Below are 272426 nucleotides of genomic sequence, written 5' to 3'. Positions count from 1 at the left end.
AGGTGGTGTGAAGGACCTGTGGAAGATCACTTTTTGCTCACAATGTGAAAATCGAACAAATGTGTGCCATGGAAAGCTTTAAGATTAATGCACTGATTTTACATGAAGACTGAGTATTTTTAATACTGTGTTCTTGACAATACCTCCCACATGTCTGTCCTCAGTCCGCAGAGGTGTACTTTAAAGATTTGGCCCCTGACCATGGAAAGAAGACTGCTTGGATGGCACTAGCTGGAATCACTCTGAAGGACTGTAAGCTTTGTGTGCCTTAATGGAAGGCAGTACATAATTTTGCAAAAGGGAAAGCAATTTCCACCTCACTTTATAAGATGCATATATGTATAATCATCTATCTTAAACATATGGATTTTAAATCTTGGCATTGAAAGCTTTCCTGTATTGAATTGTGAAGTATATGAACATAAATAGTGCTAAATTGCTGTGTTCGTGGAAGCACAAATGAACTGTGTGAATCTAGAAAAAAATCATGTTAATTACTGTGTTTTATTCTAATAGCTTAATTAGAGAATGGTGTCACATATTGCCACAGAATATCACAATTTACCTGCCCCACCTGGCAATCTTTTGGCTTTAGTAACAAATGAAAGCATAGTCCATTTTGGAACAGTTTTGAAGATGTGAAATGAAAATCTTATATAAAGATGGATAAACTTAATATATCGTTTTGGAAATTCACACAATGAAGTTAACTGACCTTCTCAAGATAGATTAGCAAAGTGTGTCAGTAGTCAAGAGCATTTAAATTCCTGACTGTGTCTCTCTTTTTTAATAATTCTTTCCAGATCAGTCTACAGAATGGTGCTCTCATCAGTGACTGAGGCAGTCAACAGAACTGAATTGCTGGGTATATATTTTTCCTAAAATGAGCTTTCTTCTTGTAAGTAACCTACCTCTTTAGAGTTTTCTTTTTTTGCTTTTTTTTTTTTCTGAGAGGAAGAGGAATGGTGTAGATAAAAAGGGTGGCAAATTAAATCTGAAAGAAAATTTTTGGATTTCTTATTGATATTTATACTTCAGAAGAAAATGGACATCACTGCAAGTTAACAAAATGGAAATGTATGTATATTAAAAGGATTCTTACCAGGAATAGAATGCCTTGACTAACCATAACTGGTTTCATGTCTTGGAACTGGGGACAGTGGACAGGAAGAGTTCTTAGAAGATATTTATAAGAAATTTAATATTTCTTTTAGGTGTCTAAAGCAGATCATATCTTGCACTTTCTTTGAATAAGCTCCATTGAAGATTTACTTTGTGGAATGTAAGACTGTCAGTGTGCCTTAAATCCATGCCTTTTGGAGATGTTTTTGAACCTTTGTTAGTTATAGTTTATGTAGCAGTGCTGAATTCTCTGCTGCACAGCAAATTCAAATTGCTGTCTAAAAATTAAGCTTTGAATTCTGGATGAATATCTGTGAAAATAGGCCTCAATATGAGCTGCAGTTCTTTCAAAAGATCTTATTTGCCTAGAATTACATGCAAGAATATAGTTTGGCTTTAAAACTCTATGCTGTGTTGCTGTCATTTAGCTATTGCAGGAGATGTTCTCGAATGTACTGCTGAAAAAAAAGTTATAAATAATCCTGTGTTTAGTAGTCCTCTAAACCAGAGAGGGATTACAGTTAGTTAGGTGAACTGGATGCTGTATTAGCAAGGATACAATGACCCAAATTACATTTTCTATTGAAGTACTATTAAAGATTACTCTGTTCTCATCTGTACAGCAAACTTCAGACTCCTTGAATTGGTAGGTACCGATTCCAGTAGTACAAAAACACAATTTACAGCATGGCTGGGAATTCTGCTGATTTTTTCCTTTGAGTACCTGTCACACTTTTTAGTAGTCCTGCTATTGATTACTTTGGTTTCTTTTGGTTGTAAATGTTTAACCTATTTTTGTGTACTTGTTATGTTCATTTTGATGTTAAACACATCTCTTTGCAGCCACCTTTTAGCAGGCATTCAGCAGACAAATAAACACCAAGTGGAGCTCATCCTTGTAACAGCCTTTAATGTAGCAAACCTCCCAACACACCTTGGTATTGGGCAAAGTTAGTGCACGCCACAGCACAGAATTCATTGATCCCACTCATGCTGATCTCTGTGGTGCTGTACCTCATGTGGGACACTCCAATTCCTTACCATGCCACAACAGTTGATCTGGCCTGCTTCAGTATTGTTTCTGTGCCACAGGTACTAAATCCATTTTTTTTTTTTTTTTTTTACTTGTCTGGTTGTTTGAAATAAGAACCACGTAAAGGCTAAAGTAAGAAACATGTTTCCTGACCTGATTTTGGCTTGCAGTTTGCTTTTGTTTTGTCAGATCTAATGGAAGTATTTTTCCTGAAGTCCATTCTGTTTAAATGAAGCCATTACTCATATTTTCCACTGTAAACTTGGATAACCACTGTGAAACAAGCCACAAAAAATGTGGGTTTCATGACAAAATTGTAGACCAAGAATTTTAAAGTTCAAGAGTCATCTTGAGCGCTAACTAGCAGTAATTGAGGAGGCTGATTTCCAAATATTACTCTATTGTCTGGTAACTCAGGCACTTCTCATATATCATGATATGTTTGCTCCAAAACTGATCTGTAAGAAGCATCTGAAAAATTGGAAAGCTAGGGTTGTAAAATGGATGTAAGTTACGGAGTCTAAGTTTTACTTCAGAATTCAAAATTCATTGAGGCAAATATAATTTTCTCAGGACAAATAAACCTCTTAGTGAAATCATGCTTTTTAGAAAAGCACTGCCTTGAACAATATTATGCAGCTTCATGTACTTCATGGTTTTCATCTCCATGTGTTTAATAGTTAACAAGCTAACACAGATGAACAAAGGCTGATATGTGCTTTTTGACAACTTGGGATGAAGTGAGTGAAAAGCAGCATAATTCATATGAACAGCTTACAGGGAGACTTGGAGTATTGTCATAGCTGTTACCACTCGGCTGATCTCAAGAGTTATATCACCCTAACTTCAAGGGCTGATGCATTTTGTGTCAGACATTCTTATTCTAGAACTAGCATGCAAGATATTTGGGTTCTCAGAGGAAATGAAATTAAAGTGTGAGGGAAGAGCGGAAGAGCTTTTTGTTTATTAAATTTGATATACAACTCCTAAATTTCTAATAATACAATTTGTTAAAGGGCTGGTCCCTTCTGGTAGTGCTACATTTTCTGAATCTATCTCATGCATAAAAGTTGTCTTGTTTGAAGGATATTATAATTTCAGTCATCTTTCAGTTTATTCTTGGAGCATGGATCTCTCTTAATTAGTTATTATTCTCTTCTAAAACTAACCCGACCAAAAGCATAATTTGTTGCCGTGATCTTCTGAGCACTTAAGCTTGTCTGCCTCTTCAGTAAGGGAAGCAGAGCCTGGCTTTTACCCTCTTATTCCCTAGCTTAATCAAATATACAAAGAAAAGCAAAGGGAGTGGTTACACTAACCCTAAGTGTATGCTGTTAACTGCTCCAGTACTTTTCCCAGTACACTGGCCTGTGTGCTTTTCTCTAAAGCTGCATTGTCAGAGTTCAAGTCACCAAAAATTGCTTCTATTTTTTGCAGTTTCTACTGCAGGATGCGGTTCCTTAGCAATGCATAAGTTAAAGCTGGTATAGTTCTGTGCTCCTGTTTCCTTAATTTTACCCTTTCCTGCCAATGCTCCTGGCCTTTGTGTGGTATGGGCCTCATTCTGCTCAAGATTAATCACTCTTTTGTTGGTTAGTTTTCTCCATTAGAATTGAGTATGTTTCTTGGGATGGAGAAATGTGTGGGGCAGCAGCAGTTGAGATTGAACTGCTCTGGGACCTCTCACTGAGAACACACTGATGTTATAACCATGGGAGGAGCTATTCTGTCTGTTGCAGCATGGCTTGAACTTTAGAAGTTTTATAACAGCATCTTTGACTTTCACTGAAAAGGAATCAATTAAATTTCTACTGAGCAGTTTGGAGTTCCCAAATTTTGCTGAAAGAAGACTAAAAATAATAATAATCAAGATACACAAATGGTAAAGCTGCAATTTGGAGAAAGTTTAACTGTTCCCTATCTTGCCATGTTGTGAACAATTTACTTTCTATAGTTTAGTGTTCAGGATTGTTAATCAAATAGCTGTGGGCATTTGTTCATGGTAAGTATTTTACACATGGGCAATTGCACGCATTTGACAACTCAGATTCTGAGCTGATATTTTTGATTGGGTGTTTAAGTCACTCAATGTATTTCCTTTCCCAGACTGAATGACTTTCATTTACTTTGATTAAAGTTTCCTCAGTAAATATTTGGTTCTTAAATGGTCTGTAAATAATTCTTAATACTTATAAAATTCCCTGTAAATCCCTTGCTGACAGTTGAAATTACTGCTAAGTATCTATAAGCAATGGCCGTGACTGACAGTCTGAGACAAATTTGAGCTAATATTAGTGGGTGAAAAAGTAAAACAGCTTTTCACTTGTCTCCACGTTAAAGTGTGCTCTAGTGCTGCAGTGCATTTTTATGCAAGCAATTTGTTTTTCTGTCCTAAACCATTTTCTGCCCATAGAACATCTGTGGATTGTAATAATTTCATCTGAACCTTTCAACTTAGTATTGATTTAAAATATTACTCTTGTGGCATATGGTATAAATCTTGCTGTTTTGCAGTCTGTTACATGCATGCCTTGTGCATCTTCACATCTGCCACTGGAGAGCTGGTAATACCAAGCTCAGAAATGAAAGGTGAGGAATGTCCTCAGTTCCTCCTGACTTCAGCTGAGCTAACAGTACTCATGCTTTTGTAGACCACTGCAGGATGAGCAGTGCCAAACAAATCACCATTCTGTGTCTCACTGAAAGTCATCGCTGTTTCACTGACTTCATACTCTTCAAAGTAAGGAAAATTTCAGTGAAGTGTATAGCAATGTACTGATGTAAAAAAAGAAAATCTAAATTTATGTACAGCTTGCAATTTGATATCAGTGGGATAATTTCTAAAAAGGAAGAAGTACCAAAATGCATACACCATATTCTGCAGAAGCTGTAACTACAAACCTAAATTTTTACCTGTCTTGCAGAAAGCGTTTTGCCCTATTTAGTCAATGTTTAAAAACCAAATTAGACTAATGTTTCAATTTTATTCAAACAGATGGATACATTCTGACATGTGTGTCCAAGCAGGAGAGAATCCAGACTCTCCATCTCATGATGACCTTCCCAATGAGATCTGGTCATACAGTATTACTGTGCCTCTTCGTTGTCTGAGAACATGGCAAACTGCTGCAAACTTATTTTCTACCATATGTAGATGAAAACAAACACTGATTTTCATATGGTATTTGATTTTCTTGACATTTTACTCTATTTTGATCTCAAACTCTGTCTGTAGTACTATTTTCAGGGCTAGCGTGGCTTAAAGCAGAAAACTTTGTGGTAGAAAGGATCCCTATATATTCCATATGATATAGCATAATTGCTTCTCCTTCAGGAAAGGTTTTTTTGTTTCTCACTTGTATCTTATCAGCATGGGATCAGATGCACCCAGCTTTACAACTCTACCTATTACTCTGGTTACTAATTTTGAGGTTTGTGGAGTAAGGAACAAAGAGATATAAAGCACTGGACACAGCCCTGTACTTTATGAAATGATTAGAATATTTCGTGTGGATTAGACCAAGAGTTGGAGCAGTTTTGCAGAGGTTAAAGGAAATGTAATGACAATGTTTGAATTAAACATGGCTCTATTTGCTGTTGTTGCAGCAATTTTTTTACCACATTGTACTGCAAACAATGCTTGAGCATTATGGAAGAAATCAAGGGTTTAAGGAACAAGAGGAATGCCAGTCATGTTTGTATCCTATATGCTGGTTACTTTGAGTACTATGGCCTGTGATGGTAGTTCATCTAGCTTGAACTGCAAGAATTAAAAGTTTTTCTAAGAGAAAGAAATGGAAGAAGAATTTATGCCCAGCTTAAACATTTTAATGCTGAATTGTAGTAACAGTCTTGGTTATAATGAATCTTGTGAATAAGCACTCCTTTTATTGTTATTCTGTTTAAAGGTCCTTCAGATTTTCTCTGCTGAATCTTTCTTTTCTTTTGTAGATATTTAAGTCTCATCCACACATTGCACATTGTTATGCACAATGGCATTGTGGAACTGTTTTCAATGTTACAGTAGTGCAACTTGAATGATTTCTGCTTTACAGGTTTGTGCAGTGAGATCAGACCTGGGTCACTTCTCAAAGTGTTGTTTCTCACTGTGCTGCCTGACTTATTCAGTACAGAATAAGATACAGCAAGTAGCTCTTTCACATCTGTTTGGAGGGAGGTGTATCAATTCGCCCTCTCTTTGCTCCTTCATTCTATCTTCAGATAAGATCTGACAAAAGCATCTGAAACCCAATATAATTTACTTTTTGTAAAGGCTTTTTTGGGTTTGGACCTCAATTAGTTGTACATTACAGAACAGTGTTGGTAGCAGGGGTCTTGGAGTTAGTCTTTGGGTACAGTTCACTGCAGTTCTGGAACAATAGGTGGGGAGATAGCCCTCTAGACCAGAAACTTTGTATTTTAGAATTTTTTATTGAAATAATTCCCCAAAATTATTAGTAAGAAATATCTTAAAGTTTTTAGTAGCAAGAGGGGTTTTGTTTTGTTTTTCTTTTGGAACAGATACTCTCCTTTACAGAGACAATTAATCCTTTCTTATGTTTTACTTTAAGTAGGAGCCCATGGACATGGGTTTCATATAAAATTTCACATTCTAGAAGTAAGCATTAAGACAAGTTCAGCAAGGATTCTTTGGTAATTTTTTCCTTTAACTTGAACTTTGCCTTCCATTTTGTCACCTGTGCTTTTATTTGCCTGTGCTTGTTCCACTTCTGTAATTGAATTGTCTTCAGTGCCTCCTCATATCTTTGTGAATGAATATTGGGACAGACTTTGAAATATTTTTGCATACGTTAGACTACATTAAGATCCTAAAAATTAGGGTTTGCTTCTACTCATTTTGGTCATTCATTGTGTCATTTCTGGAGCTGAGTAGCACTGAGCACTTTACTGGGTGTGTGGGAAGATGAGTAGCAAGCGACTTCAATCACAATGCAGATTGCAGTATGAAACCCTTGCTTGTTTTATCAGTCATTTTATAAATTGGTTTGTAGAGCTATGTGCAACTGTAATTACTTTCAGCTTCTCATCACTTATAAGTCTAGAAAATGTCATATTTTTGGGGTCTCAGCATTTACGGAGCTGCCCTTCCCTTCATTACATTAGAAGGCGGCAGCTGGCTCCTCATGTGTGAGTCTCACGGGTTTAGTAATCCTGCCTTTGCCTGTCTGTCTCCTTGCCACCTGCTGGCAAAAAGTGGAAGCCTGCAGCATGTGGAAATCAGACTTCCTGCTTCTAGGGAAAGCCTCTCTCCTGCTTACATTGGACACAGTGGATCGAGTCCTACCTTTTTCCCAGCAAATCTACACTCTTTGTCTCAAAGTGAAACACCAAATTTAAAATCCACAAGGATTTCCAGAGAGATTCAAAGCTGTTTCTTCAGCTAGAAAGAAAAAGAAAGTTTTCCTAGTTCTTTTTTCAATATCAGCTTAAAATGGTTTTGTGTTCTGTGTTTGAGGGGTGAGTCTATTTACTGAAATAAAAAGTAAACTTCATGGCTTTGTGCAATTTGCGTGTATTAGAAGTAAATATAAAGTTTACTTCTAAAAACTCCAATGTTGTGCTGTAAAGTGGTCACATTGAATCTTTTCTGTGGTGGTTTTTTTTTTTTTTTTTTTTTTTTTTTTTTTTGTTTTGTTTTGTTTTGTTTTGTTTTGTTTTGTTTTGTTTTTATGTTACCGCATGTTGAAAAGCATTGAAAGAGTTTCTGTAAATTGAAAGAGACAACAGTGCTGTGTGTAGGACACTGTGTGCTGAGTTTGGAGGTGTTTCTTGTTAATGGCAACCACCATAATACTTTAATACTCATAACTATTTTTAAACTGATTTAAATGAAGGCTTCAGTTCACCTTCAGTTCTTTATAGTGTAGTAGTGAATTGGTTCCTTCACACAGTTGGAATAAATTCTGTAAATGTAGAATAACTGTTCCAACATCTCTTATGACATTTAAAAATTTAATGTTTATAAAATTTTGTGCTTCTTTCTTCTTTTTTTTTTTTTAATTACATGATCCTATTTTCACATAATTTTAACTGCTATTCACACAGGGAAATAAGCTATATTATTTTAATCATCTATTTGCTATACTACATGACTAACACAAACCTTATTGCTTCCCTAAGGATGCTGTTACTAAGGCAGTTATAGGATATATGTTAGTGACTACCAGTAGTAAATATATACTTCTCTGATGCAATGTAAAAATAAAGCATGATGCAGCTTCTCAACATTTCTCATAAGCAAGGCCTCATTCTTTGAAATTTTTAATATAATGAAATGTATAGTATAATGTAAGTAGAACTTTTGGGTTTATGTGTATGTATAAATACAAAGCATATGGGTATGCATACAAATATTCAAACATGCTTCCTTCAGTGAAAACTATTACTTCATCATATGCTCAGAAATGCTGCCTTTAGTTAATGCTGTTTTGCTGTTGGTTCTGTTATGATGCTTAATTTTTAATGAAATTTAAATGTAGGTTTCTTTATTCTTGGACTATTTCACATTGAATTCCTCAAGGAACGGTGCAAGGGCAACATTAGGTTTGCATTAGTGTTACTTTTCAGATCATGCACATTTTGCAGTCATTGAGGGTTCAAAGCCCATGACACTTTAAATGAGGTGGCCATTTAAATTGTAGACCTGAGAGCTTTTCAATTTTTAATGTTTGGTTTCTGACTAAGAAGATGCTGATATAATTTGAGTTATTGGATGGAACACAGTGAACCACTCATGATAAAGTAGGTTTCACTGAGGTAACCTTGGCAGTGGGGCTGATGGGATTCATGCCAGTTAATCAGTCTGAGTATATGAACTGGAATCCCCAGTTGTGTGCTGAAACCTGGACATTGGCTTTGTTTAATTGTGTCCAAGATCAGATAACTGGATAACAATCATCAGAAAGACAGGTTTTCTAATTAGAAACAATTATTGCCAGAAGGACATTCATTGTTCCAAAGTATATAGCCATGCTGTTAATCTGTTACACTTGTTTGAACAAGGCTTTAGTGGCTTCTCAAAGTAGTAAAAACATCTTCAGCTTGCAAAGTAACTTTGTAATTCCACAAACTGCTTAAGCTGACAAGAAGTGATGCTGCTGCTTGGAAGTAATTATACTCTCATTCCAACCATCTGATCATTCCAATCATTTCTCTCTCCCTTGCTCTATTTCTAACCAACTATTTATGTGCGTAGTTCTCTCTGAACTGATTTACTATCTTTAGAAAGAGAGAACTGACTGATCCTGGTATAAAAGGAGCTGGAGAAATTAAAGCTTGTAGCATGAATGAGGAGTTACTTTCATCATGTGAAAACAGTGATATGGCCAATTTTTGAGTCATTTGTGTAATCAACGGCCACCTGAGAAGATGGTATGGTGATAAAACAGTATTTATGCTGCTCTTAAGGAGACATATTAGATAAATCACCCCAAAATGAGTTTTCAGTAAATGCATACAATAACTGACAGTTCGGTTTAGTGCTGCAGCTACTTCATTTTGATATAGGAGGTCAGAGCCCATTTAAGGCATGTGTTACACTCTGTCACCCTAATAATCTAATTACTCCTCGCTAGCAAAATTAAATTTTTCTTGACCTCTGAAAAAGAAATAGAAGTTCTGGGTTTTAGTTCGTATTTGCTGAGGGTGGGATGAAAACAAACATACATGGTATACTACGAGCATTGTGCACTGTATTTTCATTGGCCATATTGTTCCAATATCCTTCTAAATCATTTTGTGTAAGTGGTGTGACACCAATCAAATGACAAAACTGCCTAGTTCACTGGAGCCCACTGAATTGAATACCTGCTAGTAAAGGGTATAACTCTGCTGTTCCTTTTCACTGTGATTGGTTGGAGAATGTTTCATACCAATATCAGCTCCTCATTGTGCTTTTTATGGGTGACAATGCAGTAAAACCCCATCTTTAAATATGTCTGAAACACTCTTGCAAGTCAGTCCAGTTGCAACCTAGAGTAAATTTGAAAAGTGAGCTAAAACCTTGCTCATTGTTGAGCTGTATCCCACAGAATAAATAAAATGTTACATTGCACAGAGAAGAACAGTTTGTAAAGGTTAAAATGCCACTGTAGAAAACTAAGACTTGCATTTATTTGGATTGCTGTGCATTATTTTTGCAAGAGAAAACTAGTGGGCTTGGAGACAAAACAGTTAAAAACCACCAAGTTTTTCACAGGATACTGGAAAATAATGAAAATACTGTCTTTAGTTTCAAATGTGGATGAATAAGAAAGTATGTGGTAGTCTGAAAAGAAATAGCTGTCATAGGTTGAGAAGGTAGAATCCTGTTTCCTGTTTCTCACATTGAGAGGAATCCACTTAGTGTTAAGTGATGCTCTTAAAATGTGTAAGAGCAAATTTATAATTAAATCTTGGACTTCTGTTACATGGTACTGAACAACTTGAGTCTTGCAATTTGCATCTGTTCTGTGGCTACAAGAATTACTGTTCCATTGCAATGGGCAGGGATACAGAGATCCCTGGTTTTCAGGACATGAACTGAATTTAAACTTTTACTGCAATCACCTTTTCCTGAAGTACTTTGAGTTCCAGCTACTACTAAAAGTAATTGCCTGTCCCAAATGTGTTTGAATTATTCCTATGACAGTTATACATATAAGCATCTCATTTTATAGCTATGTGTCATTTCATTCCAATTGATTGACTTTTATCTTAACCCAAGCAATGAAAATAGTCTATAAAACTCCATTTTTGTATTTGGAAATTAATATTTTTCTTTATTTATATGATCTGATCTGACCCAACCGCATTCCTTCATAATTATGTACGTGTGTGTGGATATACATTTATATTTGGTACATATTTTTTCTGTGTATCTAGTGTATATATATTTTTATGTATGTGTGTATTTATTTTCTTACAAGATATTAAAGGCTTGTTTAGTAAAACAAAGTGAAAATGAAGAGAGAGTGTGATAGCTTTCTATATAGAGAAACCAGAAATGGAATAAATACCAAAGGGAAAAGTTATTTCAACTGACAGAGAATGTTGGTAAAGAGCAAAAGGACAATATGGAGACAAATAAATTCTGTCAGGTACTTTGCAGAAGGTTCAAACTGCAACGGCTTTGGAATGGCATTGTTAGAGTAGTGGGAGTAAGGAAACACTGGTAATTTTAATTGAGGACTTGATGAATTCAAGTAGGATAAGATTAAATCAGCTATAGATTGAACCTGTAACTTAAAAGGTTCTCTCCCCAGTCCCATGTCCCTAAATTAATGGCTTCAAGTGCTGCAATACGATGTGGATGTAATATTAAATTCACCGTACATATTATACTACTCTTAAATAAGATGGTACTATTTATTGAAATGACAATTTCTCTTTAAATTTTTACTGTTCAGCACATTTTTTGCTAGATGAGAGAACTACTAGAACCACTCTGTAAAATTTCTGTGCAAGTTGCCATAGCAATTGATGTAAATCTATGATATTCCTTTCTTAAGTCTTAATTCTGTTTATGGTTTAAAATAACCAGTATTATTTAAAACAAGCCAGTATTTAATATTTATTCTCATTTTTCTGGCTTGTTAGAGAATAGATTCAGAAATTCTTGATTTCTTGTCTTCCTTGCCCTAAATATGCTAAACTATAGCAAGTTTTTAATTTGCACATAGTTTGGATCCTTTTTGTCTGCTTAGGTTGTTGAACAGCACAGAGCAGGACCAATGATTTCCAAAGATCTCTAACTACTTGGGCATCTGTTCCTGTATTTTTAGCATTGTCCCTCAGTATGGCTCCATTTGTCAATACTTCTAAGCTGTATTTCTAATTAAAAATAATAATTGACAGGCCTTCCCCCCCCCCCCCCCCCCGCTTTTACTATTGATTCTACCAAGTATGAACTTGGGAACAATTTACTAACAAGGCTCTGCTTAGATCTTTGCTTATTTAGCTTTTTACAGAGGCCAACAATTAGCACATAATAAAAGATAGCTTCTCTCCCGGAGTGTTTTGAAATCATCTGAGACTGAAAGAGGGAGAAAGGAGAGTGATAATATCTGTATTCAGTACTCCTGCTGCAGTGACGAAGGGGGATGTTCCTTTAGTTCAAACCATCTCCTATCCCAAATCATTCACCATTGTTCATGGAGACATGGAGCCCTGTGCTATGTGGACAGTCACTGTGGTATGAATGGGACACAAGCTACATCTGAGCATGGCCCAAAAAAGAAGAGTTAGTGGGAATTCAGACTTCTTATTCTATGGAAAAATCCCCAAGAATTTCAGGAAGCTTCAGGAAGTTATGTTTTTTGTGAGGGAAAAAAAATAAATTATAAAGTTTTGCACAGAGGGAATTCGAAAAAAACCAATATTTTTGAAAGCCCTGAAAATATCATTTGTTTCTTTCTTGTTACTGAAGTGGGGCAGAAAGCTGTCCCCAACTCCTGTGAGACATCTTGTGAAATCTCCTTGCATAAACAGATCCTCATACCAAAACTCATTCTGAAGATCCCATTCTTGCCAGGTGAGCTGGCAAGAGAGTTGCCAGTGTTACAGCAGACCTTTGTTGAACATACAATATGTTTGAGGAAATTGTTTTTATAAATCATATTCTCCAATGAAAATCCATTCAATGAGAAAATTTCTAGTTATAATTAATTCCTGGTTAAAATTAGAGCTTTTTCTAAAGGCCATTCAAGAAACTTCTGTCAAAGTTGAGAAGTGAAAGAAAACCTTTTTGGGGTCCTTGCCTCATTGGCAAGACAAATCCCAAAATGGAAGTAAGAAAATAGCTGCTTCTCTTTGTATTCATAAGGTGATTAGTGATGATTTTTGTTAGACAATGTGTTTAATAGAAAATCTTTCCAATTTTGTATGGTAGGAAAGTAGGTTTTTTCAGTAGTTATTAGGGTTTTTTCAGTAATTTACTTTGTATTCAATTCTATTTAGCTGTTGCCTATGATGCTCCTGAAAACATGAGTGGAATGTATTGTTCAATTTCTCATCCCATAGGCTTTTGGCTGAGAGGTTGTATCTTTACAGATAACAGAGCTCTAATCTTGTTTTCTAATGAGCTACTCTGTGTGAATCATAGCCTGGTGTCTTCTGGAAAATAAAGGCTACTTCATTTTGAATTTTGATTTAGAAATTTTTTTCTCATTGAAGTGAGAGACTGTCTGGGAAAGAGGGTTCCTTGTCATATCTGACCTACATCTGTTTTTGGAATGGGTCAGATCGAAGTTCATCTTATTTCTCTAGTCACTGATAATGGCCTGTGTATCCTGGCATGTCTGTGGATAAATGATTGCACTTCGCTCTTTTCCTGAGCCAGGCAGAAAAGACTTTCTTTTTTTTTTTTTTTCTTTTTTTTTTTTTCTTTTTTTTTTTCTGTTTTGAATCTCAGGAGCTTGACGTAAGTGGCTTTTGTAGTTTCTGGCTCAAATATTTCCAGGTATGGGCCTTTACTGATCAGTTATGTCAATTGAGTAATGGAGTAGGAAAGATGATGTGTTTTTCTTGGATGACGTCTTTAGGAGGAAGGATAACTTATACAAACCTCAAATTCTAAGCAAGAGAGTATCACATGCCTCCCGCCTCCCCTGCCTGAGAAAACAGGCACTGTGCTTTGTCCTTTGCAGGGCCTTCTTGCAAGGCTTTCAGCTGCAGCTGGGAATCTTGGAAACTAGGCTAAAGAAGAAAAAGTCTGTTGGTGTGGTGTGGTTGAACTTTGTAAGGGTAAAAATAGAAACCATTTGTAAGGTCTGAAATGGAAAGCCTGCACACTTGCCTATTTCTAAACTTGTTTGCTGTGGGGCTTTTTGGAGTTAATATGCATTTTATCTATGAAAGTTATCTGCAGTGCACACTCAGTATTTTTCTAGAGGCTTATGGTACAGATGTGTAGTGTTGTAAATATCAGTGATACAAAAATAAGCAATCGAGGAACAATTTCAAGAGAACCATATGTACATCACTCTAGCAAGAATCAGATACATAGGATGGGTCCTGTTTTTATTGATGGCATTTAGGAGACAAATGGGCTCCAGCTGGAAGCATGCGAGTAGTCATCTCAACAAGTCATGTCTGACAATATTTGCTTTACAAATAAGGCACATGCTTCTTTTCCAGCATTAAGAGTGATGATCAGCACAAAAAAAAAAAAAAAAAAAAAAAAAAAAAAAAAAGGGTAATTCAACTACTGAAATTTTTTTAAGAATGAAAGCTGCTCTTTTCTGTCAGAATGAAGAAATTTCCCCATGGCAATGCCAGAGAGAAATTCTTTTCTGAAGCATGGGAAGTGGCAGTCACCAGCTCAAAACAGTGCTTCCATCCTGTGGGCTCTGCTTTTGCCATGCATCTCAGAAGTGCCTCTTGCTGATCTCTTTCAGAGAATGGCTTAGCACCTTCCTCCAGCTTGGCCTAAGCATAGCTGATGTTGCAGTGCCTGCCCTGGCAGGCCTTCAGCCAAGATATGAAACAGCAAAACTGGTCTGTAAAAGTGGAATATCCTGCTACCAGAAATCAGAATATGAAGTTACAGGACATCTTATCAAAATAACATTGCCTTTTAATAAAACATCTCTACTAAACAGAGAAAAATTCTTTGCATAAGGTTGGTTTTGGGAGGGTCCTAGACAACTGAAGAGCCCAGATACCTGAGCACTGTGTATTGCACATATGTACATGATTACAGATAGACTTACACGTGTGCCTATATATGCACATACATACAAAACCAGATATAAATCACCATGTGTATGTACTTAGACATCATCCCAATCTGTCTTCCCATACTTTTTCTGGGAAAGTGGGAACTAAGTATGATTCTAATACTGATGGCTTGGAGGAGCCATCTGTTGGCTCCAATCCATTTTGTAAACACTTTAGTATTGTTGCTGTGCCAAATGTAAACCATGTGTTAAGAGAGTGACAATTGATGCATTTATAGTAAGGGCATTCTTATGCGTAAACTCTGCTTACAGTTTAATTTTGATATGTAAGACAATGTCTCTGCAGTCATCCAGTATAATTTTCATAATCCAAATGAGAAGTCATGTACTCCTCTATTTATACAGACTGTCAAAGGGCAGCTGATGCTGTAGCACAAAGCTGATGGAGATGAGACATGTTATACTGGCTGAAGACCTGGTCTTCAGTTTGATGTCATGCCAAATGCTTAGATTGTTGCTCACAAAATAATTCTTGTGCAGAGATGCAAGCTCCAAGAAACGTCTCATATAATAATCTTATGTACTGACTTATGAATTACTAAAGGAGCATTCAGAAGTACTCATGAGCTTACATTCAAGTAATACAGTTGTATTCTAGTGATAGTTTATCTCTGCACTTTGGAGAGAACATCAATAGTCAGTGCATTGGAAGTGACTATGAACACTGAATCATTTCCAAATATCTCTTCAATTAACAGGGCAGAGACAAAAAATAGTTTGGGAAAACAAACAAACAAACGACAAAACCCAAATGAAAAAAAAAACCCACCAAAAATCCTGTTGCTCTAATATCCTTTTAGAGGTAAGAGCAAGTCCTGCTTTTCAGAACAAAGGAGTAGACAAACAAGAGTAAGTCGCTTCCTTCAGCTAACAAACCCTCTTTCAGCTACCACCTCAGGAAACATTGGTTTTTTTCTCTTCAGAATCATGAAGCTAGTGGTTATTGAGACTATACTTGTCTCTAGGGCTCTTTCTTTTCCTGATTTTTCATGCGTTGCTTTTCCTATGTCTTTGTTGACAATTCAAATTTGGGATCAAATTTTCAGTTTCTCTTGCTCAATATAGTACCATACACTAAAGTTTGAAAACGATTTTCATTTTGTAAAGAAACAGTACAGTTTCATAGCATGAGAGCAGCAGTCTTAACTTCACCACGGTTGCACATGTCCCACAATGGCAATGTATTTCTCAGTAATGGTGTGACAGTAGAATTGGAGATCTGATGTTTTTGAGGGGTTTGCCTTGACTCATGTTAGACTGCAATGCCCTTCTGTGTATGAAGGCAAAGTTTTTTTTCAAGGGAATGCCTGCTGGAGTCTGCAATTTGAGGCGTGATCCAGAGCTACGTAGCTTGAAGAAGTAACACTTGTCTGTAGAATGCTTTGGGTCATACATTTTAGTATCTTGGAAGGGTTAGAACCTTGGTGCAAATTCTTAGTTTGGGATATCTGGTTTTAATGAATTCTTAAAGGCTCCTTGGTCCTTCCTTTGTGCTACTGTAACTAAGTTGTGCATTTCAGTACACATTTTGTATTTATAGCATTATTTTTCCAAATGGAAGTTTAACAGCAAGCCAGTGTTGCATCCTTCAGTGCACAATACCATAATTATTAGCATTTTCAAGGTTTTTTTCTGTATTACTGCACAGTCCAGTAATGTGAAGCTAGAAATAGTTGTTGCTGGCAGAAAATCAGTGGTGATACGCTACAGAGAGCAGTGCCTTCAGCCCCATGCGCCTCTGAAGTGCCTTATTGTTAGTCTGAAACTGTCATCTCCATTGAACAGCTATTTAAACTGTGATTAACAGCCACTACTTGAGATTTGTTGTTTAGCTATATCCTGTTGGACTTGTGACTGGCACTCTATTTATACTGAAAAAGCAAAGCTGTCATGGCTGATTTAATAATTTTTCTCCCAGTGAAGCTTGTGCTCTTGTCGTTGAACAGAATCAGGTGTTTAATGATGTGGAATGTAGGAATGAGTAATTCGGAAGACAAGGAACCTTGGAGTGCTAAAATACCATGGGTTTCTTATGCTGTCAAAATACTAGGGAGTTTTGTGTTGGTGTACTCTGCATGGCTGGTTCACATGCTTGAAAGCCTTATTAGTATGCTTTATCTCCTCAGCAGAGTGAGGAGAGAATAAAAATTATACAAATGATGATGTACTCATAGCTGGTATCAAGAAGGAACTGAAGCAGTATCAATGGCCTAATCTGACCCTAGCTTCAGAAAGAGATAATGTGCTTAGTTGTTCTACTGCTTGGGCCTAAGGAAATCTTGATTTGTTATTTTGTAGCAACAAAAGTGATCTCCCAGTGACCTGTTTTCAGAGAGTTCAAGTTCAGATTTTTGAAAGCCTGTATTTGTAAAATGAGTTGTATAATGATAGTCCTGAAATGCTGAGAACTGAAGATAGAAATGAATATTACCTTCTTTTTAAAGGCTGTAGGTTTCAAAACAAAAGATACTATTTCTTCATTCAAGTTGTTCAGAAAAAGAACATGCCTGATCATTCTCCATTATTGTATTTTGTCCCCGTTGGACTTTCAACATAAAGAATTACTGTTTTCTATGAATTCTGAAGAGCAAAAGACATTGTGAGTCTTACCATCTATGTGAAAAAGGGTAATTTTCAAAGTTGGCTGGGAGATGGGAACACTACAAGAAACCTATTTGTGTTGTCTGGTGCAGTGTAGCTCTTCCTGTCACACAGTCCATCAGGCACTGCCACCGGTGGTTTAACCTCAGCTGGCAACTAAGTACTATGCAAGCTGTGGCCACCCACCATGGGGAGGTGAATCAGGAAAAATGTACAACTTGTGGGTTGCATAAAGTTTAATTCCTGGAAGAAAACAAAACTTAACTGTTCTAATGATAATAATTGCACTGAAAAGGAGAGAAAGAATAAAACACAAAAGGAACAAGTGATGCCCAACACAGATGCTTATCACCTGCTGGCTGATGCCCAGCCCATCTCTGAGCGGAGATCAGACTCTCTTGGCCAACTCTCAGAGTTTCTATACCAGGCATGGTGTTCTATGATATGGAATATCTCTCTGGCCAGTCAGCTGTCTCAGCCTTGCTCTTTCCCAGCTTCTTGTGCATCTCCTCACAGGGAGAGCATGGGGAACTGGAGCATCCTTGATTTGGGTAAGCACTACCTGGCAACAACGAAAACATCAGTATGTTATCACTGTTATTGTCATACTGAGTTCAATACACAGCTCTGTGCCAGCTAAGAAGAAAATTAACTCTCTCACAACCAAAATCAAGATGCCTGTCCTAGTGGCTTGCCCTTCTAGGGACTGTTTACTTTTTAATTTGAAAACTACAAATTGTACCTGCTTCTTCTCCATTCTTTCATACTGCAAGTAGGAAAACTTCAGCAGGCCAGATCCTTGTACAGTATATGCTGTAAACAAGCACTATAGCTGTAAGTGGATCTATTAACTTGTAGGTCATAATCTGCGAATAGTATAGGATTTACCTGTTCTTCCACATGTGTGTTATATAAGGGTTAACAGTGGTCAAGAGCTGTAGAACTTTTTCCTAAGGGCCAGTAATGCTTTCAGCATCTAAGCATTGCTTGGATGAAAGTGCTTCAGAACTGTCAGAAAGAAGTTCCTAAATAAATGTCCTTATAAGTCACTTTCATATAGGTTTATTCACTTTTGAAGCATTATAAATAATGCAAGTTTAGTGTCCACCTGGACACTAGGTTTTTGCCCACTGCTACCAGACCAACTGCAAAATTCAATGACTACAAGCTTTTCAGCTGCCATATACAGTCAGGGCCAAGAAGGAGCACACTGCAAATTCACCTTTGAGTGCTTGGACTGGTATGGTGGACTGGAAAACAGGTTAACAAGGAGTGAGACATCAAACAGGGAAAGTAAGGCTTTACATATGGGCATTCACCTTTGTTTCCAGAAGGCTGCTGGCAGAGAGAAGCCAGCTGAGATCTACTCACCTTTGTTTGCAGTGGCCTTAGTGATTCTTGTTTACTTGTTTCCTACTGTAATGCATATTATCTGCACTTTATGTGGCATGCTGTAATAATAACAGCTACAGAAATGCATAGAATCTCTGCATACCTATGATTTTAATGCCTACATCTGAATGCTTTTGTTTCCTTTACTTGTAGGCTGCTTATCTGAAATAACTGGTAGACATTCTCTCTTAGGGACAGTTTCTTGTCAACATCTTCAGACTGTTTTGGCCTCTATGGTTTTGGATCTACATGGCACTCTTAAATTTTGAGGAAACCCCCCACTTCCTTGAGCAACTGGTCTGCTTTGTTTGTCACTCAGGATTTGTTAATTTTGATTTGTTCTTCCAACTGCTCAGTATTTTGGGATGTGTGTCCCAGTAGACCTGAAGATGCTGATGAGGAGCCTAGGGCTAATGCTCTGTAAATTGAAACCCAGAGCTCATAGCAAAGGTGATTGAAACTCTGACAACAGGGGAAAATACAAGGTTTAAATTGAAGATGGATCTAAGATTATTGCAAGTTTTTTTCATTAAGAAGGTGTTCTTTACCTTCAGGGAGAGGCCATGCTTTTCGCTCATTGATATTAAGTTGGCTAATATATTTAGATCCCTCCAAACACAAAGCTTATGCTTTGGACAGCCACTGTATATACTGTATATATTAGTTTTATAAAACAGTTCAGTTACTTAAGGAATAGAGCTTTCTAATTAAGAGCTTAGCTGAAGAATGGCAGATACCTTAAATTGAAGGCATCTGATATTCAACCATGTTCTCAAGCTATTTTAAGGTTCAGAGCAGATTTTTCAGCTGGCAAAAATCAATGCCAGCTTTTTCTACTCTATTGGATCTATGAAGGTTAACATGAGCTGAGAAGCAAAGCATTACTTTGTTCTGTTGGTGTGTGTGTGTTTGGGTGATTTTGCTGCTCTGTTCATGTGGTTCAGGAACCCTAGCACTTCACTTGGGAGTTTTCAAGAGCAGGAGGAGCAAGGATCTTGATTATTTATTTTGTCTTCTTCCAGACCATACTGCATGGTCTGATGGCAATTAGCCTTCTCTGCTACAGAAAAGCATATCATAGAACATTACTGGGTAGGCTTGCATAAATATATATATATATACACTTAACTGTGAAATTAATAACTTGCCTTTTCAGCACTAAACTTAGAAAAGTCTGGATTTTGGGGAATTGGTATGTTACTGGGGAGCGATTCACAATTTTTCTTAATGTCAGTTACATACTTCATGAAAAAAGGGATTTTATTATGTGAATTAAGGTAGGCTAGCATAAAGCTCTGGGTATTTCAGGTTTTGTGTTTATCTCTCAGTTGCAGTGCTCTGACTTTTTATACACTGGTTATGGGGGCTATCCTGAATCCTAGACTTTAGAAAACACAGATTATTTCCTCATGTGCATGGCTTGCCTCATTTCCACATTTTCTTTTTTTCTTTAGAAAGGTATTAATATCATGTAAATATTTTACTGTGCTGCAATACTATTAATCAAATTATTTATGGTCTTATCTGGGAAATTTGCCATATAATGAATCTGGGTTTATTAATTTTTATTTAATAGGTAGAGTTGTATCTTGAATGTTTATAATTGAATTAGTTAAATATTTAATTTCACTCTGATAGCAGATGTCACTTAGAGAGCCCAGGTGTTCATGCAGCACCAGTTGATAAGCAAAGGTCTAGCACAAATCTGGCTTTACCAATACACAGAGCAAGAGGAAACTATGGGAATAGCTGAGCTGTGTTAGTGTGAGGGCCCTTGGCTTTAAAGTTCAGGATGTGTTTGCCTGCTGAACTGAATGGGAGCCCCAGTTCTGCCATACAGCTCAGGCTGGAGGATGTTGACCTCTCATTTGTGTAAGCTCAGTGAGAAGAGCATATGAAGTATAGTCTGGGTAACACAAAACATGCATATCAAAATGGAAACCAACAGGCACAAGCAGAAGTGATCTTTTGATACTCCAAGTAGTGCAATATGGAAGAATTAAGAAATAATTTCAGTCTAGGCAAATCTTTCATTAACTCTCTGTAATGCTTATTTACATGAGCAGAAAAAAAGGAAGGTGGAGAAGTTTTCTTTATGCAAACTAAATTAGACTGTTTCAGATGAACACAAGTCTCCTGCAATATATGTTATATTTGCCTATTGTTGTAACACAAGTGACTATAGGGAGAATGTTATTTTCTAATTGAGACATTATAAAGTTTTAGTTCTTCTATTATAGTAATATTCCATTATAGTCAAGTAAAAGCACCATAGAGAATCAACAGAATTCTTTCAAAACTAAACTCAACCTGGAACCATTTATCCCAAGAGATAGGTGCTGGAACTGACTGCCTTTAAAGATTTAGGACTTCAGCTACCTCCAGTTTTATGGCATTCATGCTTACCTGTTCAGTGTATATAGAGAACGAAATGTACTTTGGGCTGGTCATTCAAGTGGTTTGTTTAATTGAAGTTCAGTGAAAAAACCACTAAACCCTGGGATCTATGAACACTGAGATTTTATAAAACCTTCCCATATTTATGAGGAATTCAGCCGGCTCTTAGAACTGAACTTCCCCAGATACATTCAGCTGGGCCCCATTTCTATTAAAATCCATTTTGTGAGAACAGGTGCTAACATCAGCTTGTTACTAGGTACAACTAGTTAGTTGGAGACACCCATCATGATGATGGGGTGAGTGTTGAAGTCCAGTCATATGCATTATGGCCTCTAATATGTGCCCTAGAGGAGTTTATTGCAGTTGTAAAAATAGGACTTTTAAAATGTGAAACTTATTTCTAAGAATTTACAATTAGTCAAAGATTGCTTTTGAAGAAAATACTGCAATATAAAAGAGCTAATTGAGCAATATAAGCCGTAAACACCTCAGGGAAGCTCTTAAAACACACTTTTAAAGCTGACTTTAGAAATCTGCTGGGCTTTTTTAAAGTATTCCTGCCTCTAGCAACACTTCTTTGAAAACTTGTCAGGCAATGAGGGGACTGGAAACAGAACTTTTTTTCCATGAAAGGAAGTGGTAAATTCTCTCTGACTCTACTGCCGGTCTGCTTTCATAAAAACAAGGAGGTAGGGAGAAGGACTGTCAGATACTGGTGGAGTGGGGAATAGCTTTGGGAGCCTCAGGAGGTGTCCTTTTTATGACTTTGTAAAGTGACTTTTATAAAGTTATTTTCACATGAGTGAGGTGGCAAGGACAAAGGATGTATTTTTCATTGCTTGTTTTTGGATCTAGGTCTTTATGGCAACAGGATCAGAGATAATCATAAGATTTATATATTGATTTGAGGAAATCTTGCCTTCATTGCAGTCATTGATGAAACTGGTTTTTCATCTCTGTAGAGCCAAAGCTTCACCTTTAGTGTTTGTACCTTTTATCAACTTGCTTAATGTCTGCCTGCAGTACAAGCAAAATGGAACAATATTTATGTAATTCCCATTAACTAGCTTTGCTGGCAACATTCTCTGCAATCAGTAGGTTGAAGATGTTATGTTGTTTACATTGGGGAGTTTTTGCCAAACAGACTATTAATCTAAATCAGTGAATTCTAAAGCTGCTCTAGGTTACCTACTATTTTCCTCCAACGATCTGCTCAACAGAGTATATTGCAAAAATGAAACAAAGTTTTTAGCACGTTCTTGTTTTTAAAATCAAAGTTGACTTCACAACTTCTAAAATATGTTTCCTAAACTTTTGCACTGTTTTCACTTTGTGTTTTCATTGCTTTAGAGTTTCCTAATTTTATATATTATTCCTTAACCATGGTAGGCTTTTAAAGTACATTTGCAAAGCAGTTTTGAATAAATTTCAGTTTTTAGATTCTATTGCTGTGAATGAACATTTTTGGACCAAGTTCATTCCATTTTCATGTAATATATTAAAAAATAGCACTTCTACATCAAGTATTTTTTTGATACTGAAACAGGATGGACAAAAACATATTTTGAAAATGTTGACTGACATTGCTTTTTCCAGGGAAAATCCTGTTCACTGTAGTGTGCCAAGTAGTTGCTTTGATCTGACTGCTTTTCAGGTGTTCAGTGTGGCTCCTCACAGGGACTTGTAAGATCATGGCATTCTCTGGTGAAGCAATTCTTCCAATGGTGATTGCTATCACTCTTAAGGTTGAGATGTACAAATCATAGAACACCCAGCTTGTTTGCATTCTTCCAGCTTTTGCTTGGTACAGGAGGGCAAAGAAGGTCTCTATGGAAATCATTATTCACACTTTAACAGCTGCTATGGGTGTATTGAGAACACAAATAGAAGCTACTGAAGTCCCTGTGATGTGCTGGCTCTGGTGTGGTGGCTAAATAATTCACCATCAGTTTAAAGACCTGATTTAAATGAACTTGAAGAACTGTAGGGAACTGGCTGAGAAATTGCCAGTGTATTTTGACCCATGTAGTAGGATTAATTATAAATCCCAATCAAGGTCTCTTTGGAGAGGATTCAAGTTTCAAATGGCCCCAAAATGAGGCCAGAGATTTGGGCTGAGATTTCCAATGCTACTTAAAGTATTCTTAAGTTCAAATCCCATTGAGATGAATAGAAACTGGGCATCAAACACTGTAGGTAGCTCGCAAATCAGTCTTGAATATTAACAGTGATCTTTCAGGCCTATTGAGACTTATAATAGGAGGTATTATAAAGGAAATAAATGGACTCTGACCCAAGTCTGGCATTTTTGTTAAGACAGGCTATATGTGCAAAATTGCAGACACATCCACATACTCGGCCTAATGGGTCAGCCCTTTTGACTTCCAGGGATGTACTGTCTTTATTACCAAGTTACTGCTTGGGCAAGGAGCTTTAATATATTAATAATCAGTGCCTTAGGCCAGGTATCAGGTGGCTTTTATTATGGCAGTCTGTGTGGTCCTACATTTAACTCCATGGGTAAAGAAGCAGAGAAACCATTCTCACCTTCATTTATTTCTCATATCAGATAGCTGAACAATTTCAGATCTCTGCTCCATTTCTTCTGGTAAGCAATTCCCTTCTCATGTTTTCAACAAATTTCTGGCTGCAGATGGTTAATTATTTGAACACACATAATGCTGTTGTTAGCCTCAAAGAATTGTAATTATTCTGTCTTTATTCTCTCTTTTTTTTTTTAATCCTCCAAAGCAAGTTTGCACTGTTTGATTTTAGTGCTGGTTAGTATTGGAGTGGACTTCAAGAATTGATATCAGTTATTACTACAGATGTAATGATGAATTTATATCCTGAAGGAAGCCGATCATGCTTCATACTGAAATAATATTTACTTAGGAAAAATAGTAAACAAAATTAGAAGTAAAGTTTAATTTTTAAATTAATGCAGAATAGCAGAAAGCGCTGACATACTTGACTGCATTGCTTAAGAACCGATTTTGTGATGTGGGGCAAACAGGATATTAACACATTTAGCATGATAATAGCTTAGCACTAGTAAAATAAGAGCATTTTTAAGCACGACAATTTCCTTTTTATCTTGACTGCTCTGGGCAGGCATTTGGTTGCATGAACTGCCCTTAGCTGTTTTACTGCCCTAAAATTACAGTATTTCAGTGCTGGCAGTGCAGGGGTCTGCTCCTCCAAGTGCTTGCTGTGAAGAAACTGCTCCAAAGAGATCAGTAAGCATGGGGATTATTCTGAGGCCAAATTCACCAGAATAAAAACATTTGTGTGCTTTATGAATAGCTCCCATTACTGTATAGCCCAGGGCATAAAAACCTTGGTGGTTTTGGCGTATTATAAGTTTGTTTACATATGAAACCCAAAGCAAACCTTGGAGGGTGTGAACACAGAAATAGAACCTCCAAGTACCTTTTTAGGGAAGAATGACAGACATTAACAATTACTTCTAAAAATGCAATGGTCTGAAGGAATAGTGTCAATTTGGGATTGGAAAAGAATCCTATACAAATTTGAGTGAGGCACTCTCCAATTATGATTCACATTCATACAAGTCTGCTTCAGTTTAAATTTTTGACTGAATGAGAAACTCAGATTCTGGATTTTTCAAAAGTTGACTGACATTCCAACAGCAAATTGGACTAAAAATAGTTTCTTTGCCTAGTCCTTTCCAATGAGCGCTGATTAAATTTGAGTTATGTGAGATTAAAAAGGAAAAGTTTTGGGATTTTTTCTTATTTGGAGATTGCTGTATAACTAATCATAGTCTTTCTGAGTGTCCTGAAGTTTCTGGGTAGTGCATGTCATGATCTGCTATGTTCAGAAGAGGGCAGCATCAACCTAAACAAGTGGGAACACATTTAATTTAAGGATTTCAATATAAATGGGAGAGGCTCCAGAAGGTCACACAAATACAGCTGATAAGTTTAAAACCAGAATTTTGTTTGTATTCTGATATTATAACAAATCAAATCCTTATTTCAGAATTATTTGAGCATTATAGTGTCTCTGCAATAACATAATTGTTGTCTTCCAATAGTAACACATTTCTCAGAATATTGGTTACCACATCTCAGTTATTATGACACCTGCAGCCTTCTGTTTACAGGTATTTTGAAATAGAAAAGGAACAAAATGAAAAAAAGTATCAAAACTTCATGCATTTTGTGACTGAAGTGCTACTGAAGTTGCAGCTCATAAAAACTAGATATTGGTACAGGTGATGACACACAGGTCCCAAGGATCTCAGTTAATAGGAAAACTCAGGGACATCAGTTGCTGATGGATCTAGTTGCTTTGGATGTAGGATTGAGTCAGATGCAAGATTTGGACTAAAATGGGCAAGTACTTGTGTGATTATATTATGGCCTAAGGCTTAAGGGAATTTGCTCAAAGTTTTGACTGTCCAAGGATTGCACTGAATGCAGAATTGTTAGGTTAGCCATTCCTCACCTGGCTGACCATGACAAAATTCTGTCCCAATGTAATGGGCTCATGTCAGATGTAGTCATTTTAATACATGATTTTACTTAAACAACATGCTTGCAAACTTATGCACAAGTTCCACTGATGTCAGTGATGCCTCTGTGTATGCTGGAGTGTTTTGCTGAGAGGAGAACTGCAAACAGAAGTCCGAATCGTTAGGTCATCAGTACAGGCAGGCTGTCAGCCTGCACAGTGGCAATAGATGATCCAGGCAAAACATGTGCTGGGGCTTTTCTTGTAAGTGTTAACAAGATTAATTCTTGTATTCAGGGCACCAGGAGATAAAAGTGGTTATTGCAAACGCTTTGTTTTTTTCCTGCTGACAACTTTTTTAAAGTATCTGGGTGATTGTAGCTTTTTTCCCTGGATGTATTTAGAGTTCCTTGGCTGAGGAAGATGCATCATATTTCACTTGATTCCTTTCTTACAAGCTAAAATAACTGGAACATGTAAGCTCTTCTATTTAGTGAATCTCAAGGTGGGTTATTTAACCTTGTATTGTATCAAAATCCTGTTTCAGCATAAAGACTACATGTGCATACTCTTAATGAATAAGACCCTAAAGATTTGTAAAGAGCCTAAGTTTATATACTCCATTAAATATGATCTTCACAGGCTAATTAGTTAGGAATTTTACCCTTGCTTATAGTATACAACATTTTATGGTCAATAACAGTAAAATCTATGTAAACCATGCTCTCTATTAATAAACATTATATGCTTCTGGCTTTCAAATAAGGAAATTGATTACTTGTTTTTCTCTAGTGACTGGACTGCTGGCAGAGTAAAGTCCAAGCAATTAACATTATGGATAGATTGCTTCATGTGAGACATGAAGGCATTGCAGATAATTTTGCTTTCTATCAAAATAAGGATACTGTGAAGAAAACTTAGATCAGCAATATCCAAATTCAGAGATTTCAGGGGGGGTCCAAGGTCTCTGGGGGTGATATTGCATGGTATTATTCCCCCTGTATGTTACAGGTTTGTATCCAACCAAGATTAGTACTATCTACAACTGGTTATTAATTAGCTGCTTTTGTTGGATAGCTTCTGTCCTATTTTTAGCAGTAATATGTACACCCCTAAAACCTCTCCTGTAAGTGGCACTTTTGACCTTTTTAAGGAGGCACTGAAATGGAGTTATCCGGGATATGCACCACCCTCCCCATCCCTGCAGGGGCCTCTCTGGGTTAGCATTTGAAATACAATGATAGAATGAATGATCTCTATGGAGCTGTAAGCTTACGTGATAAACTGTTGTTCTGCCAACACACACAGACATAATCATCTTCTATTCCAGTCCAGGAGCTCCCCAGACGATGTGTACCTTGGGGATGCATATAAATGAGCAACTCATTTTAACTTTTCAGCTAATAGGATTTGCAGTATACGCCAGGAGAAAAAACCTGTGCCCTAATGTTTATACTCCTTACTGTCCCATAGAGGGACATTGCTGAAACTAAACAGCCTCTCATCCTAGAGTGACATGTTTGATGTGTGTACTGTTGTATACAGAAGCCTACAAGCCCAGGATAGAGAAAAAAATATATTAAGGGTCTGCTGTGGTAGAGGTCTTTTCTATGGCCACACTCGATAAACAGATGCTGAAAATATTATAGTAATTTAATTAGAAAAATCAGGCTAATGGTCTTCTGGTTATGAATAGAATTTAGATTGCCTTTGTACTTTAAAAATGTAGTTGTTTAGCTTCAAAGGGAAACTGGACTGGATGAAGAACAATTGCTTTTTTGCAAAGAGCATGTCTTATTGGTCCTGTCTGAAGAAAATAGAATTTTCAACAGCTTTTGTTTAAAATGGTACAGCTAGCACGCAGTGCAGCTCCTTTCCTCCAAAGGTGTTCCCTGGGCACCAAATATAGTTTATAAATATAAGAAAAATATCTAACCCAATATCCAGCTAAAAACTAGTAACTTCAATGCTTAGAAATTGAGCTTTTATACATATGGAAGACTTCCCTCTCTCCTGTATTTTGTTCTTCTTGTTCTTCCTTTTTTTTTTTTTTTTTTTTAAGCCAGACTGTGTAGTGGTCAGACCAAGGCAGAACTGATTCATGCAAAAATGAAGATTTCACTCCTGGGTGCTTAGAGCAGTTCCTAGTCGTGAAACCAGAATCTGATTCTTCTATGATCTGTTCTCAAACTGGAGTGAGTCATTAACCACACTGATTTGATGCTCATCAGTTTTAAAGGAAAACTGTTGATTCTGAAAACACGTTTCCCTAAGTAAATCACTTTTTTTATAGAGAAGCAAAGGGAGGTGTTCAGCTCATGGAGTTGAACTTTGATCTACAGTGGAAGTTCTCAGTGTTCTAAAACGTGAGGGTTGAGAGCTTGAGTGAATTCTTTTGTTGCTGAAGATAAAAACATTAAATTTTTGCTGAAAGCAAAATCCTATTGCTACTTGGATTATGGAGTTCCCTTAGTAGGTGGCCGCCATCTTGTTTACAAGGAAATCTCAACCATTAGGGTTTGAGCAAACTGCTTATGGTTGGCTTTTAGCAGGAATGACACTAAGAACAAATGAGGCATATATTGGATTGAGGTAAGCAGTCTCTGTTACCACAACTGTATTACTAACTTATGTTTAATTGCTCAGCATTTATGAGGTTCATAGTTTATTGTCTTTCTTGCCACACAATAGGTTGGGCAAGTCAAAAAAGCTCCAAGTTTCAAAGGCTAGAGTTTTGGGTGCCTGCCAGCACTGATCTGTTTAGCAAACAGGCAGCAGGGTGCTTATTAGTAGGTTGTGGCTGGTAAACCATGAAGCCTGTGGAGCCAGATGCACTGATCAAATAGTGAATCTATAGATCAGTAAGCCCATTAGATGAAAAAGGGGAGCACCACTGAGTATAAATATATTTTTCATAGGTGTAACTTTCTGTTGACCCAGCAGTCTAAATATTAAACATTAGTTTAAGCAACATTTGTTCCAAATTGCTTCTCTTAGAATTTCCCAATGACTTATAATTATATACCACTTCATAGGAAAAGTGCCAAATTGCTCTTATTACTTCTATTTATTTCAGTGTAACAAATAGTGCCTACTTGTAACTCAAGGTGCTTATAGATTATTCATAAAAGCACAATAAAAATTGGCAGTGAATCAACTGCTGTGTAAGATCACGGGATTAGCTGGTCTGAATCTGTGTGGTTCTGTGGAAGCCAAGGTAAGTCTAGGAGTTCCCTGAAGTCACTGGGGTTATGAAAATTTTCTAGTTGTTAAGGATCCTACAAAAAGACTCTGAAAATGACATTTTACCCTTTGAATTTTCCTGCTTCAGTTGGACAAATGAAACATCAGTTGCTGTAACTTCAGATGGCTACTGTTAAAAGTAATTACATTTTATGGTGTACCTCATCACATAAGTCGTGTGGCAGGATCCTCTCTTCCTGACCATTTTACCTGCTGAACCCTGGAATGACTTGAGCATTCCCAGTCCTGTTGCTTTCTGGCAATGCTCTTGTGAACACAGTTTAGCTCCTATAAATGTCTGCAAAGAAGTGAAACATGTTATAATGCCACTAAGCCATCACTTTTGTCCAGCAAAATTCTGTGAATCCTTTTTGTAAAGAGGACCCAATTCTGGTTTCAGTTACCTCCTCCAGGAAAGATCAAGAGGAAAAAAATACCTGAAAGAGTATTTTGAAGATCAATCTGAGATTACTCACATAATAAATAAATTTTAAAAAAATTAATTTCTACAGCTGAAAATCTTCTGTTGATAATTCTCAGAAGCATAGAGCAAAACTAAAGTATTCTCCTTTCAGCTTCTTTCCACACTGTTGTCAGCATCTTTTCTTTGTTTCCTTTCCATTGAGTAACTTAGTGCTGCTCTAAATTTTGAGAAAAAAACCACAAAAGAAAACATGATGGCAGTATTTTTTCAATGATTGTCTCAGGCTTTGCATGGTTGATGTGAATTAAGTTAGTTTGAAGGTACTAGTCACTGGCAAAAAAGTCTTTGTCATCTGTGATTTCCATAGGGACAAAAGTGATGTGCTGCACCAGTTTCTAAAGAAATGGTTATAAATTATATTATTGGTAAGGTATTTAGTTTCAGATGTTTGCACATTGCAAGAGAAGCATATCCACCTAATAGAAAAAGTAATCAGAACCCCTGAATTGATTTTGCAATGGATCAGGTTGAATCTATTTAAAAGTTTACAATGACCTTAGTGGCATGCAGCTTTATTTTGGGTCTTGCATTGTCAAGATGCTTAAGCACATAGCAAGTGTTATGTATTTCAGTAGTTCCATGATGACATGCTGAAGTAAATAATGTGTATAAAATTCAGTATGTCCTTATACTGCTTAGACTATTGCAAACTGAGTCTTTGCACTAGTGGAAGTGAGAGCATGTTTAGCTTCAGCTCAGCAAAATTTGGAAGAAAAAGTCAGGTTGGCATTTTCAGAATGTGTGATTTGTTTGGATGTTTCTTACCCTTCAGTTACAAGTCTACTTTAAGTCATCATCTAAGGGCTACGTTAGCTCTTTTTAGCTGGGAAACCAGAGTCTATTGTTCTGAGACTAAATTAGGACTAGAGGACAGATTAATAAATAATATGATTCACTTTCTGGAATTCTTAAAAATGTCACTAGGCAAGCATACATCTGTGAGGTTTATTAGCCTCCTTATTCCTGTGCAGAACTGACATCTAAGAGCACAGACAAGAACAAAGACTAACTGAAAAAGAGACTAATGCTAATGCAGAAATCTTACATACCATTGAATATAGGGCAATCTAAAACTCGGGAATCTACATTACAAGCATCTTTATTTTTCAAGCAGCAGCATTCCAGGGAAACACAATTACTCTGCAACCCTTACATTAAGTTGGTCCTTAAATTAAAGTATTTTGATTCCCATTTTCTCCTTTTGAGAGCCAAAGTCTATAACCCAGCTAAAGCAGGCTCTCCTTCATCCCTGTTCCTCAGTCCAGTTGACAAGACAACTGTCTTTGAAGCCTGTGAAGTTTCAGATCCATTGAATGGGAGAAGGGTAAGAGTCAATAGGCCTCATTATGTTGATATCCTTTCTTACAGTATTCCCAAAAAGAACTGGAGGAAACAACATTAGCTTTTGTTTGTATCAGAGAGTATCTGCAGATGGAGAGACTTTCTGCTTGTACATCTGGAATAACAGAAAAACCTCACAAAATGGCTCTGCAGGAGTTAATATTTTCCAGTTATTCTGGCCCACTGAAAAGTATCCCAAATAAAAAGCAGTAGTAGCTTTTCTTTGCTAGAATGTCTCTTCAGAATGAACAGGAGAACATTAGTCCCACACCTCTTCATGTTCATCTCTATACCTCTGGCTGTGGCCAGCAGTTAGTCCAGTATGAGAACCTCAGGTTCAGTAAGAAAGTGATGCAGAAATTAACCCATAGTCTCTCTCCCACCTCAGGCTTTGTTTGCAAGACTCTACACGGGAAGAGACAGAACTATTGTGAGTGCTTGGATAGAAAAGTCTAACACTTGTAAAATTTGCTGTAGCCTATGCTGACTCAGACTGGCTCAGCCAGGTTAACTACCTTGATTTAAAATGCCAGAAAAAGAAGATACCTTGGTTTTTATCTTGGCATAGTGCTTGCTTTGAGCTGCTCAACTATCTGTAATTTAACTGATCACCTCAGCTGAAATCTTAGTTGTCTTGTTTTTGCTGCTGTTGTAGTCTCAGGTAGGAAGCTATTATAGCCTCAGGCAGGAAGTTCCAGCAACCCCAGATAACAACCTTTTTTATTCCCTGACCCCAAACGTTTTTTTCTTCTTTCTGGTTAGACAAATCATTTGAACGAAATTTGTGTAAGAGTTTGCAGCTCCCAGGGGTTTTTGCTAAGTTGGGGATGCTCAGGATTTCTGAACTTCAAATCTTTAATGATGCATGCGAAAACCAAGGAAAACATTGACACTCTAAGAATGCCACATGCTGCATGTCTACAGAGAAAGAAAGATGAAAACTCTTTTCTTCTATTAAACCAGTGGATTATAGCTAATGCCATGAAACTGGACCAGTGTTTTCATGAAAACAAGTATTCTTTTTTGAATTCATGCCATCTTGCTTTGCCTCAAATGCTCTGTTTGGCTGAAGTTCAGCAGGGGTATTAGGAGCTGCTGCTAGCTGAATGCAGAGCAAACTCTCACAGCCAAAATTAAGAACAGTGCTGTCTTCTGCAGGGTTTTTAAAACCTAATTAAAGTAAATACTTTGGAATGATTAAAAGGCGCACACCATTTTAAGATAAAAGTTTATTGCAGTTAAAAAAGGAAGCTCTGTAATTTAAAATGGAAAGTTTATGAAGCTTCAGGATAAACCTCAGCTAGGAAAAATAACAGGTTTCAGATGTTCCAAATATCATACGTTAACCCCAAATGATCATTCTATAACACCAGTTTCCTTAGTCCATGCTGTTTGGAATTAGAACACCCACTCTGCTTAAAGGCACAATGCTCACTGCCATCAGCCATTAATCACCCTGTTCCTGCCCTGTGCCAAGGCTCCAGGCATCATGATTTAAAAAATGAGTGATTGTGGATCTGATTTTATCATATCTAGGCCTACTTTGAGCAGGAGGTTGGACTAGAAATCTGAAGTCCTTTCCACCAGATGATCCTAGGGTTCTAATAAAACAAATGGCTGCTAGAGCAGTATCTAGTGAGACCAAACAGCTAGGAAACGACATGTTTTGCAAGGTTGTTAGTATTCCAAGTAATGCTTATGTATGACAGAGAAAGGGGGAGGATATTCACATGTTATTTACTTAAGAGTAGCTGTTACTTAATCTACAGAATCAGATTTATTTGGATAGCTGCTATAATTAAATTCCAACTGACTACTAGAAACATTGAAAGTTAACAACTATGTAATAAACTTTCTAGGCAACAATTAAGTGTGTTGGGGAGACAAGTCTACAGATCTTTTAAAGGTACTATGAGAAAGGAGATGGAAAAAATGATACCAGAAAGCGGTATAGTTTAAACTAGGAATTAAATTTTAAAAATCAGCCCTTGGTTTGTCCTTAAGGGAGCACCTTCCTGATGGTCTGCAACAAAACAGTGCAGGAGGGTGATAATAGATGAACCTGCAACCACTGTTTGAGGCATTCCTTGTGCTGTGATTGAAATCTCCTAACACGTCACTACTTGCTGTCAACAAAAAGGAGCAGTTAACAGCAAATTTCTCTTAGGTAGGCTACTCAAGATATTTCAAAGAACTTGTGTGATGAACTCTGGAGATGATATAATCACTTCACAACAAATTCTCTTAATCTGATGAAGTTACCTATTAAAAGAACATTACTGTTTCTTGGCTAAATCTGATAAGTAGCTTGAGCTTTTTAAAGTATGCAATAATACAAATAGCTGCTATAAAGGCAATTCTGTGATTATCCAACAAGGCTACTTATCATTTGACATTGAAAATTATTCCTACTCAGAAAAAAAAAATCTTATAAAGCAAAGGAGCAAGTAGACTATCAGATGGGTTTTTCATACCTTTATGGATGATTTACTTTACAAATAAAATTTTCTTCTATTTTTAAAATATGTTATCATGGGAAGATGTGGTGTATCATTGCTTGTATAGATAGTGAATGGGATAGTGAAGGCTAGTACTATGTGAATGAATCTATACAAAATAGTGAAAAAAGGATCATCTGCTTTAATTTCAACTTAGATGAGTTCCTTATCAGTCAGAGAGCCCTGCAAACTTGTCTCATGTACTCTTGTTTCACAACTGGTATATTTATTTATGTTTAAATGCTACACATAGTATAGGAAAAGTTTTAATCCTCTGCTTTGCTAAAAAATATGCAATATTGTGACCTCCTGTTGTCTCTCAGCATAAAGGTTGTATTAATATCACAATTTGGATGTGCCTGTCAGAAGAAATGACACTGAGGGAACTTTTATTATTCTATTTTTAACTTGATCATTCTTAGTTAAAGTAGGAAATTTGGAAAATTGCCTGCTTGTCACTCAGCTACATTTTTTAGGATGCGGAAAGTTAATAATTTTCAAAACTGCTTTATAAGCTCCAGCTATGAGGCTGTGCATAAGCATGTTTATAATAAGTGATAGGTTAGGTGAAATTTGGAAGTAGATTTACATTTCTCCTGTTCACAACAAAGCAGGAGGAATTAACATGGAAGCACTTTCCAGCTTATGAAATGTAATCAGTTTACTGTTCAGTACCTATCACTACATATTTCTGTAGGCTGCTGACTTGAATTCTAAAATCAGTCTCTTCAATTTTTTGTCCTAAAAGAAAGTTCAACTTCTCTGTCTCTTGAAAATCCACTTACAGATAAAAGGCCTCTGGATCTTTCTTTCAAGAGCAGCTGCTTTCTTAAGTACTCAAGGAAATAACTAAAAACTAGAGAGGAAAAAAAAATAAATCTAGCTAGTCTACTTTGACCTAACCAGAACCTTCTCACAACTTCTTGCTTAGAACACAGTTTAGCTGTATAGAGTCTAGTTTAATGAAACTGTGAGGAATAGAGGTTCCTTACAAATTGTTTTAGAAAGCCAATATTGTTTGATGAAAAGTTAGTTTTAAGTGTCTCCTCTTGTTGTTAATTTCCTGAAATGTCTGTCTTGTTAATGGTAACTTCTGTGTTTATAGTTGTTGGTATTAGATTTTTGGCTACAACATTTCTTTTCAAGTAGATCATCTATCAACAGATGCTGCATGAGGGTGTCCCCAGTCAGTTATGGTTCTCTTAGGGATCATTAAATTTTGGTACTTTGACACTATAATGCATCTTTACTGAAACAGCCTAATAAATAAGATACGAGCAAATAAATTGGATGTAAAAAGTATCCACACTTATGAAAACAGAAGCGTTCTAGGTTTATTCTAATTCTTGCTGAAGATGGGCTGGATTGGCTTTTTGCACTATAACAACCATAGCATTCTTTAGGAATTATCTTCCTTAGCAGTTTGGCATCATTTTTGCTGAATTAACTAATGAAGTATAATTTTCTCTGCATGTAATTTTGTATAATCTGATAATAAGCATGGTTTAAAAAATTGGCACATGCATCATGATTTCAGGGGTGCAAGTAGTTTTAACAGCACTTCATGACCTGCTGTGAATTCCTGTGTGTCTGAATAGGACTGAGGACCATTTTATTCACAGGATCTCAAAACAGTCTACAGTGCAGCATATTTTTTTAAAGTAACTTGATATGAACTGGGAACAGAATGTTAATCAACAGGCTTCTGAGTGCTCAGCTTTATTAATTTGACTTCTATGTCTCTCACGGCCTTAAGCATAAGGAGGTTTATTGATTTGCTGCTAACAGCTTTGACACAGTTTGTGTTATCAGTAGTACTCACTGTGTTTGGAGTGGACATCAAAGTATTGACCTGCAGCAGAATGAGTGGAAAAGAGCAGCCACTTCCTCAACTCACAGATTCATAAAGAGAGCTTAGGTTAAGGTTAAGGCTTACAAAGTCTTCCTTCCTTTCCTGTTGTAATCCTGGGGTTTACTCTAGTGGCAGAAAAAGAGGCAGTATTTCTGCCTCAGGAAAAGATCCTAAGCAACCTGCTTTGAGAAGCAGTGGTGCACTAGCTGATGAACCTCACCATCCTGAGGTGCTTTCCAACCTCACCCCTTCTGTCACTCCTTACTAGGGAGTAGGATTGACCAGTCAAGAAAAAGAACTTTGAACAAGCAATAATCAGGCTCTTGAGAGATGCAGTCAAAGAGAAAACTTTACTGCCTGCAGCCCTTAAAACTACCAGATAATGCAACTGAAATAATTTCTTCATACAGAAATGCTACTGTTCTTCCACTCATTAATTTACCAGTTTTCTGGTGCAAGGTTTCTTAAGATCTTTTAATTCAGTTTATACTAAAAAGTTCCAGAAATTCATTTGAGATGTTTTAATTAACCTTGAAGTGGCCTATATCAAGCTGGGTAGAGAAAAGTGAAACTCAAAGGAGCAGTAATCTTGTGTTTCCTCTGTAGGAAGATAACCCTTGCAAAGGCTGAACTTCACAGCCACACAAGCGCTAGAAGTCAAAAGCAGAAACTTGTCTACCACTGCTGACAAGGAGTATCAGCCATTATTATTTATGATGTCTTGTGTGTTAGAAGCTGTGTAGCAACAGCAAGATGGCAGCTTTTGTGCTTTGGTGCCACAGAAAGCTTAATCTAAATACCCATAATTATGTAGACCAGTGTCTGCAGGGTGTCATGAGAGGCTTGCCATTTTTGTACTAGTTTTATGAACTAAATGTATGTCCTTTTATTATAAATCTGTGCTTTTATTTCTACAGTGTATTTATGAAAAAAACCCCAAAAAACCCCACCTAAACAAGTATTGTAAAATAGGTCAGAGGAGGAAAAGGAAGCATTCCTAATCCCAAAAGGGAAATAATTATGGTTTAAGAAAGACTAGGTCATAAGCTAGTTATTTGTTTGGGGATCTTTTTAGGGACTTCAAAGTTCGAGAGAATTCTACTTTGAAAATTTTGTGTTCTTCCATAGCAGACCTCAGCACAAATTTGACTGTGGAAAATTTGAAAAAAAAAAACAACTTCCACAACATTTGTGGAGAGAGAGAATGAATGTAAATATAGTCAATATAAGATAGAAATGACTGGAGTATTTTAACTAATTTACAGAAATAAAATGTCCTCTATTATGGGGAAGGGGAATGATGAACTTAATGGTGAGGAGGGCAATTGTAAGTGCTGATAAGTCAACAATATTTACAAGTTTTCTTCTGTCTGTAGTCGTCTGATCCCTGTAATATTATGAAGCTAATTCCTCCATAGTTATCTATTTTATCCTCAGATACTAACAGCAGAGGGTCATGATCTATTCCAGACTAACTTCCCTTCTTATTTCCAAATGGGATGACACAGCAGGAGGCAGCTGGCAGCAGTGAAAAGGGCATCCAGCTTGGCATGTAGAGTTGTGCTGGTGATTTTGATTTAAATAGGAGTTGGTTAGCTGACCTTAAAAAATAGCTGCAAGGTTCTATGGAACCTTATGGTTTCTGCCTTAAGTACTGGTTATTACTGTTAGCTTACCAGTAGTTGCTTTTTGTTGTGAGCCTGAGAGGTTGTGAAGTTTTAAACATGCATGGCTACATCCTTGAAATTCCTGAAGCAGGTTATTGTTTTCTTCTGTAGCAGTTCAAAACCGAACACAACAGTGATCTCATACTTTGAGATCCTTCGTGACATGGCCGTACAAATGAATAGTTTGTCAACAGTGGTTTGCTTTCATTTGAAATTAGTAGTTAGACTTAGTGGCTGGGGAGTTAGTATGTACATTTGTCTGTGTGAAAGTACAGGGCAGGCAAAATGGACAGCTGCTCATACTGCATTTACAAATATTTTTCAAATGATATTGGATATGAAGGCATAAGAAGATTGAGCAAAGCCACATATTCAAATTTCTGATGCAAGGATGTGTGAACCTTGCCTCTATCTTTTGTAACAGCATCTGGATTTTCATCTGCTAATGCTCTTAACTCATTTGAAGGAGTAGTTTTTAACTATGCTGTTGTTGAAAAATGTAGGGGTTTTTAAAGGAAAGGATATAGTTATGAGGCTGTGGTTAAAATCTTACTAAATACTAGTATAGAACTGTTTATCTGGGTGGAAAAAGAGTTGAGACTACAGGCTGTTTTTTCTTGCTGGAAACCCTCCAAAATCCAGGGTCAAGGTTTTATGGCCTTGGGCCTATGTGCAATGAGTGGTCTTAGGCTAATATGGAGGTCACTTTTTTGGCAGAATGGTTTTGTACTGCTTCCTTGGTGCTATGCAACCTGTGTAGTTCCTCCCTGACTCAACTTAGCAGGAAGGAGAGAGTCACTGTGGTTTTAAAATACTTTCCACAGTTAGAGTTTTCTTACTGTATCAAGTGACCTATTGGTAGCAGTGGCTATCAGCCACCAGTGCTGCTACAAAAGATGTAGCTGCAGTCTTTGGCCAGAACACACCCAGTTCATCCTCATTCACTCCTGCTCTTTCTGTCAGTAAGGGGCTTATTCCAGGCCTGTGCTTATGCTTATCAGCCTTTGATCTGTGGATCCTTGAGGGGGGTCTTTAAATATATCGAAAAGACCTGCACAGACACTTTTGCTCACAAGCAAAAAAAGAAAAAAAAGGAAAGGGGAAGAGACAAAGAGTGAACCTTTTCAAATTTTTGTTGCCTTGTTACCAGGAACAGGGTAACTTTATACAGGATGATGCTTGCTATTCCTACACCCCTGCCCCAAGGGTCAAGGGTTATAAGACTTCTAAATTTTGAGAAACCATGTACTAGAATTTGCTGGTATTTAATCAGCCCTTTCCATCTGGATACTTTGCTAGAGAGATGATATTTTAAAACAGGTGTACGTATGCCAGAAGGCACAGAGATTGATATGATGCAGACCACCTTGCAGCTCAGTGGCAGAGAGAGATTTCCTGATGCTTGTCACTAAAATGCCCTATTTTTCCAAAGAGGATGTGTTGGTGCTCTGTCTTTTGATTGATCACTCAGTAGACCCTTAATTTCTCTTCAGACTGGACAGGTGAAGAAAGTGCAGTTCTCTGCCTGCCTCAACAAACAAAAGCATTTCCTTACCCTCAGCAACCCTTAACCCTGGTGTGGAGGGGCCATTAAGGGCAATTCAATCTACATTGTGGGTTTGATTTTTGGTTTCTCAGATGAGGCTGCCAAAGCAGGGAACAGTTAATGCCAATTAAAGTAGTGGCTTTGTATGAAGAACATTAGTCTAGTAAGAGCTGTCTCAGGACCACCACGCTGTTTTACAGAAACCAGCAAACAAGCCACCCAATGAAAATAGCTTTTAGTTTTGGAAGTACAGAATCTTGCCAGAGTTTTTGAAAAAGCTGTCTAAAGCAAGAAATTCCTTGGTAGTGTCTCCACCTTGAATATTTTCCTCATAATGCACTTCTGTTTTTTTACAAGTACTTTAACATGATCTTCTAAAATGTGATTAACTTGTATATGTGCTTGAGGCGTTCACGAACAAAACATATTTTAAAGTGACTTTTCCTGTTAACATAAAGTTACATGTAACCAAGAGGCTGCCACAGAGTATTGTGTGAAAGCTTCTATGCCAGGTATGTTCACGTTTCACCAGGGTAGCACTGATTTCTTTTCACTCCTCAGTTTATGTTTCCAAACATATCAATACACAAGTACTGGAGGATTAACTTTACATCTTGTAAAGAGGTTGGCATTGTTCATGATAATGCACAGCCTTTGGTATAATTACAGCAAGTCATGAGAAGGTTCAACTGTTTCATTAGCTGACTGGAAACAATGAAGTCTTGCGTTTCATTAAAATCAGATGTAATCCTTGTGTTCCAAGATCAGTAGGAAACTAATAGGAATAATCTATCCCAACTAAGGCTGAGCTGTGCTAATCACATTTGGGACCATACCTCAGTGATTCTGCATTAAAATGTGCCATATCACAAGCCCAGCTTCTGGATGTAATCTCCTGGAGACATGAAGAGTGAATGCAAGATGATGTGGGCTTTGCTTATGAAAGCATGTATGTGGAGCTCTTTCCTGCCAGACAGATTACCTGAAGATGCATCAGCAGTTTGTGGGCTCCTTAGCTTGGGGGCTGCACAGAACTGATGCAGGTTTAACCCCATGAGAGAGTTTGAAAGTCTGGACCTCAGTAGCAGCTCCTGATGATAAAGAAAGAGGATGAGGGATCTGATTACTGTTACCCAAGAAAAGACAAGGTCACTTGAACAGCAGCAGTGCTCAGCACTTAAGCTTGTAGTTACCCTTGATGGACAAGGAGTCATACCCTTCACACTAGCACAGGAAGAGGGATGCACAGCTGAATGGTTATGATGGACTCTTTCAACTGGATTTCTTTTGTCAGTATCTACTAAATGGAGGCAAGACATATGGTTAGGGGTTTAGCCAAAAATTTAAACAGCTAGCTTTAAACTGGTTGCTACAGAAGAGAGAGCAAGGTCCAGTTTCCCTATCCCCATAGTCCAAGCAATATTTATGCTCCCTTATAGAAGGCTTGGCCTGTGAAAAGGCAAGATTTTAAAGTAAAGAAAGCAAAAAGCTGTGGTTTTGTTCCTTATATTTAAAAAAAAAAAAAAAAAAAAAAAAGTCTTACCCAGCCTGAAGGCAAGGCTATAATTGTGAAATGAATAAAATAATTACATATAATCTAGGAGGAAAAAAGAAAGAGCCCTTTAAATGTTTTGCTTGGGGTTTTTCTGAATATTTATTTAGCTTTAGTAGCTAACACAGTGGAGAAAAGAAGCCCTTGTTAGAGAGTGGAGAACCATTATCTCTTGAACTAAGTTGTGAAAGCTTTAATTTTGCACGTTCTGAGGAAATTCAGAGAAGCAGGGAATCCTAAGAAATATGAATTAAACCATAACATGTTTCAAACTAAAAGTCATTTTCATAGGAAACACAACAGCCGTAGAACAACGCAATGACATTTGAAACACAACAAAAATCAAGAAGCTTATGACCAACTTTTAGCTGTTCCTCTCAAAAGATTTTTATAATTTAAGGGTTGGCCTTGACTATCTGTTTTCTATCAAGAAGTCTCAAATGCTGAGGCAATGGAGGACAAAATATCTGTTGCCTTTTCCTAGAAATATATTGAGAACTCAGAAAACTGAAATCAAGAGAAAAAACATCCAAGAAAACGCAGAGGTTTGAATCAGATACAAAATCACTTGGGGTCTTTCTTCCCAAAATGCAGGAGCTGGAATCTTGTATTTTCATTAGTTCCTGCTAGGAAAAAGCCTGCAGTGGAGTAGAATAAAACACCATAGAACAAGCTGTGCCTGAACTTCAGCCAGACACCCCCTTTCTGATCCCAAGGGAACTTTGATGTGCTGGTGCAAAACTGATTTTTTTGGAAAGTGTGGCTGTGATAAAGGCATTTCCATACTGAAAGAGGCCTGATTGAGTTGGTAGAGAGCAGAGAATATAAAAGCAATGCAATGTAACCTGTATTTTGATTCAAGAACCCTTACATGGAATGAGCTGAAGGAATTAAATTTCACAAAGTGTTACAGCCTTAGTTGTGTCTTGATACCTTTCATCACACAAAATGATACTCAGCCCGGAACTAAAACATTAAATCGGGAGATATGAAATGCAAAAATAAGCAGCAGAAAACATTACTTTTGACTAAATGAATTGGCTGTAAAAACAGGGGTGAAAATGTGGTATAAAATTATCAAAGCTCTCTACAATTTTTGCAGCACTTTCTCAGCCACAAATATGCTTTCCCATATAAGACAGTAACTTGTTTCTTTGTAGAACTATCATTAAGTACAACAGAATGCCAAGTCAATGTCAAAGCTTTGAAAGCAAAGTATTAGTGTTTTCTTTCGTCCTTCCTTCCTTTGGAAAAAATGAGAGATTTGTTTCAATTATGCATTTTTAACAGATTCAGATTACAAAACAATATATTCAACACACATATGAAAATGAAGATGCCAAGAATTTCTTTCAACAAGATCTTTCCAAAAGATCTGTTCTTTCCTTCAGAATGCATATTATGAGACCTTTGGAAAGGTGAGGAATATTTTCAGCATACAGATGGCAGTCTGCTTTCTAATTCCATTTTACATGACTGGCCTGGCTGAACTTTCTTACTGATCAGTAGTGACTGGATCACGTATGAAAACATGCTAATGCACAGTGCTGAAGCAACAGTAGCTGACTGAGAACAAGGATTACAGCTGTATATCTGAGGTGTGTTTTAGTCTGTAATTTTTGGAGCCTTGTTAGGTTTCTTCTTCATAATTAAATTGTTCTGAGCAGCATGATCAATGAAATGTAATCATCATAACTCCATCTAGGACTGAGGTTGCATTACCAGAAATGTGAGTTATGTCTACATGACACAATGCAGCGTTGTGTAGCTATAGCAAGTTAGCTCTGAGGACCAGAAATATGGCCTTTTGAGCTGCAAAGATACCCCTGGTGCTGTGCAGCAGGGGAAGCTCAGGAATGCAAGCTGGTGGCAAGGTAACTCGAGGGAGGCATAGTGGGTACTCTGTGTAGCCATGACCTCTCTCCCTCCCACTGCTCTGTTGAGCTGCACAATGATTTACCTTGATGTTTGCAATCAGAGACAACGGCAGATACACACGTGTGTTCTTCCCACACTAAAGGTAAACCCTAATGCTGGGCATGTACTGAAAAGAGGTCTTCAAAAAAATTATACGATATAGTGCTCAAGAAGAGGATTCTCTGGATTCATGGCCTATGTTCCTCATGGTTACTTTGTGTAGCCCTGGCCTCTAGGAATTGGCCTGGGTGTTTCATCACCGCTTAAGCTCACTGTAAAGTTCAGTAAAACATGATGATTTCAGCGTCTTCTGCTGTCATATCTTTAGGAAACACATAAGGTGAAATCTTTTATTAATGTACTGTTCTGTTGGAACTGAAAAATCTAGCTGCTTTATTCACTGCTGCATGTACAGTTTCAGCCATTAGACAAGGAATTTCCCTGCTTTGGAACTGGGTTTTTTTTATGCGTCAGGTCTCATCTGGAATATTTTAGAAGAGGATTAATCACTTCCCAGTTTTGTTGAACCTGAAACAAGACTTTCTGACTAAAATTCACATAACTTAATTTTCCTGTGGCTGCCTATAAAAACCACCAAGAAATCATGCCATCCAGCAAGGATACTTTAATTTGGTTTTAGGGAGAAAGAGACTCAGTTTGGCACAGAGTCATGGTGTAGTGGAAATATACAACAATAATAGACTGACAATTTTTTTTCTATACCATATGCCCCTCATGCAGTAAGCTTATTTTTATTTGCATGGACACTCTCCTTGTTCTGAGGGAAGGTGGAATCAGTTGGCAACAATAAGAATCTTGCTTTTTCAGTTCCATGTTTCTTGCAAAGGAAGAAAAACAACGTTGATTCAGTGCTAGAGTGAAGTAAGTGATTTGAATATGAAGATGAGGTATAGAAAAGAGAAAATAACTATCTAATTTGGGAGTAGAATCTGAGTAACACGACAAAATGCTCTAAGGAAAAGGATGTTTTCCCACAGATTATTTGCTGGAGCCTGTCCTATTGCATGCTCACTAGGGAAAATGAGGGGACTGCCTAAATATGCCATTAGTTGCTGTAGCCCATCTGCAGTGGAACTAATTTATCCTCCACGCCCCCCTCCATGGGGATGCACCAGCACACACAATAGGTCACAGACACCAAGAGGCACATTAGTAAGTTGACTCTCACCTCATGTTTTTGTGTAGTTAGGATTTTTTTTTCCTCAGGGGTGCAGTGCAGAGGCGCAGCCTCTTCTAAGGTGTGTTCTCATGGGCACAGCACAATTAGTGCAGGTTACTGAAACCCACTGTCCCATGTGCATTGCCCATGGAGTCGTGGTGCAGGACAGAGGAGCAAAGCTCCCCAATGTCTGAGGTTGGAGCCAAATACCAGACTCTGTACTCAAAAGGTGTTTGCTAGCACTGACTAATACAATGGCCTTTACTTTGTTACATGAGCTAATGTGTCAGATGCAGTAATCAGTTCAACAAGGATGTGTCGCTGCCTTGTGTTGGAAAAGAATTCACCTTCTTTCTAAAGAGGAATTTGAAATCTGCTCTTGTTTAGAGCCATCATAATTTCATCAGGTAAATAGGCTTATCTGTTTAGTCCAGTGCACCACTTGTCCACTACTCTTGGGATGCAAAGAGGAAAAACATATCAGAAGCATCAAAACAATCTCTCACTGCTGAAATACTCAGCCTGAGGCAGAAATTACTGCTGAAATGTGCTGAGATACTCTTTATGCAATGAAGCACACTACAAATTGCTGGCAGCTCTCAGCAAGTTCTTCACAAATAAAGGATCAATAAGCTTCTAGGAGTAGAATTGGCCAACAGTTTCCTCCCAAAAGTTTTTTAAACCTAGTATGGTCTATTTTTTCTTAACAAGAATTTTCAGATTCTGTTAAATATCTATTTTTTTTACCAAAGAGATGTCGGTTTAAAGGAAAAAAAAATCCTTGTTTTCTGCGAGTACAACATGTGAGTACAGAATGTCAAAACCTTTTCAGGGGAAAAAAATGAAATAAATAAAAAAGACAAATTGGATACTTTGGTTTCCCCTTAAAAATAGAAGTGAAAATCCTGAGAAAACTGATTCTTCAAGTAACATGAAAAATATTTTCCATATTTGAACTTTTCCTATGACTCTGTTGAGAGCAAGTCTTTATTTTATCATAAAAATCATCAACAGCCAAATGTATTATAACCAAAGTGCCTTAAAAGCAAATGATAAATAGTTTTTGTATCTTGATGATATGTCATTAAAAAAACAGTATTTTAAAAATTAATTCTTTTCTAATAGTTTTCTGTAATGTACCTGCTTCCATAAACCCCAATAACATGTCAGTAACTCAGTTTCCATCTCTTAAACTGCTGGGACATTTGTGGTTTAGTGTTAAAAGCTTTATAGGCATAGAATTCTGACTCAAGCAAAGTATCATGTTAAAGGATTTATGCATTTAGTGTACTATCAAGTGCAAATACAGGCATTTAAACCTAGTATTTTCCAGACTGCCAGCCAAACCTGTGTTTAAGATGTCTGGATATAGTCATGTTGGGGTTTTCCTACTATTCTGTCACAGGTTGGCTTCTATGACTGACTCTTCAGCTTGGTATGCCAGTATGAACAGTGCTTTTTAATTCTGGAATATTTGAAATAATTTTCTTGTTTTAACCAAGTTGGATTTTAGATATCTGAAATAGATGGGTTCACAGTGTGATCCATCTGGTGTGATTCTGAACATCACAACATTTGTGCCTAATCAGAAGAAACTTAAAATCTTTCAGACTTGCCACCACAAAACTGAAGCACTAAATTCACTTCATACACTTTCCATATAAAACTTTGCCTTGATCTACTATGCTTTGCTTTAGAAAGTCCACCTGGAATGAAAAGATAAAAGTGAAGCTCATTACCCAAGGCAGCAAGTAGTGTGACAGCCAAAGGGCACATTCTAAACATAAACTCCTGTGGCTCAGGATAATCATGGTTGAAAAAGGGACAATTGAAGAGAATACTTCATGAGAAGTGAGCCCAAAACACAGACATGTTAAGAATTATACATATGTAAATGTTATTCCTTGTGTGTATCCCATTGGCAATGAGGGCCTTCCTAGTTTTCATGGTGGTGATCCTTTTCCAGAAGTCCAAAATGTGGAGAGGAGGACTGTCCTGTGAATGTATCTATGTTGACCACTGTGTCAGTATCAACTCAAAAATCCTGTTTTTCATATATCTGATATTTAGGTATATAGGCACCTTTAAGCAATGCAAGCAGATCTTGACGCTAAAATAAGATGCATTTCTTGATCTTCTCTCTTTCCCAGAACAATGCACTGTATTCTCAGTGGTCATGGGTCCTCCATATGTAGGGATAGGTCCATCAGACTCCCATCTACTCTCTGACTTTGCATGGATTATTTGAGGTACAGATATATATGTGAAAGTATGATAAATATTCTTTTTAATTGCATGAAAACTTGTACTTCTGCACAAAAATAAAAATATAAATTTATGTGGGATGTACCATATGCTTGCTTGTTTCTGCCCAAGTCTCTGGACAAGGTTGACTGTATTTAAGAATGCAACAGATGATATTTGGAAAAAAAAGGTATAGCATTTTCAGTACCCAAGGATCTCAGTATGAATGCAAATACACAGCACTTTGCTTGTTCTCTGCCCTTTTCCCAAAGTTTGTAAGGCCTGCTTTTTAAATAAATATTCTATTAGTGTTGTTGTATACAGAAAGGAGCATTTCAGAAGAGGATTATTTATGTCTTTGTACAATATGTAATGAACATGATTCTCAAATGTCTTGATGTAGAGCCTTAGTGTGTGACTTCCTTACTATGTTACAACAAACCCCTTGCATTTCTAATCCATCACGAAGATCAGCAGGAGCTGATATGTATGTATGTACTGTATGACAGTACTGTATGACTGCCTAAACGATGATCACAGCCAATGTAGGGTGGTAAGAAAGCACCTCTGCCATGTTCTCAGCTGTAATAGCAGAAGCATGAGTTTGCTCATCAAATTCCTTCTTCAGCTGGTCTCTCAGGGATATGTGTGCCCCCCTCCAAGTTTGCTAGTAGTGACACAGCTACTTTGAAAATGGCAAATTATAATATCTGCATGGAGTGAAGATGGCTGCCACCAGGGCACATGGCTTGCATGTGATGTTGTGGCGGTCTTGGGACCCCAGAACATTCTTTACAGGGTGGTAGCATGGGCCAGTCCTCTTTAGGGCTGATGCAAGCAGGAGTTTCTAATGCTTGCCAGACAGCTAAAAGGCTACAGAGAAATAAAAATGTCTGTGGCTTCCTGGAAAGTTTGCTGCATTGCCCCTAGCTGGTCTGACAGACCTCCAGTTGCTCCCTGGGAGGAATGGCAATATTCTCCTAGCATCCAGCCTGCCCCTGGGTTTGCAAACTTGTGCTAGAGCCATTAGCTGAATAGGAGGCCTCTAGAAAGTGCCAGAACCATGATTAAAAAAATAAAAATCCCCTTGGTTGCAGATACTGCAGATACTTCTTCCTGCTGGAGGGCATGAGACAGTTGTGATACCAATTCAGTGACACAAAAATATTTTTAACACCTAGAAAAAATCTCTGTCAATTATTTGCTGGAAATGTGTTTAGTATCAAATTAACTGTTCATGACAGTTCACCACAGATTATTATATGTTATTTGCTGCCACTGCTACATTGCAAAAGCCTCACTGGTGGCGGAGTAACATGGATTCATAGCATTTGATACAAAGAGTCTTTCAGAAGAAAGACATGCAAAGACTTTTAGCTTTAAATTATTTAATTCCTGTCATTTCTTAAACAGATATGTGAGATGAATTAATCCATCATTCCTCATCAAATAATTTCTTGCTGTTCAGCTGTGGAATTTTAGGATATTAAGAAGCTTGTGAGACAGGGGTGTTGATTGCCAAGCCAGCGGAAACTTTAGAAGTCTGTGTCAAAACTAAGCTTGTTTGACATGCAGGACCAAAACATTTGCAGTTGTATAATGATGAGGAGGCTTTGGCTTTTGTTTTCAGTTTGTTTTTAAGTAGTTCTGGATAGCAGTTGATGTCCTGTTTTGCAAGGCACTAATATTAGAGGTCTCTTTGATGTAGGGAGGAGATTGCACTATTTCTTGGGCTGAAACACTAGAGGTTGTTGCTTCAGGATGATGAACAAAAGGGAATGAAAACTGTAGCAATCAGTGTGCTGGGATGGAGGTCTCAGATATACACAGTTCACACACGAGCATGTGCTGCTTTGAACATTGCTTGTTATTGTATGTGTACTGACTCACACATTCCATGTCTGCATGGCTGACCCCTGGGGGGTGGAAGCTGGCACTAAATGAAGGACATGCCAGTTCCTTGATTAGATTGCCTAGGCTGTAGGTTTTTAGTAAGCAGCCATGAGGTGTTTTTCAGTAAGCTAAGCCATGAGGATTCCTAATGATTGACATGTTACCAGGAAGGATAGAAACTAGTCTGGCAATGGCACAAAAACTCTGGTTTTAGAAATTTTGGCCTGCTTTGTTCAATTTTAAAACGAATGCTTTTTCAAATTGTAAACTGTTATGAAATTGTCTATGATAGCAGCTACTCGCAAGACACTACCTGGAATCCTGGATCAAGGAAGGGCATCAAACTGTTGGTGTGAATACAGAGGAGGCCACCAAGATGATTAGAGGAATGGAGCACCTCTCCCTTGAGGAAAGGCTGAGAGTTTGGTTTGTTCAGTCTGGAGAAGACAAGGCTTTGGGGTGATCTAATTGCAGCCTTCCTGTACCTGAAGGGAGCCTACAATAGAGCTGGAGAGGGACTTTTTTACATGAGCATGTAGTGACAGGACAAGAGGAAATGTCTTCTAACTGAAAGACAGTATATTTATATTAGATATTAGGAAGCAATTTTTTTTACTGTTGGTGAGGCACTGGCACAGGTTGTCCGGAGAAGTTGTGGATGCCCCACAGAGTTGTCCCTGAAAGTGCTCAAGGCCAAATTGGATGAGGCTGGTCTAGTTGAAAGTGTCCCTGCCCAAGGCCAGGGAGCTGGAACTTAAGGTCCCTTCCAACCCTAATTCTACTATGGTATGTGTTCCAACACTACCTGTAACAGCAATCAGACCTAACACTTATTCAAAGTGACTCATGTATTCCAAGGAGAAGATGTTCTGGGAAAAGGAAATGAGTAGAGGTGGGTGTTATCCTGTCTGTTTTCATTGTTTCAAACAATGCTATCTTCAGACATATGATTAGTGGGATTGTGCTGCTGTTTTTATCTTTTGCATCACCCTCTCTGCCCTTCCTCCCACCTCCTAAGGAGCCTTCTCTTGGTGAGAGACTTGTATGAGTAAATAGGAAAATCTATACCCAGCATTTGTTCCCCTTGCCAGCTATCAGCTGTCAATCCAAGGAAGCCACAGTCTCCTGCAGAGCTCTGCTTGATGGTGCTAGGAATAGAAAATACTGTCTACAGTCTTTCAAACGTCAGTCACAGATCCATGAATTCTAGGATTGAGCTCTGTGTTGTTCTGGGTAGGGGTAAATCTTACCACTGCTGGCATCAAACTGATTAAAACTCTACAAAACTACGTGGCAAAAGGGTCCTCAGAAATGGTAATTCATCCACCAGAAAATACATAAGCATTTATATATTAAATAAGCATTTAGCTAGTTTGTTAAAGGATAAAAAGTCATGCTGGTTCAACTGCTTCTGATTGCTTAAACAGAAAAAAAGCTTTGTAGTTAAGTGGCTGAGGTAGGATTCAGAAGATCTGTGTCCATTTTGTTCCACTGCAGGATTCCTAGGTGAACTGAAAACATTCTTTAATCTCTGTTCCCATATAAAAATATATAGGCTCATTTTATTTAAATTTTCGTATGTGAGGTTTGACAGCAGGTATTTGCCTCATCCTATAGGGATACAAGGTATTCTTTAGGAGGAAACCTCATTTCAGCTGAGCATTACAGCTGTCCTTCTTTGTTACACAGCTAACAATGATACCCGTGAAATACAGCTGTCCTATTATATAAGCTTAGTTTTAAAGGAAAAAGTTACATAGTGACTCCAAGGCTTTTCACATTGGCAGGGGATTTATTACACAATTCAGAAATCTGTATTTTTACAGAACTGGCCAGAGCTGGAGCCTGAGAACCTGCAACTGCCCAACAGGGAAAGGGGGAGAATAGGCTCGTGGATTGAAACAAATCTCATCATCTTGTCTATGGGAGAAGAAGGGAACTGCTGTGCACGCCAGAGCAGGTGTGTTACTGAATTTGGTGCACAAAGAGTGAAGATACTGCTGGAAAACACAAGCTTCCTTTTGTGTTTTAGGTGGTAAATGCAGATGTAATTTGAGAGTCAATGCGTGGCTTTTGATTGAACACAATGGGGCAGACGGTTCCATTTAGCTCTGAAATGACATGCAATCATATCTGTGGATTGCACGGTGGCAAATCACAGTAATCTGCCTGAGGATGCTGCCCATAGTGCAGAGTCCTGCAGCAGCAATCCCTCCTCACTGCCCTGGACTATGTCTGCCCAAGGCATGGTGCTGTACTGAAGCAGTAACATACAACAAGGAGCGCTGTCTGCCCCAGCAAAGAGCAGTCATACCAAAGCCAAATCTCACTAATCCAGGACTAGCATTGTTTTAATCAGTTTGCATGGCTGCATTTCTGAATAGTTATTACTATTGCTGTTGTTGTTCTAAAAATAACCCAGCATTTCCTAAGTTGGCTGTTTGAACATTAGTGGAGTACACTTCCAGAGTAAATTGCACTTCTCCTGTATTAGCTGCCACTTCTGATGTCTGGAGACACTATGAGAATAAATGGTTAATGAATCCTGTGTGATCAAGTAGGAATAGGATCAGAGAATACCCCTGCAATTATCTTTTTAGTTCCTTCCTCTTCTCAGAGCATTTATTCTTATTTAAATCATTAAAATAGCAAATCGAAGTCAAGTAAGCAGAATGTAACTAACATGAAAGCCAAGAGATGGCTAATAAAGATCACAGCCCTAAAAACCTACCCTTCTCACCACTTTCACTAACTCTTTTAAAATAGTAGAATGGTATGTAAGTATTAGAGCACTGAAAGGAAGAGAACACATTGGTCACCTGTCCTTTTTAATTTCAAAACCTTGAACTCTTTAAATAAGGAAATTGAGTAGATAGCAGGTAGAGAATCAGTCACCTAAATCTAGAAGAAATCTGTTCTTTTCTGATTCTTTTAACAATGATATTTAAGATTATAGTTTCTTAAAAGAAAGATATTGGTAGAAGTTTGTCTTTTCTCCAGACTGAAAATTGGTTAGAGAATTTTCCTATTGGAATAGAATTTAAAATTATTCTGCTTGGTGGAGTTAGTTGGAACATCAGGAATTTTTATTCTCTGGATTTTTGACCAAGAAAAGTAGCTATTGTGCAGGATTCTCATTTCAAAAATAGCCATGTATAGGAATAGTGTGTATGCAAACCTAAATTTTCTTAATAAAAAAACAGGTGTAATTTTCATTTTTAGAAATAGATGTTGTATTCACCGATAGTACTGATAATTAGCACTTAATCTCCAGCCCTCAACCCCCCTCCCCATGTCCACTATTTAAGGAAAAGTAGACATTACTGTCCAGCCTGGAGGTTTTATATTTATAGTCTTTAGTCTTCATCCACATTCAAATTTCCAAGTCACTCTGTTAGATAGGAATATACTTAGCACAATAGGAAACTAAGATCTCCTATGTGTACGTCCTTTTAAGTTCTAAGCACAAGCCAAATGATTTGAAACTAGAGATTAGAAGGGTGGACATTTTATTACTACTTCTTCATTTGTATTAAAAAGGTGCCAGTTAGCGATCAGCAAAAATATTAGTATATTAAGATAAAATAGGAAGCAGTTGAAAATCTACAAGTAAGTGTGAGAGAAAGTGTGATGCATTGAAGAGTACATTCATATGTAGTTCTAGATCCATGGAAATTGCCTCAGACTGTTTGGCTTCACTGTGGAAAAAAGTGCTTAAGATCCTATTCTACCCCAGTCAGAAAGCCTGTTGATCAATCATCTTAGATCAAAGGTCATTGATCAATATCTCCTGCCTGAGTGAGGAGAGAATTGGAGGACAGAGAGAGAGCATGTGGCTATGGGTTTGGAATGCAGTCTGCAGGAGTGGCTTCTTACTCCAAGACCAAAATAAAGGTGAATCTTAAGATGCTGAATCTAAGCTTGTGGAGCTTGGTGATTAGTCCACACACCTGCAACATCCAAGCAAAACCAGACTATTGCTGCCAAACTGACTTGCCTGTGCTGCAGCAACTGGGACAGCTTCCCTGGGAGCCTGAGATGGCATTTCATGGGGACCACAGACTGTTTGCGCTGAGGCTTGCCCACTTCACAGTGTTGAGATCAAAACAGTAACCTGCAGGTCCTGTTTTCTCCAGTGGAAGATGTAAGGAATATGAAGTGACTGAGAAAGTTCTATTCTTGACTGGAATCCAGGATGTTAAATGAAGGTCTTTCAAAAAGGAAGTTTTCTGTGGGGCCTAACAGAAGTACACTCCCCTGGAGGGGATTCTGAAGGCTCTTTCTGATGGTGAGGGAGCCTTTGGCCCTGGGATGCTCACTAAGAATCAGACAACCACACTGTAATTCACTGGTCAACTGTTTACTTATTTCTAAATTACTGACTGGGATGACTAACAGGCAGAAGCTTCATTACTATGACTTTCCTTTTGTCCTTCCTTCCTTTCTTGAATGCTGACATCCACTTTTAGTGTGTGCTAGCAGTGCTGCTTTAACCTGGTGAGACGATGTGAAGTACTTTCTGATCCTGAAAGTAAAAGCAAGGTGTGCCAAGCCAGCTGTGTTGGATGAGCTTTCAGCACATGCTCCTCACTCAGATCAGAGGAAGAGTCTGTGGCAAAGCCTGCTGTAACTCTCTGAAGGTGCAGTGCTGATTGCTGGTAGGAAAGCAGATGGAGAGCTGATAGGCATTGAGGCTTTATGGCTCTTAGAGGGCACTACTGCAGCACTGCAAACTTGTACACAATTGTGTCAGGCCACTGCAAGCCATGCTCTGTACTGGTGGGGAGCATTCGGTGCTGGAGCTGCTGGAGTAGCACCCTGGTGTAGAGATGCTGTCAGCTGGGAGGGGTGCATACTCCCACTGCTGAGAATTTTTCTATAATGAGGCAAGCAACTATTTTATCTGTTTAACTGCACAATGCAAGTGCCCCTTGCCAAGAGCCTGTCTTCTCAGTTTAAAGATGTGTTAATTGAGTAATAGACCATATTTGTCATGAGGGAACTATATGTCTCAGGAATGTCTGCCACTGAAACATGACAAGTTCTGCAAAGCTATATTTTTTTAAGTAGCACATCCTTGCTGCACTGTGTGGGTTCTGCTGTGGCTATTGTTCCAGACAGGACTGGCCATAACCCCTGGAACAGATCAGCAGTGTGAGCTTTGTTTTGTTATTGTGGTAACCCTTGTAACCTAAGAAGTCAATAGCTGACTTTTTAATTTTAATTTCTCTTATTATAAAGAAATGGCAATGTGCTTCTGGTAAGAAACCAAATTCTGTTTATTTCTTCCAGTCCATAAAGAAGTATTATGTTCACCAGATCTCACTTCTTCAATAATTTTGAGCCTACAGTCTTGAGATTATGCCCCTCAAAGATCCTATGAAGAATTGCTCTGTCTAAATTGTCATGGAATCTCAAAGTAATTATGGTATGTTTTTAGTCCCTGTCTCCATCTAGGATATCAATTCACTAATCTTCGAGAACTTTTGGAAATAAGATTGCAAAAGACTGTCTTGAGATGTTTTAAGAAAGTTTGCCTCTCTAATGATAGATACTAAAACAGAGTACAATCAATCTCATTTCAGATATATCAGATACTCAAAATGACTAGTAAGTTTTGAAGGCTAGAGACCCTCAGTGAGTGCTTTTCCATGATGTATCATGTTGAAATATTACTTCCTAAGGTCATAATAATTTAAGATATCTAAAATTTTATGAGTCAATAGTTCATAAAAATGTATTTTTTAAAATTGAATTTAAATTAAAATCAGACTACTGACATACATTTTAAAAGCAATATACTGAATTTCTATGAACAAAAGCCTCAGCTAATTTTGATGTTAACTTCCTATCTGCTCTCTGGAAACACTGAGATGTGTTTACTGCTCACTGAAAAACCTCTTGATTGGCTCAAGTAGCAAACTATGAACATGTTAGTAGATTTCTAAACCAAATTGGACACACAAGCACAGTTGTCAGGACCTGTGAGGAGACAAAAACAGAAAGCAGAGTTGGGTAGGCTTTTCCTACAGCACGAGCATTTAGTCAAACTTCGCAGCTCTTGTCACTGTTTCAGTCATGAGGAGTTTATGGGGCAAAGTCCCTGTTACTGACAGTGCCTTAATTTCTGCAAGGATGTGTCATTTGACCTTGGGTAAAGTTTGATGACAGGGAAGTTAAAGTAGAATCCTGTTGCTGGAAGCAGTGAAGGCAAACTCAGTTAGAATCCAGACTTGCCTCTACAGGATGATTGTAAAACCAATTTGTTATTACGTACCTTTGATTCTACCTTTTGCCTAATGGATATTGTTCTAGAGGATGTAAGGCATTCTCATCTCTGTTTCCATGGTGTCTCTAACTGAGGAAAAGTTTCGATGTAGATATTTAAATGTGATTTTACAAAGGAAAAAAACCACATTGCACATCTTTTAAAACACATGAAAAGGAAATCCCACTGCCGTGTAGATGGGGCAACCATGATAATGAATCATAGAACTTCCCAAAATCACAATCTTAGAGGTTCACTCACCTCTAATACTAAAGCTCTGGTTGGTTCAAAGCTGAATGTGTTCCTGGTTTGTGTCCTGGCTGACAAATTGAGCAAGAGCTTCACAAAGAAACAGCCTTACTAGATGACAATATACAATGCATTTCAACACTGCATGTTTTATATCTCCTCTTTTTGAGACATACTGTTTTTCTTAAGAGTTGCCTAAAGACCACAAATATTCAGTTAAAATAAAATAATTAAGTCTAGAATGTGCTGATTATTTCTAGACTGTTCATAGCTGGACCACTCAGTTAAACAATTATATATTTGAAAGTATGTAACCTCTCCTGTTGGGTGCACCTGAAAAGTGTACATATTTAAAATGCCTCTCAAGAACCCTGACTCTAAGTAAGAAAAAGAGATAATCTAACACCTGGTAACAATATCTCCTTTTTATCTACTTTAAACTTTCTTGTGCCTCTGACCAAATAGCTTTTATAACATAACAGAGATTGTGAAAGAACATCAGGGCAGTACTAAGGAACATTTTGAGGTCTTTTCATTTTTGAATTCATTCTGAAGGCTTCCATGTAGGGGTAGCTGTTTCATCAAAAATTCTTTTGTTTTGATCCTTTAATTCATGAAGGAAAGGAACAGGCATTTTTCAAGCTACCCTGTAGCAATTTATGCAGAGAAAAGAACTGTACTATCTTGGAAAAATTCACTATTGCTGCTTATTATTTTCTTTACTCCTAATTAAGATCTTCACTTGAAAATTACTGATATTTTTAATCAGCCTTATCACTGAGGTGACAAAAAAGGTTTCTGTTGCCTGATAAAATTTTAATGGTATCATCTATTAAGAACAAGCTTCTCGTCTTTCAAGGGGAATTTCCTGCAAAGGTGAATTCAACTTTTTTGTGGGAATGCAAGCCATCAGATCTCATGGCAATGAACATAGCATCTCAAATGAAGGGTTGGATTGTGTGACAGTGGTTGGGTATGCATTTTTTGAAAGGGAAAAAAAATAGGGAAATAGTTTTGTGCTGAGTCAGCAAGGTGAATTAGCTCACCAAGGAGTTCACCAAAGGGTCCTTGGCCAAGAAAGAGAAAAGTCTGTGTGGTCAAGAGCAGTGGCAGAAAGAAGTCTGGTGCATGTAGGATGAACAGTATCCTTCCTTTCCAGTGATGCAGAGCATCTAGAATGGCACAGCTTTACTGTAGCCCTTTACACTGGTAAAACGTAAAGAAAATAATAACTGATGGGAATCAATCCTAATGGAAAAATAATGACTGGAAGTGTTAAGATGCTGGGAAAGCAGTGGTCATGGAAGATACTTCCTGGTTCAAAATGTGTAAGGTCCCTGAAACCAGTGAATTGGAAACTGGATCCACAGCCACTTCTCCCTTGGTGGACTTTGTTTTTGCCATCTTGATTATAGATATGAAAAATTATGTAGTTACAGATACAACTCTGGCATATGGAGGAAGCAGCTTTAACTGCCTCTTTCCTCACATATTTCCAGTGCTGCCTTGAGGAATTCTTACTTGTTCTTTACTTCTTCCCTTGACAAAGGATCACCAGAAACCATAAAAATTCCCTATTTGGTGGAGTGATCTGAAAATAAATGGATGAAAAGTGGAAGATACTCAGACCCTGTGCTTCGACCCTGTGTTTCATCATTGCTGAAGAGGATTTATTTTTCTAATCCTTGTAGTGTTTTACTTAAGTATTGTGTTGTCTCAAAAATATGCATTTCTTTCCATCAAGACTTTCTAAGCTAAATGGTTCATGGAGAAGAGGAACAAAACCCCTATATTTTAATATGATTATAGATAATTCAATTTCCATGCTGGTGATCAGCAATTAATTAGTAGCTGAAAACATTAATCCAGTCTGTGAACCGCAAAGCTACAGTCTATCCCAACGGCTCCAAGATAGAGCAAATCTTTGGAGCCAGTTTAGTAATATAAGTAGACCATAAATCTGACCAAAGCGATCTAATGAAAAGTTCAAGCACGACCCAATGGTCTCTAGAAAGTTAGAATTCCAGAATAATTGAATTCAGAGTAATTTTATCCATTTGTGTGGGCTTCTGTGAAGTGGGAGATGGACAAGAGTTTTATTTCATTCTGGCTCTTCTAAAGAAATCTTAGACGTTTCCTTACTGATCAGATTACTTTTAGTTTTCTGTATGACATTTTATTAGAGTTTGTTGGGACTGTGTGCTATTGTTTCTCACGTAATCTTATGGAAATTCTGGGCAGCGGTAAGCACAATGGTTTTACCACCATGATTGGTACACATTTTCCACACATGATAAATGCAAGTGATTTGCTAAATGCCTGCCAATTAAATACTGTAACTTTCCCTTTTTATGCAATTATTCATATAAGCTAGAGACTTCAATCATCACTAGTTCACAGTTCTGCCTTTGTAACAATTAAACCAGTTATGGTATTGAAATGGGTTCTTGTATCTTCTACTGGCAGCAACAATCTTGGCTAAAAGAATGGCAAATATAATCTACAACAGTTCCAAAAGTAGGAAATACTTCAAGCAAATTCCAGAGTAGTTTTTTGTCTGGTTATTTGTGAAGTTCCCAGCAACTTCCATCTGTCTCTCCTGGCTTCCCTGTAATAAGTTAATAGTGCAATAATAGCTGATGAACGGAGAGGGAGCAGAGGAAACAGCAGAGTTGTGCTAAGAATGGAACGATGTGCCCTTATGATGATAAACTGATCCCATTCCATTAAATCACAAAGCTGTCTCCACTCTTCTCTTCATCCCACATGAGCGGCTGAAGAAAAAATCATGGAATTGCTATCGCTCACTGCAGCTGTCAGGAAACGATACTAATTAGTTTAATTTGCAATAACACAAGCACTTAACTCTCCAAATAATCTAAGTTAGTAAGTCAGTTTTTATATTATGACAATGACATGTTTAAGAGCCTCTGGAGCAGTGATTTCTTTAACCTCTGACTCAAATGTCTTTCAAAGGAACACAACAAAACTCTTTGTCCCATGTTATTCCAGTACCTGCTTGTGAGGGCAATTACTTGATAGGAAATTGTGGCAGCATTGCCTAAACAGGAGAAAACCTGACAGATGGTGTACACTGGTATTTTGCAAGACAATGTAATGAAACATTATTGAAAAAGAAATTTAAAAGCGTGTCCTATGGAATTAATTGCCAGAGGATAATATCAAAAAAAAAGATGATCAAACTGCCTTGTCTTCCTCCTTTAATGGCTTTGTGATGTTCCTTGATTTGGGAATTTCTTCTTTATTTCATTCTCTGGCATTCACACACTTTTCTGGTGTAATGCATGAGTTTCTAATGCTTCTGAACAAGGCAGAAAATGTTGATGAAATATTTGGAAATACTAGTCAATTGCAAAAAGAAAAAATATCACTGTATTGGCTTGAAAATAATGAAATTTTAAACTCCTCACCTATAAATAAAGTTGAGTTTGCTTGCTTTAGACATCTCATATTTCAGTCTGGACAGTCATAGGAGGTTGTTTGACCTTCTGAAATTCTCTGATAGAATTAGCAATTTAATGTAACATCAACATGCTAACTTTAAAGTTGTGGAGTAATCAAACATTGGAAATGAATGGGTCATTTGTACCTCTCCAAACTTTCAGGCTCTATGCAAACTCAAATACTACATTAAGGCACTGCTTCTGGTTTTGGTGATTATTTTGTATTGGCTTAATATATTGATGATAATAATGGTGTGGAGAAAGCCATGACAGCCCTTTCCTCCTCTACCTTCATTTTGAATAATGGCTTACATTTTGAAGCTGAGCATTTTACAAAGAGAAAAATTCAGTGATAATTACCTCAGTGATGGAAGTGTGGAAATGGGTGTTTCCTGAAAACGAACACATTAAGTTGACTTAGAAGTCTTGACTGAATAGTCTTTTAAAGGCTTCAGTCAGACCTTGGATTTTAAGACCTTTATGTAATCAGTACAGCTCCATTCTACAGAATCATTCATCTCAAGATCTGTTCTGCTTCCTGGACTTTATTTCAAGACATCACTTAGAGACATACTCATCCCAGTCTTTGCAGTCCAGTGAGGGTCTGAAAATCCTGAATGCCAGGAGCAATTGTAACAGTTTAAAAAGCACATCAGTTTAGTAAAGAGGAAAAAATTTCTCTGTAATCAGGGCCGGGTGGGGGGGAAGCAAGAAAACAAAAGCTTATTTACTTAAAGAAAAAAATCCTAGAACTCCTTGTTTCTTCAAACCTCATAATAGAGTTTATCAACTGTCAATAACCAAATGCATGTTTCTCTTTTCCCAAGAGCTGATTAAAGCTGTGGTCACCTCCTGTAATTCAGGGCATTCCATTGTGTTTGTTTCTCCTGGAATTTTCAGGCTGAATTACTGTAACTAGTATACCACTAACTCTGTACTGCAAGAGCCCTGACCTTTTGAATCTCTGCTTCTTAGCAGAAAATTGGCATAGAATATTTCAACACAATAAATGCTTTTAATGTTTTACTTTATTTTGATCCAGAAATACATATACACCATCTTATTAAGTTAGTTTGCCACCAGTGTCAGATTGGGTTTGAGAGTTCTAAAGATGAGGAGATGGGAAAAGATGAACTATTCCATTTGCAGTGGATTAGCAATAGCCAGGAAAAGACCAAAAACTTAGTGCTTTTGGCCTCACTCTGAAATGGGACCATACTTGTGTACAAGTATCCATACTCACTGATCACAAGTCCTCCCAGAAGTTCCTTCCCTTTGGAAATATTCAGATTTTCATGTATTCTTCGGAAATGGGGAGGAAGATTTTGTAGCTTAAAAAATTATTACCTGAAATGTGGTTCTGATTATTCCTTGAATTCAAATCATTGTATTAGCTCATTAGACCCTGCAGAAATTGAGGAAGTATTCAAATGACAGGTGCTAAATATCTTTGCCAGGCAAACAGATACCATCGTCTTGTGGTCACTGGTACCACGTCAAGACTTCTGCTTACGGCAGAGCCTTAGCCATACGAGGCTGCATGATATGAAATGGAGGCACTGGAGGTTGCAGAGAAGAGACTGTCTGTGGTAACTGGAGGGTTGTTAAATGACAGTCATTTCAGGATGCTCATGTGCTGGCTGAATCAGTTTGGAAGTCTAGGTTTCTTGAGGCTGCTTTCTTTTTCCCAGGTGTGAGGCAAATATTGGTATTTTTCAAGTAATTCTGTAGTACATTGCTTTTGCAGATATATCCTACACTGAGACAAACATAATAAACTTTTGATATGGGTAGAAAATACACAAAGTGAAATTTCCCTTGGCCAGGGACTTCTGTGCTTTTTTTTCAGGCACAATGACACATATATTCCTGTCACTTTTGGATAGGCTGCAGACATGGTGTGTGGATGAACAGGCAAATGATCTCTGTATGCAAAAGCAATAGCCAGATGACTCTGGCTCTCTGTGGCAGCATGGAACCACAAGATGTCTGTGAAGAGTAAAACCTGGCTCAGCATGTGACATGGAACCTTCAAACTAAAGGTAAGTTGCCACTGGAGAACCTCACTGCACAGGACCAAGAATAACAATATGCTACATTTTTCCCTAAAAAGTAATTTCTGGCACTAACCTCTTTAAGCTGAAGCTAGTAATTTCACATAGTTACATGGATAGGATTTGCTAGTTTTTCCTCACATCTCTTCTTATCCATTGTTGCTGATCCTCATCTTCAATATACCTATTTGTCATTGCTGACTTCAATGTTATAAAATATTTAGCTTTTTGATGCTAGATCAAGTAGAACAAATAAAACACAGCTACTTTACAGCTACTACTACTACACAACTACTATACAAACTCCTGGACAGATGGATGTTTTGAAAGTAAGCCGATAAATCACTCAACAAAATTAAAAATAGTAAGACTGTTCATCAACAACAACAACAAAATCACTATTTAAATACAGGATTTTCAAAATTCTACAGTTAGCAGAGTTGGGTATTTCAAGTGAAAAGCTTTTAGTAGCCTTTGCATTGTTTGTACATTTAGTTAGGACCAAAGTGAAAAGCAGATTTTTTTAATGAGTCTGCTGTCTGAGGACAGCAATGTAGCTGCTGTATTTTATGCTGTATTTTTTTAATAGGTTGTTATATTCTAAAACCACAATGAAAAGTATCTTCTTCTAAAGTGTGTAATTACACTCTGTCACTCTAAAATATCCTCTGGTTTCTGAGCTCATTTAATAATAGTGAACAGATGAGCAAAAGTTACAAATGAAGGTACTATCAATTTGCTGCTCAGCACATAAATACCTATAATGATAGTGTGCTTGTCAGCATCCATTGTTTCCAGTTCTGCCCATTTTCTATTTCTACAGGGATTTCCATCCTCTTATGCAGACAGTGAGAGACAAACAGGGATTTCAGACTAGGCAAAAAGGGCCCCAAGAATCAGAGACTGTATATTAGTCTCTATATTCCCTGAGGTTTAGATTGCTAAATCAAAAAGTTTTACCTTGGATATTCACATCTACACAGACCCATGTCAGGCAAGTCCAGATTGATTTGCCTGCTAAAAAGAAGTTTGTTGAGTGAATTGGGGCAAAACGTGTGGGCTTACCTCTACTTTGTCAAAAGCACAAGTCCATTTTGTATGTCACATTCCACTTAACCAATTTTGTATCTAAATGGACACACCATGAGGAAATGTTTGTATAAGCGCTGTGGAAACCTCTGAGAAGACGACTGTGGGGAGATTCATGAACAGCATTATGTTATATGGGAAGGAGGGAATGAAAAATTTTAAGACAGAGTATATAAAACAAATAATCCCTCATTATCTCCCCTACAGATATTTTGACCTATGACTATTGCCTTGTTCTTGCCACCTCTCAAAGCCTCCTGGCAGCCACAATGCAATTGTAGCAAGCAGTCAATTGTAAATATTAGAATAGTGGGTTTGCTCTAGTAGGCTTTTCCTTTGATAGCTGTGGGCAAATTTGGCTTGTTGTGTTAAGTGCCACTACAAATTAGAAAGTTGCATGGGCATGGAATTTCTCTGTATTCACTGATAGTACTGATCGTAGAGGGAACTATGCTGCCTTGCAGATTATATGTAGAAGTAATGCTTTAGCCAATAGATAGACCTGGCAGGTTTTGTCAGGACAAGGTTTCCCATATCCCATTTCAAGTGTCTTGGTCCAAGAGGGAGGCCTGATGAGGAGTTTGGCCTCTCATATCATCCTGGGAGTGGTGTACAACTTTGAGTTTATTCTCCTTTTCAGACATGCTAAATTTGCACCCATATCCTATAGTCTGTTCTAAGAGGAAGGCTTAAGCTGCAGTCCAGCATTTGCTGGAAGTGGAGACATCACAGACCCAAACTTATTTTTCTCTTACACTTTAGATCCAACGGGTTTTGTGACAGAGGGACCATGGGGCACACGTGAGTGTGCCTGGAACCTACCATATCCTAGACCTCTCTTGCTGGAAGGACTTCCTGTGCCAAACCTCAGATCTCCCTACATCCAGTAAGGAAACAAGGTGGGGCAGGCAGGGCAGAGTTATTGGCTGCAATTCTAGTAGAAACTGTGTGGTTTGTGTGAGTACACTCATAATTTCTCCTGTCAATTTCCTGTTTTCCTGAACCTTTCCGTTCAAATGAAGACAGGCTCTGAATCTTTGCTGATCTGGCCTTGCTACGCTTTATTGGTAAAACACCACATTGTGCTCTGCTTTTAATATATTCATTTCTTAACATTTTAAGTGGGAAAAAAAATTGCCACTGTTCTGTGTAACATTTAAACATCACTATTTACAGCACAGGCTTCTCCAAATGGGTTGCACTGATGTTGCCCTGAGAAAGCACAGTACAGATGGGACAAGGCTAGGCTGTGACATTTTTTATGAGCAGTGGGAAAATCCCCTCAGGGCAATCATTTGCTTTGCTACACACAGGCATTCCAGGGCAGACTCAACAGCAGTCTCTAGAATACCTTCCTCTGGAATACATCATTATTGAGATATAAAATGGAAGGCTTCATCAGTGCCATAGAGGCAGTGCTCCCATAAAAATATTTATCCATTATATTTATCCATTGTTTGTTTCTATAGGGAGATACCCCATGCATGTTAATTCTGAAATCCAGATTGTCTTGGGTCGTTTGCCCTAATATGTTTTCCAGAACCGAAGGTACTTTTCTCTTGATTTTAGAAGTAACCCCTTAAAATGTTTGCTATAAAGCCAAAATTCCCGGGGGAAAAAAAAAGGCATGCCCACCTTCTGCATGAACCTGATCTTTCCATTGAAACCTGCCCTTATTCCCTACCTGTCCTTTCTGCGGGTACTTCAGAACTTCATGCTTGTGATTTCTACTGCAGAATTAAAGAAGGGTGTCTCGAAGAATCAGGCTTTGAATAAATACTTGAATTTTAGTAAGAGTCAAGACAAGGGTGAACCCTACCCAGTAGCAGCCCTGCTCACAGACCTTACTCCTCCCCCTTCTCTGTGAGGATTCCTGTGTGTGGGAATGTACACTCTTCATATACATGTGTGCATCTACACAGAAAAGGGAAGCTGTTGTCTTCTTCATTCACTGTATTTTACCAACTTTAATTTAATTTAATTTCACGAGGTGCACAGAACTGATATGAATAATAAACTATAAGCTATATTCACAAAAGAGAAGGAGGAATAGCAGCCTTTATTCTGTTTCTCTGTCTTTTATATCTTCTCTCATTCTGTATCTTTCTTCATTTTGTTCAGATCAAGTACACTTTGGAAAAGCACCCTCTGGTTTTTTCGTGTGTTAGTTTTATATGAGAAGAAGCTCTTTGGACACTTAGGTGACTTGGACTGAAGGTTAGAAAAATTCAATAAAAGTTTTTTTTTTTATATCTGTTTGGATTATCATGCATATCTGATTAGCCTGCTGGGACTGAATCCAAACTCAGAGCCTTGTCATGCAAGCCAAAAGCAGCCCAGGTTGTAAATCCTGGTCCCAAGGCCCAAAAGCCACAGATGTTGAGTGCTTGCTGCTATGCAAATACTCCCTACTGGTATTTGTTGCAAATTTTGTTGCAAGCTTTGACTTGGAGGAAAATGCTTGTCACAAGCTCTTATCAGAAGAATTTCTCATTCAGCATCTGTCCCTGCTGGTTAGCACAGCAGCACCAGTGGCACAGCTCAGGGTGTGGAAAAGGCGGTGGAACCACACTATTCTTTGTGTATTGAGTCAATCCTGCTGCAAACAGCATAAAGTGCACTTTATTCAGATGTTATGTGTGGGACAGCAGACTCTGAGACTAGATGAAATAAAGGAATGGGTTATGTTTTTTTATTGATTGAATAGATGTTCAATCAATATAAACCTGAGGCCAGATTTATGTTGTAGCTGAGCCCACTGATTAGTATCACAACTGTGAATGCCACAATCAAATTCTCACTGATTATAGACAGTCCTTAAAAATAACTTGAGAAACTACAAAGTGATATTAGCTTCCTATAGATCTTTCATCTTATTAGTTTTTAGGTTTAATTATATTCCTACTTGTTCTATATCTCTCCCAGGCCTGTCTCCTCCGTCTCACAAACATGTGTACAAATGATGTACACAGTATATTGAAGACCCAGAGGTGCTTTGCAAGTTGTGAATTTTATTCCCTCTTTTAAGCCATTACCTTCTCACCTGTGAAGGAATGTGATGAGCCAGCTAAGCCAGTTTTCTGGCTGTGTCACATAGGTGCAGCATTTCAAGTCATTTGAAAGCAAGAGAAGGTTTGGTGCTTCCAATCTTGATGTCCTTTTCTCCAACAAAAAGGTCTTTTCCATCCCCATCACAGAAATGTGCCTAAAGAAACAGCCAGAGTTAGCAGCCTTTATATGAATGCACACATGGGAGAACAGATGCCAGTTTAAAAAATAAAAAAGCAACTGTGAAAAATGATGGGAAAAGTCATCTGTTTCAGTGACCTTCTAATTCTGCTGTACTGGTCCTCAGGAGGACATTGCTGTCAGTGGCATTCACATCTCTGAACTGGAGGGGATGTATGGCCATGAGATAAGGGCATTCATCTCCTCCTTGAAATTGTTAGTTGACTCAGTTACCCCAGTTCCTGTTTGCAACAGAGGACTATTGGTTCCCCAGAGCATTTGTAAGATCCAGCTTTTGTTTTCTGCAAAATGGAAGTCCATGAGAGACAATTGTCAGGCTTCATCATGGCCTTACAATTAACAATTGACCAGCAGCTCTGGAATGAGAACAAATCAGTTCAAATGACGATGGGAAGAGCAGGACAGGACTGTCCTGACTGCATTTCATGACACAGGAATGTCCCAGGCTGGGCAGTGCTCAGCAAGGACAAAAGCCTCATCATTCCCTTGGTAAAGCTGTTGTCAGATCCTAGCCAAGACAATGTACAAGTAGATTTTCCATCTTTCAGAAAGGAAAAAGTATCTTTTACATGCAGTTTCAGCAGTGAAATAATTCTTTTTCTACTGATGTATTTTATTTTTCTTATAATTATCCCACATATGTATCCCTATCTCCTGTGTCACAACAAATTCCTAATATTCTCTTTTAGATAATTTTCTCAGAAATCTTGTTTTCCCGTATAAATAAATCAATATAGACATCTTCTGAGGTGGAAAGTACAAACTCACTAAACAACTCCAGGTAAGGTTTTCTTTGTAACGATGACCAGATTTTGCCAACTGAAGTTGTGTGTGTTCACATATATCAGTATATCTGAACAGTTCTTGCTATTTAGAGTTGTTACTTTGACATTCCGTTTTATTCCAGAAAGAAAAATAGTTTAAGCTTAATTTGAAAAACTCTTCAATTGTGATTTATCAACCAGGAAAACATTCAGTTATAATTTGAGATTATAAGGTTTGTGCAAGTTTGCATATTAATTAATAATAATACATCTGCCATGCAGGTCTTGTTTCTGGGAGGTGGAGTGGAAGAGCAGATACTGTAACCTCTGCAGTTTTGCTTTTGCCTGAGGCAAGATCTTGGCTCCATGGAAAGCAGTGGCAAATCTTGCATGAGGGACACAGGATTTCATCTCGGATTTTCAGTATTATAGTGTGCATCATGCACCACTGACCAAAGTCTCCTTGACCTCTATAGTATTTACAATTGTTATGTGTTGGGGTGAAGTTCCAGTGCTCACATTACCAAAGAAAATCCTTCAGGTATATTTATTAACACCGAGTTCAAAGATAAATTGTATGGTGCCTTTTGGCCCAAGTACAACATGCATGTGCACATGTGCTCCACATCTCACCTGGTCTAAGTACTTGATGAATGCAAAAATACACATCGCTTCCAGAACACCAAAATTTCTTTCTCAATTTTGCTTTTCAGTTTATTTCCACATTTTAGTGCTAGATCAATAATTGTCAGGGCCCTGAATGCCAGAAGGGTCTAGGGACCATGATCAGCTTCACTTGGGGCTTCCTGTTACATGCCCTGCCCATAGAGACACAGAACCATAGCATAGGTCAGGGCTCTACTTAAGCTCAGCCCCTGCTAGTTCAGATTGCTTCTTGAGAATAATAAATTTTGTGAATCAGGAAACAAACACTCCACCCAGGAAAATAAATGCTTAAGGTCAGATTAAAAGATTTTGTGGTGGTTAAAGAAATAGAATAAAACTTCTGGAGAATGTTAGCCCAGTGTATTACAAATGAGATATATACTGAGATAAAAGAGTAAATATTTTTGTGGGGTTTTTTGGCTTGGTTTGTTTGGTGGGCTTTTTCCTCTTTCTTTGTTTGTTCATAGCTGTTGGCCTCACTTCTAAATAATTTGGATTTTTAATTTGGTTACATTTTAACTGAAAAAAATCACATCAGAATGAAAAGTGATGCCTAGAATATATTGCGAAGAAATAGCTGTTTCTAGAATGGTATTTGTCTACAAATACATCATCAAATTTGTATTGCCTACAAATACATCATGGCTGGGGGCATATGGGGAAAAGGCCAGCAGTGAAAAGATCTCTTTACCTTCCCTATTGTTCCTGCCTACAGGAGGAGCTGTATGGGAACTTGATGGCTCTGTGCACTGGAGGTTACTGTCGTCTCTTTTTCAAGATTTTTTTTTAACTGAATGCTGATTCAGCCCATATCTTTACAATTTTAAGAATACAGTGTATTATACATTCTGAATAACGGTTTCTCTATGTGTGTTTTAGCTTCTGTTATTCTTCCTATTTCTTCAGATTGTTGCTTGTAAGAGCAATACTTTGTAGCACCCTCATCTGTTGACTTCCTAATTACTTTTTAGTAATCTTTTTGACCTTTTCACTAGCAAGCAAGTATTTCTTTAAGACCCGCTGGGGATGGAAAGAAGATGAGAGTATAAATACTTTCTTGAAGTAAGTATATTTCCATTTTTTCACATTAAACTGCTTTAGCGGATGTTGTTCTTAAAATATACAACTGACATAAACCCAAAGCAGCTACAGAAAATAAATTTCTCACAAAGAATGCCAGCCTACAGAAACATTACAATGAGCTAGAGCATGTTTTTTTAATCACAAATACCCTAAACAGCATGCAATTGCCTTATTTTTGTACAATGCTTATAACTAATGCACGGTCAGGAAAAAGAATCCAAACTCCTAAAAATAATTTTGAATAATTAATTATAGCCACCTGTTTAAATGGAAGGTCTCAAACACCTAAGGCAGCAGGATCTGCAAGAGAATAATTCAGCAAAACAATAGTATCCATCTAAAGTCAAGGTGAACAAATGCTGGAAACTTGTAAATGCTGAGGAATTTATCCAAGATTTGCAGCTTGGCCCGAGGGACAAAAAAGAAAACTGATGATATCTTCAGGGCAGTGCTATGGTGAGACAGTGCTGTCTGAATGGTGACTGAGTGGCTTCACTTATTACCCTACTGAATAGTCCAGGGAAATAAAACTCTGCATATGTCTGCCAAAGAGCCACCCTTCTGAAGTCTTTGATCCCAGGCTATGTTCTTCCAGGCTTTCTGAGTTCACTCATAACTGAACATTATTCAGCTTGCAGTAAAGACTGGTAAACAAGTGGGAGTTTGTTTGTGGTGCAGAAGATGCCCTCCCCCCATACTTTGTATCTTTGTCAGGGTCACCTGATTTTTCTTTCTTTTTTATTTTCTTTTGCAATGATAATCCTTGTTTAGTGTCTTTGTAGTTTATGACCTGAGGGAAGGACGGATAGACACAGCAGTCAGTGTGCCTGCAAATTTTGTTAAAACCTCTTCTCTTTAAAAGTGGCTACTGCTGTTCCTTGTGTAGAAGGGGATGCAGATGGTGATACCTACAGCTCATTAACTCCTTTGATTTAGTAACAGAAAAACTACTTTTGTGTTAGACAGAAATGACTCATTGAGTTAAGGAGGCCTGATGGAGTAACCCAAAATACAACAGAAGGCAGAAAGCTTGGGCACAACTTTTTTCATAGTGTTACTTATTCTAAATTCTAGTTCACTTTATCAACAAGTTTGTTTTCGTTTGTATCAGGATGCAAAAATTCCAGATTTTGGAAACAGAATAGATGAGAAGGGAATCATCTGAATGCTTATTCAAAGTTTGAATGCTCTCTACAGCAACAATTCTCAAGGTAGGAAAGGAAATATGACTATATATATTGTCAATAAACCTCCAGTAAATTGGTCCTTAAATCATTGGAAGGCAAAGTTTAGCTTAGTTACTTGTGTAACAGTGCAGAACCTACTCCTAATGCAACTGTAGGAATGGGACTTTGGGCATTGATGCATGTAAGATTCAGCCCTGTTTTCGGAGCTTCTTTCCCAGGTTGACTTGATCACTGATTCAAACAGGGTGATGGGCCAAATGAAGTTTTAAAATATTTGAAATGTGTGAAAGAAGATATAAAAAGCACATACTATTTTTCCTAGGGAATTTCTATATGTTGCACATTTTATCAGTCTCTTTTTATAGTAATCCCAATACTTGTGTCCCAACTAACAGTTGAAAATGATCCTAAATACAGAAAGTTTCCAGATCATTCAAAATGTTCTGAGACTCTGCATTCTGCTCTGCATTTTGGAAATGTTCTCCTAGACTGGGAGGCAGACTGGTCTGGAAGAATGCACAGAATAGGGAATTAGGAATGACTGGGGAACTTTCCAGTGACCCAATGCATAGCCTTGGGCAATCACTTGGCTCCTTGCCTCTTTTCCCTCTCACACTAAATGACCCTATGTGGTGCATGTGAGGGCAGGAAGCTGGGAAGCAGCATGGCAGGATCCTTGGTGTCTTTCTCAACTCTGCCTTTATGCAGAACAGAAATGTGACCGTTCTACAGGCACTTTGCTCCTACTTAGGCAGGGAAAGGGTAAGAGCTGCCTTAGCAAGTTCAGTGTTAAGACTTTACAATTTCCAGCAAACAGATCCTTTCTGATTGCTAAGTGGGTCAGGTTTGTTTCCTTTTACAGATGTAAAAGACAAGAGGTTGTTTGGGAGGTTTTCGGTTGTGCTTTTGTGACTCAGGAGGATGTGTCTGGTAGACTATTAGTCTTGTTCACCCAGATCAATAATACACTTCTAAAACACCACTCATGAAATCTCTCTGTAGAAAGAGAACTAGAGTAAAACTATGAATGGATCAGTTTATGAAAAAGGTCTGATTATGTAAGTGGTTGTCAGTAATTTCTGAATGGTGAGTGCATTGACAGAGCAGTGAAGACCAATGAAGCCTTTGTCTTGTCTATGTCTGATGGAAAATAGAAATTTTTGGGTTTTACCTGTGTTCACAAAACTACTGAAGTAGGTGTGTAGTCTGTTTTCTCTAAACATACATAACTGCTGTACCCGACAAAGAATAGATGTTGTAATGACATGAAGAATTAAATATTGATAGGGCAACAAAGAGAAAAATTCTGGTTTCATCTGCTTTGGTACAGCCATACAGAAACACATCACAGCAACACTGAGTCGCCCTTTTTGTTTATCTTTCGCCAGTTTATATGCATGGCACTGTACTGTGCATTTTTTTTTTTACACACTGTGCAGGAGCCTGGAGTTCAAAATCCAGCATTGATGTTTGCCTCATGCTACTCCACCTTTCTTATGCAGGACTGGCGGAAGCACTGTCTGCTGTTGGCAGAATAGTTCTGCCACTGAGGTTCTGTAACTTACCCACAGCAGCCTCCACTGAGACTGCTTTACTGTCTTGCCCACCAAAACAAGATAGGCTCAGGTAAACTGCCTATTGACGTTGAAGTCTGGCCTCAGACCACTCTGGAGATTGCCCAAGAGCTGTTTCAGACAGTGCTTCTTGGCTTACTCCAAACTCATGCCAAGAAACAGTTTCAATGTCTGGTGGCACAGACCACTGTGTTCTGGGGCCTGGGAATATTCATAAAAATGCAAGTTATTTCCCACATTGATGGATACCAAGCTGGCACAGAATTTGTCTTGATAAAGATTTTTAAAAGTATTTAAAGATTATTAAAAAATGCCAACAAATTTAGTTTTTATTGCAGTGGAGATGTTCAAGTGTAGCCAGAAAATTGAAATATGATAGTATCAAGACTATGAAGAAAGTAAAAACACTAAGAGCTTTCCTGTCACTCTAAAACTCAAGCGGGTATTGAAGCTTTCACCTGAGCTGATGGTAGGAATAGCTAAATGTGCTGCTTTATCATGGCTGTGCAGTGCCTTTGCAGGACAGGCTTTGTTCTCTTTTCCTAAATTACAGGAAAAATAGAATGGAGAAGGAAGGATATGTAATTTGGAAAGGATTGGCAGTGGAAATTACTTTTTCCCTTAAAATTATGAAATACTCAAAATCTCAACTTTCTGTTGAGATTTCAAATGGAAATTGGGTTTTGTTATCCTAAAACTTTGTTAAACCAGGAAAGCATTTTCTGCCCAACTCCACAGAACATCACCAACAGGCCAAAAGCTATTCTGCAGCCCACCAGAAGTCCTAGATAAAACTTGGTGGTACAGAAAAGGTTGGCTTCAATTTGCAAGAAAAGAAAACCTTCATGGGTTTAAAAGTGATGAAAGATAGCTGAGTAAAGGCTCAAGGAGCTGTGTCTGCAGCAAGGGAAGTGGGTGGACAGATCCCTGTATACAATAGTGCTATGAGATGTGAAATTGCTAAAATAGCCCCTGCCTAATGTAATCACCTTTCAAAGAATATTTGAGAGGCATTTTGTCAGTGAAATATAAACAAAGGCTATGTTTGAAATTTGAAACTTGTCCAAAGTAATTTTTCTTTCAAAGGCTGTTTCCCCTGCTTATGCTTCTTCTAGGGCTTTTGAAAAGGCATCTTTTTAGAGACAAGCTATTTTTAATTGTTTATTAAAAATCCAACAGCCAGACAAAAACCTTTTACAAAGCAGTAAGAAATACCAAATGCACCTCTGAACAATGCTACATTTCTAGCACAATAGAAACTGCATAAAAGTAGTCATTACCCAAGAACTTTTAGATACTTTTTCTAGAGCAAAAATCTCATGAGAATATAGAGAGAACAGCAGGCATGGTACCAATTTTTTGCCGTTTACAAATAGCCTATAGCAGGACAATAACTTCAGATCTTAGAATGATTTCTCATTCTAAGACATTCCAGCTTGCATTACAAACTAGTATCCTGATCCCTTAAGTGTGCCTGTGTAAGACTCCTGTTGGCTTCAAAGGCAATGCTGTGTTCAGGCTGACACAGGATCATGACCCTGACCCAGAGACAAATTATTTACTGTGGTCACTTCAGCTTGTGCTGAACAGGAGCTATTGAAAGAAAAGGGAGCAAATGGCCTAATATTGTCTGTATTAGCTGTTGCTTAAGGCAGGAAAGTAAAAACCATAAACCACAAAAAATCTCACCTCTTTTGGCAACTAAAATTTTGTTGGGTGTTTAATTATGAAGGACATAAGTCAACAGTTGAGCTAGGAATCTGGATACAGGTAGGGAATCCAATCTAGGATAAATAAATAATCAATATAGGTACCTTAATAAATCTAGAGTATCTCAAGTATCCCTTGATATCTCTTACAATCACTAATGATCACCTTTGGCATCCTGAACACTGAAGTTCATGAACACCAGGAATAGTGATACCTGGCTTTTGTCTGGTGTCGGACTATGAGTCATGACAAGTTTTTTGCTGCAGGTGGCCCATTTATATCTGCTTTCCTTCTCAGTTGATTCTTGTCTAATGAGACAGTTCATCTTGCAACTTTTCTTATGGCAGGTCACACTGGGGGAGAAATGACAGGACTTCCCTCCTACCCTTCTTCTTATTGGTCATTGCTGGCAGGAACTTACTGGTCCCTTTCACCTCTGTACTTCAGGTCTTTCTCATAAATTTAAACAAGTGCTTGTTTCAACCATCATGAATTTTTAGGAGGAGATGTGAATGTATCATGACTGTGTGTGATTTGATCTACAGGAAACTGAGAGAGCAGAAAAAGTCACTGATGCTATTTGCAGGCATTGGTGGAAATTATCTCAGAAGGAAACCTGTTAATTTGTGGGCACTAATATAGTTTTTCTTTGTTGCAATGGGAATCATCAAAAGGCTTCTATTGTATATTCTACCCTTTTTGTGCTTGGAGAGTAAAAATTGTAAGAGTCTTATTCCCTGTGAGAGGGCACATACCACAGATCTCCTCAGACACTTTATCATCTTGCCAGGAAATCCTTGATTATACAGAACTGGGGGTCAGGGACTGAATTGCAAGCTACCAGGGGTTCCACTGCCATCTGCAAGAGAAAAGTCACCCCACTGCCACTTGATGGCTTTATCTTGCTATACATGCCCAATCAGATGGCCAGCTGCAGCCTGGACTAAATCTTTAAGAACTCGTGGAAATGAGTTGTGTGTTATTCATCAGTCATGAATATATGAAAGAGAAATCCAGCCTGGCAGTTGCACAGTTTCTTTACATGCCTGGTTTCCCATGAAGCCTACCTCCTATTTTGATTCTTTGTTAGCTGTTGTTTCTAATTTTTGTGAAGGCTTCAGGAAGCTTGTTTTAGCTGCAGAAATGAGGGAAAATTTAAGAGGAAGGGTCTGCTACATTGTGCAAACGTTGTTCATTGACTTAATCGAAAATATATTAATATACATAGACTTCAGACTTCCTCTCCTCTCTTGTTCCAAGCTGAAAGCCACCCACGGCCACAGTGATGCTGAGGGCTGTTGGGCACCAGAGGGGAGGTGGCGAGGCTCAGGTGATGCCTTGAGAGGCTACCTGGAACAGAGGCTAGAGAGTGTTAAAGGAATAAAGTAGGTTTTTAATAAAAGGCCTTCAAAGAATATACCTTAGTCAGTACAAGAGCCCAGCCGAGGCTACACCCAAGATGAACGACACGTTTTCACACTTTTATAAGTTTTGGTTCATTTCCGTATTTGGGTTAATCGTTCAATTACAGCTTCAGGTTATGGAGTCCCATCCTCCCAGCCTGCTCTGCTCAACTCGCTGTTGTTTATACTTTTTGGGCCTGAAGCTGTAACATTGTCCTTGGTTCTCGGGCTGAAAAAGGATTGTTTTGTCTAACTAAACTGTTAAGAGAACTTGCAAACACTCTATACGAAGTTGAGTTATATACTAATGCAGTAAAAAATCTAGAAGACATGAAAGCTAAAACTTAAGGCATCGAGGGTGCAGCCTGCGGGGTCGGGTCGGCCCAGTCCAGCGCTGCACTCCCCTGTTTGCTTTGTGGGAGTGGACAGGCGCTGGGAACTCGTTGGGATTTTACTGTCGAAGCGGTGTAAATGTGTGTGCACAAGCTGCCGGGCAGGCCTATAAAAGCAGGACCATATAATCAGGGTGAAAATTGAGAAAGTGATTTATTTGGTTCTCGTCCTGTCAGTGAGGACAAGAAGCCCGTGTCCCGCCCGGCGCTCGGCTCCCCACGGCCTTAGCGGGGCTGAGCGCTGCAGGAGGCGGGGGCGGGAGCCTCTGTGCGCTGCGGGCTCGGCCTGGGCACCCGAGCAAGCCGGGCTTTTACCGCCGCTCGGGGCTCGCCGCAGGGCTCGTTTGGTTCGTAAGCTTTAAAGTGGTCCGCAAATATTTGTCTGTTTGTGGGAGCCCCACAGGCAAATGCGCCGGGAGGTGCTCCCAGGGCTCTCGTTTCCCAGCCTTTGGCGGGTCTTGGGAAGTCTGCAGGCCAGACGGCTCCCGTTCCTCCAGCGCGGAGCCTCGCAAGCGCACCCGGGACTCGGAAAGTGGAGGGCTGGACCGCCCTGGTCCCATGGCTGCTGACAGCCCTCCGACACAGGCCAGGGCCCGGCGACCTCTGGCGTGGACAGGGAGAGGACAAACGGGCGACAAACGGTGGCCCGGGGCGTTTGTGTAGCAGAGATGTCCATGCCTCCATCCTGCTTGACGATAGACTGGCAGTGCGATGCCCCCGCAGCCCTCACCGCCTTCTCCAGCTGATAGAGCTGCATATCCTGCAGATCGGAGAAAAGCACCTGGCGGTGAAAACCTGGCCAAACCGCTTCCACTTTTTGGAATACAGATGCCGACATAGCCTGCTAGAGGCAGGCTGAGGAGGCCGAGGGCAACTGACGGGCAATTAGCAATGCTGCTCGCACTCTCCCATACACTTACAAGGATCGGCCTTTGCAAGGAGGGTCGACGCGCTGTGATAGTGGCGGCAGCTCAGGGGGAGACCGGGAAGAGTCCACACGAGGGACAGAGTACCCGGGGAGAGTGGGAAGGCCCCGTGCCCCGGGTACTTGTCAGGGTCGGGCCACCGGCCGGATGGTGCTCGGTATCGCGGTCTGCGGAGTGCCAGGGGAGCTGCCCCGGTGCCGCGTTCAGCCCTTGGGCCGTGTACAGGCGCGGGGGTTACCTGTCTGCAGGGGCTGGGGGTGGGCCCTGGACCCTCTCCCGTGGCCCTGCCTTGTGGCGGCGCGCCAGGGGAAGGGTGCGGAAGGCCCGGCTCGTTCAAGAAACGGCGGAGGGGACAAGCGGCGCTCAGTGGGCAGGGTTCTTTAACTGTCCGCGCCCCGGCCACACCCTGGGGCACGCCCGACCCTCTCCTCCGGCCTAAGAGGTGCCGCCAAGTGCCAGCGGGACGGAGGGTCACCGCGGGCACCGAAAGGACAGGAGCCGCCTCCAGCCCTGTGTACCGCCGTGCTGGGCCTTCGGCTGCGCCACGTTCCGGGCACCTGTGGCCCTGCCCTGCTCCGGTTCCCGCGGGCAGTCGTGTCGCGCCGGTGCCGCCCAGCGTCGCCGAGGCCAAAAGTACCAAAATCCGGATGCTACTAACACTTCCCTCCCGGGGTGTCAGGATCAGGTCCATCCTCTCCCCATATCGCAGGGGTCGAATCCCGGCTCCACCTGCGGATAGCTTCCCCGTCAGTCCGCTGCCTGAGGAAGCTCGGCTCATTTCCTGTTGCGGCGAGCCGGCAGGGCTGGGGCTCCCGCGAGTAGGAGCAGCAGGGACTGCCTGGGAAGGGATCGCTGCCCGTCGCACCGCCAGGCTGTCGAGGACTCGGCTCGGCTTGAGGCCGGCCCGAGTGGGTGCCTGGAGCTCTGGGAGCGGATGGAGGGCTGGGGCCGCCGGGACGCGGGGTGCCCTCTGCTCGCCCCTCCGGGGCTGCGCTTCGCCCGCGTCTGGGCGCCCACTCGCGGTCCCTGTGAAATTCCTCGGGGCTGACCCTCAGGGTGCTCGGGCTCTCTTCAAAGCGACTTAGGAAAAGCACAGGGCTGAAAAACTTTGAGAAAGTTGGGCAAATTCGTCCCTTTTGTGTGAGGGGAGACTAAAAAGCCGCACACCATGACCCCCTCTTGAGTGAGAGCAGGCACGGGAGCCGCTGCAACTCCGCCTTGTCCTGGCTGCGGAGGGAGATGCTGCAGCCCGAGAAATCCCGCCGTATCTCGTTCAAAATAGGTTGATACAAAGTCAAGACGCTGACAAACAGGCTTTCCCTGGTAAACGCGTGCAAAGACGCCCCAGAAATCGGGAGGCTGTCGTTGTTTATGTCCGTCTTAGCGAGGAGGAATGTGCAGAGCCGTTCCCAGGAACAGAACAAATACCTGCTAAAAACCAAAGGCGCCATAAGTTGTTGCACGTATGAATTGATCCAGTAATCGCCAGGGCTATAACACCCCTATTTATGCTAAAGCATGTGACACCATCTTCAAAATGTGGTAGCTCCAAGTTACCACCTCTTTATTACTTATACAAGCTAATAGGTGAAGTGACTTTTACCTTCTTTACTTGAAGGAGGCACAGAGAAACAGACAGGTAATTCCGCGCTGCTAATTATTGTGATGTGATGGGATGTTATGTGATGGGTGGGGAAGGGAGAGGTTGTAGTGGAAAATAGGAAGACCGATTATGAAATCTCACAGTTTAGCTAGTAGTGACCATATTATCAGACATCATATTACTTTTTTCTTAAACTCTGTATGCCAATATGTTAGAAAATTTGGCACCTTATCTGCCAGAGAGTGAACCCGTTTATTCTGTCCGAAAGGATGATTTGATAACAGGCATCTCTCTCTCTTTTTTTTTTTTTTTTTTTTTTTTTTTTTTTTTTTTTTTTTTTTTTTTTCCTGTGACTGATTTGAATTCACGCCTAAAATGTTAGCGTTTTAAATCAAGTGTTTTGCTGTTGCGCTTCAGGGTGTGGAGAGAAGGCAAGTGGTCTCTCTCTCCCGCCCCTGGGTTCTGCGGTACCGAGAAAGATCGCACTCAGTGCCGAGAGCGGAGCGGAATTTCGCCGTCTGCCGCGGTGAAGTTGCGGTAGTGTTGCAGTTCCGCTTGTGTGAGGCTTGCCAGGCTTAGGGCAAAAAGTGTCCCGTATACAAAACGATCAGAATATTTACAGGTAATTGTGACTGTCAAATACTCGGTTGCGTTGACAAAGCGCAGAGATCTCGGAGCGTTTCGTCTTTCGGGGGGTGGGAGGTTGCGGGGGCTTGGGACCCCTGCGAGGGGCAGCGGCGCGGGGAACGGGGGGTTCTGGATCCCAGCGAAACGCCGGCAAGGAGGAAATAACAGAGTCACCCCGCAGAGACGGTGTGGCCGAAGGGCTCTTCCTGGGCCAGGAGTGCAGCGGCTCGCGGACACAGAGTAAGTGAGAGCTGCTGTCCCCACGGGGGACAAACTCTCTTGTTAGAAGCTGATTTAGTTGGAGTGATTCCGTGACGGGGAGCACACGAGCACTGCGTCTGCTCTGGTTTTATAATGGGATTTCAAACGGCGGAAAACTCTCCCCCGTCCCTTTACAAACCTGAAATTTGTCACGGGAGCGCGCTGGCTGCGCGCAGGCCGGCGGCCCCTCCGGCGGAGAGGGGCGGGGGAGAGGGGGCAGGGCGGCCGGGGGAGACGCCAGGGCTGAGGGAAGGAGAGACTTCAGGTGGAATTGCTCTCGCCGCATGACAGCGGTGCTTGGCGACAGCGGTGCCTTGCCTGGGCACGGTGGCGGCGCAGCTACCGAGGCCACGGCGGCGGCGGCTGAGGCCGCACCGCGGGGCTGGGAGGCGGCAGCCCCCGCCAGCGGCCGAGCACTCGCTGCCGGCCCTCTCGGCGCCCCGCTTGCTTCTCAGGAGCGGGGCAGGGGTGGCACGGACACAGCGCCATCAGAGACTGTGCAAGCAGAGGGGGATCAGCTCCGTGGAGCCCGGCGGGCGAAAGGCGGGCAGCCTCAGGGTAGTGTCCCCACTTCTCAGCTGCCCCGGTATCTGCCTCAAAGGCTTCTGCCTCGTTCCGCTGCACCGAGAAGCCACGTCCAGGTTGAAGGACGCCGGCTCGGCAAGGCTACCGGGGCCGCCTCGGGCGGTGGGCCGCCTTTTGGCCGCCGTTTAAGGTGCGGCCAGACATCCCTGAACCCCGAAGGGGCCCTTTCACGTGTCAAGTACGAACTCAAGCCCCGAAACTCTTTTTAAGTGTTGGTGTATATTGGCTGGCAAAGTTTTGAGGTCGCAGGAAAATACGATAGGATTGTTTGCAGGAGGAAAAGCGACAGGCTTTGACCCTTTCCTGCCCCCGGGCCCCATGTGTGACCCCTGTGCAGAGAGTGCCTTGCTGAGCCCCGCAGGTAGCGGTACAGGGCTTGCGAAAGCCTAAATAGGCTGAGCGTTATCCTGTCAGCTTTCCATCTGCGGTGATTCCGGCAGGGACAAGCCGGGTTCATGGCGCGGCCGGGAGGATCTGAGCTGCCTCTTGCAGGATCCAGGCTTCGGGATAGTTGCGGCTCGTATGTATTAGAATGCGTTTCCTCGATCTGTTCATCGGCGCTTTCAGCCTTTATAGTTCAATAAACCCCTGTTGTTTATCTTCGAAATCCCCTTCGCTGTCTGCCTTTTTATTATTATTATTATTATTATTATTTTAGTCAGATCCGCAGCCTTCAGTTACTTGCAGAGAAAACTCGGAGCTTTCAGCCGGGTACCGCAGCTGCCGGCCGGGCTGTTTTGTCACAAGCTGCTCTGCCTTCGGCTTCAGCCTAACGCCGGGGAGCGAGGGCGGGAGCTGGGGGCCGGCACCGGGGCCCCGGGCGGTCCCGCCACAGCTCTGCTCCCTGAACACCATTTCCCGTGGCAGGAGCCCGCGGGAACGGCTGCCTTGTGCCGCAGGGCAGAGGGTTCTCCCTACGCATTTACTGAAGTTTTAATTAACACGGGCGTACGAAGATAAGAGTGTCTGTTGAGAGGCAAAGTTTGGATTTAGGAGGAAAAGGGCACCCTGCTCTGTCCAGTCGCTAACGAGCGCCTCGTCCTGAGCGCGGCGGGGCGAGCCTGAGCTCAGCTCCTTGGGAAGCTCATGGGGAGGGGGCTCCAGTCGGCTTTGTCCTGCCCTTCTGTTGAGGTCTTTACTCGTGTTTGGTTTCCGCTGGCCGCAGGAACTCGGAGAGTTCCTTGTCAGGCGATGGTGTCCAGCCTGGGCGGCTGATGTTTTCCTTCTAGGTCGGAGCGTGGCGGGGCAGCAAGGATGCATTGCTAATTTACATAAATCGTTGTTATTAAAACGATTCGTGCCTCGGGGTATGAGTCCTCAGCTCTGCACGCTCGGCATGTCCTGCAGAGCTCCGCCGTCACTCGTTCTCACCCCGGCGAGCTCGGCTGGAAGGGAAGAGCGGGCTTCCCCGGCACCCCGCGTCCCGTGTGACATTAGGGGTGTAAAGGCAGGCGCTGGGCTGGCTCTGGGGCCGAGGCTGGAGGCTCTCTGCTGCAGCCCCTTCCCGCATTCGTTCACGCCGCAGCTCGGGCAGTGTGCGGCGGGCGGGACGCTCGTTCCCGTCCTGGCGCCGCTCGGAGCGGCCACCTCGGGGTGAAGGGGGGACACCGCCCGGCCCGGGCCGAACCGCGCTGGGGTGGCCTTAGCCTGCCGCCAAGGAGCAGCCGCCAGTTGTTCGGGTGGAGGGGCTTGTTAGTTATTTTTCTCTCGGATCTAGGGAACTTTCCTTAATTGCAACGAAGGTGGCAAAACTCCTCTTTCATTTCCAGCTGCAAGCCGCTAATTTGAAAGAAATGGCACAGGCGCTTCGGTCTGTGCTCTCTGCTCCTGACAGTTTACAAACGTAAACAGAAGTATTTTAAAGAAGCCATGCAATACTAAAGAGTCTCGCAAGTCTGTTGAGGTGAGGTGGGTCGATGAGCTTGATATCTCACGGAGGAAATCCCTTGCGGTTAGCATTGCAGCGTGTGATTGCGGGAAAACACAAGCCCGGGGCCAGGGGGAAAGCCAAGATCTGGAGACGTGTGTGAGAAACACGGGGAAGCCGCAGATCGTAGTAGGAGCCGGAGGGCAGGAGAGAGCTTAGCAGGACTGCGCAGCGGCCAGCCCAACCCCGCACCGGGCGTGCAGCCGGGCCGGCCTGCCGGGGAGCCCCGGGGGCTGCGCTGCCTTCCGCTGCACCAAATACGGTGTAATAGCCTATTGAGCGCTGCTCGGCTCCGGCCGAGTCGTTCCCTTCCCTGTCTGGCTGTAGAGATTGCTTCTCTATTGTCCGCAGCTCCTCCATATGAACCAGAGTTAAGAGCAAAAGGCTCATTAATAAAACCACTGGGGGGAAGGATAGAAGCGCGGGTAGGTCTGCAGAGATACTGCTCTCCCGAAACCCTTTGGTCGGAGCTCGGACGCCGTAAAGACGCTTTGGGTTTGGTTTTTTTTTAAATTATTTTTCTTATTCCATTGGCACAGCCGGAACTATGCGCGTGGATCCCGCAGGCACTGGAGGCACGGGCGGTGCTCGGGGGATGCCGAGCCGGCACCCGCGGGGCCGAGGCGTTATTGCCGCCAGCCGGGGACTCCCCCTCCGGACAGCCGCCGCTCTGGGCTCGGGTTGCTGCGGGAAAGCAGCGCCTTGTGGCTGGGAAAGGACGATGGCCGGCACTGTCGGCTGGAGCCAGAGCTTTCCCCTCCAAGTGCTGCGGGCAGAGCCGGGCCCCTCCCGCTGCTGGGCTCAAGGACATTTTCGTTTCATTTCGGCTTCCCCTCCCGAACCTGCCGCCGAAGGAGGGATGGCGGTAGTGCGGGGGGACGGGAACCCGTCCTGCGGCGGCAGGGTTAGATGGCTCGTTCCCGATGGCGGGGCCACCTCGGAGGGGCGGCCTGGCTCCTGGGCCGCCCGGCGCCTTTCCCAGTCGGCGAGCGGAGCGCGAAGAAGGCGCGGCCGGGCGGGAGGTCGGTCCTTCGGCGCTGCCCATCGCCGGTTTGCCTGTGCCGACTCTCTGCCCGGGCCGGGCCGCGGGAGACGAGAGGGTGTCGGGGCCTCGACGGCACGAGGCGCGGCGAGCGAGGTGGCAGGGCAGGGCGGAGCGGCGCCGCGAGGGCCGAGGGCGCGGCGGAGGCGGCGGGAGGGGCCCGCTGGCCCCGCGGCAGGTGCCGCGCCGCTCCCGCACCGCCGGGGCCGCGGGCGGGAGGAAGGGAGCGGCGGGCGCCTCGGGCTGCGCCGGCGCCAGTGCCCGCGCGGTGGCGCTGTGCAAAGGCCCAGGCACCGGGACGGGCCGGGCTCGGGTCCCCGCTGCGGCCCGCGGGAGCGGCCCCGGGCCCGGGTTCCGCCGCGATGGAGCCCGGGCCGAGCGGGGACACCGCAGCCCTCGCCCGTGGGACCCGCTGTCCCCCTGACCCGACGGCCTGGCGGTGCGAGCTGCAGCCGCCGCTCCGAAGGGACCTGGAGCTGCCTCGCCGGTGCTGGGGGCCACCCCACCACCCCACTGCGAGCCCGCGGGCCACTGTGCCCCCGTGGCAGCGGGACTCTGCTCTCCGAGGCCGTGCCCGCGGGCGGTGTCCCCCGGGAGCCCAGCGTGCGGCCCGGGCACAGCGCTCAGCCCCGCCGAGCCTGGCCCTGGGGCTGCCGTCCCGCGGAGGTGCCGGGTGGGAGGGGAAGAGAGCAGCGGGCGAGGGGAGCGCCTGGCGGACCCCGCCGCGGGGAGAGAGCCCGGGGCCGCCCTCGGGCCGGCTGCGTGCGGCCAGAGCCGCCCCGGGCCGGGAGGTCGCGGCAGCCGCCGCCTCGGGAGCCCTGTGGGCACAGAGCCGCCATCGCTTCCACGCGTTCTGGCTTTAAAAGCGGTAGTTAATGAAAACCAAACCTTTCCAAGGAGGTGCTTTTGCTCAAAATTTTTTGGCAGTCAACGACTGAAGGCGTCCGCAAAGTTCAGTAACGAGGAGCGCTGGGCACGCGGAGTGCATCCACCCCTGCTCCCATCGGAGCCACAGGGCAGACAATTCTCCTTCCGGAGCTCGTGTTAGAAAAAGAAAAATAGGTTATTAATATTATTAATATTTTTTAAAGATAGGGTTTTTTTTTAATAGCGACATTGAAGACGGGTGAGCAAGGCAACGGGAAAATATCTTTCTTTCAGTGGAAATAAGGACAACGTGAAAATCATGCAACCGGGGAAAAAAAAGCGTTTATAATTCGAAACAGAAAGAAAAGTCTTTTATTGGGAAAAAATATGTAAAAGAAAAATAAGCACCATGCTTCATAAAATCCGTATAAATTAAGTGATGTTTACAAAACAGAAGTTACCAAACAACATTTATACGAACTCGGTTAAGTTTCCCTCAGTTTCATTAAGAAGCCCCTTCGCTTCCGCATCAAAATTTTCAAACTATTACGGCTCCCGATTTCAAAGCTATTTTCTCAGAGTATTTTATGTAAACATTCAGTTTATAAATACGGACTAAACACATTTTCGGTAATCCTGATATTCCAGTGAATGTGCAAGTGAGAAACCAGCTGCCGGTGAAGAAAAAACGAAAGCAAGAGAAAGGTGCAGGGGATTCATTGCAAATGAAGCAAACGCTACATATATATTTAAATGTATTTAATTGTATGCATTATTCAAATGCCCTTCTGACTAGTTTAATAATTTAGAATCGATAGTTTTCCTAAAAACTTTATAAAATATTTACACTTAATAAAATATTAATCGATTAACAAGGCAGTTGTACTCTTATAGGAGCTTTACTAAAGTCCTGTAATCGCGCTGTCGCCACACGTCTCCGCTGTTAAGGAAAGGATCACTGACAAAATGTAAATGAAGATCTTCAGACGGTGGTGTTTATAAAATACCTCATTAATGGGCTTGGATTGAATCTCTCCATCCATCCACATCATCAGATATAATAATAGTAACGAATCAGACAGGGAAGATCCTGGGTAAACCATTGGCATTTTTTTTTTCCAGAAGTACTGAAGTCCTAAATCACCAATTCTTCTAACTTTCTGGCCATTGATCCGCGGGCATTCGTAGTTCAACATCAAAGGTAAGAACAAAACATTATTCAATTATTCGATAGCTGGTGGGAAACGTTAACTTCCCTTTAAGAACGTTAACCTCCGTGCTGCTGAGCTTTATCAAATTTAGGGGGAAAAAAGAAGAAAAGTTAGATGGGGTTATTTAAAAAGAAAACAGAGAGTTCCCCAAACTTTGCGGCTCGTTTCTGAGCGGGCAGGCAGGAGCCCCGGCCGGCGGCAGCCGCCGCGCTCTGTGCGCAGCCCGCGCGTTCCGGGCACCGCCGCCCGCTCCTCCGGCCGCTCCGGCCCCCGCCCTCGGCCTTCCCCTGCTCCCCGTATCTTCTCCGGCTCCCCCCGACTTCGGCCGCCCATGGAATGCGGCTCCCGCCCGCGGTCACGGCTCGCTGTCCCGGGGCAGGGCTGGCACCGCGTCCAGACCCGGGCGGCGGGTCCCCTGCCCTGCCGGGGCGGGGAGAGACACCGGTGCTCGGCCGAGCGGGGAGAGCCGCGCTTGGCGCTGCTTTTCGGGCCGGCCCGCAGGTCAGATGTGGAACGGAGGGATGATTTCTCTTACCCTGCCCGGGGATCCGCTGCTTCTCCCGGCACTGTTTTCAGGGGCGGCCCGGAACTCGCCGGGACACCCGAGCGCTCGGCGGGCGGGGGGCTGTCACCGCCGCTCGGAGGGAAGGAGGGGCACGGGGGGACCTGCGGCAGCCGAGCTCCCGTGGGGACTGACCCTCCTCCAAACCCCAGGCAGCGCTGGGACGGCTGCGTGCGGGCTCGGGGCAAACATCGCTGCCCACCCCACTGTCTCCGGACGCTTACGGGACGAAGGAAGATCTGTCACCAGGGCTGCCCGGTGGCCGCGATGCTCCCGCCGGTCCCCAGTGTCACCGTGCCCGGGATGGGGGGGCTCCGCTCCCCACTAACCCCCCCCGTAGCCCCCTTTTTTTTTTTGACCCTCCGGCGCCACCGTAAAAGGCAGAGCTCTTAAGGGAGCACGGCGGGGAGGGCGGCGCCGCGCAGGGAGCCAGGCGCGGCCGGGCGGCGGGGGAGGCGGAGGAGGGGGGTGTCGGGGCGCTTCGGGTGCCCGCCGCCGCCTTCCCCGCCGCCCGGCCGCCGCCCGTCCCCCGCGCCACAAGGGATTCCCCCGGTCCACCTTAACGCGGCTCTGGTTCCGCCGCCGGGCGGGCTCGGAGGGCTCGGCGGCGCGGGGCCGGCGGCTCATTCCCCCGCGCCCCCCGGGCCGGGCAGGGGGCGCTGCGGGTCCTCGGGGCATGGCCCCGCCGGGAGACGCGCCCCCGCCGCCGCCGGCCCCAGGGGAGCGCCGCGGTGCACCTTGCATCGGAGAGAGAGAGAGGGGACGGACTGCCTGCCTGCCCGCCTGCCTGCCCGCCAGGTGACCGCTCGCCGCCCCGGGACTGGGGAGGGGGTCCATCCCGCCCCGCTGCGACCTCCCGGCCGGGGCTTTGCTGGCACCGCTGCCTGCACTTAGGTAGCGCTGTCATGCCCTACCCGGAGCTCCGCTAATAAATAATTTAGCGGCGGCAGCAGCAGCGCTTCCCTGCCCGCTTGTCACCTTCTCCCGGCCCCCGCCATCAATAATTCAGGACCACCCCGGTAACTGCCTGGAAGCGGGCGCGGAGAACAGGGCGACGGCGGGGCCCTACCTGGGGCCGGGCACTGGCTCTTGGAGGCCTGAAGGAAGCGCGACCGGCCCTGGGGCGGCAGCCCCCACAGCACCGCGAAAAGTTACTGTCGCCTCGCCCCGGCGGAGGGAGGGTGCGGGAGGGTCCCGCCGTCGGCCGGTTCCCAGGGGGACAGGGCTGGGGGGGGCGGCATCGCACCGACCCGGGCGGCTGCACTGAATGCCGGTGGCGGCTTTCCTCCTCCTCCTCCTCCTCCTCGGTCGGTCCGGTGTCCCCAACTCCCACTTCCCCACCATCCCCCCCGCCCTTCCCCTTCTCCCGGCTCCTCCTCCTCCCGTTCCCTCTCGGCCCTCCCCCAGCCCGGCTGCCCCTGCCCTTGCGCCTTTCTGCCCTGGGTCCCTCCTGTCGCCACCGCCTCGTCCTGCCACGCTTCCCCTTCCCCACCCAGCCCGCCCCACGCTCTCCCTTGGCGCGGCACCGCGCTCCTTTTTCGCGTGCGAGGTGTATTATTTATTTATTGGTGTTTAATTTCCTGCCAGGTGGGTCTGAGCTCCCACCGGTGCGCGGCGGGGCCGGGGCTGGCGGGGCGGGCCGGCCGGGGGAGGTGGCTGTGCGCGCCCGCCTGTGCCCGGCTCCGAGGGAGCAGCGAGACTTGATTTTTGCGGGGGGGCGGGGAGGGGGAGGGGTGTCAAGGCGAGGAGGGGTGGCGATGTTTGGGATGCACAGCCCTGGGACGGGAACGCGGCGCAGATAGACAGGCAGACACACACACACAGGCGTGCACATACACCAAACCCGAAAGCGAGGACAACCCCAAAAAGGACTCACTTTGCCTCGATGACTCAACGCAACTAATAACCGTTTCTCCGCTCTCTGTGGCGAGTCCCTCCTGCCGCCGCTGTCGCCGGCAGAGGAGGGAGCGATTGAAAGTGACACGCGGGGGGCCGCCGCCGCTTCCCCGCGCCGCCAGGCACCCGCCGCCGCCGCCGCGGAGCCCGGGAGAGCGGCTCTCCCTCCTCTTCTCCTCCCTCCCCCCGTTCCCCCGGTATTGATTTTCTCCGCTGAAGGTGTGAGAAGTCGGCTCCCTCTCCCTTCTCTCCGCGCCGCAGCCGCCGGCCCCGCGCCTCCCCGCCCCCTCGTCCCGACCTCCCCGCTCGGCTCGGCTCGGCTCCGCTCGGCGCCGGGACCCTCCGGGACGGGGCTGTGCCCTCGCCGCCCCGCGGGCAGCCGCCCCGGCCCCGCCGCCCCGGCACCCCCGCAGGAGGGCGAGCAGGGGGCTGGGGGTGGGGGGAAGGAGTAGAAGCGAAGAACGCGACGTGGGAGAAGGAAACAGGAAAACTTTCCACCCTGGATTCTCTACTTCTGATCCATGGACAGAGCCCAACTCAGCCAACTTACAGACAGGCTATAAGCAGTAAGTACGGCGGCAGCTCGCGAGAGCCGCTGGCTAGAGGCTTCCTCGCCAGCAGCCGGCTACTTGGTGTCTGCACAGCTGGCCGGCGCGGGGGGGCCGTGCCGCCGGGGCCGTCTGCACGGGCAGCTCATCCCCGCGGCCCCGGGGGCGGGCCGGGAGCGCGGCCGGAGCCGGGGCGCAGCACCTGGCCGCGGCAGGCGGGTGGGCTCTCGCCCGCCGAGCGCGATGGGAGCCGGGGCGCAGCGCTGCCTGCCCCCGCCCGCGGCAGGTCGGCGCCGGGCGGGTGCGGCGAACCGCTCGATTCCAGCGGGGTCGGCCCCGGCGGCGGGAGCGGGGCGGCATCGCACCCGGCCGCCGCTCGCCCGGCTCACGGAGCCGAACCGCCCTGGGGACGCGCAGCGGGGGCCCGGTACCGGCCGGCATCCACTGAAGCGCCCCTCGTTTCTCTCGCCCTAGGTCCGTGCTCTTTCTACTGCGACCTGCCAGCGGGAGCAGCGTCTCCGAGCATGGAGCGGAGGAGCGAGAGCCCCTGCCTGCGGGACAGCCCCGACAGAGGCAGCGGCAGCCCCGATGTCAAAGGGCCCCCCCCCGGGAAGGTGGCCCGGCTGGAGCAGAACGGCAGCCCCATGGGCACCCGCGGGAGGCCCAACGGCGCCGTCACCAAGCCCGTGGGAGGTAACCGTGCGGCGGCTCCGCGGCCCGGGGAGCGTGCGGCGGGCGGGCGGCACCCTGCGCCGAGGGGCCGCCGGGGCCGAGTGCTGGCTCGAGGGCCCTGCCCGCTTTCCCGGGCAAGCCTTTGGGTGCTCGGCACCGCTGCGGTGATGGGGACCCGCGGGAAGACTCGGGGCGGGCGTGCGGCGCTCCGGCGATAGAAGGCCGCCCGCCCAAAGAGGCTGCCCCGGGCCGGGCTCCGGCCGGGCGGCTCTCAAAGGCCAGGGCTGGCCCTGCCGGAGGGTAGCGGGGTGGGAGCGCGTCCTGCGCTGGGCGCTCTCTCGGTGCGGACTGCCCTGGGCCGGCCCGCGGGCATCCCGCTGTCCAGCGGCGCTCCCGCGGGGCACGGCCGGGCTGCGGGCGCTCGGGCCGCCCTCAGGGGTGCGGGTCACACCGCTTGGGGCCTCAACACCCACCCCCCAGCTGCCAGAATGGGCTCACCGGGGTGGGAAAAACGGTAGCGGTTATGGTCGCGTTTTGGGATTTTATTTTTCTTTCGGTAAGTAGCATTTAGTAGCAGCTGTTGTAAAAGAGGATAGGGCATGTGCAAGGTTCAGCTCTTGCAGCAAATATATAGGGCATTAGTTTTGCAGTTTTCCTGCGTTTCTCTAGAATACTTAATCTTTCTTACTTTGCTGTCAAGTTCCTGGGCAGTTTTGTATTAAGAGCATGTTAAGTGCGTGGCTGCTTTTTCCCCTCCTTTTGTTCCAAGAAGATAAACTTCCCAGTCACTTCTCTTAAATGCCTTTTTTATTCCTCTTAACTCTGATGCTGTCGTGTTGAAGACAGTGCAGCCTCGTGTTAGGAAAAATATGTTTAAAAATCTTGAAATTAGCCAGATGTTGTGAGCAGAATATTGCAGGAAAGGCCATCAATAACTTTACCTTAAAAAAAAAATCTCTGCATTTGTGTTTTAAAATGGGCAGAGCGGTAACACATAATTGTAGTTGTTTATACACAAGGAGTTTGTGAGTTTGTGTCAATGGCATTTCGAGAGATACATTGAAATGGTCGTCACATGACCCTCTATTACGTGAGGTTTATTTAGCGATTTTACCATTAGATGCTTGTTTTAGACCTCTTTGGCTCAATAGGCTTCCTAATTGCTGAAGTTTGCTAAGGAGCTGCAGATTTTATTTTAAAAGCATAGGATTCATTTATATACCTAATGAAGGGTAAGAGAGCTCACTAGTTTTGTTTTTTTTTTATGTTTCTATATATATAGTTTTTAATCTTGTGTTCTTCCAATATATGGAAAAAGAAGAAACAGCTCTGCAGTGAAAGACTTGTAGTACTATTCCACTTAGAAATTGGTGAAGAAATAATTTGTTGAGTGATTGTAGAAAGGAACTAGTTAATCATATAAAAAGTAACATATGTAGTTTTAGATGCCTTTTTTGAGACTTGGGAATTAAAGCTGCTTGATTTTTAAAGGAATGTTAGAATTAGAGATGAAATCTTTTTCCTTGGGACATTTATAGAAATGTACTTTAAGATAACTCTTTTAAATGTTTTGGAATATATGTTTGCTTTCTAGTTGCAGCTGTGTTATCCAAGAGAAATTCAGCGACTTTTACAGTTGTATCGGTAGTTCAGCCTCAATCTGGCCTATTAAGCTATGGAAGATTTCTACCACTTAAGAAAAAGACTTTCATTTCTGAAGGCAAACTTTTAAGAGCCTAATCTTCATTCATTACTCTTCATCTCATTTATAAAGGTGTTGTAGAGTGGCATATAGAAGTGTGGGGGAATAAGAAATGCAGAAGTAATTTTTTTTTCCTTAGCTGACGTTCTTTAAGCAGTCTCAGTCTCTTTGGATTTAGGCTGCTCATAATAAAGGTTATTCATTACTCCTTATTGATACTGAAAGCAAGAAGAAAATTATTCTTGTCTGAATACTTACCTAGGTTCTATAATACTCAATACTAAATTAGTTAAGGCAGATTTTTTTTAATAAGATAATGGTGCTGTTTAAAATTGATTTACCTTTTTTTTCTGGAAATACTCTCACAATAAATTAACATAGCTAATTTCCAGATATTTTTCTTCTGCTTTTTTTCAAGTTTGATCTTTAAGAACCTGTTACGATCAAGTGATCTTTTCCTGAATGCAGATCACACCTGTTTCGGGTATTTTTTGAAGTCTGTATCTTTGCAGTGATTATTGTGGTGTTGGTAATTTTTTCACTGGAGTTGTGAAATGCATCTGTAGACATTTGTGGAAGGGCTTACTTTTAATTTACTGGCAAATTAGTATAAAAATGATTTTAAATAAATTGATAGGGGCTCTTCTACTGTTGTGCTTAGAGTCTGACAAAAAGGAAACTAATGAAAGTCATAGCGAAGTGACATCCAAGGCTTCAGTTGTCAGTGTTTCTGTTTATGCTTATTTCTTGGGCTTTACCAAGTGCTGATACTTACTGAATGTGAATTGCATTTGGGACAAAAATGGAGATATTTTACCCAAAACTAGAGACTTTTTTTTTTTTTTTTTTAGTGTTTTATTTTAAATTCCATGATGTGTATCTAAAGATTTTGAAAGCAAAGCCAGATGCTAGCAATTCTTTTTCTCATCTCATTTTGGGCCTTAGATATGTAAATGCTGAAATTCCTTCCTCTTTGTCAGGTGACTTTTTGTTGTAATAATATCAGTTTCTGAAGTTAACTCGTGAGAACAGAGCAATAAGCTCATAACTACCTGCTGCTATGATGAGCCTGATGACCTTTGGTAACCAGTTTTATAATCGTACTGTTTGCTGTAATTATTTTTCTAGTGACTTCCCTGAGAAATAGAGAAATATAATGCTATCGGTGTTTCTAGCTTTCTCTCTAGTTTTTATGAGTGGGAAAATGTTTTAAAATAAGCTTTTGTAATGCAGACAGAAATTTGGTTGTTCTCATGAGAAATTTTGCCTTATGATTTTCCTGTTTTTTTATTCCTAACATGAATGTACTTAATTCAGAGGGCCATTACAGCAGCTATAATAATCTAGTGAAGGTCACTAAAAAGATAAACGAGGTCTTAAAGGTTGTGTTTAATAGGGGATTTAAAAGTTTTGGTACTGTTTACAATGTTGTTAGCTTCAGTCCAATGTATTAGAGTCCAGTTTTGGTTTGCCTGACTAACCTAGTGCTTTCTAAAATGTTTCAACAGTTATCTAACCTGTCTGTTTTAAAACCTGTATGTAATAAACCACAAGTGCTCAGATTTTAAGGAGAGTAAGGTTCCTTGGAAAAAAAGGCTAATATTGCTTTAAAAAACATATGAAGCCTGGGAGAGAGTTTAGAGCAAGCAAGAGCACTATGGTGTTGACAGCTTTATATCCCTGTTGGGTAACATTCACTTACTAGAATTGGCGTCTCCTCTTAGTTAGTAATTCACTCCATAAGGATTAAAAAAAAGAGGGATGATTAATGACTAGGAAACTTACATTTACAGAATTGTTGATTGCAGTTCGTGAACCTGTTTGTGTAAGAGTGGATGTGCATGTATATGTGTGTGTGTGTTGATTTGAGGAGCATAGAAAATAAGTGTTAAAAGCCTCTGAAAGCAACTTAAAATACCAGTATGCAGAATGAGCTGCTCTGAAGTTTTATTTTGCTGAAAAAGAAACATAGAACCAAATGATAGCCAAGGAAGCATGTTCAAATTTGGAGCAGGAAATGATTGTAAAACATTTTTTGTTTAGATTAGTTTGATGCAGTCTGATAATACGTTCATATTCATTTAACTGTTAAAAACTGTGGTTCAGTTTACAAAATATTAATGGAGGGAAAAGCTTTCAGCCAATTCAAATCAAAATGTATGATCAGGACCTTAATCAGTAGCTGTAGTTACGGAGCTTGTACAAAGTCAGATGTAACAGAAATGTCGATGCAGTGACTCTTCGGAGCGCTGCAGCGCTGCTGTGAGCCCCCTAAAGTTCAGTGTATCGTGGTCGTGTCTGCTTAAGTGTAGTTAGAAATCAGTGTTAATATATCTCTGGGGTGACAGAAACACAGGCTGATAGTTAAAGAGCTATTTGTCAAGGTCCAGTCTGCACATTTCTGTAAAAATATTGTAGGTTTTTGTACTACCTTTTATATCTTTACAAGGATTCAAGGTACTTGACTGGAGCAAAAATTCACTTCTGTGCAGATGGAAGAACACAGCCTGATGAAATTTGCTCCTCTGTTCTACATGGTTAGTTAACGTGGTGTCCTGAAGGCAGTAAGGAAGTGTGTTTCACTTGTCCTTAGGAACTGAGGGAAGCGACAGGTTACGTTTTAGATTCCTGCCCAGATCCTAGATGAAGAATACCTTCCTGCTGCCTGAAAGAAATATGGAGCTGTTTGAAAGAATTAAGTGCATTGAAATACAGAAGCGTGAAAGCCACAAATCCTTATTAGTTTCAGGAACCAGCATAGATGTATTTTTATGTTTTACGTTTATATTTTATGTTGTATCTGTGGCTGCATGGTTGGAAAATGTTGCTTTCTAATTTGTTATAATTCAGTGGGGATTTGAAAGAAATGTAAAATCTTGGATTTTGTATGTTTCTGATACATAATGAGGAAGAAACCTCTAATTTAACAGGAACAGTAAGAAAAGCAAGACAGTGATTTCTTTTTCGGGACTGATTGTTAAAAATGAGTTTCTGGTCTTTTGGCTGGTCTTCACCCCTCTCTCCCTTTTCCAGTCAGGCTATGTCATGTAAATAGAACAAACAGAGCAGACACTCCTGAAGGGTCATGCAGTGTATCAGCTGTATTTTTGCTGAGGTAGAAAAATAGTCTTTCTTTATGTGTTTTCAGTACTTGGTCTGTTATTAAAATAAAGACACAGTTGGTTGAAGTACGTGTGCAATCGAACATACACATTAAACAGAATATAGGGTATCCACCCATTCAATGACCTAGACATAATTTGATGTTTAGAGTAATTTTGGAACCCTTAAGTTGCATCTGCAGAAAAACACCAACAATTTTGAATTCAAGATTTAAGATTAGTGGTAGTAAGATTTTTTCTTTCCCCCGCAATAGTTCCTAAGTGTTTCAAGTCATCTCCCTGCTTCCTCTCCACACCCATGCCCGTGTTAGTTAACTGCATGCTGTTATTCTTATCATAAACCAAAGGAAAGAAAAAGCAACCAACATAATTGAAATAATCTATATTAATTCTCTCTTTACTCCTCCCTTTTTAAGTTGGATTCTGCCTTTTCTTGGTTTCACTGGGATAGAACATAGTATATTTACTGTCAGTTATTTATAGGGCAATTCTTTGACAAATTCACCTTAACAGGAGGTTTCAGTGACTCCTCAGAACTGTTTTTGTGCCTAAAGAAGATGGCAAAATCCTATTAAAAACTAAAAAGATACCAAGAAGGTAACATATTTTCAGGAAATTAAATAGTGACTTATCTTCCATTCGGAATTTAGATGAGGAATTTGGACACTGAAAGAAGGCCAACAGTATTAATTTTTTTATTGTTATGGATAAACACTTAGAGGTGAAGTTTGAAGATTCCTTTCCAAAATACCTAGTTTTTGTATTCTATTTAAATACTCTTACCGTGCTGAATATTTTATCTTGATTTAAAAATAGAAAAAACCTGGCATAATGTAACTGTAATCAAGTCGTCCTTTCAACCGACAGCTATGTCATATTGAAACTTTCTAGTTTGTAGCACAGACTTTCAGATGGTATCACTTACTTTGAAATTCCTTGAAAAGTATTTGAGTTTAGTACTCTTCATGGAGATGCTGGCCTGAATATTTATTTTTGCAGTTACTTTCTATTATTGATGTTTTCTTTAGAGCTGTCTGTGTGGAATGGGGAGGAAAGGGGCCACAACGGTGGTCTGGAGCTTAAGTAAGATACTTGAACCAGTAAGATTTTTGTCACTCGCATTGACACAGAACATGGTAATACAATATGGCAACTATGGTGCTGTCAAATGAAGAGTTTTATTGCAGTCATGTATTTATATTCACCAAACATGTGTGTGCGCTGTTTAGGAAAATCCTTATTTTTGTGATCGAGCAGTTCCCAACCTGCTTTTAAATCTTATTTTTAAACTTTTCAAAATAGCTGAAAATCTGTAAAACTCGGGAAGATTTTCTTTGGAATCCCAAATTGCAAGGCATAGCTAAGTTAGGCCTTTAATTACTGCCCCTCGTAATTTAGTTAAATTAGTAACTACTGCTGTGTTTTTAGGATTAAAGGCCCAGTTTTTCAAGGTATAAAGTATTACCAAGTCCCTTTGAATTGATAGGACGGGGGTTTGTTGGAGATAACCTGTGCCTGATTCATACTCTGTAACTACTGAAGGAGCGTGCTGTCCTTTTGAAGCTCGGGGCTCTGAAACCAGCCCGCCGTGTTGAGCCAGGAGCCAGAGCCCGTTCTGCCTCTGAAAAAATCGCCTTGTGGTAATTGGTTCCTACTGTACCAAATGTCCGGGGTCATCTGCATCAGTCCCCACGGTGGCATGTATCACTAATGCAGATGTAAGAAATAGTCACAGCACACAAAAGGCAGCTGAGCATTTGATGGCTTTTGAGAAATGTTTTCTAGCCTCTAGCGATACTAAAAAAAATTGCCCTCCAAGAAGCTTTGTACTTGTTGCAGAATGCTCATCAGCAGCGTCTCTGCTGCGGGGCTACAGACAAATGAGTTTACATTGATTAGTGGTATGAAAGACAGAAAACACTCTTTGCTATCTCATTTGGGGGCAGTTGTTCGCCCATCTAGTTGAGGTTCTCAAGGCCATTCCCAAGTGTTGACTGCTTTAATGTGTGATACGTTCTCAGCCAGCAAGGCATTTTGTCCATATTGTTATTATTCTAGTTAGGTTTTTTTTTAATCCAGCGTTCCTGCGCTTTGTACGAAAGCACGCACTGCAGCTGTTGAGTATATTTTGTCCCCATCTTCATTTGCATTGATCCAAATATTGGTAAGGGAAAAAATATTTTATATTTTCTAGTGTTATTTCTTCTATTTCAGGGAAATTTAAAAAAAACATGAAATAGTATTTTTAGTTGTTGGGCTTTTTTCTTTTTAAATATATTTGCTAGCTCTATGCGTGTCCCCTGAAGATTTACAAATATACAAGATTTTGGCATTTGTCTGTTAGCAGTTTAGGGCTGCTGACATTGAAAAACTCGTAAAAGAAGTTTGAAATGTTTTGCTTGTTTTGTTGGTTGGTTAATGTTGTGTTTTGCTTTGGGTTTTTTAAGTGTAATTCTTACTCTGAGTTTTAAAGGTGTGAATGTCGATGTTGCTAGTATCTGAGGACTTACGTAAAACCTCTTTCCAGGAGGCGCTTCTACTTAGAATAAAACCATGTAAATAATTTACAGATTGTTTAAAAAATGAAGTGTGAACCCTGCATTGATGTTATGGTAAGCTGGATGCTAGTGCAGGAAGACTGTCTGAACTCAAGATATATTTTCAATTTCTTGTCAGATGCTGAATGATTATTGGCATTTCATGCAGTGATGTTTGGAAAAAGAGAAGAATGTAATTATTTGTAGAAGCTGTATGAAGGAAACAGAAAGGACTTGAAGAAAAAGGGCGGGTAGCTCTAGATAAGAGTCTAAGCATATGACTTGTTTTTCTAAATAGAAAATTATCTGGCTAATTATCTGGCTAAAAATGTTTAGTCATTGTGCTCTAACTAATGTCCTTGTATCAGATGGACACGCAATATTAAACAATTTGAGCACAACTGTACCTTGTTAGTAGCAATGTCAGCAAGGTAAAGAAGGTCAGAAAAATCTTAATACCTGTCAGACACTATTTTATATGAAGCTGCAGCATCTTTTGAGATTACCATATACCCACTGCATTTTCAGAATGCAGTACAAATGTTTTCCACTTAAACATGCTCCCTCATTTGTTCCCCAAAGACACACTGAGATGAAAAGACACACTATTGACAGCAAATCTTTTCAAAGGTGCTAAACCCGGCATGAAATGTCTGGATGGGAGTTTCTTATATCGAAAGCATTATTTGTATAGCTGCATAGAGCCACAAGGTTACTTTGTTTCTCTCTCAGCTGTTCAGTTCTATTTGTAATGTTGAGAAGGGGCTGGATTAGTGTGTCTTTACTTGGGTATCACCAGCACTTCACTCTTGAGAAGTTGCTGACTTTGTCAGCTTTTGGACGGAAGCTTCAGATAAGTGAGGAAACTCACAAAGAAGTATTTACCATCTTGGTAATCTAAACTCATGGAGAATGTTTAGCCATAAATTTAACTGACAGGCATATATTGGAAATGAAGCATGTTATTTTCAAAACTATAACCAGCCTATTTTTTGAGAGTAATATAAATTCATATTTTGAGCATATTTTGGTTTATATGCATTTCCATTATTTATATATTAAAATTAGATGTGCACAATTTCCAGCCTTATTATTTTGAATGGTTATTAAGAAATGTAGTTATAAATTATGAGTTATACAATACTTTGGAGTAAAAGGTGATTTTCATAATGTCTTTTCCCAACTTACAAATAACTTCTTTGCCATAATACAAACATGCTAGCGGAGCAACATGATAGATGTCTCTTTAAGTATCGTAGTAAAAGAAAATGACTTGCATTCTGAGGCTGTGGATAGTTTATGTTGTTTTGGACCCATTTCCCAAGCAGTGATCGAAAACAGATTACAATAACAATTATACAGTCAGAAGATGCAATATCCATTTCTGTTTTAATTGAGTGAAAGAATAATAAAAACATCATTAAGAAAAATGAGGTGGACCTGTCATACATGCTACCAATTTTTAGATTTAGAGAAAATGCAGAGTAACAGAAGTGTGAGCTTTTTTTTTTAATTTTCCTTTTTTTTAAAGTAGTTTGTTTCTCAAGCTAGAAGTCTGGATAGTAGACTTCAAATGGGCTCCTGTGAGAAAGTATGCAGTAAATAGGCATATTGCTTGACAATAATGCTCAGGTTAGGCATTATCTGAGTGTCTGGGTCTGGCATAATAATGAATGTATTGAGCCTTTCTGATGACATTATATGATTACAGTGTCATATTGACCTGCCAGCTAGGTGAGCTTTGAGAATGCCATGGACAGGTAGAAAGTAGTAAAAATGACTTGCTTCTCTTTCAAAATGAAAAGCTGTGCTACTTCATGTAGGGAGAGTGTTTTGGTTTTTTGTGCCCTTTTCAAATCTGTGGACATGAATGCAAATAAGAGTACTTGGTCTCTTAAACCTTTGCTGCTTGGGACTGCCTCTTCTATGGTCCTTTAGCTACCTCACCATCTCAGGGTTCAGATTAAGACCCAAAAGGCAGAAGGGCCCTGTGCCAAGGAGCCCTGCATCTGTGTGCTTCTTGCAAAGGGACCAGGCTGTACTTTAAGGCCCGAGGCTGAGGGATCCTGGCTCTCCATTTTCTCTGACTCCTAGAGCTGTAAGCAGAAGTGTCTTTTCTGCTGTACCATACATAGGAAGAGAGAGCCTTGCTACAGTAGCCTTGGCTCTAGTTCTGTATCATACAGCTTTATAAATCAACATTTGGAATGGCATCCAAAAGTAAATTGGGAGCCAGTTCGGCCTTTGGAGCACAGATGTAATCTGCTTTCTTTGGCTAACACCTCTCTCAGTGAGCACATGCATTTGCACTAGCAGAAGTATCTGATTCTTTGGTGTAGCTCTCTGCACCATAATAATGCAGCAATTCAGCTGCAAAATCATTGCTGACTCTTCACAAGTGAGTCCACACACAGTAGGTCAGCCTGTAGGTAGGTCTCTTCTACCTTGCCCCAAAATAGTCCTAACTGGATGAAGTGTCCCGTGCATACCTGAGAAAGAGAATGTCTGTTAACTTCTGTTCTTGACCTCATGACTTGTTTGATAAAGATCTGGGAGTTATTAAAACCCATAAGATTAATGTGACCTGCTGGCAGATAAATGTAAATATTCCTAAAGAAGTAATGTTCAAACTGATAGCTGTTAAACGTGTGATACTATGTTTGTAGAGTGTTCCCCCACAACTCTGCTGCCAGACAATACAAGAGAAGGTCACTCTGAAGTTGGCCTCTGTCCACGAGAGTGTGGAAGCTTGGAATTGTAAGTAAAGGCCAAGCCCCAGAGGGCAATTGCTGACCCATAATGGGCTGTAGGTGCAGACTGTCTGAAGACTCTGTATTGACTGGTGAAAAGGGAGGCGGAGGGGGAAATTGGCTGCCTTCTGGAGGGCATAATGCCTTCTACGTTTTCTCATTTGTAATTCTCTCTGCCACTTATTTTCCCGCTGAAGATCTGATGATGATTTTCTGTGGTCTTCTTCAACCAGAAGAATACCATCTAGTAGTGATATTGCTGTAGCAACAGCCTCACCCTTGCTGAAAGTGAAGCAGGATGAAGAGCTTCATCAGTTACCATTGAGTTTGACAACCTTTATTCAGAGAGAGTTTAATGTGGCTTGTCCTCTTGTGTGTGTACTTGTAACTTTTGCCCATAGTCAGTTCTCCATATGTGTTGACATTGTCACTTAGAAATGAGGTTTTCTAGTGCTGCCAGTATCTATAAGATATGAAGGAAGGAGGCAGTGGTTACAGTGGTTGCAGATAATTCAGCTTGTGTCGCTGTTGGAGCCTGCAAGTGGGTTTGAAGGCAGAGGTGTAGGTTGGCAGACATTTCTCTTGTCACATGGAGAAGGGGTGATAAGATTTCTTCTTTTCCTTGCCAGGGAGTAGTTCACAGAGGGATGGACATGAAGTAGAAAAGAACTTGCTGGTGGGTCTCAGTGGAGACCCCAAAATAGGCCCGAGTGTGGTCTGCAGCACTTCTCCAGAAATAAAACCTCAAACCAGCTATGAAAGCTTTCTGTTGCATTCCAGGGGACTTATCCCAGTACCAGGAGACTAGTTAATAGAACCTTCATTAAAATGCTTTTGCTAGAAGATGTTTTTTTGCTTCAAAAATTACATAATATGGTGGCATCTGCTAGCACCACTGAATTTAAGGGCTTATTAGTGGTTCCAGTTTTCAGGGTTTAAAAATGTTGGTCATTAAAAATAATTTTGGGTGGAACTTGGCATAGAGAGTCTTAGCCCCTTAGGCGAATTCTGTTACGTCTTTGAGAGGAAAGTAACAGAAACTAGTCCCCCAAACTAAAAACCCCTCACGAACCCTATACCTGTTTTTAAGTTAAAGAAACCAAAACCTAAAACTTACAGGAAATTCATGGCTTAAGATGATTTTTTAAACAAAAAGTCATCTGATTTTAGAAGTGTTCATTCCACTGATTTTGAGTGAAAGGAGTATATTTTCTATTTAGCTCATATTATAAAGCATGGCTGTGGAATATTTTTACTTCTTTTATAACTGGAAACAAGTTGAAACAACTGAGCTGTTTTATTTAGGAAAAATGTAGCTATAGTGTCTTCACTTCAGTGGGAATAGTTGGACTCAATTATTTTAAGTGTTGTTTTCCAGTCTAACTGATGCTATGATTCTGTTCCATGGATTGGAAGGGCTGTGTGTGATTCTGGTGGACAGCATGGTGCTGGTGCCCCCCAGCATTCCTGCGTGCCAGAGGGGCTGAGCGTTCTGCTGGAGCAACCTAGACAGCTGTTTGTGCTGCCTTCCCACTCAGGCTCCCTCAAAGCGGTATTTGGAGCTCTGGGCTATCGTTGCTCTCAGTTTTGCTTGTTTAATTGGAGAGGTGGAAGCGCTTTATTCTCCCGTTTAATTGCTCTTGCCTCCTGGCTGCCCCATACGTGGCTGTCCCTGGGCTAACAGGATGACACAAAGCCCCAGTGGGGCTGCTCCTGTTCCTACTCTGTGAACTCAACCAGTGTGACAGATTCAAACTTCAGGCTGAGTTAGTGCAACTGGTTTAGCAAAGGGGATTTGTTACCAGAAAGAGCTGATTTGCTTTGACTAAGAAAAGGCCTCATCTCCTGTGAGTAACACTTTTGTCCCAGACGCGCCACAGGAGAGGCTGTGCCAGAGGTAAATGCTTGGTGTTCTTCTATTTCTCGTTTCTTGTTTGTCACAGCACATGCTCTAAATATGGCTTTTCTTTTGTACCATTTTTTTAGAAATTCAAGCATTATCAAATCAAGTTATGAGTTTCATAATATGTTTCTGTGGTGGGATAGTGGCCTGAAATATTTTGTGTTAAACAGAAAGGCTGTTATTTCAGCTAGATGGATTCTTTGGGTAGTTAAGCTGTCAGAAGCAGAGGACATCTGCAGAGATGGTAGTGACTTATTTATAAGACTTCCTGAGATCTGGGATAGCTGTGATGGCTGGGAGACTGAAGCCACAGAAGGGACTGGAAGCTGAAGAAAGATGTAAATAATACCTTGTGGTTTGCATTCGCCATTGGCTAAAATATAAAATGTAGAAATGCATTTCCTGCCTACAGATTTATTGAATATGTAAAGCCAGAAAAAATAGCCGAGGAGGAGTAGAAAGATATTGTCCTTAGTTTTACTTCCTCTGGCCCTCCTAAGAAGACAAATTCTACAATATAATGTTATTTAACATGATTTTGTTTCTTTGGCAAACACTGTATTAAAATCATCTGTGGACTGAGCTCTTCTTTACCAAATTGCATCCTGGAACAAATTATTTGCAGCGGGCTTATAAACCCATGAAGAGTAGGAGTTTAACAGCATCATATTACTGCTTATATGCAAAATCATATATTTTGCATTTTGTTGAGAACACACTGGAGATCAGAGGATTAGCAGAAAGTAGAGTCCTTGTTCTTAAACAAAACCTTTTGCTGTAATGAGGTGCTTGATGCCACATAGGACTGCACAGTTGCAAAGATCTTGGTAGCGTCTCTTGTATTTGACATAGTGATTTCCCGCTGGCTGTCTGTCAGTATGTGCACACAGCTTTCTTCACGTGGTTCCAAGTGGTTAGTGACAAACAACTGCAAAGTCATTCCTTCAGTCCCCATTAAAAAAGATTTACAGTGAAAGAATCCTCAGCTTCATAATGAGACTGTTGTAAGCTGGTGCTTGATAAGTAAAAGGCTGAAACACAGTCCATTTACCCAAACCAAGCATTTATTGTAAATAAGTTAAGTGCCAACAGCTTATATTCTGTCCGATTTAATTGTATTCATAATTTATGGTGTAACTTGAAAATGAGCCTTAATGGACATGCCTAATGCTTGCTGAAGTGAGGGAACTCAGTCTCTTCCACCTTATCATGGAATTGCACCGGCACGGGCTGAACCTGGGGTCTGCTTCAAGCCAGATCCTTCTTGAGTGTGAACAGTCGTGTGTGTGGCCTTGTGGAAATGGTGTGATTGTACTTGTTAAGCCTGTGATTGTATCTCCTGCATCTTACAGCCCTCAGCTGGACCCTCCGGGATTTTCTGGAGATCTCACATCACCATCAGCTACAGCTACGCTGTGATTTAAACAAAAGTGGTGCTGAGATCAAAAAAATCCACTTTTTTTTTTTTCCCAAATATTATTTGATGTCTTTCCTCTTGAAAAAGCCCCAGCCAACTGGACAAAATACCCCACATTTTGGAGTGCAGTTGATTTTTCTAGTTATGAATTTTTCTTCTATTGTTACATGTGATCTTAAAGTTTTTTTCCAACTGAAATGATTTTCTGGTTCTATGTTTGTTTAGCTAGTCAAGTCTTTATTAGAAATCTCTTGATTATTAGCATGTGAACAAGGTTTTAATTTCTGATCACGTCAGTATTTGCACTTTATGCTATTTTGAAGTGGCACACTGGGGCTTTAAAGCTTCCCTTTCTCTTTTCTTTCCTTTTTTAAAAATTAACTTAGTGGTGGGGTTAAGTTTTTCAGAAATGAAATTATGAATTTGTGTTACACTTTAGGATGCAGGATGGCATCTTTGCTGCAGAAATTCAGGTGTTTCTGTGTAACTGAAAGCTATCAAACTGAATTGGCTTCTGCCTTTTCAATTAGAGCTGCAGGATCTGAAAAGGAGAACTAGCAAACCTCTCCTGTGCCGATTTCTGCCTTTTAAAGCATTTTTCTCAGTTTAGGTTCATTTTTTTCTCAGTTTAGGTTCATTTTTCAAATTTGTTTAGAAGAAAGGGAAAGACAGTTAAAATAACAAAACTGTATATGTAAGGTCAGCTCTACTGCAGTGCAGAGAGAAATAAATAGACTGCTTTCCCTTGACTGCTTTTCCTGGATAAAGGTCTCTCTCTGAAGAGAGGTCTCTCTTTTTTCTAAAGAAAAAACAGAAGCAGATTAGGTTTAGGAAATGTTTGTAGTTTGATTACTTCCTGTGGTTACTGCCAGTTGTGGAAGCATGCTTTATTGTTAAATATACGGAATCTTTATCTAGATAATTTCCTCAAGACAATCCATGCTCTGCTAATTGGACTTCTTGGTTTCTGTTGTAGAGTAAGGTTCTCATCCTAGAAGTCCAGCCAAAGTTGCTTTTACTTCAGTGGTTTTTAGGTGTGCATGGAAATAAGCATTTGTGGATTTTGCTCTTGCTATTGCCTAGTTTTCTTTTTTTTTTTTTTTCCTCCCCCCTCCCTCTGTGGTGGAAAGGCCAGCTTAGAGAGCAGCCCACGTTGCAGTCTCTGCTAGGAAAATGTTTTCTACATAAAGTAATGAAGAATTTTCAGTAGTTTATGAATTTTCAAGTAGATGTCCTGGTTTCTTAACTCCAAACTGTAGAAATTTGCTTTGTCTTTGAGGAAGATTACTCTGCATGTGTGTCTGTGTTCTGTTTAAAATGAAACAAAACAAAAAAATAGCCGACAAACAAAACCTAAAAACCCAAAGCATAACAGCAACAACAACAACTTTATTTTCCACTTTCTTCACTTGATAAAAATCTCTCCACTGTAGAATGATTTCCTTTGGGTTTGACACCACCATTTGATCTCAGTTTTTAATAATTTTGGTGGCTTTCACTCCCAGAAGAAAACATGCTTGTGCTGTGAAGTATTCCCACTAGAAATCTGGGAAGTCTTAAAACCTCATGTTACTCAGGGCAAAGAACTGGCTTCTTTATTAATTCCCTGCTAGAAAACCCCTGTACAGTAAATCTGTAGCACCATCCTGTTGAAATTAATCAACCTGATGTTTGGAAATTGTTCAAATTAGATAAAATTAAATAACACCTTGATGGGACTCAAAGCATGACCTGATGGAAAGAGACTTTGATCTAAAAAGACATGAATTTTATTGGTGCTTTTTCTTTCTAGTTGATCTTAATTTTATACTTATTAGGACACATGAACACTGCTCCCTATTTAATGGCAGGAGAGGTGGGTGGCTGTAAGAGCTCTCAGTTTTCTGCTCTGCCTGTGATGCTTCTGTGCAAGCAGACCATGCATAGAAGTCAAGTGCCAGTAGTATCACATCTATTTCTTAAAAAAGCATGGGCTAGACAAAGTATTATTTGCAAATGAACAAAAGAAACAGTGCAAGACTTTTTAATAACTGCTTTTTTCTCTTCCTTCTAGTTTGTCATTAGAAATCTGCAGCTTTTACTTGGAAGTCTAACAACTGAAAACGTTTTCCAGGGAGCTGTATGATTGCAGATTGACAATGCTTTTAACTGTATCTAAGTCTTTTTTTGTAGAAATGAATGCTTTGTGCAGCAGAGTATCTTGGGTTTTTACTTCTCTAATGAAATATCTATTTCTCTTTCCTTCATTTTTAAAGAGTTGATTCTTCCCTGTGAAATAAAACTATAGCTTTAAATGGGCAAGGTGGAGAAAATGTGCATTTGGTCTCTTTGATATGTATTTAATTTCTTTTTAATTTCTCTGCCCCTTAGAAGTGTCTTGGCAAAAAGCGCAAGTGTGTTTACAAAGAGTGTCTGTACATTGCAGCTTTTTAGTGAAAGCAACAGCAGAGCTTAAATCTCCTCTCTGATACGCTTTAAATGTGTAATATTGAGGTACTGGTTGCTGCTAACCATTCTCTTCTTCTGAGTAATGATGGGAACAGTTTTGCACTGCTGTCTTTCGTGGGTTAGATGGGATTCTTGCTGTGTATGGATGTCCTTATAAAAGCCTTTCTGTAGATCTTGGTTTATGCTCTCCTGATGTTTTATGCAGACGCCCATCTATATGGGGTCAAAGCTCTGCAGGAAGCGTGAAAGAGCTGTTCATGAGTCAGTTATGTTAACCAAAATCAAGGAGAAAAGGCCTTTAGTGTGATTTGCGATTGCTGTTGATGTTTTGTGTGCATACCAGCATTGTGTTTGTCCTTGAAGGAAACAAACCCTTTCCTTTTTAGCTCTCGGATTACTTCTCGTTTTCAGTATGTGTGAAAAGCAGTGCCGTGTGTCAGGTACCATGAGCTGTGCAGCATCACTCCCTGCAGCCTCTCTAAAGCTGGGAGAGAGGAGTGCATGTGAGTTCAGTGCCGGGGGACCTCAGCCCGCTCCGTGTGTGTGTGCACGGGCGAGGGAGGATGACAGGGATTTTTCTGGCTGATGGCTCGTTAGGGAAAGAGCTGAGGAGTTCCAGGATTTATGAGTAAGGCTGGCTTGCACTGCAGTAGCACCGCATGTGAGACTATTATGGATGCTTGGTCTCCAGCTCTCTGAGTACTGCTCCAAGTTCTTCAACTGGAATGACAGTGAGTAGTGACTAACTTGTACTGCTCTTCTCTAAGGGCCCTGTAGTGAGCTGGAGGTGTAATATATGCATGTAGGAGCAAGCGATCATGTATATCAGCATGTAAAGAGCATGTTGGCGTCTGCAGATGTTTTTCCTTTTGATTCCAACATACTGAAAGTATATTTACTTTCAGATAACATTAGGAAACAGAGAGGTGGTAAGTTTGTTGGAGATATGACAGTTTAATCTCTAATGTGAAATAGAGAGCAAAGCAGTTCAAACTTCCTTGGAGTGAGATTGGCTTGGAAATAAGTTTGATTACTGTTGCTTTTTATTTTACTTTTAAAATCAGTATTAAGATTCCAAGTGCTATAGTGAGAGGCATGAGAATAGGTCAGTAATGACAGATGTGGTAACCTGCCCTTTGCTCTCTGTTTTTAAGGTACTAATAGCAGCTTATCATCAGTTACTCTGGGTCACTGAGTTCAGAGATATTTTTTCAAAAGCTGTTTCTTTAGCAGGGTTCCTGCAAACATGAGTGGCAGGAAAGTCATTGTGTGCAGGAGTCATGTGGAGTCCTTCGTGCTGTCCATAAAGGGATATGATGAATGACATCCGTTCTAGCATTTGAGATCCTGTTTGTACTCAGACAGTAAAGGATGAGTGCAGAGAATAGGTGCAACTTCTGTGCTGAAAAGGAGAGACACTTGTATGACAAGGAAAGTATCCAGCATAAAAGACTGTGTGACATCCCTCTCATCAGTTTGCTTCACCACTTTTTCCGTCTTGCCAAAATGTAATTTACACAACTGATATTACAGCCTCAGCATTTGGCCAATTATCTTAATCTTTTGCTAAGACATTAATAGCCCCATCAAAAGTGCTGTGACAGCCTGTATGTTCGACAGGACTGGAAGTTTGTCACTTAAAGACACTTATTTTCATTTTAAATGAAAATGTTAGTTAAATGATGTATGGACAAATAGAATTCAAGTTTTAACCTCTGATAGGAAAAGAAATTTTGTCACTGATTTCAGAGGAACATGATCACCCATGTGCTATCTCTTCAGGAAAGCACCTAGAGATTTTTTTTTTCACTGAGGTTTTTTTTAGCACTATGTGTTAGAATTTGGCTGCTTAAACTTGAAAAATGCATCAGTTTAACCCAGAATCAAGCAGTGAAGAGGGAGCAGTATCAATGTGATGCTGTAACCTTCTTTCGTGTTACTTCGAGATGTATTTTGAAACAAAGAACTGAAACACATCAAGTGGATATTTGTAGTGTGTAGCTCCTGCAGTTAAAATGTCAAATTGAAAGCCACTCTGTGCTAGATAAATCACTAACTGAGAGTTTTGTATCTAAAATATGTTTTAAAGTAGATCAAATCTCTCCAAATTCAAGTCAAGGAGTATTTAAGTTCCATAGCAGAGGCTGATATGACTGTATTTATTTCAGGGCAGGGTGACTCCTCTGAAGGGATATATAACTATTGGTTTGTAGATACTAGGTTTTGAAGCTACTGACAGTAGCTCAAAAATACTTAGTAGACTTCGTGAAGGAAAATTGAAATGTGGCTTTCTCTTCTTTTTCCTTTAAAGAAGTGTCTTGTCCAGAAATACAGTGATTTGTGTCAGAAATTCATAAATATACTCAGATTTTTTTGTAGTTATTGTCTGCTGGAAATGGTTATATTTCATTCTGAAGAACAAGATTAAGAGGTGAACTTGCTGGTAACATTGTGAGCCTTAGATGGCCCATTTGGAAAACTGCTTTAGGCTGAGATTATTCTCTGCACCAATAATTTCTAGTTTACCTAGAGACTAACAAGTTATATGTAACCAGTTAAAAAATGTCTGTGACTGGAGGTAAACTGGCCTGTAGCAGGTGGTGGAAATGGCCGTGCAGTTCTGTAGGCTTTTCGTCTGTTCCATCTTCCTTCTGGGAATTTGCTTTAGGGCAGTTTCCTGCAAATCGGCATGTTTCTCTACTGCCTGTAGTATTGAATCCCTTAAAGTTCATGCCTCACAATTTATCTAATGCCATAGATAAATTGATCCTGTAACCACAGAAGCAGATTTACAATAAAACAAAACAAAATTGAATCCAGACCACCTCCTGAGTTTTCCACTTCTGTGGTTCCTCCTCATCCTTGATCTTTTTTCCAAAAGGTTTGTTCTCACACTCTTCATGGAAGCAGTGAAAAGATAGCCATGGGTCTCTCTGGGTCTGAGTGACCATCAGCTGCCAACACAGGATTATAATTTTCAACAAAATCAGTGCAAGAGTATTTTCCTTGTACAGTGAGAAGACTGGCCATGGTCTGAAAATGCACAAATATCCCAGAGTCTCCCAAGGGGACCCGCCTCTGGTGATTTCTCCATAAGTTCACTGTGTAGAGAGAAGCAGAAATGGCATTTGTGTGTCAGGTTTTCATGTGGCTGAATGCGTGGAAATGACCTGAAAGAAATGGGGGTGTTCATGGAACTGTAGAAAACTTCTGCAATATTGAAAAAGTCTTATTAGGAAATCTTGTTAATCTTTATGCTGGCTATGATTCTGTTCCTGAACTGTATTCTCTAGAGCTTTTAATGTGGTTTTTAAATGAGTAAAGTGATGAGACTTAAGTATTTTCCTTGGAAAGAAAAGTTACCTCACAAGGAAGAAAGGCAGATTTCCATTTATGATGAGTCTTCTAGGTGTGTTAATTTACAAATTTAATCAGACATGTATGACACAGTTCTTGTTCCTCTTATTGATGTTTTGTTGGTTTATTTTTTTTTGGTGTTTTTTCCCATGTAGGTTTGATGATTCCAGTCTTTTGTGTGGTGGAGCAGTCAGACGCCTCTCTTGAATACGATAATCGAGAAGAGCATGCTGAGTTCGTTCTGGTTCGCAAAGATGTGCTCTTTAGCCAGCTGGTGGAGACAGCGCTCCTGGCTCTGGGGTATTCCCACAGTTCTGCAGCTCAGGCACAAGGTATTCAATAGTTTTTTCCCACTTCTCTGCACTGCAGAAGACAGCACCTGAGGTTATTTGATGTAAGGAAAAAGTAAGAAAATTGGTAGCAAGTCTTGGAAGTGTTTATATCAGTTGTGTTAATTGCTTAATCCTAAACTAGGTGTACAGCAAGCCCTACATTTTTAGCCTGCCTAGAAAGCATTAGCTAGATCTTGCTGAAGTGTGAAATCTGGTGATAATGATCAGTCAGGATATTCATGACACACTCGTTCTGTACCACAAGGCAGGTTGCTGCTTTGAGGAAGTCAGCACAAAAGATAGAACCTTTGGGTGTACAGCTAGATGGTATCCAGTATTCCTCTGTATCGGGGCAGTTTTGAACAGCATATTGTAGTCCTTAATTTTTCAAATTATGCATTGTAGGGAATGGTTACATATATATGCATGCTATCTTTTTGGCAAATACTTGTAGGAGTAAATGTGCAGGCTGATTTCTGTTTTCACCTACCTACTATATTGCTGCAAAACCCTTTGTAATAGTCCCCCCCACTCAGAGATGATTCTCTGTTAGCAGCAAAATCTTAAAATAAACAAAGCTTTCCTCTCTCTACCCATAATATAGGCTCAAAAAACCCGAAACCTAAAATCGTAATCTTGAGGGAGATGGGCAGGACGTGGTGGGTTGGGAAAAGTCTTTCCAGAATGAACTTCAAATTTCAAGAGCTTTTTTATACTAAAAAGCTTATTTCGGTGCTTATTCTTTTGGATGAAAAGCCTGTTAGCTTGTTTCCTTATCACCGATAAAACCTGTGCACATTTTGAGTAGTTTAATAGCAATTTACCCGGGGATTTGAGTTTTGTCTGTTGCTTTGAGTTGTTTTGTATAGGTAGGTATTTGAACGTGGGAACAGAAGGAGCAATGGTGGTGTTGAATCCAGGAGTTTTAGGCAGTGGTTAATTCCATGGGCTCCTTGTGCAAACTTCTTTCCAAGCAGAGTGATAATGATTCATTTCCTCTGTCAGACTCTGCTCTGTGAGAGAGGCTCAGGTTCTTCATACAGACAGAGCTTATGTACGTGTGTTTATTTACACAATATGGTAGTAAAAGCCCTGCAAGAAGGTAGCTGTTTTGGTTTTTAATACGAAATGCTTTGTGTCATCTTGGGGACTCTTTTTTCCTGAATGTAAAAGGTCAGCATATCCCACTGTTTCCATCCTGGTGAGCCAGCTTTCTGTTTGACAGCACTATCCATCTCACTTAACACAGTTGCTCAACATGTTGCGAGCTAACATGTGGAACATGCTGCATTAGGTGGCCAAGATTTGATTCTTGGCACTGGCGAAGGGGAATGGGCTTTGCAGAAAACCTGCTCCAAGGGGGCATGTCATCCAGTGCAGTGACCCACACTGGCTGAGCATCTCACTTGGGGGAGCCTTGCTTTCGTGGCATCGCTCTGTTGTGAGAATAGAGAGGAGGAGACAGATTGACTCATGAAGGAAATTAGTCACTGTGCAGGGAGGAAATGGCCACTGCGTTCTTGAGCTTTAACTAGGAGCAGGTTCAGATACTGATCTGTCACTTGATGTGCTGCTCGAATAACCCCACTAGAAAAGAGAAGTTGAATCTCTAGTTATTGCAATTAGTCTAAAAGAAAAGGCATTTTCATCCTTAAGGCAGCAATTGCATTCCTCTAGGCAACATCACATGGTATAATATTTAGAATAACAGAAAATACCTTAAAAGATCCATCAGCTAACAAATCTCTTGGTTAGGTTATTTACCTTCGCACTGAAGGGCCAGTCCACCAATGTCTTTTAGACATCTTGAACAAATACTGCAAACCATGCAGATCTTGAGATATGAAGATGAAGTATGCAGCATGTTCTGTAGTATCTTGCCTCTGTGCTAGCTGTCTGTAAGCTGAGGGGTGAGGTACAGGCAGAGACAACCAATAGATTTCTGAGATTGTTGTGTTTAATGTGAAAATTTATAGAATATAGGGCTCTTTGGTTGACAGAAGCATTCTACTAAATTGCTATTAAAAGGATTTATTTGGGAACACAACTTTCTGATATTAAAAAGGTGGGAAAAATAAAGCTATTTACTTTATTCATTATGGTTGTAGGACAAGTCTGCTTCTGTTCTAGTGCTTGGAATTGATTTCCATTAGCAAAACATATTAATAAATGGTCGCTTAGTTCTTTTTTATGATCAGCTGAATTACAGGATCTGCATGAGAAGTTGAAGGTCCTCAGGTGAATTTTTCAAAATGCTCTGAGCATCATGCTCTGCAAAGCAGTGACATGAATAGGTGTCCCCATGTCCTCCAGGGACAAAGTAATCAGGTTTGTCAAAGCTTTAGTGTTGTAAAAGCTGTCTAAGCTGTAACTTAGCATGTAACAATTGTCACCTTTTGGACTAGGAAAGTGTTTCATTTCAGTCCCATCTTTTTTTTGTATGATGCTGAGGGGAAAGGCAATTTCATCTGGTGAGAAGCATCTTGGCTTTTCCTGTTCTTTTTAGAACGGGGTCTTCTGTGGATGACAGAAGAGCTAGTTGGGTGGGAAAGAAGAGCTGTGGCAGCAGAGAGAATTGCTGTAGGATTTGACACCACCTTTGCTGTGGTTCCCCATGACAGCCTTGCAGAGTGCTGAGGCTCGAGTTGGTTGTGTTTAGAGCCCTGCCTCGAGCTTCCCAGCTGTACAGCAGCACAGCACAGCCTGGCTGGCAGAAAGGGAACATGGCACAGAGTGGTAGATGGTATGTGCCTCCCTGAGGGGGCTGTGTGCCCAGAGGGGCCCTGCTGTGGGGCTGCTGGCCTGAACTGCAGCCTGGAGCTGCAGAGCTCCCCAAGGAGGTGATGCAGTGTCTGAACATTAGAGCTGTAACACGCACATGCAGTGGTCACCTGGCCTGCGCCTCATGTACTGGCTTGTGGTCACTTGGCTTATTATGGATCATTTTCGTTCCATAGTAAAAAATTACCTAGTTGCTAGGTATATTGATAATTCGTAGCACAAACGGTGTTGAGACAAAAATGTATCGGGAGGTATACATGAGGGTGGCCCTATGCTTCCCTGGAAGAAGCTGTTTATTCCCACATAGTCTGGGCAGGACACATTCATTCCACAAACAGCTGGTTGTGATTTTTTTGTTGATGGTGGTGGGAGCAGAGACTTTTCCAGCAAGTGCTGCCCTCATGAAACTTCCCTTTTCTGACAGGAGCTGTGAAATGTCTTCTGGAACAGCATGGGAATTTGTTAACAGCTTGGCACTGGGGTGTGAAAGTTGGTGGTGTAAATGGCAACAAAGGTTTAATAAACATTTATGTATTTTTCTTTCATCACTCGAGTCTACACCTGACAGTAGGGAACTTGCTACATGTGCCCTTTAAATAGGAAAAGAGTCATGCTTTAAAGGGACACCTGTTCTATATGTAGTTTAATAAAAATTTACATGCCCTGATGAATTTTTTTTTTATTTATTTTTTTTTTTGTGAGTAAGGTATTCTAACAGGGCTATGCAAGAGAAGGGAACTGGTAGGAGGTACATAGCATGCTCAGTGCTGAGTGCTGGGACCAAGGTAGTATGCAAGTAGCTGCAATCCTGGTGTACCTTGTATGCAGTCCTGTGGCTTTGGGACCCGCTGTGAAAGCTGATTCCCTCCTCAGTGTGGGGTGGAAGAAGAACAGTGTTAGTTTGATGCTTTTAGTATCTACTTTCTTAGAATCCATGTGAAAAAGAAAATAGTGTGATTTCCTGTGGATATACACTTTTTCTTTTGATCAGCTCCTTGTTAGCTGTTGTGAGTGTGTACATGGAACTGCTGTGCATTGTCTGCAGAAGTCAGCAGATCTGAATGGGTCATTGAAATGGAGTTTGCCTTCTCAGGTACTTGAGCTTGGTGTGTTGGCAGAGCACCGTGGAGTGCCTGACTGCTCTCTGGGGACAGCTTTAGCCAGGCACAGACAGGATGGTTGCTTGGGTTAATTGCTGTGTGTGGCCATAGCAAAGAAAAAGGTGTACAGATGAGTGAAATGGTGCTCAGATGTCACGTTGAAGGGCAGGAGGAGCAGGAAAACAGCGGAGGGAAGTTAACACAGAGTGAGAGATCCTTCCCATCCCTGTCACTGTAGAGAATGTCAAGCTCTGGTTCTTAAGCAATGCATTCCTTTGAGCAGAGCCATTGCAAGAGGCAGTGCCTTGCATTTATGCCTCAGAGGCCTTCTCTTCTTGTACTCAGTTTGTTCTAATGCTGTCTGTAGACTGGAGAGGGGGGGAAGACTTGTGCTTGCAAAGAGCTCTGTGTGGGTGGTCGAAGTGGAAGGCTGGAAGGAGAGGTTGGCAGTGGTCAGTGCGGAAAGTGTAATACAAGAACAAGAAAGGAAAAAGGTTTTCAGTATCTTGCCTTGCCGTGTGGAGTTGCAATAGCTGGACACGGAGGTGAGTGTTGCTCTGTGGGGATTGTGGCTTAGTAAGCAGAGATCAGGCAGCTCAGCCCTGTCAGGCTTGCATCACTGGAGTGGGAAAGAGGAGAATTCTGTTGTGCCAATGAGTGCCTGGCCAGAGTAGCTGAAACCCAGAGGTACCTCAGGACCTACTCCAGTCCTACTCCAGCTGCCTTGACTGTGAGGCTCTGATACTGCTTGCAGCCACAGGACAGCTTGGCTTCGGTGCTCCTACAGAGAACTGTGTTCTGGAGTGCTTATGGAGCTGTCTTTGCCATGAGCTGCAGTAAGAGAGAAAGGTGGCTCTCCTGACTGTGTAGGAATGAAACCAAGGCACAGGCATGTTAAGAACTCTCCTCTGGATCGATAGTGCATATGGCTGGGTCTGGAAATAACCCAGACTGCAAGTGTGTTCATTTTCTCATTTCAAGTGTTTAAATGCGTGAGCTCAGCCCTGCTCTCTGCTGTTAACTGAAGGCCCCTCACATTTGTGGCCTGTGTTTTAGTATTACTTCAAAGCACAAATCAGATTTGTGTGATATGGTGCTGTTCAGCCAATCAGTGCAAGCCCCAGACTGCTCTGTGCAAGAATGGCAGCCAGAGTGCTGTGCTCCTTCACTCAGACGAGCCTTTGTGAGAGCAGTATGACCATCTTGCCCCTTACAGGATCATAACCATGTGTACAAATATTTGAAGGGTGTAAATTCCGAAGAGAGAATGGATTTGCCTAAGCTGGTACAAGAGGGTAGGGCAATTGGAAGGAGCTGAGCAGATGTTTAGTAGGGAAAGATCCTGTGAAATATTCCCATCTGTGCTGTCTCCAGAACCACAATACCTTCCAACTGAATGTCAGGTAAAGGGAGAACATACCAGCTGGGGGCTGTATTGAACACACACGCACAAGCTGGTTTTATATTTCTGTATCAAGAAAGGTACAGTCAAAGTGTGGTGAAACCCTGCTGAACTGTGCTTGATGTATACAGCCAAGTTTGCTGTAGCTGGGAAGACCAGATACGCTATTTTCTACACAAGTGCAAGGTATGGGGAAAAAATGAGAGGAAACCTGAGTTCAGGTTTCTCATGTGAATAATGTTCAATAATTTACAAGGCTGCTATAATCTGGGATCTTCTGACCCCTCAGCCCACTGTCACTTGTGTCTGAATCATGGCTCCATATTCTTGTGATCAAAGACCTTCTAGTGAGAAGAGTTTAATAAATAGGAGAGTCATTGGTGATATAATACCTTAAATAACAAGACAATATAGCTAAATATTGGGGCACTTTATGTCTGTCACTCTTTACTGCTACTTTTCTCTTTTTCATTTTAATAGAGACAGCGTGTTGGTCTCACCTAACCGAGTTGTCAATCCGTGGAAATCCATGGAAAGCCGCTGTATTTCTCTGAGCTCAAACTTTTGACACGGGCTATTCTCACCCTGCTAAACTAATACGATTTAAAACAAAACACCCCAAAACAAATGAAAGAAGCCCATTCAGTCCTCTTCACAGCTCTTTTCATAAGTTCGGTTTTACACCATCTCTAATTAACAGCTCCTTACCTTTAGTAATCCCCTTTATTCCCCTTGCCTCTATTGGAGATATTTATAATGGGTAAACTCTTCTTTCTTCTCTCCAGTTTTGCAGGTGGCATTATAAAAGACCCAAATCAAATCATTTAAGTGTAGGGTGTGTGAGGGGTTTGGCTCCTACCGACATCATGCAGTAAACTCTGCTGTGCAATTCCATGACAACTTGTCTGAGATTGCTAAGTAGACTGGATTTCTTGCAGTGATACTCAGCCATCCAGATATAAGTTTTCCTTGTAAAAGCTGCTCCTTCTTGAACTGTTCGTTGCTTGAGTTATACTCTTTGTCTTTCTCCCTGATGTTTGATGAAAGAGGGCTAAGAACTTCTCAAATATTTATTTCTCTTCCTATATACATCATTTATCAGCAAATCACTGTTTTGTCTACCCTACAAAACTTCATGACAACTGTAAGTGAAATTCAATTAGCTGGGACTATGAGAGAAAGTCACATTTTAATGAGAATATTGAAAACCTCTTCGCTCTTTGTGGGTTTTGATAGGCATTTCTTTGCATAATGGACACAGGGGTTGAAAGACACTGTTGTTAAAGGTTCAGCATCTCGTGCCATTTCAATTAAAGCCCTAGAATTCTCTTAAAGAGAGTTCCTCAGAACTCTTAAGAAATCATATGTAAAAAATTAAAGAAGCAACAAAGATTGAGGGTCCTTATATTTGTAGGCTTTGCTAAAATTAGGGTTGCATTTTTTATGAAAAATGTAACATATAAAGAAATGTTAGAATGTCATATTTATAGATACATAAATGGAATCTATTTTAAGTTTTACTTTCGTTTATATATATAAACACATACATGATATATTTATAGTTTAGTATACACACATTTTATACATATACATGCATGCAGATATATATATAAAAAAGTATAATATATATGTGGAACCAAAGCTCAGAATTTAATTAATTAATTAATCTTAGATTACTTGTCATCCTTATTCTCCATTTGTGCTGTTATTTTAAATAACCTCATTATCTGAACAGTATGAGCCCCAGTGAATACTTGAGTTTTTGATAAGCTCTCTTTGAAAGTTCTTAACTTCTGACTAGTGGTCAGGAAGTGTCTGTCTTTCCTTTTCTTCCTTGCCACCCCCCCAAACTGGTGTACAAAAGTTAGTGTGTGGTATTGGCGTTTCGATCACAATATATTGTTTACAGGATTGTTGTGATGGAACAAAACCTTCTACAAATAATAATCTATTTTTCTAGATGGCAAACATCTGGGTAGTATAAGTAAATGGATAATTTATTAGTGTTTGAACAGCTTAAAGGAGGGTAAGTAAAGGTAGTCCTGAACAGCTCAGCACTTCTGACGCTGCTTTCTGTCTCATTTGCGGTCTGCGACTGAGCACAGCAGGCTTGTAAGCAGGAAAGGGGGCAGGGGGGAAAAGGAGGGAGCAGAGTGGACACAATGAGCTTTGGTTGTTCCAGTGAGACACCCTTTCATCATTCTCTCTGTGAGACCCCATGTACCTGCAAAGGGGCTTTGGTGTTGAGTGCTTTGGAGCACATCATGTTTTGGTGTCCGCTCCACGGGCTCCAGTGAGCCTGTTGCAGTGGTGTGTGTGTTGTTCGTTTGTTCCATGTCATAATAGATCAAACTCGGACTGTGCTATGGGAAGAAATCATTAAACCTTTTGTTCTTGTCTCCTTCTTTGTTCCTGAGCAATATTGCTCGGGCTGTAACAGTGAGTCAGTGCTTTAGTTTGATGAGGGCTACGTTCTTTAATGCTTTCCATTCACTTTATGTTGCAGGCTGTGTGCAAAATATAACACTGCAAGACAGAGGTTTCTTGAAGCTTTGTACTCTTCAGGGAAAGATTTGCCTGTATTCTGCCAGTGTTACAAACCAGTGAAGAAATGCTGGGGAAATGGAGCCACAGACTATTTGTGTCACAGCAACCATTACAGTAGTTTGGGGTGAAATAAAAATCAAGTTCACTCTGAAAGGCCTGTGTATACTTGATTAAAAACTTAGACCAGTGTATAATAAATTCAGATTTTTCCTGTCTCCCTTCCCAACCTCTCAGCTAAACCCACAAATTTGAGAAACACTGGCAGTTTTGATTAAAACTGAGAAATGGTCTTTACTAGTTTTAATTAAAAATAAAATTTTGTTGTTTCATTTTTTTCCATCTTCATGAATCTGATAATGAAGCAGTGCTCTATCTAAAAGAGGAAATAAATTAGGTTAGGCTAGATCTTCCTCTGTCCAGAGAATGAGGTGCAGTTAACAGCCTGTTACCTAACAAGCTAAATATTTAAACATTTAGTAGGATGAGCAGAGCAAAGCTTGGTGCTGGTTAACATGTTAGCGTAGCTTTTTTCTTTCCTTCCTTCCTTCCTTCCTTCCTTCCTTCCTTCCTTCCTTCCTTCCTTCCTTCCTTCCTTCCTTCCTTCCTTCCTTCCTTCCTTCCTTCCTTCCTTCCTTCCTTCCTTCCTTCCTTCCTTCCTTCCTTCCTTCCTTCCTTCCTTCCTTCCTTCCTTCCTTCCTTCCTTCCTTCCTTCCTTCCTTCCTTCCTTCCTTCCTTCCTTCCTTCCTTCCTTCCTTCCTTCCTTTTTTTTCTCTTCTCTTTTTTTTCGATTTTTAAAAATATTCTTACTTGCTGAATCTTTTTTTTTCTCTTCCCTCCTCTAGATAAGGGAAGCACCATTTTTACCCAGTGGTGTGAAGGGCTTGGTTTTTTGTTCTAGCTGTAGATTGCCCTGTCCCATCTGCCTTCCCCAGAGGCACACAAAGCCGAGCCCCACCCCAACAGCTTCTTTCTTTAACCTAACAGAGGTAGGGCACATCCCCCAGATTGGCTTCTGCTCATTTAGAAGTATATCCCACCTTTCAGAATCCCTGGTTTGCCTTGGGTGTAGCTTCCTTGTGCAGCATTTATAATGGCTATGCTGCTGGAGAGAAAGCAGAGCTCTCTCTGCCGGCTGGTCTGTCTGAAGTCCATTTATCACCAGAGCCGCGGTCTGGATCTTGCTGCTCGTGTTTGGGGGAATTGGTTTGTGCCTGTGGAGAGCGAAGGTGCTTGGCTCCAGGGCCTCTGGCAGGCTTGTGGGGTAAAGCACTACTTCTCATTCACCTTTAATCACGTAGACAAATTAAGCATGAAAACTATTTTGTTTTTAAACTGAAAACCTAACAAAGTAGGTGTAGAAAATGTGAGGGTGCTAAACAGAAAGTGTTTCCTGGTTAAAAAAGCAAACGAGAGGCCAACAGAACTGACCTCCTGTTCAGTGTCTTCCGTCTCTTCAGGAGAGATCCTCCTGGCAGTGACAGCAAAGGGTCAGTTCCAACAGTTTCTCACCACTGTACATGAGCATCGTGGAAAGAACCTGGCTTTAATCCTCCTGGTCCTTACTGGAATATAAATGAAGCTGTCAATCAGCAACTGTATTTGATGTTTGGGTACTTTCATACTGGTTGAATTTTACAAGGGCAGTCTGCCCTCCTGCATTATTTGTCATCCGGGGTCTGCAGCAGATTAAATGGCTACATTGAATGGAATGGGAAAGGATGAGCAAAAGACAATGCTATTAGTGACCTTCTTTTACCTGCTTTCCTGCTCACTGGAAACCCACTCAGAGAGTACTGATGAAGGTTCAGATTCAGGCTATGTCTGAGGGAAGTGGATGTGTGTATGCTCCTCCCATCCACTGAGCTACGTGATTATTTGGGGTCTGTGTCTCTTCCCTGCTTTACTGGTGGAGGGCTTGTGGAGAATTGCTCGTACTCTGTCTTTTGGCCAGTAAATACCTTTGCTTTATCCAGACAATTTAAAATAATAAATGTTTATACAGGTGTGATTGAAAAGAGGCATGAGGTTGGATGAGATGAGGTTGGGGCATTTTTCACTGTGTATTTATGGGCAATTTTACTTTCAACCTTATTCCAAATGAGAAATAATTCTTCTAGAATGAAGTAACTGTCAATAAAGCTAGAATAGCTCTGGGATCTGTATTTTATTCTGTTTTTACTTCCCATACTGTTCTGTATGTATAGCACCTTTGTCTTCACCTGGCTGTTTCCAAGTTACCAACAAAGAGTTAAACTCAAACAAGTAAGCTGGGAGGAGGATGCGTGTGCCAGTCAGGATTCGCAGCTAAATTGCTTTCATACTTTGTTTTTATAATATATTTGCTGCTTAGCCACATTTTGGCCTTTTTCCTTTTTCTAACAAAAAATCATTATGTGACGTAGCCAGTAGATAATTCCTAGTTTCACAGAGACAGCATCATGCTAAAAATGTCCCTTGGCATAGGGATCGTTAACTGATGGCAATTTGTCTGCCTTTCTGAGTAGGTTTTTCTTCAGCACCAGCTATAGAAGCTATGAAATAGTCTGTGGGGGAAAAAAGTGTTTATCTTGTGTTGAAACTGAGGATGGACCAACTGCTTGAGGAAAAAATTCTATCTAATAATGAGCTGTAGATTATACTGTATTTTTTCAAGATTCTGGAAGGAGATGCTTAGGCAGTATTATGTGGCAGTCAGTATGAGAAAATTGGCATTTTGTGAAATGCTACCTTAGAATGTGGTTGAAACGTCACTATTTATATATCTATGTATATAGATAACATCAATTACATTTTTTTAAATGTTGATGATGGGTCTAAAAGCTACATGCATTACAAACATAAAAGTTTCCTTTTCTGTGGCATACCTGTGGAGAACAAGTCTTACTTTTCTCAGTCTGAAAGCTGTATTTGTTTGAATAATAAAATGAACAGTGGTATTTTGTTAGTAATATTAATAGAGATTTATCAATATTTTATTGTGGCGCTTTCAAATGAAGGACAACACCTACTAGGGTTCTTTTAGGGATGGGATTGTTTACTTTTTTGATATATCTATTAAAAGAGCATAGCAACACCATATATTTGCGTTTTCTGATCACTGAAATTCCTCCCTACCATAAATGTGTATGTGAAATTGAGAACCTAATTAAAAGATTAACAGCATGTACAGTAATTTACCCAAAAGGCATGTGTTAATTTGTTAAAACACTAAAGATCTTTATGCTTTCCTTTTTTTGATGCTATCAAAATATTTTCTGTGGAACTGGTTGAACCTGGTCTCTTCATTATAAATGCTTCTGCAGAGTAAGACAACTTAATTTCATATCTAATTGCATAAGGAATTATAAATTATATTTTCTAAGAGACCTATGACACTCAAACACAGAATGAACAAATAAAATGGATTTGTTCTAGTACAAATGAAGATACATGGCAGTATTTTTATTACAGGCACCATTTGTTTGGGCTGAGTGTCTGAATATTTTACAATAAGATGCAAAGTGCTATTTGTTGAGCAGTCATTCTAGCAATGCATCTTAAGGTGTTTTGCAACTAATTTCCAAATCCACAAAACCCAGGCCCACTCATAAAATAAAACCCTGTGCAGAGTGAGATAAATCTGTTCCAAGGGAAATACATTTTTTGTGCATTTATTGAAGTGGGATCAAACATACAACTTCTCTTTTGTTCACAGAGGAGATACCTATTGATTCCAAAAATGTGCTTCAGCTCAACAGAATGGTGGCTTGCTGCATGTAAAATGATTTTCAGCTAGGTAAGAGGTGCTGCAGTGTAGACTGGAGCACACAGGTGAAGGATTTCATGTCTGGTTTCTCTTGGGCTAATGTATAGAACAGTTTACTGGATGTGGGGCATTTCCCAGCTGCAAAGGGAAATGTAGGTCCTGCCCTGACTCCATTGGTGTCACACAACCTGAGGGGATGCCATGCTGCTGCACAATTAGGATGTCCCTCCCTCTTGGGGACTTCGGTGGAATCCTGAACAACTCTGCCTTCCTGCCTTGAAAACACCGTAGGCTGTCCTTTGGAAACAACGGGGTATGGAACAGTACCAAGTGACATAGTAATCTGAGAATTGAATATTAACCTTATGGCAGAATTCAGAAGAAACTGTTTTTATTAAATATTTGTCTTTTGTAACTTCCTATAGAATTGTATTCTGGAATTGAAAGTTTAAATTATTTTACAGTACATTTACCATTTTGTGCTGCACTGTGTCAGTGTCGGTGCCAAGACTGCTAGAATGTTGCTGAATATCCGTTTAACTAGTTTAGATTAAACGCTAATACATTATTTAGTGCAAGGAACAAATTAATATTATACTGACCTTTGGAGGGTTGAATTAATAAATTTATCACAAGGATTAGTTTGGAATTGCATAATAGAATTGCATTTATCCAGAACTTTTATTATGAGGTTTACTAATACAAAGCTGCTTCTGTTAAGCTGATTGTTATTCCTGGATACTAAAAGATCAATGCCAAATTGTCTAAATCCTAATGTATGGATGGATTGTTGAATTTTTCTACAAGGGCACCAGAAGGGTAGTATGTCACTTCATAAAGGTGAGTAGGAAAGAAATGTAGTAATTTTAGCTAGAGAGCTTCTGTGGTCTAGTTTGAGTGGTAAGAGACAAAAAAAATCAGCATTTATGGTGAAATGTGGATTACCCTTTTTAAAAAAATATGCCTAATAATCCAAAGTGATTTCAATAACAAGGTTAAAGAACATTTTTGTAATCATACAAACACGAGATTTTTTTTTTGCCCCCTTAGCTTTCTCTAGCTCTGTGCTAAAACTTCATTTTGCAAGAACTTCTTATGCTTCACAGTTTTGAAGTAGGGAGGGAAGAAGCAAAAACACAGAGAGACAGACAAGTTTTTCTTTCTACACTGTGTGTAAGAGCAATGTCGTGACTTTGTGAGGGACAGCAGTGTGATTTTTGGAAGTGTAGTAAGCACTAGCACCAGGCCACTGAGGTCCAGCAAATCCCTGTCCCACTCTTCTCCTCGCTGACCAGAGTTGGGATGGAGTTGCAGGTGCAGCCATAGCACTGGCATGGCACTGTGATGCCCCAGGATTGCGACTGCAATTTTGTGGAAGGAGGGGCTGTTACAGAACAGAATTGCCACAATACATCTTCAAGGCTTCTCCTGAATCCTTATCTTTTTTTATCTGGGTCTCTTGTTCACAAATTCACATTTTGCATGTAAATGTGAAGGAGATGGAGAAATCTTAGCTGCAGATGGAAAAAAAAAACCACCCCACCCTCCAGTGTCTTCATATTTTAAAAAAATCCAGAATTAGAAGGAGATAAATTTATGTAGCCTTTGCACCATAATAATATGGCAAGACCTGACACAAAGCCATAAGGCTTTTTTCACAGATTCAGTTGTCTGGAAATTGTGCAATGCTGTTAAAATAGAATGTCTTTTAATAGATCACAAGAAATTAAAAAAATACATTAAAAAAGTCATGTTTTCACCAAGGATTACATGATGGCAGTGTTAACTCCAGTGCAATTAATAGACAGCATGTACTTTGTTTTCCTTTGAGTGCTTAGCATTTTCTCTAGATTTTATCTGGTCACGTATCCAGGAACTGGGTATGGTTGCAAGCTGCTGTTAATTGAACTGTATTTAGGACTATTAAAACCATTGTACATGCAGTATGGGAAGATGTGGATACAAATGTGCATTTGCAGCAATGTAGCCGTGGCATACGTATCCTGTAGTAGGTGGGCAGCCCCTTGTCCATGTATTTTTAGGTACAAAACTAATTGGTTTATGATAAAACAATTTCTTATATTGGCTTAGCGTTTATCTTTTACAAAAGCTGCAGTTATTTTCCCAGAGCAGTTGAGAGGTGAAGTTTGTCACTTAACAGGGAGAAAGATGGAACATGTTCTAATTTTGTCATGGAGCATTGGCCTCATTGAGTCAGGCCTTGTAGCAATTTCTCTCTGTAAAGGAAGGCTGGGTCCTGCTTTCCCTGATCTCATACACCTACTGAGTGTCTTTTTGCATCTAGCTAGTTGTGTGATGTAGTATTTGGGGGGAAGAAAATGCTGTTTTATACGAGGAGTGATCAGTTCAAGTCTGGAACCAAAAAAAAAAATCCCTTATTTATGTGCTTGATGGATTAAGTCTTTTATGTAGCATGCTTTATAGCAAAAGGGCTATGCTTGTACTGAAGGAGGTGCCAGAACGCTGATAGAAGTATAGTAGCTCATCTGATGGGTGGGACAGATTTCTTCGTGCTGTTTGGGAAAAAAATTAACCCCGTGTGGGAGTGTAATATCTGGCATTGTTAATTCTTGACATTTTGTTTCCCATACTTCTGGGGCTTTTGACGAGGGAAGCTTCATCTTCTCTGTAAAAATTAAATTTATAAAGATAAAAAAAAATTCTTAGAGGATTCCATCAGAAGCTTGTTAGCATGATCCCGTCTTTGGCATGAGAACATGGAATAGAAAAGAATCCAAGCATTTTAATTTGCTGGGAACAAAAAGAAGCTGGTTGGTAACTTTGGGATGCAGTCCTGCTCTCTGAAGCACATTACTTTGCGGGCGTGCAGGCATGTGACAGTGTGATCCTACATGGGGCTCGGTTGGTTTCAAACACGCCTGGGGCCTCCTGTGGCCCTTTTGTTATTTTTCAGCCTTTGGCACTGAGAGCTGGTGGGGGATGTGTGGAGATGGGGAAACGAGAGAAATGGATATTAGAATTCAGTAGCAGATTTAAATTAAGCAGAAACCTCAGTATGTTATAAACTTGTAAGGCTATATATACACTATGGCATGTGGCTGGACCATAGTTATGCTCAGCAAACCACTGAATATTATAGGACAGTTCATACATTTTCTAATTCTTCCCAGAAAAAAAATAGGATTTCAGTACTAAGTAGAACCTTGTTATCATATTCCTAACTGTTGGCAGCAAAGCAATTTGAACTTTCAAAAATAGCAGATTAGATATTTCCCTAAAACTATACATACTATTTAGCATCTTACTGATGTTCTGGCAGAACAGCACAGGGATTGATAGAAACTGGGGCTGGAAGCGACTTAAAGGAGCTAATGGAGTTTAGCAAAGGTTATGGAAAAGTAGTGCTTTCCAGCAGATGTCTTGTGAAGAGAGATGGGAAAGGACCAGAGATGCCAGAGCAGGAACTGCTCATCACAAACATGACTTTTTCAGCCAAGAGGAGTCCAGGCTGACAATGTCGTTTGGGAGTTACTAGGAAGAGTTAAGAGCAGGAGTTAAAAATCTGGTAGTAGTAGACATAATGTCCTGACCTCTTAAAATGTAAGCATGAGGTGCATATCTCAGAGAAAAATATTTTTTGCAATGGTGGAAACTGAAATCAGGTTCTGCTACTATTGTAGTAACGCCAAAAATGGAACTAGAAAGTTTTGTCTTGGTGTGAAGACTAAGTGAAATAGAAGAATTAAATGGGCATCCAGTGCTGTGATGTAGGGTCCAAAATCAGCTCACACAGTGCTGTTAGTGTTCATAGTTGTTGCTGCTATAGCTTCAGTAAGAGATTCTTTACCAGAAAATTAAGCCATGTTTTCAGTTACAGAACTGTAAATAAAGTCAAATACTTCTGATGTCAGTGGCGTTTTTGATTTCCACTGATGCAATTGAGGGCAGAGGTTGAAACATGATTTTTGTTTCCAGATGTATTTCAAGCTGTATTTCAAACTTGTTTTATATGAAGAAGTAAATAATGTGTTGTGTGGCAGGTTGAGATCATAGGCAACACAGGTTGACATAATTTTATGTATATGAGTATGTGGTTACTGATCCTATACTTGATTGTTTGCAAAGAGCTTGTTTGAGGTGTTCCATCCATGTAATTTTTTAGCTGTATCCTAATACGGAAAACCAAACTCAATTCTGGAGTGAGTTACTTAGCTACAGGAGGTATAGGCCAAAAACATTTTACTGCAGAATGTTTTTCCGTATATGAAAGCCATCCTTTTGCAGGATACTTTTTGTTCAAATATGTTCGGAGTAATTTGATTAATATTTCTAATATATCATCAAAGCTTGGGTTTGAGTTCTTGCTTGCTTATGTGAATATCTGAGACACAGTGACTAAGACTGGGACAACGAAATAGGGATTGCCTGTCGGAATCCTCCTACCAGTTCAGTCATGGAGAAGGACTACTTGTGTCCTCAGAGGCCAGAAGTGTAGGAGCTCTTAAGACTGAAAGTAAGGAGCCATGTGTTTTAATATATGTAAGATTTGACTTGGTTTCAAGTACTTTCCTTAAGACTGGAGGAAGGAAAAAGCTGCAGAGAGTAGGGAAAAACATGAAACCTGGGGTTAAGAGCCTTAAAGTAGGGTAAGGTGTTGCTTTAGTGGTGTGTGTGTGTGTGTGTGTCTGCGTTTGATTGAAGGTGGGGATAGCAAATATCTACTGTTTTGGCAAGGACTGAGAAGTTGGTCTTTAACTTGACTAATACGTATGTGCATGTAGGAAGGTTTTAAAAGAAGGGGAAAATAGTTGTTAATTCGGACTATTTGTGGTTGAAGCATAAACACTTGGTTGTATTAAGGAGAAATACAGTAAAGTCTTGTTTTCAGAGAACTTTTAAAAATATTAATTCAAATTAAGATTCATATATTTTGTGAGGTTTTCACATAGGGTAGAAAGCAGGGTACCCTATCTGACTGCATCCATATATCAAGATGCTGCCTTCTTTTCTGTGAAGCTTAAAGTAAAAGACTTTTGGTCTTAAAGCACAGGGTGGTTAGTACTTGTCTGTAGTCTTCTAAATAATATACAAATGCAAAATATTTTTTATTTGATTAACTCATTTTTTTTTTTTAATTTATTAACAAGGTGCTTCTTGGGAAACATTCATCAGAAGCTTTAGAAATTGTGGGAGGTTTATGATGTCATATGATGTCATTACAGCAATAGGCTGCATTGTAAAACTTCAGAGCAACCACTGCTGTACCAACCAGGGTGAATAAGGGAGCATTCATTCACTCCTACCACATCCCAACATCAGATATTCTACAGGCTCTCTTAAAACAGAAATTGTGCCTGTAGGAACATGTACTGAGAAGAAATGTTTCTGAGGGTATAATCAGCGTACCTCAAAAAGAGTGGTAGATATTTTAATTCCTGGAAGTTGTTGTGTTAAAACTGCTCAAAAGAGATTCTTAGAGGTAAAGGCTCTTCATATAGAAGTGGCTGAAAAACATCTTGGCTATCTTGTGGGGAGTACTGGTGAGAAGGAACATTAGAGGCCGAATGCTGCTCGGTTACACCATCCTATGTTTGGAGTAATGCCACAGACAAGCGCTTTCCCTGCTGCAACTGGACTGGGGGGAGTACAGCTCTGAGGGGTCTGAGCAACCAGTGAGTCTACTCTAAACCACACATAAAACAAGTTTAGCAATCTTGGACTGTTGAACAATGATTCATTTTATAATATGACCGCAAAATGTAGCTGTGTTGGGAATCATTGCTTCAAACAGCTCAAGAAGCTGAATGGGCAAGGAGAAGTTGGGATTACCCTTAGCCCTACTAAGTGTCCTTGTTGGGCTGGAGGTCAAGGCTTCCTGGTATAGCTTCTGCCCTGGGCTGCACAGGGAGGCAAGGGGGAGCTCCGCTTGCAATAGACAGACAAAGGTCTCATTCTTTAGTGGTAAATGTGCTTTAACAGCCACCACTGTATACTAATACTTAAAATGAAAGGAAATGTTAAGTTTGCTGCATGTTACTTTTTCAGGATGTTAACAGGCAAATACATCTATAGTAGTGGAGGGAAAGGAAGATACAAGCAATTTTCGTAGCCATCCTTTCATATCTGTAATTACATCCAGACTTAGCAGCAGTGTCATTTCATTTTGCAGAGGAGCGTGGCAGCCCTTGAAGTGAGATTTGTTGGTGTTCAATCCCACACGGTAGAAAAGGTCCATTGTGCTCTGACCTGCTTTAAAACAAACCATACTAAACCATGCATGCATACTCAAAGAGTCCCCCCTTTTTATAGACAACTGCCATTTGTTGCAAGGGTTGCTATGGCAAACCAGGGCAGAAAATCCTGTCTTGATGTTAAAGCGAAATACTTAGAAATTGTAAGGAGACAGATTTTGAGAATATAAATTAATTAAATGGCAGTAATTGCATTATTGCACTATCTTGCCAGCAAAATAGCTATTCCTGTGAGAGTCTATTACTGTGTTAGGTCTTGGAGCAGAGTGTAATTTCTTGAATGTGCTCTAGGTTTTCAAAATCTGTCTTTGTGCTTTTATTTAGTTCTAACTAGTGATAAATAGCAGCTTAGCCTTGCAAAGGTGGTCATCATCTGGTGTGCTTGAGTTTTTAAATCTGTAAGAAGACTGAATAAGCATTTGCAGTTTGGGCTTTAAACTGACAGAAATAGCTAACTATAACCTCACCAATCTGGCCTACATAGCTGCTGGATAGTTTGCCGGGTTGGGATCATTGTCTTTGGATTTGGACAGGAAATGTTGCATTTCTTCCAGATAGAAGTCCTACAGCTTTCTAATGTGCCTTTTGCTCCTTGGCTGCTGGAGGTACAAAGTGTCAGGCAAGAAGGAGGCTGCTATGATACATCACTTCATTTGAGAGAAAAAGGAAAAAAACAAAAAAACCCAAGGCTGTTTTATCTTGCTTGTCCTATTCAACCCCCTATTCCCTGAGTACTTAGCAGGTCTGACCTTACTGCAGTTATGCCCTTCTTCAAATCAGCAATGAAATAATGAAGAATAAGCTTCAGAAACAGAACCAATAAAATGGATCCTGCCTAGTGTCTTTCTAGTGCAATTAGAAAAGCTGCTTGGACTTTTTTTTTTTTTCCTTTAAATACTGAAAACAAAACAGTTTTGTCTCCTTCTATCTTTAACAGTTATTCACTTAAGTATTTCCTTACATTGAAAGGGGGAGTGTGTTATTGTCCTTTGATAACATTTGGGGAGAAATGAAGATTAAAATGCTCGTTTCCCACATCTGAAATAGGAGATTCAGATTTAAAAGGAGAAAGAGAACAAACCACTATATAGGAGAAGAAATGAAAAATGTTTTTTGTAAATATGTTACCTTGGACCATGAAGACCCTTAGTCAGGGTGCCCTGGTGAGTGAAGTCCTTTCTGTAGGTGTTGTCCAAGCATCTCTGATCTTCGCTCAGTTGATCTCAGATGATCAATCAGCCTCTGCTTGGCTGAATGCGGGCACAGGCCGCTGTCTCTGTGTTGATCGTGCCAATATTGCCAGTCTTATGAATTGACCATCTGCTGTTTGCTTTTGTATGCACTTAAGAATCAGGCAGGAAGAGCACTGGCAGTAGCCTAGGATTAGTACCTACATCAAAGTTCAGGAACTCTAGAGTCTTCTCAGTTTTGCCACTGCCTATTTGTCTTCAGAAAGTCACCTTTAGCTGTCCTACTAGTACAGCTTGCTGCAGGTGGTGGTGCTGGTTAACAGAGGTAAATATGGGCTTCTGTCAAACTTCCAGAATTCATTTTAATGCACTGAGAGTGTCTTTTTGTACATTCCCTTTGGGTTCCTGAATAGGCAGTAGACTGGCCAATGCATCCAAGGAGTGGAATGTGGCAAGGCTTCTGTGTTGTGGATTGAATTTTATAACTTTAGAAGAGGGACCAGCAGCCTCCCAAATGGGAATTTAAAAAAAGAGAAATGTAAAAATGTTTCTAACTAGTTCATGTCAGCGTCTTAATCTGGAACTGGCCGTGTCTAATGCAAGATGCTTTTCGTGCCATCGTGGTTGCCAGCTACCTCTTAGACTGAGGCATCTGTAGTGATTCAAGAGTTCAACTTTGTGTTAGAAAAAGAAAGGCACTTGTGCAATAGCATTAAAAGCTGAGCCAGTTTTTTTTTTTATATTACTTACTTGAATCCACTGTCTTTCCTAGTATTTTGTGAGGCATTTTTCTTTCTTGTTGCATTTATTTTTATTCAGCTGAGAGGTTTTTCACTGCATTACCCACCTTAAAATGATCTCATGTTCAAGGCTAAAATTAAAGGAATTCTGAAAACCTGGATATTCTGATGGTCACTAGTGCAGAGATTAGATATGACTGAGTGCTTTGAAAAGGAGTTTTGTATCAACTTGCCAGCTTTTCTTAAAAATGCCAAAGAACTAAGTAATTTAAAAAGCACAAAAAAGGTTAATTGAAAACTACTTTTTCATACATGTTGCAGTCATTCCTTATAGGTAAAACATATGCATAAAGCATTGTAACTACAAGCACAACATTCATGTTAGATGGTTTTTTATACTATCTCTGTGTTGTAAATGAATATTTATCTTAAATGCTATATTTGTCCTCTATGGTTGCAACCACAATTAAAGAGATTCCCTATGTGGAATTATATCCCCAACTACTTCCTCCCAAGGTATTTTTAAACTTTTTTCCTAAATGCTGCATGTTATTTTAATTACAGGACATAATAATTATCTGGAAGGTGCTGGTTATTACATCAGTCTGAGGTGGCACTTAAGTCCTTTTCTTCTCACAATTAGCAGAATAATAATTGTTTCAAAGGCAGGCAGGGATATGAACCCCAGTTAAATCCTAGCAGAGATGTCATTATTGTAGCAGGGGAAAGCAAAGGAGCAGGTCCCTCCCTGGGTGAAAGCATCAGGAATAAACGGGTGGCTATATTTATTTTGGCAGCCTAAAGCTGTTGTGAGCCTGGAGTCTCAGCCAAAATCAAGTGAGCTTGGAGTTGACTTGAGCTGTTTCTCAAATGTTTTTGTGAACTCTCACTTTTTTCTTTTTTTTTTTTTAATTCCCCATGTTGTTTTAATTATATTTCTCAGTGCTGGGAACATCACACTAGATCTTCTGTGTTTCGGGATTATTTGTGAAAAGATTTCTCATCAGCTAATAGCAATTGTTTAACAAAAAACCTTCATTGGTTAGGGTAAAATCTGAGCTCAGATGTGTGATCACATAAGGGAAAATTCCATTGAGATTTGGAGTGGAATGAAGCCCCCTCCTTAATACTTTTGTCTAACATATGTCACTGTATTAAAAATAATTACTTTGTTTCCTTGGAGGGGAAGAAGACGGATTTTTTAAAACCTGGAATTCTGTGTTGAGTAGGCAAATAAACTCCTGAGATTGCTTTCATTGGAAAAGGATATTTTAAATGGTACCTTTTACTTGAATGTTGGCCAGTTTAATTTAGATTATTGCTTCTGACAATTAACCTCGTGTTGGGCTGCACTTGTCTCATTAGCAATGTGGCAAGTGATGAACTTGGATCCATGAGGGCTCAGCTCTCACCTTGGAAACTCCCCTGGCAAGGCTGTGCCACTGCTTATTAATAAAATATTAACAATTTATTAACAAATCCACCTAAAAGCCATCAGTGGAGGGCTGGGACTAGGGGATTAAACAAATATATTAGCAGTTTTATAAAATTCTTAGAATAGTTTTGCCAAGAGAGAAAGTTAAACACCAGAGGAGGCATGGATGGGAGTTTTAAAAATACATTGTTTCGACATGATTTGGTTTTGATGTTTTCCTTTTCAAACTTTTTGTACTTTGAGACAGAGTTTCTCCTTCAGAATTTATCTGGTTTAAAAACAAGTTTTTAAATAAAAAGGGAATAGAGTGAGAGAGAGTAAGAATATGGCTAAATAATTAAAGGATAAAATTCTTGAATTCTGTTTGACTGTAATGCTTCATCTGCCAGGAAATGATCAGTTGATTTGTTTTTCATTTAAGCAAAACCAGTTACGCAAGTTGTGGTTTTATGAACTGATTCGCTCTCTTTTTCTCCCCTGATTTTTATCCACCAAAGCAAAATATCTGTTACTTCCACAATCTGCTGTTCTGTGTTACTCAGGGAATATTCTGAAATAATGTCGTCTTCTGGTGGCGGTTTGGCGAACAAAAGGACTGAAGATAATTTTGTGCAATAGGAATAATGACTTTACCAACTTTGTATTGCTTGAAAACTTTTCATATAATTTTCAGGGAACGACTACTAATGTCCCTACCCCAAGATGAAATACAAAGAATTTTCTGGCATTTCTAGGAGAAATAGCTGAAAAAAAAAACTTGTTTGCTTTTCAATTTTTTTTTTCTTTTTTACTTCTTATGTACTTTATTTCTGTTATAAAACAAGCTTCATCCTTGTGTCTAAATTGACATACATACATATCAAATGTGTAGTGTGCAGAGTTCATATAGCCACACGTATCTTTATGTTCATGAAGGAGGGGAAGTTAGTCCCTGAAGTAAGTTTTTTATTTTTTCCTTTTAATTTTAATTCACTTTGTGTTATATTGTATCAGCTCTCTACAAATACTTTATTACTTTTACTGTGAAAATCAACAAAGGAAGCAGGATTTAAACTGACTGCTCTGTACTCTCCCTTTACTGTGGCTGTGCACATACTATTTCCATCCACTTAAAAGATATCACACCTGCTATTTAGAAATAGTTATTCAGTTGAATATCTAATAATGCATACATGAAAGCAGATCCAGAAGAGAATATATCAAAAAAGATTAGTTGTGGCACTAAAGTGGGTCATTTTAGTGGGAAAACGCAATGTTTGTCTCTCCTTGGCTGCAGTGAGGGGGGTGTGTGCAGCTGGGCAGTTGGCTGTGCGGCCCATATGTGCACAGTGAAGAAGGCTAATGCTGAGGTGTGAATTGACTAGCAGGCATCGCCACGCCTGCCAGCCCTGTTCCTTCCTTGTCTGCCCAGGCAGCTTTCCCTGCCCTGGGAACAGCACCTTTGTGTTTTCTGGGCTGCCCCACTCATATTGGCTGAGTGAGCACCCTTGGGCATGGCTTCTGTGGAGCAGGCATCACTTGTTCATTCCTCTTATGGCACCTCTGGTGTTCTCTTCCTGTTTATAAATTTGAGTAAAATGCATGGGAAGAAGATGGGAAGTCATGACTCAAGCTAAACAGAGTGTAACTCATTGCCTTGGGGATAGGAGGAGGAAGGGATATTAGAGGTTTGTGGTCTGGAGATTTATTCCTGTAGAGCTGGGAGGTGCTGGCCGTCATTCAGAGACGGGAGCAGCGAGGCGTGGGCAGGAGGAGGAAGGTGACAGTGATGTGGCCCCGGGCGGATGGGTGAGCAGACACTGACCAGCAGAGCTGCTTGCCATGAGGGATTCTCAGACAGGGTTGAAAGCATCTTACTCACTATAACAAATCTGAGGCCTGATTTAGCAGGAAAGAAACCCTCTTAATTGATTTGCAAGCTCAAAATTGAAATGGTTTTCTTTGTACACAAGAAGAGCCTAAAAGGCTGGTAACGAGGCTGGGGCCATTTTCTTCTGGGGGCAGTTGCTGGTGGAGGGTTCTGCTGCCTCACTGAGGCTGAGGAAGAGTGCATCGTTCTTGCCTATCAACCTGTCAAGCTTTCCTCTCTTTGTGAGACACAGCACTGCAAATTCCCTTTCCTCTACTGGCAGAAAACTCTTCAGCCATAATAACATAATTTTGCAGTTCTGCCAAGATTGCTTAGAAGTTTTGGTTGTGATACTTAGTTACATTAGCTAACATTTTCTGTCAAGATAAAAATGACTCGAAAGATGCTTCAGGTATGATGACATTCTTTTTGTTTATGTAGGTCATATGGAGGTACTCCCCACAGTTAATGGAATATGAAGCCTTTTGTATACTACATACCTGGATAAAAGCTGGCTTAAGTCCCTAAGTGCCCCCATTTCATTTGTAAAGAGCTTGTTAGCTTGTTAGCCTTAAATACACAGAGTATTTAGATTTCAAACTCTTATCTTACTTTTTCTAAATTAACAGTGTTCTTTAGACATCTCCAGATGAGGGGCCTCCGTATCTTCAGTTTGCTTCTTTGAACATGTGATGAAAAACATTTCATCTGCGAAGTAGGTAAAGGAGGTAACAAAGAGGCCACTGTTTTGGGCCTCCAGCAATAAAAATATTTCTGATTATGAAGATTGGGTAGAACTTAATTTTCAGCATGGCTTGACTGAACAACCTCTTGAATTTCATCAGTGCAATGTGTTTAGTCTAGAACAGTTTATCTAGACTAAGCCATTTTTCACAAAATCCTATAGATTAATCCCTAATTTATCAATTTTGTTTAATATTTAATTTTATTTTCCTAGATTGCAATTTTAATGGTGTGGCTTTGATCTTTTCCACCTACACTACAGTGATGACTGGTCAAACTAATTGGGACCCTTACTGCATGAGCTTTTCAAATGAGTTATTTTGTGATAAACTGTGAACCAGGGTCATCACCCGGGGAACACGAGAGCTGTTTTAGTGCTGATAGGCTCCCCCGATTGGATTTTCATCCACCATGAGCTCAGATGTCAAATGAAGAAAGGAGGGTATCTTTTTTTGCTGATTAAAAGAAATTCCAAATAGTTTTAAGTCTGAATTACTATAGTATTTTAGGCATCTCAGATTTTTAGGATAATTCTTTGATTCCAAAGCTTTTTCTTACTCAGAAAGTCTTTATTCCTTTGGTGTGTATACCTGTCTTAAGACCTCCAGTATGAAACAACCAGTAATGCTCCATGCCTCCAAATGAACAATAGGGTTTGGGGGAGTAAAATAGACTTTCATTAAGATGTGGATACCCACAGTGCAACCCACATCCCACCACCTGAGTGAGTGCCAAGAGCAGAGAATAGATACTGGCTGTGGGAAACGACTGTCAGCAGGAGCCAGATTGAGGCTTTTCCTCCAGGGTGATCTTTGAAATCAATCAGATTGTGAAAACGATAAACTTCCCAAAGCTGCCTTGGTGTGTTGGGCTAGTAATGCTCTCTCAGTGCTGAGGTCTGCTCTGGTTCCCTGTGCCAGTAAGGAGAATATATCTGGATTGTATGAGGGCTGTTCAGCCTATTCTTTGTGAAGATGTGTGCAATGTCTTCATCTTTCTACATAGGATTTTGCAAAGTAGTTATTTAAATCTTGTTTTTTCCTTTAGCACTGTATTACTAGTTGAAATCCCAAGTCAGGTACTCAGTACAGAGGAGAATGGTGGCAGCAGTATAGGTTGTGGCTTATCTCTGGTAGATTCTAGGGATTTTGCAGTGTTGGTGCCATGTTCTGAATAAGGCATGATCCCACTGTGTCTTTCTTTAATTATATTCCCCAGAACTGGGAATGGGCCTCTAGGTTCCTTTTCTGCTTTCACACGTAAAAGCTGTGCATATGTGGGCCCAAGACACCTGGGGCTTTGGGAGATGATTAGAAATGACAGTCTTTCCTGCCTTTTCTCTTGAAATGTCACCATGCAGCATTTTTTATCTCTTTGATTTGATGTGAGATAGAGTTTAGGAAAGAGAAAGAAGTGGTGAGTGGAGGTACTAGAGCTCTCCACCATCTCACAAAGGTGGCACCAGTGCTTGAGGCTGTTGAGGCTTGGAGTGTCTGTCCATTAAACACTCATGATGGTTTTGACTGGGCTAGAGTTACTTTTCTTCATAGCAGCTCCACAATTTCTATATGCTGTGATTATATGACAATCTTAGCTGCTACTAAAGAAGTGGGGAACTGGAAATGCTTCTGAGCATGACGTGTGTGTGCTGCAACTTCCAGATCCAAAATGTGAATAACTCTTTCCAGTTTTTGCCGTGTGCACAGAAATTTATCATTTAAGTTTAAAAAATAGTTATTTCTGTCTTTCTATTTTTTGGTCTCTTCTTCACAAAATGACTAACGTGAAGTGAAAATGCTAACAGGATCCAAAAAGGATCTGGTGGCTTTGTAAGAAAATAGGTTCAGTTCTAGGAAGATGTGGGCTAAGAAAACAAATCTAGGTTCATCTCAGCATTAATGTGGGCTCATCAACGGTACAAGGGAAAACTGTTTTTTCTGAGTCTGGTAACAGTTCCTGCTTGCTCTGAGTCATCTCCTCTAGTGGTGAACTAGTCTTTTTTTTTTTTTTTTTTTTCCGCTTTTGTTTTCTGTTGATAGGAAATGTAGCATAGTTCAGTAACCAGCAAAGCTTTATTTAGACTTGTCAGAAAAGCAGAATTTTTTTACTCTTCCTGGGAATAAAAGAGAGAGATGGGGAACTTGAGATTATCAACTGAAATAAGTGTCAGTAAAGGAAAATTTCTCATTTGATTTAATCAAATTCATCTGAATTTGCAATGCTGCCCAAATTAAGAACTAGGGTTATTAAAATGTATTTTGAAAAGGAATATTACAACCTTAAAGATACTATTCTCTATCTCTCTCTAGTTGATCAATTTGTAAGAGAAGGGTGAGGTTTAGGCCTTTAGCTTTTACCTGTTTGTGCTATGAGTGAGACCTGAGCCTAAGTGTCAACATCAGTCTCAGGTCTGTTTCCTGTTCTTAAATATACATGTGCATGCTGATTTTCATGGATACTTCTGCTTCCATAAAAACTTTTAATAAAAAAATGCTAAAATACAAGTGTTACCTCCTTTGTTAACTGCTTTGTGGTGGAATTATTTCTTAACAGAATGTCATTAGAGATACTGGGATCAAGCTTATGGATATTTTTTGATCTTGTGTCGATCTGGATATACTCTTACAGTAAGGCAGCTACAAAGAGCAGAGGGCTTCAAGGTTGAATGGCAAAAATTACAGCAACTGTATCTTATTGCATTAATGTTGAGTTAGTGGAAGCAGTCATTTGAAATTATCAGTGAAGTCCTCAATCCATCTGTTTCCTCAGCAATACTTGCTTTTCTATCCTGATAGTTCGTTGCTGTCCTACTAGTTTTTCAGTTGTTTATGTTGTTTTCTTCTCATGGAAGTCAAGAACTGAACGTCTGGTGGGAGGAAAGAAAAGACAGAAGGCAAACCAAAAGTAGTAATTTAGTGAAAAAAACATTCTGCTAGTCTTTATACAGCGTAAGGAAAACCCCAAGACACAAATCTTAAACTAAAGAGATTAAGCTGTTTAACTACATAGGCCAGAATATGAAACTGCATTAGTTTAGGGGTTTGTTTGTGCAGCACAGCATGCTGCGTGCCCTTATTTTTCTTTGGACTTGAGACCCATGAATTTTCAAATCTACTTGTAGTTGACTCGACACAAAGATAGTTGGCTACTGTATGTTTGCAGTCTGAGCCAGACTTTCTGTGCTCTCTGTAGCTGTAGCTGTGAGTGGGCAGGATATTCAGATTCATACAAGGCCAAACAATGTCTGTAGGCTTAATTCTAAGCTTATTATCCTCTACAATGTCCTTTTAGCAATGCTCTTTTATAACCTTTAAAATGTGTTTTATGTATTCAGCTGCAATGCCACGTTGTTGTGCTGTTTCTTCTGTTCAGTAGACTGATTTTCCATGTGAAGCTTATAGACAAGCATTGAAGCTGGGTGAATTGAAGGAGTTTGGGGCACTGGCATCCTTTTAAAAACAGATGCAGGGTTTTCCCCAAAAAGGAAAAATATCTTCTAACTCTCCTCTCCTCCATTGGGAAGCATCCTATAAAATTCAAGAAAGGCGTCTGGAAGGTAGGAACCAAGGGCTGCCTGCCCAGACACTGTTTTTGCTGAACATGTCATGAGGCAGGTTTGTGTTAGTGGCAATGGGCTGGCAGAAAACTGACAAAGAATGTTTGTGTAAAGCTCTGGTCCTTTTACTCTTGTGCAGGCCTTTATAGATGGATAGGTGGCAATATGGTCATTGGGTCCAAAATTTGTGACGAGATGATCCAGGCAGTGTTTATGGCTGTTCAGGAACATGTGCAGTGGAGAAAAGCACCACCTGTTGAGTACACTTGTGTTCATGTTTCTTAGCAACTGAGTCAACTACACTAAAACCCCAGTTCTCAGCCTGTAAGGCTGAGCTGGAAGCACGTTGGAGGTCCCCACTAGCTGTATCTGCTTATGTTGGCTCTCTGGGAGGCCTAAATTAGAGACAGGTCCTGGTGCCACACTGGGATGGCAGAGAAGTAGCACATTTTGCCAGGACTCTGGGACTCGAGAAGAGACAACTGATGTCCAAAGCAAGAGGAGCAGCTGTGGTTTTAAGATGGCAAAGCAAACCTCTACTCATGGCAGCAGCTAAAGAAGCTCTTTGATCAAGGAATAAGCTGAGTTGTGGCACTCTGGATTTCAAGGGCATTCAGCAGGCACTGCTCAGTGGGAGGAGTGCTCTGTGCTCCTGTGCAGCTAAGCAAGCTCAGGTGTCCCAGGACTAAGCTGGCCACGATCTTACCATAAGAGCACAGATTTCCCAAAAAGACAGTAATTTCATGCAGAACTGGGGAGAGTGCCCTGCTCTGGGCATTGTGTGGGGATGGTGTTAGTGACATGCAGCGGGTGCTGCAGTCCTGTGGCCATTGGTTCTACTGAATAATACCACTGTGCGAGGGTGCCTGTTGGGACAGGGCAGCCTGGTGGAGGGTGAAGCTGAGCTCCAGGCTGGCAGGGTTATGAAGGACACCTTGATGAAGTAGCCTTTCTGTCATGAGTTGTCATGATTTTTTTTTAAAGACTTCATATTCTGCCATGGAAGTGATATTTAGAGGAGTGGTTGTCTGTCTTGTATGAGAAAAGTGAATTTATCTCTCTTGATGCATATTCTTGCTGTCCAAGGCAGGTACACACTTAACCCAGAAATGACAGAAGAGAGATATTTTGCAGGACTGAATGTGGTTTTCCTCAGTGGAGGTGGTTGTTTGATAAATAACATAGGAAATGTAAAAAATACTTCAGAATCACAGAATATTCTGAGTTGGAAGGGACCCACAAGGATCCTTGAATCTGCTCTGGAAACTCAAGTGAATGGCCCGTTGTCTTGTTTTCTTTAATAGTATTTCCTTTGCTTCCTTGCCCTTCTATTTATTTGTGGTATTCCTGTTCTATCATATAACAGTTTTAAAAATAATCCCCTGAAGTAAATAACATCAAAATTTTTTTTCCTGTTTCCTTACCAATTATTGACTGTTTTTTCAAACTGAATAGAGGTTGGAAAATTAAATAAAGACTTCCAAAATAACTAGCTCCAGAAAATTTTATTTAATTTGTGGGTTCATTCTGTTCACTCTCTCTCCTCCCCCCCCGATTTTTTTTTCTTTTTTTTAAAGAAGATCTTTATTAATTTAGTCTAGTAACTTAGTGCCTATATTAAATTAATCTAATAAAAGTCAGGGTCCTCTCATAACGTTTCCCAAATGTGAAGCAGCATCTATTACACGAGGCACAATCTTTTTACTGTAAAATGTAAACCCGATATGTAGAATTACAAGCCATTAAACTGTTTAGTGTATGTTATTTAAGTCAAATACTTCAGTACAGTCATGCTGGAGGAAAGGAAGGGGCAATGCTAGCATTCAAAAAATTAAAAACGCAAAACCAAGCTTCATGTATCAAAGTGATTTTCATCTGTGAAAGTACTCTCGAGTTTGGCATCAAACCTTGTAACACTAACAGTCTTTCTATTGATAGTTATACCCATGATTCTATAAAAGCTTTAATATATAATCATATAAATATCATATGTAATCATGTAAATGCATAGTCTATATTAAAGTCTGTGTACTGTTACAGATGTGCAAGCCAGAAAGTGTTTAAATTTACTGGCTCAGAGATGTGTTGTTTTCTGCTCTAAACCATCACTGGTACACAGAGTTTATGAGAGCATTTTTAAACAGCAAGAGCAAAGACTTCCAGCAGCAGCAGTTCAAGGGGCTTTGTGCTGCCAGAGCTTCATGTGGCTGGGCTGTGCTTCCCCCTTGGGTGAAGGTTATCCTTTTGTGCAGAGCTCCAAAGTCGCACAAATCTCAAGAGCTGGGGTGGAGCATTCGTCATTCGGGGCTTGTGGGTGTTCCTGTTGACTTGTGGATGTGTACATCACAATGTAATCACATAGTTTATTCCTGTTCTCTCACTGAATTATTTATTATGGACTGAAATGATGAAGGAGGGGGATTCTTTTGTATTGGCATAAGTACAGGATTATGTTCATTGTATGCTTTCAATCACTACATCACCAATATGTCAGTTGGCAGAATACAGTCTACCTCACATATATAAGATGTTGCAAAGTTCAATTAATTGTTTTTAAAGTGCATTGGGACCCTCTGATGAAAGATACTTTAGGAGTATGGGGGAGGATTCTGCTGGTTGTTTTTCCCATCTATTACCCCAATGTGTCATTGATTGAAATTCAATAGAGTAATAGAGTAATATAGGCACCTTTGTAACAATGGACAAAAGTAGTATAAAATTTTCTTAGATTTTCCAAAAAGCTAGAAAAGACGGCTCAATAGTATAATACAAAAATTAATATAATCAGTTTAACTTTTTGTAATTTTTCCCACTGCTTTTTCATCCTTTCTGCTTGAAAAGTCATTCACTTCGCTGGATTAACAATAATAACTACAAATTATGGCTTTATGTTGTTACAGTGTGATGATATACTACAGCCAATATAGAGGTAAGAAACACAGGCTGAGTTGTTATGTACTGCAGGGTAGTGATTTTCTGCAAACTGATTTATGAATAAATAATTCTTTGTACCTACTACATGGGACAGGCAGTTTTCAATTTCTGTAACAAAACACAGCTCAACAAAGGAAAATTACATGCTAAAGCATAAGGACAATATGCATTTGAAGGGGATAAACAGATGCAGTCGCTGTCACAAGAGTCTACCCATCTTTGAGGGAAGCTCTGCGATAGTGGCTGATAGAAAAATGGCTTGGTGGTCCCAGAAGTGGGGCTTTTATTTGGTGTCTCTGTGAGGCTTTTCATTTGGAGTGGTAAAAGAAATCAGAGGTGTTTGGGTATTAATGTTAACCTGCAGTTTCTCCTGAGTATCTGTTGTTTTTATAAGAGTTGCTGTTAAAAAGCACCATGTTTGACCACAACTACTTGATTGAATTCACAAGGCAGCAGCAAATGTTGGTCGTGTTTTTTGTGTTTGCAGTCTGCCACTCTTGGGCTGTGGTCCTAGGATCCCTTGGATGCAAGGAAACAAATTCTATGACACCTGACTAGCTTTTAACCTTGGCAGATTAGCATTTAAAATAAATTACATTAATGCTGCATATGCATTTGCATTAGTACTGTGAGTATCCATTTAAGATGTAATTCAGGTATGCTCATAATTTGCGAAAGATAAAAATCAAGATTATAGCCATGGTGGGTGCAGGGGGTAGTTTGAAGAGAGCCAGTGACACATTAAAACATGTTCTGGTCCTATTTGCTCTGTTTTGCCAAAAAAGGAATTTGGAAAATGCCCCATTTTAAGAGTTTGATTTTACAGCAGTGATGTATTGGAAAGTGCCTGAGGTGCTCCAGTAATTGTTATGTGGCTATCCAGATTAAAAGTTACCTATGCCGGTGAGTGGGAGATGAAGGACCTGGTCTTCGTTCCAATTAGGACCAAGAAGTGTCATAGTTAGACTATGATGTATATGTTCTAAACCCCAGATGTGGCATTCTTAGAATGAGTGTACTGTGTGGCTGTCTTTCCATTTGCAATGACAAATGAGGTTTCTAGCCTATATAGATAAATAATTTTCATGGGACAGTGTGGACTACATAATAATGGAAAGGGTTTGCCAGCTTAACTGTGTTTTTCTAGAAAGCAGTTTTCTGCTTTTTGTTGTTTGATGCTCCTGATCAAAGCAGTTGTTCTGGAAGTCTGCTTTAACCTTAGCCTTGCATCTATTCAATTCACATCTCAGTAGGATGATGTCTTGGGAATAGTCCCACTGCTTTAGGTGCATCATTATTTCAGGTGATAAAATAAAGCTCATGAGGATCCTGTGATGAGTTCTGCTGGATGTAGAATGGATCAGCTGTGATACAGCAGGGCAAGACTTCAGTGTAGTGTTCTGCTCTCACTTGTGTAGTTATCACTTTCTTCTCCAAAGGAGCTGCTTTTTTGAATGAAACTCAGTTGGAAACATGCTGGCAGGGTGGCACATCACTGGCCTAAGTGGAGTGGCAGCAGTAAATTGCAGTCAGTGGTTGTTATGTACAAACCTGACACTCGAGCTCACAGAAGTTTGCCACTGGTGTGTTCTGCCATTCTTGTGGGTAAGAGGGAGTTACATACATTTTACACAAAGTTACTCTTTTTTCCCTGTCTGCATTTTGATGAAGCTGAGGCTTAAAGTTAATAAAAGACCTGACTACAGAAATGCATGCCATTTAAGAACCAACAGCCAGTGTGGATGGAGAATCTCTTCTAAAATAGTTTTTGAAAAAAAACTTTTGAGAAAACTGGTGTCTTTATTGTCTTTAATTGCCTAACTGGCCTGGGCTGCATTCAGTCATTTCTTGGTGAGCTGAGAGCTGTTCTAGTGTATGGCCATTTCTTGACTGTGTGCAAGCATTGCAGTCTGTTAGCTTTCTCTTCAAAAAACTTTCACAGGAAAAAAGATCCAGTAGATACAGGAAAGAGACCCAGATTTGTTAACAGAAGAGTTTTGGGAACTCAAGGAAGATGTGGTTTTGGATTTCCTGAGCTTTCTGATCTGCTGTGCAGTATCCACACATAATTTTGAGAAGGTCTGGAGCTGACAGAGAAGTGATACTCCTGGAGTAGTATTTTCATTAATAACACAATGACCTTTGCTCATTCCTGTCCCCCATCCCAAGTGTCAGTTGTGGTAGGATAAAAGCTCAGCCAGGCCAGTTAAAGTGATTTCTTTAAAGGCCCGAGCTGTACCATTTGAAGTCAATGAGAGGAACAATAGAAAATGTATATGTGGAAGTGACCCCTTGCTACCAGGCTGTTTTCCTCTCAGTGTTGCTGTTATGCTAGAAGCGCCCAGTCTGGATAAGAAGGGACCTGTTTAGGGGGAAAATTTTGGCCTGCTCAGTTTTTACTGAGTATTCATTCAGAGATGTCTAAGTATGCAGAGAATATATTTACTGAACAAGCTGGCATCATCTTCCCGAACATAGCCCAAGAGTTGCCTTAAGTATAGTGTTGGTGCCATGAAATAAGCACCTGTGAAGTCTGCTGAGGAGCTGAATGGAAACCATGGCTTCTGGCTATCATTTGGACCAGCCTAATGTGCTCTGGAAGGAAATATTTCACACGTCATATCACACCGGCTGAAAAAATAGCGTGCATCAGCAGTGCTGTAACACAGAGTAAAGGACTCTCAGCAGGTGTTAACGTGCAGAGGTACTGAGCATTATGGTAACACCTGTGTTTGTTTAAATCCAGCCAAAACAATTTCCTCTCCAGTTGTAGAGGAGGATTAAAAAAAAATAAAAATCTCCCCAACTTCCAGTAGTAGCAGACATTCCTGTAAAACAATTTGCATAGTATTTCCCATGGTGCACTCTGGCTGCACAGGGTTTTTTTTCTTTAAACCCTTTTAGTCTGGGGACACCTTTAGTAACTTCAGTGCTTCCCGACCATCTCTTTGTCCTTTGCCAGCATTGCCAGGCCTGAGCAGTTGCAGATGGTGTGCTCTCTGAGTGCTTTCCTTAATTGAATGAAAAATAAAGCCTCTTGTAAAATATTACCAATTTAGATGTGACTTATGGGGCACATATGATGCTTATTTTTTCAATTACATGAAAACTTGGCGAGGTTAAACATAGGAAGCCAAGTGTTCTGTGAAGCTGGTATAGATTTCTGGATTTTTAGGTGATTTTGTTTTAGATTATTATATAGCAGGAGGAGGTGAAGGAAGTCACCAGCTAAACTGTGTTTTTTCAGCATGTATTTTACTCAGTGGACCCTTGATGCTCATTTCATGACTAATATATGCTGTACTATATGCGTTTCTTGTTGTCACCAGAGATAACATTAAGTAAACTATCCCCTTAAGAAAAACAGCTTTTCTTGGCAAGTGGAATATGACTCAAGGAGCCAGCACTGGAGACATACGGTGCTGTGAATGAGAGCTGTGTTACTCTACTGGATCTGAGTCCAGGCACTATTTATACTGCAGCATATTCAGCACCAGATTGTTAAATCTTAATACTGAAACAGTGCATCATTGAAATGTTTTTGTTCTGTTTATGTCCCATTTTCAAGCATTGGATATCAAGCAACACTTACTAACTTTTTGTTTCGTTTGGACAATATCTCTCTTTGCCAAAAGCTTTGTAATCAGCTCTTGAAATATTAGCCAGTCTGTACCAGTATGTTACAGTGAAACTGAGGATGAACTAGGTCACTTCCAGCTTCTTTCAGTATGTGGTGACAGAATGCCTTGCAAAGCAGTACGTCGGTGGTAAATGCAAAGATTTATGTGCTACAGAAAAGGAGTTGTACTAAAATTATTTCCTCTTCAATCTGTGTAGGAATGGGGGGAAATACTCTATAGCAGGTATTTCATGGGCTCCTTGTGTTCTGTTATTTTCTCTGTGAGAAGCTTCGTTTCACTGTTTCAGTGTGGTGTTTATTTTATGATGATATTTGGGAGATCAGGATAAAAGGTTTTTGTCATTTACTCTAGTTCTGTTAGTTCCAGAGATGGTGAAGGGCTGGGAGTAGAAAGTGAGGAGGAGATGGTTGAAGTTTCTTGGCATCACAACATCCTTCCAGATATCCAAGAGGAGTTCTTGGCGTGCCTGTTATCTCAGAAGAACTAGTCTTCTCATGTATTAGTGCATTACCTTTTTTCTGACAGCTGAGTTTATGGATGTCTTTTCAAAGATCAAACAGTATATAAGGAAACCTCAGAAGGCATCAATTTGAATGGGAGAATGGTGTCTTGTAGGGCTGAGCTGAGGAAAGTTAAGTGAGCAGAACAGTGGGGCAATGGGAACACAATGAAGGAGGGAATAAAAGCAGTAGTGGCAATAGTGCAGAACAAAGCTGAACTGCTTTGCTGTCATGTAAGATGGCACTGTGGCTTTCTTTGTTTGGTGTCTTCCTGGAAGTCATTCCTGGGATTAGTCATTGTTTTTGGTGTGGGTGGGCCCTCTGCAATTGTCTAAACAAAAATAATACCTCTACACCAAATGGTTTACCATCCAAGTTTACAGTCTTTGTGACAAGCTCATCTAGAAGAGGTGATGATCCCTATTAAAGAATGAACAGAATTAGAAATAGAACTTACAGCATTCTCCCCCGCCTCCAAAAAGCTATTTTGGATCTGTGGTCAGCAGCTTGCAGTTGTTTGGTTCTTTTTTTTTCCTTCACAAAGAAAAGCAACCGTCTGCATAGTGCAACTTGTATCTGGGAGTGAGCTGTTCCTACTTGGTGGGTTTCCAGTGGCATCCATCCACACTGGGAATCGTACCATGCTTAGATTGTAACAGTGCTGAAAGCCCACGTGTAAGAATTTTCCTGTTCAGGTCAAAAGTAATGCATTTATTTACTGAAAAGTTTTTGTAGATTGCAAAATCATGACTAGAGAGTACTTAAAGCTTATCCTAACTTAAAAGAACTGGGCTTTAGAGCTATGATGAAAGATGTGAAGGGAGGAAGTCTCCTGCGCTTCCTTGAAGTAATTTAAGAGTCAGGAACATGTCAACAACTGTCTGCTAAAAATTTTAAATCTATTCCTGCTCTTTCTCACTCGTTGCCTCAGGAGTCAGTAGAACACGTCTTTCTGGCCAAGACTGCAATAAACCTCAAGGCAGAGCTTGAATCTTGGGAAAAATCAACCTGGCTGAAGGGTTTAATAAAGGGCTGATAAAATATAAAGTATGGATTTTTTGTTTTCTTTTCTTTTCAGGAATAATCAAGCTGGGGAGGTGGAATCCCCTCCCTCTCAGTTATGTGACTGATGCACCAGATGCGACAGTAGCCGACATGCTACAAGATGTCTATCATGTTGTGACATTGAAAATCCAATTACAAAGGTGGGTGTTTCTGAACATCTGGCCTTCCCTATTCTCTGAGCTGCTCTGTTGCTTACAGCATTACTACAGAGATTAGCACATCCTGTCTTCATTAATTTCTGGGCTTTTGATGAAATGAAAAGAAAATGGAGAGAAGGGTGGGTCACCTGGCAGCTTTTTGGTGCATGTTCCCACTGATATTGTATGCTGAAGTAGCAATATGGTAACAGAGGGGAAGGGTAGGAACCCAATCAGGTAAAGATATGGGGCTTTTAGAGGCAGACCTTTTTACAGTCTATAATTTAATGGATTCTTAAGTTCTAATTTTATCAAATAATAAACTCCTTGCCGTTTTCTGGGGGCTGCATTGTAAAAATCCAGGTCTTCTGCAACCAGTTGCTGAGATGTGGAGGAGAGGAGCTTTTTTTACATTTTTTTCTCCAGTAGTCTTTCCAGCAAACAGAAGACAAGGAAGGAAAGTGTCATTGCAGCTCCATTTGGCATTTGGAAAATATTTTCCTTCCTTGAGGGCTAGTTCTGATTAACAAAGCAAAAGCTCCCAACACTTTTACACTTATTTACCCCCCTTTCTTCCCACTCTTCTTCCTTTTTTCTTCTTCTTTCTCTCTCTTGGCTTTCTAAAGAGTCCTCAAATGCAAGGTTCCTGGCAGTTCATGGCATACTCCAGAGCTGTAGATAGGCCTACATTGCATAGCCTCCCATAGCTGTATGGCCAGAACATGACAGAGGAAAGAGTAAAAAATAACAGTCTGGAATAAGTTGCTGACAATTCTTTGAAGCTTTGACTTCAACAGAAGAGGGGGCCCACAGGGATATGTGCGTGTCCTTTGGTGACAGGTACATACCCTCAAACCATTCCGTTCCATTTAGAATTCGGAAGTAGTTGATGCCTTGCTGACATTAAACTCCCAAACAGCAACATTTCTTTCTTGTTGAATCTCTGATAGGTCTTTGGTTTTCCGATTTCCATGAACAGGTCTTTCCTTGGTTTTATGTACTGTTAAAATTTTTCAGCTGGGCTACATCTCTGCTAGGTAGTTGTAAAAGAGTGTCTAGACCCTATAGCTGCTATAAAATGAGTGTAATAACTAGTTTCCTCAGAAGTGTGAGCTACCAGGAGTTCATGAAGTCTATTGTCGCATCTGTATTAGCAAAGGGTAGAAATTTGAGATTAAGATGTCATTCTTTATCTTCAAAGTGCCTGAGCGCCTGGATGCCACGTAAATAAAAGATAGTCCATGACTTTTAGGTAAAGATGATCACTGACTACTTGAACTCCTCACCACAACTGAAGGTTCAGCTGTGAGGGAAAAGCCAGGCTTTAGGGGCAGAAGGCAGAACCACCTTCTGGGGCCATTGGAGAACATGCATTAAGGCTCTGCAGCAGACAGGACACTGACAAGCTTCTCCCACCTTTTTGATGTGCTTCCTGTGTCTGTCTCCATGCATGTAGAGACAAACCATAAGCTTGTTAAATTAAAAGAGGCACAAAGTCATATGAAGACAAAAGCTTCACTACATATGCAGTTCTTGTGGAATGAAAGTGAGAATGAACTGCACGTGACAGATGTTGGGCATATGGCTTAATGTGTTTCTGAAAGGCTCTTGGATACTTCAGTGATAAGGGCAGTATAAAAACCTGTATAAAGTTAAACTAATTTTTCAAAGTCTTGCCTCCACACAATGAGGGCCCTCACTGTTCAGGGATTTTGTTAGTAGCAGTGCTGCATATATGTTTATTTTTCTACCCCAGCAGGAATATCTTTGTCTGGAGAGGATGGCTTTAACTCAGCCATTCCTGGGGCTCGCTTTATGCAGTTTCCTTGCTCTCCATCAGGCCCCAGTGGGAATGGTTATGCATACGTATGCCATAGGAGGATCAACAGCTGCATGTTGAACTGCACATCTTCTGGTAATTGTGTTTGGTGGGAAAGGGATAGGGAGGAGAAACATCTTGATGGGCTGGCCAAGCAGGAAACTCCAGGGTTGTGCTTGTTGCTTAAAGGTCTGTAGCACTTGCATGCAAAAAGTAAGCGTCTGTGAAGGTGATGTTTCTATCTGCTTTTTGCTTTCTGTTTTAACAGTTGTTCAAAGTTGGAAGACTTGCCAGCAGAGCAGTGGAATCATGCCACAGTTCGCAATGCCTTAAAGGAATTGCTCAAAGAGATGAATCAGAGCACATTAGCCAAAGAATGCCCTCTCTCACAGGTCAGTGCTTTCAGCAGGCTCAGGGAAAGAAAGAATTGCAATAACTAAAGCTCATATTTGTTCTGTAAAGAGTCTACATTAAACAATTCCAAAAAGATCAAATAAATTTCTTGTTTTCTTTAGGAAGGAGAAATTCTAATTAATATGTTAAATATTACCTTTGTACCATGTTTTCTTAGTGGGTTTCCAGGTAAAAATTATGACTTAATTGATTTGTTTTCATAGAGATGTAAATCCTTTATTTAGATTTTTATCTGAGCCTATTATGGTAGGACTAATGATCCTCAAATGTAATATTTGAGTGGCTTCTTCCCACTAGCAGAGGCTTGCTTTCCCCCCTAACCCATGGGTAGATCTCATCAGCCTGCAACCATGATAAAAAGTATTCAGTTTTAGTAGTTGTGCCCCAATTTCTAGGAAACAGCAACAAAAAATGTATATGTAATTATGTTAAAAAAAGAACAAAAACTCAGCCTCATTCTCCATGACTGCTTTTTAAATGGCAGTGATGTCATGTCTAAGACACAGGTTCCTACAGATGTCACGAGCTCTATTTGTACTTCAGATTGTTATAATGAGACATTCATAAAATTTTTATGACTTACTTCTCCTTGCCTCTCAGAATAAACAGAATAACACTTTAGCACCCAGACCAGGTAACTTTGCTAGGCAGAAAAATACATTGCCTTCTGAAATGTGTGCTAGAATCAGGTTAATCTGTCCACTGTACCTTTTAAGAGTCGAAACATTGGTAATTCCAGCTTCCTAAAAATTCATTGCTTTGCTTGTTTATATCCAACATATTTTCTCCTGTGATTCTCTGTCTTCCATTACATTGTATGTTCATCCTGCAATTTGTGATCCGAAGCCTCCATGAACCAAGAGAATTCTCTGTATTCACCACAAATTTGCCTCGCTGTGTTACAATTACAACTCCAAGGAAAGGCACACAGGTGAAATACAGAGCTGGTAGGAATCACATTCTTCACCTTATTTAGCCACGTTTGATCTGCAGAACTAACAGGAATGGAAGGGTTTTGTAAGGAAAAGCCATGGAACTTTCTGATTTAGTAAAGGAGTAACAGTCACTGGAGATGCACACTGTGTGGAATACACATTGAATACGAAAGTGTTTTCCTTTTCACACAGTTTAAGTGTAATTTCTTTAAATAGAATTATCTGTGGAATCTGGTCAGCTAACGATGATTGCAGCATATGGTTGTCTCTGCCCAGTCTTCTTCAATATCCAGCATAACTAAACTATGCATCATTTTGTATGCAGAATTCATTTGTTGTCTGAGTCTGTTTCCTCCCACTTCAGTTTCAAAGCCTACCAGGTGGAAATGCTGCAGTTGGTTTACTCCTTCTATAGCCTCAGTCTGACATATATTTACAAAATTACTGATGGCAGAAGCACAGCAGCAAAAAACCTTGTCCCAGTATTTATTTAGCAGACAAAGCTAAGAGGAAATACTTCTGTAGGAAATAGAGCTTGCTTACTTTTAAGCGCAGGTATAAATGACCTTGGGTAGTGACTAACCCTTGAACTGAGACTGCAGAATGCATCCTGTGTCATTATTATTATTGCCGTAAAAAGTTTCAGTCTCTTTTGGTTTAGCTCACAAAATGCAGAAGATACAATGGAAGGTTGTATAGAAGCTGTCTATTACCATCATCTGAATATGCCTCTAATACAATTCCTTCTCCCAAATCAGTTTTAAAAAAATATCATGCCAAATGTGAAATGTCATTACAACCCCCTTGTGGTTAATATATTATTGACAGCAGCAAATTGCAGAGTGGTCTCTTAGGAATCAAACTGCAGAGTAAATGCTGCTGTTTATTAATGTGTTCACAGTGCCTCAAGTACAGCAGTGGAGAGGGGCAGCGTGGGGAGCTCCCGCTCCCAACAGCGACGGTGCTCTGTCTCTGGTTCTCAGTGCCCGTGCTCTCCAAGCAGCCCAGATGGGGATTCTGATTGCTGCTAATGGGAAATGTAATCATTCACTTTGATTTAAAATTGTTCTGGTTTTTTTCTGCTAGGTGTATTACATGTCTGCAGCTTAGCTACCCTTAGCATACGGCTCCTGTTCAAACAAATAAATCCCAGTTAACCAAGCTAGGGGGAAGGGGAGTAGGTGGAGGGAGTGTGTGTGGCAGAAAGAAATCCAATTATTTCAGTGTTTCCATCTTTTTGTAGAGATCTCTGTCTTTCTTGTGTCATATAACTCGTTTCAGCACTGACCCTGCATTTTGTTTCTTTGCTGGAGCAAGCTTTCTTGGGATGTGAGCGTGTCCCATGTTTTTCTCCTTGAACTTACTGCACCAGATTTTCTTTGTGTGGGTATTTCTTAGCTCCCGGTCTAACTAGTTTTCATTTCGCATGGCTATCATGGCCACACACACACCAAACATTTGCTGTTTTATTCCTTTCTTTAAGGATTTTTCCAGAAATACTATGCATTATTTAGAAATTTACAACTAGTGAGTGATTTCTTTTTTCTGCTCTCTTTTAAATAGATATTTCCTTTCTGCAGATTTAGCAAGATTCCTAAGAGAAATACCCCTTTGCATATAATAGTGAGGATATGTGGTTTGAAAATTGTTGTAGTTCTTTCCCCTGCAGAAGAGTATCTGTCCTGGGATTTTTTCACCAATGGTTGATTTACTGTTTGATTTTACTATTTAGTTTAAGTTTTGCTTTCTCAAATAAAGGTTAATGGGTTAATATATTCTGTGATATTTAATAGTCCCATGATTTCAGTAATGTTGATTTCTTGTAGAGCTAGATGATTTGGAGAAGGAAACCCCCACCCCTCAAAAAAAACCAAGAGAACCAAACTGATATGTAGACAGAGCTCAACAATTTCCCCACCCTACCTTAGTGAATGGAAATTTAACTGAAGTGATGCAAAAAAACTCCAGGTTTGCTCAACTATGATCAAAAACCTTCTTCAGCAGAGGCTATCGCCATGTAAGGCTTTCGAAGGTCTATTGCTTGTTAAAATGCTGTAGAGCAAGGAAAGATTTATGGGCAGGGAATTGCTACTCACTGCCACAATGCTAGGTTTATGTCTCAAAATATTGATTTTAATTAGAAAATTGAATCTCAGTTTTAGAAATTGGAGCTGCTACTTAACAAGGCTCTTACTTCATAGCCTTCAAACGCTGCTGCAGTGCACCATAGCACCCTTTGAGTGGAAAACGCAGAATGAAAAGGCAGAAGGGCCTCTTTAGTGAAAGTGAAATTACCTGTTGAAGACTGAAAGTAATCTGTATCATGCAGTTATCTTAAGTTGCTCAGTTTTACTCACATTTTTTAAGTTCCTAAAACTCAAGAGGTAGAAACAGACTGAGTCCTGTGATATGGCAGTGAACAGGACAGGAAGCTGGGTAAATCTGGAAAAGAGCAGGGATGATTTTGTTTTTAAAGCATTGGTAAATTCATTGAGCCAGAGCATAAGCCTTGTAGCTTTCCAGGGATAGCTAAAATCCTGCAGGAGCTCGTAGGCCAGAGCTTGAAGCCATGGTTTGAGCTGTGAGATCATCCTTGCTCTCTCCTCTTGGTGCAGAAAGGTCGCACGAGGTGCTGTGGATTTCTCTGAGCTTTGACATAAGTGCAGAAGGGGGATGTTAGGGAAATAAAATACAGTCTGTGGAGAAGGTGCATTGGCTCCTGTGTGTTGGTGCTGTTAGATTGCATTTCCTTGCTGGCAGTGTACACATGCTGGGAATGATTCAACCCTGAAAGGGTTCAGAAAGGGGAAAAGGAGAGGAAAATGTTGTTAAAAGGGTGCCTCTTCTATATAGCGTGGAGGAAGGGAAAAATAGAATGGAAGAACTACCAGTAATGAGGCTGTTTGCCACCCTATGGGCAGAAGCGCCCCAGATATAAAATATCCTTTTTATTGGTATCAGGTGCTGGAAAACCAGTCTGCAGCCTCTCTTCAGTCAGTTTGTATGGAGGGGTGCTGGTTAGGCAAGTGATATTTCAGTTTTGTTGAGCTTTTTTGCAGGTTTTGACTGCTCTGTGTTGTAGTATGTGTAGTTCTCTGTGCTCTGAATGGCACTGCTAATTTCTCTTCTGGGTGATTTTTCACACAAGGGCTAATCACACGTTTCTGTAAATTATATTAATTTAACTTATTTACCTAACTGTTGTTCTGCAGTGAGTAGCACGGATGTTCTCCAGTTCTTGGCTGTGCAGTCTTGCTGCATTTGGAAGCAGAACAGAGACATCTGAAAAGCATTATTTGGATTATGCATGCTGGAGCATCTAATCTTACCTTTAGGATCTGGTTCCTAAATTGTTCTTGGTGCAGTGACTGTGTGTTCCTCAGCACGGCATTGCCTGCTGTTATGCAACTGAAGTTTACCTATTGCAATATTACAAGTACAAAGCAAAGTAGAACTTTCCCCCTCAGCCTGAGCTGCACGTCTCAGTGTAGGTTTGTACTGCTGTTTTTTTTTTACATGATTGTGCAAAATAATTACTATTTTGTGATTTTATTCCTGGCTGGGCATATAGACTGGAGAGTAAAACCAAATTTTTGTACTCATCAGAAGGTTCTTTTGGGTTTAAAGTCACAAATGGATGTTTATTATGCTCTTGCACGTCACTTGCTTTCCCTGGAAAAGATTTCTAATTGTGGAAGATATTTTAAATCACTTTTTGTTGTTCTTTCTATACTTCCAGAGTATGATTTCATCCATTGTAAATAGTACATACTATGCCAATGTGTCAGCAACCAAGTGCCAGGAGTTTGGGAGATGGTACAAAAAGTACAAGAAGATTAAAGGTAAATTTATTTTTTTGTTGTTGCTTTCCAAGTTCTTGAAATTTTGCTGACAGTTTGAGATTATTTGCTTCAAATAAAAGTAATATTAAGCAATAATAATATTTGTGAATTTGTCTACAAAGAGGGCACAGTCACAGCACGTTTGAAATTGAATCTGATACTTTACAAACAAGGCTGGCATGAAAACACAGGGCACAAAACATGCTTAAAATATCCCATTTAGCTGTGCTGAAAGATCAACTGTGTTTTGAATTAAGCAAAAACATTTTGGAAAGAAAACATTGTAGTATCTCAGGATTAAAAGTTAAATTGCTATGTAGTTGCCTTAGTTTAATTTTGTTCCTGAAAGCTGAAAAGCTGACTTCTTAAGTTCCATGTGCCCTTGTTCATTGTTTCCAGTAATGCAAAGTGTACCGGCATTGCTGCTGTATTTTATCCTGTGGAATCTGGATACAGAGGATTTAATACTGATTGTTGGGAAACACTTGTAAATAACAAGGTGCTGCACCCACTGAAATTAAGAGAAAAATAGCCCATTGTTTATGTTCTTTCTATAATGAAATTATATTAATAGGTCCGTGGTGCCTGAGGCAGTAAAATTATTCTGAACAAGTTCATCCCATTCTCACCACTGAGCTGTCTGATCACCTGTCAGTGGTGCACAAAGTGATGTGAAAAGCATCTGTCCATCATGTGTGATTTGTTCTTTTATTCTCCCTTTCCTTTGGCAAGGGACTTAGATGTGCACCAGAATTGCCTTTTTTTTTTAAACTCTTATGTGCTTTAAATGCTCAGGAGTTAGAGCATTATTTTTCATAACGATTTTTTCATAATTCCACCTGGCTTCTCTCTCCCCAAATATCCATCACCCTTGGAGATTAGCTGTATCCTGGGACAGAGTTTTTCCATAGTTTTTCTCTCTCTTACACCACTGAAAGGAAGATGTATTGTTGAAAGAAGGCATAGAGTGTTATTGTCATTTCTGTCTATGATCCTTTCAGTAGCCAGGAAAAATCACAACAGAATTCACAAACATTATGAAGAAATAGGGTAATGTCATGTCCTTCCTGAGAAACCATTGTATTTTTAGTTGTGTGAAGATTAGCACCTTTCAAAACGAGTGTGCCATCTTTTCCTGATAAAAGGCTGGCAAACATAAGCTACAGAAAGTTGCTTGTTTTGTTTCCTTAGGACAGACTAGAAACCTTCATAATAATACCATAAAAAGTCTGCTGCTTGAGTTAGGAACACATGAAACAAAACTGCATGGAACATCAGAACAAGTTCTGAGGCATCTGTCTTTTCTCTGCACATCTGGCTTGTGCAGAGCATACCTGTAAGACACTCATGCCTGGGCTCTGCAATGATTTGATTTTCACTAGGGGAAAAAGGAAAGTATATTCTATGGTGAAGTTATTTGTGTCTAGGAGGAAAATTGTCCAGGCAGGATTTGGGGGTAACGATGCAGGCAAGGAAATGGAGATGTTGCTTTTTAGCTACTAAAATGGTTTAGGCTAGAAGTAAAATGTTGATTGGACATTTTAGTATGTGGTTACCCTCATGCCAAATAAACTGGGTATTTTCTTTTCTCTCTAAATTGCCATTGTGTGACTCAGAAGTGTTTCTTTTCTCTAAATGGTGTCTCTTAATAACAGAATTTTATTCAAAGTGCTTTAACATATCCTCTTGGTTAAAAAGCAATCAAAGGAATCAAACAGCTTTGAGGTCATCACCATTCGCTTTCACTTGCTGTTCTGGGAGAAGAGAAATAGGCTTTTTTTTAATTTTTCTTTTTCTTTTTTCAAAACTGGGCAAGGATGCCAGTTGCAGAGGCACTGGAAGCCCTTAACTGTAGTGTTCTTAACTGTAGAGATCCTACTACAGCTTCTGAGTATTTCCAGCACACTGTTGTCTTCCACTTTCTTCCATTCTTAGGGCATTGCGCTCTTACTTTTTTTTTGCTTAGTAAGTGCACAGTTAAATTGTTAAGTGCAGTAAAAGCAGAATGAAACCTCAATCAAAAGGTCAAGGATCCAAACCCGAAGAGTTTGCCAGATAACTCTGTATCTGTGCTATTCAGAGACACAACCAGTCATTGCTGTTTGGAAATTCATGTGTGTGTTAGTAGGAGGAGAAAAAGGAAGGTTAAGGTATGTGTGAAGTAAACACAAGCTGCTATAAAGCAGTTCAAGTAGTGTTGATTCATCAACCATATGAGTGGGAGAGAAAACAAAGAGTCTGTGGCAGGTACAGTGGTGCATGGAGAATAAACAGTCGTGCAACTTCAGAGCAGTAATCTTAACCACCTGCAAACAGGAAGACTTTCTGCACTTCTTTAGGTGGTTACAATTTCTCATCGTCTCTCATTTCATGTTGCTTTGTTTCTTTTCTGTAGCCAGATAGTCCTGCAGGATAGCTCAGTTAGTGTGCAAAATCAGTGATTCAAGTTACATGCATCAGTCATCACGTACTCCTTTAATAATATTTTTAAAAGGACTTCCAAGAAGGTGAACGGATGATGCAGAGATTCGTTTTTTGGGCTGTAACTGGATAGATTAGGTAAAACTATGATTTGGAGTCTTTGGAACAAGCACCAGTATCCTTGTGTTACTCTAGAGCTGCTTACTAGAAAGTAAAAGCAAAAAACAATTCACATGAACTGTGGTAAATACAAAATAGGAAGGGGCTTCAAAATAACTTTATTGACGTTGCAAACTAAATGCAGCCTACAGTGCTAAATGTGTTTCCTATTATCTGCTAATGTCTGTTTTAATAAAACAGTGGGAACTAAATGGTTGCTTCTTAATCAAAACCATGATTTCCTAAACATAAGCTATGTGATTCTGTTACAAATTGCCACAGATAGATCTACTAGGTCAATTTTTTTTCCTTTCTCATAGAAATAAATAAACAGTAAATTAATTATACTCCCTGGAAGATCAAAGTAATTACAACCAAAGACAGACAGAAATAAAAAGTTCTCTGGGAAAAAAGAAGAGCATCAGGTTGCTTAGTGCATAGTTAATGTTTAAATAATATAAGAAAGTGAACAATCAATAATTTGATATCATTAGCAACAGATGTAAAAGCTGTACACAAATGGAATTGTATCAAATCTCAAGTAAACATTCTCAGTGTGCATTCTGTTGAACTCACCGAAAAGACAGCTAAACTACTTATGCTCATAATTCTAAAAAAATTTTCAGTTAGTTCAGCTCAGCTTGGCAATTTTGTCTTGTGTCAGATGATGCTAGAATAAAATTATACTTGAATTTTTTTCTCTCTCCCTACCCCATCCCCTTAAGGTTTTAAGACATTCACAGTTTACTCAGCAGCACAAAGAGTTAGTGTACAGCCAGATTTGGGAATTGGCAGGTGTGAGGATGGAGGCTTTTTGTCTCCTCCTGGACCTGGGTCTGCCACTTGGGATGTGTGTGAAGACATGAGGGAGATTATAATGGGATGTTCACTCTTTCCAGTCTCTTTGGGATACATGTAAATATTTGAAGGAGAGCTTATATTAAAACAGTTATAATGGCATGTGTACGGTGGTTGGGAAACAAAAGGCTTAACAGTTTTACTGTGGCCTTCTTGCCCTCATGGATGTCTGTCTTTCTTTTTTATTTACTTTTTTCTTCTTCTCTTTGAGGGCCTTTTAGTACAAAGTTGTGCATACATGACAAGGCTTAGTTATGTTTAAACCTGCCTCAGTGAAGAATCAGAGATTCCCTTTTTTTACTAAAGAATGCATACTAATCAATGACAACTATAGGCCAATGGCTTGTTCCAGTGGTTCTCAAACTGCCTTTCTTCTGCCCAGTCCCATAGGGATGCTTCTCTCAATCTGAGAAATGCTTGCCTGATTTTTCTAGAAGCTGAACTTGCTGAGGCTGGGAGAAGGCATTCAGCATTGTTGAAATGCAGGATTTTAATAATCGCTTGAAAGGTTTGCATTGATTTTAAATTTGATTAACAAATAGATAGAGGAATAAAAACAACACTTTGTAAGCAACTATATACATGTATAAATATGTATGGAGACAGGTGTTTCTGAATTTAACGGTGCAATTCAGGTAATTGTCAAGGGATCAAACTCGTACCAGTTACCTATTTGTGTCCCAGTGTTTTGGGTTCATGACATTTAGAATACTTTTTAGCTCTCTTTCTCCATAGATATTTCACTTCAAAGTGTCATGCTTTCTATTATTATCAGAAGGACTGTCACTGTATCAGAATTCTTTCACAACTGAAAAGCATAACTGGTGTGAATATTTTCTTTTTGCCTGATGACACAACTTAGCTTGGTGGGAGGAAGTTAGGAAGGCAGTGGGAAGAAATAAATACATTGTGGACTTAAAAATAAAAATACATACTTTTTTTGTCTGTGTATGAAGAACATGTCATCTTTGCTCCTGCCATCAGTGTCTGTCAAAATATAGCTTTCTGTGGATGTGAGTTTTGAGACTGTGGCTGTCTCAAAGTTTTTGTGGAATGATGAGGCTTTTTGTTTAAAGGAGGAGGCCTCAATTATTTCTGTTTCAACAGATCAAGAATGTAAGAAAAAGCTTTCATAGCTTCCTTAAATTAAGAATCTGTTTTGGCTCCTCTTTGGTTTTTCCAGTATTACTGATTTGTTGTTTATGTGCCCTTTTATTCTTGCAAGTTTGTTTGCTTACTTCCAATAATGGATAGACAGAGCAATCTGTTTCTCTTTTAATGTGTTCCTAGAGGCCAGTGTAGGTTCAGAGAGGTTGGAAACAGGATTCAGAAGGGATCCCAGCTTTCTTATTTCCAGGCCGAAGGAACTGAGAATTGTAGCACAGTGATAATGCCAGTGCGAGCTTGGAGAAAACTGTCGTTATCTGCTTTGAGGAGGAGTTTTTAGTTGTTCCTCTGAAGCAGATGTTGTGGAAGCCTCATGAAAAGGCACACCAGATCTTTCCCAAACAATGTTTCTGACTTTTAAAAATACCCTCTTTACTAATACATGCATGTGTATTTACCTCTCTCTATGTAAGAAGAGAGGTTTATTTATATTATGTATTTATATGTATATATCTAGATCTTTTGCAGAAATGTTTTTTAAGGAAGTACATTTCATATCTCGTTTGGATATTAGTTGTGGCTCTGGCACTAAAGCATTTAGTGTTGGCTGTGGGGCTCTTCACATTACTGTGACTTCTCCTTTGCTTACTTTTACACTCCTTACTCTGTATTCATTTCACTAAAAACAGGACTTTGCTCACTTTCTTAAATAAAAAGGAAAGAAAATAACATCAATCACAGACAAACTTGTCAGCATCTAGGTAACATACACGACCTGGAGATCATCTCTTGACTCAGAGACATTTTCTTAGTCAGTGGCCTGCTTTGCAATTTTATGAGGAGAGTAGTTCATCAGTTGTCACTGATGATGAGGAAAGAGTGGCCTCTGTCTTTAAATATAAGTTTAAAGTGTCAAGATTCAGCAAGAATTATAAACCCTTTGGCTGCTGTTTTCCCCACACATATTAGCATTTTGTATTTCAGCATTGTCTGTGATGCTAGCTGCCAGTTTGGGGGATTTGTGCATCATGTGTATTGTTAAAAACCAATTTAGCTGCAGCCGAGCATTCCAGGGGTGTATGAGTGGTGGCCCTCTTGGCTATTCCTCTTTGTAATGAGAATTAAAATACACCCTTTGGGTTTGTTTTGTTGTTTTGTTGGTTGTTTTTTTAACTAAGAGTAATTTTTATCTAAGGTAAATGCATATACAAATCTCAGCTTTGCAGAATGTCTTCCCTGGCTCGTGGCTGTTTTGGAGCAGTGGTTCTCCCTGCTCACAGTGCCTGTGCTGTGGCAGAGGATATGTGAGATTTGCTGAGTGGCATCTTCTGTGCTGCTATGTGGCTGGAGCAGCAGCCAGTGCTGTTTTAGGCAACATAGGCTACATCATAAAGATTGGAAAGCCTTCTGTGGAGAATGTGTCTAGCCACTTGTCCCCTGTCTTGCTCAAATGATGTCACTGAACTTTTGTTTTAAAATGTCTCTTGTTCCAGTTACTGTGCTGTTCTCAGTGAGGACCAGTTGTGTGCTGCAACTGGGACTTCTGCTCTTTTGAATTCCTAGTAAAGAATGGTCCTCCATTTCCTAAAAAGCAAACGTGTTTGTTTTAACCTTCAGAATCTCAAAATTATTTTTCTTTCATATTTTAAAAAAATATTTGTGTGCTGCCAAACAGCAGCGTATTAGCTCAGAAGAAAAGCCATTTTTACAGAGTAAGCATTAGTGGAGATTAGTTTGAAACAGGAGGATAACTTGATGCTTAGGTACAGGCATAAGGTTTCCTATGTGAAAAGCTTCAAAGTGTCTCTCTGATCCCATGGATTGCATAGAATATGTAACTCCAAGAGCAGAATGCCATTCTGTTCCATTGAAATATCTGAAGAGTTTGTACCTCTGACTTAATGATGTTTGTGTTCTGTCTCCCTACCTTCACTATCTCTGATGTTATGAATCAGGAGCACACACATGTATATCTCCCAGAGGGATTGCACAATTGACTGGGCCATCCAGGGGTTTGTACCTCCCTTTTGAGATCCCCATGAAAGATTGGGTCCACTGTTATAATAGTTTGACAGGAAGGGAGATATTTTTATATCAGATGATAATGTCAGTCCATCTAAACCAGTACTAGCTGTATTTCTGTCAGACAGTTCTAACTAATGATTCTGCTGCTTCTCCTTTTCCATTTCATCTGACTGGTATACACAGGTTAGAGCAGGTGTTCATGAGAATACCTTCAATGTAATGGTCTTCTCTGCCAGATGGAACTGGTAGTTTGACAAACTATGTTAACATGATTATGAAGAACTTGAGTTCATATTTCTGTGTGCCTCTTGAACCTATGCACAAACCCAAAATTAAATCTAAAAGTAAGATGATGATGTGTGTCTTCTGAGAAGCATCTTTGGTAGTGGTGCAGTCCAGGGGCAGCCCATGTGAAGAATATGATTTCCTGTGCTTAAGCAGAACTGGCAGAAGACATGTTAGCATCCCTGTGTCCCAAGGGATGACTTGGAGCTAGTCCTGAGGATAAGGGGTGAGAAGGTCAGCTGCACAGACTGAGTGATGTTAGTGCACTCAGCTCAGTTTACCTCAGATTGGTGATTGGTGGTTAAAGACCCACTTTTAATGATGATTCTAAATTTTAAAAAAAAAAAAAAAAAAAAAAAAAAAAAAGTGATTTGTGCTTTGGTGGGAGCTGAATGGTTTGCAGCTCAACAAAGAAAAGACAATGGGCTTTCCTGTCTGTTTTCCATTAGGCTTGGATAAAGGCCTTTGCTACCCACAGCCAGCGGCCAAACAATTCCTGTATGTGCTCTATAGCTATTTTGAGGTTCTGTGCTGTCCTGCAGGAGTAGGGGAAGGGAAGGGTTTTAGAAATTACAGCTTCTTGTCACATCTTCCTCTCTGGTCAACCTGCTTTTCCTTCAGTTCTGACTTCAGGAACAAGTGGCCTAGGCAGAGATCAGGCACTGACGCCAGTGAATGACTATGGGTAAATACAAAGATTAGATGGTGAATACAAAGATTAGATGGTGAATGAAAATGAGACTCCTCAGACCAGCCCTTTGCACTGAAGTGGTTAAGTGGGCTGTGATTAAAAGAAATAAGTAATTATCCCAATTACAGATAAAAAGATATGGAATTACCGCTTTAAAAGCACCTCCTGTGCTCTGGAGTGGTTCTGTTATTTACAAAGTGGTAGTTCATAATTATGTAGCATAAGGAGAAGGGCACCCTCTGGGTGTAGTGCAGCGGTCCTGTCTCTCCAAGGTGTTGCTGGTGCTGTGCTTTGTCCCCCAAGCATGGCTCCAAAGTTCAAGTCTTGCTCCAGTGAGCAGGCTGGTGCTAAGCCAGGAGAAATTGTGGGAACCTTTCTGTCTCAGGCTTAGTGCAGGGTATACCAGAGTTCACAAAGCTCTCCCAGCTTGGCCATGACCACTGCTAGAAATGGCTTTTATGATCACCAGGTTTTAAATAATAAATAAAACAAAGAAGCAAACTGAAGCACTGGAGAACAGCCCTGGGTGGTGACATCCTGTCACAATTGAAGCATGGCAATTCTGCCGGCTAGTAACTTATTACAAAACATTTCTTTACCAGCTTCTTCTTACTCTGGGGCAAAGTGCCTGTGTGCCTGTGGGACTGAAAAGTTCCGGACACGCTGGGTCATGGATGCTGGCGGGTCCTCTGTGTCCCTGCTTGTGGTGCAGTGCTGGGAGATGCGTTACACTCTTGCTCTCCCTGCTGCATCCCTTATTGTGCATAGGAATTTGGTTTCCTGTGCTGTCAGTCAATTCAGTGCCACGCATAAGCCCTAAATGCCCCACGGGTTGTTTGTCAGAATGTTCCTATTAACAACTCAGTGCAAATAAAGTGTGAGGGGAAGGGAAGGTGGAGAAATAAATCTTATTTTAAATCATTTGAGCTGGTTTTATTTTAAATGGAAAGTTGCATGCAGACCACCCCAAGCTATTGTGCTGTGGTCTGCGTCAGCTGCTTGACTGTGCAAGGAAGATTGGGCTAGAGGTTAAGAGCATCACACAGGGGAAGGGTGCACTGAATTCCTTTTGTGCTGTATCCAGGAAGTTTTAACTCAGTATGGAGTTGAAATACATTGACACACATGGTAATCATTATAGGATGAGAACGGAATATTCAAATACAATAATTTGCTGCTCCCATTCTGGGGATTATGTTGGTTTCTGACTCTTGTAGAGGTAGTGACATGCTGTAGGGAGGTATAGAAAAATGAAGGGCAGATGCTATTCTAGAGTGCTCTCTGGGCTAATTGCTGCGCTTAGTGCAATATCTGTTGTCCAGACACAAGTCTCTGCCTACTTAGTGATTGGCTTCAGAAGGGTGGGTGGCTCTGCAATATGACAGTGTTGTTGTACTTGGTTTAAATGAGCTCTTCAAGCAAAGAAGTGCAGAATTATGTACCAAGGGAGTGATGCAGAGATAAAACGAAAACACTGCAATGTCTTTTGCTGTGGTCACACCACAGATGGAGGTAGGTAACAGCCTCCTGAACCAGCTTTTATTTAACTACCACAGGCATTGCTAGAAGTAGTTTATCAGCAGTACTTGAATAAAGACAGCACATATCCATGGAACCCCTTCCTTCCCAGTGTAAGGTTCTGCTGCTCTGTCCTCAGATATTTATATTCCAATCAGTACAGCTTTATATTCCAATCAGTATGGGACTACAAGAGGTCTGAATGTATCCCCAGTTTGAGTAGAATGATAGTAAACAAGGGAAAGACTGTAATCAGGTATGAATATGGGAAACAGAGGATGCAAAGGTAAAAGCTCTGTCTCAGGAAGATCTGAGGCAGAGTGCTGGTGGCACAGTTTTGTGGCTCCTGTATCCCTTTTTTCTTAGAGCATTGCTGGCAAGCTGGCCTGTCTCTCAGGACAGTGCCAGTCTCCATCTCCAGGCTGTCTCAGTCTTGCTCCTGTTCAGCCCTGCAGATTTGGTAACCAATCTATAGTTAGCAAAGAACAACAGGGAATCAGATATGGGCAATGTGTTAGAGAAGGAGAGTCTTGAGGAGTTGAGTAATGCACATTTTTTCCATCCAGCGTAACTGCTAATGGTAACCTTTTATTACTAAAGTGGTCAAAGTGACTAGAATCTGGTTTGTTTATAGGGAGTACATGCACGGCTGTATAGTCTAATGTGATCAAAAAAGGAAACTGATAATAAGGGAAAATATACCTATGGAAGCAAGTCAGGTGATGTTTCTGTGTAATTCCAAGTAGCACTGCAGAGATTAACAGCCTGGCAGCCTTTTCATCTTAAACTTTATTTTTATAGGGGTTTATAACTTGGCATTGAAGTCAAGAGTGGGTGGAAACTTGGCAAATGTGGTTCAGCCCAGAAAGTGAATGTTATTTATATTTATTTCTCACCAAGTTTTCAAAAACACTTGGTTACTGTTTTTATGTTCTAACAAGTAATAATTTGTTGGTTTCAGTGACTTATTCTCTGTGTGCTCCTCAAACTACAAATAGTTCAGAACTTCTTCAGCTCTTCTGAAACTCCTAGCGGAAGGACTCTAGATTTTTAGGGTTGTCAGTGACGTAGCAGGATGCTCCAGGTATTTCATTACACTGAGCAACAGCTTTATTCTACTTATACCTGCCAAGTAGCTATTGTACCTTTGGAATAATTACATTTGGCTAGCAACTGTGTGTATTTAATGGCATTACTCAGGTGCAGGCTTAGTGCAGAGAAGCTGAGGAGGCAATAGTATGGTCATGTTGGCTCTGAATCATGTGTGTTGCAGAATGTGATCCAAGGCTGTGACAAAGCAGCCCCTCCTCACTTCCCTGCCCACACCTCTCTATCAGTGATGGGTCATCCCTGGAATTAGCACTACTCCTATTGCATGTTTCACATTGATTTTGTGTCTGTTCCTGAAGTGGTATAGAGCTTTCTGTACCTCATTTCAGGGAGGCCTACTGACATAATGAGAAACAGCTTTTGAATAGGGATTTTCAGTATTTTCAGCAAGATGAAATACTGCATTATGTATCTGACAGCCTGCGAGTAACAGAGTAAAATGGTCATTTGCTGACAATAATATTTGTGTATCACACATTTTGCATCACCTTTCATAGTTGAAATACAAGTAAACACTTACTTAGAATTTCAGTTGGGTTGAAACATTAGGTTTTGTGGAAAAGTGGAGTTCGTATTTTTCTTAGAAATTAATTTTTATTTTGAATTTTTTAAGCAATTATTTAATAGAAGACTAAAGGTGTTACGAGATTTTCCTTTTGAAGAATGGGAAGAGCGAGTTAAAATTTCTTACAAGGAAATCCTGGGTATTAATTCACCTAGTTGTAAAATTCAGTACTTGTAATGTTCCAGAGTGACAGTTCTAAAGATAGTAACTGTGTGTTTGTATGTGTTCAGGGCATGACTCCCTCTCTGTCTTAGATTAACTCTGGGAGGTGGAAAGAGCTATCTTTCTGTTTAGAAGAAAACAGAGCAAGTCAGCAGTAAGCTGCCATTCTGGGTGTTAACTGTGTAAAGCTTCAAAGCTTTGTATAGATCAGGTTTTTAAAGAGTTCAAAATCTCGTACAGTTGTTAATCATTACACAAGTTATAATAGTATTATGACCTTTCTGAAATAAATCCTATCTTGTTATTTGCAGAGACCAATACAGGGATGAGGTAGTGGTTTTCTATGATACATGTTTCTAAACACTTTTATATCAGATCAATATAAAAATGCCTATTCAATTGCACATAGGGACACTTATGGAATCTGCAACCTACTGTAAAATGACTTCTAATTGCTTAAAATTATCTAGGTAGGAGTTACATTTATGCACTTACTAAACTTAATTTCCTATTTCAAATGGTACTTTTAGAGAAAATTAGATTTTGTAATATGTGCATTTAGTTTTGCAGTTACTTGAAAAGATACTGTGATATTGCTGACCTAAGATATTTAACAAGGACAATGTGCATCAGTATATAAAACTACAGTATATGCATTTAGTGTGTACTGTTTAATTTTTTGTAACTTGATGTCACTTAGAGATCACTGTTGTGCTAAACAAAGTTTTTTTGAAGAGAGTGAAGAGACCTTTCAAGTGGGCATTTATGCAGAAGTGTTTAAAGTTGCTGCACAGACTCATGGCAAGCAGGCTTTGGCTATAGGAACCATTGCTTTAAATTTTTCTCATGTGTGAATGTCACTGTTTTGTAATATGCTTTCACACAATCAACATGAGTCTGCTGCAGTGCACCTGAGTGAGCTGATGGTACCAGACAGCTTTATCCACACACAGTGCAAGGTAGAGTTGATGTGGAAAAGATAATAGTTGCCAAGTTTGTAATGAGAAGTAGTGCCATGAGCTGTGCAGGGAATGGTCTTGTTTTCATTTGGTTTGTGTGAGTGGATACCAATTTGAGTTTCTTTCCTTTACCTAGATGCCAGTGATTCTGAAACACCGACCACTTTTAAAGATTAATCAATTTGCTGTGACAGATTCAAATGTTAGTAACAGTATAAATGGAAGTGTCCAAGCTTGTTTCTTTAGGGAAGGAGGCTGGAGAGGATACCTACTGTTGGTTTATGAGGAGTCTTCATGAGCTGTGGATGAAGCCTGGGAAGTCAAAAAGAATGTTAATTATTCTTGTTGGTTTTGTGTTGCTTTTGCTTATGTTTCTATGATATTTCTGTGCAAGTGTAGAACTTGCAGAGTAAAGCAGGTTCTGTTGTGTGCAGTCACCTGCAATATAATCCTTGCCCTAAGTGCAAACTGAAATGACAGCAAGCTAATTTTTCTCTTTTAACAGTGGAAAGAGTGGAAAGAGAAAACCTTTCAGACTATTGTGTTCTTGGTCAACGTCCCATGCACTTACCAAATATCAACCAGCTGGCAACTTTGGGAAAATCTAATGAACAGTCTCCTCATGGCCAAATTCACCACAGTACTCCAATCCGAAACCAAGTGCCAACGATGCAAACAATGATAAACCCTGGGCTCCTGTCTCCTCAGCTCAGTCCACAACTGGTGAGGCAGCAGATAGCGATGGCCCATCTGATAAACCAGCAGATTGCTGTCAGCCGACTGTTGGCTCACCAGCACCCACAGGCTATCAACCAGCAGTTCTTGAATCATCCACCCATCCCTAGAGCTGTCAAACCAGAGCCATCAAATTCATCGGTGGAAGTCTCTCCAGATATTTACCAGCAAGTCAGAGATGAGCTGAAGAGAGCCAGTGTGTCTCAAGCTGTCTTTGCAAGAGTAGCATTCAACCGCACACAGGTATCAATTTCTATTCTATAACCAAGAAGGGGCAAAGTTGTGGCTCATGTGGGGCTGTATGGTTGTTGCAGATCAGGGCAGGGGGTGTGCCATAGAAAGAGGTCAAACTACTCTCAGTCTTTTCTCCAGTCTCTGTCAGTTTTGAACAAGGCTGTTTCTTCCTGGAACAGCTGTTTGTTTGCAGCTGGTCAGTCCTGCGCCGTTACCTGAGCTTTGTTCTCTAGCAGTCATTCTGCTCATGGGATTTCTTCTCTGAGCTCCTCTCTGTGGTTATAAACTTCCACATTTGCCCCTGCCCAATTGCCAGGAAGAGGTAATAAAGAGACTGAGAGTCAGAGTGTTTTTGGGCTTCCTTCTGGCGCTTCCTCAATTCCTTCCCGTGGTACAACTGATGCCACAACTAGTTCCAGAGCAGCTCCCACAAGATATGTGTGAGGAAAGTGTGCTGGTAAAAATGTCTGCCTTTTGTAGCAGATTGTTTGCTTTCATACATCTGACACAGGTTTGCTCACTCATCTAGTGAAATGCAGATGTAGAAATGATTGCATGATAGTATCAGCTTATGCCTGGCACCTGGAGTACCCAGGGTGAATGTGGGCTGGGAAAGACAGGCCATTTACATTCATGCTGGGGGATACAACATGTGATCTCTCAATTGTGATGCTCTGTAGCAAGGCCTAAGAAATGGAAAGTGGCTTAATATTTAATATTGGTACAAATTCCTTTTGTGTAGTTGGAGTTGTTCATTGAGGTAAGATTTACCAGCAAGAAAAGAAAAGAGGGAATGTATATCACTAGGAGGTCTGTCCCTTGCCCCATACAGTGCCTTCGTCTGTTCTCCTAGATTAATGATTTTCTTTGGCACTGCCATTTTGGAAATGCCATGTTATGAGGGAACTAATTAAAGTATGGAGCACATTTTATTACTTCCCTTCTTCCATTAAATTCATAAGATGGCTGCACTCAGAAAAAACCACTTGAGTTCTGGGGTTAGCCTTGAGGATATCAAATGAAAACTATATAGGAATGTATGAGTATTTCCTCTTTAAAATGCTGCTTTTAATTTGGAAAAGCTTTTCATCCCTCTGGGATCATAACCCGTTGTATATAAAGCCTGGTATAATCAAGGTGGATGGTATTGACAGAATGACATATTCTGAACTGGAGCGAGAGGTCGGCATTAACATTGCTAGTGAGGGTTTTGTCACTGTCAATGAACATGAAGCTCTCCTTTAGCCACATTGGGAGACCTGGGCTGGTAATGCCCAAGTCTGCTATTAAGTCAAAGGCTCATTCCCCAACAAGAAAGGAATTAACCTGCTTCTTAGCCCTCCATCGCATTTAATACGATGTCCATACTGATTCCGGAACAGGCAAGTCTTACAGCATCCATGAAAGATTTGCTCATCTCACAACAGTGTTTTGTTAGTCAACAGTGCCCTAATACAGAAGACCAGTGGTCTTACATACAGTGTATCATGTCCCCAGGAGCCATCACTGTAGGAAGAGTGTAGATACACACTTATGTTTCCTTGTCCTCAGCTGTTAATTCCAACTCAAATCAAGCTCCCATCACATCAGGAACTGTTCAGGGTATTAAGAAGAGGGGCTCAGGCAATCAGTATTGCACTCCACAGTAGAAGGTGTGGGATATTCCCACACATCCATGGTGGAGAAGCAAACTTGTTAAAAGGCACTTGGAGTCGAAATTCAAGTCTACTCACACCTTCTTGCATCCCCCCTGCTGCCTCTGAGGTACAGAGAGGTATGTGTTTCTCTCTGGAAAGGTTTGGGTTTGTTGCATTTCACAGAAGTGCCAGCATTGGAAACTGCTTTTTTCTCCTGATGGTACCAAATAATAGATGCTGTGTGCCAGCCAGCTAATAATGGTATTAATCACTGCATTATGGGCCGCTGCTTAATCTTTCTTCCTGGTAGCTCTGTGGTGCACATTAGCCTATAATTAACTATAGCTTCATGAAATATGTACTCTAAGGCTTCTTTAATAGATAAACTATTCTCTAATTTATTTTAAAGTCCAATGACCTACATACTCAATGCTGAAAAGCCCCTTCTTACTAACATTATTTCTCCCCTGAGACCTTCCATCTGAGCAAATCTGTTAAATTAAGTAGAGGAAGCTTTGATCCAAACTAGGCTAAATCCATCGGAACAAGTGGCTGACACTTGTACGTATGCATGTGTGTGTGGGAGGGAGAACGTGAGCAGGGTCAGGAGAAGGAGAGATGAAATTGTATGGTTTGTGAAACATCCAGATCTTCCTCTTGAAGTTGGAAGTGCGTAACTGAAGACAATATTTGCTTTTACCTGTGGCCATGTTGTCTGCACACATGAAAACAAAACACTCCAGGCTCTGTGACAAGTTCTGTACGTTTCCTGGAGCACAGTGCTCCCAATGAAGTGGAGAGTGAACATCAGGCTGCTGTATGCACAGGAGAGCTGCACAGGCTGTTTGGCGAGGACTGGCCCAGGCTGAGTTAGCCATGAAGAGGGTTTCTTTCAAACAAAAAGTTTCAAAGTGAACATCTTCCTATTCCTCTGAAAGTGTGGATGAAGAACCCTCAAAGTGTATATGCCTGATTTTTAGTAAGCGTCTTGGGCTAACCTCTGCTTCTTATATTTAGAGACTTAGTGTCATAATTTTAATTCACACTATTGTGGAATCTAAATACCTATTTATTCACTACGTGGGATAGGTAGAAGCACACCCACAGAGACAATACAATTACTACTTTTCAGTAAGTAAGAAATTCCTATACAAGCTTCAAAATCTTTAAAATGGTGGCACACACTACCATGTCTGTCTAAGATGGTGTTGCCTACAATCTGATCAGCAATGATAAGAGTGGTGCCTGTTGGAATGACACCCTATTGGGCTCTGCATAGCCTTCCCTGCTCTTGTGGCATGGAGAGAGCTTGCCATGGCTAAGGTAGTTAGCAGTATTATTGGGGCAGGAGGTTCAGTTTCTTGCTGGTGTAATTGCATTGTTTGTGCCCAAGTTTTTTATGGCCAGGGTCCTTGGCTCTGGCTTCCTCTTGCCCCTGACCCCTAAGTCAGAAGAAGGTGTTGTTTACTGAAATAGTTTGTTCCTTCTGCTAGACCACTGCTATGAACTAACAGCTCTCTAGTGGAAAGCTAGGCACCCTTATCTGGACCTTAAAAACTGCATGCAGGAGTGTGAGTGGGTTTGAAATGAAGGCAGACAGCTCTATGAGGCCCATGAGACACCTGAGAGTTAGCTAGTCATACCTGATACCTTTAAAAATGGAAGGCATCTTTGTAAGGCATGTAGACATGAAGCCAAGCTGTAGGCCGACGTTGTTATTGAAACAGTCATTAGTGAAAGGTTTGGTTTCTGTAAGACTTTGGCACTTTTTGATAATATAAAGTCATTCAATCTTGAGAAAAAAAAAAAACCCAAGGAAAATTCTGATTAATACTGCAAATCTGTAAGGTAAGTACAGCTGTCAGAGCAGGTATACCTCACACTTGGAATTGCCCTGTGCACATTTTTAAAAGCAGTCAAAGCTTGTGAGTGAAGGAAGTGCCTGCAATATACAGACTGTAGAGGGTGAGGAGGTTGTAGTGCACAGAGGGAGCCAATGTCTCTCCTTGGTCTCAAACAGTGCAGTGAAGTCAAAAGGTTGTCAGTACAGTGCAATACTGCTCCAGTGCAGGCTGGAGTTCTCAAAAAATGCCTACCTGGCTGATGCCTGCATTGTCTTTACATCAGGATAACTTCTAGGTGATGAGTGGCCCCTGAAAGCATGAGTACGAGTTGGCCACTGGAGATACTCTGAAGTGGGAAGTAGGACAAGGGGTCTGATGGCCAAGGCTGTGGACTTCTTCCTGCAGAAGAATACACACGTGGAGTTTGGCCCATCCTTGGGGCAGAGTCCTTGTACCATCCTGCAGTTTATTGTCTCCTAATACAGCATTCAGATTGCAACCAAAAGGGTGTAATAACCAGAACTTGCCTATTACAGGTTGTAATGTTTTGATAAATTGGCATGTGATGTTGTTTACAAGAAAGAGTAGGACTATATAAAAGGACTATTTTAAAAGAAATGGATGAAAATGCTCTCTTGGATTTACCTTTACCTTGTGCTTTGCTGGGAAGCTTTTCAGCAAATCTGGAGGGGCTGAGGTGATCCCACTCTTCAAAATACAATCTGGAAAATAGGTAATTTGAATACTGTTCTACATAAAGAAAATGAAGATACTATTATTCTCCTCATTTGCCCAGCATTCCTCTTTGCTGCAGGCTCATGGAGTTGTAGTCAGGACAGTTTATTTGGCTCTTTGTAAGAGTCCAGACAGTTTAAATCACTTGATCAGTGAACTGCTGCTCTCCTTGGGAGTGCCCAGTGGACTGCAAAGCCTACAAAACTGAGGGAGTTTCGGTTTGTATCTTTCTCTTTTTCAAGCATCCTGTTTTTTGCCAGCGTTGTGACATAATAGCCAAAACTAGTAAAATGTGTGGGCAAGTGGCCAGTGCTTGTTTAACTGAACAGCCTCCTAAACTGGAAATATGCTTGAATCTGAGGCTTTTAAAATAAAGTCGTTGTGGGGCCAGATACAAAGAGAGCTGGATAAAAACATCAGCGTGTTCAGGCTGCTTGTAACTTTCTTCCCAAAGAGCCCAGCTCCCTCCTTCCTGCTCTGAGTAGCTCCATGTGGGAGCATTGGCTTCCCAGCCTGCAGATGGGAAAGCAGCACACACCCAGCTCAGCTCCTGCCTGGGTAGCTGGTGCCAACCACGTCCTTTGGATTAAAGGAAGTAACAGCCTGAGGAGGAGGAAACTCCACCAGCTTCAAATGCTGTGAAGTTTATGATGAAATAATCTGCACTGATCCTTCTTGTTCAAGGGATTTGGTCACCTTGGCTGCAGGTGTGGGTTGAGGCATAGGGGAACCCAGGGTTGAAGCTGGGTGTTGCCCCAACTTCTGGTGCAACTGCAGGCAAGTCAAGGGTTCTGCAGTGAGGAAGAGGGAAATAACATTTGTTGGCATACAGAAGTGTGGCTGCTGGTCACCTGTAGAGGGTTTGAGGCCTCTGACAACAGGAGTGTGGTTGCTAAAGATGTAAGACTATGGGTTGTGACTCCTTGTTTTAATTCTGCTTTCTTTGGCAAAATTACCCCAAATGGAAGTGGGTTCAGAAAAGAGTCCTTTATGAGGCATTAAGATCAGAAATATGGTCTATTGAAATAACTGACTCTTCCACTCTATTTGCTTGTGAGCCAAATCCTGGACAGAATTCCTTTTGCAAATAATTTTCCCTTTAACTCAAATGAGAGGAACACAAGGAGCTTTAATTCTCTGCCTGCTATCTAGTGAGACAGTCATGCTGCATTCATCGCTATGGTGTCTGCCCCATTGTGCACAGACTTTCAATTAGCAAGGCTTCTGGTTTGGGTTTTTGGGGAGATTTTTGGTTGGTTTTTACCCTCATATAAAACTCTTTCTTATAGCATGAAACCCTTTCATGCTGCCTGCTTGTTTTATTCTTGGGTGTAATGTGGCACAAGCAGCGTTCTGTTACACTCACAGGAAAGAAGGCAGTCTGTAAGGGAAGTGCTTACTTTAATAAATTGCAGATTTTTGGTACATGGGATATTTGTTCCAATAGTGGGTTTTGCACTGCCCAAAATTTCAGTTTCAATTAGCTTAATTGTATTCAATAGGCTGAATGAAAAGATCTTAAGTAGCATGTGAGTCAGGCTTTTAGAATGTGTGCTTGTAGGAGGTGGCTGCTGCTGCTCAGCTGATGCACAGGAGTCCTGAGCCATGGAAGCAAAGACACTGATCTGCAGTGTGCACAGGCTGTGTGTCTTTGCTCATTTTCTAGCAAATATCAGAATAAAGGTCTGACATGCATGTCGTATAAATGGTGGCACTTGGTGGCTGCAGGTGGTTGGTCCTTCTCTGCTTCCTTTTCTGCGTGCATCCACATTCAGATCCGCATGCACATCCTGTCTTCCCTCATAAAAACAGATACCATAATAAAAAAGAGGCTTTATTAAACTAATGCAATAAAGCCATTTTCTTTGAGGATTTAAACACTTCATTTTTAATAATAAAAATCAAATTGTCATTGTTGCACCCTGTATAAGTTTTATTCAAATCAGCCTCTAAATGCTTTGTGCCTAAGCAGCTCTCTCCTGAGATGTATGTATTTTAGCATTAGTTAAATGAGTTTAAGAACAAGGCTCGTACTCTGGCTGTAGGCACTGAATCTGGAGATCAGAAGATTTCTTCTAAATGAAGGACTGATGTGATGCATGCACTGAAGTGTACTGGGAGACTGTTCGTCTCCCATTCACAGAGAGTTAGCCTGAGTCAGAGTCCTTCAAGTTCTGAGGTTTGTAATGCTGATACAAATGTAGCACCACACATTTTGGCTGTTGAGAAAGAAGAGCTGGTCAGGGAACAGGGTACAAAAACACTTTTGCCTGATGGAAACTGTGACAGAATGGATATGAAGGTGCTTGGTTTGGCTAACCAAAGTTTTCCACTGATTATCTAAACCAATTTTGTTCAGCAAAATTGGACTGGACACATTGCCAGGATAAGCATTTCTGATAGACTTCCAACACTTCTGCTTCATATCCTAGCTGGAATTAGGAAGAGATGCAAGGGAATGGAAACAAAGCAGTGAGGATTTGAAAATGAGCTTGAGTCCCAAGAAGCCTACAAGTACTTCATATAGAGGTTCTTGGCGAGTGCTGTATACTTAAAGGCAAAGAGAAGTATTTCAGAATTGTTGAATGTATCTTGTTCAGCCCAGAAGACAATACTGAAGGTGAGACCTGGAGTAAGTGCAGGTAGGCAGAGAGATGTTGTGGTAAAATCCTGTTTTGACGTGAGAAAAACACAGCGGGTGGAAATGCTTTATTCCAGGAAGGGTTGTGAGAAGTCAGTGCTTCTGCTGCAGAGCTTCTGGACTAACCTGCTGCCTCCAGCTTGCAACTACAAGTGGTAGACAACTGCAAATATTAAAAAACTGTAAATCATTTTCGCCTGGCAAAATCAAATTTGTTGTTGTACGCTCAAGGTACAATTACAATGTAGTTCAGTAGAAATACGCAGGTAGCCGGGGGTTCCCTGGGTGCTGCCTTCCATCCTGGAAACATGCCTTGTGTGCTGAGAGGGGACAGGTTGACATCACTGGCCTTTAAGATCCATGTGCTGAAATTGAATAAATCTCTAAATTTTCTCATTCTACTCAGGGTCACATCTACCCCTAAAGGAAAGCAGAATAGCTTTTCTATTGAGACTTGTCAGTACAAGTGCAGGGCTTAAAAGTACTTGGAACTTTAAGCACTGCAGAAGCAATATTTTTCTAGTATTTCAGCATTTTCTCTGTTGCTTTTGGCCATAGCTGAAGTATGGAGAGGCACAAATAGACTGAAAGTCTGAAAAAGTGTTTATGCTTTTTCAGTCCTTCATATATATAATTTCCTTATACAGAACATATAAACTGAGGTTTAGCACATTAGTTGGGTTTATTTAAATTTTTTGTCTTGGCCAATGTTTTGATTGTCCAAAGCCTATTCTGAACCTTTTTAACACTAATGCCTGGTTTTGCAGTCAAATGGCTTAGGTCTGTAAGAGGAAGAGTGTGACTTCTGTCCAAGGCATTGAACCTGATGTGTGAGAGGCCTTGTCCAGTGCTTGGGAGTGTCCTGCTGCCTGATGGCCCTCGTCCTCCTCTGTCCCCTGGACACGAGTGCCTGGGCTGTGCTCCAGCAGCACTGCCTCACCCCATCCACATTGCTTTTGAAAAGTTCCAGTTGCAGTATTGTCCTGCCTTTGGTCACTGGTGGTGCAGTGTGCTGTCCCACCGAGATCTCACTGACACCCTTTCCAGGCCTCAGCAGCAGCCCTTTGGGAAGAGGGCACAGGGGCTTTGCTCACCACCATTGGTCAAGCCTGTGTTTGCCTCAAAGGCTGGTCAGTTGGTCCACTGGATATCAGAGTCAGTTGGAATAACATTCGCTCTACGTTGTAAGAAGCTGCTTAAAAAATTAGGTGCCAGTGAGGTTTGGGTTGTTTGTCCTGGAAATCCTGTAGTTAATAAAAGAAGTTCGCAAATGGGGTTTCATAGAATAAATGCAAAGCAAACCAGTGTGACAGTGACTTTGCTGGCCTGAAGAGACTGCATTTCAGCTAGTTTAAAAAAACACAGTCAAAATTACTCCTGCCTTAAATAGATTCAGTGACTTTTTTGTTTTGATTGGACATGTGCTTTTTTCTCCACCACAGGTATTATTTTCTTAAAGTCAGTTACGGATCCAGTGTGTAATTTTAAAAATAGTGCAAATTCCAAGGGTAAACCAGGCTGTGCAGAGCCCTTGTCTCAGGGTGATCACACCCCTCGTTTGCAAGCACAGCCTGTGTGAACATTAAACTTCATCAGTTGCGTCTTCAGCAGCCGGTTTAAAAATGATGCAGAGGAGTGGAAAAGCAAAGATATTATCAAGCTACATGTCCTAAAATGTATCCTGGGAGCTGTGTTCTATGTAGAAGATCTGTTTGGCTATTTAAAGTCATATTGAGACTTTCTAGTCCCTGAAGATGATCTTTTAGGTTTGCAGAATTGGTTACTCTGCAGACTGCCAGTTTTTTTATTTTTTAATATGTGAGATGTAAGTAAGTTGGAATGAGCTAATTTAGCCAATGGAATTTTATAAGAAATCTATGAATGCTGTGGGTTTCCCTCCCTCACCCCCTCCAGCAGAAACATAATTTGTAGAAATGAAAACAGTTCTCTGGCTGCCTTTAGGGTTTTCTCAAAAATAGAAACAGTAGGGTTTGTCTGGCTGGGCCAGTTTCCTCACCACACACCTGGTGTATATCACTTTAAAAAATACATTATGCCTCATTAAATTACAATTAAATGAAATCATGATCATTTGTTTTTCTGGAAGGAAGATGTTTTGCATATTGAAAGCCTAATTTGTTGCAGGTGACAAAAAGGCTGAACAGATTATTTAATATCACTTTATTTTTTTATAATGTTGCTCACTGGTTAGTTTGCGTATACTTCAGTAGCTCAGAATTATATTATTGTAAACGTTATTGCTCTCAAGACACTTTGTTTTATTGTCCTCCCCTATCAGTCAGCTATCTACTGCTGCTGTTCACTGGCATTGTTGTTTATCTTCAGTTGCAGGAGAATACGAGATTTGTCCCTCATGAGTCAGTTTTCTTATTAGCTCTCCTGCTGTTTACATGGTTCCTAAGCTGCCAAATCACTTAGGGGAGCTGCAGAAAAACCCTCTTGGCAGCCAGATTTCCTACCTGTGGGCCTGGAGCAGGGCACGGGGAGCAAGGCTCATCCCTGCCAGCGGCTGCTGTGTTGTGTTGCTGGGGAAGCAGCGATTCCCCCTTGGAGCAGGTGTCAGCCTGAGGAGGAGAGGCTCCCAGCCTGCTGATGGAACAGTAGTGCTGCAAAATACTACTGGGTCCCTGTAGCAGGTCAGGATGAGACCCTCATGGAAGCAGGAGCGTGAACACCAAATCTACCGTATGATAAGATGTTTCTGGTGATAAATCAGAGCCTTCAAGCACTAGGGTTGGTATGTCAGGCAGTGAGATACCTCTTAGTGCCACGACCAAGCCACTCGTACCTGTGGGTCTGATTTACATACAGAGTCAATGACTGCACAGAAAAGTAATTGCTGGCATGCTTTCACATATGTTTCTGCTCTCCATTTTTGAAATTGGACCATAAATTTAGTGAGGCTAAAATGGGAGGGAGAAAAAACTCTTAGAGTTAGCTCCAGTAGCTTTCAGGTCCTTTTCTTTCATACTAAACTCATTAATTTTTGAAGTTGAGTTTTTCTTTAAAAAAGAAGTTTTACATATATATCCTTTCAAAGACACAGGAAATTAGAAATTTAGAGGATTGGTGGAACCAATATTTCCTTTATTTACTGCATTTGAAGAATTTTTCACTGACTTCAGGGGAAAATTTTAATAAAGACTTGCATCGGTCTTGGAATCCTGCAGGTTGTGGCTTCAAGCTCCTATATGTCCTTTTTTGGTTAATCTCCCCCAGCCTATGAGTCTGTCAAACTTCAGAAAGCTTTTCAAAATGTCCTTAGCTTCTCTGAGAGATGGCAAACCCTGAAGAAGAAGCCAGCTATGAGCATGCAGTTGTTTGAGGTCACACAAAACACCAGAGGACAGCCCAGAACTGCAACTTCTTCAGAATTTTTCCCAGAGAGCAGACCTTTTTCACCAGCCAGCTTCTCCCTCACATCCCACTTCTGAGTGGTGCTAACCATGATTCCATTCCTAGCTGCAGTCCTTCTGGTGCCTACACTACCACTGCAGAAAAATATAATTGGGAGTGTCTCAGCTGGATTATGTAGATGAGGAGCTGAAAAGAGGGAGCCTACCCTCAGATTGTGTGTGGAGCTTGCTTAGAGCACTTGTGGTATAAACTCTGCTGAGGTAGAGGTTTCACATGTGTATTTTAGTATAGGTGTTTAATAGCAGATAAATGCAGATACAAGTCCATCATTTGTTGGTCAGTTTTGTCAGGAAGACTGGTAAATAAGGTCAATATATACAAAAAATGTTGACATTTGCTTAATTGGCCAATGGTAGTGACAGTGCTTTTAGCAGGGCTTTTTGAAGGAGGCTCTCTGATATGGAAGAAGATAAATGAGAACTAAATATTACAGGGCTTGGGGTATGTGGTTGCTTTCTAGTAACGTTTTTATGACAAGAAAGGAGTAAACTTTGCCTGTCCTTGGGAAGCAGCTTGCCTAGGTCCTGGCTGTGAACTAACTGCAAAACACTGGTGTCAGCAGCCAGAGCAGGGCCGTGTCAGGGGCTGCAGGGTCCCTGTGCACGCTCCTGCTGAACTGCTCCTCTCCCAGAGCAGGCCAAGGTGAGCCCTCCCAGCTCCAATGGGATTTCCCACTGCTTCTGTGGCCGGCATTTCTGGGAGCAGCGGTGCAGACAGCCGCGGGGTTGTGACAGGAGGGAAGTGGGAACAGTGTCAGATGGCTCAGGAAAGCATATTGGCAGAATAGCCTTTTGAAATACTGAGCACATAGAATTGCATGTTAACGTAAGATATCGTTTTGATATCATAGTGATATGTTACGTTAAGATATAAGTAGCCTTGATGGGCAGAAATGTTCCCTCTCTGCTTCCTTGCACACAAGTAGGTTAAAACAGATAGAGTTCAGGAATTTGCTGTTGCTGCTATTTGGAATGAAGTCCCAGTTTGTGAAGTGTCTGATATGAGGGGGGACCTGGGGGAAGCTGGTGGCACACACTGTGTCCTTGGTAGTTTCTTTAGGCCCTGATCCAGCCCTGTGTGCTGTGCCTTTAACTTTTAGATAATCCGTGGAACTATTAAGTAGGAGTGCATACTCTTACGCATAAATTTAATCCCATAATTAGATTTAAGCCTCTTGTAATGACATTTTCATCTGTCCCAATTAATTTTTATTTTTTTTTACTCTTTATTTTCTGGAAATGCTGTGTAATGGCTTTTGTAAAAACTGGATTAATATGGTGTTCATTCACAGTTGCAATGTGAAGCCTGTGGTATTTTAAAATGAGGCATGAAAGAATGAGTTAAATCCCTAAAGCTAGATTCTAAGGTTTTATTATTGCTTCATTTTTCTCCTTTCAGAAATGACTGTCCAAACTGAAATGAGTGGACTGTAACATCAAAACCCAGCCAAGCATTTTTCTTTATAAACCTCCTGCACTGTTTAAATGTCGAAACTAAATTTACCAACCTTGGCAGATTTGTCAAAGATGAACAGGATTGCCAAGTGTTCCCAGATTCAAGTAAAAAGAGAAAAAGAGAGAGAGAGATCTAACAGCTCCTAAAATATTTGCAGCGAGCACCTGGCGATAACTGCAGTTTCTTCTAACCAGTGCACCTACCTTCCTATCCAGCATCTCCGTACTCAGAAGCTTATTACTGTGCCAGAATAGGACAGTCCTAAAATAAACCTCAGCCCCCAGAAGACAAACACTTCCCTACAAAATATCCCCTCAGGGAGAGCCCATGAGATTCTGATGTAGATTCTCAGTATTGCAACCCAGCTGGTTACACTAAACAAATTTTTAAAAACCAAAGAAACCCATCAACGCATGACTGGCTTTTTTTCTCTTTTTTTTCTTTTTTTTTTTTTTTTTTTTTTTTTTTAACCAGGGTTTGTTGTCAGAGATCCTGCGTAAAGAAGAGGACCCTAGGACAGCTTCCCAGTCCCTGCTGGTGAACTTACGGGCAATGCAGAATTTCCTCAACTTGCCTGACTCGGAGCGGGATCGTATCTATCAGGATGAGAGAGAGAGGAGTATGAACCCAAATGTGAGCATGGTGTCCTCAGCTGCCAGCAGCCCAAGCTCCTCCAGAACACCCCAGGTAAGATGCAGTCCCTTGCTCCCCATTCGTCCAGATAATTCCAGGAAAGGAGTTTCTTTCCGCCCTTCCCCTGTCTGTTCCTCCCCTTGCCCAGATGAGTTGTGGAAAATCTTTTGTAAGGTTTTGGAGTGGCTGTTAAGAGACATTTAGTAGATGTCAGCAAGAGACTGTGATGATTATTCTGTCTTTAATCAATGCCATGAATGCAAAACAGTATGTAACATTAGTGCCTGAAAGAGTGGATGTAAGCATTACATACAGGCTGCTGATATATGTCCATTACATGGCTATTATAGAATGTATTACGGAAGGACAGTGCATGTAGTTTTTACCTGTGTCCATTACCTTCTTCAGAATACAGGAAATTTCAGGGCTTCTGGTTCATATATGTTGCCATAAAAAGTGTCTAGTGAACAGAGGTTGATAGTGCATTAGATAGATGTTAGAAAATACTGTGCTTCATATTCTGTATAGGAAATCACAGTCCTTGAGTTAGAGGTTTTTACTAGTAAATATTTGAGGTACAGGGAATGGAGATGGACAGTGTGCTGGGAAGGAAGATGATGCTTAGAGCTTCCAAGCAGTTGTTATCTCCTTGATTTAACTGCATGTGTTTATTAACGTGCTGTTGCCACCCACTCTTCCCTGGGTAGGTTGTTCCTTTGCCCTAAGAAAGAGCATCCACAAACTACACTGTCATAGTCATCCCCCCTTGTACCAGGCTGATGCAGTCCCACATGTGTACTCTGCAAAGTGAGGGTGCTTGCACAGGGCTACCGATGAACTCCTGTCAGGATATTTGCCTGACTTGAGTCTGAACTTTCTAACAGTACAGACATGATGTGTCAGTTCTAACACTTTACTGATCTTTAGTAAATGGGCCCTTGTAACCTTTCTAATAATATCAGTGATCACTTCTCATTGAATTCACAGCTGCTAGAAGTAAGCAAGCAAGCACTGCTGGGGGGAGTTAAGTTTTACATTCAAACTGACCATCCTTAGGGAAGGTGTGTTGATTTTGTAGAAACTGTTGGGATTGTTCAGTTTAACCCAGACGTGTAGGTGCACTTCACTGAACAAATGATATAAAGGACTGTTTTCACTGAGAGCAAGCTTATCCTGCCAACTCAAATTTGACACTGAATTTTCATTACATGGGAAACTCATTGTATGCTCCTTATCTTTTTTAGTTATCTTTAAGTGAAAATAAAAATATATAGGGATTTTAATAGCAGGTACACTATTTTACTATTTAAACAGTGTAGCCACTTTCTGCATTGGTATTGATTCATTAAAGGATTAGCTTACTCCTGCTTGTATTTGTTGCAGTAGGTTTTGTCTTAGAATCAAGCACTGAAAGGAAATCAGAGTTTACATGCAATCTAGTGAGAATAAAAACTGGATCTCTTGCCCCATTTCATTCATGTGTTGAAATATGCCATCTTTTCCCGTGTTCTAGCTGCAGCTAGAACATAATTGAAAATAATGGAATTTTTGCCTGCCTTTGTAAGAGCTAAATGTTGCTAGAAAACCGTACTCTAGAAGTATAAACCAGCACATACTTGCCTTATTTCAGCTTGAAGAATCCAATAGAATATTGTGAGGTTTTTTGATCAGCAAGAGCATTCACACAAAGGTTTGTGTACCCAATGCTCGCCTTGCGCCCGCTGTGTAACATTTCCCCAGCCCTCAGAGGGCCAGCACCAGTCAGCACAGGTGCTGTTTTGACAACTTGGACACCTCTGCAAATGAGGCTCTTCCCAGCTCCTGGGCAGGCAGCACGGCTACTGCGCTTCCCCATATGCCTGGTATTAGTTCTGACGAGACAAATGCCGTCCTCGCAGGAACGCCGTGATTCCGGCAGCCTCGGCTCCCCAGGCAGCTCTCTGACCTACCCTGCAGCAGGGTGCTTTGGGGCAGCAGTGGTAGGAGCTGTACCAGCCTTGCAGGAACTGTGTCAGTGTGCCAGAGAAGGTGATGGAATGGCAATTGGAAACATGGTTTCCATAGATACCAATATCTGCAGCAATGCTTTTGGGATTGATTGTGCTGGGTAGGAGAGGAATGGCAGATACCTGTGGAAAGGCTTGTGCTGGGGCTGTCCTGCAGGCAGGTGTAGGGGCATGCAGACTAACCCAGATCATCTCTCTGCCTGAGCCAGCCCCAAGCCACCCTTTTGTCTCAGGACCTGCCTCATGGTGAGAATGAGAGATTGATCCAGAAAACGGGGTACAGTTGCTGTGGGGAAGATGCTCTAAGCTGTTGAGAGTTGTTGTGTGCACACAGAACCCCAGCAGTAATGGGCTGGGTTGCAGTTCTCTGGCTCTGTGGTTCCAGACACTTTTTCTTTTTTTCCCCACTGTTTGCAATAAGATGTTTCAATAGTGGCAAACTTCTTAACATCAAGACCAGCTTTGAATCTAGGCCTTTAACATTAAATATTTTAGTGACTTTTGCTTGGTATTTGCCCTTCCTATTTTGATGATTAAATAAAAAATGGTACAGCTTTCAAGCTGTGCAGGACAGGTTTTTTCCTGACATGTGGCTGTGGACCTAGAAATGTAGGAGATCCATGCAGGATGGAGTTATATTTTAAATCTTTCTTTTACATGCTAATTTTGTTCTTCTCAGGATCTTGGACATCCATAACAGCCTTTGAGGCCATGGTGACCTCAGCTGCTGTGCCAGCCAAAGGCTTCAGTGCTTGGGAAGACTTTTTTATACCTGACAAATCTCCGTTAAATCAGTCCTGACAGACTTGGACAGTCCTTTTCCTTTCCATGAACTCTTTGTTGTTTTCTTACATTTCCCACAATTGCCCTAACTCACATATATCTGTAAACACTGAATTTCAGAGTGGGGTGTGCCTGTTGGTCCCTGTGTTGCACTGTACCCAGCTCATGGCCCGTGGATGGCAGTGGTTCAGCCCTGGCCTCCTGGGGCATGGTGACTGTGCTCTGCCCCAGCTGCTGTCCAGCTGCCTCTGCCTGCACATGGGGCTGGCCTTAGGGAACAGGAAAATCTCACACCCTTTCTGCGTGTGTCCTGCCTATGACAGGCAGGGAACATGCCCAGAGCTGTGCCTGCTGAGCCTGGAAAGGGAGAAGCTATAGGTTGGTTAAGCCTTTATCTAGAAGTCATAAGGAAGAGTGATTAGTCTATTGTCTTGATTGGATTTTGGCTCCATTACTGATGTGGCCTCAGTACAGAAGAGATATAAGGAAGAGGAAGATTTGGAGGGCAACAAAACAGAAGTTCGGAAGGTTTGGTTTTGCCTAGTTAACCTTCCTATTAACAAATAAACTTTTGGGCATGTCTGCCTAGTTAAAAATTAACATTAGATGTACTCTAGCAGACTTCAACTCTGACACAAAAACAGGATCCACCTGAAAAGGTTCATAATTGGGCCAAATATGAGTGTCACTGGGGTTTATGATTTGGGTCTATTGGGAAGTGTGAGCATTGCTATTTAGGTTGTGTTCTTTCCTAAGATCCTTACATCTCAGGACAAAAAAGAGATTTTATATCATTTACCCACATTATCCTTAAAAAGTGTAAGGGTTGCAGTGATCAGCCCTGGTATCTCTCCTCTTTGAGCCCAGGAAAGTAAATGAGATCTGTCTCCAAGGGGCAGCTGGTGCTGGGAGCACTCAGTGAACATCACACTGCCCTGACTCCCTCTCCTGCCAGTGCATTCTGGGGACCACCAGTCCAAGGGGCTTTAAAATCCACATCCTCTAGCAGTTTTCTGAGCTGTATTGATAGAAGCCTTGCAGGGGTAGTCCAGCCCAGGGAAAGTACTGGCAGCGTCCGTTATTGTCCTTCATTTGTCACAGAAGCTGATGGGAAATCATTCAATTAAAAGGAGTGCAGTGGAATACACAAAATCTCAATATGAGTTTAGGAGAATGAGGGCAGCACATCAAAGGCATGCCAAAGCCCAGCTTTATGAAATGATTTTTTTTTTTTCATTTTCACTGATTTCCTAGGTGAAATTAGGTGACTGTCTGGCTAGCATAATGATGATAAGGCTGGGAAACCATACATACTCAAGTGACATACGTATAGTTTTAATAAAGGATGAGGGAGACTTGAGGGAGTGCATTAAATTGAGTAATAATTTATTATTTAGAGACCTCTACCCATTTACTCATTTTTTCTGGGAGAATTGGCTCTTCCTCCAAGGTGTAGGCCACTTTTAGAGAGGGGGGAGAAGGTAGAGCCTGGTGGCTGTGCTGCAGTAGCTGGCTGGCAAAGCCAGCGTCAGCGTGTGCCTGCAGCCCAGTGCCCCAGCTACCTATCCTGTTGTTGAGCTGCTCAGTAAACATGCTGGGAGAGGGAGAGGGGGAGACTTGACAGGGCCTTGCATGTCCTATAGGAATGCACTGCAATTATTTCCAATCACAATTAACCTGATTAGAATAATGGACAGGAAGTGTCCCTCTGTAGCTAATGCAGTTTGGCATCAGCTGACTGAAATCCTTTGATAATTTCTGCACAGATGGCTGGGCTGAAAGCAGCACTTTTTTAATTATTATTTTCATGGTCTCTTGGTAGGCCAAAACCTCGACACCAACAACAGACCTCCCCATTAAGGCGGACAGCGCCAACGTCAACATCACAGCTGCCATTTATGATGAGATCCAACAGGAGATGAAAAGGGCCAAGGTATCTCAAGCTCTGTTTGCCAAAGTGGCTGCCAATAAAAGTCAGGTGAGTGGTATAGGGAATTTCATTGTTGTGGGGCTTTCTGGGGTTTTGTTTTTAAAGCAGACTCTGAGGTTGAGACTAGATCCAACTCTTCCTCTCACCAATAAAATTACATCTGTTCTTACAATAATAATAATAATAATAATAATAATAATTTTCATCTCTGGGGAGCCTGTCATGTTTTGACTTCTGCCTGCTTAAGTGGTTTCCTTTTCCCTTTTAAAAGAGGCCAAGGAAAGAGTCAGTTCACAGCCAAGCTTTTTCTCCCCTTTTGTACAAACATGTTTGTCTTTTCCCACGTGTGGTATATAACTTACACCTCTGCTAGTAGGACAAGAAACTTTCAAAATGGTGGTATCCTACTCATTCAGCAGTTAATGAAATTGCTTTCTCAAGTGGTTAACTGAGGGAAGGCAACGGGAAACAGCATATTAGGCAGGTGTTTCCTTTTTAGCACATTGTATGTGCTGCATACGGTATTGCCATGTGAATAATTCACATTGGATCCAATCATTTTTACAAAAAGGCATGAGAAGGCACTACAGTGAGTTCTGCTGGATTCATTTCTACCTTGGATGTAAAAAATATATGTGGGCAAACCTAGGTCGGGGTGAAATTCTTGAAGAGAATCCATTAATTTAAAAATTTCATCCAACTCTTTAAAAAAATATAATGCACCAGAAGGGATTTTGTGGAAAGGAGGACAGACAGAATCTTTTTGAAGGGCAGCAAGTGGATTGGAGATGGTTGGAAAGAATTGTTTACTCAGTGAAAAGAGCTGCTTCTGATCCTGGATGAAATTATTCAGTTCAGCTAGGAGAGGGCATCAGTATGCACAAAAAAAGGCACAAATGTGCACGTGACAATGAGAGAGTGGGATAGAAGTGTCTAGGTGCATGCACTCTGAAAAACACACATTTCCCTCTGTGCAGGGAAACAACATTATAGTCATTAAAGTAGATGTAAAATAAGTGGTTGAAAGGCATATAAAGAAAGCATCAAAGGCTGTCAAAACACACGGGAAAGCCTTGTCCTTGTTACAGGTATTTGTGTCCTGAAACATGGAGATCTGATTAATTTTTCCTTCTTCACTTAATCATTAATTTTCTTTGCCTTTTGCTTTCTCTTGTCAAGGTACAGGGGTTACAGTCCCTCTACCCCCCAAACCAAATCCCAGACTCAGTATGAAAAACATAAAAGGAAAATACCATGGAACCCTCTTAAACTGTTAAATGCATAAAAATCTCATGTACCACATGGCAAAATATAATGAGAACTGGAGCTGTTAAACGAATAAAGCTGTTAAAAGCATAATGCCACTTGGCACAACTACTGTGCATTTAACGGTTTTCCACTGTGTAATAAATGACATATGTGGTAAACGTGCAGTAAATATAAAAACTGCACAATTGATTTTGCAAACGTGCCCCTTATTCTTTACTCCATGCAGATATCAAAGTTCCACCCAGAATCCGGACTGGACAGCTTTTAATAAGGAGTGTTTAACACAGACCGAATGCCAGCCTCTCTGAGGTTTGGCTTAAAATTGCCTGCAAGCTTCCTGTCATTATACCCAGAGGCTTCTTGAAATAGAGAGGGACTGAACCACCCAACAATAATTTGGGTGGCTCACCAGCTTTGGTCTGTGCCAGCTTGAGTGCACTTCTCTGGCAGCATAGCACACCAGCGCCAAAACAAAAATAAGATCTGTAGTCTTTCACGTGGAAAAAAACCAGGGCAGATTTTGAACACCAGATGCAAAAGGTTAAGAGCAGGATCCACAAATGTTATTGTTTAAAGCAAAGTTACTGCACATAAAGGTTTTGTTTCTTCAGCAGCAGTGAATAAAGAAGTGTTTCTGAGGCTGATGTTTCTTTTGTTTCGCAGCCTTGCCAAAGCAGTGCCGGCTCCCTGGGATGGCCCGGCATTCGCCATGCTGAGATGTCATAGCGCTCTGCTGGAGCATGAAAGTGGTTTATGGGGGCACTGGAAGGCAGGGACAGAGGAAGCCACAGCCAAGAACCCCAGTGGTACGGGGCCTCCCCCTGCCACAAAGCCCACCTATGTGCCTGCCCCTGGCCTGGCTTGGTGTGCCTGTGGTGTCCCTCCTGTGGCTGGGGAGCTCTGTGGCCCGGAGGAGTGCCAAAAGCAAGGGCACAGCTGCTTGCATGGGAGAGAGCCACAGTGTCATGGTCAGCCTTAGGTCTAGCTTGTCTGAAAACTAGCAGTTGGGTGCTCCCAGTGTTTTGCACAGGCCAGCTGTGCCAGTTTTGGGCATTTCTGATGAAAATGCTTCTGATTTCAGCAGCTGAGTTACATGGTGGGAAGTGCTCATTGAAAACTGCCCATGTTTGCAGAAGAGAGGGTTTGAAAGGGGGGAAAAAAGAACTAGTCTGAGGCTTTGCTTGGACTCTCCGCCAAGGTTCGTTCACTTGCTATTCTCCACAGGCCTGGCTTGTGTTGCATTGGCTTCCTCTATTATTCCCTCACCCCAGACTACTGAGAGGCTTCCAGTTTGCTAACAAGGCATGTGTTATGTTGGGCGCTGCTGTTCTGTCAACAGCAATCCACGGTGCTGTGAGATCTTCACAGTTTTAGCAGGCAGTGAATCTCCGACAGGGATGTTTTGACATTTTATATGCAGGGCTGTATGTCATGTACCCGAGAGAATATCCAGAGGCAACGGAGGCTTCGTTTCCTCTTCTGTCTCTGTACAGGAGGAGTGGTACCCACTGAGAACAGTTATTGCAAGTGGCATCATCTACTGGTGGAGTTAATTGACCTCTAATTTAACAAGTAACCATCTTCATTCTTAAGTCATGGCAGAGTCTCAGCAACTGAAAAGAAGGGCAGTTTCAAGAATCAGAGGTTACAAATCACAGAGCTTGCAAGTCAGCATAAAGACAAGTTTCAGGGCCTCATGGAGGTAACCAAGGTTGTACGGTGAGAATTCTCTAAAGGACTCCACCTTGAAAAGATTTCAAGCCGTTCATTTTAGATACTGGCTTATTCATCACTTACTTACCTTAATATGCATTTTATTCCTTGCAATTTATATCTAGATATTTTTTAGCCTTTGTGAAGTGCTGTGCATCCCTTTGTATTTTTGAAGCCAGCAGGAGCTGAGAGCTCAATGCCCTCACAGCACAGCCTCCAAAGCTACTCTCCTATTTTAGTTGCCAGCTGTTAGGGATGTACCCCATGGACAGCAGGATTGTCTGGGGGTGCTGCTTGCTAGTGCCCTTTCAGTGACTAAACCTAGGACCTGTATTAGCACTTTGGGAATGTTTCTGAGTATGGCTGGAGCACTAGGGTTTGGTTTCCAGTCTACAACTTGGGCTCCCCTGGTTACATTTAATTCACAAGAAGACAGATTTCTAGTGTGGTGTTTCAGAGAGGTTTGGGTGGCCTGTGTGTATGCAGAGCTGAGCAGTGGGAAGGCAGAGACTTTGGCCTTGGATTACTGCAGGTTTGGATTGTTGGTTTTACAACTGGCTTCTACATTCAGTTCTGTGTCTGCTCTACAGTAGAACTTCAGGAAAACCATTTCCACTGTGACTGTGTGCCTCTAATGTGCAGCAGCATCACCCCTTTGACCTCTGCTAGTGACAATCCTGTCAGAGGCTGTGCTGTGCTCTGCAGACATTTTTTTCTTAGTCTTTGCAAAATGGATTTAGGAATGTAGTTCTGTTCATAATAAACATGACAACCAAAATAAATAATGGGCACAGCTGGACAGATACCTTGTTGACAGTTTGAGGGAGGGCAGAGTTTGTATGAACATGGAGATCAAACTTCCCACAGTTCTCCCAGGGCAAGAGATTCTTCTTAATCAGCCTAGGGTGGCATGGAGAAGCACGTTGCTGGGGGATCAGCCCTGGGAAGGGCAAATGGAACCTTCACCGGTTCAGTGAAAACAAAAAGTACAGCCTTGAAATTGAAATTATTTTCAAGAAACTGGAGTTTATTCCAGTTGCACCAGAGTAAAGCAAGAGAGACCCCTTGGAGCAACATTTGAAAAAATACTAAGCTACCAAAGGTCAGTCTCTGGGTTGTGTTTTTATTCTGTTGAAAAGAAAGCAAACTAACAATAAACTTGAGTTTGGGGGCAGAAAAGCCCTTCATTCAGGTAAAAAAAACAAAACCAACACAGGCCTATGGATGGAAATCACTATGACAGTTCCTTGCCTCTCCACTTTCCTTTTTCATGTCAAGATCCTGCCTCATTGCCAGTTCTCTGGCCAAGGAGGGTGTTAGCCCACAGTAAGATCCCATCTGGGGCATGCATCCAGCTCTGGGATCCCTCACCCAGAAAGGACTTTGACTTGTTTTTGGGGCAAGTCCGGGGTGGGGGGGGCACAAAAATGATCAAATGGCTGAAGCACTTCTCCTGTGAAGTCAGGCAGAGAGAGTTGGAGCTATTAAGCCTGGACAGGAGAAAGGTCCGGGGAGCCTTCATTGCAGCCTTTCAAGAGTGGGTTTATTTGGGCTTAAATGGGGTTTATTTAGCAGGACCCGTTGTGGCAGGGTAAGGGGTAATGGTTTTGAAGTAAAGTAGGGTATATGCAGACTAGATACATAAGGAAGAAACTTTTTACAGTGAGGGTGATAAAACACTGAAACAGGCTGTGCACAGAAATAGTAGATGCCTCCCCATCCCTTGAAACATTCAGGTTGCTCAGAGTCCAACCTGACCTATTGAAGATGTCCTGGCTCATTGCATGGGGGTTGGACTAGAGACCTCTAAAGGTCCCATCCAATCTAAACTATTCTATGATTTTATGACAGCATCTGCAGCAGTGCATTGGCCTTTCTCAGCAGCTGAATGAATAAGGGACAGTTGTGGAGCTGGGGCTTTGCTCACAAAGTCCTTGGCAGACCTGGGAGCTGATGGTGGGCTGCTTGCCCTAACCACAAGCCCACACTTCCTCTCTAGTGTGAGGAGAAGCTAGTTTGAACTTGGAATACTGGAAATATCCTCAGTGCACAGCATCCTTCCCTCTGTGGCCAAGAGATGTAAGCAGATTTGGTGTTCCCATGAATCTAAGGGTACTTCAGGGCTCATGTATCTAATTTTTTTAAAAATAATTTCATGCTTTATGAGGCTAGTGAGAAACTACTCCTCATGAAAGTGCTTTGCATTTTCTGGGGAAAAAAAAAGTACCAAGCATTTCAGAAAATCCAGACTGTTGAGTGATTAACCTTGAACTGTATCAAAATTCTCTGAGTAAAGCTTCTCAGGTTCAGTCCCCCTCCCCCGGCCCTCATCAAGAATTCATTGAAGCCATGACAGAACTCTCCATTACAGTTAGTCTTTTATCCATTTCAGCTTTCTTGATTAGGTTATCTTGAATCATTAGGGGGTTTATTTATTTTAATAGACACTTATTGGATTCATGGTAGGAGAGTTTGGCGACTAAAGAACAAGAGCTGAATATTATCTAGCTCATTTTGCACTGTAGTGTCCCAAACTAAACAGAGAGAAGAGATGCTGAGGAAGTTTGTCCAGAGGACTCCTGTGATCCCACATGTGAAGGGAGCCTTCTCTGAGGAGTGCATTTTTTTATTAATCTTTCAAGACTTGCGTCAATCATTGCTGCTTTTTTTTTCCTTTTTGTCACATATGTTGACATTTTCTGCACTGATGATGTGGGTGAGGAAACGGCCTTTTACATTTATTTTGAGATTTATTCCTGAATCACTCTTACTAAAAACTCTTCATTTGCCTACTCATGCTTTCACTGGAGACCTTAGAAAATGTCAGTGCAGAAAACTGGCTGTATTGTTGTTATTATTATTGTTGTTATTAATTTTAATGTAAGTGCAAGGAAACACAAGGTCAGTTAAGCTGCAAGGTTTATCCGTGCTCAAAGCAGAACAGCTGCCTGTGACTAAGTCACCGTGGACACCCAACTGCCACCTCCTGCAGTGGCTTTTGGCAAAGTGTAAACATGGGCCTGTACCCCAGCATGACTGTGAGCCTGAACTCTTCCCATGTGCCTTCTTTGTCCTTGGTCAGAAATTTGGTCCTTGGCTGACTGCAGGGCAGCAGATCTGCAGGAAGCAATTCTTGGGGTCAGTGTGTTTGTGCACACCTTCACTGAGTGCTGGAAAAACTGACGTTACTGTAGTCTGGTACATCTGGCTGCCCTGCTCCAGGGTAAGCCCAGCAAAAGTGAAAGGGTCAAGCTGCTGAACAGGGCTCTGGGATAAGTGACAGAGGATATGGCTCAGGATTGCTGCACAGCTCGCTGCCCTTCAGGGCGTTTGAGGGTGCCAAAGATGCTTTGGTGTTCTAAGCATGCTGTTTCTTTAACAGCATAAAAGCACAATGGGAATGGCTGGCTTTCTGCAGATTTTTGTTGTTGTTTGCTTAGCTATGTGGAAGTGTATTTGATTAGAAGACAGACAGAGAGAGAGGTTAAAAATAGGACATTAATATGATTTTTTTTTTAATCAAACAAGATGTTTAGATAATGTTTATCTTGTCTCATGAGAACAACAAAAATAGAGGCCAGCACTTCTCTGCAGCTCTCTTTAATGAGCTAAATTGGGCTGCATTCTCAATGCCGCTAGAAGTTTTGGGGTGAAATGAAGGAAGTTCTGAGCAGAATTCCTTGTAACCACAAGTACTGGGTGTGCCTGAATGTAGAGCCAAAAGTATCCTTTAATTGAGCTGCTTTTCCTCCTCTTATTTTTAATGGAAGACATTCCCATTTGAGAACCTTAGAAGCTGACATTAAGGGTTGGATTCTGCCACCCATAGTGACACTGGTGTGTATCAAACTCTCTGGTATCTCTGGCAGCCGAGGGGGCTGTTTGTGTGGTGGAGCGAGACCTGTGATGTGCAGGGGAGGCAGGACCAGAAACATGGAGTATTACAGGTCTGGGGAGGGGTGTGTTATTTGTTAGACTTTTCAGAATATGTTCACAGAAGTTGTATTTACTGGTAATGCAGTGAGTTCAGATGCTGTCGATGAGTGGGGGAAAAGGTGGCGAGATAGTGTCTCCTTCACTTTTCCTTCTTCATGCCAATAAATGTAGCTATAGATGAAAATTCACTGTGAATGGCTGTAGCTCCAAAATTTTCTGTATGTTAGCATTTCTTAAATGAAGTAATTCTCCTGGAAAGCTCTGTGTAACATACACAGACCCCAAAGAAATAAATAAAAGAAAATAAAAAAATTGTAACCAAAAAATGCCAAGTTGAGATTTTTAACAGTAAAAGGAGATTTTGTGTATTAATAATTCATGAGTTCTCATTGAACATGCACGAAGAAACGGTGCTATTCAATAGAGAATACTGTCATCTGTCACTGTTTTATTTGACATTTACACTTTTTTTTTTCTTTTTTTTTTTTTTTTTTTTTTTTTTTTTGCCTGGTACTGCAAAACTTTCTTGGATGGCGTGCTAAGATTATTTAAATAAATAATTTTAAAAAGCCGATGCAGACTTTTCATCTGTGCATGGGGAAGGCGGTTTCTTGCAGCCATAAAGAACGTGTGAGTAAGCTGCGGCACAGTGTGTTTTCTCACGTATTAGTCAAAGCTATTGCCTAATAAACAGCCCCATAGATGGATAGAGAGGGTCTTGAATGAGGGCTTGAATAAAGAGAAGGAAGGATAGAAAAAGAGTAGTGAAAGGACAGATTTGATGCTGATAAGTGTACACATGCACGCAGTGGGTATGCTTGTGTACGTGTGGGGGTGAGCGAATAATGGCTCTTGTGAAGAAAGCTGACACAAATACATTGCAAAAATAAATATTTATAAATGGTGTTGGGGGAGATCCAGTCCCACACAACGTGAGAGAAGACAGGGCATTTAGCACAATGACAATTCAGTTAGGCACACCTTGCAATTTCTTGCTAATATTAGGCTCGTGGAAATCTTTCTGCTCTGTAGGTTAGTTATTATTTATAAAAATCACAGAACCAGCTGATACATTCATAAGCTAATTATTGTAGCAGCTGGGTACACATGGTGCAATATGTCTGAGGCTGTGAAGTATCACAGATTTCTTGGGGCCTGCTGTGGTGGGGGTGTGCTGTTGAAGGCTAGATCCCTTAATCTGATCAGCCAAGCAAATACTTTGTGGGGAAACTGGATTAATATCTCTCTAAATACCACGGATGTGCTTCACCTTCAGAACCAGGCTCCTTTAAACGTGCCATTAGCTTATCTCCTTTGGGGAATGGAGAAGTTCTCAGGTGTCCTCAGGATGGCAGGGTCCTTGCCTGGTGCCTCCCTTTGCCAGAAATTAATTTGGTTTGCTCATGTCTGCACACATGGTCACACTGCAGTCTAATCTTTTCCCTAATAGCTCCAAGGTCAGGACCTCGCATGTTGCCAGGCAAATTGAGCGCTATCCTTCTTAAAGACTAATGGCAGCGAGTGCCTAGTCCATAATGAGGCCTGTAGTGTTGCTCTAAGTGATTGTAATGAGCGCTGATTATAACGGGACAGATAAATCAAAGCGCGGCAGTCGCCATCGGGCTGCTGGGTCCAGCCCTGGGAAGGGGAGGTGGCCCTGCCAAGCTGTGCCTGGGTTCTGCCAGAGCCAGGCACCTCATCCTCCCACAGGCCTGCCCAGCAGTGGGCTCCAGCTCCACCAGGTGCAGGGCAATATTCTGTATTTTCTGTTACATGATGGGTCTCCATACTGCAGCATCTGCCAGGAGGTGTTAAACATACCTGCTTGAAACATCTTGGAAGAGTTCAGTTGAGACTTACTCAGATCACTGAAAACAGGGAGCAACAGGAGCTGATTTTTTTCTACAGATGGTTTATTTTCTGTTTCAAAAACTATTTTCTCTGTATGGAGGAACCCCTGAGAAAACATTGCGGAGCTGTGAGATTTTATTTTCTAAAAGAAACAAAGTTTTGGAGGATTTTTGAGCAGTGGAAGGAGGAGAATTGAGGGTAAGAGATGTGGCCAAACCACATTAAAATGCAGACTTCACCTGGCTGAGAGATTACCCAAATACCAATCAAAACACCTCGAAAATATGACACAGAGGTTTTTTTTCCCCCTAAGTAAATTATTATATATCTTGTTTTCATCCTTGCTCCCCCTGCCCCCCAGCCCTCCAAGTTTATTGCAAGAAAAGATCAGGTCTGCACAAATGTGGCCTCTCACTTGTAAAAACAAGGCAGTGTTGTGTTACAGATTAGTTTATAAATCCCTGGTGGCTTCACAGTTCAGTGCCTACAGCTGCTGCAGATGGGCCTGGGTTTTTGTCTCTTCGCTGTGCTGCAGCCGGCAGTTGAAGGAGAAAATGGAATGATCAGGTTATTAACATGTAGGCCGTGAGGAAGAGGCTGCACAATGAGAACAGCTGGTGTTGCTGTCTTGGCTGATGCAGCGGAGATAATCAAATCTTGCCTTTTTTGGGGGGGTGAAGGCAGAAGACACAGTGGAGAGTAAGACAAACAACGGCTTATGATATTATACACGGGGTTTAGAGTGCACGGTAGAAGTTGTCAATGGCTTACAAGTTGTTACACAAAAAAGCAATACCAAAAAGCCCCCCTGTGGGCTGGTAATAAACCTGGCTGTTCAGCTTGCTCTGGTCACTGTTCAGAAAAACACAATTTTGGCTACTTCTTGTACTAAACATTTTTAACATTGATCAAGCTATCTTTTAGGTATTGTAAGGTGCCTGTCAAAATGGTGTCAGAATGCTGAGCTGTAGCTTGAAAATGATGGGTTATAAAGCTACTAGGTAAAATATTTTGACAGGAGTCAGTAAGGCGCGTTGACAGCATCCTCGGCATTATCTTCTCATCTTCTGTCATTTGCATTGCGTCTCCTGTGCAGGCACGGGAGGGGAGCCACTGTCCCCAGCCCCGAGCAGGCCGGCTGCTGGCAGGCAGGGCAGGGCAGGGCTGGTGTGCCCCCACGCCGGGCAGGAGCAGCCGCAGCCGTGATCCCTGGCTCACCTGCTAGGGACTCGGGGTCGCGCTCTGCACGTGCGGGGCTGTCCTCGCCCCAACTGCTCTTGCCCTTGGGCTCTCCTTGCCCTTGGCGTTCAGGGTCGTTTCCTCTTCCTGGAGTGCTGATGCTTTCACCTCAGAGGTCTGAGCAGTCAGTCCCTGTGCAGAGAGGTCCTACAGCTCCTTACATATAGCAGTAACCTTTTAAAGGCATTTCAAACTAACCTTCAAACAAGACAGCAGAAATAAAATCTGCTCTTACTACAGTTGGTAGTTGGATTTAGAATTACCTCTGCCTGGTATCTGCAAGACCCTGTTTTCTGCTTTTGTGTTAGATGCTAGAGGCTGCATCTTCTCTTAATTTTTATTATTTAAAAATGTAAAATTTTAGTGGGATTCAGAGCTGGGGGAGTCAGTGCAACATAGTGTCAGCAAATCAGAAGTCTTGATAGTATATTCTACTAGACATTTGGACTGGTGTTGAATTTCTGGTTCTGCAGCTGCAGGTTACAGTGAGGGTTGTTAGCAAGTCTCAGGAACTGGAAGTCTCTCTTACTTGGATGGAGAAATGACGGGGCTCTGAAATGGAAGTGAAGATGCATCTGTGTGTCATCTTTCCTTTTCTGTAGGAAAAATATTTATATCTTTTATATCTGACCATTTTGAATATGATGGGGGCAAGACACTGGTTTTTGCTGAGCACTGCTGCTTGTTTCAGTTTCTCCAACTTGCATGAAATAGAATATATCATGGATTTGTCGAGACCAAAAGGCAGCTTGGGGTGGTGGGGTTTATGTGTGAGATGAGACCAGCAAAACTTTCAGCACAGAGCTTTAAGTCGAGCTGACCTTCCGCTCACATCTGGTTCCTCGGTGCTCGGTGAATTGACTGCACTGACCCTACCGTTGCAGGGCTGGCTGTGTGAGCTGCTGCGCTGGAAAGAAAACCCCAGCCCGGAAAACCGCACCCTTTGGGAGAACCTGTGCACCATTCGCCGCTTCCTGAACCTTCCCCAGCACGAAAGGGATGTGATCTATGAGGAGGAGTCCAGACACCACCACAGCGAGCGTATGCAGCACGTGGTCCAGCTCACACCTGAGCCTGTGCAGGTCAGAGCGCTTCCTCAGGGTGTGTGTGTGGGAGAGCTGGGGTGACAAAGGGGCTTTCAAGAGTGCAACATGGTGACAGGCTTTTTATGTATTGACTGAAACTTAAAAATACTTCTGAAATGACCATGGTGAGCATTTTGTGAGGAATGAGCCTTCATTTCACAGCCTCATTGGGATTGTTTTGCTCCTCTATACATTTCTGACTAGTATGAATTTTTGGTTGGTACACCCTTGTTCCACTCTTGTCTCAGTTATTAGTAGAATGAGAAATAAATAAATACAAATATATGTACAGAAAACAAAGTGAAAATAGACTCTCTTCTTTGAAGTTCCAGCTTAAGTCAGACGGAAAATCAGCCTAGTGTGTGTTCCCAATAACTATTAATGCATGTCACAAACTCAAGCATCTACAGATGGTCAAGAGAGACTCAGGAAATATTTCTTCAATCTAAAAAGCTGAGGCAACACCTTCCTTCACACAGCAGCCCTTCTTCCCTTCAGCCCTCCAGTTCAGCCCCTGGCACTTGGTACGATTCACTGGATGCCAGATTATATGACTGATGCCTTGAGAGGTTACCTAGAACAGAGGTAGACAGTGTTAAAGGAATGAAGTAGATATTTATTAAAAAGGTCTTCAAAGAATACACCTTGGGCAGTACAAGAGCCTGGCCGAGGCTATACCCAAGATGGACAGCATGTCATGAGTTTTCACACTTTTATGAGTTTTGGTCCATTTCCATATTGGGGTTAATTGTGCAATTACAGCTTCAGGTTATGGAGTCCCATCCTCCCAGTCTGCTCTCCTCAACTTGCTGTTGTTTATACTTTTTGGGCCTGAAGCTGTAACATTGTCCTTGGTTCTTAGGCTGGAAAAGGATGGTTTTGTCTAACTAAACTGTGAAGAGAACTTGCTAACACTTTATATGAAGTTCACAGTTATATACTAATACAGTGCAGAATCTGGAAAATATGAAAGCTAAAACTTAAGGCATCATGACCACTCTGGGGGTGGTTTGTACTGTGCATTTCTCTGATAATCTTGCTGTTCCTCCTCCCACTTTCACTCTCCCCATTGTTTGATGGTGGATTGCACTGCTTTGCTACTCTTGCTGTGAACCTTGGCATTCAGCCTCTATTCTTTGTTGCTGCTCTTGTGCTGCTGCCACTGCTGCCAGCTATCTAGTCACCTTTTTCTAAAGGCAAGAAGTTTCTCTGTCTTGTTGTCCTGCCCATCTGAAACGTAGATCTCCCTCAGATTAATTATTACCTAGTTCTTTTGTCTCTTCTGCTAACTTCTTCCTCCTTGCTTTCCTTTGTGTCTTTTCCTGAATGAAAAATACTTGTTTCCTGGGGTTCAGGTTCTCAGGGCTATAAAGAAGGTGAAATGCTCTAAGTAATTTAGCCAGTTTTGTCTTCCATGTCCCAAAAAGTTTATGGGATCTTGGAAGTAAGAAGCTACAAACAGATACAGAAGAGGCCAAGCTAATATGGGGGAAGACAACTAGGCCTCTGTGAACTTGAACATATTAACCCATTTCTGATGCCCACAGCAAGTGGGGATATCTTCTAAGGGAGAGAAAAAGGATCTTTTCCTGGGATCTTGTGAGTGACCTTGATGGTTAGCCTACTTTCCAAAGCCTTCTGCACATCATTTTTCTGCATCATGCAGGTTGGCTCTTGTGAGTGACACGTTACACTGTGTTGGAATGCTGTGCATTTGTATTTGTCAGCAAGTTACAAAGCCATGGATTAATTATTTATTACAGTCAAAATATGAAAAATGAAGAAAAATAAATGGAACCAGCTGGCAACTACATACAGTAAAACTCTGGAGACTGGTATGCAGTTGATACAGTAGGTTTGTGTTTTGGGGGTGCTGCATTTTAGAACTGTGCTTGCCCATCCAAAAACCCCAGTAGGTTTCTGAGTGACATGCTACCAGTGCCATACAGAGGAGCCCTGCTGTCCACCTGCTCCCTACTGTCAAAAGATACCAAGTAATTTTTGTGTAGTTTTCAGTCTCTGGGACTTGAATTGTTTCGAGAAGCAAGGTTTGTTTTTTAGCTTTGCTGCAAGGGTCACTATTTGGTAATTAGCCATGAAGAACCAATGACAGCAGCCAGAGATGTAAAGCTGAGGTTCTCACACTTGCAGTCACTGGAGATTTTGTGACACTTTACATAAGGGTAGGGGTCTTGGGCCCTGCTCCTGGCTGAACTCCAGGCCAAGTAATTACATTCTGCCTATCTGAAATTCCCCCTGTAGTGTAAAGTGGGAAAGCAACTCTCATTTCCTTCTCAAAGCAGTGGTGGGTGCAGAATGTCTGCCACAGTGCCTGGTTGCATTTTAGCAGGGGGTGGAAACATCCAGGAGGTGCAGTCACCGACCTACTTTGCTTTGCAGGTTTGCTGGTGAGAAGTGTGCTGTAAGTCAAGCCCTTACCTGCAGCCTTGATAGTAAAATGACAGTCCTTTGAAGAAGATACAAGCAGCAGTGCTGTGAATAACAGCAGGTGCAGAGCTAAGACATAGAAGCAGGGCAGGATCTTACCTCTGTTCTCTCTCTTTGCCCAGCTTATCTTTCTCTTTGCTCTTATGGCTTAGGTGTGTGTACGCTAACTTCTGTCTGATGCTTGAGTCTCCTGCTCCTTCAGCTGAGAGACTGGGAGAGCCTGAAAACGGGCTGTCCCACACTGCTGCTAGAATTCTCAGCCACTGTGACTTAACCCTGACTGGGCAGGGGATATCCCCCTGTCAGACCTGGAAGAATATCTAACTATTAGCTACAAGAGGCATGACCAGGCAAAAGATGTGGCTATATTGCAGCCTTTTCCTCAGTATGGCTTCTTGGAAATGGCAAAGATAGCATTGTGATGTGTTCTGTGTAGTTCACTTGCTGCGTACAGGGTTGGGGACACTTCAGTGAGGGAATTACTCCAAGGCCAGGTATGGTTTCTGTCTTCTAAAAGGCAGGGTCTGCTCAGGCAAGAGCCAGTTGTGCTGTAGGAGATCAGCTGGACCCAGGCTGGTTCTTCATGTTTAAGGGATTGTTGTTTCCTTTGTGAGAGGTTCTTGTCTTTACTGGTTTGGTATTACTATCCTGCACCTCGCTGTTTAGCTTTAGATTCAGGGTTTTAAAAACAAACATTTTAATTTTTCTCTCGTCCATTAATTTTTTCCCATCAGCCATATATTAATCAATTATTTTACTGTTTCTGAAATAAATAAGGTCTAGTGGAAGCTGAGTGTTTAAAAAAATTCCTTCCTGCACACTTGATTGGTTTGTTATTGTGCTGAAGAGTCATAAGATGTGAGCCCTGTGGAGCTCTGTGACATGGCTGTGTTCTCTGGCAGCACTGGGTGTGACCATATGGACGTGCTGGAGTGTGGATTTTCCTTCACACTCTGTTTATGGAGCATCCATGCTACACCTACATGTTGCTGTGCATGCAGGCTGAGCTTGCCACAGCCTCTCATTTGGTTTTTAAGGAAATTGAGGTGTCCCTTAAGAGGCTCTCCCTCCATTCCATGAAATGTGGTGTAATAGCAAAGTGATGCTAAGAAGAGCAGTGAGGTTGTTGCTAGGTGGGGTACCATAAGGATATCACCTCTGAATTACAGAGTGCCTGAGCCACAGGTTCCTGGAGGGTGGGAGGGTATCCTGGAAAGAAACCATTATTACATTTTTGCTGTGTTCTCATCCTCTTCCACCACCGCCAGCAGGAGTGGGATCCTGGCCCTTTGATCTGGCCTGGCCTGGCCCTTAATGGTGTGCAAAGTAATCTCTTGCAGCAAGCAGTCCTTGTGCTTCTGTGTTTAGCTCCCTGCTCTGCAGAGGTGAGCATTCCCTGTCTGAGTTTCCATCCCTTGCTAAATCCCACCATTCCCTGGCTGTTTGCTGGCATTGGACCTTTCTAGAGTGTTAATGCTGACAAGTGCCTACAGCTGCTTCCCATTGCCAGCCAGGGATTCCGTGTTTGTTACAGACATGCTGGGACACAGTAAATCTAATTTCTCTCCCTTCTCCCACTATTTGTCTGCTGTGTCCAAGGTGACCACTCGAGAGAGTAACCATCTTGCCTGGCACTTTAATATAGTGCTAATTCATTGTTAATTGCTGGGGCAGAGAAACCTGACTCCATGGGGAAGGCCATGAATCAGGCTGTCTCTGGAGTGTCTGGGTGGATAAGATGGTTCTCTGGAGTAGTGAGCCACCACTGCAGCAAAGAACTTTTTATTCAGAGAATGAGGAAACCTTGCCTCTCATTTTCTCTAAGTTGACAGGTTGATCTGCTGAAGCTGGTAGGTACATACTTATTTAAGAGCAATCAAATGTTGCATTATGATACACTGTTACTTTTGTCACTTTTTAAAAATGACATCCCTTTTATTTATTTATCCACCCTTTTATTTCTCAGAAGCTTTGATTTAGACAAATCTGGCAATATATAATAGTTCGGATCATAAATCATGGAGGAACATTAGTAAATAAAAAAAAGGCACAGTAAAAAGCTTTAGGAAAGCTCTTCTGTATTGTGTGTTCGCTGCAAACATTGTGATCCCTCTTTAAATATGCAGAAAATAACATGCCATAGAAGTAAATTAAATACTAATTTTTTAATTTTGTGAGGGATAGGAGGGAATAAGTATTTTAGAAATGACAATGAAATGCAAAAGAGCAGAACATGGAGCCCTCATAAAAATGGGTCAAGGCAAGTGGCAATGGCAGCCCAATAAAACTCATTTCATATTCTCTTTCTAGAAGTAATAAAGAGGGAGATGAACACCACAGTAGTGCTTCCTAATGAAATATGTGTTTCTAAATAATATCTTGGAGTTCATGGGTCACATACTGCACAGCACACAGACAGAAAAACCAGTGAGACTTAAAATTTCTTTAAAAATAATATTAATTAATAATTCTTAGGCAATCATAGATGATGAGTGAAGCAAAGCTGCATTATTCCATAGGGGAGCATGGTGTGCTTAATGATCTATAGGATGATGTGCACAGTGAGGTTTTGCTGTGTTTGTGTGAGTTATACCAGGGGATTTTGGATGCTGGAAATTAGGACTGAGTTGTCTGTGAGACTTGGACAAAAATTACTTTCCCAAACCGTGCTAGCTCTCTGAGTCTGGTCTTTACTGTTTTGAGATGAATTTTTTGTGGGGATGCTGTGCCCTGTGATTCATTCTTAATGACTGTACTGTGATAGTTTTGCTTTCTGATCATTTCTCTGCACCCAAAAGACAGACCATAGATTGATACCCACTGCTTTTTGACTCCCCAGTTCTTTAATCCATGGCTGGATGTGATGTCTGCTCAGACAGGGGTGGTCAAGACTTGTGACAACCAGTCAAACTCAGCAAACCCAGATGGACTTTAGGAGAAACTTGTATTGTTGGCTATTCATTACACTTAGAATGCTCAGAGCTTTGGTTTGGGAGGGCTGCATTTGGATTTTTTTTTTTTTTCTTTGATTTAGAACTACAGAGGGAAACATGTCAGAACGAGGTCTGTGAATTTTGTGAGTGGAGAATATCTGTCTTAGTTGTTGGTTACCTGAAATTTCATTCTCTCTCTTATCAAAATTAGACAACAGTCAATTTCAGTATCTCCTTTCAGTTTAAACTCTTAAAAAACGACTGAAAATGTCTCAAACTGTGTAACTTCTATTTCTATGCAGCGTTAAAGCTGAAAGCAATATTTATTGCAAATGCCACTCACACTGCATTTATCTCTATTGTGTGTGTGACTGCTTTTAGGTCAGAGTAAAGGAACTGTCTTTAAAGCATGTGGTACATGCAAAAAAAAGAAAAATCTCAGGCATCTTCCACTTCTGAGCTGCTTTCTTATGCTTCTCCAGTACCTGTACCCCATAGCCAGTGATGGTGCATTTTGAAACACCAGCTGTGGCTGCATGCTCTGGTTCTCCATTTTCTTGGTACACACCATTTTTCTGATGGGTCACAGTAGTTCAGGAGCCTTGCAGAAGTTTGACAAAGGCAACAGAGGCACAAATCAGACAACCCCCTTATATTTGACTCGGAAGTATCCGGAAGATCTTCTTGTGATTGATAGTTACCACAATTGCAGGGAAAGGCGCTGAGCTGTGACTGCTACAGCCAAACCTGCCTACTGTGCCATCTCAGCTGTTTCTGTTTAGTGTGGATATCTAATGTGGCTGAAAATGCTGCTGATTTTTATTAATGTTAGGCCTGTTATTCCTCTAGAATGATAGTGGAAGTGTACTTGCAATTAAAGCCAAACTGCCTCTGTTCTGAAATTAGTTTAGTTTTTATACTGTTCTATTTAACCCTAGAAACGGGAGATCAAGTAAACTGCAGAGTTTCAAGTTTTTCTGTGTTGGCAAGTTTAGTCTTGTCGAATAGCACATTCTTTTCACATTTGTACAGAACCTGAAACCATGAGGCCCCTTCAGTGACACCTGTGTCTGGACACCTTTCATTTGGTCCAGGATCAACTGAAGACAGGGCAGAAATTACGTGGGACCCTTAAAGTGAAGTAGCCCTGAGAATATGACTAGTGGTGGTCTTCAGCAGCATCTTACAGTAAAGATGCCTCTGAGGGTAGATCTTCTATGAGGCTGCCCCAGAGCAGCTCCGCTTGGGCTGCCCTGGCTCCCATGGCAAAATGCTCCAGGCAGAAACTTCCCTTAAAATCTGAATGTGCAGATTTAGTGCCACTGAGACTTGGCAGTAGGCAGCAGGGTGGTGGTGTGTGTTGGTGTGGCTCTGACAAGTTGTCGTTTTAGCAAATGACATCACTGCAGCTCTGGCCCCTGTTGTCTCACCCTTTTGCCTTTCACACACAATTTGACCAGATTTAGCCCTCATTTTTTACAGTCCTGGCCCCGTTGTAAATGCTAAGCTGCTAGTGTTGTAAGGAGCCATAGTAGGTTGAGGATGAGCAAACATATAGAGTAAGATCACTAAATAAAGCTCTTTAAATTCACATAACCTTTGAAGCTTGCCAGCAGCAGGCAAACCTTGAAGGCTGAAAAGCCACTAGATGAGCCTCTGTTCAATTTACAGTTGAATATTTTTGCAGTTAAAAATATTGCTCTTTTTAATTTAATTTTAATGCTCCCTAATTACTCTATGTCCCCCACACTTGTTCATAAATTATAGTATCAGACTTCAGAGATGTGTAAATGTTTATAGGCTATTGGCTGTATGCAACATTTTATTCTCACACTCTCTCCAGAAATCTTAGGATAAAGTTAGAGCCCTGGATCATTGCAGCTGGTCTTTTTCTGCAGATAAGCAATTATAAAAATTACATGGATAGGGAAACCATTGAGGATAGTGCTACCAGAGCACTTTGCACTGCTTGACCCTCAAAGAGCAAGGAGCTACTCTTTCTTCTGTGTTGCACAGCATCATCCAGGAAAATGGTGCAGCTTCTGGGCGGTGCTGGGAGCTAGGCTGTGACAGAGGAGGACATAGATGGCCAGTCTCCTTCCCCAGGGCCAGTCTTTTTTTTGGAAATGCTTTGGTGGGTGGGTTTTTTTTTTTTTTCCCTGAATGGTTGAAATACCCAGAGACTGTAATGTGTGCAGAGGTACAGAGTTTTTTCCAAGGTCAATATATTGTAAATGTTGTTCTATGTTTGTATGGAGTTTTACAGGAATTGCAGACTGAAAGAAGTGTTTTTGTGTGCATGCACTATTCTCACGCATCAAGTATCCAGAAGTACAGTAGCACATATTTTTTCTCACAGTCATCTATGCTTACAGTGTTTCAAAGAATATTCCAAAATATCTTGGCACAGACAAAGCGAAGCTGTTTGCAAGATCCCTAGCTGTGGAACAACAAAGGCTACATTCTCAACACACATCACACATGATTTTAATAAAAGTCTTAAACAAAAATCAGATAATATATTTAGAAAATTAAACTTCACCATTTATGATGCTACTCACATTGTGAAAGGAAGTTGGTATCCCCTTGTGCCTCCTTTCCAATGACTTCCCTCCCAGTTCTACTCACTTCTTCATGTTGCAAATGAAAAGATGAAAAATCTTAACTACACATAAGTACATTTAAAACCAGTAATTTGGGACTAAATCTCATTTTGGTACCTAACTTAAAAATGATTTGGTGTTCAGAAACAAAGGAGTACAAACACATATAAGGTGCCTCTGGTGGAACATTTGGAAGTTTGAATAATCTAAAATTATTATGAACCTTTTACCATTACATATGGCAAAAAGGATGTGGTAAATCGCAGAACACATCCTGGATATTACAGACCAGCCATCTCATTAAATTTGTGTTAAAAAACGTTCCTCTATTTCCAGTTGGGGCTAAATTTGGTTTTACACTCTTGTGCCATTATAGTCCAAAACAATCTTGACACCCTTGAATTTTCTAGTTGCTTTTTCCTCAGATTTATGGTTTGAAGCTGTAAATTTTGCAGTTATTAGGCCATGCCCATTTGATGTGCCACACTTGAATCCAAGGCACGTGGGCAGAGAGAGTAGTGAAGAGCCCCTTCCTTCCTGCCACAGTTCTTATCATGTGGATGTTGAGGAAGGTGAGCACATTGTTCACAAAGTCCTAATGCGGAGCCATGATTGTTCTGGGTTTTGTGAGCAATCTGTGGCTAAGTCTCAGTGGTATTCTCAGTCTTGCTTGCAAAAGCTTGGCAGCCAGGATTTCTTTGGTTGGGTAGTTCTTAGAGTTGAACCATGCAGGGTGTCACAGAAGTCCCTTGTACCCACAAGAAGTAAGAGTTGTCTACTCTTTCTGTGCTGTGTTAAGGGAAGCTGTGGTAACAACTGCAAATCCATCCAGTTGTAGCAGAAAGGAAGAGACACACTAAAATTTCAGGACTCAACAAGCCCCATAAAAAGATCCGTCTGGACAGCACTTTACTAGTTAAGTGCTAAGTTATTATTATTATTTATTATTTATTTCCTCTCCTATTTTTCCTCTTACTGAACAAGGAGGAAATATCTTTGTTCTTTCATTTGAGACGTGAAATAAATGTATTCCCTGCAGCATTTGAAATTTTAATAATCCATAATAAATAAAATCATATCTAATAACATAACTGCTTTCAATTGGCAACACGATCTCCTTAGATGCATTGCAATGGCAGAAACATAAATAGTTGCAGCCTCTGAAAGCCTACTTCCTATTTGCTAAATATACTTGGCTTGCTTTAAATTCCTTTGTGTGCAGTCATTAATACAATCCTCTTTGACAGCATTTAATTAAAGTGCTTTTCTCTATTAAATTCATTAAAACTTTTTTTTATATACAACTGTTTCCCAGACACTGAATGTTAAGGACCTGTAGGCCTGTCTTTAAATAACTTCTCTCTCCTTGTTGTAAATTGTTAATTAAATTTAACTTAGACTGTTTAAAGATGGCTTGGAAAAGAAAGCCAGATTTCAGGATATGGTCTCAATCACGGCTGATTTTTTTTAACACAATTTTTTCCATGTAGTTATAGACTGCGTGTTATATTGTTTATGAATGTTGCTGTACTTTCAGCTGGAACCAAGCAAAGAAATACCCTAAAAAGCTCATTTCCATCTCACTTCAAAAATTTCCATCTTTTTAGTGCAGTTTCTTAGCCTAAGAGGATTTGCAAGGGGGGAGTAAGGAGGGAGGAGCTGTTTAGTATTAATAGATTATTGACAGCTTAATGTCTTGGCACCTAGACAGCCCATAAGGTATAATAAACAGGAAGCTGTCTGATGTGAGCGCAGTCAATAGCGTATTCAATCAGAACCTTTCAGTTAATTGCTGGTTGACCTCAGACATTTCCTTTAAGTGAAACTGTCCTTCGCTCAGATCTCATCTGGGTTTCAGGGTTTAATTTGAGAATGCCCTTTCCATATGGCAGCTTGTGCGTACACTCCTGGTGGAGTTTTGCTTTGCTCCCATGCACAGCATTACGAGATGCAGTATGTGCGCGGAGCTTTGCAAATTTCGAAGCCGTGCGCTGGGCTGCCGGCAAGGCTGGGAATCCGCCGTGGAGCTGGGCTGGGAATCCGCCGTGGAGCTGGGCTGGGAATCCGCCGTGGAGCTGGGCTGGGAATCCGCCGTGGAGCTGGGCTGGGAATCCGCCGTGGAGCTGGGCTGGGAATCTGCCGTGGAGCTGGGCTGGGAATCCGCCATGGAGCTGGGCTGGGAATCCGCCATGGAGCTGGGCTGCCGCCGGGCACCGGCACCACGGTTAAAGCAGGCAGGGTTGTAAACTGACGTCAGGGGTATTTTCAAAGCAGCTGAGCTGTTGCCGAGGGTGTTTTGGATGGAGTCAGGCACGGCTTTGGTGCCTGGAGAGGCACCGCGGCACTAACGAGACCTGACCCGGCCCCTGCAGATGTGCAGTGCTGCAGCCCAGCCTGGCTGCCCCGCTGCCTCCATCCCACCCGCGGGCACAGATCCCCCTGCTCCTCTGCACAAGTGCACACCAGAGCTCATTTGTATGTAGTTTCCCTAATTCCTGTATTTAGCCATTCTAATTTTTTCGGACTGTATATCTTGATGAGACCCAGATAAGCTACAAAGGCAAGCAGGCAGGAAACCACACGGGCAGTCCCTGACCCTGACTAACTGGAAACCATCTGCTTATTTGGGGAGGAAACCTCCATGGAAATCTCTTCTAGCAAGTCTGTTGCATTTGGGTTTTTCTGCCTTTCCTTCCAACTGTTGACTCTGAGTGTGTGCTTTCCACAGACGAGATCAGGGAGGGTCGACTGTGGCAGCTCTTGTTTGCAGCAAACGGGTCTGGATTTCCTGATGGAGTGAGTTACTGCCATGTGAAGAAAATGCTTCTGTATCAGAGCAAGTTCAATTTACATTTCATGCAGTCAGGAGACTTTTTTTTTTTTTTGTCTCTAGATCTGCAGTGATTGTGTCTTTTAGCCACTTATCATGCATTCGGACTGCGGTTTGCTGGAAGGAGTATTATTACTTTTAATCTCTAGTTTTTCCCTGGTTTTGATTCATTTCTGTGGTTCTCCTTGTCCCTCTGTGTCAAACTGCTTATGCCTTTTTAATGGCCTGATTAGCACCAGGGAAGCACTGCTGACTTGGAGTAATGTTACTCCTGGTGTTCCCTTGTTTAAGTGAGATGAGGAGTAAGAATGCTGCATTGCTTTTTTGCTTTTTGGGATCTATTGAAGTCCAGTCTGGACCCCTGCCTGAAGCAGGCTGTAAATCTTTTGTCTTCATTTCATGCATGTTGGAAAGGTGAGGGGGAATAGTTTAGAGATGATGCTCTCTTTTCAGAAAGATGAAAGGATAAGAGAGGTTTGGAATAGCTATTTCTGGAGAGAATGGAACAAAACCATGGCCAGACAGAACAGAACCAGTGAAGAAATCCCAAGGTAAATGTGTGCCCTGAGGCCATCAGCTGCAACACTCACACTTTGCTCCCAGGTGTCTCTGGCCAGAATATATTTGTTAGTACTTTCTGGTTTTATCAGACTTACTGGCCAAGCTGCTAATCAGTGTTACATTGACCAAAGGACTCCCACATGCAATAAAAATCATAAGCTTTATTGGATTTTGAGATAGAAAAGATTCACATCTATCTCGTTTTATAAACTGCATTACATTTTGTTCTTTCAGAGCTCCCATCAGTACAACCCTTAGTAAATATGATGGGGAGGGAGGTAGGTGGGCAGATAGATGGCTGTGAGCTGCTCTTTCTTGGGTGGTACAGCCTAGAGCTATAGAACTGCTTGAGCTGAGTTAAAGGGGTTGCTGACATCTCTGAAATGCTGAAAGAAAAAAATATGTTGGTCCTTTCTAAATTATTATTTTCAGTTCAAATAATAATAATAAAAAAGGTTTGTGGCAGTTTAGAGCAACAAACAACATAATGCTTTGAAAGAAAATAGGAAGAATTTGAAGAGCAAAAGTTGTTCTGAATAAAAGCAACCAGAATATGCTGTTTCGTGAAAAATGCCTAAACAACTGCTTGAACTTTGTCAGAGTATTCACCCCTCTGCTGCCCCAGGCAAATAGTTTGGCAAAGTAGACTTTATTTAGTCAATACTTTGATGTCACTCAGTTGAAATTTTTGACCAAAAGATTTTTTGACTGAAAAATGCCACACAATCCCAACCTTATTGAAGCAAAGAATGGTGTTTTGCATTTCTAGCAAAAGCCTGAGGCTCCTTGCACAAAGACCTACAGAAGCTGCAGACTTGTGTTAAGTGTGAGCTTTACCCCTGTGATTACGTGTGCATAGCCAGCCATGGGCAGAGCAGTCCATGGAGTTCCCCACAACATCCAGCAGCAAAACTGGATGGATCCCAGGGCCATAACAACGTCATCTTCTGCTTTGTCCTAATGCTGCCTCTCTGGCCTTACATTAAACTGTTATATTAAAAATGAACCAAAAAACTCTGAATATAAACTGCATGTGCTGAAGCAGTTGACTTTCCATAAAGTAATTTTCTACCAGCATCCAGAGTCTGTAAAATAGGTACAGGTCAGAGTAGTGAGACATGGAGCTCAACAGTGTGGGAATGAGATGCCAGGGTAGCTTCCTCTGTCTTCTGCACGTGTCCACCTTTTCTAGAGCTTAATCAGGAAGACGAAGGATTTCAGAACTAATTCTCTGAGGCATCCTGTCTTCAGTGACCTGATCTGTTCAGGAGACTGTACTTTGGTCATTTGATTTTTATTTACCCAGTTTCAAGCTAAGGGTATAATAAAGCATATTATGCCAGTTGCGTGTGTGGTAATACTGGATATTTTGCTTTTACCATGGTAGTTGATTATAATGCACTTTTTAAGACTTGCTTTCTAAAAAAAGGAATATTTATACTTTTATGTGTTTGATTCACACAGTATAGTTTGCACAAGTCCTGTTATTAAGTGCATTGGTGGTTACATCTCAAAAGCCAAAAAACATGCTGAGTAGTGTTTTATCAGCACAAATCTGCTATTTTCACTAACCATAACAGTCAGGTTCTCCTGGCTTCTAACTGCTCCCATTGTAAAAATTAGCAGTACAGTTGGGTATTCTTGAAACCCCAAATAGCCATCTGTAAGGACCTAAAACAGTTTGATGGGACAAATAATTACCCCCCACCAGAATCCAGTGTCTAATCCAAACATATTCTTCCTGAAATAATGCAGTGCCTACTCCTGGTCTGAGTAACTGGAAAACAACGTGATTACAGTGGCGCCATTCGTGCCACCATAGTTAGGGGTTTACAGCATGACCTTAAGCATGGCTCTAGGCTGGGGCTTGTCAGGGAAGATCTTGCTCACACTGCCCACAAATACTCTTCTGACTTTCAAAAGAAAATGAGAGCATGTGTAGTGTTAATTAAACAAGAAAGCATAGAGGACACCCAGAGTGTTTTATCTGCAGAAAACCAAACCAAAGCCCCTTTTGTTGCCTCCTTAGTTCCTGTGGCATTCTGTCAGCTCCTTGTTAGGATTATCAAGGTTGGGATGGGGAAACACAGGATGGACCTGAAATCTTTGGCAGACCCTTCCTTCAAGCCACAACCAAGCTCAGGCTCTATGTGGAAAGTGCTAAGTAAAGCTCTGCACCCCAGAGAGCCTTTCTAGGGCTATGAGAGAAAGCACAGAAGAGGCAAGTCAGAGGCCCACAAAGCTCATGGTCTTGTTCTGGAGAAGGTGAGTGTTAACTGGAAGGTTTGTGGCCCTCAAGTTGCACACAGATGTTTAAAAGTCCCACTTGAGGGGACCCTACTTAGCATCACCATGAAGGAGGGCAGTGTTCTGAGGCTGCTGCTGTTACTTTTTCCCTTGTGGACGAAGCTGCCTTGCTACCACAGGTTACAGGCAAGAGAGACTCCTGTGGCTTCTCCAAGGCCAGCAGAGTCGTGCCTGCCTGCCAGGGGTGCAGCAAACCAGCCCCTGTGCCAGCTGTGCTGGCCATGCCCCATCCCCAGACAATGGAGCCATCCATCACCGATGCCTTCAGGAGAGAGTCTGCAGCGAGGTTGTGCAACACTTCCTGGCTGCGGCGGCCACTGTCACCAGTGCCTGGTTTGTGCCAGCAGCAGCCGGAATGGATCGGGCCAGACACGGGAGGTACGTGCTGGCTCCACCTGAGGGCTGGGCAGGAGCTGCTGGCAGCTCTCCCAGGCTACAGTTAGGTACTAGAGAAAGAGGTACCCAGTGCTGATTGCAGCTACTCTGCAGTGAACCCAAGGATCTGGCTTGAACCAGCCCGAGATGGGAAATTCGGAGCTAATGCATTAATGTTCATCAGCATGAGCTCATTTATGCTGCCCCATAAAATCAGCCAGTTCTCAAGCACTTGCACAGCAATGAAAGTTGTGCCTGTGCTTTTGTGGGAAGGGTTGAGTTAGCATTCGAGGGAGAGCAGTTACCCCAGGAAACACCGGGACACTGTTCTGCATTGTCAGAGTTTTCTGATTTATTTTTTTAACGTTATACAGACAAAATAGTGGCTATTGTGTAGGCACGTGCTGTCTATTAACAGAGATCAGGAAAGGGAAATAAACCACGCATTACTGAAGAATAAGATCATGATTGTGGTCAAGTGGTGGCAGAAGTTTTTTTTCTCTTTGTCAAGCTGATTTGTAAACATTCTTCAAACAACTGTGCAGACAGCAGTGCCACAGCTTCTTGAAAAGAAAGCAAAGACAAGGAAAGATTCCTCTGCACAGATGTTTTACAGTAACCTCTTAGACCTGTCCCAAAGTTATCTGGTCATCTGAAGTTGTCATTGCAAGCTATGCTGCACATGTGGCTTCTTAGCAGCGCAGTGTAATCAGGCTGTAATTTATATTTTATCTCCAGTGATGATAGCACTTAAAAATGTTTTGTGGTGGATTTGCTCTTTGATGCATGGTAAGCTCCTGTTAGCATTAATGGGAGCAGTGTGTGCTGGGGAGGGGGAGAGACACCTTCCCCCTGCCTTCAAGTCAAGATTAATTATGTTTTGCTCATGCATATCACTGTGTGGATTACAAAATCAACTGAAAATTCAGTGGGGTTTTTTTTTGTTGTTCCTTTTTAAAATTCCTGTTGTCTTTTTTGTCACTTTTTTGACCATTTTAGTTTGACCGTGATAATTTGGTCCTGGAGAATTGCAGGATGGGGCTGCTTTTCAGAGGCTGGGTGTTCAGTGTCTTGCCATGCTTTCAGATCCCTGCCTATTTCCTGCCCTTGAGCAAGGCAGCTGCCGTAAAGCAAAGGGAAGCATGTGGCGAGTGTGTTCCAAAGATGTTGAAATGAATCACTTCAACCAGCTTACATTCCAGCCTGGAAACCAAACTTGCCTTTGACTTTGGGTTCCCTGTGGAACTCATTTTGCTCCTCAAGTGTCCTCCTTTAGTCCCTTTTTATATAGCTTGGAGTGTGACTTGTACCTCGGAGCCAATAGATTTAGGACACAGGGTTTGTCTGATCCGATATTCTGGCTCTGACTGCTGGTGGTCAGGAGGAGATCAAGGGTGATAGGAAAGGTCTGAATATTTGGTGTTTTTTTTTTTTTTTTTTTTGGTGTGTGACTGCTTTGTCTTTGCAAACAAAGTGAATGGAACCCAGGGCTGCTGGCTTATGAGGTGGTGTAGCCACCAGTTCTCGTTGGTTGGTTTGATCTGGCATTCGTGAGATGGGGTACATCATATCACAGACAAGTATTACAGTTATCTCTAATAAGGGTCCTTACTCTTGTGAAGCAATTACTGAGCTGCATTGGAAAATGCACAGGATGTGTGGCCAGCATTTGAGCTACAAAATTAAAAGAAGCTCAGACTGAAGTTAGATGAAAGTGAACATATTTATCCATGTCAGACTTCCTACCATTTTGCACGCTCATATTGATTTCTTTTGACACGGTCTTCTTTTATTGAGTACCATATATTTTTTTTAAATCCCTTACCGATAACAGTACCTGCTAAGGGCAATTGTAAGAGGAAACTAAAGTATATTAAACCTGCCTGGAGTCAAAATGTAATCTAACACCTGTAGTCTGCAATTTGTCATCACTTCATAGATACTTTTTCTTTTTTAATAACAGTTTTGGATTTCCCTGAGTTTTGACCTTAGGATACTGTATAATCCAAGAAAAGCAAGGAAACTAAACCACAGTCTTTAACACAGCTTTATGGTGTCAAGGTGTGAAATCACTCTGAGAATGAGCCCAAAGAAAATACTTCCTTTGGTGCTGCGACTAGTGCTGCAGTGTTTACCCAAAAGAATGTATTTTTGCAAGGGAAGAAAAAAGACTAGTCTTAAGAACCACATTTTTAATAGCAAAGAAATGAACACAGGTGCAAATTGTAACTTCTGCTACAGTTTCTTGTACAGACATTCCTAGAAACCTGTAAAGAGTCTTGGCACAGTGCTTGTGTGTAATTAATGTTCTTACCCCTGCAAGCCCCAGCCTGGGAGGCTGTCAGGGTGGAGGCCTGGTTATGGCAGCTGCTGCCTCTCTTCTCTTCTTGCACATTTCTACATGTGAAGAGAGACCAAAGCTAGGGGGTGTAAGGCTGTTTATTTGAATAGATGATCTCCTGCAGATCATTCCTGTAAACTCTGGTAAAGAGGGACAGTGTCTCCTTCTTGATACAAGATTTTGTTGCAACAAAAGTGAGTTTGTCTCTTCAGGGAGCTCTTACCAGGATAGCTGGGCACTGCCTGGGCCTCTCAGCTTACAGTGGTGAGATGTTGCTCAGTAAAATGCAGCTGAAGACCTTGTTTAGGCCAGTTTTCAACCCTGCCTTTGAGTTCAGCTGGCCATGGGAAGGAGCTTTTCCAGTGGCTTGCTGGCAGGAGGGGTCTGGTGAATTGTTTTTGCATGGAGTCAAACTGGTGGCAACTCCTGCTGATGAGCCGTGAATGCTTGTAAGGGCAGTAATAGATGTCTGGTGTTAGGTGTACGAAATGGAAGTTCTGGACCTCCATTTTCTAGTATGTGTCTGTTCTCTCTCGCTTTATTTTGGGATCCTTAAGCAGGCTAAAATCTTGCTGTCTTTGGCATAGAAGTCCTTGATATGATACAGCATTATGGCTGGCTATGAGAACAATGTAAAGGTGAAGAAAAGCTGAAAGGTGAGAGATCCCTTCCCACCACTGAGAATAGATTGGTAGAATTATTTGGTTTGGAAAAGACCTGTAGGATTATTGAGTCCAACCATTAACCCACCAATGCCAAGTCCACCACTAAACCATATCTCTAAGTGCCACATCTACACATATTTTAAGTAGCTCTAGGGATGGTGACTCCACCACTTCTCTGGGTAGCTTGTTCAATGCTTTACAACGCTTTCATTAATATCCAATCTAAACCTCCTCTGGCAAAGAGAAGGCCAATCCATTCAACTTTGTTCCTTGTTTGGTTCAGGTTATCAAAATTGATACTGACTTCCCACATGCCATCAAGGTACCTGCCAGGGCTCACACTGTCTGTGCACAGAGGCAGGTGGTGTCTGTTCAACAAGGGCAGTCTCTGTTGCAAATATACAGTCTTTCAAGGATGTAACATTTTAGGTCCTTCTCTTAGCAAGGGGCACCTACCTCATCATCTCAGCAAATCCCTGCGGAAGGGAGCTCACATGACTGAGCCTCTCTGCAAAAGGAAGAGCAGAACCATACTAGGAAACAAAAGAGCTTGGGATTTCCACATGGAAATGCAGTTCCTGATTCCAGTGTGCTGGAAAGGCTGTCCAGGCAATGGAGGGTGATGTGTCACAGAGCCAGTGTTGTCAGCTGGTGCCTCACTGCTGGTGGTGCCCAGGCGTGTGTGTTCTCTGCTTGAGATCCTGCTTGGCTCCCTTAGCCACTCACCAATGTCATGTGTGTAGTTCTAGCTAGAAAGTGGGTGGAAATGGAAACAAACATCAGTGGTATAGTGAATCCAGCCAAAATTAAATACAGCACAGGCACAGACTGCAATTGCATGACGTTCATCTTTCAGTTTGGGTTCGCTCACCTCTCTTTTCTGTGGGAATGCCAGTCAGGTTTGTCCTGTGGGAGCACATGGAGACATGGGAGTGGATACATGTATAACAGTGCAACAGTCCCTTTCGCCGATAATTCCTGGCTTTGGATTTTAGATAGACCACAAACCCTTAGCTTATTACAAATAATCCTGATCACTCCCGTAATGATACACTACATTATATACTCTCCTAAATTTAATCATTCAATATCTCACTTCCTTCCCTGTAGGCATGTACTATTATATTTTACACATGGCTTCCAGCTGCTTTTCATTGTGGCCTTCAAATCATATTTCAGTACAGTGCGATCTAAGACCAGTCACTTTATCATTTAAAGTCAACTTCCATCACAGTCATTTTCTTGCAAGCTTTCTACCAGGGCTGGTGAATTTGTTTCAAAAAGATAAATTTCTCTGTGAGGAGGAAGTCTACCTGAATGAACCTTCATGAAGAAGCATCTTCTGGAGATGCTCAGTTCTCAAATGTTGAAAGGCAGCCATGTCTGTAGAGTTTAAAAATTAAATCTATTGAAGGAATGAAAAGAACAAGTCCTCTGGGCATGGAAGGAAATCTGTATCTTCCCATTTGATTTGAAAGTAGATCAGAAGTCAGGAAGGAGAAGGGAAGTCAGCTCCAGATGGTGCTGGCTGTGGAGGAGGAGGAGGCTGCCCCACCTCTGGCTGGGGCGCAGTGGGGAAGGGCATGGGGGATGGAAATGGGAGTGAGGAAGGGGGGTGTGGGACATCTGTGCCAAAGTATACCCTTCTGAGCCCACCACCAGCTTTCCTGGGAAAAAGGAGGGCTGAGTGTGGCCATTGTTGTTATCCTGTACCTCAGAAGCCCATCCACATGATGCTTTGTGGTCGGTCCAGCCACCACTGAGGGTTCACCTGTGTTGGGAAATGCACTGCACCCTGTACACAGATCAGTGATGTTTCCTTCTTGGCAGTGTAGAGGCAGAGCAGCACTGACCCAAAACCCAGAGTAATAGGGCAGGACATGCGCAGCAGTGTGTGAAGCTGATGGAAATTCTACCTGCAGATGTAGGAGCCTAAAAATGACCCAAGATCTGAAAATCTGGAACTCCAAAAATGGTTCATTTCCTCTATGAGGCTGTGGCATGCAGGACCAGACATGAAGTAAGCCAATCACTCAAATTGACCAGCATGCTCGTCAATCAAGTGTAGTTTAAAGCAAATACTTAACATAAAGGTAATTTAGATTTCATATTGTACCGTATGCTCAGCAGTTGATCTGGTTTGCATAGAAAAGTGTTCTCTGTTGTGCTGAATAGCCAGTCTTGTCAGAAGGAACTGCAAAACTGACCACAGCCCAGATCTGAAGGACATTCAGTGCATTTATCCATCTCTCTATATGGCTAAAGTTCTGTTGCTGAAAAATACAGTGTGGCTGAAATCCTTTGTTAATCCCACTGGCAATCCAGAGGAAACCCCCAGAAGTTAATAAAATCATGAGATTTATCTGTTAGAAGAGCAGCTTTGGTTTTCTTTCATTACCTACGATGACAGGAGATGAAATAAAATACAACTTCTTTCTAGTATTTTACACTGATAACCCCCATTTTTCTCTTCTGGAGAAGGTGGACAGGTCACTCTGGAAAAGGAAGGGTTAATTGAAATTACTCTTCCTTCCCGCACTCAGCCCTCTCTTTGGTTGATTGCTTTATAGATGCTGTAGGCATCTCTTCATCTCCTTCAAATTAAACATTTTACTGCTGCTGATCCCGTATTGTTGGATTTTTTTTCATCATTATATTTGATTGGAAGTCTTGCAACATTTTTCAAGCTGGATCATTTCTCATGCTATTTGTCAACTGAAAAGGGAAAAAAAAGCCCCCTTCCAACTCCAACAAGAATGAACTGAGTAATTCACACCCTTTCTGGATGTGTTTCTATCTCTGTTAGATGCTACTTGAATCCAGCTTCTGATTAGCAATGCTGCTTGCGGCTTTTGTGTGACGCTGTCTGTAAGTTCCCTGGCAGTTTATTTGTGGTGTTAAATCCTTTTGCTTTTGGCTGCTCCGGGCCTTACTTTGTCAGGGGACAGAACCAGAAGCCACCACAGGGGAGGTTAGGTAGGCTCTGTGCAGGCTCTGTTGGTCCCTGGCTGGTGCTAGTCATCCATCCTGGGCTCTGTGCTGTCAGTGTTCCCTGCTGACGTAGGTGCGGATCCCACCCTCATCTGTAACCCTCTATTTGGAAACGTCAGCCCTTCTCTTTGAAAGCAATCCATAGACAAAAAAGAAATCCTCAAAGAGCAGCTGAGCGATTCCATTCATTGGAACATTATGCTCTTTTATTGCAAGAGATGTAATAAAACATAAACCAGAGTATCTGTCATTTCTTTTGAGCTTCCCCTCTTCCCCCGCTCCTTGGTTAGCCATTTCTGTGGCACCCTCACTATTTACGTGCTTGGGAGGAAAATGTACATATTGGCACCGAAGCAAGTTTGTGATGTTTCTGCCCAGCCTGAGCTTTGCCCGCGGGGTGGCAAGTCCTGTGCTGGCACCTGCTCTTGGCTGTCGGTGCGGAGCTGCTCCTCGTTGGGCTGGCGCTGCCGCTGTCCCGGTGTGGCTGTGCCCAGCGGGCAGCGCTGCCAGCAGCGGGATGTGCAGCGTGTCCCTGCCCTGCCAGCCCTCGCTCAGCCCTGCTGCTCCCCGAGGCCCCGGGACGTGGTGCCGGGTGCTGTCTCTGCCCCCGGGGCAGCAGGGCCCGGCCAGGTGCGGCCGGGCCGGTGAGAGCAGCCCCGGCGGGCTCAGCTCCTCGGCCCCGCTGCGGCGGGCAGAGCCCGGGGACTGCGAGCTGCCTCCCGAGAGCTGCGATGGGAGAGCGCTGATGTTACAGATTGTTACGGCAGGAACGTTGCATGGAGGAAATGAATAAAGGGCTCTTCGGCAGAGCCTTTTCATTTATTTGCATAACAGGCTGATATTCCACAGCGGACTTCCCTCTTGCTGTAATAACTTAACTAGTGCAGCATTTTACTGGGGGCTCGGTGTGTGTGTAAAATTCAGTGCAAGTTCTCAGCACATTTCCGTGTTTTATCCTTGGGTTTTTTTCATTAGAGGGCTTTAATGTAGGGTTGGTTCTCTGGATGTTACTATTTGCAACAAAGGCATTTTCTTCTTGGTTTAAAGAGTCAGAGTTCCCTCTTACTTGTGGAAGAAAATAGTTATCCATATTGATTTTGTTAGCTTTGAGTGTCAAGCTGTAGTAATTATTTCCCTGCATCTGAAGAAACCTCTGGGCAAATACAGCCCTCAATCCTGTGGGGGATTTTTTTTTCTGTTAATCTCTCTTGTATAGATTTGGTTTTAAAGAAAGCATATGGAGCTCTTCTGTGTTTTGAACAATTCAGAGCAGGTATTTTTTCCCCTGGAATAAGGGCTGCACGAGGCCCTTTCTTAGTCATTTTAAGTGGCTGTTAGGAAGATTAAGAGCTACATATGCTTTCCTGAAACTTGCCAAAAAGGAGATACTGTGGGTGAAAATCTGTTACAAGACTGCAAAGTGTGTTTGCCCAGAGGGTGTCTCAGAATGGAGGGCTATAATTATTTGAACTCAGAACTTCTCAACTAGTGAAATTACTACAGATGTAATACAGAGAAATCTGTTCAGGAGACGCATTAAAGCCACCTATGTGAAGCAACTGAATTGGCTGTGCTGTCTCTCTTGAGAAAAGGGAAATCTTAACAAATTTCTGCACTTCTACTATTTTTTTTTCCTTCCATAAAGTAGCTGAGATGGATTTTAATGCAAATGTTATTCATAAAGTAGCACCTGACAATCCTACATGTGCCTAGGCCTTCGTGGTACTTGAGATCTTGAAGAAGTGGTCCAAGTGTCTAGCCTGAAAAGATGAGAGGAAACAAGGATGGGGAGAAGAGGAGCCAAGAGGAGAATTGACTTTTCTGGGATGGGGCAACTGACAAGTCATCATGACCATGAGACTGTAATACCTTTAGACTTAATTTTTCTTTTGGCTATTTTGTATTTCTTTTTACTACTTGCATTTTGTATTTCTTATTTATTTTGTGGGTTTACATTTATTTTATATCATTTGCCTTTTATATCACTTCCTCCTTTCAGTCTGTAGTTACTGGTGTTGCTGTATTACAGGTAAGAAAGGCAGTGGACAATGCATATTAATTGTACTTTTCCTGACCAAAACAAAGTAAATCCTGTGTACAGACGTGTACAAATGCCCTTATGTCAAGTACTGAGGGGGTCAGCATGTGAAGTGTGTGTCTGTTTGATCTTATAGGTGCTGCACAGACAGCAGTCCCAGCCTGCCAAGGAGAATTCCCCACCCAGAGAAGAGGCTCCTCCTCCACCTGCTGAGGACAGTTGTGCCAAAAAGCCAAGATCCCGTACCAAGATCTCCTTGGAAGCTCTAGGTATCCTTCAAAGCTTTATTCATGACGTGGGCCTCTACCCCGATCAGGAAGCCATCCACACCCTCTCTGCTCAGCTGGATCTCCCCAAACACACCATCATCAAATTCTTCCAGAACCAGCGTTACCACGTAAAGCACCACGGGAAGCTAAAAGAGCACTTGGGAACGGTGGTTGATGTGGCAGAGTACAAGGATGAGGAGCTGCTGACGGAGTCGGAAGAGAACGACAGCGAGGAAGGCTCTGAGGAAATGTACAAAGTAGAGGCTGAGGAGGAGAATCCCGACAAAAGCAAGGCGGCTCCAGCAGACATCGACCAGAGATAATGTGAGATAGGAGTGCAGAAAGCAATACATTGATCCAAGGATTTTCTGGTTTTATTTTTGATTTTTTTCCTCGTTTTACTTTTTGTTTGTCTGTTTCCGTTGCGCATGATCCATGTGCAAACCGAATGAATTCAGCATTGCCCGATCAGACATTGCCTTGACACAGACACTCGAGTGTTACACTTCGTACATCTGACTGAAGCAATCGTTGTAGTCACATAGGATTATGCCTTCATCAATCTTGCACTTATGAAAGGGACAGCTAGCAAGTAAATGGGAAGAAAAAGTCCTATGAAATCAGTGAAGGGAAATTTACAACTTTGTGTGTGTATATATATATTTACATAAAATATATATATATTAAATTGCATGGGACGGAACTTTACAACCTGAAAGTATAGACTGTGAAATGAGTTCTTTAAAGATGAGACTTGTTTATGTATTAAAACCACTTCACAATGAGTTGCTTTGGCTTTTTTGATAAACTGCCGCCTGCTCTCAGGGTGTGGTGACTATTTTTGAATTCCTATTTATTTTCTATGTTTATCCCTGATTTTTTTTTTTTTTCATTATTATATGGCTTCCTATCTGGCAACTTGATGGGTAATTTTTGAGGTATTTAAAGACATAAATCAACACTGCCAAAAAAAAGAAGAGGAAAAAAAGAGAGAAAATGGAAAAACAAATCAGGGCACCTTAAAAAGAAAACTAGTAAGTTAAAAGTACTTTGAACACAATGCACATTTAAAAGGATGCAGCATGTTCCACTCTCCAGATAGTCCTTTCCGTAGTGAACAGATGAGTTTTCATGGGATTCAGAATGACTAAAACTGAAATGCAGTGCATAGAAGACTTGTCCATTAACAAGGTCTTTATAGAAAGAGAAAAAAGATAAATGTGTTGAGATTTGATGTATGGAATTCATACTATCAAGCACATTTTACCGTGGATTTTATTTACCTGTTCTCTGTTTCAGATCTTAAAATTTATAAGCTTCCTTCTTGTTGTTGCTTTTTTGTTTATACTGAAGTGAAACACACACACACACAAACACACACACGTGTAAAGTTACATTGCGACACAAAATGCCACAGTCCCGAGAATCCTGTCCGGGTAAATTGCTGACAGCCCGAGGGTTTGCGTTGCTGACTCGCCCTCCTCGCAGCCTCCCCGTGTTTCTGTTGTCGCTGGGCTTCCTCGTGTCCCGCGTTCTGTGCCAGTGCAATGAAGTGTTTGCAGCCGCCGGTCCCCGCGGGCCCCGGCGCTGCATCCCAGCCAGGCCCTGCACTCCCACCCCTCCTGGGCCAGCCCCCCACAGCGCCCAGGTATCAGCTACGTTCCATAGAGCAGAGCCCATCCCGACTGACTCCTGGATGGCCCGAGCATAGAGCTGCAGTCTGCCATAGCATCCACCTGCTCTGAGACACCCTGTCGAGAGAGACGCCAAGTAGCATTTACTTTTCACTTCCGTGCAATGATTTCCGAGACAAAGACCTCACCTTGCAGCTGGATTGATTTCAGACGCCTGTAAACTGCAGCCGTAACGGTACCAACAAGGCTTCTGGCTTTTTTTTCTTCCTTTTTTTCACATGGGCTTTTTGTGTGATCTTGACAAAGACCTCATGCAATATCACTTTGAAAGTTACTTTCTGTTTACTACACCAGGCAATGTAATATAACTGTTAATACTATTTATATATTTGAAAGGTATAAATGGTAGGAGTTAAAAATGAAAAACAAACCTCTACGTGTAGATATTTACTCAGAACAGACAATATACAGGGAGAAGACGTTGCAATACAAGCTAATTCTAGCTGCTCAGTAACCTCTGGAGTTTTTATGAGATTTTTTCAGAGCTAATGTTTGAAACAGGAGTATCTGCATAAATTTCATATACCTTTGCAAAATTATGGTGGGTTGCTTACTTAATGCCCCTTTTGCTCTTCATCCTTTAGTTCTGTAGTTTGCTGCAGCTTTAATCAGAATTTCGATGGTTGCTGCTTTATGTTTCTCTCAGAGCTACGCTTTCAAAACTGTCTTCTTATCCTGTAGCTGAAATCACTCCATACATTTGAAAGGAAACTGAATTTTGCCAAGCTATGTAAGTTGTTCATCTGATGATGGCATCAACATTTGGTATCTTTTACACTTCAACCAAAAATTTTATTAGGTATTTTTTCAATGCTGAGTCTTGCCTTTTTATTTTTAATTTCACTGCCAATTTTGCAGTGGTTCTAAGTGAATCTGTGGGCATTTTAGCCTGTGGTCTTGCCAGAACTTTGCGAATTACAATGCATATATGTCTATTTATTCAATATCCATCATATAATATCTATTTGGAGAAAGAAACTTTTCTTGTAGTGCCTCTTAACAAAGCACAATTTTCCGCCTTTTTTGTGAAATAAAAAATAAAAAAAACAAATTGTGTTTTATTGCGGTATCAACAATGTGAATAAGGATTAACATATTGTAAATGTTCATTTTTCCATGTAAATCAACTTTATCTTCGTTATCACTAAGTGATAATTAATTTTTAACTTATGTGCATTGTTAGGCTGTTAGAATTTTTTGGTTGTTGAAATAAAACGCATTCAATAAATATGACTTAATTTGTCAAGTAATTTACTGGGCCTTTTTTCTTTTCTCCTGAGCACAAATGGAACAAGGTCTGCAAGATGGAGGGGGCATATTTGCCTGTTGAAAAAAGGTTTGATTGGTGTTATTGGGTGTTGAAAACCTGCATAAGTCCCCTGGAGCTGGCACAGGTGACAGATGTGTATCACCAGGACTAACCTGTTGTGTTAGTGGCTTTCTGTGCACACGTAGGTGCCTGCACAGGGTGTTTCTGGTGCGGTCAGAAGGAGGGTGGGGGTGCCTTCAGCCTGTCAGAGAATATACTCAAAACATACACATAAAGATCCACTTCCAGTCTGCTGTCTTCTTTTGCTGGTAGATTTTTTTTCTGTTTATAATTAAAAAGCCACAAATGACTGCGTGTCAGGAAACTTTTGGAGCACACATGTCCATGGTTAATGGACATAATAAAAGGCTTTATTATATTTATAGCAGGGCATCCTACTGAGTGCATAGAGGAATGCCGGAAGGATTGATGTATCTGAGAAATGTGTGAAATGTTTTTGGGGAGAATACAGATAAATGGAAAAAATTGCTCAAAATTCTTAAGCTAACAAAGTGGTAAGTGCCTGGATTCAGTCCTAGCAGACAAATCATATACTGCACGTCAGATTTGAGTTGTCTAGGAATTGAGGTAGAGCAATTTTTAAAAGCATTTTTTATTTTTCCTGTAGTTCCAGTACAATAGTTCTTCCCTTTTTTGTGGCTTATTTATATCCTATGTAAAATATCTATGTGCTCTCTTGAGAAAAAAAGTAAGGAGAGGTGAAGGAATAACCACATCTCTGTGTTCCCAGCCACCTGCGTGCCACTTATATTTAATCAGAGACCAAATAAACCCCAGCATCCTTCTGTGTGCTTGGGGAACGTCCAGACACCTGAAGCTGTGCACAGCAGCATCTGTGGCGTGCTGTTCCCTGGGGTGCACTGCTGCTGTCCCTGCACTCACCTCATAGGGGTCCTGGGCTACCTGTACCCTTCCCATGGGAGCGCTCGGCTGGCACGGGCAGATCTGGTGCGTGGCTCTGCTGCCTCTGCTCTGAACTCAGGCAGTCTTCTGCTGGTACATGGCCCAAGGCTGGGGCACCACTGGCATTCACAGGCATGGGAGGTGGCAGAGGGCAAAAACTGGCCTTGAAAACGGCACCTGCAGGTGCTGTGAAAGTGCTGATGGTGTTGGGTGTCCTTTCTGCCTGCCAGTAGGACAAGAAAGCAAAGGAGAAGCAGCTCTCACTTCACTGGTAGAGAATTTTATACATGAGCCCTGTGTGTGTGTCTAGCTAAATAATACGAAGCGAAAGACACACTCATACACACATATTTTAATTGGGGGGAAAAAAATCCTATAAACATATGGGTTCTTCTTCCAAAATGTAAAAAAAAATCATTTTAATAGCTGCTATAGCAGAAATATTTCTATTAATGCTTCTACTTCTCTATACTTCACATGCTGCTGCTCCTATTTGTTGTTCATGTTTTAGTCATCCAGACATATGTATTTCCAATTTCAGACCTGTGTCAGTGAAAAATAAACATGTTAAGATTAGTTTAAAATGTTTTAAGATTATTTTACTGACTAGTGTCTCAAGTTCATTGTTGCTTAGATAAAAATATCCACTCAATCTCTTTCCACTTACCTAATAGCCAATTATTTACTCCAGGCTAAATGGGTTAAAATCCCTCCTAGAAATTTTCTTTCTATCCTGAACCTGTTAAACATAGATGGATAAAAGCTGGATACATTTGACAGTGAGCAAATGGCATCTTAAAATCATAAACGAATCATTACAAAAAATCTCCACTTACAATATAAAGTGCAGTGATTAATTAAAGATGCAGTTTTAACTTATTTATAGCCATTAAAAAAACATACCGGTTTTAACACAAAATAACACAAGCCAAGTCATCCAGGGGAGAGACACTGGCAGCCTGAGACTTGGGGGAGCAGGCAATGTGACAGAGCCAACAGGGAACAGCAAATGCAGGCCACCCTTGAAACGTTTGGAAAAGTTCACAGAAGCAAGGATGGAAAGAGGTGGCATCCCTGCCAAGACCCCTTGTTTTTTGCTCCCATACAGACAGTGCAGGCGTGTGAAAGCCCCATCTCTCTGGGATGGCAGGAAACCTGTGTGCTCAGTCCTTGGCGGTGGGGTGGGTGGTGGGGAGCTTGCCAACTGCAGAGCATGCTCTGGGTGACTCAGCCCTACCTCAGGCAAAGAGAGGATTCGGGTGAGGAAGAGACAGCAGCAGTTCAAATGCAGATTTCTGCAGGCTTTCCCCCTTTCCAAAATTTTGTTTGTTGATAGGTGAGTGCTGGTCCTGCTTGGCTGGCAGGTGTGGCTCACTAGAGCCAGGGGAAGGCAAAGTGGGGCTCAGCTGCTGAGCTGTGAGTTGTGGCTGCTGCTCCCTGGCAGGTCTGTCTTTGGAAGGCTTTCCTGAGCACTCCCCTATGCCAGGATTGGGGATAAACACCAGGCACACCACACTCCAGCCCTGCAGCTGCTGGCTCTGTCTGCAAGGCAGTGCCGGCTCAAGGCAAGAGTCATCTCCTCTGTCCTGTGGTAGTTTCAGGAGCTACAGCTGGTTCCTCCTAAGAGGAGTGGTGTAATTTACCCTTCAGAAAGGGTCTGGTCTTGATTTGAAGACCTCAGGAGCTGGAAAATCACTGTTGCCCTCAGTAGTTAGTTTGAATGGTGGTTTCTCTCCCTGCTAAATCTGTACCATATTCTAAGGGGAATTTGGCTTTCCCTTCCTGGTTTTGCCTTTTGTTAGGCTTTTCTTTTCTGAGTGAAAGTTCCAGGTAATGAAGGATATTCTTTTCCCTCAGAAGTAGCTCTCTTGATCAAATGAATTTTCCTGAATTGAGGCCTTACTGTTCAGCTGAGGCTGTTTCAAGGCAAAATTTGCTTAGGCTAGTGATGGAATTCCCCCTTGTACTCCTTTTGAGAGTCCATCGAGATAATGATAGAAAGTAAAGGCTATTTGCTGCTAGTGAGCCTGGAATGCTCACAGATAGTATCTGTCACAGTTAAGATAGCCATAGTTCTATTCTGCATAAATGCTACATAATTGTAGATTTTCATCTCATAACCATGAGGAATGACATTCCTTGGCATAGGGTGAAGATCTCCAATGAAATGTTCTCAGAAAAGAGACTTTATTTTTATGACCAGTCTTAACAGTTTTGATTTCCAAGAGCAGAAATGCAGGTGGTGTTCACTACTCCTGTTACAGCACCAGACTAAACGTGCCACCAGCCAATGTCTCCTCACTGAGTGCTCTGGGCATGACTTTCAGCCTGGGGCTTACTGAGGAACTGACTTCCTTCAGGCTGGGAAGAGCCAGCCAAACAAACTAAGTGCACATGCATAGACCACAGTCCTTCTGAGAGAGAAAGTTAATGTCCCCTGTGTGGACCCCTCCAGAAGCTGCCACCAGTCTGAGCCCAGTTTGAGGTGTTGTCAGCAGGCCTGTGCCTGCCTGCTTCCTATCCCTTGTGCTGCAGGTCTGGGATCTCGTGTTTAAAGGGTTGTGCTTCATGCCACACATAGGACTGCAAAGTACAAAGTTAAATGCTGGCATTGCCACAAAGAACAACCACTCGCACAAAAGCAGTTTTCTGTTGCAGGTCCATCCATTTCCTCTCACACTTCTCTGTGCACTGCAGAGCTGTTGAGGTAGCAGGACAGTGCTGGAGGTGATGCTGCACCTTCCTCAGACACCCAAAAGTCAGCTGAGCCATTTTGTCCACAGTCACAGGGAGATGGCCACCCCTCTGTCCTACTTTGATGCTGAGCTTTCCTCTTACAAGGGTGGGAGTGGGAAAAAGTGGAAGGACCCCACAGAAGTTTGCATGAGCTGGAAAGATGCTGAGAGCAACAGAGTTTCTCTGTCACAGGCTCCAGACATCTGCTCCTGGGATGAAATAATTGAGAAGCCTGAGCATCAGCCTGAGTAGCAACAACCACCATGATATCCCCTAACACCTTCCTTTACAATTACATGTAAGAGGTGACCTCTCTGTGGCCCAGGTTTGACCAGGTCAGTGGGACCATATTCCCTTGGCTTTGAGGAGAGAGAGAGAGCACTCTTTCATGCCTTAACAGACTGTTCCCTGTTTGTTCAGCCTTGGTCCCTCTTTGCCACATGATGAAGTGCATGCTCCACTCATCACAGCCTCAGGTATTTATGATCAGAGATGACCAGAGAAGTGTTTGGAATGTGTTAGACGTTGAGAGGAAAAAATGCAGCAGATTGGTCTCACTGACATGAAGGAGACTCCTGCAAGGGAAGTGAAGCAGGACATGACCAGCAAATGCAGTCCTTCACCACAGGGTTCAGCCTTTGGTTTCTCAAACCAAGTCTCCTCTGTTTGTATTTAAAGGCTGTTGCAGAATATCAGTCCCCTAATGGATTTATTTTCACAAGCCATTTAGCATCATTTGTTCTGTGTCAACATTGTCCTTTAATTTAATTTCCCCCACCCAGCGTCCCTTCCTGACCTCTGGCCACCCACCACCCAATATATTCATAGACAGCAACTGCACCCCCTGCAAGCTGGGTGTCCCTGCGCCGAGCCAGCCCAGCCCTGTCCCAGCAGGGACATCTGCGGCCGCCTGGGTCCGCAGTGACAGCACGGCTGCTCCCAGCGCTGCCCGTCGGCGGCTGCTCCCGGGCTGTGCGGGGCTGCCTGCGGGCAGGAGGCTGCCGGGCCCCGGGGGTGGCGCAGGCGCTGCCCCATCCCACCGAGAGCCCTGACCAGCACTGACAGAGCCCTTCGGAGGAGATGCTCAGCCCCGGGAGAAAGAGAAGTGCTTGCAGCTGCCCCGGTAATGAATGGCTGGGACACAGTCCAGGCAAGCCCCTATTCCAGCAACACCCCCAGGACACAAGGGAAAAAACAGAAGTGCCCCATACAAGAGAGGTAATGAAAGACCACAGCAAGTAGCTACCAGCAAGAGAGGCACATGGATTGATCACAACGGACTGAAAAGGTAGCTGGAGCCATTAGCTTCTCTCTACATGCAGGGCGATGACTAAACACGGGCTATGAGCATCCAGGACACAGACCATGGCACAATTAATTCCCCAGTGGAAGCCGGCTGCTCTGGGAGCAAAAGCGCCCCAGTGTAATGCAGGCAGATGAGCCTTACGTGACCACGGGTGCCGGGTGCCCTGCCCAGGCGGTTGTGGCTCCCACACCAGTGAGCCTGGAGCTAAGGAGCTTCCATGCTGGAGAGTGAGAAGGACTGCGGGGCTGAGAGAAGTAATTGGGATCCTTTCCTCTTTCTTCTTGTCTTTCAAAATGCTTCCATGGCAGCCGGGTGAATGCTGGTTTCATAATTGATGGACATGGTCTTGGCAATCTCCTTTTTAAGAGCCGTTCCTTGTCATATAAATATCATCTATCAGTGCCCATTGTCTTTATAGTGATCTTGAGCAAACAGTTTTATTTCCAATCAGGACATCACACATTGATCTAAACACTCATCTGTAATGGATCAATTTACATTAGGAGAGCAGTATTGTAGCATTGTTGTTCATTATATTGAAAGAAGTATATGTTTAGTTACAGGCTAAAATCAATTAAACAGCCCTGTGCCTTTTGCTGTGAGAAAGTCAACAAGCCAGTCTGTCTTGGACAATTATCCAGCTACAGCTCCTCTAAAAAAGGGCTTCAGCATTGTCCCCTTTCTCCTGAGTTCTCAATTTCTCCTTCAGAGACTTATTTTGCAATGCTTTTCTTCTTGTGCAGTCTAGTAAAACACTCTCAGCTAAAATGCACGCAAGAGAAATGAAAGCAGTCTTGCTCTGCTGTTGTGGAGGGGACTTCCCCAGAGCCATGCAAAGCCATGCATCCAAAAGGGAAACCTGCAGTCACCAGAGGCTGCCTGATACACACAATGGAATATGTTGGAGATGCTGAAAAATGTAGATGATGGTGTTTGTGTTTTTGTAGGTGAGATCATCATCTCCAGGAGTCCCTGTTTTCACCGGAGGAGAAAAGGAGGGAGTGGGAGGCAGGGAGGAATATGTACATTGGGCTGCTGTTTCTTGCCTTACTGCAGGAGATAAAACTGCAAGGGGTGCTGGAGACTTTCTGACAAAGGGAACATGATTTGAGCTGGTAGTGTAGCTGCAGAGAGAACTGGAACCTGCAATTCCAAAAGCAAAACACATAGGGGAACTGCAGGGCAATGCAATGATGGGATTTGAGGAGCACATCTCTTGGGGCTCTGATAGATGTGATGGAGGCAGAGGAAGGTTTTACCAGCCCTGCCAGAGGCCTGCGGCAGTAGGGAGCATGTCCTTGTGCCCTGCCTGCTGTGCCCTGTCCCATCCACAGGGCCTGGAGCAGCTGGACTCTGGGCTGCCATGTAATTCCCAGCTGGCATGCACTGCTTTCTGCCTGCTGGCAGCAACTGACCAAGCCCATGGGACAATGCAGAAGTGCTGGGAGGGCCAGGCTAAACCGTGATACTGCAACATTTGATGAATGTAATCAAGTTTTCTGCTTTTACTTGTGCAAAACCTGATGAACTGGCACAAGTTATTGGCAGGGGTGTATTCTTATTTTATGCTCAGAATTCCCTCATGACCCGGCCTGTGCTATGAAGGGCTTGTACAGCATTCCTAGTTTATATTTGTGGATGTGTATATGGTTTTTTTTAGCTTGAGACTTTGCCCACTCCTTTCCTACCACTGAGGCCACTCCAACTCATCTTACTCTTTCATTATATGCATGAAACACTGCTGCAATGCTAATAATAATAATGAGAAGGAATAGCAGATATTACAAAGCTTATTAGGAAATTGATCTTTGATTTGCTCTTGAATAAAAAGGAAGACCTCAAAACTCTTGGAGCCATTCAGTTAATTGGTTATTGGCTCTCTTGAGTGATTATATCCACCCTGGTTCCACCAAGTTCAGCAGGTCTCATGCTGGTCAATTAGCCTTTGGCATCCATGAAGGGAAATGTTTCATCCAGGTTTTCTCAGAGACTGTGTAGCATAAGGTGGACTGAGCAGGAGAGGTTCCCCATGGTCTGAATCCTGCTCTTGAACTGGCACCAAAAGGATATTTTTGCTGTACCCCAGCCCTCTGAAAAAGTGGATGCTGTTAAGTGGGAGACTGTGCCCCAGGGGCTGCCCTGCAGGAGGACAGCAAAAGCCAGAGGGTTTTGGGAGGAGGACCACAGTTTCCTCCAGGGTGACGTTCACCCAGCATGCCCAGGATCTAGCTCTCCCAGAAGATGAGCAGTGCCGGTGTATCAGCTCTTTCTTCAGCTGTGTGGATGGATGCCCTGTTGCTTGGTCACAGTGGGTCTGCAAACTCACTAATCACTGCTGCTCCGATTCCTTCAGCATTTCCAGGGCTGTGCAGAGCTACACAGCTGACGCCATTTAGTGGCTTTTCCTCCCGGGTGCTCCGTCCTGCCCTCACCACTATGGCTTGCCAGAGGGCTCCAACACTTGCATTGCTATGATGCAGACCCTGTAATAATAGCTGGTTACATCCAGAGAATTCAGTTCAGATTTTAAAACCTCATCAAATAGTTAATGACTGACTATTTCAACACAGCAGTTCCTGCAAGTCTTGGGAGAAAAGAGAGAGAGGGAGATAGAAAAGTTATTCATGTCCCATCTGTCTGGAATGCTTGTCCCCTCCCTCCCACCCACTGAGTCACTTCCTCCCTTTATATATCACTTAAAATTTTTCCTTTCCCCTTTAGCTTATGATTAACAGGCATTTACCCTCTGCAAATCGTTCTTTTTTTTATGATGCATGATCAATGTTAGTTAAGGCTCTATGGATAAAAAGAAATTATTGTCTTGCAAATGCATGTATGTGGTAAAATGCAGCACATGCTGCATGTATGGCCATGTAAAGGAACACATCAACCACTGCAATATCCAGCTGCTGATGCAGCCTTCCCAACTGAGCTACAGAACTTGCAGTGTAGTGCCCTGGCTATTTTGTCCCCTGGCCCATAGAACAGCTGTGTACAGGGAGGGGTACACTGCTCAGGTTGTGAGGATGTTTTAAAGCAGCAGCACAGCACAGGGAGGGGTTCATTCAGCTCTAGAACCTGACCCAGGTGGGTGTGTGGGATGGGGTCACTCACTTAAATGCCTCAAGGTGTATTTGTGAGGAGGTTTGGCTAGCTCAGCCCACTGCCTTGCTGCCAGGGCTTGAGGCAGCTCTCTTTTACTTAGCAGGTGGTGAAGGGCTCAGAGGAGAGTGGCAGGCAAGAGAGAGAGGTGGTCTCCTGGGATCTCTGCAGCCTGTGGGTGCGTGCTGACCTGCCACTGCAAGCAGGGGAGACTGGGCTACCTACAGCACTCTGATGGAGGAACAGGAAGGGCTACAGAAGGTGAGAATGCTGGTGGGTTCATCCTGGAAGCAAACAGGATAAAGAGGAGGAGCCTGGATGCCTTCTGAGAATGGATGTGAAGTGGTGGGGGTGAGTCTCTAAGCTGTGAAATAGATGAAGGCTAGAAAAGGGAAACCTAAATCTCCTTGGACAGGTTACTTGAGGTTTCCCAGTGAAGAGAGAGAACATGAGGTTCTATGTTAAGTAGTGTGAAACCTTGTATGTGTTCACTTGCTTCAGCCGTTTTGCTTGTGGCTCAAAGGGAGGGTGTTTATCTACTTGGCACCTTGCTATTCTGATGATACAGGCAAGTTTTGTTCTTCAGGGATGTCAGGTTGATGCCACTCATTAAAAAAAAAGTTTCAAAGGCAAACACTAGAGCAGCTTTCTGTGGCTGGGGGGAATCCCCACCCCAGAGAGATGCCAGCATCACTGTATCCAGCTGTCAGTTGCTGTTCTCTTTTTATCATCCTTTGCAATAAGGTTCCACCATCCTTTCTGGTTCCTGTCGACTGTCCATAAGCTGATGGCTGATGCAATGACCTAGGTAGTACATCCACTCTGGGATGCACTGAAGGATGGGGCACAGATGTGTCTCAGAGCCTCTGTAAAGAGCCAGCTTGGCTCCTGCTGGAGGCTTTAGCTGTGTGTGGGTCCTGCTGGTTCTGTGCCCGCCCCCCACTTCAAGAAGCTCCCTGCAGGGGTGCCTCCATGCAGGGCTGGCACTGATCCTTCAGTGCTTTTTTTTTTTTTTTTTTTGGGCTCTGACTCTGTGTCCTGTGAAAGGAACTGTCCTGGCCCCAGACATGTGTGTTCTGTGGTGCTGGGACTGGGCTCACAAGCTACAGCCAGCTCTCTGAATATTTGGTGTCTGAGAAGTTATTTTATTTTATAAACGTGGGAGATGCTGCAGGTGAGCTGAGGCAGGTCCAGGAGCTGAGGGTGGACCTGCATTTGCTGTAACTTCACAAATCATCAGCTGAGCACACACTGAAGCCCCAGCAGTTTCCCTTAAAGAGCAGGACCGGAGAGAAATACATGGGTCTTGTAGCTTTTATGACACCTAATAGATTGTAAAATGGCCATTGAATTTTATTGCATTTGTGGGAGACTTGATGAGTCCAAGGATGGCATGCTGTGTTACTGGAAGTCAAATAACCTCTGATGCTCCTGTTGCTGAGTTTCCTTTTTGAAAGGGGAGCTTGTTAGTTTATCTCCCATGCCTTTGCTCTGTTGGGTAGCTATACATTCCCCAGAAATTTTGTCTTCCATTTTATTTTAATTTTACATGTATGAATGTGGGGACAGCATAGCTACCCTTGTATTATGTGGCAAATTAATTATTTCATTAGCTCCAGGGCAATCTTTGGAAATAAGACAATAACCTCAGTTGTTTATTTCTCTGAGCGATGTTAATGATTAACTCTGAAAAGAAAAGTAATTCTTCTATCTGGCCTACATAAACTTTCATAGTTCTATGCAACAGCAAGATATCTTTAGGTAGTATATGGCATGCAAAAAGCTAAGCTCTGTAATGTTACTGTGCAGATAGATTTGGCTCCTGGAGAACAACTTTAGCCTAAGGTTTTAGTGTTGCCAGCTGGCAGAAGTGATCATATATGTGAAACTTTAAGCCGAGCCAGAAAAACCTGAGTTCAAATCTCTTGCCAGGGATTGTAGGATAGAATGATTAACCTGATTTTATATTTTTGGATAACTATCAAGTGCCCGAATATTTATAGTAATAAATGTCTTCCATATGTGCTGATACGGCATCTGTGGAGTGCAATAGCATGATATGGTTATTGTCTGACTTGAAGACACTAATTATAACTAATCCTATAGGCATGTGAATCATGAAACACTGGCCCAATTTCTGCCAGCTTCTGTGAGATGCATCTGACTTTGTTCATGTGAGCAATGCAGGTCAGCAGAGAACTTAAGGCAAAATTCCAAGAGTGCTGGGGATCCTGAGGTCTCTTCTTAGACAAAATACTTGTGCTTGATATTCAAGCAGTTAAAGCTGCAGTTGGGCACTTTACCATCTTATACCTTCTGAGATTTCCTTGTAGGTGTCATAAAGATGCCACTGAAAATAAAAGCCTCGTCCTACAAGCCACTGTTATGTAACCCAATTCAAAACTGGCAAGGGGGTCTCAAGTTCCTGAATTTGTTTGGTGCCTGCTAGACTGGCACGATAACCGGGCTTGGAGCACTGCTGGTGCCCACTGGGTTTTGTGGTACTGAGGATGGTCAGCTACTGCAGGAACAGTGGTGCCCTGGGGATGCAATGTCTTCTCAGGTCAAGCTCTGAAACACCTTAATGGAAAAAAACCTCTCCAGTGAATGACTGTAGAGCTACTTTCTGGTTGGTAAGAAAAAGCAACAGAGGATCTGTGTGAAGGTTATAATGTTGTAATATGAAGGCTATAAAAACAGAGAAAGACAGACTAGACCAGCGTTCCAGTAGTTTTCCCCTGAAAGAGGTGAGCCCGCCCAGACGTCTTGCTTTTAAATACTGACTACTGCATATGTTTTAAACCAAAAATAATACCTTTTGATTGGAAATGTTTCAATAACATCATTTGTGCATTTTATTGAGGCAGAGGTTACAATTATTAGAGTCACCAGGAATTTCAGACATTTAAACACAGCCTCTATTTCTCCAGAGTAAACCACATCCCTGCACGATTATTCTTCTATCTGAATGCCTTCAAACCAAGTCTTAAACCAGATCTGACGTTTGTTGCTGGTGGTCCCTCGTACAAATTGGCCCTTGAAATGAACATATGGGGTTAAACAAATGCCAAGGAGATGGGACTGGATGCTGAGGGATCCCTGTGGGTGCTGAGGGAGGCAGAGCCTGTGCAGGATGCAGCAGGCAGCCCTGAGTGGATGATGTGGCTCTGAGCAAGCTGCTACCACTCTGGTCAGGTACTGTAGTCTGGGCCCTGCAGACTTTGAGTGAATAAGGAGAAGGGTTTGTCTGGTCATGGAAACTGCTCCTTCAGCCATGCAATCTCTTTATGGCTTTTCTTTCAGCTGGCTTCTCTCCAGGAAGCCAGAAACTGCATCTGTGGCAGAGAAGGGACTTGGCTCAACAACCAGAATGTCCCAACCAGCATGCTCTGTGTTTCCTCCTAATCTTTTCAGCAAACTTTTTTGGAACCTCAATTAAAAAAACTGAGCCTCTTAAGGGGCCTCTAAGGCCTGAATCTCCTTTGTTTTCTGGCCTTTCTACATCCTCTATTGGCAGCAGGGAGGCAGGCATTTAGGCACTTTCAGTTTCAATTTTTTCAGGCTTCCAGGAGAGCACAAGTAAGAATTTGGGTCTAAAAGAGCATTAAAATTGATTCTGATGTCAATGACAACGACAAACTGAAGCCAAAGGAAGTGTCCAGCTTACAACATAGTCTGAAACATATGAAGGTGAGAGTTTGTTCAGGAGGTGACTTGAGACAGCACTACTAAGAGGCATCCTCTTCACCTGCTACGGAAGTTTCAGCATCTGACTGTTTAAATCTCTAGCAAATGCTTGCTGGTTTGGAGGGAGCAGGATTAGGCTTATGATGGAGTGCAAGGATGACAACTATATCTTCTGTCTCTATTGTCTGGATGTGTTTTTCTCTGCATAAGAAAAGATGCTGAGAAACCTGAATTGGGATGATACCTGAATTTGGTATCTCCAGAGGGAGAGGGGGTTGCCATCTCACCCCAGGGTCTTGTCCTATAGCACTTTGATACTGGCTGTGCACTTCTCCAGGGTCTGGGCCTTCTGATCCTGTCTGAACTGTGTGTGTGTGTGTGTCTCCTTTTCCCCAGGACAGTAGCACCTTGGCTGCTCAAACCCTACCCTCCTCTTCCTCCATAAACCCCCAAAAATTTTTAAGAGAAACATTGTTCTTGCTTATTCTTGTGGTGCTGATGAGCCTGCAATAATGAAGGAGCAGAGTCAAATACAGAGCTCTTTCTCTAGTGAAAAAGGTGGGTCTGTAGCCATTGCTCATCTGAGGGCATGCAGGTTTCTGGCAAGACTCTGTGTGTACTAGTACTCAGAGTTTTGTCTACATAGTGGGCCAGGTCTTGAGTGCACTGTCAATTAAGGGCAGCAATTCAAAGTGATTCACAGCAGATTACACCAGCCAGTCTCTTGATGGAGCACACTCTGGTCCTGTGCCTGCAGGTGCTGCACAGACTGCCAAGCCTGGAGCTAGCCTGCAGTTATGCTGTCAGCCCTGCTTAGATCTAATGCTTTATGACAACTGTCTACCTGTAATGTGATAATGGGCTGAAAACCTCTGCAAAATTGATAGAGTCTCTCGCAAAGAAGGAGAAACTTATAATGTGGCAGGCCTGATCCCTTTCTTAAGGTCCACATGAACTGCAAAGATTTCTTTGCAGCTGGCAAGTCTGATTGCTCTCCTGCTCCTGACAGAGGATGACTGTGTTGCTGTCCATGAAGCTGCTGACCTCCTACTTACTCCCAGTCCAGGGGGGATTGACCTGTTGCATTTTAAGGTGCTTTAAATCTGTTTTTAACTTTGAATCCTAAAATATTGCTGGTGTCTGCCTGCTAGGGCTTCATCCATTCTGTACCTGTACTTTTCGTATTCTAGATAAAATCATCTTCTGCCTGCAAAATGTTTCCAGGGTTTATATAATAAGTTCACAATGTTTAATCCCCAAAATACAAGTCATTATCTAGAACAATTAACAAGTAGTGTTCTAAAAGAAGCTGTGCTTATCATGGTGTAACACAGTCTTTATAAAGAGGCCAGATTCCTACCTACCTTTTTCTGCTGTGATCCAGAAATCGCAGCTGTGACTTTGTGCTAGATGAGTGCTAAGTGAGAGTTGGGCCTAAAACATCCTAATGCAGTTTCAAACACTCCCAGCTTGCTGTCCAGGTAAAAGCACTGCAGCGGGAAGTTGCAGGTTGTCCCCCTGGCCCTGGAGAGGCCCAGCTATGTTCCCTGTGAGCTGTGCAGGTGATGACCAAGGCAGTGACAACAGGGCCTCGTTCCTTGTGCAGGGCAACCAGAAGCTCTTTATGGAGCCCAGTATTGTCATTTTAGCTGGTGTAAGTGGCTGCAGCTGGTCCTGCTCCAGCTGCCCAGCTCCCACCCTGCCTCAGACGGGCCCGGGGCTGGCTCTGGGTCCTGGCAAGGCAGCACTGGCCTGAGGAGACGGAGCAGCTGTGGTCTCCTGGGGCCCTGTGGAGTGTGGGGGCCTGGCCAGCACAGGTGGGGGTGGCAGCAGGGTAAATGCCGGGGTTTAGGGTGGGATGGAGGAGATGGGCCCTCAGGACCTGCTCCCCACACCAGCTCCGGCCCCATCCCTGGCTGTGCTGCTGCAAAGGCAGGAGGCAGATCTGGAGCCTGTGGACTGTGCCCTCCAGAGAAAACAGGGATGTTTACACAGAACACAGCTATCCTAACGGCCATGTGATAATTGAGAGGCCGGAGGCTGCTGGATAAACCCTTCCCTATGACCTCCTCATCCTCCAGAGTGTAGGCCCCCACAGTGGCTCTGACCCTCGTGCCATTCCCTGCCACATCTGTGGGCTTATCGTGCTTCTTAAAGAGCCCATAAACCCATTAGCTCTGGGTAAATGATCCCTGGGCTGTCTTTAGAATAATTAAAACCACAAGGCAAACAGTTACTCTGGACTATCAGCAGCATATCAACAAAACTTGTGTCTTGAAATGTGTGTTCAATTTTTGTTATTAAAAGGCACAGAGCCATATGTGAAACATTATCATACATCTTTGTGAAATTAGCAGAAGTATTTGAACAACCATTTTGTCTCTATCAAAACAGTGCCTTATTATTTTTTCATACTGTGTAGGAAGGTGAGAGAGCCTTATGAAGGCAGGAGGGCTCAGGCAGGCAATCCGACTTCTGTAGCCCCTGACCAGGTCTGTTGGCTGTGCAGAGGCACAGGCTGCCTGCCTGAGGAGCCCAGATGGTGCTGGCCATCACTGGGGAACAGGAACAACATGAGGAGTCCTATGCTGCCTTTAATCCCAAAACCCAGGACTGCAGGCTTTATCAAGCTCCTTAATTGCTTTACTTTGAGTGAGGCTTTTACAGTATTCGCTGAATTTAGTTGCCATTAAGGTCAGAAGTTTGACTATTGACTGTTTGACTATTGATTCAGTTGGAAAAGAAAAGAGACCAATGCTGAATGTGCTTTGAAATTCCCACCACTTACGCTTAAGAACATATGTTAGAAAAGTGATGTCACTTCTGACTGCTTATAAACTTTCAAAATAGCATTAGACCTTTAAAAAACAGAAGTCATTCTAGTCCTTAGTTTTTTGAACCGCCTCTCTGAAAATGACACCAAAACCACTTAAGAGCAAGGTTTCCTGAAGGAAGGAGAAAAGGAAGAAGAGCTGTTTCTGATTAATAGTGACCAATAAATGTGGGGAAGGTCAACATGTGTCATACAGCCAGGCTTGAAGAAAAACATAGTGTGAAGTGTTTTGGCATTTAATGAACACTTTAAAAAACGCTTCTGAAACAGGAACCCCCCCTTCCCCCCCGAATTACTGATCTGTTTTGGCAGTGCACTTCACAATTGACACTAGCATACAAATCCTTCCTGTGGACTAAGTGTCTTTAGTTCTGGTTTTATGTGCCATAAAGAGGACATAGTTGGAGTCTTTCTTGCATGTGTCTGGTTTCAAGGGTGGTGAAGACAACAAGATTACATTTGGAGAAGATGATCTTTAAAGAAAATACTGGTGCTTCTTGTCAGGCCTTGTTATCAGCCAAATGGATTGAGATAAGGCAAACAAAACTGTCTGCTTAGTCAAATTGAGCAACAATTTGACTAAGCATCCCTGGATTGTCAGAGCTGAATCAGCAAATATAAAAAAGCTAAATACAGCCAACCCTACACTTACAACCCACTTGTGGTTTTCACGCTGACAACCTAGTCACTAAGTATAAATGGTCCTCCCACTGCTGGTTTGTCTGCGTCTCAGGTTTATATTCAGGCATATGACTGCATCTCTAGCCTTGCAATCTTAACTCATTTTTTTTTAAACTGAACAAGTACATTAGAGCTTTCTAACGGTGCCAAGTATTTCTGCTAGAATATATTCTGGAGGATTCATGTAATAACAAACATGTGAAGGATTTCTGATATGAAAGACTCTTGCCTATAATAATTTTTTAGCTCCAAAGTGGGATTAGTTTTGTTCTATAAATGCTTAAAATCTAAACCTATATATCTCCAAACATTCAGTGTCCAGAACTACAGGCTCTTGATACAGCTCTATTATAGACAGTAGGTTTAGCATACATAGTAATATGTGATATGTGTCCTGATTACACAGGACTCAACTCTCCTCTTAATTAATGTCAAGCAGTGGATTTTCTCCTTTCTCTGCAGAGCTGTGGATCCTGACTGAAATTTGACACTGCTTTTCTGAGAGAACCTGATGTGGATCCTTACTGAGCAGCTCACAAATGCATAGGGTTTAGTGGACCAAAGTGAACCAAGAGAACATAGATAAGCTTCAGAATTAGAAATTTAGCTATATTTATGTATTAACAGCTGTTAATATGTAGTTTCTACTGGTAAATGAATGTATAATAATTGTTTTGTGTATTGGGATTCAGTTCCTTTACACATTATGCAGCACCAAATGCAGGGAATTCAGGATTTCTGCTATCTGGAAAGGCAACTGGACAAAGATGTTTTCAGAGATGTCTTTGGAGTCCACCACAAACAGCACCCGAAGCTTATATGAAATGATACAATCAGCTGCCAACACCTCTCTAAACATCACTGTTAGCAACAGGTAGACGTGTTTTAGGTTGTAGAGAGAAAACCACACTTTCTCTAAGTTCTGGAGGTTCAACAGCCATTAGAAAGGACTCCTGTGCATTCCCTTATGTGACATCAGGCTAACCTGCAAAATGCAGCAAGATTTCTTCTCTCACAGAAAGAATTTTTCTCTGGTGCTGCTGCCATAGAATTGAAGAAAGGCAAACACAATCCTGGGCTTTTGCAGCTGTCCACCAACCTGAAGATGCCATGACATGAAACATGTTTTGTTTTTTACCAAACCAGACCCAGCCCAAATAGCGTGCCTTGTCCAATGTTCTTGTGCTGCTTACCAGTGAGTGCTGTACTGCAGCCCGTGCTTTTTCCAGCCCAGCCATGAGAAATCCCTCCTTGCATCCATCCAACCTGTAATGTGACTGACTGGTAATTAATTGGCAGGAGTTGTACGGGAAAGCTGACTGAACAGCAGCTCAGGGACAGAGCCTAGGCATAACATTGTGTTTCCAGCCTTGGGAAAATGTGGGAAGAAGAATCAGGAGAGAGAAAGGGAAAATCTACTGAAGTCCTATGGGGTAAATCTCTACCTTCCTTTTCTACTGGATATCTAGGCAATGGAACTGTAAATAGTTGCAGAAGAACAAATTAGTTGGGAGAAATAACATGCATGCAAGGTGTGTGTTTCAAGCAGCTAATGCTTCAGTTGGCAGTGAGCTCTTTCGTGGGACCACCAAGCAGGAAGGGGACAGAGCTCAGGCCCAAAGAAGCAACTCTTATATTTCCACCTACATCATGGAATGATCCAGTCACCAGTCTCTGCTGCTGTTCTGGCTTCTTCTCCCTTTTGAATGCTTCTCCACAGATCTTTTCCATACCAAAATTTGGCAGCTGCAAATTGTCTGAATGCCCCTGCAGCTGGGAGATGGCCCACCTGTGTTTCAGCTCCTCTTGCCCAAAATGCAGGCACTCTGAACACCATGATCACCTCTGGTGTATTGGCACTACTGATGTGGCTTCTGTTGCTCATTTAGCCTCTTCAGGATAAGTTTTGCTCTGGTGAGAATTCAGGAGGAGCAATAAATTCATCAGTTCATCCATTATAGAACTTAAATGCCCAAAGTATGAAATAGTATAATTCCCCAGAACTGAAGCTGAGGTGTCGAAACATCTCCAGCTGGGACAAAGTGAACAGAGTCTGATAAGCTGCGGTTTGGCTCTATTTGCAGTGGAGATACCAGTCTGGAAACCTGCCCAGTGTGCTGTTGTAAGAGACCTGTAACTAGTATGTGACCAACATTCGTAGCATATCTGAGGGTAAAAAGAACACAACAAACCTCATCTCTCTTCAGTTTTTGCAGGCTCTTGATCTTTAGCTCTTTACGAAGTTGTGGGTAGTTTTTAAATTAAAACTCCCAATTATGCATTTGACAGAGATTCTGAAGGCCAGCAAGCTGTAATATTGAATGCCAATTGATTATGGAATGTCTCTGCAAATTTACAGCCCTGTGATCTACCCTGTATCAATATTATAGTTGGATGTTTTCTGCAGCTGTGTATAATCAGCATCTTATGAAATACACGCCATCCTTACCTGTTGTGTGTAACAGTTTCTAGAGAGCTGGATCACAGTGTAAGTGCTGCATGTGTGAGGGAGTGGAGGTGACTTTTACTGGTACCACCTACAAAGGGGATTAAGCCTCACAAGGGGACACCAGGGAATCTCCCAGGCAAACAAATCTTTTGAGATGCTCTAGCTGGAACAACTCTTCTGCAGCAGGCCTGTATTTAATAGGAATGAGTTACCAGGGAAGTCAGGGGTACAGTGAAAACACTGTTTTCAACACAATTCAAAAACATAGCCTGATAAAGCTATGATAGAGAAAATTAACCCTATCCCAGCCAAATTCAGTATAGCCTTCTGGGGGGAGAGCTTGCAGTTGTTGCCTCTGTGTTTTGCTTTGTGCATGCTGTAGTTACAGCCCAGCTGACCTGCAGGCTGGCTGGGTTTGAACAGATGCACAGAGCAGCTTGCTGGAGCAAGATGGGAGTGGGACAGCAGCTGAGCTGCTTTAGTCCTTTGCAGACCAAATAATTAGCCTGGGCAGAGACTCTGCTGGACTTCAGGTCTCCAGTGGTCTTGGGTGTCTGCCCTGAACTGAATTGCATGATTCAGACATTGACCACCTTCGCCAAGTGTAGCTTCGTGATGGAGACTCAAAGCTAGAAATGTTCTGTGTTTCTCTGTGGTAGCTGTAGATTCTGCTTTGCATTTACAATGTAGCCACCTGGAAGTAAAGGCCATAGAGGCTTTCTCTGCTCTTCCTAACAAAGGGAAGTTTCAGGTTCTATCAGCCAAACCTCATTATGAGGCAGGAGAATCCTGGTAACATTGCAGCTGTATCAATTTGCCTCATTTAGAACATATCACAAAAAAGTTTGGGGTTTAGAAAGAAAAGATGTGTCTAGAAATTATCTCTTCATTTGTTTCTGTTATAATAGTGTGTAAAATGCATGCTCAATTGCTGCTGAATTGTTATAATTAATTACATTATACCTTGAACAACTGGTAAAAATGTATACATTAGAGATGGACCTGAAACTTCGTGTCTGAGGGTGCTTGTGTTGTCTGGGAATTCAGGCAAGGCTTTGAGGCACTAAGTGCTTTGCAGTAAAATATCCTTTGAAAGAATCTGGACTCCAGCAAAGGAGCTAATACACACCACCACCACCCTCAAAAACGCCCAAACCCCACACTGAGTGTCAGTCAGTGCTGTCAGGAATGTACTGGCAGGAGCTCTGCTTTTTTGTTCCTACTCAAACCCAGGCATATTTGTAGCTTTGTTTATAGTTCTTTCATATATTTGAAGGTGTTCCACCAGCTATTGACAAGAGAACCCTATCTCTGCTGAAGTCCTAGCCAGGATGTGTTTTCTCCTTTTACACCTGTTTCTTTGGAGATTTGGTTTGTGCCAGCTGGCACAGCGATATTCCTCTGGAGGTGAAGGCTTGCAGGTAGTGTCACAGCCAGCCTGGCTCCCAGTTCGGCTCTCAGGCTTTGGGAGAGAAGGGAAATGGCAACTTATGCCCTCTTCTGCTTCATGCTCCAGTTGGCCTTGGCTCTCCCATTTAGCAGAATAGGTACTTTTAATGTGGTTTCAAATTGAGGGTCACAAATTACTTGTCAAGTGATTTGCCCATATTATGTTGCACTTTAGACTTTCATTCTCAAAGGTGAACATTGGTATATTTATGATCTTCTGAGGGAGAAAACCAGAATTTAATAGGACTTGCTAAATAGAGCAAATGAGGCTGCAGTGCACTTTCCCTCTGTTATATATTAAGCTGGTGTTATTAAGTGTTAACTTAACAATGTATTGTATGGACAGCTAAAAGGGGCCAGGAAAAGTCTTTGTGTAAAACATGTAAACAGCTAGGGTGTTTGGTTTTTTTTATTGGAATCATTAACTGCACTGTAGTTAAATCCTTTGTTTTCACGGCTGGTTTAAATTAAATTAGCAACATTGTGATTTTTTTTCTAATATGGCGGCTTTAATGCATATCAAAAGATTTAACAGAATAATTTAACTATGTATATTTTAAAGTTGTGGTTGTTTTTTTTTTTGGTTTTTTTTTTTTTTTTTTTTTTTTTTTTTTTTTTTTTTTTTTTTATTACTAAAATTTTCTCTGGTAAAAGCTTGGATTGTCTAAGGCCAGTTCAGGACAAGCATGTTTAATATGCAAATTTTAGTGATACCCATAATATGATCCAGTGGTATCATTAGCTTGTTTTAAGTACACATGTAAAGGTGGAGATGCATAGGAATTGAGAATAAGCTCTTGAGACAAGTCCTGTGGGACTTAAGGGACGAATGTCCATTAAATTTCAAATATTTGGGTATGTAGTGCCACAGTTTTTCCAAAGGAATGCTCAGTTAGTCCACACCTTAGCATCTATACCTAAGCAAAGAGCAAATTTAACAATGCAAAGATATGTATCATTAAAATATAGAGCATTACATTTAGTCCTGAGGGCATTCCCTGTGGTTTTTATCCAAACCAGACTCCAAGCAGGAAGTATTTATGGATTCTGCCTCAGTGCAGCTTTCCTTTTCAAGAGGAGGGGTTTTCTGCCCTGGTGTAGCCTGCTGCCCTTGAGTACCTGTCATCTTGGCTTCCTGGTCAGAGCTGAAGATGTCACCTTGGAAATTCCAACTTTCTACTTCAGCTTTAGCATGTTTCAAAAAACCTCTTTCAAACTGAAATGTCATATCTGAGTCAAACTCATGAAGTAATGCTGGGGACTCTGTCTCAGCTGGTGTTCCCAGAGAAGTTTGGAGTCTGGCCATTCTAAGATCTACTATAAATCTTTCTCTGGGCAGGCCACTTGCATGTCAGCAGATAGCAGGGAGGTGCATCAAGATTTTTGGATTGGTTTTTTTGATCTTCTTTTTCAGCTCTTTCAGACCCCTGTTCATTCCCAGTGAAATGGTATGGCTGTCACAGCATAGGAAGCCCACAGGGCTGCCAGACACACTCAGGTGGATGCCAGGCTTGCCAAGGTCCAGCATCTTGCAGAAAGCCCTTCAAGATTGAAGTTGATGGTGGTGGGATTGCAGGATCCCCACCCACAACCCTGGAATTACTTTTCCACTCCACACCAGCTTTAGCAGCAGTGACACAGGTCAGCCCCATCTGTGGCTAAGACACAAGGGGATCTCTCTTGTTTCCTTCTCTGTACATCCTCATGTTGTACTCAGCTCTCATTCCTGTTTTTTTCCTCCTTGCTTCATCCTTCCTTTCTCCTACGTGTGCACCTGGCCGTTGCTGCCTTCCCCGCGTGCAGATGGGGCTGTTCAATAGCCTGTGTTTGTGGAATGAGCTAATTTAAACACACACATTTGTCTCTTATATAAATGTGTTTATATTGTTTTTATGTGCTTTTGCATAAAAGCTGGATCAAATAAACCTGAGCCCTGGGAAGAGTAGTAGCATCTGCTGGATAGGACAGGCTGCTGGGATCCAGTTGCTGGGGTTAGAGTAGAAGCTCCTCACCTGAACAGTTGCTGATCATGCAGTAAAGTACCTGCACTACCTCGTCAAAATGTTCTTAAATAAATGTAGGTTGACCTGGTGAAACTTTTTCTGGGATTGGTCAAACACTGTTGTATAGGCAGCTGGGGGAACCCAGTACAGTTTTGTGGCAGGAGTTTTAAATGGGTGATGGTGTAAAGAGATCGCTTGTGGCCCCTTCTTAGAAGCATTGATGTGAGTTACCTCTGCCAGAGGTCATTGCTCTCCTGTGCACTCCTACAGCAGCTGCTCCTGCACATCCCCTAAAGCAGCTGCCAGGGAGCAGGAAAGGCAGGGGTGGGCAACAGGAGCCAGACAATGAGAGAGTGAACATCCTCTTTCACTTGGAGAGGATATTTGAACACCTAAGAACATATATTGTAATGGTGCGGGTGGAGGAAAGACAATATAGGAAATGTCCCCGTCCTTTCCCTGCCTTTCTGTAAACACTTCAAAAGGAATGAAATGGGCAATCAGTAAATGATTCTGCAAAATACATTCCTGATCTATCAGCAAAGTCAAATGAAATTACCTAAACAATTTAGAGATTAGGAACATTGCAGAGCTCTAACCATTCTTTGAAAGGAGTTCACCCACAGTTTGTCTTTAGTGGAGCATGAAAATACAATTTATTTCAGTAGGAGACAGTAGGACTTTCCAGGTAGGGCTGGGTTCCCATTCAGGAGGGTCTGAGATTTCTACAGAAGGTGTTTGATGTGTGAAGTCATTGTTTCCAAGGTTGTGCTAAAGAAGGAGCCAGGACAATGGCAGTAACTCGTACCCCAGATAATTTTAGGGACTCACTGCAGAAATATCTCACCCCAGAGCTGTTTGCTGGGTTCCCTAGACTTTAAACAGTCTTCATTTCATGCAAGAAACAACAGGATTCTTTGTCTTCTATGTTTCTTTGATGCTGGGACTGTCTTTCTAGCACGTAGTTTGAGGTTCAGAAATTTACCTAAGGCTACTCTCTTCCCATGCAGTAATTAATCATGAAGAAACTCTTTAACTAACAGACTCCTCAGTGCCTTCCTTTGGTACTGCAGAATGTGGAAACATTACTTGGAGCTCAGGCAGGCCCTGATCCCTGCAGCAGGACATGGCAGGCAAAGCATTCGTGCATACCCTCACTATTGAGAAGGAGCTCTCCTTGAGCAAAGCTGCTGTTTGCCTTGATGTACAGAGCCTTCAGTGAGCTTTCTTTGCTCCTGCCTCAGACACAGCAAGTAAAACTCTGTGGTAAGCAGGACAGACATTCAAAAGACTCTCTGGGCACTTGCAAAGCCTGAAGAGTAAAAAATTCAAATATTTGTGATTGGCTGGGGAGTGCTACTATTGCCTGATGCACCACTGCCTCTTTAATTGTAGTTTTGTTTTCTAAAGTTGGCTCTAAAACTGGTGAGAGAAAATATCTGAAGGTACTAGTAAATATGGTGGTAGCAATGTTCTGCTTTTTAAATAATTTTCAGAGGAGCATCGAGGTACTACAGTATATTGAGTGAATGGTGCTGCTCTGGTGAAGAATCTAAGTACTTTAAATGTTTCTTCCCTTACGGTCTGTTCAAAAGCCTTTTCTGGCCTGTGCAGGGGGAATAATTGAAACAAATATTTCCCTATTTCTATTCCCCAATACTTTTCCCACACAGAGGAAATTTGCTGCCCTCCTTCATTCTGTCCAAGGCATATCTAGAAAAGTTTTATTGAGAGATGCTCAATAAAATGAGCATGAATTGAGATTAAGAGAAACACAGAATTCTGACCATCCTATGCTTTGTGCATAGTCCAGATGATTCAGGTTTACCTTCTAGCAGCTTTTTTGATTTTTTTTTTTTTTTTTTTTTTTTTTTTTTTGTTTTGTTTTTGTTTTTGTTTTTGTTTTGTTTTTTGGGAGGGGGGCAGGGAGGAAGGGCTGTTAGGGGAGTGGGAACTGTGAGTTTATTTTTCCCACTGCAGTTAGTATTTTGTTGCATGTCTTGGAGAATGGAAGTTCTTGCCTAGAGGAAGTGTCCTTTTTCTCATGGACATGGAGACTGGTGCAAAAACATTATTTTCTGATTTAAATTCAGATGCTTTTTATGCCCCCCCACCCCAAAGACATTTATATACTTCTATCAGATACATGAGAAAAGTGAATCAAAGCAATGGGTCACAGCAAATCCTGGCTGCTATGCTTTTCCTGTCATTTCTTGCCTTTTGGCCACAGTGGGTGTTGGGTCTCTTCAGGAGGGATCCTGAGCAGCCCAGTGAGATGATGTGGGCCCCCTGTGCTGCACTTCCCTTTCCTGCTTGTTGGCCTTGAGTGTAGGCTGAGGCCAATTGGTAGACTAGGATTTGGTAGCTGGTTTCATCCAGCTAAGGGCTGGAATGATGGGGTGGATTTTTCATGGAAATGCAATCCTCTTGCACCATGTAAGGCCAAATTCTCCTCTTGTGCACTCAATATCTGCAGAGTTAATCCCAGCCTACAGTGATGCTGGAAAACTCTGACCTCTACAGCTAATTTCCAATTGTAATCCTAAAAGAATAATGGTTGGCTAGTTTGGTTTTTCTGCCCGTGCTTAAGTGCATTTTGCTTTCATTACGGGGTGTCAAGTTGTTAATATTTATGGAGGACACAAAAGAATGAAAATTCTGTTTCGTGTTCAATCTGACATCTTTTGGCACCAAAACCCTCTAGTCATGGTAGTAGTTCAGTTTCAATTCGGCAGAGCTCTTTCGAGATGAAGTGCTTTAAAGTGTGGTTTGGCTCTGAGGAGGGATTCTATGCAAATAGTATTCAGGGGGTCTGCCTTTATTGTCTCAAATATTAATAATTTCCAGATCAAATGCAGTTTGCATTGAGTTTGTTTTTTGTTCTTCCTTCCTGTTCTGTCAGCTTGGTTAAATGCATCGTGATGCTTTTAAAGTCAACCTGCTTCTTTCCTTGGCATGTGTCCCCCTGCCCAGTGAGGTTCTGCAGGCCTCCTCCAGCTCAGTTACCTCTTTCACTCTGCAAAAGGCAGAAGCAGCAAGAAATGGCTCCTGGGAGCTGTAGCAGAGGAATGAGCTTGCCCAAGTGGGTGCACTGAGGCTCCACGGCCATGCTGTGCTCTGTGAGCCTGCAGTGGGACAATATTCTGCTTTGCTCCTGGAAAGCTCTGCCTGACCACACACCAGCACCTGTTTGGATCTGCTCAGCCCAATCCAAACTTCTGAGGTTCTTCAAAGTGTTCACCCGAGAGATGATGTCATTGCTGGCATCATGCTGAAATGCCAAGCCCTGGAGGCCTTCTCTGCAGCTCCAGCAGCACAGCCATGCATACTAACATGAGTGAAGTGACACTTCCTTGGAGGTTCTTGGGTCAATGAAACTTGTTCTTGTGGAAGACAAAAGCTGCCTTGTACAGTTCTAACTGTGTGCACTTGGCAGCAAAAATAATCAAAAAACAACAACAAAATTCTCCAGAAGGCTCTGGGGAAGGAGAGATTATTACTGAAAAGGGTATTTAATTCTCTTGTTAAAACAGCCCACAGATTCTCAGGAAGTTAAGGAACATTGAATGCTGCAAACTGTGCCTGCAAGCACAGGTACAGTGCATGTGTTCAGAGAACATGTGTTTGCAGATAAGCTACATGCTCATGAGCAGGCATCATTTGTGATGCATGCTTTGCATGCAGTGCTGAGTCTATGAAGTATGGCAAGCATGCACTATGAAGAAATGTTGACTTTTGAAGTATTTTATAATTCTAATGTTGAAAACACAGTTGTCTGGAAAAACCTTCTTCCAGTAAGTGCCCTATGTTTCCTGCTAAGACTTCATCCATTATTTGCTATACTAGCTTAGGCATACATTGCATATCCGTAAGCCACTACATGTGGAATACTCATTTAGACCACACCTCTCCTGGAATAAAACCCTTTAGGACCGCATAATAACTCTCTGAGTACATGCTAGATAGTTTCAAATTCTCATTAATACTTTTTTATGGTTTATGACTGTACTATATTCTACTATTGATCAGACAGTCTAGTTTAAATAGGTTTCTTACTGAGGATTTGTGTATGAGGAAAGAAACACGTGTTAGTAGTAGGACATAAACACAGATACAAATGAAATAGCAACCTTTGAGCTGGAGGCTTGGTTTGCCAGTCACTTAGATAACCACTGCTATTGCCAATGACCCTGTAAGTACAGATGTTCACATTAAATGTTCTCCATCCAATACCCTCTCTGACACACTCCATGGTAGCATTTAATGCACTTCCCACCAGCCGAATGGGGCGGAACATAAAAGTTAATTTGCAAACTTTCACGTTTTCTGCCATATTTCAAAGTCCATCCAGACACTTTAGCTGGGGTTATTGTGCCAATGGATAGTGACCTTTGATCCAGAGGAAACCAGGCTTAGCTTCTGCCACATTCTCCTCCTGCTGCAGTCTGTGTGAGCTGCCAAGGGCTTTGCCTATCATCCAGGAAAAGAGAAACTGTGTCTTGATTTAGCTCAGTATTAGAATCCTGGTATAAAGCTTGTGCTGTAGTGTTATGGGATGATTACACAGTATAGTTGTCTCTCCATATTTTAGTGACCAAATGAAATGGCAGCCTGGAAAGGTCTGTCTCCCAGCATGCAGATAGGGTGCCAGTCTTCCCAGCCCTCAACAATAAGTATCAAGAATTTAATATATCTTAGCATCGTCTTCTGCTTTCTGACATTTGATGTGGAAAATGCTTGTAAGTGTGTGATGATCAGTGTTTGGTTTGCTGCATGGGAATGGTTATAGTTTGAGGGGGGTCTAGGGGATACTTTATGAACTATTAAGTAACTCATTAACTGGTAGGCTGCGTACTTGACACCAGAATCCCAGGTAGGCTAAGGTGTCTTCTGATACAGTGTGCCAGAGTTTAAAAATTCAGTAAATAAGTGGTCATCTGATAGCTCTCATCTCTTCTCCTGCAGACAGCATGTCATTTTAAATGGCAGAGACACAAATTACCTTTGCTGCTGGACCTCTTCTAGAAAGAAGACCAGTTTCCCATATCACTGACATTAATGTTAGATAAAACTTTCTGTGTTAGAAGATGGTGTTGTTCCATTAGCATTAACAACTTTCTATTTTTATTTCCTGGTTTGTGATTTTATTTTTTTTTTCAAAAGCTATAGGTCTGACATAAGGTACTTCTTTCAACCAGTGGTGGTTCACACATTTACCTGGAGTTCCTGAGTCAGCTGTAGAACATTTGACTGCTGTACTCCTACACCCCCCATGTTCTGCTATCTCAGCACCTTTCAGATGTAAATAAGGTATAGGGAAATATTATTAGCTAGGCTATATTTACAGATAAACCGAGGCACTCTCCATGCTGTAGCTGAAGGAAGAGCCTGAGTGTACATACCTTCATTATCAGCACCTTTTCAGAACCTTTAACATAGTGGTAGCACATAGGAGCACAGATAGCAGGTTAACCTGAATACAGCAATTGCCTATTCTCTCTTGTGAAAAGTTGTGCCCCCTGGACTGGAGCTCCCAGCAGGAAGTCCATTCAAAGCCCCTTGATTGCATGCTCTGCTGTCTTCAGTCCAGAGCTGGCAGAAGAATCAGTAGCACCTCATTTAAGTCTTCCATTTTTCATTTGCCAGATTAAGGAATTCTTTCTGTTCCTCTGCTTAGGCCAAGCCACACCAATGGCACAGGAATAACTGTAAGGTCAAGGTCACAGAGGACCAGCAAAAACAGAAGGGTGGAGAACATAACTGTGTCAGGCCAGGGTGAGCTGCCTGAACAGGGATGCAAAAGCCTTTGCTCCATCCCACACAAACAGTGGCATGCATCTTCCTGGGGGAAAACAAAACATAGACATTGCTTCACAGGGTGAGCAGGAACAAGAAAAGCACAGTGCAGCTCAATTCACCAAGCGAGTGCTGGGTGGCACCATGTCAGTGTCTAAGGTGCTGCCTGTGGCAACTCACTGCCTCAAATCCCTGTCATCATATCCCATGACTGCCCATGGATGCTGGCAGGGACCAGAGCAGAGTGGGCAGCTCTGTGCCAGCAGGAAGAGTGGACTGGAGGGCACCAGGTGGGAAGCACAGACCATATTCAAGTAACAGAGCTGTCAGGCAAAGATGCATTGGGAGTATTAGGCCCTGTTTTCTTGTAGATTGTTGTGGTTTGTGGGAAGTGCAGATAGAAAGGAAAATAATGTGCAATACGATTTCATGGTCAGTGTAGGGTATTGCAAACAAATTCTCTTGATGAACTGACAACCTGACTGAACCCACAAGCAGCAGGGATGCCAAGGAGGGAATCTATACTGCCTGTAAGAGACTTGTCATTTTCAGAAGTGTCTAAGGTGGCATGGAGGTATTTGCAGGGTAAAAAAGGTAAACCAAAAGGTATTTTCATTCCTTTTCATTCCTCCTCTAAAAAAATACATCAGTAGAGACAAACAAAGCAGCATTTGGAAAAATCTGGAAGTTGTTAACCTTCACTATGGCCAAAGCAGAACTGGGATTATACATTATGCAGTTTGGTCAGAAGTCCCCTCTAAGGTACTAGAATTATGGGGTCACATAGTCACAGTCCTTTGGTGAAGCAAGAGAAGAGAGAAAAGAAGCTGCTCAAATTACCCTGTAAATACCAGGTAATCACCTACATCTTATTCAGCTTCCTTCGAGTCTTAAGTTTCCTAATCTAGTTGAAAGATTTTATAATGTGTACTGCATGCAATTCACAAAAATGACAGTTACAAAGCAAAGCTGTTTATTTTACATTATAATGTTCAAAAGCATTCTCAATTGATAATACAATATTCTCGAGTTTTATTGGTAAACTTGGGCACACCAAATAGAACAGTAAAAGTTATGAGAGTTTAGAGTAAAAACACCCACAACTGCTTCCCAGTTTCTGGTTGGTTTTTTTACAGGTGCACTGGGCTCCTGTTTTAAGCACACACAACCCACTCCAGTAAGTGGGACAGCTTTCCAATGTGTGGTTTAAACAAATGCAAGTTAAAATTCTTCTAGATTCACCTGACTCACAGTTGATGCTGTAAGATGCTTCACAAATATTGCAAGACACCAGTTAAATATTTTGGCAAGATTCCCAGTTGCATCCAGCTGATAGATAATGCATCAGGTTTCAACTATATGAAGTATTGAGAGGTATTGTGGAAAAGGTTGCAGCAGTAGGTTGTGAATGAAGCAGAAGAACAGAGTTTTTTTTTTTTTTTCATTTGGAAGTAACAGTGGTTTATTGTTCAGATTTTTCTTGCACATTGGTTTGGTTTTGTTGTGGAGGAAAGCAGGTGAGGCTGGAAGGGCCCTCTTGAGACCATCTAGTGCAATTCCATGTGCAAAGCAGAATCAGTTAGAGTATTTCTGATGAAAAATGAGGCTGGTTATACCAGGGAGTGCACTTGGGCATTTCAGAAAATTGCTAGAGGGCAAGGAAGAGGAAGAAAGGGTGATGGGCTCAGAGAAAAGAAAATGTGGCTGGCTTCAAAGACTACTCTAAACATGCTTTAAATGCTTCTGATTAAGCACCTTTCCGTGCCCACCATTAAGGGAGGAAATGGAAACTTCTGGGATTTTGTATTTTGCTAGGCTAAAATATGACAGTGGAAACATTTGTATATATAGTTGTACAGACTTTATATAGCTAGAGATAAGCTTAAGTGAATGCTGTACTTAACAAAGGTAGATGGCAACTTTGCAAAACATTTTGAAACCTTTTCTTCAGGCAAACTTTTCTAATGACACATGGGCGAAAACGTGGTGCACAGCAAGAACCTCCCCATCTGGGGAGCTCAGTTTGCAAGAACTTCAGCTGCAGGGCTATCACAACAAATGAGCACCAGATGAAATAGGTATCACACATGGTGGATGTAGCACACTCAGAGGTGATGGCAGCCACCATGCTCCTGGCCTGTGCTGCTGAGGCTGGGACCTAACATGGTGCTTTGAATGATGGATCTCCCAGTGTGCTTGGGTGAAATGAGACTGTTTTTAATAACGTGTTTGACACGTGTAAGATGGAGATCACTGGCTGTTCAGCAGTTAAAAGGAAATAGTAATATCTTCAGGGACAAGCTGGGGCAAAAGATGAAAAAATTGTGGTGGTCAAACACATGTCTCCAGTTGCCTCTACATGATGAGAGGCCATTTGGCAGACCCTCGGGGAGAGTGTTCTAGGAGCAGGCTCTGGCCAGCAGTGCTGTTCTTGCCTCTTAACTTGTGCTAAGCGTGTCAGCTCTGTGCTGCAGCAGCTTTTCCCTGTGTCAACCTGTTTGGTGCACCACCTCCCAGTGGCTCTTGCAGGAGCAAGAGGCTGGAGGTGTACCAGCAATCTGAGTAAATTACTCTGACCTTGGACTGTTGGTGGTAAGGAGCCAAAGCTCCTATCTGGCAGGAAGTCTAAGTGTCTAAAAATTAAAATTCACTTGTGATTGAAGTGAAAAATTAGAATCTCAGCATCCTGTGTTAAGCAAATTCAGGGAAATGTTGATTATTTCCCCAGAAATTGCTCCATTAGTTTTAATGCTAAATGTAATAGTCATACTAAATATTGAATGCATGGCTACAAAGGGTCAATGTAAATATTTACTGTAGCATTAACTATACGATATGATTGCAGTGGAATGTTTGGACTCTTTTCCCCATTACAGTTTTATCATAATTGACATGTTTCCCCAAACATTTTGGTTTGAACAAAATTATATTGATCTTTTTCAAGAAAAACTGTTTTAGTCAGCGCTTTTCTAGGTAGCTGTGGCCCACAGAGTAGAAGTCAGGCTGACCTTGTCCCTTCCAACATCCTGCAAACAGCTCTTCTGTTGGGTTGCTCTTCCAGAGTAGAGTTTTTGATAAGGCTGGGGAGATAACGTGTTCTAGGGGTGCTTGGATTGAACCAAGTGGTGCTGTGAAAGGAATCTGGGGGTGCTTAGGAGGAGAAAGGAGAGTAAAATGCTTTTGCTATGGGCATATTAATAACAGAAAGAGAAGATGCTAGAGCCAGCTATTCACAGGCATTCACACTGTGGTTTTCGAGCTAAACCAATGGGAGTAAGCAATCACTGAGCACCTTTACTGCCAGGGCACCATGATGGGCTTGCTGGAGTCTTGCAGGAATGCTGGATCCCTGTTGTACCTTCCTCTTCTCTGTGCACTTCAAGGCTGCTCTCCTTGCATGTCCCTGGCTGTTGGCACCTTCCCCTAGGTGCAGGTCTAGGGCAAGGACCTCTCTTGTCCCCTCTGTGAGCCTTGTCCACCTCACAGGCAGCCTCTGGGCTAACTCACCTCTGGGCTTAACCTGTCAAGAGATGAAAAGCTCTCTGGCTGAAGCAGCTGCCAGAGGAGGAGGTATAGGCAAAGCTGCTTTGTACCAGTTTAGGGTGGGCTTAATAATTTTCCACTTCTCAAAGAGGCAAAGTTTTCCTACTGCTCCTGCTGTCTGTGTGTGGTGGAATAAACATCTGTTGGGCAGTTCTAGTTTGCAAGTGAGGGCAATTACCCATGGCACAGGTGTGTTATCCTCTGAAAGCTTTTATTTCTCTCAAATACATGGACATGTCTGCAAATAATTTGAGGCATTGCTATTATACAGCCTTACACCCAATGGAGGATAATTACTGAGCTTTTTTTTCCTTCACCTTACTGTATCTTTCTTTTATTTACCAGGGGAAAACTCCCACTTATGCCCCTCCCAGTTGCCACATAAAAACTCTCTTTGAAGTGGGAATACAAGTCACAATAAGTTTATTGTTAAAGTAAATTAGCACTGAATGAGAACACAGTGTATCTTTATAAGCCAATACGGTTTTTAGAGAATGAGCCATTAAATTCCAGTAGTTTGGCTCCTGTTTGTGGTTCACTGCCGGCTTGTGTGAGTGCCTGATAAGAATCAGTGGAGGAATGAACTGACCATCTCCTGCAAACAAAACACTTTTTTTTTTAACCTCTCTGTCTGCAAAATGCAGAACCTTTAGGGTTCTGTTTCCTTTCATTGCAGGCTGCATCTGCAGATGATTGGAAACATACCTATAAGTCCCAGGACGTTCAGATAGAAAGCCTTGGAAGTTCAGTTCTACATCAAACCCTTTGAAGTTCATTCCCATCTCTGCAAATGACTGATGGAAATGACTGATCATCTGAAACTTGTTAAGAATGTAATTCATTAACTCCCTAGTGGCTTTTGGATCAGGCCCTTGCAGTGGGCTCTCCTGAAATAAGGGACATTCATTTTCCATCTCCATTTTGCTGCATTATTGATTAGTAGGAATCTGAAATGGGACAAAATCTATTTTGAATTTTCTTTTCCTACAGTAATTTAAATAGTTTTTAAATGGCAGCCTGGCACCAAGTGATCCCTAAAATAGGGAAAAAATAAAAAAAAACCCCAACAACAACAACAACAAAAAAAAAAAAAAAAAAAAAAAAAAAAAAGAAAAAAAAATTGTGGGCTTGAAAATTCCAAAGGAAATGGACATCTTTGAAACACGGGCTGGACTGCAGTGCTAGTTTATTCATCTAGTTATTTTCTGGATCCTGAGGCTCATCCTGTTCTTGAATGTAGTAGCAAGTTTTCCTGAACAGGGGACAGAGGGAGAATGGAATGCAATTACTACCTCCATGCTTATTTGCCGAGGCTTCACCTGTTTTGGCATGTCTTTAGATTGTGTTTGCAGAGCACTCCAGCAGAGCTGGATATGAAAATCTCCTTACCACAGGACATTCCTACATTTCCCAACTTCCCCATGATCTTTGCAGGAGACTTGAACCAATTCTCACTTCCTGCTGTCCCTGGCTCAGGAATGAGCAGTGGAGGGAGTTTGCTGACCTGGTTTAACATACTGATATAGAAAAAGCAGTGCCAGGATCTGGTGAGCGTGGCAGCATCTTAATATGGCTCTGTGTGCATCTGCAGTGGAAGCTTAGGAAGAAAATTACAACTTTACTACTTCTCTTTAAGGCTGCTAAAGCTGGCACAGGAAAAACTGGAGAGTCTGTCTTTTTTTATTAGTTTGGACTCTGAACTCTTTACATGTGCACATATGTCTGTCAGTAGGGCTGTTGCACACAGGGTGGAAGAAACCTGGCTTTGGCTATCAGACATCTGATTGCTGTGGAAGAACAGCTTTCCAATTTTTTACAGTTTTCCCTGAGGTGGCACATTGAAGATAGTATGAACACAGAATCCTCTCAGAATCATTTTGTAAATTCACAGTATAGACTAGGATATATTGACCATGATGGATGAAAAAGAGATAAAAAACCCATCAGGTATTTATGTCTTAAGAGGAAAAAACCTCCTGAAGTGAAATATTGAACACTGTGAAATATTCAACAATATTGAACACAAGTGAAATAGTCAGCACTGGCCACTTGCTGTTGAAGCCAATGCCTAGAGATGATAATGTGAGTCTTCCTCTGGGCTAGGAAAGCATCAGCCCACTTGGTGTGTTGGACTAAAGGTCCAGTACTCCAGTTCTGGGGACATTGTGGAGGCCATAAGCCCCAGGCTTGGAATATAGGACTGGACAGTGTGAGCTGGATTTTCTTGGACTGTGACAGCTTCTTAGGGCTGCAGTAGCCCACGGCAGCTGGCAGACATTGCTGCAGCCCTGAGGTTGCTCTAGTTAGCCCTGGGAAATCTATGCAGTGAAATATTTCATGCTGTAGGAACTGAAGTGCTAAATGCAATCCACTTGGGAGCACAAGGCCAAGTAAAGCATTAACACCAGAGTTAAGACAAACTAATTCAGGAATAACTAATATTGTTGACTTTGTTGCATAAAATGTCACTTTCTTTGAGCTTTTATTTTCTCTCCCAAGAGGAGGTTTAAGGGCAAACACAAATATTAGTCATCTTTCTCCTATTAATTATTGTTAAAGATTTAAAGGGTCATAGACTTTGAAGTTAATGCCCCATTCAATGTGGGAAAAGGCAAAACTGTACATCCCCAGTGGTGGTGTTCTTTCTGGCTGGCTGGCTGATCACAGACTGACTGTCCTGCCTTGTGACATCAGCAGCACATGGTGTTACTTAGGGGCAGTAATTGTGAGAAGAAGAGGGTTTCAGATGAAGAGAGTGAGCATGGCTGCAGGTGTGCACTCCTGTATGCATAGGGGAATGAATGCATCACAACCCTGGTTCTAAATCCTGGTGTGCCAAGGCCTGCTTTCCTGCTCTTGTGCAAGATTTTATCTTTGCTTATTCTGTACAGCGATCTCTTTCACATCATATATACAAAAGGACTTCTGAAATCCTGGATTAAAATTTTATTCCAAAGTTGATTTCCTTCAAATGTGGGTGGTTTCCATGGCCCGCTCCACTCCCAAAGTGACTCTGTCCAAATGGCATTGCAGGACTCCTGGATTCATATTTGTCGGTTTCAGGTCACATTTCTTAGCTTTACAAAAGTGAAAATGTTTTGTAACCCTGTGCCCACTTCCTTGGATAAAGATGAGCAGAATTATTGCTTTCTCGGAAATCTCCTCTCTTGCCTGTGTGATTGCCTTTTATCAGCCCCACACAGATATTATGAGGGATGGAGTTTGGACTCATACTTAGTGCTATTAATGGGGATGTGTGTAGGAAAAAAGGACCCAACTCTGCTAAGAAGATTTTAGGAAGATTTGAAGAATGGAACAGCTTTTATGAACTTAGTATGTTTGTAACACAACATTGAATGCAATATTGAGTTTAAACCTATGAAAAGACCAATAACTTGGCTAAAAAATTGATTATTTTTACCTAATCAGTTTCATTTGCCACAAATGCAGTTTTGAAGCAAAGACAGCTATTACTTTGGATCAAATTCAATGAATAGTTTTGGCTAGAAGTGTTGAAATATTTTGTATTATATCCATATAGCTATACCTGTATCAAAAAACCAGCTCCACACTTCTCAAAGTATTTCAGTTTGGGGGACTTGTAGAGTAGAGATGGACTCTTTTTTCTGCAGTGACAACTCAATCTTAAAAACTCAGATTCATAAAAGGATGTATTTTTTCATGCTGTCTAAAGGAAAAGGGTAGAATATTTTGAAAGTTGCTGTTTTTCTTTTAAATCTAGGGGATTTTTCTGGAAGGTTTAAAAAGGGAAACATTTCATCAAGAGCAGATCTTCTTAGGAGTCTTCCTGTTCATTTAAAATTTAATTTTTAAATATTGCTGCTGAGCCACTGAACGCAGCTCTATTTGTAGTAAAAGCCAGGGAAATTGCTGCCTAGAAGTGGGATTTGCTCCCACATTGCCTCCCTGCTGTGATTACCTCTCTCCAGGGCCTTCTAGGGTGTCTGATGCTCTATCTGCCTGGACTTGATTGAACATTATAAGAAGGAAAAGTAAGGACTCTCTCTGTAGCATGGCCTTCCTTTCCAGTACATGAGTGTCCATGATGCAAGTCTTTCCCTTCACTGAAAAGATCTGTAAAAAACCCAAGACCTCCCCAAAGCAAAACAAAAAACCCCAGCCTCAACTTCGTGCAGTTTGAATGGACATCCACGACTCTGTTGTGTGCAGCAGTATTTGTAAAAATGGAACGGCACTTCTCACTCTTTTCTGAACTCATCTGCCTCTTCTGTGACAGGGACAGGCTCAGAAATGACTGCTGATTACAATAGGTGGAAATCACAAATACAGAGGGACTGGGAGGAAAATTGCATTGCAATCTGCCATCCATACTGGAAAGCAGAAGGGAGATGATGCTGTGCAAGCATGTCCTCTGTACATGCTGTTTAAGGGCAAGAGGGGAGCTGGACTCTCACAGGGGTTGATGCTGAGCTTTAGCACCTTTCAGAAGTGAGGTCTTGAAGCAAACGAGGGAACACTGTGAAGGCAGCTCTGGTTCCACAGCAGGGCTCGGGGCAGCAGGATACCATCACCTGGCAGTCAGCAGGTTGAGGCAGCACTGGAGAAAACCACTTGGCACCGGGCAGGTGGACCAGACAGCAGGAGTGCAGCACCATGTGCTCCACGACTTGGCATTAATGAGACACCTATTGGAATTCTGCATGCTCTTTAAAGACCTTCTGTGTGGAAAATTGTTACATTTACCCTAATCCTTTGCAAGTGAAAAAACAAACTGGAACCTTCCCAGCTGTACTTATCTGTGGACTTCCTAAGACCCTTTTGGAGCTGTGCAAGTCACTTTGTGTTCTGGAAAGAGGTGCTGAGAGGTAGACAGCTGCTGCAAATGATGCACTAATTGGAGAGTCTGGTGCACAAAGTGGGGAGGGTTCAGCATTAAGGTCTGTTATTTGACTTGACAGAGTTCAGTTTTTCCAAGCATTTTCCCTCTGTATGTGCACACTCTGAAAACCAGTGTTGCTGCACACGCAGAAGAGAGCTAACACACCACGGATGGAAGCATGCAGTGGAGAGCAGCCCTTAGAAATGCAGGCACCCAAGATTTAGGCTCTTTTTAAACGGATCTTATGTATCTGGCATGCTGAGCTTTACCCAAAAGATTTGGTATAGGATTAGTAGTGAAGAAGTAGACTGAGCCATTCCAGGCTGCGTTTAGAAGTGCTTCTTCCTAGATCAGCTTAAAAGCTGTTGGCTTCCTCAGTGGCAGTAACATGCAGTCTGGAAGAAGGAACACAGTATTAGGAGCACAATGTTCTCTGACTTATGATGCATCTGGACTGGTGGGAAGGGTTCACGGGTTCACTTAGGGGGCCCTATTGTTTTTGTCCCAAGGAGATGTCCACTGCACATATGCTTTTGAAGTAAATGGTTACCATCCTGCCACAGTCCTTTGCCTGCACTGCCATTTTATGATCATAGCCCTAATCTACAATCCCTGGTGGTTCAAATTTGAAACTTTGGCTCAGCAGCTGGAGAATTTAAGTGTTGCTCCTGGAGCCCTGCCCCAGCGAGCGGACCTTTGCTGAGGCAGAACTAGGAGCTCTCTTCTGACTTAATGTGAACTTCACAGGTTTGCAGCACCACAGGAAGTGACCCTGTACTCTCAGCCTTAGCATCTCTTTCTTTGACTTGTCTAGAGAGAAGGATGGGGAAAAGAGCAAAATCAGAAAGACAGAGGAACTATTCTTTTGTTGGGGGCTGGGATGCCCTACTACTCACTGCAGCTGAGAACAAGCATAACATCCTCTGTAGTACCAGAGCCAGGAGGCTGCAAGAGAAATGTATAATCTTGTGCCTGGTGTGGTAGGGGGAGGGAAAAATGTCTTTTAAAGTGTAATAACACCTAGGTTTTATAATCCTGCCCAGCTCAGGCTTGACAATTCTTCCGATAGCCCAAATACTATAAATTTAGTTGAAGATAACAGAACAGATGGGCAAAACATATGGTTTGTAGGTAGTGTGTGGTGGTTGATATTTGTGGTACATTAGGGGAATTTATTTTATTCTCTCTCTTCCCTTGTATAACTTTTTTGATACTTTCTTGAGCTCTTTGTGCCTTTAGGTGAGCTTGGGGCTTTGCAAATGTCTTATAACAGCTTTGTTCAATGAAATTATCTGTTGCTTTGTAAATAGTCTTTAAAGTTTATTGCTTGTACATGTTAACTTCAAGTTTCAGTTTGAGCCAGTAGAAGCTGGATCACTTGGAGACCAATCACTTACTCCATCTGTCCCACTAATATTTGTGGAGAACTTGAATGGATGAGTGATACAGTATTGAGACTGCCCTTAGCTTGGCTGCTTTCTCAGCCCTCTCCACGTGCACTGGACACTGAATTTGCCATGGATGTGTGTGACCGCATGGGCTATGTGGGCACATTCCCACCTGTGCTGGCCTTTCCCTGCTGGGACACAGCTCCCCACCAGCTCTGTCTGCAAGAGGGGACACCTGAAGCAGAGTGTGCTGCTGCCAGCAGCATGGATGGCTTCCCTTCTGGTTTTGTTTAGAGAAAGCCTGCCTGTTCTGCAGGGGTTTGCTGGAAAAACACCAGAATATTAACCCCCTAATTTATCTGCCAATCTCCTCCCCAGCAAATCTGAGTGTTATGCCAGAGCTAGATACAATATTGAGCTTTTTATATGATGTTAGACCTAGGCAAGTCAGGTTATGTTCAGTGCACAAATAGACAAATGCTTCAAATGTTTGCTTATGGAAATCTGAGAAAAGCTGAGTAAGAATGAGTCATGGTTACAGCACAGATTTATGTTTAAGGGAAAGGAACATCAGAGAAATGTAGAGGACACAATACATTTGCCCATAACTTTACAATGGTTCAGAAGAGCCCTTTTTTCTCTTGCAAAGGATATTTGAAATCTGGTCTTTCTATGTGGCCATAGTTTGAAAGGAAGGTGCATGTTTTTTGCCACACTGAATGAAAAGGATAAAGTGCAGCTTCTGATAAAGGATGAGATCAGGCTTGAACCAAACTGAGCTTCAGCTGTCAGAATTTTCTGTCTCTGAATTTCATCTAAGTGCTGTGAGTTTTGAGACAGCGTGCTGACCTACCCACGTGTTTCTGCCTTGTTTTTTGAGTGTACTCTTGTGATGTAGGGACAGTGCTTCTGAATATGTTTAAGCCTTTGTTTGTGATCCACCTTGGTTCATCACCTGCATGCCTGCCCTCCTGCAAGCCCAGAAACTGTATGTATCTGTACTCCCTCTCACATCCAGTAACAAAATCCCTTGCAGCAGTATTCTCGATGTATTGCTGACCTAATGAGTGCCACTCTGGTGAATCCATCTGAAAACCATCTATAGGTTTTTGACCTCAGTTGAAGCCAAGACTCTTCCCTATTATCTCAGATTCCTTAAACCAGCCTGGTGGTACATGATCTGTCATTAGAGATGTGGACTCTGTGGGCATCCTGATCAAATTAATAAGGTAAATATTTTCTGTTTTGCAAACACTGTAAATATGCTGCCCTGTGCCACAGATGACATGAAGTGCATGGCATCAGGTTTATCCTGATGAGAAAGCCATGGGGAACCAGATGAAGCTGAGAGTTCATATCAATTTAACTAAGCCAGGCTTGGATTGGTGTCTACACTGCTGAGAACAGGTTACTGAATAGCTGTGTTTTTATTCAAACTGTGGAAAATTGAGCAGAAGATTATTACTTTAGGTGTCTGGAAAGATGCACTGCAAATTAATGGAAACCAAGGATGTAATCCCGCAACACATTTGGCATTCCTGTAGTCGGTGTATGCTTGATGCACAAATCTCTTCCAGCCAGTGGAGTCAGTTCTGGGCTCCCATTGACAAGGATGGATTTCAGGATTGGCTTGTGGAATCGACTCACTGATGTGGATTTGGGTTTCAGGAGCAGTGGTCAGGTTCCAGCTGGCAGAAGGTCAGTGTGAGTTGTCACTGAAAGCACAACTCAAAGGCTAAGGGAAATTGTAGGAGAAGGATTATCTTAGCAATGCAATTTGGGCCTTCCCAAATTTTAGGATTATTGCAATATGCACATGCTGATTGATGAAGATCCTTAACTCTGGCATCTCCCCCTTGAGGTTGGACTTTAAAATTACAAAATTCTGAGAATCAAAGGAAACTTCATAACCACACTAAAGACCCCAAGCTGCAGTTCCTTGGGCAGGTTTATGACTCCAATGTTTGCTGGGTGCATTATGGCTGCCTGGGCATCCTAGGAAACGAGGGAGTAGAATAGTGGAGAAGGAGCTTTGCATTAGTATCTGTTGATACCAGAGTGAGCAGGACTGGGATCCAGAGCTTGGAAAAGTGAAGGCTAAATAATGGGCCTGATATTAGTGGAGAATGAATGTTGTACCATGTTGCTTAGCCCATCTCTGAAGTTCTATGGAGAGATGCTGTGTCTGGGGACAGGATGACTGTGCCTGGGGAGCTCTACAGATTGGTCTTGTTCTTTTGCTTGACTGGAGAACCCTTCTGCTCCAACACACAGCCTTTGTAAAATCATAATGTGTTTACAAAGTCACTTTTCAAACCTAGAGTACATCTTTAGGAAGGAATGCCTGCATGAGTCAGAAGTTTTAAAAGAATTGTTACTGAGTTTCTGATGGTATTTTATGTATATATGTATTAGAAATGTTTCTTTTGGAAGGTTGCAGGAAGCATAACTATTCCCTTAGTCTGTAAGTGAGGTGTTTTTTCAGCTGTTATTGTGTCTTTTTTTCTTAAACTTACCCTTATAATTAAAAGAGCATGGCAAACTTCTGCATTTATAAATGTTGACCCATTTAAGATGATTGGTTGTTCTTGATGTATTTTTTCCACTTTTCTCTTCCCTGAGTTCCTAGTTCCCAGATAGCCAAAATTATCTGTTTGCTACTAATAGCTTTTCCACCCACTTGCCCCACCTATTTAGAGGTTCATCAGTGCAGCACTTTAAAATTAGCCAGAACCTGATTTTGCTTGGGCTTACACTGACTGTGTGGCTGTAGCTCCAGCAGGGAGGATGGAATCAGTCTCAATCTATAAACATTAGTTCTCTGAAATATTTGGCAGTGACTTTTTTAATCTTATTGCAGAAATTTCCTTTGCAGGACCATGAAAAATGTATTTTACATCTGATAGGGCATTCAATGAGTCCTTGGTTTACTCAGTTTCAGTAAATGCGTCTTGCTGAAAACTTTATAGATAGGCCCTTTGGCAAGGGATTGGAGCAGAGCTGTAGCCTTTAAAGGCCTGAGGCTGGAATCACCATTGCACCATTGCATCTGGCTGAAGGGGGGTGGATGCCTGCAGTGCAGCAAGGTAGCAAATGCCATCCTGATCCTGAAGCAATTTTCATCTGCTGTGCACTGGTATAAGTGACTGCACGTAGTCTATGCACACTTTTCTGGGTGGCAGAGAAAATCACGAATAAGAAGAGAGATATCAACACCCAAAGGATACAAAGAAGAAGAAGAAGAAGAATGAATGCTTGTTGGCATTGCTGTGGAGAAAACAATAAAATCATTAGTAACAAAAACTGCAATGAAAGAGGATTTAGCTATTGGCTTCATACATGGCTGTGGCTCTCAGAGCCCTTTACTCTGGTGAGTGTTTAGTAGCAGAAGTACCAGGGCTGCAGCTGTCCCCGGTGTCCCCAGTGTGCCTCTGCTGAGTTCACTTTTCCCTGAAATCTTTCATGCAGCTGCTACCTCACAGAGCTGAAGACTTGTAGGCCACTTTGCTTCTTCCTTTCTTTGGATGTGGTGATTGTGATTAGCTAATAAACAGGCTCCATTGTGAGAGAAATGTGAGCTAGTGAATGGAAGGAACGTGTTGACTTTCAATTCCACAGCACTTATAATCTGTTCAAGACCAAAAATGTCATTTGTTACTAAAGGCTTGTGATTTTACTGTTCTTGGTATTGTTGCAAAGGCAGTCTAATTATGTCTCTATTTGGACTTATTTATATTGCTTGTGCACAGGCCTCTCTTTTCTGTCTTTTAAAACAGGAAAGGCCAGGAGAATCTGGTAGCAGTGGGGCTGTCTCTGTCTCTGGGGAGACAGCACATGGGGCAGCCTGTGCTCCTCACAGATGTCCTGCCAGCAATGTCATTCCCTCTATATTAGCAGGAATATGTAAGGTGAGAATGTGCCTTGTTTGCTGTCAGAGCTGTCTTGGCTTATTTTGGCCCACAAGACATTTTCTTCTTCTCATGAATTTATCCTATAGCTTGAGTTTAGTCAACAAAAAGTGAATGGGAAAATGGCATTCAAGAAAGGGAGGAGAAAAGATAAGCTTATAGAGGTGTGAGGAAAATGGTGTGTTGATGGCTGGCACTCAGGGTAAATGGAAATTAGAGGAACAAAGCAAATCATCAGTATCTGGCTGATGCAGAATTTAGGGCATTTAATTTAATATTTGGAGAAGGATCCCAGGTTGGGCTGATGCACAGGGTAAACTCATTGAGGCTGTCTTTGGGATCTCATTGTATGGGCACAAGGAACCATAGTTTTCCTGCTGTTACTGGCTTTCTGTATAAAAGTGAATCTAAACTGGGCGTTTCTGCCCACCCTGAGTAAAATGAAGGCGTAATAAATAAGTCAATAAAATCTGTCTTTGTGAGGAAGTAAAACAGCCCCTTTGTGTGTGTATGTACATGCCAACGCCCAGAGCACCCTCGTAAAAGAGAAGCAGCAGCTCTTCCCCCAGTCCCTTCCTGGTGTGAATGGGACAGTGGGTGCAATCTGCACCAGGCCTTTCTGCTCCTGCAGAGCACCAGGAGAGTTAAAACAATGAGCCAAACACTGTTGAAAATGAAGAGGCAGCAGGAGCTTGGCATCTGTTTTGAGAAAGAAGGAAGTATGAGTAAATATTTGAAGGGAACAACCGTTTTAGTCTTTTCAGGGGCCCAGTCTATTGGGTTTTGCTGAGGCCAGAAGGATGAAGCCCTGTGTTTGTCATTAGGACTAGGTACACACGGTTCCATGGATTTTGTACTTTTACAGCTGCTCTGGGATAACTTAAGAGAAAAAAAATAATCCTTTATGGTCCTTGATTATCAGGTTACAGTTTATAAGAGATATAAATGCCAGCAATTTAAATGACTCTGTATTAGATTGTCCTTGAAAAAAAAAAAGTAACTAAAAGGACAGTTCAATGAACTTTTCATGAAATAATTATGCCATTTTAGATGGAACAAGTATTGTATATTTTTACGTTTAAAATCAAGTACTTCTAAGCAAAGTATCTGTGCATTGTTTATCTTCCTTCTGTATGAACAAAAATATTTTATTGCCAGCTATTAGGGACTCCACAATCTCTGTGCAGAGATTATAATGAACTAGATACAGGGCGCTATCAATAATCTTAGTTAAAGTTTCAGTTCTATTAGCTTACTACACTGATAGCATTCACTGTGGATTGAATGACAGTCAAAAGCATACCACAAGAGTAACTGGACAACATTTACCTGTGTCAAGAATTATTCTCCAGGGCTGTATATCACACTGATTTCTGAAAGTATGGCTGCTTTTTATATTGCAGTTTGCTGCTGCCATTTCACTGAGCAAATGATTGTAAAGCTGGAGGGTTACAGAACGATGCTTGTGTGTAGCTGTATTGAGTGCTGGCTGCAGTGGCTTGTCTGTACTTGATTGTCTTCCAGATCTCTGGGGTTGTGCTCCACCTGTGCCAAAGAGTGTGTTGTCTAGTGGTTCCCATCCTTCCTGGAGCCAAGCCTCATGTTGGAACCCTGGCAGTGTCCCATGCTTCCTTGGATCGAGCTCCAACTGGATCACGGCTTGGAGTCCTGGTTTGCTGCTTGCGCATGTACGTGTGCACCTGCTTTTTGATGTGAAGTGTTAGCAAGTACAGTTTGGTGTGTTAATGCAAAATCTGTTGGAGCAGGTTGCCCACCTGAAGTCAGTTTCTTAAATGTACGGCAACCGCATTTCTGCTGTGATTTCTGGAAACCCTGCTGCAGTTTAAAAGGGAGAAATAGTACTGTTTCCAGCTCTTTAGACTCCTAACTGGACTGCTTTTTGAGCTAGTATTTTCCCTTTAGACTGGTAATTGGACTGGTTTGTGGACAGCACCCTCTATACCATGATGCCATTCATGAATATATGAGGTGTACTTTAGAATAGTCTGGGGCTTATGTGCTCTTACTACTGTCCTCAGAGGTGTTCTGGTCAAAATCTCTATCCTCAGATCCCTGAGTGGGGAGAAAGGTTTATCTTGCCAGCAGCTGCAGCATGAGGTGTTAGCTGCCTCTGGAAAGCAAGGTTGAACTCTGGTTTCTGGATAGTACTGAGAGGGAAGCTGTGATGTGTAGCTGGGCTTCTAGCAGAATATTGCAAGTCTGAGATCCCACTTTTATTCTAATGTCCAAAGGAGTGTAGAGGATATTGCCATGCAAATCACAAATATCTGGATTTCCTTCACACTTGCCTTATTAGCATTATTTTTCTGTGCCAAATTCTAGCTTGAGTTGAAACCACGCTGCAGAAAGGCAAATTATCTTGTGTTTGCTTTAGCCCTGAAGAGTACACAAAGCACTGGAGCTCTCCAAACCCACATCAAAGATGAACTTACCCTCCATTGCTCCTGACACATCTATCAAAAAGGGTAAGCATTTGCCACTGCATGGAGAGATGCTTTACTTCCTGCTAATGTAGCAAATTATTTTTTCCCTTCTTGCTTGGAAAAGACACTTGAAAATTAAACCCGTGTGGTCTGGGCAAAAGCGCAGAACAAACCTGGGTGGCAAACAGCTCCGTGGAGAAGATTAGCCCAAAAGGATGTAAGAGAGACAATAAATGTTCTGAAATTACTAGTTGGTGGCAGTGTCTTTAAATCTGCAATGAAAGAGGATCAGCTCAACAGAGAACTTTCTCTGCTTCTGCCTACTGTACCTGTGAAGGAACTAAGTGTGGAGGCTCCTAAGTACTGCACAAAGCTGGAATTTGTTTTGCCTAAAATCTGTCCCACTCAATTACCATCGGGCTGAGAACTCGACTTTGCTCAGTTTGTACAGCCCTAGCCTCAGGCTCCTGTAAATTACTTTGATCTACATGGATCCCTGGGGATCTCTTGACTTGTGAGTTGGGCTCCTCAGCCTGTTTCATGAGATAGGAAATCGTGCCTTACTGGCAGGGGTCTTGCTGCCTCTTCTGATAGCAGCAGCCTGGTTCACACTCATAATCATAGCTCCTGGTGCTCCTCTGAAAAGTGGCTTTCCAATAGGGTAACTGCAATTAACTATTCACTGTAAAATGCCATAGATGAAGCCAAATAATCTATTTAAATTAAACATTTATATTATTACTTTAAAAAATATATTTTCTTTCTAAAATCATCACCCCAGCTAAGGTCTCTGGCATTTCTGCAAACGATGACCAGCTGGGGTTAATAGCCACTCATTGTACCAGAGGTTATAATTTCTCAGCAGGGTTTTAATTTTTTTTTCTCTCAGAAATTTCCTGTCTTTGGGTCTGTATTACCTAAATAATATTGACCCTCAAATGTCAGTTGGCATACAGGAGTGCTCCTCTGGCTTATTCAGTTTTGTCTGCAAGCAAGGTGGGAAGATTTCTGTCATGTTTTTTCTCACAGAAAATACACTTTTCACTACATATATTAGCCTCTGTTTGGGAAATGTTGACTTCAGGAGGTTTTGGTTTAAAGCTTGTTGGTGTTTTTTGTTTATTTTTAGTTAGCTTGAAGCTTAGAGCCAAAAGTTTATATTTGTTTTCTGTGTGGGAAATACCAATTATTTTGCAGGTTCCCTACCTCACATTTTTTCACCAGGAAAATATTATATTGTAAAAATGGATGGGGAAAAGGGAGATTAGCAAACCCCAGTGTTTTCTGCAGAGATATATCCAATTTTTCTGTAGCTGAAATGTGTATTTTCTATGGTTGTGTTGGGAAAGATGGGACAGGAAGGGCTTGCTGGTATGATTGTCTGGCAAGAAATACTGGAGATGTAAAACCTGAAAGTGAAATAGAAATGAAAGCCAGCTTTGACATGTGATCATGGCAGGCAGGAAGATGGTGATTAGATGGAGATAGGTTGAAGGACAGAAAACAAAAGGACTCAGGAATGTAGTCTCTCTCTACCCTGCCAAGGTATCAGGGAAAAAGTGAACAAGAAAAGTAGTCTTTAGAGTTTAGAATATAAGATGATGTGGTAATATAGTAGTTCTCATAGGCTGCATGCAAAGTTTGTAGGTTTTGCATCTCGTGCCAGTTGGTCACTGTAAATTAGAATATTCAACACAAAAAGAGATATAATGTATTGTAACAAGGTCCTCGCTCTCTTACCTGCCCCAGCCCTCTTAGCCCTCTTAGCTCTCTTAGCTCTTTTACCTCCCTTACCCCTGCTATCTCCCTTACCTCATACCCTCTCTCTCTCTCTCTCCCCCTCTCTCTTTGGGGCTTCGCTTCAGCCGAGGCTGGCGGCTGAAGGCAAAGCCCTCTTTACCCACGACCCTTGCAATAAAACCACATGTTCTCAGGTCTGCAGAGTTCCTTCTCCCTGCCGTCCACGGATGGTTGGACTATTTTTTTCTGGGGAAACTTCCTTTGGGGGATGTGAAGTTTTCTTGGGCCCAAGTAATCTCTTGGTGTCCCCTGGACTTCAGGTCTTCAGTCCGTGTATCCAAGGCCAGTGCTAACATTGGGTTTGTCCTGCCTTCACAAACAGCTTCCACCAGCAGCAGCTTTCCTCTACTAGTGATGTGCTGCAGGGTTTTATGGGAAACTCAGGTGAGCCAAGCAGGCAAATGAGTTCTTTGGCTCCTGAAGCAGCTCATAGCTTGAACTGTTTTAACTGTTTTGTGAGGAAACAGTTTTGCTTTTCTGAATAGAAGAATTTTGATGCCAATTATTCCACAGGTGTTTTCTGTAGGCCAACTTGCAAAAAAAAAAGTGATTTCTGTATGCCAATTTAGCAACATACATTATGAATACTGTCATTTTTTCTTAGGATTAAGACTGTGCTTTTCAGGTAGGGGAAGAGCCCAGGCTTACACAATGGAGTATTTGTGGTTTAGCTTCCTGGTTCCACTGCTGAGGATTTACAGTACTGTAAATCTAGACTAACATCATGTAAATCCATAGTAATGTAACTATCTTTATTTCCCTCTGTGGAGCTGTCCAGGTTTGTATACCAGTGAGAATAAGAACAGTATTTGGCCCTTTAATATCTATTTCCATATAATAAAAATCATATGAGGGTTTCACCAAATATTTGGCAAACCTACTAAAACAAGCCCAACAAACTATGCAGGACGTAGATTAATTTCCTCCACCAAGCATCTGGGTTCAGCATTATAATTAGCAGCAGATCTAGTGATATGCTAAACAAAGATGTTTATGTCAAATAGCTATTTCTGAGAAGAAAAAAAAAGGCAGCGAGAAAGGGGAGTTTAAATTAATTGATTGTCATTAAATGAGTTCACATTGCTAGCCTGAGTGATAAGCAGTTATTGCCAGAGGTGTTTACAGATGGCAGCTAGCAAAATTTTCAGTTACATTATTCAGTTTGGTTCATGACTGTATAGGCATTGCAGGGGCATGGGGGACTTTAATCTGTCTTCACTTTCTTACCTCTCCTAATGGCTGCTTTTCCCACTTGAAATTTCTTTTGATCTCTTGACATGTGAATCACACTTGTTCACTTGGATTCACTTAGACTTTAAATCAGCTCTGCATGGTGAGTGCACCTCACGTGGGTGACAGGCAGTGCTTAGAAAAGTCGGCGTGGAAGCTTCCTCCAAATGTAGCTAAAGCAGGCAAATCCACAGCCCAGTGCAATTTCTGCATCTCCTGAACTGCCACAGCAATGCTGTACATAAGTAGGAAACAAAGTAGGAAACCTGGGAAGAGGAAAAGCATGATTTATTCAGACCTTCAAAGAAGTTTGAATTGAGCTCTGCTTCTAGAAAGAGTTACAGGTTTTTGTGTGGACCTGATAAAGGAAGCTCTGATCTTCCTGAGATTAGACAGTCACTTATAACAACAGAAGAACTCCAAAGAGTTCGGGTAATGTGAAGGAATTCTATGAATTTTAGGAATGACTGAATTTTTGGAATTGCCGTCCAAAATGATCAAGAGTAGTCTGAAGACAGATTTGGCAACTCTTCTAGACTGTTTTACCACAAAATGACCTTGGGTTTATAGCTGTGTCAAGAAAATGTTTGAACCTTCAGTTTGTGCGTGAGAGAGCTGCACTACGCCAGTGGAAAAGGATGCTTTCCCTCATTTATAATCTAGAGATATTAGACATCATAAAAAGTTCAATATACCAGTGTGATGATAATATATCTGTTGTCTGCACTGCAAACTTCCCAGCTAGCATTCTGAGATTATTTGTCAGGCAGTAATTAGAATGATGCATTTTAGATCTTCTGAAATGGTGCCAGGAAGAGAATTGCTTTCTGTTTTGAGCAGTGTTAGTCGTGCAGCTGGAAATGCTGCCTAATGAAAATACTTTTAAGCATCTCTTGATCTGTGTTTGGTCACAACTTGCCCAAGGAACACAGACAATCTCTTGTGTTTATCTTGCTAGGAAGACAAATTTTTTAACAAGTCGTCAGTGCTGAAGTGGGAAGCACATAGGGAAGAATCCATATTTAATGCCACTAAAGTCAACTGCAAGGAAATCAAAACCATACCAAAGAACCAAACACCCAAAATATTCAGAGGGATTTGAAATTCTGCCTGATCTTCAGGGTGGAACATATTCCCTTGCAGCCCGTGTGACCTCCAAAGACACCCAGTGGATTTGAGACCCAGTTCTGGATCCTAATTTAGAGAATAGCAATACCGATCAGGATGTTTTTCATCAGGACATATTCAGCATAATAAAAAAGGAGATCTGTTCTTTTATATCTGTGATTTCTAAGTACCAATGCAGAAATATGACCAGAAGATTGGTTGACTTGTCTGGATTCAAAGTCTGGCAGAATAGTGACAAAAATTTAGCATTAAATTTTGAAACAAAGCTTGAAAAGGTAGATTTCATACTATTGTTTACTTAACTTTTCATAAGGAGCTCTAGTCATTTGTGATCAAAACTGTTACGTCTACAATGAAAGAAATCTTTATTTCATTTGTTTATTACCTACAGCTGGGACTGAAGGCTCTGGGTCAGGTCATGCTTCTGTGACTGGGGCATTAAGTTACACCAAAGTCTGACTCTAGCAATATTATCTCCTGCTCAGGCTTCATAGTAGTAGTAGTCTATTAATCCTGGGATTTAGAGAAAGTTGATGAATGAACAGATGCCTACATGTCCTCTTTCCTGCCCAAATTAGTGAGACAAACACTTGGCAAAGTAGAATAGAAATTAATTTGTCAGTTTAAAATATTCAGATGTTATCTTTTGGTCACCCTAGCATTTCTCGGAGTGAAAGTCAAATTTATGCGAGGCTGTGTTTTCCACTAGACTAATCTTGAGACTTCTGCCTTTCCAACAACCAGTTTTTGGGAACATTGTAAAGGTTTATCACACATTCTTTGTACTGAATGCCAGGTCCTCAGCGAATGTAAACTAGCATAGCAAAGCCATCTTATGCTGCTTTACTGCAACCCTGGGTAAGACTGAAGGAGATTAAGAGGAAGTAATTATCCTGTAGAGTAGAAACAAATGTATGCATGTTAGAAATGGTTTCAATTCTTAGCCCAGTTTTGTTGTTCTACTCTAGAGTCCATGTGCATGGTAGTCTCCAAAGGTGAGGATCCATGTGCTGCACTGTGAAACTTGCTGTCACTAGGAAGCATTTGCAGGAAAAATCCATCTGCAGCTACTTTTTGGCTCTTGATCTCGAGCTGGCACACCGTTTAGATTCTTAAATGTGGCTCCTGCCCTAACACTGAAATATTTCTTGAGGATGCACTTCCCACTTTCACTTTGGGTTACATGATCTCTATGATATCTAAAATTGCTTCTGTGCTTTTCCACTTCTTTCCAACCAGTTCCACAGAAATCCTGTTGGAATCACAGTGAGGATGCCCACAAGTTTTTTGCCCTCAAGCTATGGGAAAGAAGCAGCAGGCACTGCTAGGGCCAAGGCTGTTGCTGGCTGTTGATGAATGAAGATTCTCTCACTGCCTGTTTCTGCACTGATGGGTTTTCATGCTCCCATCTTGGCAGTGCCCTCAGCCTTGCAGCTTCTCAGAGGCCAGTGCTACCTACTGGGTTGAGGTGTGGCAGTTCACACATGTTTCCTCAGGACCCTGACAAGCAACAGCATTGCTGGAAGATCAGGATGATGTTCATCCTTGTGCTCAGAGAGAGACCGAGAGAGGCCTCAAAACCTTGTCTCTGTGTGCTTGAAAGGTAAGGGGGAGAGATGGCTCCTCTTTGTCTTCCTTCTACAGGGCAAGGTGAGTCCCAGTTTGGTTGCTGGCATGCAACTTCATTCCTTCTGCTTTTTTTTTCTTTATTCTCGTTTTCTCTCTGTAGTGCAAAAATAGTATCAGTAACACATTTATATCCTCCAGGAAAGGTAACATGTGGACAATGTTGCAAAACTCCAGGTGGGAGCTGTGGCTGTCTTACAGAAATGACATATGTACAAGTTACCAAATATACACAGAAGCTTTGAAGGAGAAAGGTGTGATTTCAGAGAATATTATTTCATGATTCCTGGGAAAAATGGGAAACCAGGTTCATTGCCCCTCATGGGAGTTCTCATGGCACTGAATTACTTACAGTTAGCTCAAAAAATCCTTATGTGATGTGAAGGACACCCTGCCTATGTCTTCCTTTAGTAGATATGGATATTATGCTGTATCTAGGTGAAGATTAGGTTAAGTGGTAGCACAGAAGAAAGGCAAGACTGTCTTGAGAGAACTTTCTGTGCTCCTAGTCTTAGGATAGCTCTGAGTCAGTTGCTGCCCTGCAGAAGTTCTGCTTCTGATCCAAGAGCCACTGTCTTCCATCTGCGTGGCTCAGCCTCCTAGTCCCTGTGAACTCTTGCCTTCAATATGTGATGTAAGAGTGACATGGAATGACCGAGGCTGGAGTGACATGATACATCACTGTAGCACACCTGGCCTCTCGCTCACTGTGAGATCTCCTTTTGCTGCAGAGCTTCCTTGCAGGCAGGGACAGCTGCAGGAGACAACAAGGAGCTTGTCTTTCCAGTGCTGCTTCCTTGCACAGCTCCTGTGGCAGCCAAGAGCCTGCAAATCCTACCCACAAGAAGCCTTTTCTCCTTGTCTACAGCTCTGAGCATATGCCTTGGCAGTGCCTTGGTTTGGGGACAAAGCCAAACATGAGTTTGGGTCAGGACAGGGCAACTTATACCTCAGTTTGTTGACAAGTTAGTGTCTGCAGAATCATACATGAGAGAATTGGCTGATCAGCAGATTGCTCTGAACACTGCTCCATTGCTCCTAAGACATTCAATATGCTTGCCCTAAAGCCCCTAAGGAATGCCATCTCCTGTCCTGGTTCCTGACAAGCCATGACTATGAGGCTGGGCAGGCCTGTGTATGCCCAGCCCTGCTTATCTGCTGATTGACAGTAGGAGCATTTTGGAGCTGGACTAATAAGAAAATGCAAATGCTTTTGTGAGAAGCTCTTAAATTTTTTTGTGGAAAATTTTTAATGAAAGTGTTTTATATGTGTAGAAAATCCTAAGTGTTTTTAAAAACTCACAGCCAAAATGTTTCATCCTAAACCAGATATATTCTCATTGAAGTCAGTGTCTGTCTTCTTTATGGGAATTGTATCTACATCCCCATTATTTTATGTGCACAGGACTTTGTCCTGTACCTTCTCTGATAAACTGTAGCCAGGGATTCTAGCATGAGAAGCACCTCTTTTTCACAGGCAGAGCTCTATGACGAAGCATGAAATACAGGCAGCTAACCCACGAAGGAGATGGGATATCCTCCAAACCCCAGTACTGATATGATGCTGCTGCTCTGGTATGAATGAAAAAAAAAAAAAAAATCTTCCTTATTTTTACTTCCTTGCCCACCCTCCAGTAATCTGGAAAAAATCCATTTCAAGTAAAATTTTCTCTAGAAGAGAAGAAAGCAGTTGATAAGGAGGAAACATAATAATTACACAGAGCCAGTTATACAAGATTGTCCATCTGTTGGCTCTTGTTCTGTCAATGGCTCCCTGGTAGTGTCCATCACTTGTCTGTCATTCAGCAGAGTAACCCCCACTTTCATGAGACGTGGCAGTGTATTTCAGGCTCACAGCAGGAACTGGTGTGTCTTCACTTCAGTGGGAACAGGGCCCAGCCCTGAGCTCGTCCCACTCAGCCAGATACTCTCCAAAAGTTGTGATCTTTTCAGCACAGATTTTGGCTTCTTTCAGCTCATTCTGCATATACACATTGGAGCATAAGCTAGCTTCTTAAATAAAAATCAAAGCAAAGCACTTGACTTCAGAAGAATAGGAGACCCAAAAGGAAAAAAAAAGGAAAAAAAAAATGAGAAAGAAAGAAAGAAAGAAGGCCGCTTAGGTAGTGGGCTGAGCAGATGCTGTAGGTTGTTATAGCAACTTGAGTTCTAAAAACAGGAGAGAATACCCACATGCTGCCACATCTACTGAAAAACCCACACTCCAGATTTCAAAATCCAGGCATTGAGGAAACACTTATTTCCTATTATTAAAAAAAAAACAACAAAAAATCCAAAGCACAAAACAACAACCTTCCACCCCCGAACCCAAACCAACAAGAAATCAACCAAATCAGCCAACTAATAAACAATGTGTAAAGCATCCTCAGAAAAATCCACATACATTATCCTGTGAAAGAGAAGAGCTCTTTTAGATGCTTTGGAAAGGCTTATGGTATCATTTGTTATGATATTTAAAGCCGTGTGTGTGCATGCCTGTGTGCCTGCGTGTGATGTGGATTTCGGCTCTCAAAGAGAATTTGAAAGCCTTCCAGCACAAACGTAAGCACTCTGACAAAGATTTTTGTGGAGGGAATAACTGTCAGCAGCAGATACCAAGGTGACAGTGAGCAGTTGTAACATCAAACCTAAAACACTTACCAGTTTTGTGTACTTGTATGAGAAATAATGACTCCTCAGACAGTGCCTGTCTGTCACACAAGAAAAAAGCACTGATCAGTAGTAAATCTAGGAGATAAAGCTTCAGGCAGGTATACTGGAAAGCTTTAATGGTAAAATATCAAGTTATAGGTGAAAATATGTAAATCATACTCCATATTACCATGTCCTAGAGAGGCAAATAGGTGTCTTTTGACTCAGCTGAGCACTGGACCAGGCCTGCTTGCACATGAAATATTGCTTGATTTGGGATCTTTATCTGTTCCAGTTTCATCTGAGTAATTTGTGTGGGAATGTAACAGCCCAAGATGCTCCTCTGGAAATGCAGGGAACTTGAAATGCCACATTCGGTTATTATTTCCTAATTTTATGTTGTGGGGTTTTTTTTGTATCAGACTATTTGTGCTGAAAGTCATCTGTGAATTCATGCCTTGGGTAACCCATCCTCCAGCTGACTTCACACAGTGAAAGCAGCTCACAGCATCGTGCTGAGATCAAAGCCAGGTCTTGAACAAAGCTGGCTACTGGGAAGCGGGCAAAGAAAGAATGAACTGTCCTTGACACTCAGAGACCAACTTCTGAACAGGTAGGAGCTTTTTCAACAGAAAGGTGATAGAAAGACAGGATAGAACCATGAGTCTCTGTTCTGTGGAGACAGCAGCAGCTCCACTCTAGGGTGGCTGATGGCCCAAGGGTGGCATCCCTGGGGCATTTGTGTGTGTGCTCTTGCTCTCTGGCTGGTGTGGGGCAGAGCCTGACAGCCTGAGGAGCAAATCTTAGCAATCCCCAATGGTGCCTTCCCTTCTCACAGGCACAAGACCGCACAGGAGGGTTTTGAGGGCAGATTAGGCAAGGCAAAAGGTATGAGTTTCCCAGGTACGGCAGCAAGGAAGTTCTTATGTGTGTGCTGGCACAAACCTGCAAAGAGGTGAATCCTTGTTTGCCTGCAAAAGGAGGCAGTGACTCTTATACAAGGCACAGAAGTCACTCCTGAAGGTCTTTTGAACTTTTCTCTCCTATCTTATTCTTTTCTCGAGGTATAATTTTCAGTAGAAGCTAGCTCAGGTCAGCTGTTTTCTGTACTCATCTTCCAAAAATGGTGTATCTGGTCAGAACTTTTCTTATTTTTCCCTTTAATTCAAATATGTCTGAAAGATATTGCCCAAACTACCTCCTATAAGTAGTAATAATATATAACGATATATCTTCAGACAGAAAAGAATATGGAAGCTATTAAACCCAGAGGCAAATATTTTCTGAGTTATGGGTGTCAGAAAACTGAGTTATAGGTAGAATGTGAATGGTTTTGCAATCTTCATAGCAGGTGTTAAAACCATTATGCTAAAATAGTTATTTATTTGTCTTAAAAGTGTAACCTCAGATTTTTCAAGCTAGCCTGGAAGAAGTATAGAGAAATATATTTTCATCTGTGAATAAATTAAGTAGAAGTTTCTGGAGATAGGGTGTGAAGGAGAGTTAGTAGAGTTAGTAAAGTGAGAAGGTCTGGTTTTAAAAAATATAATTAAAAAAAAAAGCAACAACAGAAAAATCAAATTATGTGTTGCACTTTTGTTTGCTTGTTTGTTTGTTTGTTGGTAAATGTCCAACCACCAGTGGAGAGCAGTCCAGGATACAAGCTCAAGCACAGATAAAGCACTGATATGTTGCGGAACAGCTGTTAGATTTAAATCTGATAGATTTGAGACAAAATAGCCTTTAAGAAAGATTTCTCCCAGCAAACTGGCACAAGTACTGTGTTAGACATGATGCAGTTACTGTGTGAGATAACTCACAGCTTCTGAAAAGTCCGTAAGTGAAAACTACCACGTGCTTGCTCTTGTATTCCATAATGGATTTGTTGGAGAAATTTTTCTTAATGGTCTGTCACACTGGATGTAAAACATCAGGGATTCAAACAGGAGTAAAAGAAGCACAGGTTCATGGTTACATAAACCCAGCACAGAACAAGAAGGTGTCAGCAGCCACAGGTATACCTCAAGGAGCGAGGACAGGTGCTGGGCAAAGGAGATGAGCCTCCCAGGTGTGGTTGGGTCTCAGCAGAACACCCTTTTTGGGGGACGTAGGGTCCCAGAGGCTCAGATGGGAAGGTACCACTCTGCCCTTGGCCTGTGCTGCAGTGGAAATTGCTGCAGGTGCCTGAGCAGCAGCTCTGCTGCCTGTAGCACAGGAGCCCCCATAGCCAAGTGTAAATGCTCTGGCAGTGGAGATCTAAGCAGCGCCAGGTGGGGAGGTGGAAATTCCTGTCTCAAATTGTGTTTCTAAAATGGACCTTATGGAGATCAAAATAAGTTTCATTCTGGGAAAGACAAAGCAGACCAAAGAGTGCTCATGCAAAGGCAAATTTCTGTTCTGCTGGATGAAACCTCAAGATTTTTTTATGAACCACCCATAGTCTCAAGATTTCTGTTAGACAGTCTTATTAGGGCTGAAGAATAACATGGAAAGGAGAGCCTGTGTGTAGAAACCAAAGAGGTTCATACTACTGTTTCACCTCTAGTGGTGGTAAGATTTAATTGCTGAGTTTCAACTAGCAAGTGGGATGTAGTCTTCATTCTTGTGTTGGTTGATGGAGTGGGGAAGGAATAAAAGACCATATTTTGTCCTTGAGCTTACTGAAAACCCTTATGAGCCTTCTTTGAAAATAATTCCTGGCACAATCAGCTTTAAACCTAAGTTTGACTTTTTTTTCCCTCTCCTTATACCAAACATGATTAGAACATAGTATGGATTAATTGCTCTGCCAAATGTCATTCCTATAAATCAAATCTGTTTTCTGACATATGAGTGAGTGTCTGAATACTCCAAAGCCATTAAAAATATCTGCATAATTTTAAAACCTGCTAAATGTTGTTGTTTTCTCTCTCTCTCTCTTTTCATTCTTGGTACAGTATGGTATTTTACTCTGATGATGAGAAGTTGAATGGCAAGTTTCAGTCAAATGCTTTTTTTTTTTTTTTTGCGATCCAATCCTAAAATCTTGACAATGGCACTTACAGTGGAAATGCCACCAACTGTAAATTTACACACGGACAAAACTTGGCATCCCTTGTCAGCTCTTCTTCAAGCATAACTTATGGGATCCCTGCCCACATTCTCTGCAGGAGCTAGTGTTATCCCACTACTGAAGTATTCATGTGTTAGCACCCCAGGTGTAGAACAGTGTGCGGGACCAAGTCTCCAGCACTCATCCTTCTAGTAGTAGAAGCAGAAAAAAAAACTATTTCAAGAGGCCATTAGGTCTGCTAAGATTAATTTGAATGTCCCAAAAGAATATTTATTTCCAGTTCAATATGGCTTCATTGAAACGATCTGGAGAAATTAAAGCAATGCAAGAGAGAGTGATCCAGCAAAGGGTGGTGGATGGAACTGGTTTTGTGTCATCATTGGTCTTGGGCAAGAGATTTCACCTTCCTTTTCTGTTCCCATATCTTGCATTGTTTAACCTGTGTATCTAGACTGCAAACTGTGTAGCTGAAACTATTCTGTACTACCTAAGAAACACATGTATACAGTTTCTGGGGTAATAAGAACAGGGCTCTTTCTATGGGATACATAGAAGGGGACCCACTGAATTTTGAGAGCTTCTGGTAAAAAATGCTTGTGTGAGTGCAAAAGTACAAAGTGAGGGCATTATTACTCATTTCCATATGTGTGATCTAAAACATTTGGGTCTATGCAGCCACTAAACCAGAGTTCATGTTATGAGTAGATGGAACAGGCAGAGGATGCAATAACCCACATGAAATCTGGCTGTTTCAGTGAGCTGCACAGTGGTTGGTCTCTCCTTCCACTTCTGAGATGCTCCCAGGATGCTGGGGAGGATGTACTGGGAGCTGTCACCTGGCCACTTCTCTCTGAGAGCTGGGTAGAGGACAGAAAACAGGCTGCTAGGTGTCCTTGTCATAGGTACAAGATCTATTATCAGCCTGACTATGAGCTCAAGAAAGGTGAAGGATTTGCCTGGAAATGACAATGCAAACCACATTTAAAATTGGTCCTGCTGAATATTTTTCCCTCTCAGCCCATCCTGTGGAGAAGCCATGGGACACGGCTTAGCCTGAAGCCTTCAGTAGCACAATCCAACTCCTCCTGGGTGGAAGTCAAAGGCCAAAAGGCTCTTTGTGCTTCCTTCATTTGTCCTGCCCACACAGCCAGAACAAGGCAATAGAAGTTTTGAGAAAGGCTTTGTTAGCATCAACTGTCAAAACCACTTGCATTTGTAACTCAGCAGTGTATTTTCCTCATTACTATGCCTTGTTTTATACAGCATATTCTTCACACATAGTTTCAGTTCAATTTCAGTTCAAATTCTTGGCAATAGCCTGGGAAACCAAAGCAGGTAGAATAACTTTTTAAGCAAAATTCCTCTTTTTGTTGAAGTTGTCCAAGCAAAGGTAATCAAGACAGAAATTAATGTTTTTATTAGCTTTTTGTCTCTAACTTACTTCCAGCATATGGAATCATTACAGAGGGTAAGTTCCAACCTGAAGCAAAAGCAAAAATTTTCTGGCCTTCTGCAAAACCAGCACTGGAGCTATATGTTTTTGGGGGTGGGGAAGATAAGGGAAGGGAAGGTGGAGAAAAAAGAAAAAAAAAAGGAAGTTTGGTAAGAAAGCAATTGTACTAAGTTTCACAGCTAGAAAGTGTGTGTTTCAAACAGCTAAGGACAAATGAAGGTCAAGTATAAAAATGCCCACATTCTTCTAATCATCTGGGGCGAGGAATGCAAAGAGTAAGTGGCTTCAAAATTCTAAGTTTCCACAAGAAAAACAAAGATTTCTGAGCTGGAGAGGTTTTCCTTAAACTTAATTTGATGAAAACTTCACCTCTTCTGCATGGAATGACCCACATCCCCACAGTACAGTTTTGTCCCACCAAAATATGGAGAGTACTCTGCTACTTATCCTGTTAACACCTGTGAACTTTTAAATTAATGGGCTGGCTGGAGCCTGATAGGAGGAATTAGGCAGGGGAGAAGCACCTGCTTGGAGCACAGCATGACAGTGCACATTTATCTTCCTGAGGCAACACCTTTTGCCTCAGTCTGGAAGTGTCTTCTATTTTGGCTTGTTTGAGTATTTTTTGTATATCCTGGGTGCCAATAGTGGCTCTTTGGGGGAAAGAGAAGTAGTGGGTCTTTTGGGCTCTGGATGAGGTAAATTAACCAAGGAAGGCTGCACTCTATTAGAGGAGAAACTGTAGGATAACAGCTTTACACATGTGGTGTGAAAAGGAGTCCATTTGCAGAAAAACAGGAGTAATTATTTGGACATAGAAGTGGTTCATGTAGTAAGAGGTTGAGTCTTGTGTAGAGTAGATGCAAGTTGGGTTTTGTGCTGCCTTCTTACAGTCATTCTGTGCGTCTGCAGAAGAGATGGAACTGTGTGTGAACCAGAGAAACTGTGCATGAGATGTCTCATTTGATCCCTGTGAGGGTCAGACTTGCTTCTTCTGTTGTGGTGCTCCAGGCAAGAGAGGCAGATAAAAGCTTTTTTGTGTGCTGGGTAGAGCAGGTGTAGGTGTTATTCTGTTTATTTTCAAGCTATCTAGCACTAATTTGCCTGGGACAGATGCTCTGCTGGGATGAGAGAACCCTTTTGAGGCTCACCAGGAGAACACAAGTTCAGGGAGTTCCTACACAGTGTTTGTCATGTGGCTTTCCTCTGCTGGACACATGCAGACAAGGACAAGGAAATGTAGTACTCTCTAATGGCAGATCTTGGCTGAGGGCCAGATGTAATTTAAATTCCTCCACAAATTACTGTAGATAAGTTTAATTTTTGCAAGTTCCTCTCAGAACCAAGAAATGGCTCAACAAAACCTGGATGTTGTAATCTTATAATTTATTTGGCTTTTAAATAAGGTAGTCTAAAATATGGGGAGACCTGGTAGAGGAAGGGCTGGCTTGCTGCTCTCTGCTAACTGTTTGTGTTGCTTTTCCTAAACTCTAGAATGTAAGCGATGGGGACTCTGGAAGAAGGATATTTAGCACAAAATGTAGTAGTAACAGATAAACTTGAATCTGGAAGGGTCTTTGAATATGGAGTGGATGAAATAGACAACAGTTCTGGCTTCATAGGGTCCCCACATTCCAAGGGGAAGATGTTTTGAAAGGTATAAAGGAAGTCAGGGCAGGGATGGGCAAACTTAAAGAGATCAGCTGGCATTGAGGCATAGGTGTCAGATAAAATGTTTGAGCCAGCCTTTGAGTCTACTGAAACTGGGAAATGGCACTTTGTTTTTCATCTTGTCTTATTATTGCTGGTATTTCTTGGGGCAATATAGTCTAAAAAAACAAACCAACCTCTACATTTGTAACTGAGAACTGTTTGGTGAGAAAATGCATAGCCAAGTATCATTCCTGCAATGCACTGTTTACACTAGTTTTGGGGACTGCACAGTGTAAAGCAGCCAGTAAATTAGTATGTCATCTGGTTGCTATGAGCTTATTATGGGTTACAAATAACTTTTTTTCCCCTCCTAAACTGCTCAGTCAGCTTCATATGTTTCTTCTGTTTGCTGTTGTGTTCACTGGGACAGTGCCTTTTTGTACAGGTGGCGAGGTCAGCAGAGACAAAGGGGAGGTAACTTTGCTGTGCCTTTTATAATGTTTCCTATGAGCACAACTCAAGGATTATCGCTGGTGGTAAAGGACAGCCAACACTGATGTGTATAAACACTCCCTGGAGTGCCTTGCTACAAGGTTTGGAAGAGAAGTAATTATGTTAGATTTTGGTTTCAGCAGAGATCTGATAAGATTATATTGGTGGAGACATTTTACTTTCAAAAGTCTGATGTGATCCTTAAAAAGCAATAAATATAACATCTCTTCTTTGAGGCTGGATTGTCATTCCAAAGCACACAAAATTTGGTGGTAAAGGAGACTTTCGAAGGAATGAGGTCACAGTTAGCTACTCATTAAGAATCTGTTGGCACAATCTCTTACCCCTGCCCTTCTTTCCTGTCCTAGGTCACTGGTGTGAGTTTAGCTTTGATTAAGTGATTAAATGCCTGGACAAAAGCAGCAGGACCCAAATGCTGCTCTCCTTGGTTATGTGAGGCGTTCTGCAGACTAGTGCTTTTACCTGATGGAAATGTAAAGAAATCTGTCCTGAAGTCTGCGTTAGTGAATAAATGGCTCACCAGGTCCAGGACTGTTTGTCCTCTCCGATTTCATAGTTGCTGCTGACAGCTTTGTTCTACCAGC

The 272426-nt window shown here is 41.7% G+C and overlaps 1 protein-coding gene and 1 long non-coding RNA gene across 5 annotated transcripts; one reads left to right on the top strand and one right to left on the bottom strand.

The window, feature by feature from the left end:
* Positions 1-80915: 80915 nt before the first annotated feature.
* Positions 80916-82371, bottom strand: LOC310911282. Its single transcript, XR_014590481.1, has 2 exons — positions 81918-82371; positions 80916-81458 (listed from the first exon to the last, which is right to left on the bottom strand). It is a non-coding gene; the product is annotated as an uncharacterized lncRNA (long non-coding RNA).
* Positions 82372-82567: 196 nt separating this feature from the next.
* Positions 82568-213539, top strand: SATB2 (SATB homeobox 2). 4 transcript variants are annotated; one of them, XM_083864629.1, is made up of 11 exons: positions 82568-82742; positions 84863-85081; positions 104452-104628; positions 140104-140230; positions 142315-142438; positions 147135-147237; positions 159603-160075; positions 172291-172503; positions 177061-177216; positions 188061-188258; positions 210490-213539. In XM_083864629.1, the coding sequence occupies exons 2-11, from the start codon at positions 84913-84915 to the stop codon at positions 210943-210945; spliced, it is 2196 nt and encodes a 731-aa protein (XP_083720755.1). In that variant the 5' UTR covers positions 82568-82742; positions 84863-84912; the 3' UTR covers positions 210946-213539. The 4 variants fall into 4 exon arrangements, with proteins under 4 accessions (XP_083720755.1, XP_083720756.1, XP_083720753.1 ...); XM_083864630.1 differs by lacking the exon at positions 82568-82742 and adding an exon at positions 84251-84406; XM_083864627.1 differs by lacking the exon at positions 82568-82742 and adding an exon at positions 84598-84674.
* The last annotated feature ends 58887 nt before the right edge of the window (positions 213540-272426 follow it).

Source organism: Zosterops lateralis (genome assembly GCF_965231275.1).
Source record: "Zosterops lateralis genome assembly, chromosome: 7".
NCBI lineage: Eukaryota > Metazoa > Chordata > Aves > Passeriformes > Zosteropidae > Zosterops > Zosterops lateralis.
This window is presented reverse-complemented; position numbering and strand designations above follow the sequence as displayed.

Coding starts and splice junctions, on each gene's coding strand:
- SATB2 (XM_083864627.1), top strand. CDS start 84,632: ATGGGAGCCGGGGCGCAGCGCTGCCTGCCCCCGCCCGCGGCAG. Junction 142,439..147,134: donor AAGAATGCCCTCTCTCACAG/GTCAGTGCTTTC, acceptor CTATACTTCCAG/AGTATGATTTCATCCATTGT. Junction 177,217..188,060: donor TGGCTGCCAATAAAAGTCAG/GTGAGTGGTATA, acceptor CTACCGTTGCAG/GGCTGGCTGTGTGAGCTGCT.